The sequence below is a fragment of the Lepisosteus oculatus genome, chromosome 4 (assembly GCF_040954835.1).
Source record: "Lepisosteus oculatus isolate fLepOcu1 chromosome 4, fLepOcu1.hap2, whole genome shotgun sequence".
In the NCBI taxonomy this organism is placed as follows: domain Eukaryota; kingdom Metazoa; phylum Chordata; class Actinopteri; order Semionotiformes; family Lepisosteidae; genus Lepisosteus; species Lepisosteus oculatus.
Window position 1 is genome coordinate 1123033 of NC_090699.1, and position 212066 is coordinate 1335098.

General features: G+C 55.1%; 10 protein-coding genes and 1 long non-coding RNA gene across 20 annotated transcripts; 7 read left to right on the forward strand and 4 right to left on the reverse strand.

Annotated features, from left to right (window-relative positions):
* Positions 1 to 14843: 14843 nt before the first annotated feature.
* Positions 14844 to 19899, reverse strand: cd2bp2 (CD2 (cytoplasmic tail) binding protein 2). The gene is made up of 7 exons (XM_069188293.1): positions 19791 to 19899; positions 18967 to 19042; positions 18487 to 18607; positions 18247 to 18404; positions 16223 to 16760; positions 15811 to 15896; positions 14844 to 15245 (listed from the first exon to the last, which is right to left on the reverse strand). Exons 2-7 carry the CDS (start codon positions 19039 to 19041, stop codon positions 15135 to 15137), a joined length of 1089 nt encoding a protein of 362 aa, XP_069044394.1. The 5' UTR covers position 19042; positions 19791 to 19899; the 3' UTR covers positions 14844 to 15134.
* A 6849-nt stretch (positions 19900 to 26748) lies between these two features.
* Positions 26749 to 43798, forward strand: pheta2 (PH domain containing endocytic trafficking adaptor 2). 2 transcript variants are annotated; one of them, XM_069188294.1, is made up of 5 exons: positions 26749 to 27042; positions 29428 to 29551; positions 34845 to 35145; positions 38233 to 38990; positions 42692 to 43798. In XM_069188294.1, exons 2-4 carry the CDS (start codon positions 29471 to 29473, stop codon positions 38664 to 38666), a joined length of 816 nt encoding a protein of 271 aa, XP_069044395.1. In that variant the 5' UTR covers positions 26749 to 27042; positions 29428 to 29470; the 3' UTR covers positions 38667 to 38990; positions 42692 to 43798. The 2 variants fall into 2 exon arrangements, with proteins under 2 accessions (XP_069044395.1, XP_069044396.1); XM_069188295.1 differs by having other exon boundaries at positions 26759 to 26856.
* Positions 43799 to 50111: 6313 nt separating this feature from the next.
* LOC138238231 (myosin regulatory light chain 2, skeletal muscle) lies at positions 50112 to 56796 on the forward strand. Its single transcript, XM_069188296.1, has 7 exons — positions 50112 to 50221; positions 52887 to 52982; positions 54618 to 54693; positions 55320 to 55421; positions 56032 to 56110; positions 56264 to 56312; positions 56494 to 56796. The coding sequence occupies exons 1-7, from the start codon at positions 50219 to 50221 to the stop codon at positions 56593 to 56595; spliced, it is 507 nt and encodes a 168-aa protein (XP_069044397.1). The 5' UTR covers positions 50112 to 50218; the 3' UTR covers positions 56596 to 56796.
* A 6052-nt stretch (positions 56797 to 62848) lies between these two features.
* Positions 62849 to 86047, forward strand: prdm9 (PR domain containing 9). 5 transcript variants are annotated; one of them, XM_069188299.1, is made up of 14 exons: positions 62849 to 62899; positions 62948 to 63052; positions 66186 to 66256; positions 66669 to 66789; positions 67069 to 67191; positions 69340 to 69440; positions 72762 to 72888; positions 74797 to 74864; positions 74984 to 75128; positions 76339 to 76455; positions 76875 to 77146; positions 77956 to 78023; positions 83376 to 83566; positions 84631 to 86047. In XM_069188299.1, the coding sequence occupies exons 3-14, from the start codon at positions 66236 to 66238 to the stop codon at positions 85920 to 85922; spliced, it is 2646 nt and encodes an 881-aa protein (XP_069044400.1). In that variant the 5' UTR covers positions 62849 to 62899; positions 62948 to 63052; positions 66186 to 66235; the 3' UTR covers positions 85923 to 86047. The 5 variants fall into 5 exon arrangements, with proteins under 5 accessions (XP_069044400.1, XP_069044399.1, XP_069044398.1 ...); XM_069188298.1 differs by having other exon boundaries at positions 62948 to 62987; XM_069188297.1 differs by having other exon boundaries at positions 62886 to 62987.
* pkmyt1 (protein kinase, membrane associated tyrosine/threonine 1) lies at positions 86048 to 97314 on the reverse strand. The gene is made up of 7 exons (XM_069188302.1): positions 96934 to 97314; positions 89689 to 90173; positions 89309 to 89415; positions 89053 to 89225; positions 88617 to 88825; positions 87871 to 87939; positions 86048 to 87772 (listed from the first exon to the last, which is right to left on the reverse strand). Exons 1-7 carry the CDS (start codon positions 97312 to 97314, stop codon positions 87631 to 87633), a joined length of 1566 nt encoding a protein of 521 aa, XP_069044403.1. The 3' UTR covers positions 86048 to 87630.
* Positions 97315 to 103897: 6583 nt separating this feature from the next.
* Positions 103898 to 105572, reverse strand: LOC138238154 (uncharacterized). The gene is made up of 3 exons (XR_011189292.1): positions 104995 to 105572; positions 104838 to 104907; positions 103898 to 104114 (listed from the first exon to the last, which is right to left on the reverse strand). It is a non-coding gene; the product is annotated as an uncharacterized lncRNA (long non-coding RNA).
* A 7908-nt stretch (positions 105573 to 113480) lies between these two features.
* elob (elongin B) lies at positions 113481 to 119469 on the forward strand. The gene is made up of 4 exons (XM_069188303.1): positions 113481 to 113589; positions 117086 to 117220; positions 117301 to 117409; positions 118549 to 119469. Exons 1-4 carry the CDS (start codon positions 113587 to 113589, stop codon positions 118659 to 118661), a joined length of 360 nt encoding a protein of 119 aa, XP_069044404.1. The 5' UTR covers positions 113481 to 113586; the 3' UTR covers positions 118662 to 119469.
* A 9331-nt stretch (positions 119470 to 128800) lies between these two features.
* Positions 128801 to 150058, forward strand: armc5 (armadillo repeat containing 5). Its single transcript, XM_069188304.1, has 7 exons — positions 128801 to 129716; positions 130025 to 130055; positions 130457 to 130564; positions 132888 to 133716; positions 135411 to 135886; positions 147008 to 147140; positions 147946 to 150058. The coding sequence occupies exons 1-7, from the start codon at positions 129381 to 129383 to the stop codon at positions 149834 to 149836; spliced, it is 3804 nt and encodes a 1267-aa protein (XP_069044405.1). The 5' UTR covers positions 128801 to 129380; the 3' UTR covers positions 149837 to 150058.
* A 2656-nt stretch (positions 150059 to 152714) lies between these two features.
* On the forward strand, positions 152715 to 177258 carry LOC138238235 (transforming growth factor beta-1-induced transcript 1 protein-like). Of its 4 annotated transcripts, none has more exons than XM_069188307.1 (12): positions 152720 to 152970; positions 159938 to 159988; positions 163186 to 163358; positions 163452 to 163513; positions 165323 to 165456; positions 166176 to 166299; positions 167052 to 167136; positions 169078 to 169260; positions 170401 to 170574; positions 170835 to 170916; positions 171011 to 171159; positions 171976 to 177258. In XM_069188307.1, exons 1-12 carry the CDS (start codon positions 152958 to 152960, stop codon positions 172240 to 172242), a joined length of 1497 nt encoding a protein of 498 aa, XP_069044408.1. In that variant the 5' UTR covers positions 152720 to 152957; the 3' UTR covers positions 172243 to 177258. The 4 variants fall into 4 exon arrangements, with proteins under 4 accessions (XP_069044410.1, XP_069044408.1, XP_069044409.1 ...); XM_069188308.1 differs by having other exon boundaries at positions 152721 to 152970; positions 166176 to 166290; XM_069188310.1 differs by lacking the exon at positions 159938 to 159988 and having other exon boundaries at positions 152721 to 152970.
* Positions 177259 to 178677: 1419 nt separating this feature from the next.
* cox6a2 (cytochrome c oxidase subunit 6A2) lies at positions 178678 to 181997 on the reverse strand. Its single transcript, XM_069188311.1, has 4 exons — positions 181908 to 181997; positions 180598 to 180786; positions 179145 to 179287; positions 178678 to 178861 (listed from the first exon to the last, which is right to left on the reverse strand). The coding sequence occupies exons 2-4, from the start codon at positions 180674 to 180676 to the stop codon at positions 178769 to 178771; spliced, it is 315 nt and encodes a 104-aa protein (XP_069044412.1). The 5' UTR covers positions 180677 to 180786; positions 181908 to 181997; the 3' UTR covers positions 178678 to 178768.
* Positions 181998 to 182078: 81 nt separating this feature from the next.
* Positions 182079 to 201290, forward strand: patl2 (PAT1 homolog 2). 2 transcript variants are annotated; one of them, XM_069188306.1, is made up of 18 exons: positions 182079 to 182288; positions 183516 to 183654; positions 185617 to 185816; positions 185892 to 185957; positions 186061 to 186129; positions 186449 to 186622; positions 187444 to 187598; positions 187677 to 187748; positions 189448 to 189577; positions 190035 to 190155; positions 192909 to 193006; positions 193082 to 193135; positions 193205 to 193344; positions 193435 to 193600; positions 194148 to 194288; positions 194367 to 194464; positions 194587 to 194727; positions 200063 to 201290. In XM_069188306.1, the coding sequence occupies exons 1-18, from the start codon at positions 182268 to 182270 to the stop codon at positions 200100 to 200102; spliced, it is 2025 nt and encodes a 674-aa protein (XP_069044407.1). In that variant the 5' UTR covers positions 182079 to 182267; the 3' UTR covers positions 200103 to 201290. The 2 variants fall into 2 exon arrangements, with proteins under 2 accessions (XP_069044407.1, XP_069044406.1); XM_069188305.1 differs by having other exon boundaries at positions 193082 to 193344.
* Positions 201291 to 212066: the final 10776 nt, after the last annotated feature.

The following is a 212066-nucleotide window of genomic DNA, read 5'->3' on the forward strand; positions in this document are numbered from 1 at the left end:
GAGACAGGAGAGAGGGGGAGACAGGAGAGAGGAGGTCAGACTCACCCCTCGGGAGGCAGGAGAGAGAGGGAGACAGGAGAGACAGGAGACAGGAGAGAGGGGGTCAGACTCACCCCTCGGGAGGCAGGAGAGAGAGGGAGACAGGAGAGACAGGAGACAGGAGAGAGGGGGTCAGACTCACCCCTCGGGAGGCAGGAGAGAGAGGGAGACAGGAGAGACAGGAGACAGGAGAGAGGGGGTCAGACTCACCCCTCAGGAGGCAGGAGAGAGAGGGAGACAGGAGAGACAGGAGACAGGAGAGAGGGGGTCAGACTCACCCCTCAGGAGGCAGCAGAGACAGGGAGACAGGAGAGACAGGAGACAGGAGAGAGGGGGTCAGACTCACCCCTCGGGAGGCAGGCGGAAGTTCTTGTTGGTGTAAATCTCTTCCAGACTGAACTGCTTCTTCTTCAGCCTGAAGGCACAGTAAACAGACTGTAAACACCCCCCACACAACAGCAACTACACACAGCACCAACTACACACACAAAACACACAGCACCAACCACACCCCCCACAGACACACCACCAACTACACACACCAATTATACCCCCCAAAACACACACAACACCAACTAAACTCCCCACACACACACCAACTACACCCCCCACACACACACCCACTACACCAACTACACACACACCCACTACACCAACTACACCCCCCCGCAGCAACTACCAAAAACACACTACACACACAGTGCCAACTGGCTACACACACTAAACAAACTCCTCTCGCACACACTGGGACACACTCCTCTCTCTCAAACACACACAAGAACACACTCCCCTCACACACACACAGGGGGGACACTCCTCTCGCACACACACACAGGGGGGACACTCATCTCGCACACACACACGGGGGGGACACTCCTCTCGCACACACACACGGGGGGGACACTCCCCTCACACACACACAGGGGGGACACTCCCCTCACACACACACACAGGGGGGACACTCCTCTCGCACACACACACACGGGGGGACACTCCTCTCGCACACACACACACGGGGGGACACTCCTCTCGCACACACACACGGGGGGACACTCCCCTCGCGCACACACACGGGGGGACACTCCCCTCGCGCACACACACGGGGGGACACTCCCCTCGCGCACACACACACACTGGGGGGACACTCCTCTCGCACACACACACACACACACTGGGGGGACACTCCTCTCGCACACACACACACACACACTGGGGGGACACTCCTCTCGCACACACACACACGGGGGGGGGGACACTCCTTTCGCACACACACACGGGGGGGACACTCCTCTCGCACACACACACGGGGGGACACTCCTCTCGCACACACACACACATGGAGGGGACACTCCTCTCGCACACACACACACATGGGGGGGACACTCCTCTCGCACACACACACGGGGGGACACTCCTCTCGCACACACACACACATGGGGGGGACACTCCTCTCGCACACACACACGGGGGGACACTCCTCTCGCACACACACACGGGGGGACACTCCTCTTGCACACACACACGGGGGGGACACTCCTCTCGCACACACAGACGGGGGGGACACTCCTCTCGCACACACACACAGGGGGGGACACTCCTCTTGCACACACACACAGGGGGGACACTCCTCTTGCACACACACACAGGGGGGACACTCCTCTCGCACACACACACAGGGGGGACACTCCTCTCGCACACACACGGGGGGGACACTCCTCTCGCACACAAACACACACACGGGGGGACACTCCTCTCGCACACACACACGGGGGGGACACTCCTTTCGCACACACACACACACGGGGGGACACTCCTCTTGCACACACACACGGGGGGGACACTCCTTTCGCACACACACACACGGGGGGACACTCCTCTTGCACACACACACGGGGGGGACACTCCTCTCGCACACACACACACGGGGGGACACTCCTCTCGCACACACACACACGGGGGGACACTCCTCTCGCACACACACACGGGGGGACACTCCTCTCGCACACACACACGGGGGGGACACTCCTCTCGCACACACACACACACACACACGGGGGGACACTCCTCTCGCACACACACATGGGGGGGACATTCCTTTCGCACACACACACACGGGGGGACACTCCTCTCGCACACACACACGGGGGGACACTCCTCTCGCACACACACACGGGGGGACACTCCTCTCGCACACACACACACGGGGGGACACTCCTCTCGCACACACACACACGGGGGGACACTCCTCTCGCACACACACACAGGGGGACACAGAGACACACACCTGACAGGTCTGGGCAGGCCCATTGGCGTGAGGTTGGCAGGAGGTTTGGGCAGAGTTTTGCGGATTCGGAAACGCGACACCATCCCCCTCGTGCCTGGCTGGAGACAGTCACCCTGCACCCAGAGAGCATCCTGAACACACTGAACACACTGCGCTGTTCATGACAATGCAGGGGAGTATGTCACAGTGCACTGTACTGAACACACTGCGCTGTTCATGACACTGCAGAGGAGTATGTCACAGGTGACACTGCCCTGTACTGAGTTATACTGTACTGTAACAGGTGACACTGCCCTGTACTGAGTTATACTGTACTGTAACAGGTGACACTGCCCCACAGTGAGTTATACTGTACTGTAACAGGTGACACTGCCCCACACTGAGTTATACTGTACTGTAACAGGTGACACTGCCCTGTACTGAGTTATACTGTAATGTAACAGGTGACACTGCTCTGTACTGAGTTATACTGTACTGTAACAGGTGACACTGCCCTGTACTGAGTTATACTGTACTGTACAGGTGACACTGCCCTGTACTGAGTTATACTGTACTGTAACAGGTGACACTGCCCTGTACTGAGTTATACTGTACTGTAACAGGTGACACTGCCCTGTACTGAGTTATACTGTACTGTAACAGGTGACACTGCCCCACACTGAGTTATACTGTACTGTAACAGGTGACACTGCCCCACACTGAGTTATACTGTACTGTAACAGGTGACACTGCCCTGTACTGAGTTATACTGTACTGTAACAGGTGACACTGCCCCACACTGAGTTATACTGTACTGTAACAGGTGACACTGCCCTGTACTGAGTTATACTGTACTGTAACAGGTGACACTGCCCCACACTGAGTTATACTGTACTGTAACAGGTGACACTGCTCTGTACTGAGTTATACTGTACTGTAACAGGTGACACTGCCCTACACTGAGTTATACTGTACTGTAACAGGTGACACTGCTCTGTACTGAGTTATACTGTACTGTACAGGTGACACTGCCCTGTACTGAGTTATACTGTACTGTAACAGGTGACACTGCCCTGTACTGAGTTATACTGTAGTGTAACAGGTGACACTGCCCTGTACTGAGTTATACTGTACTGTAACAGGTGACACTGCCCTACACTGAGTTATACTGTACTGTAACAGGTGACACTGCTCTGTACTGAGTTATACTGTACTGTAACAGGTGACACTGCTCTGTACTGAGTTATACTGTACTGTAACAGGTGACACTGCCCCACAGTGAGTTATACTGTACTGTAACAGGTGACACTGCTCTGTACTGAGTTATACTGTACTGTAACAGGTGACACTGCCCCACAGTGAGTTATACTGTACTGTAACAGGTGACACTGCCCTGTACTGAGTTATACTCTATTTTAATATGTGATACATATTTCTATTTTAATAGGAGATACTGCCCAACATGAATAGTTTATAGTGCTCTCTCCTGTGGAAAATGGGATTGTAGTTTACCTTGATCACAGAGTCAGACAGTAGCCTCTCGTCTCTGGTCTCTGTGACTTCGAGCTCTAGAGAGAAATCCCCTCCGTCTTCTTGTAGGGTCACGACCCCTGACCTCTCACCCCCAGCCTGCTCCGCAGGTCCCTGCCTGGACACGAGGCACACAGACAGGAGGTGCTGAGACACAAGCGCTCTCAGAGGGGAGGCAGGAATCAAGCAGCAGTCTGTGCAGATGAGTCAAGCTACACAGCGACACACACACACACACGCCGGGACACACCGCTACACACCGTCACACGCACACACAAGTCGGGACACATCGACGCACACACACACACACACGCCGGGACACACCGCTACACACCGACACACGCACACACACGCCGGGACACACTGCTACACACCGACACACCCACGCCGGGACACACTGCTACACACCGTCACACGCACACCCACGCCGGGACACACTGCTACACACCGTCACACGCACACACACGCCGGGACACACTGCTACACACCGACACGCCCACGCCGGGACACACCGCTACACACCATCACACGCACACACACACGCCTGGACACACTGCTACACACCGACACACCCACGCCGGGACACACCGTCACACGCACATGCCGGGACACACTGCTACACACCGTCACACACACACACACGCCGGGACACACTGCTACACACCGTCACACACACACACACGCCGGGACACACTGCTACACACCGTCACACACACACACACACACACACGCCAGGACACACCGACACACTGACGCACGCGCAAACATGTCGGGACACACCGTTACACACTGTCACACACACACACACCCCGGGACACACTGCTACACACTGTCACACACCCCGGGACACACCGCTACACACTGTCACACACGCCGGGACACACCGCTACACATCGACACACTGCACGCACGCACCGAACACACACACACACACACACACACGCGCGCTGGGAAACACCGCTACACGCACATGCACACCGCTACACATCGACACACTGACATGCGCACACAAGCTGGGACAGACTGCTACAGTGTGGAAGGGAGAGACACACACACACACAGTGGGGAGGGTTAGGGTTACCTGTAGCAGGAGGGGGTCTCAGGGGAGCAGCTGGGTCCAGCCGGGACACAGGCGGAGGATCCCGGGACCAGGAAGGCCGGGGCAGGGGAGGAGCAGGAAGTGAGGTCACCCCTGGCCCCGCCCCGCTCCTGGTCGCCATGGCGTCGAGACAGGAAGGCCAGCGGGCTGGACAGGAAGCAGGTGGCCCGGGCGGACAGACTGGAGGAGGAGGGGGAGGAGGGGGAGCAGCAGGAGGAAGGGCAGGGGGCGCAGCAGGGCCGGGGGTGCACTTCCTTGCGCAGACACAGGGGGGCGATCTCCCGCGCCAGCTCCAGGCTGCACACAGTGTGGCGCCGCGGCCGCCTGGCGGGGGAGGGGCGGGGCGGGGGGGCGGGGCAGGAGGGGGCCGGGGGGCCGGGGGCCGCGCGGATCTCGGGGCAGGAGAAGCTGCGCAGCAGCCGGGGGGCGCGGGGGGGGCGCCCCGGGGGGTCCGCCGGGGGGGTCCCCGCCGCCCCCCCCCTCCTCCTCCGCCTGCCCGGGGGCCTCCCCCTGCGGCCCGCAGAGGAGGGGGGCGCCGTCCCACCCCCCCCGGGGGGCAGTCGGACGCGGCAGCCCAGCTCCACCACCGCCCTCCGCAGCAGGGGGGCCGTCTCCGGGGCCCCCGGGAGCCGCAGGGCCCCCCGGCCCCTCTTGGGAGCCGGGCTGCCGGAGCCGGAGGGGCCCGGGGCCGAGCAGAGCCCCCTGTCGGGCGGGCGGCGCACAGCAGGCGGCCCGCGGCCGGACCGCGCCCCCCAGGAGGCGGGCAGGGGCTGCCGGGAGATCCTGACCACGGCCGCCTTCAAGGCCAGCGAGCCCCACAGTGCCCCCCCCGGGGAGAGGGAGGCTGCCCTGCGCCCGGCGCCCGCCGTCGGGACCTCCCTCTTCGTCTCGGACACCCCCCAGCTGGCCCTGCGGGCTGATGCCCGCGTGGGTGTCCGCCCCTCGGCCCCGCCCTCCGAGCGCCGGCCCCGCCCCTCGGCCCCGCCCTCCGAGCGCCGGCCCCGCCCCTCGACCCCGCCCTCCTTGTGTTGACCCTCCCCCTCAGCCCCGCCCTCCGAGCGCCGGCCCCGCCCCTCGACCCCGCCCTCCTTGTGTTGGCCCTCCCCCTCGACGCTCTCCTGGGGGGCCGGGGGGGCCCCGGGCGGAGCAGCCCGCCCCGCTCCCCTGCCCTCCTCTCCGGCGCCCCCCACAGGCGACGTGTCCGCGCCCTCCTGCGCACAGAGCCCCTCGGGGGGGGTCCTGAAGACCTGCTCCCCCACGGACTCGGGGGTGGCGGGCGTGCAGAGGGCGGGGGCGGGGGGCGGCGACGGCGCGGGGCCCGGCGCGGGGAGCCCGTCCAGCTGCAGCCGGATCCGCGCGCGGGGGCCGGGGGTCCCCTGGGGGCCCCCCAGGAGCGCCTCGCTGTGCTTCAGCAGCCGCACGGGAGACATGACGATCTCGGTGAAACTGGCCACCTTGGACCTGAGGGACTGGAAGAAGCTCCGCAGGGCGGCCGGGGGCGGGCTGTCAGGGTCACGGCCGCCAATCAGAGCTGCGGGGAAGAGGAAAGGGGGAGGGGTTCAGCTAGGAGGGCGGGACAGCAGGGGCAGGAGGGTTAAAGGTCACCACTGCCACAGCAGTGTCTCAGGCCTGACTCACAGTAGAGACACACACACACACACACACACCTGCAGTACAGACTCACAGTAGAGACACACAAACACACACACCTGGAGTACAGACTCACTGTATAGAGACAGACACACACAAACACACACACACACACACACACACACACACACACCTGGAGTACAGACTCACTGTAGAGACACACACGCACACACACACCCCTGGAGTACAGACTCACTGTAGAGACACACACACACACACCCCTGGAGTACAGACTCACTGTAGAGACACACAAACACACAAACCTGCAGTACAGACTCACAGTAGAGACACACAAACACACACACCTGCAGTACAGACTCACTGTAGAGACACACAAACACACACACCTGGAGTACAGACTCACTGTATAGAGACAGACACACACAAACACACACACACACACACACACACCTGGAGTACAGACTCACTGTAGAGACACACACGCACACACACACCCCTGGAGTACAGACTCACTGTAGAGACACACACACGCACACACACACCCCTGGAGTACAGACTCACTGTAGAGACACACACACGCACACACACACACACACACACACACACACACACACACACACCTGGAGTACAGACTCACTGTAGAGACACACACACACACGCACACACACACACCTGGAGTACAGACTCACCGTAGAGACACACACACACACACACCTGGAGTACAGACTCACTGTAGAGACACAACCCACTGTACTAGTACTTGTTATCTTACCTGGACACAGATCAGATTGGCCATCGGACTGGAGCTCCAGTTTTAATTCCGATTGGCTCTTCTCCAGGTCTGGGTGCTCAAGCCCCTCCCCCCGTCTCAGAACGCTTTCTGATTGGTGGGATTTGGCTGTGCGTTTGTGCCTGCCCCTGGCTCCTCTGTGCCTGTGAATGAGATCACCACACACACGGTCAAGGGTCTCTTTCGCGTCCCTCGGGACCCTGTGAAACAGACAGCGACCCACCTGAGACCAGCAGCCACGGTGTCGGTCACACCTCGCCTGGACACGCCGGCAGGCCTCTTCTCCTGAAAGGGAGACAGAGTCCTGATACACAACCCCACACAGACCAGCAGAACCACACACCCATCCCCCTCACTGTCTGAATTCACACACCCCACTGGAGACACTCCAGCACATCAACACTGCACTGAGAGAGAGAGGGGTTCATACAGACACACTGACTGGACACTCCAGTACATTAACACTGCACTGAGAGAGAGAGGGGTTCATACACACACTGACTGGACACTCCAGTACATTAACACTGCACTGAGAGAGAGAGGGGTTAATACAGACACATTGACTGGACACTCCAGTACATTAACACTGCACTGAGAGAGAGAGGGGTTAATACAGACACACTGACTGGACACTCCAGTACATTAACACTGCACTGAGAGAGAGAGGGGTTAATACAGACACACTGACTGGACACTCCAGTACATTAACACTGCACTGAGAGAGAGGGGTTAATACAGACACACTGACTGGACACTCCAGTACATTAACACTGCACTGAGAGAGGGGTGGAGGGTGAATACAGACACTCACAGGATGGTGTGTAGGTGAAGACCTCTCTTTCTTGCTCTCCAGTCTGAGTCTCTTCTGTCCTCTTCCTCTCTTCTGCTCCTCTGTGCACCACTGCCCACTTTTAACCCCATCTTCATCATCTTCATCTTCACAGCGCCTGCAGAGGAGACAGGAGGGGTGAGCTGGAGGAGACAGGAGGAGTGAGCTGGAGGAGTGAGCTGGAGGAGTGAGCTGGAGGAGACAGGAGGAGTGAGCTGGAGGAGTGAGCTGGAGGAGTGAGCTGGAGGAGACAGGAAGGGTGAGCTGGAGGGGTGAGCTGGAGGAGACAGGAGGAGTGAGCTGGAGGGGTGAGCTGGAGGAGACAGGAGGGGTGAGCTGGAGGGGTGAGCTGGAGGAGACAGGAGGGGTGAGCCGGAGGGGTGAGCCGGAGGGGTGAGCTGGAGGAGACAGGAGGGGTGAGCTGGAGGGGTGAGCTGGAGGAGACAGGAGGAGTGAGCTGGAGGGGTGAGCTGGAGGAGACAGGAGGAGTGAGCTGGAGGAGTGAGCTGGAGGAGACAGGAGGGGTGAGCCGGAGGGGTGAGCTGGAGGAGACAGGAGAGGTGAGCTGGAGGGGTGAGCCGGAGGGGTGAGCTGGAGGAGACAGGAGGGGTGAGCTGGAGGGGTGAGCTGGAGGAGACAGGAGGAGTGAGCTGGAGGAGTGAGCTGGAGGAGTGAGCTGGAGGAGACAGGAGGGGTGAGCCGGAGGGGTGAGCCGGAGGGGTGAGCTGGAGGAGACAGGAGGGGTGAGCTGGAGGAGTGAGCTGGAGGAGACAGGAGGGGTGAGCTGGAGGGGTGAGCTGGAGGGGTGAGCTGGAGGGGACAGGAGGAGTGAGCTGGAGGAGACAGGAGGGGTGAGCTGGAGGAGTGAGCTGGAGGGGTGAGCTGGAGGGGTGAGCTGGAGGGGTGAGCTGGAGGAGACAGGAGGGGTGAGCTGGAGGAGACAGGAGGGGTGAGCTGGAGGAGACAGGAGAGGTGAGCTGGAGGGGACAGGAGAGGTGAGCTGGAGGGGTGAGCTGGAGGGGTGAGCTGGAGGGGTGAGCTGGAGGGGTGAGCTGGAGGAGTGAGCTGGAGGAGTGAGCTGGAGGAGACAGGAGGGGTGAGCTGGAGGGGTGAGCTGGAGGAGTGAGCTGGAGGAGTGAGCTGGAGGAGTGAGCTGGAGGGGACAGGAGGGGTGAGCTGGAGGGGTGAGCTGGAGGAGACAGGAGGGGTGAGCTGGAGGAGACAGGAGGGGTGAGCTGGAGGGGTGAGCTGGAGGAGACAGGAGGAGTGAGCTGGAGGAGACAGGAGGAGTGAGCTGGAGGAGACAGGAGGAGTGAGCTGGAGGAGTGAGCTGGAGGGGTGAGCTGGAGGTGTGAGCTGGAGGAGACAGGAGGGGTGAGCTGGAGGGGTGAGCTGGAGGGGTGAGCTGGAGGGGTGAGCTGGAGGAGACAGGAGGGGTGAGCTGGAGGAGTGAGCTGGAGGAGACAGGAGGGGTGAGCTGGAGGAGTGAGCTGGAGGAGACAGGAGGGGTGAGCTGGAGGGGTGAGCTGGAGGAGACAGGAGGAGTGAGCTGGAGGAGACAGGAGGGGTGAGCTGGAGGGGTGAGCTGGAGGAGACAGGAGGAGTGAGCTGGAGGAGACAGGAGGAGTGAGCTGGAGGGGTGAGCTGGAGGAGTGAGCTGGAGGGGACAGGAGGGGTGAGCTGGAGGGGTGAGCTGGAGGAGACAGGAGGGGTGAGCTGGAGGGGTGAGCTGGAGGGGTGAGCTGGAGGGGTGAGCTGGAGGAGACAGGAGGAGTGAGCTGGAGGAGACAGGAGGGGTGAGCTGGAGGGGTGAGCTGGAGGAGACAGGAGGAGTGAGCTGGAGGAGACAGGAGGAGTGAGCTGGAGGGGTGAGCTGGAGGGGTGAGCTGGAGGGGTGAGCTGGAGGGGTGAGCTGGAGGGGTGAGCTGGAGGAGACAGGAGGGGTGAGCTGGAGGGGTGAGCTGGAGGAGACAGGAGGGGTGAGCTGGAGGGGTGAGCTGGAGGGGTGAGCTGGAGGAGTGAGCTGGAGGAGTGAGCTGGAGGAGTGAGCTGGAGGAGACAGGAGGGGTGAGCTGGAGGAGTGAGCTGGAGGAGACAGGAGGGGTGAGCTGGAGGGGTGAGCTGGAGGAGTGAGCTGGAGGAGTGAGCTGGAGGAGTGAGCTGGAGGAGTGAGCTGGAGGAGTGAGCTGGAGGAGACAGGAGGGGTGAGCTGGAGGGGTGAGCTGGAGGAGTGAGCTGGAGGAGTGAGCTGGAGGAGACAGGAGGGGTGAGCTGGAGGAGTGAGCCGGAGGAGACAGGAAAGTGTACCTGGGTGACAGTGATTCTGAGGGGTGCAGGCAGCGCTGGGCTCCTGGGCGAGGGGGGGTACAGTGAGGGGGAAAGGACGCCCCAGATGTTCCTTCCATAGAACAGACAGTGGGGCCTAAAGGAGGCTGTCTGGACCCCCAGCGTCTCCTCCACAGCTCCGCTCTGCAATGACACAACACTTCACACTGAGAAACAGACCGGACTGGAGGGGTACAGAGTGACCCAGACTGGACCAATGATCTCTGGACTGGAGGGGTACAGAGTGACCCAGACTGGACTGGAGGGGTACAGTGTGACCCAGACCGGACTGGAGGGGTACAGTGTGACCCAGACCGGACTGGACTGGACCAGTGATCTCTGGACTGGAGGGGTACAGTGACCCAGACTGGACTGGAGGGGTACAGAGTGACCCAGACTGGACTGGAGGGGTACAGAGTGACCCAGACTGGACCAGTGATCTCTGGACTGGAGGGGTACAGAGTGACCCAGACTGGACGAGGGGTACAGAGTGACCCAGACTGGACCAGTGATCTCTGGACTGGAGGGGTACAGTGTGACCCAGACTGGACTGGAGGGGTACAGAGTGACCCAGACTGGACCAGTGATCTCTGGACTGGAGGGGTACAGAGTGACCCAGACCGGACTGGAGGGGTACAGAGTGACCCAGACTGGACCAGTGATCTCTGGACTGGAGGGTTACAGTGTGACCCAGACCGGACTGGAGGGGTACAGAGTGACCCAGACTGGACCAGTGATCTCTGGACTGGAGGGGTACAGAGTGACCCAGACTGGACTGGAGGGGTACAGAGTGACCCAGACTGGACCAGTGATCTCTGGACTGGAGGGGTACAGAGTGACCCAGACTGGACTGGAGGGGTACAGAGTGACCCAGACTGGACCAGTGATCTCTGGACTGGAGGGGTACAGTGTGACCCAGACTGGACCAGTGATCTCTGGACTGGAGGGTTACAGTGTGACCCAGACCGGACTGGAGGGATACAGAGTGACCCAGACTGGACCAGTGATCTCTGGACTGGAGGGGTACAGTGTGACCCAGACCGATCTGGAGGGGTACAGTGTGACCCAGACTGGACCAGTGATCTCTGGACTGGAGGGGGACAGTGTGCCCCAGACTGGACCAGTGATCTCTGGACTGGAAGGGTACAGTGTGACCCAGACTGGACTGGAGGGGTACAGTATGACCCAGACTGGACCAGTGATCTCTGGACTGGAGGGGTACAGTGTGACCCAGACTGGACTGGAGGGGTACAGTGTGACCCAGACTGGACCAGTGATCTCTGGACTGGAGGGGGACAGTGTGCCCCAGACTGGACCAGTGATCTCTGGACTGGAGGGGTACAGTGTGACCCAGACAGATCTGGAGGGGTACAGAGTGACCCAGACTGGACCAGTGATCTCTGGACTGGAGGGGTACAGTGTGACCCAGACTGGACTGGACCAGTGATCTCTGGACTGGAGGGGTACAGTGTGACCCAGACTGGACCAGTGATCTCTGGACTGGAGGGGGACAGTGTGCCCCAGACTGGACTGGAGGGGGACAGTGTGACCCAGACTGGACCAGTGATCTCTGGACTGGAGGGGGACAGTGTGACCCAGACTGGACCAGTGATCTCTGGACTGGAGGGGTACAGTGCGCCCCAGACTGGACTGGAGGGGTACAGTGTGACCCAGACTGGACTGGACCAGTGATCTCTGGACTGGAGGGGGACAGTGTGACCCAGACTGGACTGGAGGAGTACAGAGTGACCCAAACTGGACCAGTGATCTCTGGACTGGAGGGGTACAGTGTGACCCCAGACTGGACTGGAGGAGTACAGAGTGACCCAGACTGGACCAGTGATCTCTGGACTGGAGGGGTACAGTGTGACCCCAGACTGGACTGGAGGAGTACAGAGTGACCCAGACTGGACCAGTGATCTCTGGACTGGAGGGGTACAGAGTGACCCAGACTGGACCAGTGATCTCTGGACTGGAGGGGTACAGTGTGACCCAGACTGGACTGGAGGGGTACAGTGTGACCCCAGACTGGACCAGTGATCTCTGGACCGGAGGGGTACAGTGTGACCCAGACTGGACTGGAGGGGTACAGTGTGACCCAGACTGGACTGGACCAGTGATCTCTGGACTGGAGGGGTACAGAGTGACCCAGACTGGACCAGTGATCTCTGGACTGGAGGGGTACAGTGTGACCCCGACTGGACTGGAGGGGGACAGTGTGACCCAGACTGGACCAGTGATCTCTGGACTGGAGGGGGACAGTGTGACCCAGACTGGACTGGACCAGTGATCTCTGGACTGGAGGGGTACAGAGTGACCCAGACTGGACTGGAGGGGTACAGTGTGACCCCAGACTGGACCAGTGATCTCTGGACTGGAGGGGTACAGTGTGACCCAGACTGGACTGGAGGGGTACAGTGTGACCCAGACTGGACCACTGATCTCTGGACTGGAGGGGTACAGTGTGACCCCGACTGGACTGGAGGGGTACAGAGTGACCCAGACTGGACCAGTGATCTCTGGACTGGAGGGGTACAGTGTGCCCCAGACTGGACTGGACCAGTGATCTCTGGACTGGAGGGGTACAGTGTGACCCCTAACACATGTGCCCAGCTCACTGACTGGCTCATCTATAACTTCACACTCACAGACCCATCAGCAGCAGCGCTTCAAAGGCTCGGTTCGGCCAGAAACAGGCGCGCTGTGCGTGGGCCGGAGACGGGAGCTGTGTGCACTTCTAACCAATCAATCGATCGATCGATACCAAACCAATAAACCGACATACCTCGCTCTCGCGCGGGCTCCGGGTGACGTCAGAGAGCCGCTTCCAGTCCGAACTCCGCTTCCTGACGCGACGCGGCAGCAGGACGGGTCCGGGAGACACCGAACCCGGCAAAATCCCAGCCCGAGTCAGGAGCCCGGGCCCACCCGTGGGTGTACTGGGACCCTGCCCACGGACACGCGCACCGGGTCGGGTCGGGTCCGGTCGGGGTCCGAACCCTAGATGCGCGAGCGCCTCTCCACGGCTTTTCGGGCTGCGCCCATCTTCTGCAGAGACACAACACTCGCTTCCTCTCCCAGACTGTTCCAAAGCGTGATTCCCCCCGCGAGTAACAACACGAACCTGCGCGCCGCGACGCTGTTCCCCTGTTTGTCCACCAACCCGTAAACAGACCAGCACCGCCGTCGCCGCCACTACGCCGCCTCTCACGCACAACCTAACCCAGCCTCCGGCCCCGCTGCTGGCCAATCACCTCTCGCTCTCGTCCGCCAGCGCCCGCCCCTCTGCTCTGGCGGAGAGCCCAGCCAATGAGAAGCAGTAGGGCAGCAACGGCCTAGCCAATGGGAGCCGTTTCCTTCAGAAGGCAGGCCAATGGGAGCTGAGCAAATGGAGCTGGGCTTTCATCCTCGCAGAAACTTGGAAAGTCTACCAATCGGCGCACTAGGACGTGAAGCGCTGCCCAATCAGAAGTACGCAAACTTCGAGAGGGCGGGATCTGATTGTTTCTGTTGAGGCGGGACTTGGACGTTGAAGGGGTCATTGGCCGCAGCCGTGCGGCGCAGCAGTGACGCAGTTTGTGCGACACTGACTTCTTACGGACAGCGGTGTTTGTGTCCGCAGGCTGGAGCTTCACCGTTCGCTCTTCAAGGAGCCGCCCTCGCTCGATCGGGGCTGGTTTCGCAGAGACTGAGATTTGTCAATTCAAAAGGAGAAATTGTTCAATTATCATACAGATAGAGACACACTGTCCTGAACTCTGCCGGACTGGTCAGTGTCCGTAAAGACACACTGTACTGGACTGGTCGCTCTCCGTACAGACACACTGTGGTGGACTGGTCACTGCGTACAGACACACTGTGGTGGACTGGTCACTGCGTGCAGACACACTGTACTGGACTGGTCGGTGTCCGTACAGAGACACTGTGGTGGACTGGTCAGTGTGTGTACAGACACACTAGACAGAGCTCTGCTGGACTGGTCAGTGTCCGTACAGACACACTGTGGTGGACTGGTCACTGCGTACAGACACACTGTACTGGACTGGTTACTGCATACAGACACACTGTGCTGGACTGGTCAGTGTCCATACAGAGACACTGGACTGGAGTGGTCACTCTGTACAGACACACTGTGGTGGACTGGTCACTGCGTACAGACACACTGTGGTGGACTGGTCAGTGTGTGTACAGACACACTAGACAGAGCTCTGCTGGACTGGTCAGTGTCCATACAGAGACACTGGACTGGAGTGGTCACTCTGTACAGACACACTGAGCTTGAAATACAAATCACATATACACTATAAATAAAAAAAATACAAAGTAAAAAATACACAAAAATGAACATAACTGCATGTTTAAATCTAAAGTCATCCTCTTTCCTTTATTACAAACTGAGCAGAACTGTACAGATACAGAACATCACCATGGAGAACAGCTGTATGTCAGCTGTCGATGTGCACAAGAGTGTGTCAGTGCATGGGACTGTGTGTGTAATAGTGTGTGTGGAGGAGTATTTATGAGTGTATCAGTATATGTGCGTTTAAGAGTGTATGTGTGTGTAGGAGCATATGTGTGTAAGAATATTTGTGTATCATTGTATGTGTGTAAGAATATTCCTGGTTCTGTGAGTGTGTAGTTGCAGATGTCAGGTATAGAGCTCGAAGTCCAGTCTCCTAGAGTTGTAGAACTGTGCACTGGGATGTCCAATTCGCCGGCAATAAACTCCTTCTTTAAAATAGCCCTGATCAACCCAGTCCTGAGAGAGAGAGAGATCAGGGTTACATTACACACAGGACATTAACACTGCACTGAGAGAGAGAGGGGTTAATACAGACACACTGACTGGACACTCCAGTACATTAACACTGCACTGAGAGAGAGAGGGGTTAATACAGACACACTGACTGGACACACTCCAGTACATTAACACTGCACTGAGAGAGAGAGGGGTTAATACAGACACACTGACTGGACACTCCAGTACATTAACACTGCACTGAGAGAGAGGGGTTAATACAGACACACTGACTGGACATACTCCAGTACATTAACACTGCACTGAGAGAGAGAGAGGGGTTAATACAGACACACTGACTGGACACTCCAGTACATTAACACTGCACTGAGAGAGAGAGGGGTTAATACACACACACTGACTGGACACTCCAGTACATTAACACTGCACTGAGAGAGAGAGGGGTTCATACACACACACTGACTGGACACTCCAGTACATTAACACTGCACTGAGAGAGAGAGGGGTTCATACACACACACTGACTGGACACTCCAGTACATTAACACTGCACTGATATATTAACCTGCATCTGCTGGCTGCTGAAAGGCCCGTACAGCTCTGAGTTCTCCTTGTTCTCCCACTTGTACTCCCACATGACCTCCTGGCTCACTGAGAGAGAAACACAGAGAGGAAACTCTGAACAGTCAGAACACGTGGGGTCAGGTGCACGTGCAGTACTTCGTGACCAGTGAAATAGGTTCAAACACACACACACACACTCACACAAGTATGCACACACTCCCTCACACTCACACTCACAGATGCACTATCGCACAAACTCACTCAGACACACACTCACTCAAACACATACACTAAGTCTCAGAGACACACACTCAGACACACTTTTACACACTTACCTAGATACACTCACAGAGACACATTCACACACACACTCATGCACACTCTCGCACACACACACACTCTCTCTCTCCCACCTGTCTCTCTCTCCTCCTCCTCCTTCCTCTTCTCCCCTTCAGTCCCGTCAATCTTGTCAGCGAACATGTCCAGCTGCTCGTCCTCCTCGTCTTCCTCGCCCCGCCCGCCGCCCGCCGGGGCTTTGACCTTCGACCTGTAGGCCAGGCTCTCGTAGGTCTGCTGGTAGATCTCGAAGTCGCCGCCGCCCACCAGCCTGTCGGCCAGCGCGGTGAGCCGGTCAAGCGCCGGGGCGTCCCGGCCGCCCGCCCCCAGCCCGCCCAGCCTGCGCAGCGCCCTGGCCACCGTCTCCCCCGGCAGCAGCAGCTCCACCACGGCCTGCGTCAGCTGCTGGCGGCTGAGGGAGGCCAGGGGGTCGGGCGGGGCGTCGGCGCTGGTGTCTGGGGCGCCCCCGCCCTCGCCCTCGCCTCCGCCCCCGCCCTCCCCGGCCCGCTGCTCCCTCTCCAGCTCCTCCTGCGCCTCGTCCTCGTCGCCCGCTCTGCGCCGGCGCTTGGCCGACAGCCCCCGGCGGCGCTGTGGGGGACGCTCTCGGATCTTCACCTGGCAGGAGGGACAGGGGCAGGGGCAGGGACAGGGGGAGGGGGACGGGGGACAGGGACAGGGGGAGAGGGACAGGGGGAGAGGGAGAGGGAGAGGGGGACAGGGACAGGGACAGGGACAGGGTCATTGACGCCATTCCAGATTCTCTCTCGTGTACGTACGGTGTACTAGAGGAGTTTCACCCTCATTGGAATACAAGCCCACTCCTTCACCTGCAGAAGACCCCGCCCCTGAACGCCCACACGAGACCCCGCCCATCACGCCCACACGAGACCCCGCCCCTCACACCCACACGAGACCCCGCCCCTCACACCCACACGAGACCCCGCCCCTCACGCCCACACGAGACCCCGCCCCTCACGCCCACACCTACAGACCCCGCCCCTCACACCCACACCTACCGAGCCCGTCCCTCCGCCCCCTCTCACCTGCAGAAGACACACACTCACACCAGAAGACGCACCCCCCAGTACCACCCAGGTCCAGTGTGACCTGGTCTACAGTCTGACCTGCTATAATCCAGTTTTAAGATCTGGCCCAGTTGTGGTGTGACCCAGTGCTATAGTCTGGCCTGGTTCCAGTGTGACCCAGTGCTACGGCCTGGCCCAGCTGTGGTGTGACCCAGTGCTACGGCCTGGCCTGGTTCCAGTGTGACCCAGTGCTATAGTCTGGCCTGGTTCCAGTGTGACCCAGTGCTACTGCCTGGCCCAGCTGTGGTGTGACCCAGTGCTACGGCCTGGCCCGGTTGTGGTGTGACCCAGTGCTATAGTCTGGCCTGGTTCCAGTGTGACCCAGTGCTACTGCCTGGCCCAGCTGTGGTGTGACCCAGTGCTACGGCCTGGCCTGGTTCCAGTGTGACCCAGTGCTATAGTCTGGCCTGGTTCCAGTGTGACCCAGTGCTACTGCCTGGCCCAGCTGTGGTGTGACCCAGTGCTACGGCCTGGCCCAGTTGTGGTGTGACCCAGTGCTATAGTCTGGCCTGGTTCCAGTGTGACCCAGTGCTACGGCCTGGCCCAGCTGTGGTGTGACCCAGTGCTACGGCCTGGCCTGGTTCCAGTGTGACCCAGTGCTATAGTCTGGCCTGGTTCCAGTGTGACCCAGTGCTACTGCCTGGCCCAGCTGTGGTGTGACCCAGTGCTACGGCCTGGCCCGGTTGTGGTGTGACCCAGTGCTATAGTCTGGCCTGGTTCCAGTGTGACCCAGTGCTACTGCCTGGCCCAGCTGTGGTGTGACCCAGTGCTACGGCCTGGCCTGGTTCCAGTGTGACCCAGTGCTATAGTCTGGCCTGGTTCCAGTGTGACCCAGTGCTACTGCCTGGCCCAGCTGTGGTGTGACCCAGTGCTACGGCCTGGCCCAGTTGTGGTGTGACCCAGTGCTATAGTCTGGCCTGGTTCCAGTGTGACCCAGTGCTACGGCCTGGCCCGGTTGTGGTGTGACCCAGTGCTACGGTCTGGCCCGGCTGTGGTGTGACCAGCTCCAGTCTCACCCAGTCGATGTTGTCCAGCCAGTTGTCTCGAATCTGCTGCTCCTTGTTGAGGAAGTAGTTTCCCTCCGAATCAAAGTGTCCCTCCTGCATTTCCTCTTCCAGGTTAAAGGGCGTGATGCGCACCCCCTCGTCAAAGTCCAGGGTCGCCGATTCCTGGCCTGCACAGGGGAGACAGCGGGGGAGTGAGAGAGCAGACAGAGTGAGCCGCACTCACACGGCGACGACAGAGTGAGACAGTACCCTCCACATCGTCACTGGCCAGCATGTCATACTTCTGTCCCTCTTCCTCTTCCTCCTCATCACTGTCCAGGGAATGTTTACCCTTGAACCTGGAGCCAGGGCCACTGACATTGTCACACACCTGCAGCAGGGAGAGAGAGAATCACACACACTGTTACACCCGCAGAAAGAGAGACAAAAACTGTCACACACCCGCAGAAAGAGAGAGACACACAGTTACACACCCGCGCAGAGAGAGAGACACACAGTCACACACCCGCAGAGAGAGAGAGACACACAGACACACACCCGCAGAGAGAGAGAGACACACAGTCACACACCCGCAGAGAGAGACAAACACACAGACACACACCCGCAGAGAGAGCGAGAAACTGTCACACTCAGTACTGTGTTCACATACAGTCTCATACCCTCCAGACAGGGTCTCTACTCAGGACTGTATTAACCATATGGTATTTCTGCTGAGAAAGAGTACTGAACCTTCTTATTTGGAGGGTCATTCTCCAGACTGTACTCTCCATTCTCATCCTCAAACATCACCCTGCGCTTCGACATCCTGAGGGAGACAGAGGAATAAGGCAGAGAGGGGTTAATACAGACACACTGACTGGACACTCCAGTACATTAACACTGCACTGAGAGAGAGAGGGGTTCATACACACACACTGACTGGACACTCCAGTACATTAACACTGCACTGAGAGAGAGAGGGGTTAATACAGACACACTTACTGGACACTCCAGTACATGAACACTGCACTGAGAGAGAGAGGGGTTAATACACACACACTGACTGGACACTCCAGTACATTAACACTGCACTGAGAGAGAGGGGTTAATACACACACACTGACTGGACACTCCAGTACATTAACACTGCACTGAGAGAGAGGGGTTCATACAGACACACTGACTGGACACTCCAGTACATTAACACTGCACTGAGAGAGAGAGGGGTTCATACAGACACACTGACTGGACACTCCAGTACATTAACACTGCACTGGGAGAGAAAGAGGGGTTAATACAGACGCACTGACTGATTTAACGATTCAATAACATGATTAACCACAGAATAACAATCTGAATGTAATCCCAACAGACAAGTGTACTTTGAAGTGACAGTAGGTCTCTTTAATTTCTGAATCTCTCCAGTATTTACTGGAGATGATCACACAGCTCCAACAGTATTACTATCCAGAGTTACTTTCACAGCACCAAACAGAAAAAAACATGAGGACAGACCCAATGAGAATTCCGTACGATTGTGCTTATCATTAGTACTGATATGTAATATTATTTACCTTTATTTTACAGCTGTGCTCACGACGTGAATTATTACAGCGCCACAATGCGCAAACAAGAGGAAGTGACGTAGATAAACAGCGCCGCCGAGGGAGGAAGTAACCTCCTTCCTTTGAGAAGAACGGGAACAGTCGCAGATTATTGACGTCATGTCGATCCGGCCGTGCCAGACCTTTGTAAAAGATATATCTAATAAGTATAATTTTTAGTTTTTACAACTGTGGATTCCTCTGGCTTTGAAGTGTCTATTTCTGTATATATTTCATTATTCTGTCTCATTTTTTGTATTTCTGGTGTTTAAATAAAATATTTTAAAATATTTTACAAACATATGTCAAACTCACAAAATTTAGCTCTTATCATAACAGTGACGTTTTCGCCTCAGACTCGAGGCACGACGCGGCCCGCTCAAGAGAGATTACCAGTAACCCCAGTAAAAAAGACTCATTGGTGCTCATCGATCTGGGAAAAGATACAGATCTTACAGCATCGTGTCTGAGCCCCGATCCACAGTCTTTTTTGTATTTAAACAACAAAAGGAAATACAGTATAAACAAGAGTTCGTAAAACATATCGATAACATCGTTTAAACAGAGTAAATAGAGATAAGGTCCGCACCGCTTTCATGTTTTCACATTTCGAAACAGTCTACAAATACGCCCTCACATCTATGTTCAGACACAGGACTCTTCCTGAGTAGAATAACGTCCCGGTATAATAATCGTCAATTACAAAATATATTTTCGTTTAGTTCCAATGGGATTGAAGTTCAACATCACGTCTGTTTCCTTAAATATGATTAATATTCGCCTCTTTTTTATATAAGTTTGCAAATCAGTCCAGAAGGTTTTTACAATAGAGAGATTAGACGAGATGAGTTATTGATCCCGAAGGGAAACTGAGGCGTTACAGCAGCCCAGCCCAAGACGAGCAAGAACAGACATCGGACTAGACGGAAAATTAAAACAAGTACAGCAATACAAAATCAAATAAATAGAGTAAGCAAAATATGCTCATAGTCACTGTCAAACAATAAAAGATGTGCAAAATGTGCATGGGTATATGCCGGGAGGAAGGACCTGCGGAAACGTTCCCTTGAACACCGCAGCTGGAGCAGTGTGTCACTCAAAGTGCTCCGCTGCCTCATCACAGTCATAGCCACGAGCAAACAGGACAGAACCAAAATACATTTCTGGCTTCTGCCTTCCCATTCCCACAATCCTGCTGAGGAGAGAAGAGAGAAAACACAGCGTTTCGGCTGCAGGGTCTTCTCCAGGTGTGTCCTGAAGAGTGTGTCCTGCACTCCCAGGGAAGACTCCACAACCTGACTGTACCCCTGACTGTACCTCCAACTGTACCCCAGTCTGTACCCCTGACTATACCCCAGTCTGTACCCCACACTGTACCCCAGACTGTACCCCAGACTGTACCCCTGACTGTACCTCAGACTGTACCCCAGTCTGTACCCCTGACTGTACCTCAGACTGTATTCCAGACTGTACCCCACACTGAACCTCAGTCTGTACCCCTGACTGTACCTCAGACTGTACCCCAGTCTGTACCCCAGACTGTACCCCAGACTGCACTGCTTCATTACAGACTATAACTCAGACTGAACCCCAGACTGTACCCCAGATTGTACCACTGACTGCTCGAAGGAAGGCGTTGTATTGGGGCGGGATGGTGTGGTGGCTCTGGAGCTCAAGATCTGTGCCTGTGGCTGGGGGTTACTGGTTCGAATCCTGCGGCCGCAGAGGAATCCTACTCCATTGGGCCCGTGAGCCAGGGCCTGACCCCCAGCTGCTCTCCCTGTGTGTGTGTGTGTGTCTCCTGGAGGGCAGGCTGGGATCTGTGACAAGACAGACTCCTCACACGAGAGACTGTAGATGGCCCCCTGACTGTACAGTGTCCCTCAATTCTAATATTAACAATAATAATACAGTGTGTGATTTCCTGTCACAGCCTGAGGAACAGACAGTGAGCCTGTCTCTCAATAATAATAATACAGTGTGTGATCTCCTGTCCCAGCCTGTGGAACAGTGAGCCTGTCTCTCAATAATAATAATAATACAGTGTGTGATCTCCTGTCCCAGCCTGAGGAACAGACAGTGAGCCTGTCTCTCAATAATAATAATACAGCGTGTGATCTCCTGTCCCTGCCCGAGGAACAGACAGTGAGCCTGTCTCTCAATAATAATAATACAGTGTGTGATCTCCTGTCCCAGCCTGAGGAACAGACAGTGAGCCTGTCTCTCAATAATAATAATACAGTGTGTGATCTCCTGTCCCAGCCTGAGGAACAGACAGTGAGCCTGTCTCTCAGTAATAATAATACAGTGTGTGATCTCCTGTCCCAGCCTGAGGAACAGACAGTGAGCCCGTCTCTCAATAATAATAATACAGTGTGTGATCTCCTGTCCCAGCCTGAGGAACAGACAGTGAGCCTGTCTCTCAATAATAATAACACAGTGTGTGATCTCCTGTCCCAGCCTGAGGAACAGACAGTGAGCCTGTCTCTCAATAATAATAATACAGCGTGTGATCTCCTGTCCCTGCCCGAAGAACAGACAGTGAGCCTGTCTCTCAGTAATAATAATACAGTGTGTGATCTCCTGTCCCAGCCTGAGGAACAGACAGTGAGCCTGTCTCTCAATAATAATACAGTGTGTGATCTCCTGTCCCAGCCTGAGTAACAGACAGTGAGCCTGTCTCTCAATAATAATAATACAGTGTGTGATCTCCTGTCCCAGCCTGAGGAACAGACAGTGAGCCCGTCTCTCAGTAATAATAATACAGTGTGTGATCTCCTGTCCCAGCCTGAGGAACAGACAGTGAGCCTGTCTCTCAATAATAATACAGTGTGTGATCTCCTGTCCCAGCCTGAGTAACAGACAGTGAGCCTGTCTCTCAATAATAATACAGTGTGTGATCTCCTGTCCCAGCCTGAGGAACAGACAGTGAGCCCGTCTCTCAATAATAATAATACAGTGTGTGATCTCCTGTCCCAGCCTGAGGAACAGACAGTGAGCCCGTCTCTCAATAATAATAATACAGTGTGTGATCTCCTGTCCCAGCCTGAGGAACAGACAGTGAGCCTGTCGTGTGATCTCCTGTCCCAGCCTGAGGAACAGACAGTGAGCCTGTCTCTCAATAATAATAATACAGTGTGTGATCTCCTGTCCCAGCCTGAGGAACAGACAGTGAGCCTGTCTCTCAATAATAATAATACAGTGTGTGATCTCCTGTCCCAGCCTGAGGAACAGACAGTGAGCCCGTCTCTCAGTAATAATAATACAGTGTGTGATCTCCTGTCCCAGCCTGAGGAACAGACAGTGAGCCTGTCTCTCAATAATAATACAGTGTGTGATCTCCTGTCCCAGCCTGAGGAACAGACAGTGAGCCTGTCTCTCAATAATAATAATACAGTGTGTGATCTCCTGTCCCAGCCTGAGGAACAGACAGTGAGCCTGTCTCTCAATAATAATAATACAGTGTGTGATCTCCTGTCCCAGCCTGAGGAACAGACAGTGAGCCTGTCTCTCAATAATAATAACACAGTGTGTGATCTCCTGTCCCAGCCTGAGGAACAGACAGTGAGCCTGTCTCTCAATAATAATAACACAGTGTGTGATCTCCTGTCCCAGCCTGAGGAACAGACAGTGAGCCCGTCTCTCAGTAATAATAATACAGTGTGTGATCTCCTGTCCCAGCCTGAGGAACAGACAGTGAGCCTGTCTCTCAATAATAATAATACAGTGTGTGATCTCCTGTCCCAGCCTGAGGAACAGACAGTGAGCCTGTCTCTCAGTAATAATAATACAGTGTGTGATCTCCTGTCCCAGCCTGAGGAACAGACAGTGAGCCCGTCTCTCAATAATAATAATACAGTGTGTGATCTCCTGTCCCAGCCTGAGGAACAGACAGTGAGCCTGTCTCTCAATAATAATAACACAGTGTGTGATCTCCTGTCCCAGCCTGAGGAACAGACAGTGAGCCTGTCTCTCAATAATAATAATACAGCGTGTGATCTCCTGTCCCTGCCCGAAGAACAGACAGTGAGCCTGTCTCTCAGTAATAATAATACAGTGTGTGATCTCCTGTCCCAGCCTGAGGAACAGACAGTGAGCCTGTCTCTCAATAATAATACAGTGTGTGATCTCCTGTCCCAGCCTGAGTAACAGACAGTGAGCCTGTCTCTCAATAATAATAATACAGTGTGTGATCTCCTGTCCCAGCCTGAGGAACAGACAGTGAGCCCGTCTCTCAGTAATAATAATACAGTGTGTGATCTCCTGTCCCAGCCTGAGGAACAGACAGTGAGCCTGTCTCTCAATAATAATACAGTGTGTGATCTCCTGTCCCAGCCTGAGTAACAGACAGTGAGCCTGTCTCTCAATAATAATACAGTGTGTGATCTCCTGTCCCAGCCTGAGGAACAGACAGTGAGCCCGTCTCTCAATAATAATAATACAGTGTGTGATCTCCTGTCCCAGCCTGAGGAACAGACAGTGAGCCTGTCGTGTGATCTCCTGTCCCAGCCTGAGGAACAGACAGTGAGCCTGTCTCTCAATAATAATAATACAGTGTGTGATCTCCTGTCCCAGCCTGAGGAACAGACAGTGAGCCTGTCTCTCAATAATAATAATACAGTGTGTGATCTCCTGTCCCAGCCTGAGGAACAGACAGTGAGCCCGTCTCTCAGTAATAATAATACAGTGTGTGATCTCCTGTCCCAGCCTGAGGAACAGACAGTGAGCCTGTCTCTCAATAATAATACAGTGTGTGATCTCCTGTCCCAGCCTGAGGAACAGACAGTGAGCCTGTCTCTCAATAATAATAATACAGTGTGTGATCTCCTGTCCCAGCCTGAGGAACAGACAGTGAGCCCGTCTCTCAGTAATAATAATACAGTGTGTGATCTCCTGTCCCAGCCTGAGTAACAGACAGTGAGCCTGTCTCTCAATAATAATAATACAGTGTGTGATCTCCTGTCCCAGCCTGAGGAACAGACAGTGAGCCCGTCTCTCAATAATAATAATACAGTGTGTGATCTCCTGTCCCAGCCTGAGGAACAGACAGTGAGCCGTCTCTCAATAATAATAATACAGTGTGTGATCTCCTGTCCCAGCCTGAGGAACAGACAGTGAGCCCGTCTCTCAATAATAATAATACAGTGTGTGATCTCCTGTCCCAGCCTGAGGAACAGACAGTGAGCCCGTCTCTCAATAATAATAACACAGTGTGTGATCTCCTGTCCCAGCCTGAGGAACAGACAGTGAGCCTGTCTCTCAATAATAATAATACAGTGTGTGATCTCCTGTCCCAGCCTGAGGAGCAGACAATGAGCCTGTCTCTCAATAATAATAATACAGTGTGTGATTTCCTGTCCCAGCCTGAGGAACAGACAGTGAGCCTGTCTCTCAATAATAATAATACAGTGTGTGATCTCCTGTCCCAGCCTGAGGAACAGACAGTGAGCCTGTCTCTCAATAATAATAATACAGTGTGTGATCTCCTGTCCCAGCCTGAGGAACAGACAGTGAGCCTGTCTCTCAATAATAATAACACAGTGTGTGATCTCCTGTCCCAGCCTGAGGAACAGACAGTGAGCCTGTCTCTCAATAATAATAACACAGTGTGTGATCTCCTGTCCCAGCCTGAGGAACAGACAGTGAGCCTGTCTCTCAATAATAATAATACAGTGTGTGATCTCCTGTCCCAGCCTGAGGAACAGACAGTGAGCCCGTCTCTCAGTAATAATAATACAGTGTGTGATCTCCTGTCGCAGCCTGAGGAACAGACAGTGAGCCTGTCTCTCAATAATAATACAGTGTGTGATCTCCTGTCCCAGCCTGAGGAACAGACAGTGAGCCTGTCTCTCAATAATAATAATACAGTGTGTGATCTCCTGTCCCAGCCTGAGGAACAGACAGTGAGCCCGTCTCTCAGTAATAATAATACAGTGTGTGATCTCCTGTCCTAGCCTGAGGAACAGACAGTGAGCCTGTCTCTCAATAATAATACAGTGTGTGATCTCCTGTCCCAGCCTGAGTAACAGACAGTGAGCCTGTCTCTCAATAATAATAATACAGTGTGTGATCTCCTGTCCCAGCCTGAGGAACAGACAGTGAGCCCGTCTCTCAATAATAATAATACAGTGTGTGATCTCCTGTCCCAGCCTGAGGAACAGACAGTGAGCCGTCTCTCAATAATAATAATACAGTGTGTGATCTCCTGTCCCAGCCTGAGGAACAGACAGTGAGCCCGTCTCTCAATAATAATAATACAGTGTGTGATCTCCTGTCCCAGCCTGAGGAACAGACAGTGAGCCCGTCTCTCAATAATAATAACACAGTGTGTGATCTCCTGTCCCAGCCTGAGGAACAGACAGTGAGCCTGTCTCTCAATAATAATAATACAGTGTGTGATCTCCTGTCCCAGCCTGAGGAGCAGACAATGAGCCTGTCTCTCAATAATAATAATACAGTGTGTGATTTCCTGTCCCAGCCTGAGGAACAGACAGTGAGCCTGTCTCTCAATAATAATAATACAGTGTGTGATCTCCTGTCCCAGCCTGAGGAACAGACAGTGAGCCTGTCTCTCAATAATAATAATACAGTGTGTGATCTCCTGTCCCAGCCTGAGGAACAGACAGTGAGCCCGTCTCTCAATAATAATAATACAGTGTGTGATCTCCTGTCCCAGCCTGAGGAACAGACAGTGAGCCTGTCTCTCAATAATAATAACACAGTGTGTGATCTCCTGTCCCAGCCTGAGGAACAGACAGTGAGCCTGTCTCTCAATAATAATAACACAGTGTGTGATCTCCTGTCCCAGCCTGAGGAGCACGCAGCCTGTCTCTCAGTAGTGTTGTGTCATGTAGCCGACAGTTTTTTAAATGTTGACTCACTTTTGCTGCTTTGGCGGCACTGTGACTCAGCCGTCATGCCAATAAAGCTCTGTGAGTTTGAAAGTGGTTGAGAAACGGGGAAGTGCGGCGGCCGGGAGGGAAGGCGCTCAGACTCGACCCGCAGGCGTGTTGCTGCTCCGCCGCCGGCGCTGCAGGTGAGCCGACAGGCGCCGCTCGCACGCGCGGAGCCGCACCTGGAAGTGACGCGCAGGTGTGACGCGCAGGTGTGCCGCCGCTGCCCCACCCCGCGCAGGTACACTACCGCCGCCCGTGACGCGCACGTCAGCACACGGCCGCGGACACGCAGACTGGGCACCGGGAGCTGCTTACCTGAGACTCCGGTAAGAAACCAGTTTGCAAACACTTTCTATACCCAGTGTTCAGTGTGCAGTATTCAATACAGTTTCTATACACTGTGTTCAGTGTGCAGTATTCACTACACTTTCTATACCCAGTGTACAGTGTGCAGTATTCAATACAGTTTCTATACACTGTGTGCTCAGTGTGCAGTATTCAATACAGTTTCTATACACTGTGTTCAGTGTGCTGTATTCAATACAGTTTCTATACACTGTGTTCAGTGTGCAGTATTCAAGACAGTTTCTATACACTGTGTGCTCAGTGTGCAGTATTCAATACAGTTTCTATACACTGTGTGCTCAGTGTGCAGTATTCAATACAGTTTCTATACACTGTGTTCAGTGTGCTGTATTCAATACAGTTTCTATACACTGTGTTCAGTGTGCAGTATTCAAGACAGTTTCTATACACTGTGTGCTCAGTGTGCAGTATTCAATACAGTTTCTATACACTGTGTTCAGTGTGCAGTATTCAATACCGTTTCTATACCATGTGTACAGTTTGCAGTATTCAATACAGTTTCTATACCCTTTGTACAGTGTGCTGTATTCAATACAGTTTCTATACACTGTGTTCAGTGTGCAGTATTCAATACACTTTCTATACCCAGTGTACAGTGTGCAGTATTCAATACAGTTTCTATACACTGTGTTCAGTGTGCAGTATTCAATACAGTTTCTATACACTGTGTGCTCAGTGTGCAGTATTCAATACAGTTTCTATACACTGTGTTCAGTGTGCTGTATTCAATACAGTTTCTATACACTGTGTTCAGTGTGCAGTATTCAATACAGTTTCTATACACTGTGTTCAGTGTGCTGTATTCAATACAGTTTCTATACACTGTGTTCAGTGTGCAGTATTCAAGACAGTTTCTATACACTGTGTGCTCAGTGTGCAGTATTCAATACAGTTTCTATACACTGTGTTCAGTGTGCAGTATTCAAGACAGTTTCTATACACTGTGTGCTCAGTGTGCAGTATTCAATACAGTTTCTATACACTGTGTTCAGTGTGCAGTATTCAATACAGTTTCTATACACTGTGTGCTCAGTGTGCAGTATTCAATACAGTTTCTATACTGTGTTTAGTGTGCAGTATTCAATACAGTTTCTATACTCTGTGTTCAGTGTGCGGTATTCAATACAATTTCTATACCCTGTGTACAGTGTGTGGTATTCAATACAATTTCTGTACCCTGTGTACAGTGCACATTATTCAATACAGTTTCTATACCCTGTGTGTACAGTGCGCAGTATTCAATACAATTTCTATACCCTTTGTACAGTGTGCAGTTTTCAATACAGTTTCTATACTGTGTTCAGTGCACAGTATTCAATACAGTTTCTATACACTGTGTGTACAGTGTGCAGTATTCAATACAGTTTCTATACACTGTGTTCAGTGTGCAGTATTCAATATTCAATACAGTTTCTGTACCCTGTGTGTACAGTGCGCAGTATTCAATACAATTTCTATACTCTGTGTTCAGTGTGCAGTATTCAATACAGTTTCTATACACTGTGTGCTCAGTGTGCGGTATTCAATACAATTTCTATACCCTATGTACAGTGTGTGGTATTCAATACAATTTCTGTACCCTGTGTACAGTGCACATTATTCAATACAGTTTCTATACCCTGTGTACAGTGCGCAGTATTCAATACAATTTCTATACCCTGTGTACAGTGTGCAGTATTCAATATTCAATACAGTTTCTATACCCTGTGTTCAGTGCGCAGTATTCAATACAATTTCTATACCCTGTGTACAGTGTGTGGTATTCAATACAATTTCTGTACCCTGTGTACAGTGCACAGTATTCAATACAGTTTCTATACACTGTGTTCAGTGTGCAGTATTCAATATTCAATACAGTTTCTATACTCTGTGTACAGTGTGCAGTATTCAATATTCAATACAGTTTCTATACCCTGTGTACAGTGTGCAGTATTCAATATTCAATACAGTTTCTATACCCTGTGTACAGTGCACAGTATTCAATACAATTTCTGTACCCTGTGTACAGTGTGCAGTATTCAATATTCAATACAGTTTCTATACTCTGTGTACAGTGTGCAGTATTCAATATTCAATACAGTTTCTATACCCTGTGTACAGTGCACAGTATTCAATACAGTTTCTGTACCCTGTGTACAGTGTGCAGTATTCAATATTCAATACAATTTCTGTACCCTGTGTACAGTGCACAGTATTCAATACAGTTTCTGTACCCTGTGTGTACAGTGCGCATACTGTCAGACTGACAGTAGTCCTGGTGTAGGATTGTGGATTCACATAATGATCATACAGATGTTCCTGTCAGTCTTAGGGCTCACAGATCTGTCTGCTGTTCCCTATTTCAGCTGCTGTACTACACCTTTCCTGCAGCCAGGGGGCGCTGTCAGTATGAAGCTGCATGAGAAGATCTTGGTTCACTACCTGACTTGTGATTCACCGGTGGACAAAGAGGGATACCTCTACAAGAAGGTACCAGTATTCCCAGTGATTAACAGTGTAGTTGGGGTACTGCAGTGTACTGTTCTGCTGTTCTGGGTCCAGATTGACTGTCAGCGCCCAGGTCTGACAGAACTGCTCCAGCAGTGCCCAGGTCTGACAGTCCTGCTCCAGCAGTGCCAGGTTCTGCTGTTCTGGGTCCAGATTGACTGTCAGTGCCCAGGTCTGACAGTCCTGCTCCAGCAGTGCCAGGTTCTGCTGTTCTGGGTCCAGATTGACTGGCAGTGCCCAGGTCTGACAGTCCTGCTCCAGCAGTGCCAGGTTCTGCTGTTCTGGGTCCAGATGGGCTGGCAGTGCCCAGGTCTGACAGTCCTGCTCCAGCAGTGCCAGGCTCTGCTGTTCTGGGTCCAGGTGGGGTACTGCAGTGTACTGTGATCAGTGGTGTAGTTGGGGTACTGCGGTGGACTGTGGTCAGTGGTGTAGTTGGGGTACTGCAGTGTACTGTGATCAGTGGTGTAGTTGGGGTACTGCAGTGGACTGTGATCAGTGGTGTAGTTGGTGTACTGCAGTGGACTGTGATCAGTGGTGTAGTTGGTGTACTGCAGTGGACTGTGATCAGTGGTGTAGTTGGGGTACTGCAGTGTACTGTGATCAGTGGTGTAGTTGGGGTACTGCAGTGTACTGTGATCAGTGGTGTAGTTGGGGTACTGCAGTGGACTGTGGTCAGTGTTGTAGTTGGGGTACTGTAGTGGACTGTGATCAGTGGTGTAGTTGGGGTACTGCGGTGGACTGTGGTCAGTGGTGTAGTTGGGGTACTGCAGTGGACTGTGGTCAGTGGTGTAGTTGGGGTACTGCAGTGGACTGTGGTCAGTGGTGTAGTTGGGGTACTGCGGTGGACTGTGATCAGTGGTGTAGTTGGGGTACTGCAGTGGACTGTGATCAGTGGTGTAGTTGGTGTACTGCAGTGGACTGTGATCAGTGGTGTAGTTGGGGTACTGCAGTGTACTGTGATCAGTGGTGTAGTTGGGGTACTGCAGTGTACTGTGATCAGTGGTGTAGTTGGGGTACTGCAGTGGACTGTGATCAGTGGTGTAGTTGGTGTACTGCAGTGGACTGTGGTCAGTGGTGTAGTTGGGGTACTGCGGTGGACTGTGGTCAGTGGTGTAGTTGGGGTACTGCAGTGGACTGTGATCAGTGGTGTAGTTGGGGTACTGCGGTGGACTGTGATCAGTGGTGTAGTTGGGGTACTGCAGTGTACTGTGATCAGTGGTGTAGCTGGGGTACTGCAGTGGACTGTGATCAGTGGTGTAGTTGGGGTACTGCAGTGGACTGTGGTCAGTGGTGTAGTTGGGGTACTGCGGTGGACTGTGGTCAGTGGTGTAGTTGGGGTACTGCGGTGGACTGTGATCAGTGGTGTAGTTGGGGTACTGCGGTGGACTGTGATCAGTGGTGTAGTTGGGGTACTGCAGTGTACTGTGATCAGTGGTGTAGCTGGGGTACTGCAGTGGACTGTGATCAGTGGTGTAGTTGGAGTACTGCAGTGGACTGTGATCAGTGGTGTAGTTGGGGTACTGCAGTGGACTGTGGTCAGTGGTGTAGTTGGAGTACTGCAGTGGACTGTGATCAGTGGTGTAGTTGGGGTACTGCAGTGGACTGTGGTCAGTGGTGTAGTTGGGGTACTGCGGTGGACTGTGATCAGTGGTGTAGTTGGGGTACTGCGGTGGACTGTGATCAGTGGTGTAGTTGGGGTACTGCGGTGGACTGTGATCAGTGGTGTAGTTGGGGTACTGCGGTGGACTGTGGTCAGTGGTGTAGTTGGAGTACTGCGGTGGACTGTGATCAGTGGTGTAGTTGGGGTACTGCAGTGGACTGTGGTCAGTGGTGTAGTTGGGGTACTGCAGTGGACTGTGGTCAGTGGTGTAGCTGGGGTACTGCGGTGGACTGTGATGAGTGGTGTAGCTGGGGTACTGCGGTGGACTGTGATCAGTGGTGTAGTTGGGGTACTGCGGTGGACTGTGGTCAGTGGTGTAGTTGGGGTACTGCGGTGGACTGTGGTCAGTGGTGTAGTTGGGGTACTGCGGTGGACTGTGATCAGTGGTGTAGTTGGGGTACTGCAGTGGACTGTGATCAGTGGTGTAGTTGGGGTACTGCGGTGGACTGTGGTCAGTGGTGTAGCTGGGGTACTGCGGTGGACTGTGATCAGTGGTGTAGCTGGGGTACTGCGGTGGACTGTGATCAGTGGTGTAGCTGGGGTACTGCAGTGGACTGTGGTCAGTGGTGTAGTTGGGGTACTGCGGTGGACTGTGATCAGTGGTGTAGTTGGGGTACTGCGGTGGACTGTGATCAGTGGTGTAGTTGGGGTACTGCGGTGGACTGTGGTCAGTGGTGTAGTTGGGGTACTGCGGTGGACTGTGGTCAGTGGTGTAGTTGGGGTACTGCGGTGGACTGTGATCAGTGGTGTAGTTGGGGTACTGCGGTGGACTGTGATCAGTGGTGTAGTTGGGGTACTGCGGTGGACTGTGGTCAGTGGTGTAGTTGGGGTACTGCGGTGGACTGTGGTCAGTGGTGTAGTTGGGGTACTGCGGTGGACTGTGATCAGTGGTGTAGTTGGGGTACTGCGGTGGACTGTGGTCAGTGGTGTAGCTGGGGTACTGCGGTGTACTGTGATCAGTGGTGTAGCTGGGGTACTGCGGTGGACTGTGGTCAGTGGTGTAGTTGGGGTACTGCGGTGGACTGTGGTCAGTGGTGTAGTTGGGGTACTGCGGTGGACTGTGGTCAGTGGTGTAGTTGGGGTACTGCGGTGGACTGTGGTCAGTGGTGTAGTTGGGGTACTGCGGTGGACTGTGGTCAGTGGTGTAGTTGGGGTACTGCGGTGGACTGTGATCAGTGGTGTAGTTGGGGTACTGCGGTGGACTGTGATCAGTGGTGTAGTTGGGGTACTGCGGTGGACTGTGGTCAGTGGTGTAGTTGGGGTACTGCGGTGGACTGTGGTCAGTGGTGTAGTTGGGGTACTGCGGTGGACTGTGGTCAGTGGTGTAGTTGGGGTACTGCGGTGGACTGTGGTCAGTGGTGTAGTTGGGGTACTGCGGTGGACTGTGGTCAGTGGTGTAGTTGGGGTACTGCGGTGGACTGTGATCAGTGGTGTAGTTGGGGTACTGCGGTGGACTGTGATCAGTGGTGTAGTTGGGGTACTGCGGTGGACTGTGATCAGTGGTGTAGTTGGGGTACTGCGGTGGACTGTGATCAGTGGTGTAGTTGGGGTACTGCGGTGGACTGTGATCAGTGGTGTAGTTGGGGTACTGCGGTGGACTGTGGTCAGTGGTGTAGTTGGGGTACTGCGGTGGACTGTGGTCAGTGGTGTAGTTGGAGTACTGCGGTGGACTGTGATCAGTGGTGTAGTTGGGGTACTGCAGTGGACTGTGGTCAGTGGTGTAGTTGGGGTACTGCAGTGGACTGTGGTCAGTGGTGTAGCTGGGGTACTGCGGTGGACTGTGATGAGTGGTGTAGCTGGGGTACTGCGGTGGACTGTGATCAGTGGTGTAGTTGGGGTACTGCGGTGGACTGTGGTCAGTGGTGTAGTTGGGGTACTGCGGTGGACTGTGGTCAGTGGTGTAGTTGGGGTACTGCGGTGGACTGTGATCAGTGGTGTAGTTGGGGTACTGCGGTGGACTGTGATCAGTGGTGTAGTTGGGGTACTGCGGTGGACTGTGGTCAGTGGTGTAGCTGGGGTACTGCGGTGGACTGTGATCAGTGGTGTAGCTGGGGTACTGCGGTGGACTGTGATCAGTGGTGTAGCTGGGGTACTGCGGTGGACTGTGGTCAGTGGTGTAGTTGGGGTACTGCGGTGGACTGTGATCAGTGGTGTAGTTGGGGTACTGCGGTGGACTGTGATCAGTGGTGTAGTTGGGGTACTGCGGTGGACTGTGGTCAGTGGTGTAGCTGGGGTACTGCGGTGGACTGTGGTCAGTGGTGTAGTTGGGGTACTGCGGTGGACTGTGGTCAGTGGTGTAGTTGGGGTACTGCGGTGGACTGTGATCAGTGGTGTAGTTGGGGTACTGCGGTGGACTGTGATCAGTGGTGTAGTTGGGGTACTGCGGTGGACTGTGGTCAGTGGTGTAGTTGGGGTACTGCGGTGGACTGTGGTCAGTGGTGTAGTTGGGGTACTGCGGTGGACTGTGATCAGTGGTGTAGTTGGGGTACTGCGGTGGACTGTGGTCAGTGGTGTAGCTGGGGTACTGCGGTGTACTGTGATCAGTGGTGTAGCTGGGGTACTGCGGTGGACTGTGGTCAGTGGTGTAGTTGGGGTACTGCGGTGGACTGTGGTCAGTGGTGTAGTTGGGGTACTGCGGTGGACTGTGGTCAGTGGTGTAGTTGGGGTACTGCGGTGGACTGTGGTCAGTGGTGTAGTTGGGGTACTGCGGTGGACTGTGGTCAGTGGTGTAGTTGGGGTACTGCGGTGGACTGTGATCAGTGGTGTAGTTGGGGTACTGCGGTGGACTGTGATCAGTGGTGTAGTTGGGGTACTGCGGTGGACTGTGGTCAGTGGTGTAGTTGGGGTACTGCGGTGGACTGTGGTCAGTGGTGTAGTTGGGGTACTGCGGTGGACTGTGATCAGTGGTGTAGTTGGGGTACTGCGGTGGACTGTGGTCAGTGGTGTAGTTGGGGTACTGCGGTGGACTGTGGTCAGTGGTGTAGTTGGGGTACTGCGGTGGACTGTGGTCAGTGGTGTAGTTGGGGTACTGCGGTGGACTGTGGTCAGTGGTGTAGTTGGGGTACTGCGGTGGACTGTGGTCAGTGGTGTAGTTGGGGTACTGCGGTGGACTGTGGTCAGTGGTGTAGCTGGGGTACTGCGGTGGACTGTGATCAGTGGTGTAGTTGGGGTACTGCGGTGGACTGTGATCAGTGGTGTAGTTGGGGTACTGCGGTGGACTGTGATCAGTGGTGTAGTTGGGGTACTGCGGTGGACTGTGGTCAGTGGTGTAGTTGGGGTACTGCGGTGGACTGTGGTCAGTGGTGTAGTTGGGGTACTGCGGTGGACTGTGATCAGTGGTGTAGTTGGGGTACTGCGGTGGACTGTGATCAGTGGTGTAGTTGGGGTACTGCGGTGGACTGTGATCAGTGGTGTAGTTGGGGTACTGCGGTGGACTGTGGTCAGTGGTGTAGTTGGGGTACTGCGGTGGACTGTGGTCAGTGGTGTAGTTGGGGTACTGCGGTGGACTGTGATCAGTGGTGTAGTTGGGGTACTGCGGTGGACTGTGGTCAGTGGTGTAGTTGGGGTACTGCGGTGGACTGTGACTAACGGTGTCCTGGCCCCGGTCTCTCTCAGGGCGAGAGAAACACCTCGTACCAGAAGCGCTGGTTCGTCCTCAAGGGGAACCTGCTGTTCTACCTGGAGCGACTGGGCGGTGAGGCGCTGGGGGTCATCGTGCTGGAGGGCTGCTCCGTGCAGCTCTGCGAGTCGGACGAGCAGTTCGCCTTCGCCCTGGTCTTCCCGGGCCCCGGCCTCAGGACCTACAAGCTGGCCGCGGACAGCCCGGATGGGCAGGAGAGCTGGATCAAGGCACTGATGTCAGCGAGCCACAGCTACATGAGCCAGCTGGTGCAGGACCTGGAGAGGCAGTACGAGGGTCAGTACAGCAGTGTGCCAGTCTCTCGCTCTCTCTTTTCTCTCTCTCTCTCTTGCAGTGTGCCAGTCTCTCTCTCTCTCTTTTCTCTCTCTCTCTCTTGCAGTGTGCCAGTCTCTCTCTCTCTCTTTTCTCTCTCTCTCTCTTGCAGTGTGCCAGTCTCTCGCTCTCTCTTTTCTCTCTCTCTCTCTTGCAGTGTGCCAGTCTCTCGCTCTCTCTTTTCTCTCTCTCTCTCTTGCAGTGTGCCAGTCTCTCTCTCTCTCTTTTCTCTCTCTCTCTTGCAGTGTGCCAGTCTCTCGCTCTCTCTTTTCTCTCTCTCTCTCTTTTCTCTCTCTCTCTCTTGCAGTGTGCCAGTCTCTCTCTCTTTCTCCTACACTCTTGTCCAGATTGACTGTCAGTGCCCAGGTCTGACAGTCCTGCTCCAGCAGTGCCAGGTTCTGCTGTTCTGGGTCCAGATGGGCTGGCAGTGCCCAGGTCTGACAGTCCTGCTCCAGCAGTGCCAGGTTCTGCTGTTCTGTGTCCAGATGGGCTGTCAGTGCCCAGGTCTGACAGTCCTGCTCCAGCAGTGCCAGGCTCTGCTGCAGCCCCTGTTCTGTGGGCGACAGCAGGACCAGGTCATCTGCGTGGAGCAGGAACTTGATTTCTGTGTGGTGTAGTGTGAGACCAGGAGCTGCAGACTGCTCCAACATTCCTGCTAATTCATTGATATAGATATTGAACAGTGTTGGGCTCAGGCTGCAGCCCTGTCTCACCCCGCGGCCTTGGGTGAAGAATTTGGTCCTTTTGTTTCCAATTTTCACTGCACATTTGCTCTCTGAATACATTGATTTAATGATGTCGTACACTTTGCCCCCTATGCCACTTTGGAGTAGTTTGTAAAACAATCTTTCATGCCAAATCAAGTCAAATGCTTCTTTGAAATCGACAAAGCAGGCAAAAATTTTACTTTGTGTTTTTGGTGGACGTGTTTGTCTATCAGTGTGTGTAGGGTGTAAATGTGATCAGATGTGTGGTGATCTGGCAAGAAGCCAATCTGACTTTTACTCAGGACATTGTGTTCGGTAAGGAAGGCCAGTATTCGTGTGTTCAGGATACTGCAGAATACCTTCCCCAGGTTACTGTTCACACAGATGCCCCGGTAGTTGTTGGGATCGAGTTTATCTCCACTCTTATAGATGGGCGTGATCAGTCCTTGGTTCCAGGCCTCGGGGAAACATCCAGCTGTCATGATGAGATTGAGGAGTTTGAGCAGGGCTTGTTGCAACTTTGGGCTGCTGTGTCTTAGCATCTCATTTATGACACCATCATGGCCACAGGCTTTGCGTGGTCTGAGGGCCTGGAGTTTGTCCAGTAGCTCCTGCTCAGTGATTGGGGAGTCTAAGGGGTTTTGGTTGTCTTTGATAGCCAATTCCAAACTTTTGAGTTTTTCATAAATGGTGTTTTGGTCTGATTGATTAGTATTTGGAAGCTTTTGATAGAGATTTTCAAAGTATGTTTGCCAGATTGTTCCATTTTGGATGGCCAATTCTTCTGGGTTTGATTTGTTTAAATTGTTCCACTTCTCCCAGAAACAGTTCTGATTTAGTGACTCCTCAATTTCTGCAAGTTGTTTGTTTATGTATGTGTTTCTTTTCTTTTTCAGCATGTGTTTGTAAAGTTTTACCATGTCACAGTACCTGAGTCGCAGATCTGTGTTGTGTGGTTGTCTGTGTTTTTAATTTGAGACTTTTCGTAGTGCATTTCTGATGTTTTTGCACTCCGTATCAAACCACTTTTCTTTTGCTTTTGTTTTTTGGTAGTTTTTTGATTTAGTTGTTTTTAGCTTAGATTTTGATGCTAGTTTGTGGAATATAGGTGATTTAGTTTTTGTGTGGCCAAGTTTATGCCTAATTTGTTGGTTTGATACGGAGTGTTTAGGAATGTGTCCATCAGTGTCTGAATTTCGTCATGGCCCAGTGCAGTTTGGTATCTGTCTAGGCTGTCTGTGTCCCATCTGTATGCCTGGTTGAGGTCATACAGCTGGCTGGGCTGTGTCAGTGTGTCTCTGTGCTGGTGTGCTCTCTTCATGTAGAGTGTGATCTGGCTGTGGTTGGAGAGGAGAGTTTGTGACCTGACAGTGAAGGCACTGATACAGGAGGGGTCCAGGTCGGTGATGGCGTAGTCCACCACACTGCTGCCCAGAGCTGAGCTGTAGGTGAACCTGCCTAGAGAGTCCCCTCTAGTCCTGCCGTTGACGATGTACAGGCCAAGCCCTTGACAGAGCTGCAGCAGCTCGTGCCCGGTGCTGTTGACCGTGGTCATGGCTGCACCTGTGTGAGGTGACTGGTGTGGTATAGAGGGACTGTCTGAATACACCAGTGTGTCCCTCTGTGAGGTGACTGGTGTGGTACAGAGGGACTGTCTGAATACACCAGTGTGTCCCTGTGTGAGGTGACCGGTGTGGTACAGAGGGACTGTCTGAATACACCAGTGTGTCCCTGTGTGAGGTGACCAGTGTGGTACAGAGGGACTGTCTGAATACACCAGTGTGTCCCTGTGTGAGGTGACTGGTGTGGTACAGAGGGACTGTCTGAATACACCAGTGTGTCCCTGTGTGAGGTGACTGGTGTGGTACAGAGGGGGCTCTCTGACAGGGGTGTGGGGGTGTGGGGGTGACCCCGAGTGTCTGACAGGGGTGTGGGGATGTGGGGGTGACTCCGAGTGTCTGACAGGGGTGTGGGGGTGTGGGGGTGACCCCGAGTGTCTGACAGGGGTGTGGGGGTGTGGGGGTGACCCCGAGTGTCTGACAGGGGTGTGGGGGTGACCCCGAGTGTCTGACAGGGGTGTGGGGATGTGGGGGTGACTCCGAGTGTCTGACAGGGGTGTGGGGGTGTGGGGGTGACCCCGAGTGTCTGACAGGGGTGTGGGGATGTGGGGGTGTGGGGGTGACCCCGAGTGTCTGACAGGGGTGTGGGGGTGTGGGGGTGGCCCCGAGTGTCTGACAGGGGTGTGGGGGTGACCCCGAGTGTCTGACAGGGGTGTGGGGGTGTGCAGTAGGTGTGGAGCTGGCGGCTGTGAGGAAGACCCCTGACTCGGCTCTCTCCCTCTCAGGGGCCCGACGGGAAGCCTACTCTGGGGCCTCCTACCAGCGCTGCGCTGTGATCGGACCCGACGCCGAGCGGCTCGCCCAGGGCCTGGGGCTGGGCCCCCGGGAGCCGAGGACTGACAGCGGCCCCCGCCTGCAGGCCCTGCCCCCCACCAGCAGGCCCTGCCGGAGGTCCCCCAAGCTGTGGCCCCGGCGGCAGGCGCAGGTGGCCCCCCTGCCTGAGCCGGGGCCCCCCTGCGCCGGGGCCACGGGCTGGGGCCCGGGGGCGTGGCCCGGCCTGGGGGTGGAGCCACTGGAGGCCTTCAGCGAACTGCACGAGCACTACGGGCGGGAGGTCCGGGAGCTGCGAGCCAATTGGCTGGGCCGGCGCGAGGGGCGGGACAGTGGGAGGGGTCAGGAGGAGGGGGCGGAGACGCTGGACCTGATCGACTTCGGGTGAGGAGGTCTGCGCCCCAATGCGCCCCGGGGCGCCCCCTCACGACCCCCAGCTCTCTCGCTCCGGGGTCGCGGGGCTGGAAGTGCGTGGAGTGTGTTTCTGTGTGTTTGTGGGGAATGTGGGGTTTGTGCGTGTTGTGTTTTATTCAGTGTGACACCGTGGCCGGGGGGGGCTGGTCCCCCCCACTTCACACCACCGGGGGTCTGAGGGGACAGCACTGCTCTGGAGACGGGAGCTCTGGAGGACAGGAGAGGAGCTCTGGAGGAGAGGAGCACCTGAGGACAGGAGAGGAGAGGAGCGCCGGAGGAGAGGAGAGGAGCTCTAGAGGTGAGGAGCTCTGGAAGAGAGGAGAGGAGAAGAGAAAAGAGGAGCGCCAGAGGACAGGAGAGGGTGGGAGCTGGGGACGTTCTGTTAGAGAAAGGAGCCCCTCACCCCCCTGCTGGAGCCCCTCACCCTCCTCACCCCCCTGCTGGAGCCCCTCACCTCCTCACCCTCCTGCTGGAGCCCCTCACCTCCTCACCCTCCTCACCCTCCTGCTGGAGCCCCTCACCTCCTCACCCTCCTCACCCTCCTGATAGAGCCCCTCACCCTTCTCACCCTCCTGCTGGAGCCCCTCACCTCCTCACCCTCCTGCTGGAGCCCCTCACCCTCCTCACCCTCCTGCTGGAGCCCCTCACCCTCCTCACCCTCCTGCTGGAGCCCCTCACCTCCTCACCCTCCTCACCCTCCTCACCCTCCTGCTGGAGCCCCTCACCTCCTCACCCTCCTCACCCTCCTGCTGGAGCCCCTCACCCTCCTCAGCCTCCTCACCCTCCTGCTGAGCCCCTCACCTCCTCACCCTCCTGCTGGAGCCCCTCACCTCCTCACCCTCCTCACCCTCCTGCTGGAGCCCCTCACCCTCCTCACCCTCCTGCTGGAGCCCCTCACCCTCCTCACCCTCCTCACCCTCCTGCTGGAGCCCCTCACCCTCCTCACCCTCCTGCTGGAGCCCCTCACCCTCCTCACCCTCCTCACCCTCCTGCTGGAGCCCCTCACCCTCCTCACCCTCCTGCTGGAGCCCCTCACCTCCTCACCCTCCTCACCCTCCTGCTGCAGCCCCTCACCCTCCTCACCCTCCTGCTGGAGCCCCTCACCCTCCTCACCCTCCTGCTGGAGCCCCTCACCTCCTCACCCTCCTCACCCTCCTGCTGGAGCCCCTCACCCTCCTCACCCTCCTCACCCTCCTGCTGGAGCCCCTCACCTCCTCACCCTCCTGCTGGAGCCCCTCACCCTCCTCACCCTCCTGCTGGAGCCCCTCACCTCCTCACCCTCCTCACCCTCCTCACCCTCCTGCTGGAGCCCCTCACCTCCTCACCCTCCTCACCCCCCTGCTGGAGCCCCTCACCTCCTCACCCTCCTGCTGGAGCCCCTCACCTCCTCACCCTCCTCACCCTCCTGCTGGAGCCCCTCACCTCCTCACCCTCCTCACCCTCCTGCTGGAGCCCCTCACCCTCCTCACCCTCCTCACCCTCCTGCTGGAGCCCCTCACCTCCTCACCCTCCTGCTGGAGCCCCTCACCTCCTCACCCTCCTCACCCTCCTCACCCTCCTGCTGGAGCCCCTCACCTCCTCACCCTCCTGATAGAGCCCCTCACCCTCCTCACCCTCCTCACCCTCCTGCTGAGCCCCTCACCTCCTCACCCTCCTCACCCTCCTGCTGAGCCCCTCACCTCCTCACCCTCCTCACCCTCCTGCTGGAGCCCCTCACCTCCTCACCCTCCTGCTGGAGCCCCTCACCCTCCTCACCCTCCTGCTGGAGCCCCTCACCTCCTCACCCTCCTCACCCTCCTGCTGGAGCCCCTCACCTCCTCACCCTCCTGCTGGAGCCCCTCACCCTCCTCACCCTCCTGCTGGAGCCCCTCACCTCCTCACCCTCCTCACCCTCCTGCTGGAGCCCCTCACCCTCCTCACCCTCCTCACCCTCCTGCTGGAGCCCCTCACCTCCTCACCCTCCTGCTGGAGCCCCTCACCCTCCTCACCCTCCTGCTGGAGCCCCTCACCCTCCTCACCCTCCTCACCCTCCTGCTGGAGCCCCTCACCCTCCTCACCCTCCTGCTGGAGCCCCTCACCCTCCTCACCCTCCTGCTGGAGCCCCTCACCTCCTCACCCTCCTCACCCTCCTGCTGGAGCCCCTCACCCTCCTCACCCTCCTCACCCTCCTGCTGGAGCCCCTCACCTCCTCACCCTCCTGCTGGAGCCCCTCACCCTCCTCACCCTCCTGCTGGAGCCCCTCACCTCCTCACCCTCCTCACCCTCCTCACCCTCCTGCTGGAGCCCCTCACCTCCTCACCCTCCTCACCCCCCTGCTGGAGCCCCTCACCTCCTCACCCTCCTGCTGGAGCCCCTCACCTCCTCACCCTCCTCACCCTCCTGCTGGAGCCCCTCACCTCCTCACCCTCCTCACCCTCCTGCTGGAGCCCCTCACCCTCCTCACCCTCCTCACCCTCCTGCTGGAGCCCCTCACCTCCTCACCCTCCTGCTGGAGCCCCTCACCTCCTCACCCTCCTCACCCTCCTCACCCTCCTGCTGGAGCCCCTCACCTCCTCACCCTCCTGATAGAGCCCCTCACCCTCCTCACCCTCCTCACCCTCCTGCTGAGCCCCTCACCTCCTCACCCTCCTCACCCTCCTGCTGAGCCCCTCACCTCCTCACCCTCCTCACCCTCCTGCTGGAGCCCCTCACCTCCTCACCCTCCTGCTGGAGCCCCTCACCCTCCTCACCCTCCTGCTGGAGCCCCTCACCTCCTCACCCTCCTCACCCTCCTGCTGGAGCCCCTCACCTCCTCACCCTCCTGCTGGAGCCCCTCACCCTCCTCACCCTCCTCACCCTCCTGCTGGAGCCCCTCACCTCCTCACCCTCCTGCTGGAGCCCCTCACCCTCCTCACCCTCCTGATAGAGCCCTTCACCCTCCTCACCCTCCTGCTGAGCCCCTCACCTCCTCACTCTCCTCACCCTCCTGCTGGAGCCCCTCACCTCCTCACCCTCCTGCTGGAGCCCCTCACCTCCTCACCCTCCTCACCCTCGTGCTGGAGCCCCTCACCTCCTCACCCTCCTTACCCTCCTGCTGGAGCCCCTCACCTCCTCACCCTCCTCACCCTCCTGCTGGAGCTCCTCACCTCCTCACCCTCCTGCTGGAGCCCCTCACCTCCTCACCCTCCTGCTGGAGCCCCTCACCTCCTCACCCTCCTCACCCTCCTGCTGGAGCCCCTCACCTCCTCACCTCCTCACCCTCCTGCTGGAGCCCCTCACCTCCTCACCCTCCTGCTGGAGCCCCTCACCTCCTCACCCTCCTCACCCTCCTGCTGGAGCCCCTCACCTCCTCACCCTCCTGCTGGAGCCCCTCACCTCCTCACCCTCCTGCTGGAGCTCCTCACCTCCTCACCCTCCTCACCCTCCTGCTGGAGCCCCTCACCCTCCTCACCCTCCTCACCCTCCTGCTGGAGCCCCTCACCCTCCTCACCCTCCTGCTGGAGCCCCTCACCCTCCTCACCCTCCTCACCCTCTTGCTGAGCCCCTCACCTCCTCACCCTCCTGCTGGAGCTCCTCACCTCCTCACCCTCCTCACCCTCCTGCTGGAGCCCCTCACCTCCTCACCCTCCTGCTGGAGCCCCTCACCTCCACACTCTCCTCACCCTCCTGCTGGAGCCCCTCACCCTCCTCACCCTCCTGCTGGAGCCCCTCACCTCCTCACCCTCCTCACCCTCCTGCTGGAGCCCCTCACCCTCCTCACCCTCCTGCTGGAGCCCCTCACCTCCTCACCCTCCTGCTGGAGCCCCTCACCCTCCTCACTCTCCTCACCCTCCTGCTGGAGCCCCTCACCTCCTCACCCTCCTCACCCTCCTGCTGGACGTCTGTCTCCCTGCTCTGTGCGGACTCTAAGCTCTTGTCCAGGGTGCTGGCCATCAGGCTGGGGGTAGTGCTGCGGTCAGTGGTTCTCTGACCAGTCGCCTGGCTGGTCAGTCTTTGATAACAAGTTTTGGCCACCTCCAGACTACTGAACCTGGATACTGGTCTCACTGGGCTGGAGCAGGAAGAGGCCTTCGGCACCGGTGACCTCCTCAGTGTGCTGCACGCGCAGGGGGGCAGCAGGGCTGTGCGCTCTCAGGAGTGCTCTGCTCTCTCGCCATCGGACCCCTGCTGTATCAGCTGCGCCAGGTCACCGAGGGGCTGTCCCGGTCTCGGCGCTCGCTGATGACATCACCCAAGAGTAGAATCCTGCTCCAGGAGCTGCGCAGGAGAGACGCAGGAGAGAGACGCAGGGACTGCGCAGGAAAGACACAGGAGAGAGACGCAGGAGAGAGACGCAGGGACTGTGCAGGAAAGACCCAGGAGAGAGACGCAGGAGAGAGACGCAGGAGAGAGACGCAGGAGAGAGACGCAGGAGAGAGACGCAGGAGAGAGACGCAGGAGAGAGACGCAGGAGAGAGACGCAGGAGAGAGACGCAGGGACTGCGCAGGAAAGACACAGGAGAGAGACGCAGGAGAGACGCAGGGGCTGTACTGGGTGAGGAAGGCCGTCCTCCAGGAGGAGGGAGGACAGGGACTCGTTGACATCCGGAGCTGCGTCTTCAGGGTTCGCTGGGTCACAACACTGTACCAGGGACACGGCAGCAGAGTTCTCCAGCTCAAGCCTTCTACAGAAACCGGACCACAGCTCCAGCAGGCTCCCTCTGCTAATACAGATCAAAGCAAGTGGGATCCCTGAGAGACACCCCAGTACCTCACGCTGACCATTCTACGGTCCAGCAGAAACTCTGACTTGTCTTCGCTCAGCGAGACGCCAGCCGGTCCCTCACGGCTGAGACAGGAAACCCAGGGCATCATGGGACCTGTAGTTCTCCCCAAGGACAGCGGAAACTACAGATTCTTAAAGACTCAGGATCACAGGGCTCAGAGCTGCTCCGACCTCTAGGCTCAAGGTACCCCCACGCTGCGTCACGGCCCGAGCGGACGGGGAACCGGGCTCCGGACCTCGGACCGGTGTCCCAGTCTGCTTCGCTCTGCTGGTCCTCTGGCCGGCGGTGTGTGAATGTGAGTGTGAATTATCACATGTGTTCATATTGTTTTCTGTGAATAAACTCTATTTACAACTCATAACTCTCAGGGCAGTGTTCATGTACTGGAGTGTCCAGTCAGTGTGTGTGTATGAACCCCTCTCTCTCTCAGTGCAGTATTAATGTACTGGAGTGTCCAGTCAGTGTGTGTGTATGAACCCCTCTCTCTCTCAGTGCAGTGTTAATGTACTGGAGTGTCCAGTCAGTGTGTCTGTATTAACCCCTCTCTCTCTCAGTGCAGTGTTAATGCACTGGAGTGTCCAGTCAGTGTGTCTGTATTAACCCCCCTCTCTCTCAGTGCAGTGTTAATGTACTGGAGTGTCCAGTCAGTGTGTCTGTATTAACCCCCCTCTCTCTCAGTGCAGTGTTAATGTACTGGAGTGTCCAGTCAGTGTGTCTATATTAACCCCCCTCTCTCTCAGTGCAGTGTTAATGTACTGGAGTGTCCAGTCAGTGGGTCTGTATTAACCCCTCTCTCTCAGTGCAGTGTTAATGCACTGGAGTGTCCAGTCAGTGTGTGTGTATTAACCCCCCTCTCTCTCAGTGCAGTGTTAATGTACTGGAGTGTCCAGTCAGTGTGTGTGTATTAACCCCCCTCTCTCTCAGTGCAGTGTTAATGTACTGGAGTGTCCAGTCAGTGTGTCTGTATTAACCCCCCTCTCTCTCAGTGCAGTGTTAATGTACTGGAGTGTCCAGTCAGTGTGTCTGTATGAACCCCTCTCTCTCTCAGTGCAGTGTTAATGTACTGGAGTGATACAGACAAGTATTATTAAGAATAAGATATACAGGAAGGAAATATATATTTTCCGTGTTTGTATCAACCACTTCACAGCTTCAACCACAGGGCAATTTCCTGTTTAGGTTCCTGTTTTGAACTTTTTTTTCAAACTTATTTTTGTTTTGAGTGTCTCTAAAAGAATCTGTACTCCAGGTGTGTGTGTGTGTCTATACAGTGAGTCTGTACTCCAGGTGTGTGTGTGTGTCTATACAGTGAGTCTGTACTCCAGGTGTGTGTGTGTGTGTCTCTACAGTAAGTCTGTACTCCAGGTGTGTGTGTGTGTCTGTACAGTAAGTCTGTACTCCAGGTGTGTGTGTGTGTGTCTATACAGTGAGTCTGTACTCCAGGTGTGTGTGTGTGTCTTTACAGTGAGTCTGTACTCCAGGTTTGTGTGTGTGTGTCTATACAGTGAGTCTGTACTCCAGGTGTGTGTGTGTGTGTCTATACAGTGAGTCTGTACTCCAGGTGTGTGTGTGTGTCTATACAGTGAGTCTGTACTCCAGGTGTGTGTGTGTGTCTATACAGTGAGTCTGTACTTTGTGCTCCCAACGTCTCTGCTTCTGGACAGCAGGCAGACGTCTACAAATTAACAACATGCAAAAAAGCGTAGTGTGTATAGACAAAAGTATTATTGAAAACTATTTTACAAATTATGACTGTTTTCACTATTTTTTATAATTCCCTTACTGTTACATTACACACATCTGGAGTACAGACTCACTGTATAGACACACACAGGGAGAGAAGCTGGGGGTCAGGGGCCTCGCTCAGGGGCCCAACTCTCCAGGACACACACACACACACACACACACACACACACACACACACACACCTGGAGGACAGACTCACTGTATAGACACACACACACGCACGCACACAGGGAGAGAAGCTGGGGTTTAGGGGCCTCACTCAGGGGCCCCAGCTCTCCAGGAGACTCACACACAGACAGGGAGAGATGCTGGGGGTCAGAGCGCAGGGTCAGACATTTATACAGCACCCCTGGAGCAGCTGGGGTTCAGGGGCCTGGCTCAGGGGCCCAACTCTCCAGGACACACTGTATACACACACACACACAGAGGGAGAGAAGCTGGGGTTCAGGGGCCCAACGGAGTAGGATTCCTCTGCCGGCCGCAGGATTCGAACCGGCAACCTCCCGGCCACAGGCGCAGGTCCTGAGTCACAAAGACAGCTCCGCCCACAAACCAGGAGAGACAGGTTCTACCTCCGGGGTTCTCTACACAGGAAGTCACGAGTTTCCCAAAACAACAGAACGGCCGGCTCTCTGAACACAGTCTGGATCCCGAGCTCCAGAACCTGGGCTCTGGAGCGGATCTGAACCAGAACCTCACTGTCTGCCCTCGGTCTTCGAAGCCAGTGTCGCTGTTCAGCCGGGACATCACTACCCAGACTCAGACACCCTGAGAATCAGGTCCAGCTTCTCACTGCGCGCCCTGCAGGAGCCCAGCCTGACCAGCGTGTCGAACTGGTGTCTCCAGAAACCACAGAGCCCTCCAGTTTCAGAGACAGTCTGTCTCCACCTGCGGACCCTCCTTTTGGGAGTCACCACCAGATGGCGCTACTGATCACCACGGTGTCCCTTTGTTCCAAAGCCAGGAGACTTCATACCTGAGCCTGAAGGGACTGTGATTTCCTTCTCTCCCCACTGAACACCTTTCCTTCCCCGAGTCTCCCACCACACAGTCATACACTGCAGAAAGGCACACTGACTGCCTGGGAGTTAACAGATTATTTAAATTCAATTATAGTAACACATACAGTAAATTAACACACTCTAAATGGAATAACTTGGGGGTGATCTTTGATCCAGGCTTGAATTTTGACCTTCGTGGGCAGAGGTGTGTAAAACCATGATTCGTCTGCCTCAGAGATATCGCCAGTCTGCAGCCTTTGCTGTCTCTGACTAGAACTGAAGAGCAGGTCAACACGTTAGTTTTCTCTCAGAGTGATTCCTGCAATGCTCTACTCTCTGGGGTTTCTAAATCCACACTGAACAAACTCCAGTCTGTCCAGAATCCGCCAGCCACAATCCTGACCAGGTCCAGTGCAAGTAATCCCATCACTCCTGTCCTGGAGTCCCTGCACTGGCTTCCCGTCAGGTTTCGTGTCGACTTCCAAATCCTCCTGCTCGCCTGTAAGGCTCTGCTTGTCTGAGCTGCTGTCGCCCTGCTCCCCACCTCACCACCTTCGCTCCTCTGATTCTGCTCTCCTGTCTGTCCCCCAGGCCCCTCGACACTCTAGGGGTGACAGGGCTTCTCCTGCTGCGCCCCCAAGCTCTGGACTCTCTCCCCAAGGACATCAGAGAGTCTCCTTCTCTTAACCCCTTCAGATCCAGACTCAACCTTCCTCTTCGGAAACGCTTTTACTGACTCAGGTCTGTGTCTCTTCCTCTTTGACTTCGGTTTGAATCCCTGGTTTCAGTTCCTCGAACTCTGTAATCGCCTGTCTCTGTGTCTTTTTCTTTGTCTTTAAAGTGCTTTAGAAGCTATTTTAAAGGCGCTATATAATGTTTATATATAAGTTTATGATACTGATTGGCGTTGTGCACAGTGGCAGGATGCGAGAGTACTTTCACACTGAAGCCAGCTGGGAAAGTGAGAGAGGGGTCTCAGTTCTGACAGGGAAAGTCAGTCTATTTCTGTCTCTTTCAGCTGTTCCCTTGTCTGTCCCCCCTCCCCCCTCCCCCCTCATTCTCTTCCCTCATTATCTCGCCTGCCTGCTGTCGCCCTCCCACTGGGAGAGCTGATCCAGGCTCTGATTGTCCATCTACAGCTGAGAGCATCAGACACACTGATTAACACTGCACTGAGAGAGAGAGGGGTTAATACAGACACACTGACTGGACACTCCAGTACATTAACACTGCACTGAGAGAGAGGGGTTAATACAGACACACTGACTGGACACTCCAGTACATTAACACTGCACTGAGAGAGAGAGAGGGGTTAATACAGACACACTGACTGGACACTCCAGTACATTAACACTGCACTGAGAGAGAGGGGTTAATACAGACACACTGACTGGACACTCCAGTACATGAACACTGCACTGAGAGAGAGAGGGGTTAATACACATACACTGACTGGACACTCCAGTACATTAACACTGCACTGAGAGAGAGAGGGGTTAATACAGACACACTGACTGGACACTCCAGTACATTAACACTGCACTGAGAGAGAGGGGTTAATACAGACACACTGACTGGACACTCCAGTACATGAACACTGCACTGAGAGAGAGAGGGGTTAATACACATACACTGACTGGACACTCCAGTACATTAACACTGCACTGAGAGAGAGAGGGGTTAATACAGACACACTGACTGGACACTCCAGTACATTAACACTGCACTGAGAGAGAGAGAGGGGTTAATACAGACACACTGACTGGACACTCCAGTACATTAACACTGCACTGAGAGAGAGAGAGGGGTTCATACAGACACACTGACTGGACACTCCAGTACATTAACACTGCACTGAGAGAGAGAGGGGTTAATACACACACACTGACTGGACACTCCAGTACATTAACACTGCACTGAGAGAGAGAGAGGGGTTCATACAGACACACTGACTGGACACTCCAGTACATTAACACTGCACTGAGAGAGAGAGGGGTTAATACACACACACTGACTGGACACTCCAGTACATTAACACTGCACTGAGAGAGAGAGAGGGGTTAATACACACACACTGACTGGACACTCCAGTACATTAACACTGCACTGAGAGAGAGGGGTTCATACACACACACTGACTGGACACTCCAGTACATTAACACTGCACTGAGAGAGAGAGGGTTGAGGTTTTAAAAAGACCTTCATTCCATTAGAACAACAAAACCAAAAACAAACAACAAACAACAAACGGAGTCTCCTCCTCCCCCTCCCGCACTCAACACATAAAATCATCAGCTGTCAACATGACCACTGCTTTCCACTGCTCCCCCGTTCACACCTCCTGACACCCCCAACACGCCGGGCACAGCTCTCGGGGTGTCACCCCGCGCCCCTGAGACCCAGCGAGTCCTGACCCCCCTGCTGTGGAGAAACTCTCTCCCCTGACTGCGGTCTCACGAACGTCACCCCAGCAGAGCCAATGAGCACCCCCAGACCTGTGGCCCCCATCATCGCCCCCGTCAGGCTCCAGCAGGTGACCCAGGTCTGAGACTCTCTCTGGTCACGGCTGCGTGCGGAGGGCTGGGGGCCGGCGGGGACTGGGGCCACAGGGGTCACAGGGGTCACAGGGACTGCTGAACTGGGCTGTCCAGACTCACCCTCTGCCTGCTCTCAGCCTCCAGTGCCACAGGGCCAGTGGACATGAGGCGACGTCCACCTGTCCATCTGTCCATCTGTCCACCCCTCCATCTCTTTATCAACTCTCGACCCCTCTCTTCCTGACTGCGGTCCGTCACAGGACACACACACACACCCTGGACAGGACAGCTGTGCTCTGTGTGTGGTTTACTGTTCAGTCATGTGAAGAGTGAGCGGGGAGGGGTGGGAGGGGGTGAGGACTTTGTGAGGAGTGAGGGGTGAACAGGTAGGAGTGAGGGGTGAGAGGAGTGAGAGGGGGTGAGGAGTGAACAGGTAGGAGTGAGAGGTTGGGGGTGAGGAGTGTGAGGTGATGAGTGAGGGGTGAACAGGTAGGAGTGAGTGGTGAGGTTTGTGAGGGGTGAGAGGAGTTAGTGGGTGTGAGGGGTGAGGTTTGTGAGGGGTAAGGGGTGAACAGGTAGGTGTGAGGGGGGAGTGAGGGGTGAGGAGAGCAAGGGGTGAGGAGTGTGAGGGATGAGTGAGGGGACTGAGGGGTGAGGGGACTGAGGGGTGAACAGGTAGGAGTGAGAGAGGGTGAGGGGAGTGAGGGGTGAGAGAGGGTGAGGGGAGTGAGGTGTGAACAGGTAGGAGTGAGGGGGGTGAGGGGTGAGGGGAGTGAGGTGTGAGGGGTTAGGGGAGTGAGGAGTGAGAGAGGGTGAGGGGAGTGAGGTGTGAACAGGTAGGAGTGAGGGGAGCGAGGGGTGAGGGGAGTGAGAGAGGGTGAGGGGAGTGAGGTGTGAACAGGTAGGAGTGAGGGGAGCGAGGGGTGAGGGGAGTGAGGGGGGTGAGGAGTGAGGTGTGAGGGGAGTGAGGAGTGAGAGAGGGTGAGGGGACTGAGGTGTGAACAGGTAGGAGTGAGGGGAGCGAGGGGTGAGGGGAGTGAGAGAGGGTGAGGGGAGTGAGGTGTGAGGGGGGTGAGGTGTGAGGGGAGTGAGGGGTGAACAGGTAGGAGTGAGGGGGTGAGGAGTGAGGGGTGACTTGAGCAGCTCAGAAAGCGCAGGGCTGTGCTCAGAGACTCCTGGAGGCTGCTGGGAGGGACAGGCAGACCTGACTCAGGAATGTCCACCGATGGTCCCGGCTCTGTCCATATTAGTACACGCCAGCGACGCGCCGCCGTCCCATTCCAAGACACGGGGCTATTTCTGAGGTGAAAGACGAGCCCTCCTGCTCTCTCTCCCTCCTTCTTGGACAAGCCCCACGGCGCTGCTATAGTTAGCCCCCGGAGGCCGGGGTATATAAGTCCCGGGGGACCGGTGCCCTCATGTCAGTCAGCTCTCCCTCGTGGTCCGGCGCAGGCTCCTCTCTCATCCCGAACCTCCAAGCTCCGATCCCAGCACAGCATGGTGAGTATCCTGGCTTTCCTGCCACTCCACGCACGCTCCGAGGGATTTCCTGGGAGAGTTGAGTCTGTGTGAGGGGGGAGGGTGGGGGCGCAGGGCAGCCCAGCTGTTGGGCTATTCTCTGACGGAGCAGCAGGATCAGATCAGCCCCCTGGATGGGCCAGCTCTTGTCTCTCGTGTCTCAGACCCCAGCCTGCTCTCCAGGACACACACACACACAGACACACACACAGGGAGAGGAGCTGGGGGTCAGGGGCCTGGCTCAGGGGCCCCAGCTCTCCAGGAGACACACACACACAGGGAGAGGAGCTGGGGGTCAGGGGCCTGACTCAGGGGCCCCTGCTCTCCAGGAGACACACACACGCAGGGAGAGGAGCTGGGGGTCAGGGGCCTCTCAGGGGCCCCAGCTCTCCAGGAGACACACACACACAGGGAGAGGAGCTGGGTGTCAGGGGCCTGACTCAGGGGCCCCAGCTCTCCAGGAGACACACACGCACACACAGGGAGAGGAGCTGGGGGTCAGGGGCCTGACTCAGGGGCCCCTGCTCTCCAGGAGACACACACACACACACACACACACACACACACACACACACACGCACACAGGGAGAAGAGCTGGGGGTCAGGGGCCTAGCTCAGGGGCCCCAGCTCTCCAGGAGACACACACACAGGGAGAGGAGCTGGGGGTCAGGGGCCTATCTCAGGGGCCAAAGCTCTCCAGGAGACACACACACACCCGGCCGTGGGATTCGTACCAGCAACCTCCCAGCCCCGGGTGCAGGTCCTGAGCCCCAGAGCCACCCCACCGCCCCAGTGCTGTCTGAGCCTGGGCACACAGGAGACACTCGCACACGCCTTCGGAAACGTCTAGTCTGGCTTTCAAAAGACACACGGGTTTCACTCTTCTGGGGGTAGACTGAGCTATTGTGCGAAGACGTCAGTCATGCGTCAGTTCATTGAGGACAGGGCTTAAGAGACACGAAGTTCTCTGCTGTCCCAAACCAGGCTGTTCTAGAGCTAATTTTCCACGTCAGGTTATTGACAACCTTATTACCAACAGTATTACTGTCCCACACAGAGACACACCTCTTTTACAGCACTGATCTCTATTACTGTCCCACACAGAGACACACCTCTTTTACAGCACTGATCTCTATTACTGTCCCACACAGAGACACAGCTCTTTTACAGCACTGATCTCTATTACTGTCCCACACAGAGACACACCTCTTTTACAGCACTGATCTCTATTACTGTCACACACAGAGACACAGCTCTCTTACAGCACTGATCTCTGTTATTGTCACACAGAGACACAGCTCTCTTACAGCACTGATCTCTATTACTGTCACACAGAGACACAGTTCTTTTACAGCACTGATCTCTGTTATTGTCACACAGAGACACAGCTCTTTTACAGCACTGATCTCTATTACTGTCACACATAGAGACACAGCTCTTTTACGGCACTGATCTCTATTACTGTCACACACAGAGACACAGCTCTCTTACAGCACTGATCTCTATTACTGTCCCACACAGAGACACAGCTCTCTTACAGCACTGATCTCTATTACTGTCCCACACAGAGACACAGCTCTTTTACAGCACTGATCTCTATTACTGTCCCACACAGAGACACAGCTCTCTTACAGCACTGATCTCTATTACTGTCCCACACAGAGACACAGCTCTCTTACAGCACTGATCTCTATTACTGTCACACAGAGACACAGCTCTTTTACAGCACTGATCTCTATTACTGTCCCCACACAGAGACACAGCTCTCTTACAGCACTGATCTCTATTACTGTCACACAGAGACACAGCTCTTTTACAGCACTGATCTCTATTACTGTCACACACAGAGACACAGCTCTTTTACAGCACTGATCTCTATTACTGTCCCACACAGAGACACAGCTCTCTTACAGCACTGATCTCTATTACTGTCACACAGAGACACAGCTCTCTTACAGCACTGATCTCTATTACTGTCCCACACAGAGACACAGCTCTTTTACAGCACTGATCTCTATTACTGTCCCACCCAGAGACACAGCTCTCTTACAGCACTGATCTCTATTACTGTCCCACACAGAGACACAACTCTTTTACAACACTGATCTCTATTACTGTCACACATAGAGACACAGCTCTTTTACAGCCCTGATCTCAGTGGAGTTGGAAGACAGTTCATCCCTGATGGATGCAATTAAAGCTGATATTCAAAACCAACATAGATAAATATTTCCCCTCAGATTCTCATTGAAAGTTAAAGGACAGTCGACAGTTGTGACTTGATGGTCAGTGTTCAATAATGAAGAAGTGTCTGACGCAGTGTCGGTGCTGTGTCTGCAGTGTGTAGGTCTGTGTCTGACACAGTGTCGGTGTTGTGTCTGCAGTGTGTAGGTCTGTGTCTGACGCAGTGTCGGTGCTGTGTCTGCAGTGTGCAGGTCTGTGTCTGATGCAGTGTCGGTGCTGTGTCTGCAGTGTGTAGGTCTGTGTCTGACGCAGTGTCGGTGTTGTGTCTACAGTGTGTAGGTCTGTGTCTGACGCAGTGTCGGTGCTGTGTCTGCAGTGTGTAGGTCTGTGTCTGACGCAGTGTCGGTGTTGTGTCTACAGTGTGTAGGTCTGTGTCTGACGCAGTGTCTGTTTTACACTACAGGCACCCAAGAAGGCCAAGAGGAGGCAGACAGCAGAGGGCGGTTCCTCCAATGTGTTCTCCATGTTCGAGCAGAGCCAGATCCAGGAGTACAAGGAGGTGCGTGTTACTGTGACACACACACTGTCACACACTGACACACACTGTCACACACTGTCACACACCGACACACAGTGACACACACTGTCAGACACTGACACACACTGACACACACTGTCACACAGTGATGCACACCGACACACAGTGACACACAGTGACACACAGTGACACACACTGTCAGACACTCACACACTGACACACACTGACACACACAGAGCCCTGGTCAGGAAAAGCAGAGAAAAAACAGTTTTGTCCCTGTGGGCATATATATGACTGCTGGTCAGTCCAGATCCCAGGACACTGTCAGTAAGAGTAGGGGTGTCCTGACTGCTGGTCAGTCCAGATCCCAGGACACTGTCAGTAAGAGTAGGGGTGTCCAGTCCGCTGGTCAGTACAGATCCCGGGACACTGTCAGTAAGAGTAGGGGTGTCCAGTCCACTGGTCAGTACAGATCCCGGGACACTGTCAGTAAGAGTAGGGGTGTCCAGTCCGCTGGTCAGTACAGATCCCAGGACACTGTCAGTAAGAGTAGGGGTGTCCAGTCCACTGGTCAGTACAGATCCCGGGACACTGTCAGTAAGAGTAGGGGTGTCCTGACTGCTGGTCAGTACAGATCCCAGGACACTGTCAGTAAGAGTAGGGGTGTCCAGTCCACTGGTCAGTACAGATCCCAGGACACTGTCAGTAAGAGTAGGGGTGTCCAGTCCACTGGTCAGTACAGATCCCGGGACACTGTCAGTAAGAGTAGGGGTGTCCAGTCTGCTGGTCAGTACAGATCCCAGGACACCGTCAGTAAGAGTAGGGGTGTCCTGACTGCTGGTCAGTACAGATCCCAGGACACTGTCAGTAAGAGTAGGGGTGTCCAGTCCACTGGTCAGTACAGATCCCGGGACACTGTCAGTAAGAGTAGGGGTGTCCAGTCCACTGGTCAGTACAGATCCCGGGACACCGTCAGTAAGAGTAGGGGTGTCCTGACTGCTGGTCAGTACAGATCCCAGGACACTGTCAGTAAGAGTAGGGGTGTCCAGTCCGCTGGTCAGTACAGATCCCAGGACACTGTCAGTAAGAGTAGGGGTGTCCTGACTGCTGTTGATTTGGAGAGGGGGGCTGTTGACTGACGCGAACAGGGGGGCGGGGGGTCAGGAAGGCGTAACTGACACCAGCACCTTGAGAGACTCCTGGGAATGTCTTACACAGCAGGGCTACACTGCTCCCGGCCGTATAAGTACAGCACAGAGCACAGCTGCAGGGGATCAGGTTCCCAAGGGAATATTTTAACACTGGCAGAGCTGCTGGGATCTGCCTTAGTTCTGAACTGGGATTCTAATCAGACTCCACTGACACTGACAGAGCAGTCTGAGACTCTCCAGGCTGGACTGGACTGACTGGACTGGGAGCTGGATGAGTTCTGAACTGGGATTATAATCAGACTCCACTGACACTGACAGAGCAGTCTGAGACTCTCCAGGCTGGACTGGTCTGACTGGACTGGGAGCTGGATGAGTTCTGAACTGGGATTATAGTCTGACTCCACTGACACTGAGAGAGCTGGACCCAGCTGGACTGTTTCCAGTGTTTCCAGTGTTTCCAGTGTTTCCATGAATCCTTCTCCCCTGACCTGTCTGTTTCTCGCAGGCCTTCACTGTGATCGACCAGAACAGAGACGGGATCATCAGCAAGGATGACCTCCGAGACACCCTGGCTGCCATGGGTAACTGCTTTAACCTCTCTTCCTAGACACCGCTGAGCTGAGCCCCCACACCCCCTGAGCCCCCTGAGCCCTGAGCCCTGAGCCCCCACACCCCCTGAGCCCCCTGAGCCCTGAGCCCTGAGCCCCCTGAGCCCCGAGCCCCCACACCCCCTGAGTCCCCTGAGCCCTGAACCCTGAGCCCCCTGAGCCCTGAGCCCTGAGCCCCCTGAGCCCCGAGCCCCCACACCCCCTGAGCCCCCTGAGCCCTGAGCCCTGAGCCCTGAGCCCCCTGAGCCCTGAGCCCTGAGCCCTGAGGCCTGAGCCCTGAGCCCCCTGAGCCCCCTGAGCCCTGAGCCCCCTGAGGCCTGAGCCCTGAGCCCTGAGCCCTGAGCCCTGAGCCCTGAGCCCCCTGAGCCCTGAGCCCCCTGAGCCCTGAGCCCTGAGCCCCCTGAGCCCCGAGCCCCCACACCCCCTGAGTCCCCTGAGCCCTGAGCCCTGAGCCCCCTGAGCCCTGAGCCCCCACACTCCCTGAGCCCCTACACCCCCTGAGCCCTGAGCCCTGAGCCCTGAGCCCCCTGAGCCCTGAGCCCTGAGCCCTGAGCCACGACAGTGCGACAGTGTGCTTACCACCCTCTGGCTCTCTGCAGGCACCAACATGAAGAGTGAGGAGCTGGATGCCATGGTCAAGGAAGCCAGTGGACCCATCAACTTCACTGTGTTCCTCACCATGTTCGGAGAGAAACTCAGAGGTGACATTCTCTTCCCCTCTCTCTCTCAGTGCAGTGTTGATGTACTGGAGTGTCCAGTCAGTGTGTCTGTATGAACCCCTCTCTCTCTCAGTGCAGTGTTAATGTACTGGAGTGTCCAGTCAGTGTGTCTGTATGAACCCCTCTCTCTCTCAGTGCAGTGTTAATGTACTGGAGTGTCCAGTCAGTGTGTCTGTATTAACCCCTCTCTCTCTCAGTGCAGTATTAATGTACTGGAGTGTCCAGTCAGTGTGTCTGTATTAACCTCTCTCTCTCTCTCTCTCTCTCAGTGCAGTGTTAATGTACTGGAGTGTCCAGTCAGTGTGTCTGTATTAACCCCTCTCTCTCTCAGTGCAGTGTTAATGTACTGGAGTGTCCAGTCAGTGTGTCTGTATGAACCCCTCTCTCTCTCAGTGCAGTATTAATGTACTGGAGTGTCCAGTCAGTGTGTCTGTATTAACCTCTCTCTCTCTCTCTCTCTCTCAGTGCAGTGTTAATGTACTGGAGTGTCCAGTCAGTGTGTCTGTATTAACCCCTCTCTCTCTCAGTGCAGTGTTAATGTACTGGAGTGTCCAGTCAGTGTGTCTGTATGAACCCCTCTCTCTCTCTTCAGGCGCTGACCCAGAAGACGTCATTCTTGGTGCCTTCAAGGTGCTCGACCCACAGGGTACTGGCACCATCAAGAAGGCCTTGTGAGTACCTGCCTAGCCAGCCATCACCTACAGATTTCTGTAATATCATATGGAGCGTTTATATATAGTATTTACTCAACTTCCACTGTATACAATACCCACAATCAAGTCAGTAAACCAGTTTTTGAAAAGCCATTTTGTCTCTCTTTGTAGCCTGGAGGAGCTCCTGACCACCCAGTGTGATAGGTTCTCTCCAGAAGAGGTAAGAGGAGTATGTCTAGTTATCACTGTTTCAGCTCTCTGACTCTCTCAGTGCAGTGTTAATGTACTGGAGTGTCCAGTCAGTGTGTCTGTATTAACCCCTCTCTCTCTCAGTGCAGTGTTAATGTACTGGAGTGTCCAGTCAGTGTGTCTGTATTAACCCCTCTCTCTCTCTCTCTCAGATGAAGAACCTCTGGACTGCCTTCCCTCCAGATGTGGCCGGCAATGTCGACTACAAGAACATCTGCTACGTCATCACACACGGAGAGGAGAAGGAGGAGTAGAGTCTCGTCCCGACCTCTCCCTCCGCTCCCCGTCCTGACTGCATTCCTCCCTGCCCCCCGCCCCGCCCCGCCCCGCCCTGTCGCGCTGTACAGATCCCCCTCCCCACACCGGACTGTCCCGTAACGGGACCGGCAGAGAGAGGCGACTGCGGGCGTGTGGGCAGGGAGCTCTTCACCCAATAAAGCTACCTTCTGAACAAACCGCCTCTCTCCCTCTCTCCCTCCTGCTCCTCTCTCTCCCTCAGCTCTGACTGAGAGCAGCTCCCGTTCCAGCAGCGACACCGGTCCGGTCTCAGAGACAGCAGGACCGCAGTGACACCGGTCCGGTCTCAGAGACAGCAGGACCGCAGTGACACCGGTCCGGTCTCAGAGACAGCAGGACCGCAGCGACACCGGTCCGGTCTCAGAGACAGCAGGACCGCAGTGACACCGGTCCGGTCTCAGAGACAGCAGGACCGCAGAGACACAGATCCAGTCTCAGAGACAGCAGGACCACAGTGACACAGGTCCGGTCTCAGAGACAGCAGGACCGCGGTGACGTTAATCTGGTCTCAGAGACAGCAGGACCGCAGTGACACAGATCCAGTCTCAGAGACAGCAGTGACACATGTCCGGTCTCAAAGACAGCAGGACCGCAGCGACACCGGTCCGGTCTCAGAGACAGCAGGACCGCAGTGACACCGGTCCGGTCTCAGAGACAGCAGGACCGCAGCAACACCGGTCCGGTCTCAGAGACAGCAGGACCGCAGTGACACAGATCCAGTCTCAGAGACAGCAGGACCGCAACGACACCAGTCCGGTCTCAGAGACAGCAGGACAGCAGTGACACCGGTCCGGTCTCCGAGACAGCAGTGACACCGGTCCGGTCTCAGAGACAGCAGGACCGCAACGACACCGGTCCGGTCTCAGAGACAGCAGGACCGCAGAGACACAGATCCAGTCTCAGAGACAGCAGGACCGCAGTGACACAGATCCCGTCTCAGAGACAGTAGTGACGCAGGTCCGGTCTCAGAGACAGCAGGACCGCAACGACACCGGTCCGGTCTCAGAGACAGCAGGACCGCAGAGACACAGATCCAGTCTCAGAGACAGCAGGACCGCAGTGACACAGATCCCGTCTCAGAGACAGTAGTGACGCAGGTCCGGTCTCAGAGACAGCAGGACCGCAACGACACCGGTCCGGTCTCAGAGACAGCAGGACCACACTGACATTGATCTGGTCTCAGAGACAGCAGGACAGCAGTGACACCGGTCCGGTCTCAGAGACAGCAGGACCGCAGTGACACCGGTCCGGTCTCAGAGACAGCAGGACCACACTGACATTGATCTGGTCTCAGAGACAGCAGGACAGCAGTGACACAGGTCCGGTCTCTCTCAGAGACAGCAGGACCGCAGAGACACAGATCCAGTCTCAGAGACAGCAGGACCGCAGTGACATTGATCTGGTCTCAGAGACAGCAGGACAGCAGTGACACCGGTCCGGTCTCAGAGACAGCAGGACCGCAGAGACACAGATCCAGTCTCAGAGACAGCAGGACCGCAGTGACATTGATCTGGTCTCAGAGACAGCAGGACCACAGTGACACCGGTCCGATCTCAGAGACAGCAGGACCGCGGTGACGTTGATCTGGTCTCGGGGCTGTGATCAGTGGGCCCAGTTTGTACTGGAGCTGCAGGACTGACGTCCTCAGCTGTGTCCCTCTCTCCTCCTGCCAGCAGGCAGAGGCTGGGGGGGTCTTTTACAATAACAGACCCCCCCAGCGCGAGAGAGCAGGGCAGGCGCAGGGACGAGGGGGCAAGACAGACTTCACAAAGTGAGGCTGCTGCTGGGGGGGAGAGGGAGAGACAGGAGGGGGCGCCAGAGGACCCTGCATCTGCACCCCTTCCTCCATCCTCCAGTCACAGTGTCTCTGTAAGGAACTCAAAACAACTGCAAATAAATGCTTTGGTTTCGTACCCCTGAGTCTCTGGTGGTGTCAGCGGGAGGGAGAGTGGGGAACACACACAGCCCAGCTATTTCTACCCACAGTCTCCTCCAGCCAGGCTTGTTGCACACTCCCACCCCCCTTAGCGTAAAGAAGACCACTGTTCCACCCTGCGGCAGATGACTGTACATAGTATTCACGATGAGGCGGGCTCAGAGTCAGCGTGTCATTATCACACAGCGCTCAGAGTCAGCGTGTCATTATCACACAGCGCTCAGAGTCAGCGTGTCATTATCGCACAGCGCTCAGAGTCACAGTGTCATTATCACACAGCGCTCAGAGTCAGTGTGTCATTATCGCACAGCGCTCAGAGTCAGCGTGTCATTATCACACAGCGCTCAGAGTCACAGTGTCATTATCGCACAGCGCTCAGAGTCACAGTGTCATTATCACACTGCGCTCAGAGTCAGTGTGTCATTATCACACAGCGCTCAGAGTCAGCGTGTCATTATCACACAGCGCTCAGAGTCAGTGTGTCATTATCGCACAGCGCTCAGAGTCAGTGTGTCATTATCACACAGCGCTCAGAGTCAGCGTGTCATTATCACACAGCGCTCAGAGTCAGTGTGTCATTATCGCACAGCGCTCAGAGTCACAGTGTCATTATCACACAGCGCTCAGAGTCACAGTGTCATTATCACACAGCGCTCAGAGTCAGTGTGTCATTATCGCACAGCGCTCAGAGTCAGCGTGTCATTTTCACACAGCGCTCAGAGTCACAGTGTCATTATCACACAGCGCTCAGAGTGAGGGGTGACCTGTCTCCTGTGTGAGAGGAGCTCAGAGTGAGGGGTGACCTGTCTCCTGTGTGTGAGAGGAGCTCAGAGTGAGGGGTGACCTGTCTCCTGTGTGTGAGAGGAGCTCAGAGTGAGGGGTGACCTGTCTCCTGTGTGTGAGAGGAGCTCAGAGTGAGGGGTGACCTGTCTCCTGTGTGAGAGGAGCTCAGAGTGAGGGGTGACCTGTCTCCTGTGTGTGAGAGGAGCTCAGAGTGAGGGGTGACCTGTCTCCTGTGTGTGAGAGGAGCTCAGAGTGAGGGGTGACCTGTCTCCTGTGTGTGAGAGGAGCTCAGAGTGAGGGGTGACCTGTCTCCTGTGTGTGAGAGGAGCTCAGAGTGAGGGGTGACCTGTCTCCTGTGTGTGAGAGGAGCTCAGAGTGAGGGGTGACCTGTCTCCTGTGTGTGAGAGAAGCTCAGAGTGAGGGGTGACCTGTCTCCTGTGTGTGAGAGGAGCTCAGAGTCAGGGGTGACCTGTCTCCTGTGTGTGAGAGGAGCTCAGAGTGAGGGGTGACCTGTCTCCTGTGTGTGAGAGGAGCTCAGAGTGAGGGGTGACCTGTCTCCTGTGTGTGAGAGGAGCTCAGAGTGAGGGGTGACCTGTCTCCTGTGTGAGAGAGGAGCTCAGAGTGAGGGGTGACCTGTCTCCTGTGTGTGAGAGGAGCTCAGAGTCAGGGGTGACCTGTCTCCTGTGTGAGAGGAGCTCAGAGTGAGGGGTGACCTGTCTCCTGTGTGTGAGAGGAGCTCAGAGTGAGGGGTGACCTGTCTCCTGTGTGTGAGAGAAGCTCAGAGTGAGGGGTGACCTGTCTCCTGTGTGAGAGGAGCTATAAGAACAGGTTTAGGGTTCAAGCAGGCTGGAGGGAAGGCTGATGAGTTAACGAGGTCTGATTAACCTTCGCCTCCCCAGAGTGGATGAGGTGCATGCTGTCGGTTTGGCGGCCCTCTGGTGGCTGGATGTTGGTACTGTAACATGCCAGGCATTATTATTATTAATAATAATAATAATAATAATAATAATTGCTTACACTTATATAGCGCTTTTCTGGACACTCCACTCAAAGTGCTTTACAGGTAATGGGGATCCCCTCCACCACCACCAGAGTGCAGCCCCACCTGGATGATGCAACAGCAGCCATAGTGCGCCAGAACGCTCCCCACACACCAGCTCTCAGTGGGGAGGAGAGCAGAGTGATGAAGCCAGTTCAGAGAGGGGGGTTATTAGGAGGCCATGATTGGTAAGGGCCAATGGGAAATTTGTCCAGGACGCCGGGGTTACACCCTTACTCTTTTCGAGAAGCGCCCTGGGATTTTTAATGACCACAGAGAGTCAGGACCTCAGTTTTACGTCTCATCCAAAGGACGGCGCCTGTTTACAGTATAGTGTCCCCGTCACTATACTGGGGCATTAGGACCCACATGGACCGCAGGGTGAGCGCCCCCTGCTGGCCCCACTAACACCTCTTCCAGCAGCAACCTTAGTTTTTCCCAGGAGGTCTCCCCTCCAGGTACTGACCAGGCTCACACCTGCTGAGCTCCAGTGGGCTGCCAGTTGGGAGTTGCAGGGTGATAGGGTGTTAATATCATTGTGCTCTGCAGTTCAATTCCAGGGTACCCCACATCCAGGACCCTGGAGCCCCAGAACCAGACGCCGTCGTCGTCAGCGCAGCGCAGGTGCTACTGCTGTCGGTGATGTATACTGTAGGTACAGTACGTATGTCACCAAACAAGGGTTCGAAGACCGAGGGCCGACAGTGAGGTTCTGGTTCAGATCCGCTCCAGAGCACCCTCACCCAGCTCCCAGCCCACTGGAGCCCAGCAGGGGGCGCTGTCCCCCAGCTCACAGCCCACTGGAGCCCAGCGGGGGGCGCCCTCACCCAGCTCACAGCCCACTGGAGCCCAGCAGGGGGCGCTGTCCCTCAGCTCACAGCCCACTGGAGCCCAGCAGGGGGCGCTGTCCCTCAGCTCACAGCCCACTGGAGCCCAGCAGGGGGAGCCTGGCCAGTACCTGGAGGGGAGACTCCTGGGAGAGGTGTGAGTGGGGCCAGCAGGGGGCGCTCTCACCCTGCGCTCTGATGCCCCAGTACAGTGATGGTGAGCTATAAAAGAGTAGGGCTGGACACTGACGGGGACACTGGACTGTAAGAAGGCTCCGTCCTTCTCATGAGACATGAAACCGATGTCCTGATTCTCGGTGCTCATTAAAATCCAGGGGTGTCTCTATAAAAGTGTTGGGGTGTCACCCCGGTGTCCCCCTGGTCTTTACCAGGCCAGTCCTCCTAATAACCCCTAATGACCTCTGACCTGTCCTCATCACTCTGCTCTCCTCCACTGAGAGCTGCTGTGTGGGAGAGGACTGGAGTATCATCCAGGTGTGTGTGTCTCACTGGAGGGACAGACTGGGACACTGTGTGTGTGTGTGTGTGTGTGTGTGTCTCACATTAGGGACAGACTGGGACACTGTGTGTGTGTGTGGTGTCACAGGAGGGACAATGTGTGTGTGTGTCTCACAGGAGGGAGACTGTGTGTGTTTGTGTGTGTGTATATCACAGGAGGGACACTGTGTGTGTGTTTCACAGGAGAGACACACTGGGACACTGTGTGTGTGGGTGTCTAACAGGAGGGACAGACTGGGACACTCTGAGTGTGTCTCACAGGAGGGACAGACTGGGACACTGTGTGTGTGTCTCACAGGAGGGACAGACTGGGACTGTGCGTGTGTGTGTCTCACAGGTGGGACACGGTGTGTGTGTCTCACAGGAGGGATACTGTTTGTGTGTTTAACAGGAGGGACAGACTGGTACACTGTGTGTGTCTAACAGGAGGGACAGACAGGGACACTGTGTGTGTGTCTCACAGGAGGGACAGACTGGGACTGTGCGTGTGTGTGTCTCACAGGTGGGACACGGTGTGTGTGTCTCACAGGAGGGATACTGTTTGTGTGTTTAACAGGAGGGACAGACTGGTACACTGTGTGTGTCTAACAGGGGGGACAGACTGGGACACTGTGTGTGTGTCTCACAGGAGGGACAGACTGGGACACTGTGTGTGTGTGTGTGTGTCTCACAGGAGATGAATAAACTCGAGGAGAGCTGTATGTGTGTGTGTTTATATTATTAAAATGTGAAATTCGTATTGTTTTTCTTTTTTGTTGTTTTACAGTAGAGTTGTTGCCCGCTTGTCCCCAGACCTGTAGCCGCCCTTCTCCCCCACAGCAGGTTTAGTATTTTAATAATCTTATTTTCTGCAGCTGAACACTGACAGGTGGGATTTATCAGTCAGATCTGAACAGCCACAGCCGCTTAATTTGACTTTTTTCCGTCTCTCTCCGCAGACCGCCACTCATTCGAGTGTCAGGAGAGCAGGACGACGATAATAATAATAATAATAATAATAATAATAATAATAATAATAATAATAATAATAATAATAATAATATGTATTATTATATATGTATTATTCTTCCAGAAGGTTCCGCGGTGCTTCTGGCGGGAAAGCCGGGCGGGGACGCGGGAGGTTTGAGCAGCAGGAGGAGGAAGAGGAGGAAGAGCAGGTCAGGAGGAGGAAGAGCAGGTCAGGAGGAGGTGAGGAGGAAGAGCAGGTCAGGAGGAGGAAGAGGAGGAAGAGCAGGTCAGGAGGAGGTGAGGAGGAGGAAGATCCGTTTCTCTTCCACACTTCGGGCAGCGGGTCGGTCGGTCCGGGTCCGGTAGGTGTCTCGGAGGTGTCGGTGTATCGTCGCGTCTTCCTCTCCGGGGGACCCCGGGGGTACTGTCAGGAGAAGTGGGGTACCGGGGGTGTACTCTCAGGAGAAAGAGGGGTACCGGGGGTCCGCGGGGGGTACTGCCAGGAGAAGTGGGGTACCGGGGGTGTACTCTCAGGGGAAAGTGGGGTACCGGGGGTCCGCGGGGGGTACTGCCAGGAGAAGTGGGGTACCGGGGGTCCGCGGGGGGTACTGCCAGGAGAAGTGGGGTACCGAGGGTGTACTCTCGGGGGAAAGTGGGGTACCGGGGGTCCTGTACCCCCAGGCCCTCAGCCCCGCAGGAATATTCATATATTATATATAAATATCATCTCAGATCTCACACGTCCTGTACCCCCAGCCCCTCAGCCCCGCAGGAATATTCATATATTATATATAAATATCATCTCAGATCTCACACGTCCTGTACCCCCAGCCCCTCAGCCCCGCAGGAATATTCATATATTATATATAAATATCATCTCAGATCTCACACGTCCTGTACCCCCAGCCCCTCAGCCCCGCAGGAATATTCATATATTATATATAAATATCATCTCAGATCTCACACGTCCTGTACCCCCAGGCCCTCAGCCCCGCAGGAATATTCATATATTATATATAAATATCATCTCAGATCTCACACGTCCTGTACCCCCAGGCCCTCAGCCCCGCAGGAATATTCATATATTATATATAAATATCATCTCAGATCTCACACGTCCTGTACCCCCAGCCCCTCAGCCCCGCAGGAATATTCATATATTATATATAAATATCATCTCAGATCTCACACGTCCTGTACCCCCAGGCCCTCAGCCCCGCAGGAATATTCATATATTATATATAAATATCATCTCAGATCTCACACGTCCTGTACCCCCAGGCCCTCAGCCCCGCAGGAATATTCATATATTATATATAAATATCATCTCAGATCTCACACGTCCTGTACCCCCAGGCCCTCAGCCCCGCAGGAATATTCATATATTATATATAAATATCATCTCAGATCTCACACGTCCTGTACCCCCAGCCCCTCAGCCCCGCAGGAATATTCATATATTATATATAAATATCATCTCAGATCTCACACGTCCTGTACCCCCAGGCCCTCAGCCCCGCAGGAATATTCATATATTATATATAAATATCATCTCAGATCTCACACGTCCTGTACCCCCAGCCCCTCAGCCCCGCAGGAATATTCATATATTATATATAAATATCATCTCAGATCTCACACGTCCTGTACCCCCAGGCCCTCAGCCCCGCAGGAATATTAATATATTATATATAAATATCATCTCAGATCTCACACGTCCTGTACCCCCAGCCCCTCAGCCCCGCAGGAATATTCATATATTATATATAAATATCATCTCAGATCTCACACGTCCTGTACCCCCAGCCCCTCAGCCCCGCAGGAATATTCATATATTATATATAAATATCATCTCAGATCTCACACGTCCTGTACCCCCAGCCCCTCAGCCCCGCAGGAATATTCATATATTATATATAAATATCATCTCAGATCTCACACGTCCTGTACCCCCAGCCCCTCAGCCCCGCAGGAATATTAATATATTATATATAAATATCATCTCAGATCTCACACGTCCTGTACCCCCAGCCCCTCAGCCCCGCAGGAATATTCATATATTATATATAAATATCATCTCAGATCTCACACGTCCTGTACCCCCAGCCCCTCAGCCCCGCAGGAATATTCATATATTATATATAAATATCATCTCAGATCTCACACGTCCTGTACCCCCAGGCCCTCAGCCCCGCAGGAATATTCATATATTATATATAAATATCATCTCAGATCTCACACGTCCTGTACCCCCAGCCCCTCAGCCCCGCAGGAATATTCATATATTATATATAAATATCATCTCAGATCTCACACGTCCTGTACCCCCAGCCCCTCAGCCCCGCAGGAATATTCATATATTATATATATACTCTGATCTAACCCCACTGTGATCTAACCTGACCCCCACTCTGATCTAACCCCACTGTGATCTAAACCCACTGTGATCTAACCTGACCCCCACTCTGATCTAACCCCACTCTGATCTAACCCCACTGTGATCTAACCCCACTGTGATCTAACCTGACCCTGACCTAACCCCACTGTGATTTAATCCCACTCTGATCTAACCTAACCCCCACTATGATCTAACCCCACTCTGATCTAACCCCACTGTGATCTAACCCCACTGTGATCTAACCTGACCCCCACTCTGATCTAACCCCACTGTGATCTAACCTGACCCTCACTCTGATCTAACCCCACTCTGATCTAACCCCACTGTGATCTAACCCCACTGTGATCTAACCTGACCCTGACCTAACCCCACTGTGATTTAATCCCACTCTGATCTAACCTGACCCTGATCTAACCCCACTGTGATCTAACCCCACTGTGATCTAACCTGACCCCCACTCTGATCTAACCCCACTGTGATCTAACCTGACCCCCACTCTGATCTAACCCCACTGTGATCTAACCCCACTGTGATCTAACCCCACTATGATCTAACCCCACTGTGATTTAATCCCACTCTGATCTAACCTGACCCTGATCTAACCCCACTGTGATCTAACCCCACTGTGATCTAACCTGACCCCCACTCTGATCTAACCCCACTGTGATCTAACCCCACTGTGATCTAACCTGGCCCCCACTCTGATCTAACCCCACTCTGATCTAACCCCACTATGATCTAACCCCACTGTGATCTAACCCCACTGTGATCTAACCTGACCCTGACCTAACCCCACTGTGATTTAATCCCACTCTGATCTAACCTAACCCCCACTATGATCTAACCCCACTCTGATCTAACCCCACTGTGATCTAACCCCACTGTGATCTAACCTGACCTCCACTATGATCTAACCCCACTGTGATCTAACCCCACTGTGATCTAACCCCACCTCCACCCTGATCTAACCCCACTGTGATCTAACCCCACCCCCACCCTGATCTAACCCCACTGTGATCTAACCCCATCCCACTCTGATCTAACAGGACCCCACTGTGACTGTAGGCTCACTTGAACTGAATCTTCATCTCTTTCAGTGCTCAGAGAGTCTAGGGGGAGGATTAGAGATTGAGTGAAACGCCAAGACATGAGCAGCTCAGAGGAGGAGGTGAGATCTCTTTCCTCTCATTTTCGACGTCATTATCTCGTTAAACAGAGCAGTAATGGGCTTTATGAGATTATTACAGCCCTGTGACTGGGGGAGACACAGTGATTATTACTGTAGTGATCATTACAGCCCTGTGACTGGGGGAGACACAGTGATTTTTACTGTAGTGATCATTACAGCCCTGAGGTAGCCCTGTGACTGGGAGAGACACAGTGATTATTACTGTAGTGATTATTACAGCCCTGTGACTGGGGGAGACACAGTGATTATTACTGTAGTGATTATTACAGCCCTGTGACTGGGAGAGACACAGTGATTATTACTGTAGTGATCATTACTGTAGTGATTATTACAGCCCTGTGTCTGGGAGAGACACAGTGGGTGTTAGTGGGTTTGTTGATGTGCCACTCAGGAGGACCAGTATGAGGACCTCAGGGTCTTCTTCACCAGGAGCGAGTGGGCTGAGCTGCAGCAGTGGGAGAAGATCAGATACAGAAACATCAAGAGGAACCATGAAGCCATGATTCACATAGGTACCCCTGCCTCCACACGCTGTCACCCCCACACACTGAGGTACCCCAGCCTCCACACGCTGTCACCCCCACACACTGAGGTACCCCAGCCTCTACACACCCCCACACACTGAGGTACCCCAGCCTCTACACACTGTCACCCCCACACCCTGAGGTACCCCAGCTTCCAGACTGTCACCCCCACACACTGAGGTACCCCAGCCTCCACACGCCGTCACCCCCACACACTGAGGTGTGTAACAGCTGTAGTACAGGCTGCTCTCCTGTCTGCCTGCTCAGGCCTCAGCTCTCCCACTCCAGTCTTCATGTGCCGCAGCAGAGGCAGGAGGACAGCGCCCCCTGCTGCTGAGCGCAGTGACTCGGAGGAGGAGTGGACCCCCAGTCTGGAGCGCCAGGCACCCCGTAAGCTGAGGGCCAGAGCAACACACTGTCACAGACTGAAGAGGATCACACTGTCACTGACTGAGGAGCAACACACTGTCACTGACTGAGGAGCAACACACTGTCACAGACTGAGCAACACACTGTCACTGACTGAGGAGCAACACACTGTCACTGACTGAGCAACACACTGTCACTGACTGAGGAGCAACACACTGTCACAGACTGAAGAGGATCACACTGTCACTGACTGAGGAGCAACACACTGTCACTGACTGAGGAGCAACACACTGTCACAGACTGAGCAACACACTGTCACTGACTGAGGAGCAACACACTGTCACTGACTGAGCAACACACTGTCACTGACTGAGGAGCATCACACTGTCACTGACTGAGCAACACACTGTCACTGACTGAGGAGCAACACACTGTCACTGACTGAGCAACACACTGTCACTGACTGAGGAGCAACACACTGTCACTGACTGAGCAACACACTGTCACTGACTGAGGAGCAACACACTGTCACAGACTGAGCAACACACTGTCACAGACTGAAGAGCATCACACTGTCACTGACTGAGGAGCAACACACTGTCACTGACTGAGCAACACACTGTCACAGACTGAGGAGCAACACACTGTCACTGACTGAGCAACACACTGTCACTGACTGAGGAGCAACACACTGTCACTGACTGAGCAACACACTGTCACAGACAGGAGCAACACACTGTCACAGACTGAGCAACACACTGTCACTGACTAAGGAGCAACACACTCTCACTGACTGAGCAACACACTGTCACTGACTGAGGAGCAACACACTGTCACTGACTGAGCAACACACTATCACTGACTGAGGAGCAACACACTGTCACAGACTGAGCAACACACTGTCACTGACTGAGGAGCAACACACTGTCACTGACTGAGCAACACACTGTCACTGACTGAGGAGCAACACACTGTCACTGACTGAGCAACACACTGTCACTGACTGAGGAGCAACACACTGTCACAAACTGAGGACACACTGTCACTGACTGAGGAGCAACACACTGTCACAGACTGAGCAACACACTGTCACTGACTGAGGAGCAACACACTGTCACAAACTGAGGACACACTGTCACAGACTGAGGAGCAACACACTGTCACTGACTGAGGAGCAACACACTGTCACTGACTGAGCAACACACTGTCACTGACTGAGGAGCAACACACTGTCACAGACTGAGCAACACACTGTCACTGACTGAGGAGCAACACACTGTCACAGACTGAGCAACACACTGTCACTGACTGAGGAGCAACACACTGTCACAGACTGAGCAACACACTGTCACAGACTGAGGAGCAACACACTGTCACTGACTGAGCAACACACTGTCACAGACTGAGGAGCAACACACTGTCACTGACTGAAGAGCATCACACTGTCACTGACTGAGCAACACACTGTCACTGACTGAGGAGCAACACACTGTCACAAACTGAGGACACACTGTCACTGACTGAGCAACACACTGTCACTGACTGAGGAGCATCACACTGTCACTGACTGAGCAACACACTATCACTGACTGAACAACACACTGTCACAGACTGAAGAGCATCACACTGTCACAGACTGAGGAGCAACACACTGTCACAGACTGAGCAACACACTGTCACTGACTGAGGAGCAACACACTGTCACAGATTGAGCAACACACTGTCACTGACTGAGGAGCAACACACTGTCACAAACTGAGGACACACTGTCACTGACTGAGGAGCAACACACTGTCACAGACTGAGCAACACACTGTCACTGACTGAGGAGCAACACACTGTCACTGACTGAGCAACACACTGTCACTGACTGAGGAGCAACACACTGTCACTGACTGAGGACACACTGTCACTGACTGAGCAACACACTGTCACTGACTGAAGAGCATCACACTGTCACAGACTGAGGAGCAACACACTATCACTGACTGAACAACACAGTCACTGACTGAGGAGCAACACACTGTCACTGACTGAGGACACACAGCAACACATCTGACTCTCCTCACTCACCCCCGAGACACACAGCAACACATCTGACTCTCCTCACTAACCCTCGAGACACACAGCAACACAACTGACTCCTCAGCTGGTGTATTTTTCCCACAGGAGGAAGATTTCGTCCCCCTCCTGGCAGAGCAGTGAGCGCTCCCCCGAGACGCACCGCCAATAGGAGTCCGGCTGTGGCCCTGAGTCGGAACAGCAGCCAGGTGCTTACAAGATACTCCTGCAACCCTTCGCCCTTAGTGCTGTAACCTACCAGTCCTGTCCTGTAGCTCCCAGTGCTCTCCTGTCCTCAGGGTCTCCAGCAGTGTGCTCAGTGCTGTAACCTACCAGTCCTGTCCTGTAGCTCCCAGTGCTCTCCTGTCCTCAGGGTCTCCAGCAGTGTGCTCAGTGCTGTAACCTACCAGTCCTGTCCTGTAGCTCCCAGTGCTCTCCTGTCCTCAGGGTCTCCAGCAGTGTGCTCAGTGCTGTAACCTACCAGTCCTGTCCTGTAGCCCCCAGTGCTCTCCTGTCCTCAGGGTCTCCAGCAGTGTGCTCAGTGCTGTAACCTACCAGTCCTGTCCTGTAGCTCCCAGTGCTCTCCTGTCCTCAGGGTCTCCAGCAGTGTGCTCAGTGCTGTAACCTACCAGTCCTGTCCTGTAGCCCCCAGTGCTCTCCTGTCCTCAGGGTCTCCAGCAGTGTGCTCAGTGCTGTAACCTACCAGTCCTGTCCTGTAGCTCCCAGTGCTCTCCTGTCCTCAGGGTCTCCAGCAGTGTGCTCAGTGCTGTAACCTACCAGTCCTGTCCTGTAGCTCCCAGTGCTCTCCTGTCCTCAGGGTCTCCAGCAGTGTGCTCAGTGCTGTAACCTACCAGTCCTGTCCTGTAGCCCCCAGTGCTCTCCTGTCCTCAGGGTCTCCAGCAATGTGCTCAGTGCTGTAACCTACCAGTCCTGTCCTGTAGCCCCCAGTGCTCTCCTGACCTCAGGGTCTCCAGCAGTGTGCTCAGTGCTGTAACCTACCAGTCCTGTCCTGTAGCCCCCAGTGCTCTCCTGTCCTCAGGGTCTCCAGCAGTGTGCTCAGTGCTGTAACCTACCAGTCCTGTCCTGTAGCTCCCAGTGCTCTCCTGTCCTCAGGGTCTCCAGCAGTGTGCTCAGTGCTGTAACCTACCAGTCCTGTCCTGTAGCTCCCAGTGCTCTCCTGTCCTCAGGGTCTCCAGCAGTGTGCTCAGTGCTGTAACCTACCAGTCCTGTCCTGTAGCTCCCAGTGCTCTCCTGTCCTCAGGGTCTCCAGCAGTGTGCTCAGTCCTGTAACCTACCAGTCCTGTCCTGTAGCCCCCAGTGCTCTCCTGTCCTCAGGGTCTCCAGCAGTGTGCTCAGTGCTGTAACCTACCAGTCCTGTCCTGTAGCTCCCAGTGCTCTCCTGACCTCAGGGTCTCCAGCAGTGTGCTCAGTGCTGTAACCTACCAGTCCTGTCCTGTAGCTCCCAGTGCTCTCCTGTCCTCAGGGTCTCCAGCAATGTGCTCAGTGCTGTAACCTACCAGTCCTGTCCTGTAGCTCCCAGTGCTCTCCTGTCCTCAGGGTCTCCAGCAGTGTGCTCAGTGCTGTAATCTACCAGTCCTGTCCTGTAGCTCCCAGTGCTCTCCTGTCCTCAGGGTCTCCAGCAGTGTGCTCAGTGCTGTAACCTACCAGTCCTGTCCTGTAGCCCCCAGTGCTCTCCTGTCCTCAGGGTCTCCAGCAGTGTGCTCAGTGCTGTAACCTACCAGTCCTGTCCTGTAGCTCCCAGTGCTCTCCTGTCCTCAGGGTCTCCAGCAGTGTGCTCAGTGCTGTAACCTACCAGTCCTGTCCTGTAGCTCCCAGTGCTCTCCTGTCCTCAGGGTCTCCAGCAATGTGCTCAGTGCTGTAACCTACCAGTCCTGTCCTGTAGCTCCCAGTGCTCTCCTGTCCTCAGGGTCTCCAGCAGTGTGCTCAGTGCTGTAATCTACCAGTCCTGTCCTGTAGCTCCCAGTGCTCTCCTGTCCTCAGGGTCTCCAGCAGTGTGCTCAGTGCTGTAACCTACCAGTCCTGTCCTGTAGCCCCCAGTGCTCTCCTGTCCTCAGGGTCTCCAGCAGTGTGCTCAGTGCTGTAACCTACCAGTCCTGTCCTGTAGCCCCCAGTGCTCTCCTGTCCTCAGGGTCTCCAGCAGTGTGCTCAGTGCTGTAACCTACCAGTCCTGTCCTGTAGCTCCCAGTGCTCTCCTGTCCTCAGGGTCTCCAGCAGTGTGCTCAGTGCTGTAACCTACCAGTCCTGTCCTGTAGCTCCCAGTGCTCTCCTGTCCTCAGGGTCTCCAGCAGTGTGCTCAGTGCTGTAACCTACCAGTCCTGTCCTGTAGCTCCCAGTGCTCTCCTGTCCTCAGGGTCTCCAGCAGTGTGCTCAGTGCTGTAACCTACCAGTCCTGTCCTGTAGCTCCCAGTGCTCTCCTGTCCTCAGGGTCTCCAGCAGTGTGCTCAGTCCTGTAACCTACCAGTCCTGTCCTGTAGCCCCCAGTGCTCTCCTGTCCTCAGGGTCTCCTGCAGTGTGCTCAGTGCTGTAACCTACCAGTCCTGTCCTGTAGCTCCCAGTGCTCTCCTGACCTCAGGGTCTCCAGCAGTGTGCTCAGTGCTGTAACCTACCAGTCCTGTCCTGTAGCTCCCAGTGCTCTCCTGTCCTCAGGGTCTCCAGCAGTGTGCTAAGTGCTGTAACCTACCAGTCCTGTCCTGTAGCTCCCAGTGCTCTCCTGTCCTCAGGGTCTCCAGCAGTGTGCTCAGTGCTGTAACCTACCAGTCCTGTCCTGTAGCTCCCAGTGCTCTCCTGTCCTCAGGGTCTCCAGCAGTGTGCTCAGTGCTGTAACCTACCAGTCCTGTCCTGTAGCTCCCAGTGCTCTCCTGTCCTCAGGGTCTCCAGCAGTGTGCTCAGTGCTGTAACCTACCAGTCCTGTCCTGTAGCTCCCAGTGCTCTCCTGTCCTCAGGGTCTCCAGCAGTGTGCTCAGTGCTATAACCTACCAGTCCTGTCCTGTAGCTCCCAGTGCTCTCCTGTCCTCAGGGTCTCCAGCAGTGTGCTCAGTGCTGTAACCTACCAGTCCTGTCCTGTAGCCCCCAGTGCTCTCCTGTCCTCAGGGTCTCCAGCAGTGTGCTCAGTGCTGTAACCTACCAGTCCTGTCCTGTAGCTCCCAGTGCTCTCCTGTCCTCAGGGTCTCCAGCAGTGTGCTCAGTGCTGTAACCTACCAGTCCTGTCCTGTAGCTCCCAGTGCTCTCCTGTCCTCAGGGTCTCCAGCAGTGTGCTCAGTGCTGTAACCTACCAGTCCTGTCCTGTAGCTCCCAGTGCTCTCCTGTCCTCAGGGTCTCCAGCAGTGTGCTCAGTGCTGTAACCTACCAGTCCTGTCCTGTAGCTCCCAGTGCTCTCCTGTCCTCAGGGTCTCCAGCAGTGTGCTCAGTGCTGTAACCTACCAGTCCTGTCCTGTAGCTCCCAGTGCTCTCCTGTCCCCAGGGTCTCCAGCAGTGCTTGACTCTGATCTTTCATCTGTCTAATCTCTCAGCCCCGTTCCAGTAACACCAGGACTGGTACTGGTTCCAGATCGGGGGACCCAGGCGCTGCTCCCAGCCTGTCTCAAGAGGAGGATCAGAGACATTCAAGTTCTCCAAAGGTCCAAAAGGTGCAGCCAGGTGAGACTGAACTGTCTGTTCACACCAGGTGAGAGTGAACAGTCTGTTCACACCAGGTGAGGGGAGCAGGTGTGTAACTGCAGCCGGGTGAGAGTGAACAGTCTGTTCACACCAGGTGAGAGTGAGGAGTCTGTTCACACCAGGTGAGGGGAGCAGGTGTGTAACTGCAGCCAGGTGAGAGTGAACAGTCTGTTCACACCAGGTGAGAGTGAACAGTCTGTTCACACCAGGTGAGGGGAGCAGGTGTGTAACTGCAGCCAGGTGAGAGTGAACAGTCTGTTCACACCAGGTGAGAGTGAACAGTCTGTTCACACCAGGTGAGGGGAGCAGGTGTGTAACTGCAGCCAGGTGAGAGTGAACAGTCTGTTCACACCAGGTGAGGGGAGCAGGTGTGTAACTGCAGCCAGGTGAGAGTGAACAGTCTGTTCACACCAGGTGAGAGTGAACAGTCTGTTCACACCAGGTGAGGGGAGCAGGTGTGTAACTGCAGCCAGGCGAGAGTGAACAGTCTGTTCACACCAGGTGAGAGTGAGGAGTCTGTTCACACCAGGTGAGGGGAGCAGGTGTGTAACTGCAGCCGGGTGAGAGTGAACAGTCTGTTCACACCAGGTGAGAGTGAACAGTCTGTTCACACCAGGTGAGGGGAGCAGGTGTGTAACTGCAGCCAGGCGAGAGTGAACAGTCTGTTCACACCAGGTGAGAGTGAGGAGTCTGTTCACACCAGGTGAGGGGAGCAGGTGTGTAACTGCAGCCGGGTGAGAGTGAACAGTCTGTTCACACCAGGTGAGAGTGAACAGTCTGTTCACACCAGGTGAGGGGAGCAGGTGTGTAACTGCAGCCAGGCGAGAGTGAACAGTCTGTTCACACCAGGTGAGAGTGAGGAGTCTGTTCACACCAGGTGAGGGGAGCAGGTGTGTAACTGCAGCCAGGTGAGAGTGAACAGTCTGTTCACACCAGGTGAGGGGAGCAGGTGTGTAACTGCAGCCAGGCGAGAGTGAACAGTCTGTTCACACCAGGTGAGAGTGAACAGTCTGTTCACACCAGGTGAGGGGAGCAGGTGTGTAACTGCAGCCAGGCGAGAGTGAACAGTCTGTTCACACCAGGTGAGAGTGAGGAGTCTGTTCACACCAGGTGAGAGTGAACAGTCTGTTCACACCAGGTGAGGGGAGCAGGTGTGTAACTGCAGCCAGGTGAGAGTGAACAGTCTGTTCACACCAGGTGAGAGTGAACAGTCTGTTCACACCAGGTGAGGGGAGCAGGTGTGTAACTGCAGCCAGGCGAGAGTGAACAGTCTGTTCACACCAGGTGAGAGTGAGGAGTCTGTTCACACCAGGTGAGGGGAGCAGGTGTGTAACTGCAGCCAGGCGAGAGTGACTCTCAGCAGGCACAGACACTGAATCCTGGGAACTGTGGGCACGACGGCTCGTCGGGAGCAGGCAGACATGTTGTCTGCGACACACACTGCCCTGGACTCATTCCCCAGTCTGCTCTCGGACTCGGCCTCGCGTGGGGAATGTGGACAGTGGCATTAGTGGGTAGCATTGCTGCCTCTCGGCCCTGGGGCCCTGGGGCGCTGTCTGCGTGGAGTTGGTATGTTCTCCCCATGTTCCTGTGGATTTCCTCCACATGCTCCAGTTTCCTCCCACAAAGTCCAAATGTGCTGGTAGGTTAACTGGCTTCTGGGGAAACTGGCCCCGGGGCGGGCGAGTGCCTTTCTGTGTTTGTGTCCATCTGCCCTGCGATGGACTGGCGTCCCGGCCAGGGTGTCCCCGCTTTGCGTCCGTCCCCTGCTGCGAGAGGCTGTGGCTCCCTCCTGATCCTGTATGGAGTCAACACTATAGAAACCGGGTGGACTGACAGGCGGGCAGGCAACAGGACATTGAGACATGTCCCTGTCTCCATCCACAGAGAGGCGGTCAGGGCCAGGGAACCGACAGGACAGTGAGGGCGGCGCTCCCGTCGCCGACCACCGCCAGGTGACTTTCAGTCCACAGCTCTGTCAGGAGCTGCTCAGCAGGATAACTAATCTCTGCAGTGGCCTTGAATGCCTCCCGATCCGTTCTTTCCAATTACTGATGTTTTGTTGACACCACAGGGAGCTCCGGGGTCCACTGCTCGTCAAGACACAGGTGATACCCACCCCACTATAGCGGCCATTTCTCTCTCTGCATCCAGTCCTAATGAGGCCGCAGGAGACGACACTGGGAACCACTCTGCACCTGTGGAAGGCCGTTCACGCTGTGAGCATTTAAACCGGATTAGATCTGAAAGGGTCTGCTCACCCTGTGAATCAGTGCGTCCAAAGCAGATGAGAGCTGCCTGAGAGAGTCTGGTCGCGCTGTTTTAAACCGACGGGGGCTGTTGGGCTGTGAGGCAGAACCTTCGGCTTGACAGTAACTTGTCACTGCTGCAGAAAGTAAGGTAGCAGCACATTTCTGTAAATAAGCCCAAGAGCAGGCAGGAGTCAGGCTCATGCTGCGAGATACCCCTTGCGCTGTGAGTCCAGGGTGGAAGTCCAGAAACGGGCCAGGTCCAAGCCAGGTAACCAGCGAAGCACAGCACAAGGGGAGATGCAAACTCAGAGCTGGGGGGAGGAACAGACAGAGTCCACACACACACAGGGACATAGTACGAAGCGCCTGGGGCAAATCCGAGGAACGAAGTCGGGGTGAAACAGTGGGGGCAGAATCCAGGAAACAAGCAGAGCATGAGCTGGCCTGGAGAACCTGGCGTAGCGAACTCTGCGACAGAGTCTCCAGCACTGCCAGCTCATGGATCATGTCGCCTTGAACCACCTGAGGCCGGCGAGCAGGATGACAGCCTCCAGGTGGCTCAGGTCTCCTGTCAAACTAATTACCGTGGTAACTGGTGCCGAGTGACAGTTAGGTGTGTCCAGGCACCTCGTAGATACTGGCGCAGCCCGCTGCAGTGAGCATGACTGTGATTAAGGAGAAACTACAACACAACGTTCCTTTTTTAAAATGTATTTCCAGCAGAAGGCAATTTACAATTGCAGGCCTGGATTTACAGCAGGTAAAGTAGATCAGGCTGATCAGCTGACCTCAAACCAGTTTGTGTTGTTCACTTGTAACCCAGTGAAGCTCACAGATCACACTGCTCACAGACCGCAAGCTCACAGTAGCAGGATGCAGGTGAACGGTCCGTATGAATCAATACTAATCAATACTAAAGCCAAGGCCATGGCCTACCAGAGCAGGCTGATGTGCTTTGACTGTTCCACTGCCATGCTGAACGCTGTCGGTGTCAAGGACTCACTAATAGATTCCAGCACAGAGGCCAACACTGACCAGACCTCCTGCCTGAGAGCGGCCAGCAGTGTAGGGCTGGTCTGCAGGACCACAGCAGAGAGAAACTGTCACAAGAACTGAACACGAACGCTGAGGAAGGCGCAGGAGGAGAAGAGCTCTGACCGCATGTTCCCCCTTTCAGCGGTGCCCACGAGACACAGGCTCCAGCCGCGGCTGCACTTCGGGGGGTACAGCCTGCGCAGGAGGCCCAGAGTCCTCTACACTGAGGAGGACGTGCCCAAGGACGACGACTACCTGTGTGAGTGGTGACCCGGGCCACACGCCCGGCCACGACACCGTCACCGTTTCACAGCTCCTCCACAGTGCACAACAGAGGGGGTCCCCTGCACCCCCCCGTGTACCGTCCCGGGACACGAAAGCGCTGTCGCACAAGACTTGACAGGAGCAGCTGAGGAGCAGAAAGTCCCCCCCGTCAGTAGCAATACAGTCTGTTAAGAGATTCAGGAGCTGCAGGCTCTTCCAGAACTGTACTCGTGTAGCAGGAATAGACAAAAGAACAGAACGGGAAATCTGAAGAATATAATAGCTCAAGAATCTGAAGCTCAAATGACAGAGGAATCTGTGACCTCAAATCCAAGCTGCTGGCAGCCTGGCGCGAAGCAGCTGGAGAACACGTGCAGTGGATCTGACCCCGCTCTGTCCCTCTGTCTCTGCCAGACTGCGAGGAGTGCGGCTCCTTCTTCCTGGAGCGATGTGAGGCACACGGCCCGCCCACCTTTGTCCCCGACATCCCAGCCGAGCCGGGCCTACCGGCAAGGGCTCGGCGCACTCTGCCTCAGGGCCTGAGCATCAGGGAGTCCCAGATCCCCGGAGCGGGGCTGGGGGTCTTTAACACGGGTGCCCTCATCCCAGCCGGGGTGCACTATGGCCCCTACGAGGGAGAGCTGGCCAGTGAGGAGGAGGCAGTGCTGAGCGGATACTCCTGGGTGGTAAGTCTCAGGCTCAGTCACGGTCTGTCACAGTCGCCATCTCAGTCACAGTCTGTCACAGTCGCCGTCTCAGTCACGGTCTGTCACAGTCGCCGTCTCAGTCACGGTCTGTCATAAACAGTCACAGTCGGTCACAATCGTAGTCTGTCACAGTCGCCATCTCAGTCACAGTCTGTCATAAACAGTCACAGTTGCCGTCTCAGTCACAGTCTGTCACAGTCGCCGTCTCACTCAAAGTCTGTCATAAACAGTCACAGTCGGTCACAATCGTAGTCTGTCACAGTCGCCATCTCAGTCACAGTCTGTCATAAACAGTCACAGTTGCCATCTCAGTCACAGTCTGTCACAGTTGCCGTCTCACTCAAAGTCTGTCATAAACAGTCACAGTCGGTCACAATCGTAGTCTGTCACAGTCGCCATCTGTCACAGTTGCAGCCTGTCACAGTCTGTCACAGTCGCAGTCGCAGTCGCAGTCTGTCGCAGTCACAGTCTGTCACATCCCAGCACAGTTGCCTGGACGTTGCTGTGTACAGCAGCGTATTTTTCTTCTTGTTTCTTTTTGCGTTTTTCACAACCGCACACTGGTGCCTCCGCCCCCTCAGACGGGATATTGACTTTACCGGTCCCACACCGTTACAGCAACACTGACAACTGCAGTCAGTCGCACCGAGAGCTGGGAGAGCACATGGATTCCTCCTGTGTGAGAAAAGCTTTGGAAGGGATTCTATAGACTCAGTAGAGTAACAGTGTTTAACAAGTTCCTAAGAGTTTCATGTTTCTCAGGAGTACTAACAGCCCTGCTCTTGCAGATCACACAGGGGAAGAACGATCACATCTATATTGATGCTAAGAAGGAAACTCACTCAAACTGGATGAGGTGAGACAGTGTCCAGGGGTGTGCTGAGGGCGGACAGTGTCCAGGGGTGTGCTGAGGGCTGTCAGTGTCCAGGGGTGTGCTGAGGGCTGTCAGTGTCCAGGGGTGTGCTGAGGGCGGACAGTGTCCAGGGGTGTGCTGAGGGCGGACAGTGTCCAGGGGTGTGCTGAGGGCTGACAGTGTCCAGGGGTGTGCTGAGGGCCGTCAGTGTCTAGGAGTGTGCTGAGGGCCGTCAGTGTCAGGGGTGTGCTGAAGGCTGTCGGTGTCCAGGGGTGTGCTGAGGGCTGACGGTGTCCAGGGGTGTGCTGAGGGCTGTCAGTGTCCAGGGGTGTGCTGAGGGCTGTCAGTGTCCAGGGGTGTGCTGAGGGCTGTCAGTGTCCAGGGGTGTGCTGAAGGCTGTCAGTGTCCAGGGGTGTGCTGAAGGCTGACAGTGTCCAGGGGTGTGCTGAGGGCTGACAGTGTCCAGGGGTGTGCTGAGGGCTGACAGTGTCCAGGGGTGTGCTGACAGTGTCCAGGGGTGTGCTGAGGGCTGTCAGTGTCCAGGGGTATGCTGAGGGCTGACAGTGTCCAGGGGTGTGCTGAGGGCTGACAGTGTCCAGGGGTGTGCTGACAGTGTCCAGGGGTGTGCTGAGGGCTGTCAGTGTCCAGGGGTATGCTGAGGGCTGTCAGTGTCCAGGAGTGTGCTGAGGGCTGACAGTGTCCAGGAGTGTGCTGAGGGCTGACAGTGTCCAGGAGTGTGCTGAGGGCCGACAGTGTCCAGGGGTGTGCTGCCAGTGTCCAGGGGTGTGATGAGGGCTGTAAGTGTCCAGGGGTGTGCCGTCAGTGTCCAGGGGTGAGCTGAGGGCTGTCAGTGTCCAGGGGTGTGTTGAGGGCCGTCAGTGTCAGGGGTGTGCTGAAGGCTGTCAGTGTCCAGGGGTGTGCTGAGGGCTGACGGTGTCCAGGGGTGTGCTGAGGGCTGACAGTGTCCAGGGGTGTGCTGACAGTGTCCAGGGGTGTGCTGAGGGCTGTCAGTGTCCAGGGGTGTGCTGAGGGCTGTCAGTGTCCAGGGGTGTGCTGAGGGCCATCAGTGTCCAGGGGTGTGCTGAGGGCCGTCAGTGACCAGGGGTGTGCTGACAGTGTCCAGGGGTGTGCTGAGGGCTGTCAGTGTCCAGGGGTGTGCTGAGGGCTGACAGTGTACAGGGGTGTGCTGAAGGCTGACAGTGTCCAGGGGTGTGCTGAGGGCTGACAGTGTCCAGGGGTGTGCTGACAGTGTCCAGGGGTGTGTTGAGGGCCGTCAGTGTCAGGGGTGTGCTGAAGGCTGTCAGTGTCCAGGGGTGTGCTGAGGGCTGACAGTGTCCAGGGGTGTGCTGAGGGCTGACGGTGTCCAGGGGTGTGCTGAGGGCTGTCAGTGTCCAGGGGTGTGCTGAGGGCTGTCAGTGTACAGGGGTGTGCTGAAGGCTGACAGTGTCCAGGGGTGTGCTGAGGGCTGTCAGTGTCCAGGGGTGTGCTGAGGGCGGACAGTGTCCAGGGGTGTGCTGAGGGCCGTCAGTGTCCAGGGGTGTGCTGAGGGCCGTCAGTGTCCAGGGGTGTGCTGAGGGCCGTCAGTGTCCAGGGGTGTGCTGAGGGCTGACAGTGTCCAGGGGTGTGCTGAGGGCTGTCAGTGTCCAGGGGTGTGCTGAGGGCGGACAGTGTCCAGGGGTGTGCTGAGGGCGGACAGTGTCCAGGGGTGTGCTGAGGGCGGACAGTGTCCAGGGGTGTGCTGACAGTGTCCAGGGGTGTGCTGAGGGCCGTCAGTGTCCAGGGGTGTGCTGAGGGCCGTCAGTGTCCAGGGGTGTGCTGAGGGCGGACAGTGTCCAGGGGTGTGCTGAAGGCTGACAGTGTCCAGGGGTGTGCTGAGGGCTGTCAGTGTCCAGGGGTGTGCTGAGGGCTGACAGTGTCCAGGGGTGTGCTGAGGGCTGACAGTGTCCAGGGGTGTGCTGACAGTGTCCAGGGGTGTGCTGAGGGCTGACAGTGTCCAGGGGTGTGCTGAGGGCTGACAGTGTCCAGGGGTGTGCTGACAGTGTCCAGGGGTGTGTTGAGGGCCGTCAGTGTCAGGGGTGTGCTGAAGGCTGTCGGTGTCCAGGGGTGTGCTGAGGGCTGACGGTGTCCAGGGGTGTGCTGAGGGCTGTCAGTGTCCAGGGGTGTGCTGAGGGCTGTCAGTGTCCAGGGGTGTGCTGAGGGCTGACAGTGTCCAGGGGTGTGCTGAGGGCTGACAGTGTCCAGGGGTGTGCTGAGGGCTGACAGTGTCCAGGGGTGTGCTGACAGTGTCCAGGGGTATGCTGAGGGCTGTCAGTGTCCAGGGGTATGCTGAGGGCTGACAGTGTCCAGGAGTGTGCTAAGGGCTGACAGTGTCCAGGAGTGTGCTGAGGGCCGACAGTGTCCAGGAGTGTGCTGAGGGCCGACAGTGTCCAGGAGTGTGCTGAGGGCCGACAGTGTCCAGGAGTGTGCTGAGGGCCGACAGTGTCCAGGAGTGTGCTGCCAGTGTCCAGGGGTGTGATGAGGGCTGTAAGTGTCCAGGGGTGTGCCGTCAGTGTCCAGGGGTGAGCTGAGGGCTGTCAGTGTCCAGGGGTGTGTTGAGGGCCGTCAGTGTCAGGGGTGTGCTGAAGGCTGTCAGTGTCCAGGGGTGTGCTGAGGGCTGACGGTGTCCAGGGGTGTGCTGAGGGCTGACAGTGTCCAGGGGTGTGCTGAGGGCTGTCAGTGTCCAGGGGTGTGCTGAGGGCCATCAGTGTCCAGGGGTGTGCTGAGGGCTGTCAGTGACCAGAGGTGTGCTGACAGTGTCCAGGGGTGTGCTGAGGGCTGTCAGTGTCCAGGGGTGTGCTGAGGGCTGACAGTGTACAGGGGTGTGCTGAAGGCTGACAGTGTCCAGGGGTGTGCTGAGGGCTGACAGTGTCCAGGGGTGTGCTGAGGGCTGACAGTGTCCAGGGGTGTGCTGACAGTGTCCAGGGGTGTGCTGAGGGCTGTCAGTGTCCAGGGGTGTGCTGAGGGCTGACAGTGTACAGGGGTGTGCTGAAGGCTGACAGTGTCCAGGGGTGTGCTGAGGGCTGGCGGTGTCCAGGGGTGTGCTGAGGGCTGGCGGTGTCCAGGGGTGTGCTGACAGTGTCCAGGGGTGTGCTGAGGGCTGTCAGTGTCCAGGGGTGTGCTGAGGGCTGACAGTGTACAGGGGTGTGCTGAAGGCTGTCAGTGTCCAGGGGTGTGCTGAGGGCTGACGGTGTCCAGGGGTGTGCTGAGGGCTGACGGTGTCCAGGGGTGTGCTGAGGGCTGTCAGTGTACAGGGGTGTGCTGAAGGCTGACAGTGTCCAGGGGTGTGCTGAGGGCTGTCAGTGTCCAGGGGTGTGCTGAGGGCTGACAGTGTCCAGGGGTGTGCTGAGGGCTGACAGTGTCCAGGGGTGTGCTGAGGGCTGTCAGTGTCCAGGGGTGTGCTGAGGGCTGTCAGTGTCCAGGAGTGTGCTGAGGGCTGACAGTGTCCAGGAGTGTGCTGAGGGCTGACAGTGTCCAGGAGTGTGCTGAGGGCCGACAGTGTCCAGGGGTGTGCTGCCAGTGTCCAGGGGTGTGATGAGGGCTGTAAATGTCCAGGGGTGTGCCGTCAGTGTCCAGGGGTGTGCTGAGGGCTGTCAGTGTCCGGGGGTGTGTTGAGGGCCGTCAGTGTCAGGGGTGTGCTGAAGGCTGTCAGTGTCCAGGGGTGTGCTGAGGGCTGTCAGTGTCCAGGGGTGTGCTGAGGGCCGTCAGTGTCCAGGGGTGTGCTGAGGGCTGTCAGTGACCAGAGGTGTGCTGTCAGTGTCCAGGGGTGTGCTGAAGGCTGTCAGTGTCCAGGGGTGTGCTGAGGGCTGTCAGTGTCCAGGGGTGTGCTGAGGGCTGTCAGTGTCCAGGGGTGTGCTGACAGTGTCCAGGGGTGTGCTGCCAGTGTCCAGGGGTGTGCTGAAGGCTGTCAGTGTCCAGGGGTGTGCTGAGGGCCGTCAGTGTCCAGGGGTGTGCTGAGGGCTGTCAGTGACCAGAGGTGTGCTGACAGTGTCCAGGGGTGTGCTGAGGGCTGTCAGTGTCCAGGGGTGTGCTGAGGGCGGACAGTGTCCAGGGGTGTGCTGAGGGCCGTCAGTGTCCAGGGGTGTGCTGAGGGCCGTCAGTGTCCAGGGGTGTGCTGAGGGCTGACAGTGTCCAGGGGTGTGCCGTCAGTGTCCAGGGGTGTGCTGAGGGCCGTCAGTGTCCAGGGGTGTGCTGAGGGCCGTCAGTGTCCAGGGGTGTGCTGAGGGCTGACAGTGTCCAGGGGTGTGCTGAGGGCCGTCAGTGTCCAGGGGTGTGCTGAGGGCCGTCAGTGTCAGGGGTGTGCTGAAGGCTGACAGTGTCCAGGGGTGTGCTGAGGGCTGTCAGTGTCCAGGGGTGTGCTGAGGGCTGACAGTGTCCAGGGGTGTGCTGAGGGCTGACAGTGTCCAGGGGTGTGCTGAGGGCTGTCAGTGTCCAGGGGTATGCTGAGGGCTGTCAGTGTCCAGGAGTGTGCTGAGGGCTGACAGTGTCCAGGAGTGTGCTGAGGGCTGACAGTGTCCAGGAGTGTGCTGAGGGCCGACAGTGTCCAGGGGTGTGCTGCCAGTGTCCAGGGGTGTGATGAGGGCTGTAAGTGTCCAGGGGTGTGCCGTCAGTGTCCAGGGGTGTGCTGAGGGCTGTCAGTGTCCGGGGGTGTGTTGAGGGCCGTCAGTGTCAGGGGTGTGCTGAAGGCTGTCAGTGTCCAGGGGTGTGCTGAGGGCTGACGGTGTCCAGGGGTGTGCTGACAGTGTCCAGGGGTGTGCTGAGGGCTGTCAGTGTCCAGGGGTGTGCTGAGGGCCGTCAGTGTCCAGGGGTGTGCTGAGGGCTGTCAGTGACCAGAGGTGTGCTGACAGTGTCCAGGGGTGTGCTGAGGGCTGTCAGTGTCCAGGGGTGTGCTGAGGGCGGACAGTGTCCAGGGGTGTGCTGAGGGCCGTCAGTGTCCAGGGGTGTGCTGAGGGCCGTCAGTGTCCAGGGGTGTGCTGAGGGCTGACAGTGTCCAGGGGTGTGCCGTCAGTGTCCAGGGGTGTGCTGAGGGCCGTCAGTGTCCAGGGGTGTGCTGAGGGCCGTCAGTGTCCAAGGGTGTGCTGAGGGCTGACAGTGTCCAGGGGTGTGCTGAGGGCTGACAGTGTCCAGGGGTGTGCTGAGGGCTGACAGTGTCCAGGGGTGTGCTGAGGGCTGACGGTGTCCAGGGGTGTGCTGAAGGTTAAGCGCTTGTCTGCTGTTCCCGGTCTGTGTCCGGACCTTGCCGCAGAGCTGGTCAGCGGACAGTCTCTCAGCGCCGTGGAGAGCCAGGGTCCGTGTCTCAGTACCGCTCGTCCCCTGCAGGTACGTGAACTGTGCCAGGAACGAGGAGGAGCAGAACCTGGTGGCCTTCCAGCACCGTGGCCACATCCTGTACCGCTGCTGCCAGCCCATCGCCCCCGGCAGCGAGCTGCTGGTGTGGTACGGAGAGGAGTACGGCAGGGAGCTGGGCATCACCTGGGACTTCATCTGGGACAACAAGAGCCGGGGAGGAGGTCACTCCTGTCCTCTGTCTGTCTCACTGCCACTCCTGTCCTGTCTGTCTCACTGTCACTCCTGTCCTCTGTCTCACTGCCACTCCTGTCCTCTGTCTGTCTCTCCTGTCACTCCTGTCCTGTCTGTCTCACTGTCACTCCTGTCCTGTCTGTCTCACTGTCACTCCTGTCCTCTGTCTGTTTCTCCTGTCCTCTCTCCATCTCACCTGTCACTCCTGTCTGTCTCACTCTCACTCCTGTCCTCTGTCTGTCTCACTGTCACTCCTGTCCTCTGTCTGTCTCTCCTGTCACTCCTGTCCTCTGTCTGTCTCACTGCCACTCCTGTCCTCTGTCTCACTGTCACTCCTGTCCTCTGTCTGTCTCTCCTGTCACTCCTGTCCTCTGTCTGTCTCACTGCCACTCCTGTCCTCTGTCTCACTGTCACTCCTGTCCTCTGTCTGTTTCTCCTGTCCTCTCTCCATCTCACCTGTCACTCCTGTCTGTCTCACTGTCACTCCTGTCCTCTCTCTGTCTCTCCTGTCATCTCTATGTCTCACTGCGCTGTCACACCTGTCCTCTCTGTGTCTCTGTCTCACTCCTGTCCTCTCTGTCTCACATCTGTCACTCCTGTCGTCTGTCTCACTGCGCTGTCACACCTGTCCTCTGTGTCTCACTCCTGCCGTCTCTGTGTCTCTGTCTCACTCCTCTGTCACTCCTGCCCTCTGTCTCACTCCTCTGTCACTCCTGCCCTGTCTCTGTCTCCCTCCTGCCCTCTCTGTCTCCGTCTCACTCCTTTGTCACTCCTGCTAAATTAGAAACTCTTTGGATTCTTTAGATTTAATTCAAAGTCGCTGGTGTACAGATTCTGCATCAAGACACAGATGGGTTTAATGTAAAAAACACTTAAGTTAAATATATTTGTACACCTGTGACTGCCTGTACACTGAAGGATTAGTTCATCTGAACGCGCTCCTTTAGAGTTTCTGTTCCTTGCGTCCGCACAACCGCCCCGACCCTTCTCCCCTCAGATGTCTGCCCCCATTCCTGCTCGCTCCCTCTGACAATCCTCCCGGTCTCCTCTCTAGGACCCAGTGAGCCAGAGGCCACCCAGGTGTTTCCGTGCTCTCAGTGCTCCGTGTGCTTCACCGCCGAGCTCTTCCTCCACAGGCACATCCGCCGGGCTCACCCCCAGGAGTACCTGCGGCTGCTCAGGTCTGGCGCAGTCAGGGCCGAGAGCCTACAGCCGCCGCACAAAGTACAGCACCCACCGCCATCCCCTGCCTCCCCCAGCACTCCTGCAAGAGCTCAGGAGGGTCACCACCCCTCCCAGTGCAGGGAGAGCTTCTCCCCAGAGCGCACTCACACAGGGGAGAGACCCTACAGCTGCCCCCAGTGCGGGAAGAGTTTCTCCCAAGAGGGCACACTGAAACTCCACCAGCGCACTCACACAGGGGAGAGACCCTACAGCTGCTCCCAGTGCGGGAAGAGTTTCTCCCAAGAGGGCACACTGAAACTCCACCAGCGCACTCACACAGGGGAGAGACCCTACAGCTGCTCCCAGTGTGGGAAGAGCTTCAGTCAGACAGGAAACCTGATTACACACCAGCGCACTCACACAGGGGAGAGACCTTACAGCTGCTCCCAGTGTGGGAAGAGCTTCTCCCGAGAGAACACCCTGAAACTCCACCAGCGCACTCACACAGGGGAGAGACCCTACAGCTGCTCCCAGTGCGGGAAGAGCTTCAGTAGCTCAGGACACCTGATTAGACACCAGCGCACTCACACAGGGGAGAGACCCTACAGCTGCTCCCAGTGTGGGAAGAGCTTCAGTAGCTCAGGACACCTGATTACACACCAGCGCACTCACACAGGGGAGAGACCCTACAGCTGCTCCCAGTGTGGGAAGAGCTTCAGTAGCTCAGGACACCTGATTAGACACCAGCGCACTCACACAGGGGAGAGACCCTACAGCTGCTCCCAGTGTGGGAAGAGTTTCTCCCGAGAGGACACCCTGAAACTCCACCAGCGCACTCACACAGGGGAGAGACCCTACAGCTGCTCCCAGTGTGGGAAGAGCTTCAGTAGCTCAGGACACCTGATTACACACCAGCGCACTCACACAGGGGAGAGACCCTACAGCTGCCCCCAGTGTGGGAAGAGCTTCAGTAGCTCAGGACACCTGATTACACACCAGCGCACTCACACAGGGGAGAGACCCTACAGCTGCTCCCAGTGTGGGAAGAGCTTCAGTCAGACAGGACACCTGATTACACACCAGCGCACTCACACAGGGGAGAGACCCTACAGCTGCTCCCAGTGCGGGAAGAGTTTTAGTACCTCAGATCTCCTGAAGTATCACCAGCATCTGCACAAATGACCCCCTGCCTGAGCTGCTGGCTCGTCAGCATCTGTTGTTTCTCTAAAAGCTGCATTCTTATTGTCAAGGAGCTTGTTTCTCCTGCTTAACATTGATTTTATTAAAATAGAAACTATTGGACTTAATACATTTTGACTCAGGTCTTGCATTTTATATTGAAACAACATGAAAGGTTTTAAGTAAAACAAGTCGTATGACTTTCCCGTCTTAATATTTGCACAGTTGAAAAAATTCCAACGAAAATGTTTTCTTCCCCTGGATTTAAGTATCTTAACACTGGGGAGTTTATTAATTGTATTCATCTTACAATGGCACAGGTGCTCTTGACAATCACTAAGTGTTCTCTCCTCTCCTGTGTTTCTACCTGCTGGATGGTCTTCATTTCTCCCCAGTACTGTTACAGCATCATACTGGCCGGACTGGAACACACTAAAAAAAGTCTCCTTGAGAAGAAAAGACTGTAGCAGAGTCTGAAATTCACCCACGCAGTAGAGTCTATCTACGCCGCCTTCCTGACTGCCAGAACTTCTCCCACGTTTAAGTTATGTGCTTCATATCTAACACGTCACTGCTTCACCTTCACAGATATAAATTAATATGATTTAAGATGAAAAACACAGGAATCTGAGACACTTCTTAAGACATGCCCAGCACAGGGACACCTCAGAGAGAACTCAGCAGAGAGGACTCCTCAAAGAAGATTCATCAGGGAGGACTCCTCAGAAGGCACTCAGGAAGGAAGATTCGTCAGGGAGGACTCCTCAGACAGCACTCAGGAAGGAAGATTCGTCAGGGAGGACTCCTCAGACAGCACTCAGGAAGGAAGATTCGTCAGGGAGGACTCCTCAGACAGCACTCAGGAAGGAAGATTCGTCAGGGAGGACTCCTCAGAGAACACTCGGGAAGGAAGATTCGTCAGGGAGGACTCCTCAGACAGCACTCAGGAAGGAAGCTTCGTCAGGGAGGACTCCTCAGACAGCACTCAGGAAGGAAGATTCGTCAGGGAGGACTCCTCAGACAGCACTCAGGAAGGAAGATTCGTCAGGGAGGACTCCTCAGACAGCACTCAGGAAGGAAGATTCGTCAGGGAGGACTCCTCAGAGAACACTCGGGAAGGAAGATTCGTCAGGGAGGACTCCTCAGACAGCACTCAGGAAGGAAGATTCATCAGGAAGGACTCCTCAGAAGGCACTCAGGAAGGAAGATTCGTCAGGGAGGACTCCTCAGAAGGCACTCAGGAAGGAAGATTCGTCAGGGAGGACTCCTCAGAGAGCACTCAGGAAGGAAGATTCATCAGGAAGGACTCCTCAGACAGCACTCAGGAAGGAAGATTCGTCAGGAAGGACTCCTCAGACGGCACTCAGAAAGGAAGATTCGTCAGGGAGGACTCCTCAGACAGCACTCAGGAAGGAAGATTCGTCAGGGAGGACTCCTCAGACAGCACTCAGGAAGGAAGATTCGTCAGGGAGGACTCCTCAGACAGCACTCAGGAAGGAAGATTCGTCAGGGAGGACTCCTCAGACAGCACTCAGGAAGGAAGATTCATCAGGAAGGACTCCTCAGACAGCACTCAGCTCAGCACTCAGAGTCTCCGCAGTCTGGCGGTCTCAGTACACAGAAGTTATGAGCAGGTTGACTTGATCTCTACAGAGATGACAGTGGACAACATGTCCATGTCTCTCACTCTGAAACAGGCTGTCTCAGACTATCAGTCACTCACAGCCTCCTCAAACAGGCTCAAGAGATTTCGGGGCTCGAAGGTGGTCCGGGCTCCAGGATCTGCCAAGAGATTCTGGGAAGAGGAGGGCTCCTCTCTGCTTGGTCCCCCTCCTACACTGCACTGAGCAGCCCTGCAGAGCACACAGGGGGGTTACCACCCAGACAAGCCCAGAGAGCGCCATCACACACCCACACATACTGTGGTTCTCCGTCCAGTCAGCAGACTCACCTGGACGTCTGTCTGTCAGCGGCAGGACAGCACTGTCCTGGGGGAGAAGGGCTTCCTGTGGACACGCCACTGCAAACACAAACAAAGGGGTAATACGCTGGACACTCCAGTACATTAACTGTACTGAGAGAGAGAGAGGGGGGTTAATACACACACACTGACTGGACACTCCAGTACATTAACACTGCACTGAGAGAGAGAGGGGTTCATACAGACACACTGACTGGACACTCCAGTACATTAACACTGCACTGAGAGAGAGAGGGGTTAATACAGACACACTGACTGGACACTCCAGTACATTAACACTGCACTGAGAGAGAGAGGGGTTCATACAGACACACTGACTGGACACTCCAGTACATTAACACTGCACTGAGAGAGAGAGGGGTTAATACAGACACACTGACTGGACACTCCAGTACATTAACACTGCACTGAGAGAGAGAGGGGTTCATACACACACTGACTGGACACTCCAGTACATTAACACTGCACTGAGAGAGAGAGGGGTTAATACAGACACACTGACTGGACACTCCAGTACATTAACACTGCACTGAGAGAGAGAGGGGTTAATACAGACACACTGACTGGACACTCCAGTCCACTAACACTGCACTGAGAGAGAGAGGGGTTCATACACACACTGACTGGACACTCCAGTACATTTACACTGCACTGAGAGAGAGAGGGGTGAATACAGACACACTGACTGGACACTACAGTAGAGAACGATGAGTTACCTGTATGAAAGAGTCTGTGATGGGGACAGGTCGGGATCTATCATCGGCAACGTGAACAGCTCTTCCCCCAGGCTGCCTGTCTCAAGTTCAGTAGAGCCAGAAAGTCTGCGTCTCTGTCTGTCTCCTGTGGGAGGTGTGTTGGGGGGGGCATCCTTCCAATGAGGAAGAGGGATAAAAGACAGCACTCCCCAAAGAACCGAGAGCATACTCTGAAACACAGGGAGAGAGAGGGGTTAATACACACACTTACTGGACACTCCAGTACATTAACACTGCACTGAGAGAGAGAGGGGTTAATACAGACACACTGACTGGACACTCCAGTACATTAACACTGCACTGAGAGAGAGAGAGGGGTTAATACAGACACACTGACTGGACACTCCAGTACAGTAACTCTGTAATAAGATGGATATGGAGGCCTGTTTCTACAGACCTGGCACAGAGATGTTACGGACAGCACCATCTCAGCAAGAGCCAGTGTAATGTTGCGCCTCCAGCGGATTCTTTTCAGCACAGGCAGGGACAGCAGCTGGGGCACCGTGGCCCTAAGAGAGGGGTCTGGGTTCAACATCATGTGTAACACGGACTGCAGCTCCTTCGACAGCCCTGACAGTGGGGAGAGAAACACACTGACTGACTGGACACTCCAGTACATTAACACTGCACTGAGAGAGAGGGGTCAGGTGTACCTGCAGTGAACTCAGTGGGCAGGTGTCCCTGGCGAAGTCTCTGCCAGTCCTCTCCGCTCTGTGGCAGCTCCATGTTACAGGCCAGCTCCAGGATGGACAGTCCCAGACTGTGGACACCGAGAAACAGGAGCCAGTTCTCTTCTCTCTCAGCCAGATACTCCCACCACACACACCACTCTCCTCCCCACTGAGACTCCTGGGGCAGCACACACTCACACTGCGCTGTAGTGTCCTCAGGACACAGACACAGAGACACAGAGACGCACAGACGCACAGACGCACAGACGCACAGACGCACAGACGCACAGACGCACAGACGCACTGCGCTGTAGTGTCCTCAGGAGACACACACACACACACACACACACACACACACTGACCTGAACACGTCCGCCGCGGGGCTGTAGTGTCCTCTCAGCAGCTCGGGGGCCATGTAGCGGGGGTCCCCCTCCTGCGCCTCGGCGCCTTGCCCCCCGAGCTGCAGCAGCAGGCCGAAGTCGCCCAGCTTGCAGCGCTGCGCGGGGGACAGGAAGACGTTGGCGGGCTTGAGGTCCAGGTGCAGGAAGCCCTGGGCGTGGAGGTGGCGCAGGGCGCACAGCAGGTCCGAGAGGAACCCCCAGACCCGCGGCTCGGCCAGCGGGCCCCGCTCGCACAGCCCCTGCAGGCTCCCCGCGCACAGCTCCGTCCGGATGTACAGGCGCCCCGCCTCCTCCCACGCGCCCCGGAACCCCAGGATGTTGGGGTGCGGCCGCAGGCGCTCGTGGTTCCGGGCCTCCCGCAGGCTGCGCTGCCGGTCACTGTCGCCCCGGAAACGCTGGACAGAGCGCTTGACCGCGTACAGGCGGCCGTCGTCCAGACTGAGCACCTGCGACACAGACAGACCCCCAAATTACTGGACACCCCTGAAAGACCCCAATCATTTCTGTACATCCCTGTGAGAGACCCCCTCAGGACTGTACCCCCTTCTGAGAGACCCCCTCAGTACTGTACCCCCTCTGAGAGACCCCCTCAGTACTGTACCCCCTCACCTTGAACAACTCCCCTCTGACCCCCTCAGTACTGTACCGCCTCTCACCTTGAACACCTCCCCTCTGACCCCCTCAGGACTGTACCCCCTCACCTTGAACACCTCCCCTCTGACCCCCTCAGGACTGTACCCCCTCAGGACTGTACCCCCTCACCTTGAACACCTCCCCTCTGACCCCCTCAGGACTGTACCCCCTCTCACCTTGAACACCTCCCCTCTGACCCCCTCAGGACTGTACCCCCTCACCTTGAACACCTCCCCTCTGACCCCCTCAGGACTGTACCCCCTCACCTTGAACACCTCCCCTCTGACCCCCTCAGGACTGTACCCCCTCACCTTGAACACCTCCCCTCTGACCCCCTCAGGACTGTACCCCCTCACCTTGAACACCTCCCCTCTGACCCCCTCAGGACTGTACCCCCTCACCTTGAACACCTCCCCTCTGACCCCCTCAGGACTGTACCCCTTCAGGACTGTACCCCCTCACCTTGAACACCTCCCCTCTGACCCCCTCAGGACTGTACCCCCTCACCTTGAACACCTCCCCTCTGACCCCCTCAGTGCTGTACCCCCTCTTACCTTGAACAACTCCCCTCTGACCCCCTCAGGACTGTACCCCCTTCTGAGAGACCCCCTCAGGACTGTACCCCCTTCTGAGAGACCCCCTCAGTACTGTACCCCCTCACCTTGAACAACTCCCCTCTGACCCCCTCAGTACTGTACCGCCTCTCACCTTGAACACCTCCCCTCTGACCCCCTCAGGACTGTACCCCCTCACCTTGAACACCTCCCCTCTGACCCCCTCAGGGCTGTACCCCCTCACCTTGAACACCTCCCCTCTGACCCCCTCAGGACTGTACCCCCTCTGAGAGACCCCCTCACCTTGAACACCTCCCCTCTGACCCCCTCAGGACTGTACCCCCTCACCTTGAACACCTCCCCTCTGACCCCCTCAGGACTGTACCCCCTCTCACCTTGAACACCTCCCCGAAGGAGCCCCTCAGTGCTGTACCCCCTCTTACCTTGAACAACTCCCCTCTGACCCCCTCAGGGCTGTACCCCCTCACCTTGAACACCTCCCCTCTGACCCCCTCAGGACTGTACCCCCTCTGAGAGACCCCCTCAGTACTGTACCCCCTTCTGAGAGACCCCCTCAGTACTGTACCCCCTCACCTTGAACACCTCCCCTCTGACCCCCTCAGGACTGTACCCCCTCAGGACTGTACCCCCTCACCTTGAACACCTCCCCTCTGACCCCCTCAGGACTGTACCCCCTCACCTTGAACACCTCCCCTCTGACCCCCTCAGGACTGTACCCCCTCACCTTGAACACCTCCCCTCTGACCCCCTCAGGACTGTACCCCCTCAGGACTGTACCCCTCTCACCTTGAACACCTCCCCTCTGACCCCCTCAGGACTGTACCCCCTCAGGACTGTACCCCCTCACCTTGAACACCTCCCCTCTGACCCCCTCAGGACTGTACCCCCTCACCTTGAACACCTCCCCTCTGACCCCCTCAGGACTGTACCCCCTCACCTTGAACACCTCCCCTCTGACCCCCTCAGGACTGTACCCCCTCACCTTGAACACCTCCCCTCTGACCCCCTCAGGACTGTACCCCCTCAGGACTGTACCCTCTCACCTTGAACACCTCCCCTCTGACCCCCTCAGGACTGTACCCCCTCACCTTGAACACCTCCCCTCTGACCCCCTCAGGACTGTACCCCCTCAGGACTGTACCCCCTCACCTTGAACACCTCCCCTCTGACCCCCTCAGGACTGTACCCCCTCACCTTGAACACCTCCCCTCTGACCCCCTCAGGACTGTACCCCCTCTCACCTTGAACACCTCCCCTCTGACCCCCTCAGGACTGTACCCCCTCACCTTGAACACCTCCCCTCTGACCCCCTCAGGACTGTACCCCCTCAGGACTGTACCCCCTCACCTTGAACACCTCCCCTCTGACCCCCTCAGGACTGTACCCCCTCACCTTGAACACCTCCCCTCTGACCCCCTCAGGACTGTACCCCCTCAGGACTGTACCCCCTCACCTTGAACACCTCCCCTCTGACCCCCTCAGGACTGTACCCCCTCACCTTGAACACCTCCCCTCTGACCCCCTCAGGACTGTACCCCCTCACCTTGAACACCTCCCCTCTGACCCCCTCAGGACTGTACCCCCTCACCTTGAACACCTCCCCGAAGGAGCCCCTCAGGACTGTACCCCCTCACCTTGAACACCTCCCCTCTGACCCCCTCAGGACTGTACCCCTCTCACCTTGAACACCTCCCCTCTGACCCCCTCAGGACTGTACCCCCTCTCACCTTGAACACCTCCCCTCTGACCCCCTCAGGACTGTACCCCCTCAGGGCTGTACCCCCTCACCTTGAACACCTCCCCTCTGACCCCCTCAGGACTGTACCCCCTCACCTTGAACACCTCCCCTCTGACCCCCTCAGGACTGTACCCCCTCAGTGCTGTACCCCCTCACCTTGAACACCTCCCCTCTGACCCCCTCAGGACTGTACCCCCTCACCTTGAACACCTCCCCTCTGACCCCCTCAGGACTGTACCCCTCAGGACTGTACCCCCTCACCTTGAACACCTCCCCTCTGACCCCCTCAGGACTGTACCCCCTCACCTTGAACACCTCCCCGAAGGAGCCCCTCAGGACTGTACCCCCTCACCTTGAACACCTCCCCTCTGACCCCCTCAGGACTGTACCCCCTCACCTTGAACACCTCCCCGAAGGAGCCCCTCAGGACTGTACCCCCTCACCTTGAACACCTCCCCTCTGACCCCCTCAGGACTGTACCCCCTCACCTTGAACACCTCCCCTCTGACCCCCTCAGGACTGTACCCCCTCTCACCTTGAACACCTCCCCTCTGACCCCCTCAGGACTGTACCCCCTCTCACCTTGAACACCTCCCCTCTGACCCCCTCAGGACTGTACCCCCTCTCACCTTGAACACCTCCCCTCTGACCCCCTCAGGACTGTACCCCCTCACCTTGAACACTTCCCCTCTGACCCCCTCAGGACTGTACCCCCTCACCTTGAACACCTCCCCTCTGACCCCCTCAGGACTGTACCCCCTCTCACCTTAAACACCTCCCCTCTGACCCCCTCAGTACTGTACCCCCTCACCTTGAACACCTCCCCTCTGACCCCCTCAGGACTGTACCCCCTCACCTTGAACACCTCCCCTCTGACCCCCTCAGGACTGTACCCCCTCTCACCTTGAACACCTCCCCTCTGACCCCCTCAGGACTGTACCCCCTCACCTTGAACACCTCCCCTCTGACCCCCTCAGGACTGTACCCCCTCAGGACTGTACCCCCTCACCTTGAACACCTCCCCTCTGACCCCCTCAGGACTGTACCCCCTCACCTTGAACACCTCCCCTCTGACCCCCTCAGGACTGTACCCCCTCACCTTGAACACCTCCCCTCTGACCCCCTCAGGACTGTACCCCCTCTCACCTTGAACACCTCCCCTCTGACCCCCTCAGGACTGTACCCCCTCACCTTGAACACCTCCCCTCTGACCCCCTCAGGACTGTACCCCCTCACCTTGAACACCTCCCCGAAGGAGCCCCTCAGGACTGTACCCCCTCTCACCTTGAACACCTCCCCTCTGACCCCCTCAGGACTGTACCCCCTCACCTTGAACACCTCCCCTCTGACCCCCTCAGGACTGTACCCCCTCAGGACTGTACCCCCTCACCTTGAACACCTCCCCTCTGACCCCCTCAGGACTGTACCCCCTCACCTTGAACACCTCCCCTCTGACCCCCTCAGGACTGAACCCCCTCACCTTGAACACCTCCCCTCTGACCCCCTCAGGACTGAACCCCCTCACCTTGAACACCTCCCCTCTGACCCCCTCAGGACTGTACCCCCTCACCTTGAACACCTCCCCTCTGACCCCCTCAGGACTGTACCCCCTCAGGACTGTACCCCCTCACCTTGAACACCTCCCCTCTGACCCCCTCAGGACTGTACCCCCTCACCTTGAACACCTCCCCGAAGGAGCCCCTCAGGACTGTACCCCCTCACCTTGAACACCTCCCCTCTGACCCCCTCAGGACTGTACCCCCTCTCACCTTGAACACCTCCCCTCTGACCCCCTCAGGACTGTACCCCCTCACCTTGAACACCTCCCCTCTGACCCCCTCAGGACTGTACCCCCTCACCTTGAACACCTCCCCTCTGACCCCCTCAGGACTGTACCCCCTCACCTTGAACACCTCCCCGAAGGAGCCCCTCAGTGCTGTACCCCCTCTCACCTTGAACACCTCCCCTCTGACCCCCTCAGGACTGTACCCCCTCACCTTGAACACCTCCCCTCTGACCCCCTCAGGACTGTACCCCCTCACCTTGAACACCTCCCCTCTGACCCCCTCAGGACTGTACCCCCTCACCTTGAACACCTCCCCTCTGACCCCCTCAGGACTGTACCCCCTCTCACCTTGAACACCTCCCCTCTGACCCCCTCAGGACTGTACCCCCTCAGGACTGTACCCCCTCACCTTGAACACCTCCCCTCTGACCCCCTCAGGACTGTACCCCCTCACCTTGAACACCTCCCCGAAGGAGCCCCTCAGGACTGTACCCCCTCACCTTGAACACCTCCCCTCTGACCCCCTCAGGACTGTACCCCCTCTCACCTTGAACACCTCCCCTCTGACCCCCTCAGGACTGTACCCCCTCACCTTGAACACCTCCCCTCTGACCCCCTCAGGACTGTACCCCCTCACCTTGAACACCTCCCCTCTGACCCCCTCAGGACTGTACCCCCTCACCTTGAACACCTCCCCGAAGGAGCCCCTCAGTGCTGTACCCCCTCTCACCTTGAACACCTCCCCTCTGACCCCCTCAGGACTGTACCCCCTCACCTTGAACACCTCCCCTCTGACCCCCTCAGGACTGTACCCCCTCACCTTGAACACCTCCCCGAAGGAGCCCCTCAGGACTGTACCCCCTCTCACCTTGAACACCTCCCCTCTGACCCCCTCAGTACTGTACCCCCTCACCTTGAACACCTCCCCTCTGACCCCCTCAGGACTGTACCCCCTCACCTTGAACACCTCCCCTCTGACCCCCTCAGGACTGTACCCCCTCAGGACTGTACCCCCTCACCTTGAACACCTCCGCTCTGACCCCCTCAGGACTGTACCCCCTCTCACCTTGAACACCTCCCCTCTGACCCCCTCAGGACTGTACCCCCTCACCTTGAACACCTCCCCTCTGACCCCCTCAGGACTGTACCCCCTCACCTTGAACACCTCCCCTCTGACCCCCTCAGGACTGTACCCCCTCTCACCTTGAACACCTCCCCTCTGACCCCCTCAGGACTGTACCCCCTCTCACCTTGAACACCTCCCCTCTGACCCCCTCAGGACTGTACCCCCTCACCTTGAACACCTCCCCTCTGACCCCCTCAGGACTGTACCCCCTCACCTTGAACACCTCCCCGAAGGAGCCCCTCAGGACTGTACCCCCTCTCACCTTGAACACCTCCCCTCTGACCCCCTCAGGACTGTACCCCCTCACCTTGAACACCTCCCCTCTGACCCCCTCAGGACTGTACCCCCTCAGGGCTGTACCCCCTCACCTTGAACACCTCCCCTCTGACCCCCTCAGGACTGTACCCCCTCACCTTGAACACCTCCCCTCTGACCCCCTCAGGACTGTACCCCCTCACCTTGAACACCTCCCCTCTGACCCCCTCAGGACTGTACCCCCTCACCTTGAACACCTCCCCTCTGACCCCCTCAGGACTGTACCCCCTCACCTTGAACACCTCCCCTCTGACCCCCTCAGGACTGTACCCCCTCACCTTGAACACCTCACCTCTGACCCCCTCAGGACTGTACCCCCTCACCTTGAACACCTCCCCTCTGACCCCCTCAGGACTGTACCCCCTCTCACCTTGAACACCTCCCCTCTGACCCCCTCAGGACTGTACCCCCTCACCTTGAACACCTCCCCTCTGACCCCCTCAGGACTGTACCCCCTCACCTTGAACACCTCCCCTCTGACCCCCTCAGGACTGTACCCCCTCACCTTGAACACCTCCCCTCTGACCCCCTCAGGACTGTACCCCTCAGGACTGTACCCCCTCACCTTGAACACCTCCCCTCTGACCCCCTCAGGACTGTACCCCCTCACCTTGAACACCTCCCCTCTGACCCCCTCACCTTGAACACCTCCCCTCTGACCCCCTCAGGACTGTACCCCCTCAGGACTGTACCCCCTCACCTTGAACACCTCCCCTCTGACCCCCTCAGGACTGTACCCCCTTCACCTTGAACACCTCCCCTCTGACCCCCTCAGGACTGTACCCCCTCAGGACTGTACCCCCTCACCTTGAACACCTCCCCTCTGACCCCCTCAGGACTGTACCCCCTCACCTTGAACACCTCCCCGAAGGAGCCCCTCAGGACTGTACCCCCTCACCTTGAACACCTCCCCTCTGACCCCCTCAGGACTGAACCCCCTCACCTTGAACACCTCCCCTCTGACCCCCTCAGGACTGTACCCCCTCACCTTGAACACCTCCCCTCTGACCCCCTCAGGGCTGTACCCCCTCACCTTGAACACCTCCCCGAAGGAGCCCCTGCCCAGCAGGCCCAGGCAGGAGAAGCACTGCTGGAAGTAGGACTGGGGGCTGCTGGGGTTGTACTGGGAGGAGGGCAGCTGGCGGGGGGGCAGCAGGGCCAGGGACACCGGCCGGGGGCGGGGGTGGCTCCAGGAGGGCACCCGCTGGGGGAACACCCGGCTGAGGGGGGGGGCGCCCTTGCAGGGGGGCCGGGGGGGCAGGGAGCGGGACAGGGGCGGAGGGGAAGAGGAGGAGGAGGAGGAGTCTGGCTGCGGGCGCCTCTTCTTCAGGGAGAAGCTCTGCTCCGCCTGGCTGAAGAAGGCAGGAACAGGGAGAGGCGGGGAGGACAGCTGCGTCTCCCGCGGGACCGGCATGGACACAGGGGCGAGCAACAGGACTGCAGGGACTGCGCAGGCGAGGACACAGGGGCGAGCAACAGGACTGCAGGGACTGCGCAGGCGAGGACACAGGGGCGAGCAACAGGACTGCAGGGACTGCGCAGGCGAGGGCACAGGGGCGAGCAACAGGACTGCAGGGACTGCGCAGGCGAGGACACAGGGGCGAGCAACAGGACTGCAGGGACTGCGCAGGCGAGGGACAGACTGACAGCAGGGACTGCGCAGGCGAGGGACAGACTGACTGCAGGGACTGCGCAGGGGAGGGCAGGACAGACTGACTGCAGGGACTGCGCAGGGGAGGGAAGGACAGACTGACTGCAGGGACTGCGCAGGCGAGGGCAGGACAGACTGACTGCAGGGACTGCGCAGGCGAGGGAAGGACAGACTGACTGCAGGGACTGCGCAGGCGAGGGAAGGACAGACTGACTGCAGGGACTGCGCAGGTGAGGGCAGGACAGACTGACTGCAGGGACTGCGCAGGCGAGGGACAGACTGACTGAAGGGACTGCGCAGGCGAGGGCAGGACAGACTGACTGCAGGGACTGCGCAGGTGAGGGCAGGACAGACTGACTGCAGGGACTGCGCAGGCGAGGGAAGGACAGACTGACTGCAGGGACTGCGCAGGTGAGGGCAGGACAGACTGACTGCAGGGACTGCGCAGGCGAGGGACAGACTGACTGCAGGGACTGCGCAGGCGAGGGACAGACTGACTGAAGGGACTGCGCAGGTGAGGGCAGGACAGACTGACTGAAGGGACTGCGCAGGCGAGGACACAGGGGCGAGCAACAGGACTGCAGGGACTGCGCAGGCGAGGGCAGGACAGACTGACTGCAGGGACTGCGCAGGCGAGGGAAGGACAGACTGACTGCAGGGACTGCGCAGGTGAGGGCAGGACAGACTGACTGCAGGGACTGCGCAGGCGAGGGACAGACTGACTGAAGGGACTGCGCAGGCGAGGGCAGGACAGACTGACTGCAGGGACTGCGCAGGTGAGGGCAGGACAGACTGACTGCAGGGACTGCGCAGGTGAGGGCAGGACAGACTGACTGCAGGGACTGCGCAGGTGAGGGCAGGACAGACTGACTGCAGGACTGCGCAGGTGAGGGCAGGACAGACTGACTGCAGGGACTGCGCAGGCGAGGGACAGACTGACTGAAGGGACTGCGCAGGCGAGGGCAGGACAGACTGACTGCAGGGACTGCGCAGGTGAGGGCAGGACAGACTGACTGCAGGGACTGCGCAGGTGAGGGCAGGACAGACTGACTGCAGGACTGCGCAGGTGAGGGCAGGACAGACTGACTGCAGGGACTGCGCAGGCGAGGGACAGACTGACTGAAGGGACTGCGCAGGCGAGGGCAGGACAGACTGACTGCAGGGACTGCGCAGGCGAGGGCAGGACAGACTGACTGCAGGGACTGCGCAGGCGAGGGACAGACTGACTGCAGACTCCGGTTCTTCAGGTGTTTATAGAGCAGGTCTCTACAGCAGTATACAGGGGTCTAGAGAGCTGTATTGTTCCATAGGTTCGCAAAATTCCTGATATATACAGCCAAGAGGCATTACAGAGTCTATAATAACACTATGACAGAGGAGGGAGGCTGATGGGAGAGAGACTCTGGCAGGGCTGATGGGAGAGACTTCACAGTGAACAGCAGACATCTGGGCCTCCAGGCCTCCTGCGGAGACAGAGGACAAGTCACAGCTCACAGCGCAGGGTCTGCAGTCTCTCTACCCATCCAGGCACACTGAGCCAGAGGTCTCCTCTGTAAATGAGCTAATTTCCAGCTGACAGTGTACAGCACAGAGTCCATCAGGAGACACAGGACAGGGGGACTAGGAGCACAGCAGGAGACACAGGACACAGAACAGGGCGACTCAGAGCACAGCAGGAGACACAGGACAGGGGGACTCTGAGCCCAGCAGGAGACACAGGACACAGGACAGGGGGACTCAGAGCACAGCAGGAGACACAGGACACAGAACAGGGTGACTCAGAGCACAGCAGGAGACACAGGACAGGGGGACTCTGAGCCCAGCAGGAGACACAGGACACAGGACAGGGGGACTCAGAGCACAGCAGGAGACACAGGACACAGAACAGGGTGACTCAGAGTGCAGCAGGAGACACAGGAGAGGGGGACTCGGAGCCCAGCAGGAGACACAGGACACAGGACAGGGGGACTCAGAGTGCAGCAGGAGACACAGGACAGGGGGACTCGGAGCCCAGCAGGAGACACAGGACACAGAACAGGACGACTCAGAGCACAGCAGGAGACACAGGACACAGAACAGGGCGACTCAGAGTGCAGCAGGAGACACAGGACAGGGGGACTCAAGAGTCCATCCTGGAGACACAGGACACAGGACAGGGGGACTCAGAGTCCAGCAGGAGACACAGGACACAGGACAGGGGGACTCAGAGTCCAGCAGGAGACACAGGACACAGGACAGGGGGACTCAGAGTGCAGCAGGAGACACAGGACAGGGGGACTCGGAGCCCAGCAGGAGACACAGGACACAGAACAGGACGACTCAGAGCACAGCAGGAGACACAGGACACAGAACAGGGCGACTCAGAGTGCAGCAGGAGACACAGGACAGGGGGACTCTGAGCCCAGCAGGAGACACAGGACACAGGACAGGGGGACTCAGAGCACAGCAGGAGACACAGGACACAGAACAGGGTGACTCAGAGCACAGCAGGAGACACAGGACAGGGGGACTCTGAGCCCAGCAGGAGACACAGGACACAGGACAGGGGGACTCAGAGCACAGCAGGAGACACAGGACACAGAACAGGGTGACTCAGAGTGCAGCAGGAGACACAGGAGAGGGGGACTCGGAGCCCAGCAGGAGACACAGGACACAGGACAGGGGGACTCAGAGTGCAGCAGGAGACACAGGACAGGGGGACTCGGAGCCCAGCAGGAGACACAGGACACAGAACAGGACGACTCAGAGCACAGCAGGAGACACAGGACACAGAACAGGGTGACTCAGAGCACAGCAGGAGACACAGGACAGGGGGACTCTGAGCCCAGCAGGAGACACAGGACACAGGACAGGGGGACTCAGAGCACAGCAGGAGACACAGGACACAGAACAGGGTGACTCAGAGTGCAGCAGGAGACACAGGAGAGGGGGACTCGGAGCCCAGCAGGAGACACAGGACACAGGACAGGGGGACTCAGAGTGCAGCAGGAGACACAGGACAGGGGGACTCGGAGCCCAGCAGGAGACACAGGACACAGAACAGGACGACTCAGAGCACAGCAGGAGACACAGGACACAGAACAGGGCGACTCAGAGTGCAGCAGGAGACACAGGACAGGGGGACTCGGAGCCCAGCAGAAGACACAGGACACAGGACAGGGGGACTCAGAGTGCAGCAGGAGACACAGGACAGGGGGCCTCGGAGCCCAGCAGGAGACACAGGACACAGAACAGGACGACTCAGAGCACAGCAGGAGACACAGGACACAGGACAGGGCGACTCAGAGTGCAGCAGGAGACACAGGACAGGGGGACTCAAGAGTCCATCCTGGAGACACAGGACACAGGACAGGGGGACTCAGAGTCCAGCAGGAGACACAGGACACAGGACAGGGGGACTCAGAGTGCAGCAGGAGACACAGGACAGGGGGTCTCGGAGCCCAGCAGGAGACACAGGACACAGAACAGGACGACTCAGAGCACAGCAGGAGACACAGGACACAGGACAGGGGGACTCAGAGTCCAGCAGGAGACACAGGACACAGGACAGGGGGACTCAGAGTCCAGCAGGATTATTTCTGCATTAATAACTCTTTGGACTTCAAAGCTTTAGACTCTCCCTACTGACACACACAGTACGACACACACACTACTACACACAGTAACACACTGACACACACACAGCTCGATATAACCTCACTCTGAAATGTCACTCACACACTCCGACACACACAATAACACAGTAACACACTGACACACACACACAGTCACACACTGACACACACAGCTCGATATAACCTCTCTGAAATCTCTCACTCACACACTCACTCTCTCTCACACACACACAGTAACACACTGACACACACAGCTCGATATAACCTCTCTGAAATCTCTCACTCACACACTCCGACACACACTCACTCACACACTCACACACACACACACAGTAACACACTCACACACACAGTAATCTCTCACCTGCCGTCTCTGTCAACATGAGCAGGAAACTCCGGACTCCGGCGTGCAACAGAGTCCGAGCTGGGAGCGAGTCAGCACTCGCGGTAACACCGCCAGTATCTCCACCAGTCACCCCGCTGGTGGCCCAGTATCTCCACCAGTCACCCGGACCGACCGCAGCTCCTGGCGCCAAAACACGCGACTTTCCCCCCGGTTACCGCGCAACCCGCCCCGAGTCCCCGCCCTCTATGCATATTCATGACGCAGTCGCGTCGTCAATGCCGGACAGGCCGCGCCTCCTCGCCAGGGTTCCTCCCCGTTCCGCCATATAAGGAAGGGGCGCGCTGCAGGACCCGCCTCCTTGCTGCCATAAAGAGAGATTTGACCCGGAGCGAGGGTCGACCCCGCCCCCGCGCCTTCTGCAGGAGGAAGAGATTCACAGGCGCGCTGTCTGGTGTCTGTGCTCAGGCTCCTTATCCCAGCTGCAAGTACCCCGGGGAAGACAAATACTGCCTCCCCACGCACACCGCCACCGTGTCATCGCTTCTGCTACCGCAGCAGCAGCGAAATAGCGAGTCCCCGCCCGCACAGCTGCTCCCTGTGTGTCCGAGTGTGTCCGAGTGTGTCCGAGTGTCCGAGTGTCCGAGTGTCTGAGTGTGTCAGTGTGTGTCAGTGTGTGTCTGAGTGTCTGAGTGTCTGAGTGTCTGAGTGTCTGTGTGTGTCAGTGTGTGTCTGTGTGTGTCTGAGTGTCTGAGTGTCTGAGTGTCTGAGTGTCAGTGTGTGTCAGTGTGTGTCAGTGTGTGTCTGAGTGTCTGAGTGTGTCAGTGTGTGTCTGAGTGTTTCTGTGTGTCTCTGTGTGTCTCGGTGTGTGTCTGTGTTTCTGTGTGTCTCGGTGTGTGTCTGTGTCTCAGTGTGTCTGTGTGTCTGTCTCAGTGTTTCTGTGTGTCAGTGTGTGTCTGTGTCTGAGTGTCTGTCTCAGTGTTTCTGTGTGTTTCTGTCTCTGTGTGTCTCTGTGTGTCTCTGTGTGTCTCTGTGTGTCTCTGTGTGTCTCAGTGTGTCTGTGTGTCTCAGTGTGCCTGTGTGTCTCAGTGTGTCTGTGTGTCTCACACATCTGCCGGACGGGGTTCAGGACTCTGACCACTGTCCGGCCCGGCCCGTGAGTCTGCGTGAGTCGTGATTCCCAACTGGACCAGTTCTGTCCTGCAGCCCTGCGGAGAGGAGCGAGCAGGAGTCTGGATCTCCCCCCTAATATCGCCCCCAGTCCCAGTGTCCTGCTCCAGGGGCCCCTCAGCCGCCCCACGCGTGTTCATACCGACAGCGATCGTGTTTATTCATCCACGTGGCGTCCACTGACGATGGAGTTTACTATCCGTCTTCCTCCGGAGGTCTTGGCCCACGAGAGTGACCTCTCGGAGCCCCGAGTCCTCACCTGCGACGTGCTGTCCTTCCCATCCTGCTGGGGGGCAGCCGCGATGCCAGAGGGCTAAGTCATCGTGATCGTCAGAGACAGCTCTGTGGCCGAGCAGCCGGGGGCACAGCTCGCTGTGAGCTGTGTCGGGCAGCCGCGATGCCAGAGGGCTAAGTCATCGTGATCGTCAGAGACAGCTCTGTGGTCCGAGCAGCTCCTGATGGGCCACTCTGTCTGTCCCCTGCTCCCTCCTCCTGCTCCTCCTCACACACAGCTCTCCTCACCTCTCCTGACTCCACACCTCCCTGAGGGCCACTCTGTCTGTCCCCTGCTCCCTCCTCCTGCTCCTCCTCTCACACAGCTCTCCTGACTCCACACCTCCTGATGGGCCTCTCTGTCTGTCCCCTGCTCCCTCCTCCTGCTCCTCCTCTCACACAGCTCTCCTCTCCTCTCCTGACTCCACACCTCCTGATGGGCCTCTCTGTCTGTCCCCTGCTCCCTCCTCCTGCTCCTCCTCTCACACAGCTCTCCTGACTCCACACCTCCTGATGGGCCACTCTGTCTGTCCCCTGCGCCCTCCTCCTGCTCCTCCTCTCACACAGCTCTCCTCAGCTCTCCTGACTCCACACCTCCTGATGGGCCTCTCTGTCTGTCCCCTGCTCCCTCCTCCTGCTCCTCCTCTCACACAGCTCTCCTGACTCCACACCTCCTGATGGGCCTCTCTGTCTGTCCCCTGCTCCCTCCTCCTGCTCCTCCTCTCACACAGCTCTCCTGACTCCACACCTCCTGATGGGCCACTCTGTCTGTCCCCTGCGCCCTCCTCCTGCTCCTCCTCTCACACAGCTCTCCTCACCTCTCCTGACTCCACACCTCCTGATGGGCCACTCTGTCTGTCCCCTGCGCCCTCCTCCTGCTCCTCCTCTCACACAGCTCTCCTGACTCCACACCTCCTGATGGGCCTCTCTGTCTGTCCCCTGCCCCCTCCTCCTGCTCCTCCTCTCACACAGCTCTCCTCAGCTCTCCTGACTCCACACCTCCTGATGGGCCACTCTGTCTGTCCCCTGCTCCCTCCTCCTGCTCCTCCTCTCACACAGCTCTCCTGACTCCACACCTCCTGATTGGCCTCTCTGTCTGTCCCCTGCTCCCTCCTCCTGCTCCTCCTCTCACACAGCTCTCCTCAGCTCTCCTGACTCCACACCTCCTGATGGGCCTCTCTGTCTGTCCCCTGCTCCCTCCTCCTGCTCCTCCTCTCACACAGCTCTCCTGACTCCACACCTCCTGATGGGCCTCTCTGTCTGTCCCCTGCTCCCTTCTCCTGCTCCTCCTCTCACACAGCTCTCCTGACTCCACACCTCCTGATGGGCCTCTCTGTCTGTCCCCTGCTCCCTCCTCCTGCTCCTCCTCTCACACAGCTCTCCTGATTCCACACCTCCTGATGGGCCTCTCTGTCTGTCCCCTGCTCCCTCCTCCTGCTCCTCCTCTCACACAGCTCTCCTCTCCTCTCCTGACTCCACACCTCCTGATGGGCCTCTCTGTCTGTCCCCTGCTCCCTTCTCCTGCTCCTCCTCTCACACAGCTCTCCTGACTCCACACCTCCTGATGGGCCTCTCTGTCTGTCCCCTGCTCCCTCCTCCTGCTCCTCCTCTCACACAGCTCTCCTGATTCCACACCTCCTGATGGGCCTCTCTGTCTGTCCCCTGCTCCCTCCTCCTGCTCCTCCTCTCACACAGCTCTCCTCTCCTCTCCTGACTCCACACCTCCTGATGGGCCTCTCTGTCTGTCCCCTGCTCCCTCCTCCTGCTCCTCCTCTCACACAGCTCTCCTCAGCCCTCCTGACTCCACACCTCCTGATGGGCCTCTCTGTCTGTCCCCTGCTCCCTCCTCCTGCTCCTCCTCTCACACAGCTCTCCTGACTCCACACCTCCTGATGGGCCACTCTGTCTGTCCCCTGCTCCCTCCTCCTGCTCCTCCTCTCACACAGCTCTCCTCAGCTCTCCTGACTCCACACCTCCTGATGGGCCTCTCTGTCTGTCCCCTGCTCCCTCCTCCTGCTCCTCCTCTCACACAGCTCTCCTCACCTCTCCTGACTCCACACCTCCTGATGGGCCACTCTGTCTGTCCCCTGCTCCCTCCTCCTGCTCCTCCTCTCACACAGCTCTCCTCACCTCTCCTGACTCCACACCTCCTGATGGGCCACTCTGTCTGTCCCCTGCTCCCTCCTCCTGCTCCTCCTCTCACACAGCTCTCCTCAGCTCTCCTGACTCCACACCTCCTGATGGGCCTCTCTGTCTGTCCCCTGCTCCCTCCTCCTGCTCCTCCTCTCACACAGCTCTCCTCACCTCTCCTGACTCCACACCTCCTGATGGGCCACTCTGTCTGTCCCCTGCTCCCTCCTCCTGCTCCTCCTCTCACACAGCTCTCCTCAGCTCTCCTGACTCCACACCTCCTGATGGGCCACTTTGTCTGTCCCCTGCTCCCTCCTCCTGCTCCTCCTCTCACACAGCTCTCCTGACTCCACACCTCCTGATGGGCCACTCTGTCTGTCCCCTGCTCCCTCCTCCTGCTCCTCCTCTCACACAGCTCTCCTCTCCTCTCCTGACTCCACACCTCCTGATTGGACACTCTGTCTGTCCCCTGCGCCCTCCTCCTGCTCCTCCTCTCACACAGCTCTCCTGACTCCACACCTCCTGATGGGCCTCTCTGTCTGTCCCCTGCTCCCTCCTCCTGCTCCTCTCACACAGCTCTCCTGACTCCACACCTTCTGATGGGCCTCTCTGTCTGTCCCCTGCTCCCTCCTCCTGCTCCTCCTCTCACACAGCTCTCCTGACTCCACACCTCCTGATGGGCCACTCTGTCTGTCCCCTGCTCCCTCCTCCTGCTCCTCCTCTCACACAGCTCTCCTGACTCCACACCTCCTGATGGGCCTCTCTGTCTGTCCCCTGCTCCCTCCTCCTGCTCCTCCTCTCACACAGCTCTCCTCTCCTCTCCTGACTCCACACCTCCTGATGGGCCTCTCTGTCTGTCCCCTGCTCCCTCCTCCTGCTCCTCCTCTCACACAGCTCTCCTCACCTCTCCTGACTCCACACCTCCTGATTGGACACTCTGTCTGTCCCCTGCGCCCTCCTCCTGCTCCTCCTCTCACACAGCTCTCCTGACTCCACACCTCCTGATGGGCCACTCTGTCTGTCCCCTGCACCCTCCTCCTGCTCCTCCTCTCACACAGCTCTCCTGACTCCACACCTTCTGATGGGCCTCTCTGTCTGTCCCCTGCTCCCTCCTCCTGCTCCTCCTCTCACACAGCTCTCCTGACTCCACACCTCCTGATGGGCCACTCTGTCTGTCCCCTGCTCCCTCCTCCTGCTCCTCCTCTCACACAGCTCTCCTCTCCTCTCCTGACTCCACACCTCCTGATGGGCCACTCTGTCTGTCCCCTGCTCCCTCCTCCTGCTCCTCCTCTCTCCCAGCTCTTGTCCTCCTGCTGTCTGCCCTGTCTCTCTCACACCTGAAGAAGGCTCCACGGCCGAAACTTTGTGTTCTCTTTCTTCTTGTTTTCAGCATGGAATAAACCTATTACTTGTTGTTAGTTGTGTACCCCCATCTGCTATAGTTTCGTGTAAGTGCAGTTCTGGAATTAAAAACCAACGTTAAATTGTCAGGGACATGCAGTCAGATGCCAACACGAGACGAAGCAGTGGTTCTGTGTGACCTGTGTATCAGTTTGCTGATCAGAAGGAGTGAAATGTCCTGCAGTTTGAGCTCGTCAGCGCCACAGGAAACTGGGCACTGCAGGGGTCTGCGCTGAGACTGAGCTCCGAGCTGGAGACCGCAGTTCAGTACACACACTGCACAACACTCACACCTCCATACACACACACTGTACAACACCCACACCTCCATTCACACACACTGTACAACACCCACACCTCCATACACACACACTGTACAACACTCACACCTCCATTCACACACACTGTACAACACCCACACCTCCATTCACACACACTGTACAACACCCACACCTCCATACACACACACTGTACAACACTCACACCTCCGTTCACACACACTGTACAACACCCACACCTCCATTCACAGACACTGTACAACACTCACACCTCCATTCACACACACTGTACAACACCCACACCTCCATACACACACTGTACAACACTCACACCTCCATACACACACTGTACAACACCCACACCCCCATACACACACACTGTACAACACTCACACCTCCATTCACACACACTGTACAACACCCACACCTCCATACACACACACTGTACAACACCCACACCTCCATTCACACACACTGTACAACACCCACACCTCCATTCACACACACTGTACAACACCCACACCTCCATACACACACACTGTACAACACCCACACCCCCATACACACACACTGTACAACACCCACACCTCCATACACACACACTGTACAACACCCACACCCCCATACACACACTGTACAACACCCACACCTCCATTCACACACACTGTACAACACCCACACCTCCATACACACACACTGTACAACACCCACACCTCCATTCACACACACTGTACAACACTCACACCTCCATTCACACACACTGTACAACACCCACACCTCCATACACACACACTGTACAACACTCACACCTCCATACACACACACTGTACAACACTCACACCCCCATACACACACACTGTACAACACTCACACCTCCATACACACACACTGTACAACACCCACACCTCCATACACACACACTGTACAACACCCACACCTCCATACACACACACTGTACAACACCCACACCTCCATTCACACACACTGTACAACACCCACACCTCCATTCACACACACTGTACAACACCCACACCTCCATACACACACACTGTACAACACTCACACCTCCATTCACACACACTGTACAACACTCACACCTCCATTCACACACACTGTACAACACCCACACCTCCATTCACACACACACTGTACAACACCCACACCCCCATACACACACACTGTACAACACTCACACCTCCATACACACACTGTACAACACTCACACCTCCATTCACACACACACTGTACAACACCCACACCCCCATACACACACACTGTACAACACCCACACCTCCATTCACACACACTGTACAACACCCACACCTCCATACACACACACTGTACAACACTCACACCTCCATTCACACACACTGTACAACACCCACACCTCCATACACACACACTGTACAACACTCACACCTCCATACACACACTGTACAACACTCACACCTCCATTCACACACACACTGTACAACACCCACACCCCCATACACACACACTGTACAACACCCACACCTCCATACACACACTGTACAACACCCACACCCCCATTCTCACACACTGTACAACACTCACACCCCCATACACACACTGTACAACACCCACACCTCCATTCACACACACTGTACAACACCCACACCTCCATTCACACACACTGTACAACACCCACACCTCCATTCACACACTGTACAACACTCACACCTCCATTCACACACACTGTACAACACCCACACCTCCATTCACACACACTGTACAACACTCACACCTCCATACACACACACTGTACAACACCCACACCTCCATTCACACACACTGTACAACACCCACACCTCCATACACACACACTGTACAACACTCACACCTCCATACACACACACTGTACAACACTCACACCTCCATACACACACACTGTACAACACTCACACCTCCGTTCACACACACTGTACAACACTCACACCTCCATACACACACACTGTACAACACCCACACCTCCATTCACACACACTGTACAACACCCACACCTCCATTCACACACACTGTACAACACCCACACCTCCATTCACACACACTGTACAACACCCACACCTCCATTCACACACACTGTACAACACCCACACCTCCATACACACACACTGTACAACACTCACACCTCCATACACACACACTGTACAACACCCACACCTCCATACACACACACACTGTACAACACCCACACCTCCATTCACACACACTGTACAACACTCACACCTCCATACACACACACTGTACAACACCCACACCTCCATACACACACTGTACAACACTCACACCTCCATTCACACACACTGTACAACACTCACACCTCCATACACACACACTGTACAACACCCACACCTCCATACACACACACTGTACAACACCCACACCCCCATACACACACTGTACAACACCCACACCTCCATTCACACACACTGTACAACACTCACACCTCCATACACACACACTGTACAACACCCACACCTCCATACACACACACACTGTACAACACCCACACCTCCACACACACACTGTACAACACCCACACCCCCATACACACACACTGTACAACACCCACACCTCCATACACACACACTGTACAACACTCACACCTCCATACACACACACTGTACAACACCCACACCTCCACACACACACTGTACAACACCCACACCTCCATACACACACACTGTACAACACTCACACCTCCATTCACACACACTGTACAACACTCACACCTCCATACACACACACTGTACAACACCCACACCTCCATACACACACACACTGTACAACACCCACACCTCCACACACACACTGTACAACACCCACACCTCCATACACACACACTGTACAACACCCACACCTCCATACACACACACTGTACAACACCCACACCTCCATACACACACTGTACAACACCCACACCTCCATACACACACACTGTACAACACTCACACCTCCATACACACACACTGTACAACACTCACACCTCCATTCACACACACTGTACAACACTCACACCTCCATACACACACACTGTACAACACTCACACCTCCATACACACACACTGTACAACACTCACACCTCCGTTCACACACACTGTACAACACCCACACCTCCATTCACACACACACTGTACAACACCCACACCTCCATACACACACACTGTACAACACTCACACCTCCATACACACACACTGTACAACACCCACACCTCCATTCTCACACACTGTACAACACCCACACCTCCATACACACACACTGTACAACACCCACACCCCCATTCACACACTGTACAACACCCACACCTCCATTCACACACACTGTACAACACCCACACCTCCATTCTCACACACTGTACAACACTCACACCTCCATTCACACACTGTACAACACTCACACCTCCATTCACACACACTGTACAACACCCACACCTCCATACACACACACTGTACAACACTCACACCTCCATTCACACACACTGTACAACACCCACACCTCCATACACACACACACTGTACAACACCCACACCTCCATACACACACACTGTACAACACCCACACCTCCATTCACACACACTGTACAACACCCACACCTCCATACACACACACTGTACAACACTCACACCTCCATACACACACACTGTACAACACCCACACCTCCATTCACAGACACTGTACAACACTCACACCTCCATTCACACACACTGTACAACACCCACACCTCCATACACACACTGTACAACACCCACACCCCCATACACACACACTGTACAACACCCACACCTCCATACACACACACTGTACAACACTCACACCCCCATACACACACACTGTACAACACTCACACCTCCATTCACACACACTGTACAACACCCACACCTCCATTCACACACACTGTACAACACCCACACCTCCATACACACACACTGTACAACACCCACACCCCCATACACACACACTGTACAACACTCACACCTCCATTCACACACACTGTACAACACTCACACCTCCATTCACACACACTGTACAACACCCACACCTCCATACACACACACTGTACAACACTCACACCTCCATTCACACACACTGTACAACACTCACACCTCCATTCACACACACTGTACAACACTCACACCTCCACACACACACTGTACAACACCCACACCTCCATTCACACACACTGTACAACACCCACACCTCCATACACACACTGTACAACACCCACACCCCCATACACACACACTGTACAACACCCACACCTCCATTCACACACACTGTACAACACTCACACCTCCATTCACACACACTGTACAACACCCACACCTCCATTCACACACACTGTACAACACCCACACCTCCATACACACACACTGTACAACACTCACACCTCCATACACACACACTGTACAACACCCACACCTCCATACACACACACTGTACAACACTCACACCTCCATTCACACACACTGTACAACACTCACACCTCCATACACACACACTGTACAACACTCACACCTCCATTCACACACACTGTACAACACTCACACCTCCGTTCACACACACTGTACAACACTCACACCTCCATACACACACACTGTACAACACCCACACCTCCATTCACACACACTGTACAACACCCACACCTCCATTCACACACACTGTACAACACTCACACCTCCATTCACACACACTGTACAACACCCACACCTCCATTCACACACACTGTACAACACCCACACCTCCATTCACACACACTGTACAACACCCACACCCCCATTCACACACTGTACAACACCCACACCTCCATACACACACACACTGTACAACACCCACACCTCCATACACACACACTGTACAACACTCACACCTCCATTCACACACACTGTACAACACCCACACCTCCATACACACACTGTACAACACCCACACCCCCATACACACACACTGTACAACACCCACACCCCCATTCTCACACACTGTACAACACTCACACCTCCATTCACACACACTGTACAACACCCACACCTCCATACACACACTGTACAACACCCACACCCCCATACACACACACTGTACAACACTCACACCTCCATTCACACACACTGTACAACACCCACACCCCCATTCTCACACACTGTACAACACTCACACCTCCATTCACACACACTGTACAACACCCACACCTCCATTCACACACACTGTACAACACCCACACCTCCATACACACACACTGTACAACACTCACACCTCCATTCACACACACTGTACAACACTCACACCTCCGTTCACACACACTGTACAACACCCACTGTACAACACTATAACAATAATAATCCTTACACTTATATACCTCTTTTTTGGACACTCCACTCAGAACGCTGTACAGGTCATGGGGATCCCCCCCACCCCCAGCAGTGTGTACCCCACCTGGATGAGGCTCCAGTCCTCTCCCACACAGCAGCTCTCAGTGGAGGAGAGCAGAGCGTTGAGGACAGGTCAGAGAGGGGGGTTATTAGGAGGCCATGATGGGTAAAGACCAGGGGAAATCTGGCCAGGACTGCAGACCTGGGGAGCCCCGAGTACCTCAGGGTACCCCTTGGGAGCCCCCAGTACCAAGCCCCCTGGAGGGGAGACTCCTGGGAGAGCTGATGCTGCTGCTGGGAGAGGGGTGAGTGGGGCCAGCAGGGGGCGCTCTCACCCAGCTCACAGCCCACTGGAGCCCAGCAGGGGGCGCTGTCCCCCAGCTCACAGCCCACTGGAGCCCAGCAGGGGGCGCTTTCCCCCAGCTCACAGCCCACTGGAGCCCAGCAGGGGGCGTTCTCACCCAGCTCACAGCCCACTGGAGCCCAGCAGGGGGCGCTCTCACCCAGCTCACAGCCCACTGGAGCCCAGCAGGGGGCGCTGTCCCTCAGCTCACAGCCCACTGGAGCCCAGCAGGGGGTGATCTCACCCAGCTCACAGCCCACTGGAGCCCAGCAGGGGGAGCCTGGCCAGTACCTGGAGGGGAGACTCCTGGGAGAGGTGTGAGTGGGGCCAGCAGGGGGCGCTCTCACCCTGCGCTCTGATGCCCCAGTCCAGTGATGGTGAGCTATAAAAGAGTAGGGCTGGACACTGACGGGGACACTGGACTGTAAACAGGCGCCGTCCTTCTGATGAGACGTGAAGCCCGGGTCCTGACTCTCTGTGCTCATTAACAATCCCTCCTCCCCACTGAGAGCTGGTGTGTGTGAGAGGACTGGAGCCTCATCCAGGTGGGGTACACACTGGTGGGGGTGGAGGGGATCCCCATTACTGTAAAGACCTTTGAGTGGGGTGTCCAGAAAAACACTATAGAACTGTAAGGAATTATTATTATTATTATTATTGTTATTATTGTTATTATTATTTCTTGGTGAGACAGACCCGTCTCGATGTTTCAGCTCAGAAGGAGTTCATCTCGAATAGATATAAAAGATTAAAAATGCAATAATAATCATATTAGGAACTTGTGCGACTCATGTGTTACTGTTACACCTTCTTGCGTCTCCTCCTGGGATGCTGTGTTCAGGAACATAAATGGGAGATTAGTTTGGACAAATGCTGGTGTTTAAAAAAAATATTTTAATAAAGTTAATTTCCCACTGCGCAGGCGCGCGTATACACACACACAGACACACACACACAGTACCGCTCTAGAGCGCTTCTCGCTCTGAGGTGCATTGTGGGGAGGTGGAGGACCGGCGCGGAGAGGTTTGTTTGAGCTGCGCGGGGGCATTGTGGGAACTCGGAGGACCGAGGAGGATTTTCTCTGAGCGACTGGGAGTCATGGTGAGTGAGCGGGACAACAAAATGTCCGGTTTGAGTGTTTGTGGCGCAGCTGGCGGGGGCTGCGGGCCCGCGGGTCGGTGGGGGGTGCCGTGGGGCCGTGGGGCCGTGTCCGCCGTGGCCGGAGTGTGAAACGGCTCCGAGCCGCACGCCGGGGCGGGGAGCGGGGCGAGTCCTTCCGTCCGGACCGGGACTCGGGACCCGGCACCCCGGCGAGCAGCCGGCTGGGCCCCCGGAGAGCAGGCCCGGCGCCGGTCTCGCTGTCACGGGGGGCCGAGCGAGCGGGGTCACCGGGCTGACCCCGGGCCGACCCCGGGCCGCTGTCCTGCGGGAGCGGACGGCTCTGTCCGGAGACCTGCTGGCGAGGCCGGGGCTGGGGGCCCTGAGGTAGTGGGGCTGCTGTCTTGGTCACCAGGTCAGCCAGTCTGTGGGTCACTCAGAGGAATGACCAGTCATCGTCAGACAGGTGACTGGACACCTGGTCAGCCAGTCTGTGGGTCACTCAGAGGAATGACCAGTCATCGTCAGACAGGTGACTGGACACCTGGTCAGCCAGTCTGTGGGTCACTCAGAGGAATGACCAGTCATCGTCAGACAGGTGACTGGACACCTGGTCAGCCAGTCTGTGGGTCACTCAGAGGAATGACCAGTCATCGTCAGACAGGTGACTGGACACCTGGTCAGCCAGTCTGTGGGTCACTCAGAGGAATGACCAGTCATCGTCAGACAGGTGACTGGACACCTGGTCAGCCAGTCTGTGGGTCACTCAGAGGAATGACCAGTCATCGTCAGACAGGTGACTGGACACCTGGTCAGCCAGTCTGTGGGTCACTCAGAGGAATGACCAGTCATCGTCAGACAGGTGACTGGACACCTGGTCAGCCAGTCCCCTCTGTCTCTCCTCGAATAGACAGTGTGGGTGTGTGTGTTTATACTCTCTCTCCCTGTCTCCTCTGTCTCCCCTCAATTTCAGATCTATTCAAGGTGCTTTAAAATTGGTGCAACTAAAATTGGTGTTACCAAAGCAAAGCAAATACAATCAACATAAAACAAAAATCTACAGACATTTACAATAAATATACAATCATAAGATGTTTACATGTAAACATATTTAGCATTATTGAGAGACAGACTCACTGTTCCTCAGGCTGGGACAGGAGATCACACACTGTATTATTATTATTGAGAGACAGGCTCACTGTTCCTCAGGCTGGGACAGGAGATCACACACTGTATTATTATTATTATTATTATTATTATTGAGAGACAGGCTCACTGTCTGTTCCTCAGGCTGGGACAGGAGATCACACACTGTATTATTATTATTGTGAGACAGGCTCACTGTCTGTTCCTCAGGCTGGGACAGGAGATCACACACTGTATTATTATTATTGAGAGACGGGCTCACTGTCTGTTCCTCAGGCTGGGACAGGAGATCACACACTGTATTATTATTATTGAGAGACGGGCTCACTGTCTGTTCCTCAGGCTGGGACAGGAGATCACACACTGTATTATTATTATTGAGAGACAGGCTCACTGTCTGTTCCTCAGGCTGGGACAGGAGATCACACACTGTATTATTATTATTGAGAGACAGGCTCACTGTCTGTTCCTCAGGCTGGGACAGGAGATCACACACTTTATTATTATTATTGAGAGACAGGCTCACTGTCTGTTCCTCAGGCTGGGACAGGAGATCACACACTTTATTATTATTATTGAGAGACAGGCTCACTGTCTGTTCCTCAGGCTGGGACAGGAGATCACACACTTTATTATTATTATTGAGAGATGGGCTCACTGTCTGTTCCTCAGGCTGGGACAGGAGATCACAAACTGTATTATTATTATTGAGAGACAGGCTCACTGTCTGCTCCTCAGGCTGGGACAGGAGATCACACGACAGGCTCACTATTCCTCAGGCTGGGACAGGAGATCACACACTGTATTATTATTATTGAGAGACAGGCTCACTGTTCCTCAGGCTGGGACAGGAGATCACACACTGTATTATTAACTGTGGCTGAAAAGCTGATCAACATATTTGTATTCTCTCGAATTGACTACTGCAATGCTCTGCTCCCTGGGGTATCTAAATCTACTCTGAACAAGCTGCAGTATGTCCAAAATTCAGCAGCCAGAATCCTGACCAGGTCTAGTGCAAGTGTTCACATTACTCCTATCCTGGAGTCCTTGCACTGGCTTCCGGTCAAATTCCGTGTAGACTTTAAAATCCTCATGCTCACCTACAAGGCTTTACATGGCTTGGCACCTCAATACCTGTCTGAGCTTTTATCGCCCTACTCCCCACCTCGCAACCTCCACTCTTCAAATTCTGCCCTCCTTACTGTCCCCCAAGCCCGTCTACATTGTATGGGCGACAGGGCCTTCTCCTGCTATGCCCCCAAGCTCTGGAACTCTTTGCCCAAGGATATTAGAGAGTCACCTTCTCTAAACTCCTTCAAATCCAGACTCAAAACCTTCTTCTTCAGAAGAGTCTTTACTGAACTGGTTCCATTCCTCACCCCTCTGCTCTTCTTAATACCATCTTCCACGGTCTCCTCTATTGTTATTGTTGTATTGTTGTAATTATAATTGTGTCCTGTCTTGTGAAATTTTCTTATTTATTGTTGTAGACTTCTTATTTATTGTTATTGTCATCCTGTAAAGCGCTTTGAGAAGCCACCTTTAAAGGCGCTATATAAAATAAAGTTTATTATTATTATTATTATTATTATTATTATTATTAGTATTAGTATTATTATTAGTATTATTATTATTATTATTATTATTGTATTATTATTATTGAAAGACAGGCTCACTGTCTGTTCCTCAGGCTGGGACAGGAGATCACACACTGTATTATTATTATTGAGAGACAGGCTCACTGTCTGTTCCTCAGGCTGGGACAGGAGATCACACACTGTATTATTATTATTATTATTATTATTATTATTATTATTATTGAGAGAAGCTCAGGGGGCTCTGTTTTGGGCTCAGCTCTTGGCTCAGCAGGGTCTTGTGGTGGTAGGAGTTTTAGTCACTGTGTTTTAGGTGTAGCCAATACTTTAATACTCCAATGGGTTGGATTACACTTTCAAATATTTGCAACCAGATTCTTGTTGGTGGGTTGATGTTGAAAAGTCTCCTTCTTATTGCGTAGAAACTCCCGGAAGAGCTGATGGTGAGACCGAGATATGTGTAGCTGGATGTGTGCTCCAATGTGTTGTTGTTCAGTGTGAATTTGTACCTGTTTCCCTGAGGTCTGGCTTTCTTCTGGAAAACCATAACTCTGGTCTTGTCCAGATTGACTGTCAGTACCCAGGTCTGACAGTCCTGCTCCAGCAGTGCCAGGCTGTCTCCTGTGTGTGTGATTCCCTCTCTGTGGACAGGCTGTCTCCTGTGTGTGTGGTTCCCTCTCTGTGGACAGGCTGTCTCCTGTGTGTGTGGTTCCCTCTCTGTGGACAGGCTGTTCTCATGTCTCTTCTTTCTCCAGGACGTCTTTCTTATGATCCGGCGTCACAAGACGACCATCTTCACCGACGCCAAGGAGTCGACCACAGTGTACGACCTCAAGCGCATCGTGGAGGGGATCCTGAAGAGGGCGCCGGAGGACCAGAGGCTCTTCAAGGTGTGCAGGGGGAGGAGAGGAGGCAGGAGCTGGGCAGGTGGAGCGCTGTTGGTCTGTTTTAACCCCTCGTCTCCCTGCAGGATGACCAGCTGTTGGACGACAACAAGACTCTGGGAGACTGTGGGTTCACCAACCAGACAGCTCGACCCCAGGCTCCTGCTACTGTGGGCCTGGCCTTCAGAGTCAGCGGTGAGTCAGTGTGTCTGTATGAACCCTCCTCTCTCTCAGAGCAGTGTTAATGTACTGGAGTGTCCAGTCAGTGTGTCTGTATTAACCCCTCTCTCTCAGTGCAGTGTTAATGTACTGGAGTGTCCAGTCAGTGTGTCTGTATGAACCCCTCTCTCTCTCAGTGCAGTGTTAATGTACTGGAGTGTCCAGTCAGTGTGTGTGTATTAACCCCTCTCTCTCAGTGCAGTGTTAATGTACTGGAGTGTCCAGTCAGTGTGTGTGTATTAACCCCTCTCTCTCAGTGCAGTGTTAATGTACTGGAGTGTCCAGTCAGTGTGTGTGTATTAACCCCTCTCTCTCTCAGTGCAGTGTTCATGTACTGGAGTGTCCAGTCAGTGTGTCTGTATTAACCCCTCTCTCTCAGTGCAGTGTTCATGTACTGGAGTGTCCAGTCAGTGTGTGTATTAACCCCTCTCTCTCTCTCAGTGCAGTGTTAATGTACTGGAGTGTCCAGTCAGTGTGTCTGTATGAACCCCTCTCTCTCTCTCTCACTGCAGTGTTAATGTACTGGAGTGTCCAGTCAGTGTGTGTGTATTAACCCCTCTCTCTCTCTCACTGCAGTGTTAATGTACTGGAGTGTCCAGTCAGTGTGTGTGTATTAACCCCTCTCTCTCTCTCAGTGCAGTGTTAATGTACTGGAGTGTCCAGTCAGTGTGTGTGTATTAACCCCTCTCTCTCTCTCAGTGCAGTGTTAATGTACTGGAGTGTCCAGTCAGTGTGTCTGTATGAACCCCTCTCTCTCAGTGCAGTGTTCATGTACTGGAGTGTCCAGTCAGTGTGTCTGTATTAACCCCTCTGTCTCTCAGTGCAGTGTTAATGTACTGGAGTGTCCAGTCAGTGTGTCTGTATGAACCCCTCTCTCTCTCTCTCACTGCAGTGTTAATGTACTGGAGTGTCCAGTCAGTGTGTGTGTATTAACCCCTCTCTCTCTCTCAGTGCAGTGTTAATGTACTGGAGTGTCCAGTCAGTGTGTGTGTATTAACCCCTCTCTCTCAGTGCAGTGTTAATGTACTGGAGTGTCCAGTCAGTGTGTCTGTATGAACCCCTCTCTCTCTCAGTGCAGTGTTAATGTACTGTATTAACCTGTCTCTCTCTCTCAGATGATGTCTTCGAACAGTTGCGGATCGACCCGTTCTCCAGCCCCCCGGAGCTTCCCGATGTCATGAAGCCGCAGGACTCCGGCAGCACTGCCAACGAGCAGGCAGTGCAGTGAGGCGGAGGAAGAGCGAGGGAGGGAGGGAGAGAGAGGAGGAGTAGGGAGGGAAGGAGGGAAGGAGGGAGGGAGGGAGGGAGGGAGAGTGCATATGGAGGGGGGGTGGCACCCTTATGAACCTTGACCTCACACAATAACCCCCTCCACCCCAAAACCATGAACACAAGGACGAACGTGAGCCCCCTGGGGTCCCAGACTCCTGTAGACAGGTCTCCACCCGCGGCCCCGCTCGGGGCTCGACTGTCGGACTGCAGGGGGCTCGACTGTCGGACCGCGGCCCCGCTCGGGGCTCGACTGTCGGACCTGTGGCCAGTCCAGCCGGCCGCACTCCGAGCGCGGGACAGAGAGAGTCTGGGGAGAAGCACAGGGGTTCTGAGGCGGAGGCCAGGTTTTGACGGTGGGCATTTCTGTGGAATGGATTTTGGGGTTGTGTGTTTTTGTTGTTCCTAATTAAATTTAATTTAGTGCTTTGAGAGAAGAAGTTGGTCGGTGTGTTTTGTCCGGACCGGTGGTGACAGTCTGATGTGGCCGTGAGCTGGCTGAGCCGCACTCCATGTGTTTCAGGAACGTGCCAGTGGCGTCGATGTCGGCCCGTGTCCAGCTCACCTGGACTGTAGGAAGTGTGTGTTGTGGGGGGTGTGTGTGTGTTTCGGTAGCGGGGGGGTTGTGTGTTTCTCTCGTTAGTGTGGGCGATCGTTAATTACTGCATGGGCACAAGCACACAGAGACTGTGTGACAACGCTGCTGTTTACCTGACTTGCTGGAGCCTATAACCGAGCCCAATAAAGGAAGAGAATGCTTTTTCCAACTGCTCGTGTCTCTTTCCTTCTTTGGAAATGAACAGGTACGAGTGGGGGCGCTCTGGGGTCACTCGCACACCCAGACCTCCTGTGAGGTACAGGGGTAACGCAGCTTGTGAGCCTGTATCTGAAATTACTGACTCATCTCAGGACAGCTCAGTGCACAGGCGGGGCTGAGTAGGGGTGGATTGGTGGGGTGTCTCTGTGGCTCAGGACCTGCGCCTGTGGCCGGGAGGTTGCCGGTTCGAATCCTGTGGCCGGCAGAGGAATCGTACTCCATTGGGCCCCTGAGCGAGGCCCTTAACCCCAGCTGCTCCAGGGGTGCTGTATAAATGTCTGACCCTGCGCTCTGACCCCCAGCTCCTCTCCCTGTGTGTCTGTGTGTCTCCTGGAGAGCTGGGGCCCCTGAACGAGGCCCTGAACCCCAGCTGCTCCAGGGGTGCTGTATAAATGTGTGACCCTGCGCTCTGCCCCCAGCTTCTCTCCCTGTGTGTGTCTCCTGGAGAAAAGGTTAGGTGATGCGAAAAAGAAATATACAAGAAATTGTATATAGCCAATAAAGTGATATTCTGTTATGTTATCTTATGGTCACACTGTAACCCTACAGTCCAGAGATTGCAGGTCCAGTCTGGGTTACTGTCCCACACAGAGACACAGCTCTTTTACAGCACTGATCTCTATTACTGTCACACAGAGACACAGCTCTCTTACAGCACTGATCTCTATTACTGTCACACACAGAGACACAGCTCTTTTACTCTTTTACTGCTGACGAGTCCATCACAGAGACACAGCTGTGTGGAGTCCGTCTCTGTCTGGCCCAAACCAGTCGGGTGTGATGTCTAGGATATCAATGTCCTGTCAGTGATGTGAGCATTCATTCCAGAAAATGTTGTTTCTCTTTTCCATCAGTATATCTGTTCGACAGAGTTCACCATCTCTGACAGAGCAGCATTAATCATTGTTCTGTGGGAGCCAAGTGACTGAGGAATAAGGAGCTCCCTGACTCCCTGACTCAGCAGTTTTGTGCTAAACTTGTCTGTATTGCAGGCTGATTGTAAAATGCGCGGAAACGGATTTTACTGTGATGTTAAAAGACTGAACGTCCTGTCGGAAAAAGTAAACTCACAAGTTAGTTTTACTGAACTGTTGGAACTAAATCCAAAACCCACTGGCCCAAGCATCTGTTACTGTAGTAACTGTGGGGTAACTGCAGGTACCCCGAATGAGACGTGTAGCACCGAGCACGCGTTTGAGATCTCTCTGGCCAGCTCCCGACACACAATGCCTTAGAGACAGGGTTAAAGGCACAGCTTTTAGAATTGAGCTTAGGTTTGCTCTGTGGACACTTTCCCAGCGTCAGGCATCTGTACAAACACAAAGGTGTTTTGCAGTCTTCAAGAATCTCGGTGTTGGAGGTTGGATTTAAGGAGTTTGATATGTGTAGTTCGTAAGATGTACAATAAAATGGGGACAGTTTTTGTTTTTTATAATTAATCTGTATTATTGCGTAGTGATCACACACCCAAAAGAAACGGTCTACAGCTGTTCCCTCTTTTCATGTGTATGAGATGAAAATGTTATATTACTTAAACTCCACTAAAAACAATGCCAAAAAAAAACACTGAAGAATGTAAACATATTGTGTTCCGTTTTAAAATGACCTCGGGCAGTCGATTGCTTTGTATTTTGTTCTTGTTCTCTAATCTGTTTTTGGCTACCTTTTCTCTTGTGTATTATTTAATGTTCAATAAAAGTGAGGAAAAAAATTAAAACATAACCGCGAGGCATAAACACCGGAAGTTCCCGATCCTTCCGCTTCCTGTCCGGCCGAGTGGGCGGTGACGTCAGAGCCGCACTAGCAGCGGGTCTCTGTGGTGGTGTCGGCGCGCCCTGCTCATTTCCTTCTTCAAATTGCAACAACAAAACCCGCAGTACAGACAGGAGTGCATACAGCACATCACGAACACCGCCAGGGGTGCATACTGCAACACAGCTGCACTTTACAACAGCAAGAAGAGATTAAAGACGCAGTTTTCCTGCTCTTGTGTTCGGGAGCGGCTGTAGCCGAGTCCTTCACCTGTTCTCGCGCCGCTCTCCCCCACGCCAGGTACAGGTAGACAGTCACACGGGACACTTTCATATTATTTTCAAAGGGATTAAAATTTTAGAATTGTACTTATAATGATCAATTTCATTTTATATGGCGCCTTTAAAGGTGGCCGCTCAAAGTGCTTTGCAGAATGTGGTGGTTTTATGACAACAACAATAAATAAAACGAATACACAAGATAAAACACAATGACAACACACAGAGGAGACCTGGGATCGTGGTACTGAGAAGAGCAGAGGGGCGAAGAACAGAACCGGTTCAGTCCAGGCTCTTCTGAAGAAGAGGGGTTTGTCTGAATGCGGACAAGCTGAGAGGAGACTCTCTGATGTCCTTGTGGAGAGAGTCCCAGAGCTTGGGGGCGCAGCAGGAGAAGCCCTGTCACCCCTAGAGTGTCGAGGGGCTTGGGGGACAGACAGGAGAGCAGAATCAGAGGAGTGAAGGTGGTGAGGTGGGGAGCAGGGCGACAGCAGCTCAGACAGGTACTGAGGCGTCCAGCCAAGCAGAGCCTTATAGGTGAGCAGGAGGATTTTAAAGTCCTCACAGAATTTGACCAGAAGCCAGTGCAGGGACTCCAGGACAGGAGTAATGTGATCATTTGATCACCTGGTCAGGATTCTGGCTCCTGAATTGTGGACAGACTGCAGTTTGTTCAGAGTAGATTTAGATACCCCAGCGAACAGAGCATTACAGTAGTCAATTCGAGAGAACACAAATGTGTTGATCAGCTTTTCAGCCACAGTTAGTGATCGCATAGGGCGTAGTCTAGCGACATTTCTGAGGTGAAAAAAAGATGTTTTGACAATATGCTGCACACATGGGTCGATGTTAAGCCAGAATCAAATATAACCCCAAGGTTTTTCCATTTAGACTGAAGCTCAAGTACAGAACCATCTACAGACAGGGTTACAGGACTGGCTTCACGAGGTCGATGGGGGGTACCAATAAGCATGACTTCAGTCTTGTCGCAGATAAGATGAAGGATCTTTTGAGTCATCCAAATTTTAATGTCAGAGATGCAATTAGATAGAATAGACAGCCACATCAGTGGATGTATATCTGAGTATCGTCAGCATAAAAATGAAAGCTGAGGCCATGTGATCCTAAAAGCTGACCAAGTGGGAACATTTAAATGCTGAAGAGCAAGGGGCCCAGTATTGAGCCCTGGGGGACACCAGACTTGACAAGACCAATTTCAGACCTGTACCCATTGAGAGAGACAAAGTGACAGCGATCAGTGAGGTAAGACCTGAACCATCTGAGAGCAGTGTCAGAGACTCCAAACACAGTCTCAAGACGAGAGAGTAAGATGTCATGGTCAACAGTGTCAGAGGCAGCACTGAGATCAAGAAGGATGAGTATAGGTGGATGCTGCACATTGGTGGTGGTGGAGGAGAGTCCTCATTACCTGTAAAGCGCTTTGAGTGGAGTGTCCAGAAAAGCGCTATATAAGTGTAAGCAATTATTATAATTATTATAGGAAGAGAACCAGAGTCAGAAGCTATTAGGAGATCGTTGGTGACTTTGACCAGGGCGGTTTCTGTGCTGTGAAGTTGACAGAAGTCTGATTGGAGGGGTTCGAAAAGGTTGTTTGTCATGAGGTGGTTATGTAACTGAAGTGTGACAGCACCTTCTAGAAATTTAGCAAGAATGGTAAGTTGGAGATGGGGCGAAAATAATAATAATAATAATTATTATTATTATTATAATAGCGCCTTTCTGGACTCTCCACTCACAGCTCTTTACAGTAATGGGGATCCCCTCCACCACCCCCAGTGTGTACCCCACCTGGATGAGGGTCCAGTCCTCTCCCACACAGCAGCTCTCAGAGTGATGAGGACAGGTCAGAGGTCATTAGGGGTTATTAGGAGGACTGAACTGGTAAAGACCAGGGGGACACCGGGGTGACACCCCGACTCTTTTATAGAGACACCCCGGGATTGTTAATGAGCACAGAGAGTCAGGACATCGGTTTCATGTCTCATGAGAAGGACGGAGCCTTCTTACAGTCCAGTGTCCCCGTCGGTGTCCAGCCCTACTCTTTTATAGCTCACCATCGCTGGACTGGGGCATCAGGACCCACACAGAGCGCAGGGTGAGAGCGCCCCCTGCTGGCCCCACTCACACCTCTCCCAGGAGTCTCCCCTCCAGGTACTGGCCAGGCTCCCCCTGCTGGGCTCCAGTGGGCTGTGAGCTGGGGGACAGCGCCCCCTGCTGGGCTCCAGTGGGCTGTGAGCTGGGTGAGATCACCCCCTGTTGGGCTCCAGTGGGCTGTGAGCTGAGGGACAGCGCCCCCTGCTGGGCTCCAGTGGGCTGTGAGCTGGGTGAGAGCGCCCCCTGTTGGGCTCCAGTGGGCTGTGAGCTGGGGGACAGCGCCCCCTGCTGGGCTCCAGTGGGCTGTGAGCTGGGGGACAGCGCCTCCTGCTGGGCTCCAGTGGGCTGTGAGCTGAAGGACAGCGCCCCCTGCTGGGCTCCAGTGGGCTGTGAGCTGGGTGAGAGCGCCCCCTGCTGGGCTCCAGTGGGCTGTGAGCTGGGGGACAGCGCCCCCCGCTGGGCTCCAGTGGGCTGTGAGCTGGGGGACAGCGCTCCCTGCTGGGCTCCAGTGGGCTGTGAGCTGGGGGACAGCGCCCCCTGCTGGGCTCCAGTGGGCTGTGAGCTGGGGGACAGCGCCCCCTGCTGGGCTCCAGTGGGCTCTGAGTGGTGAGCTGCAGAAAGATAATGTCAATTTTGGACTTTTTCTCTATACAACTTTGCAGATCAGTCCAGATTGTTTTTACCAGAGGACATATTCGAAACAAACGTTGTAAAGTTTCAAAAGACACAGTCATCTATATTCAATTTAAATCTCTGCACAACAAGGGGCTCTTCTGGGCAAACCTGATGATTGATTTTATATGATAGCTCCTTACCCTCATTAGTTATACAGTACTCACTTGACATCGCCCACGTTCTCTTTTCAACCAATCAGGACGTGTCCAGAATAGGGTAATTGACAAGATACTGTCGATTTGCAAAGGGATCTCAAGAATGTATTATCACACCCATCATTCAATGTATTCTTTCCTTGAAGTCGAATACGGGCTGTAAATTCTCCCATGGACTGCTAGTACAGTTTCTTAGACGAATTACACCCCCAGAGATCTACAGCACTGGTTACAATCTAGTATTGATGAACTGTAGCAGGACATTATTATCTGTTCACAGTCGGTGTGTTTAGACATCGCCCCATCAGCACCAGGTGAGTGTTTTACCCAGATGACACCACCTTCAGCCCCGTTTTCAGAGAACAAGGTTTTGTTTCTAACTTGAATATCTCTACTGTCACAGAGGGGAAATGATGTTTATACATAAGAGAACGGAGAATGTGTCCCAGAAGCTCATCGGCCGAGGTCTCGCAGAGATTCGAGTTTATTTATCAAATGCAGAACAACGCAGCAGCAGCAGTTGCGGGCAATGAAATGTCTTTTCTACGAGCTCACTGGGGGGGTAAAATCACAGCATTAAAGCTACAAAATAAGGTTCCATAAGAATAGATAGTGAGATAGAAATTGAATAAGATCAACTCAGCCAGAGCTCTGTATGAGTCGAGCTGTGATGTGTCCAGGGTGTGCAGTGTGATGAAGACAGTGAAGACTGTGTGTCCATGTAGCCATTGCAGGTGACCTGCTGAAGGAGCTGCAGGTTGGCTATTTAGCAGTCTTATTGCCTGGAGGTAGAAGCTGTTCCGTAGTCTGTTGGACTTGGACCGAATGCTTTGGTACCGTTTACCAGATGGTAGGATGGAAAACAGTTTGTGACTGGGATGACTGGGGTCCTTGAGAATGGACCTGGCCTTCAGACATCTAGCTGAGTAGATGTCCAGGATGTTTGGTAGCTCACAGCCGGTAATGAGCTGCGCTGACTTCACCACCCTCTGCAGTACTTTGTGATCCCGGGCGGAGCAGCTCCCAGACCAGGCAGTGATGCAACCAGTCAGGATGCTCTCAATAGTGCACCTGTAGAAGCTGGTCTGGATATGTGATGGCACGCCGAACGTCTTTAGCCTGTGGAGAAAGAACAGGCGCTGCCGTGCTGTCTTGACCACGGTGTTGGTGTGGTGGGTCCAGGTTAAATCCTCTGAGATGTTAACTCCCAGGAACTTAAAGCTGCTGACCCTCTCCACTGCAGTCCCATTGATGTAGATAGGTGTGTGATCTCCTCCCTGGTGTTTTCTATAGTCCACAATCATCTCCTTAGTCATACTGATGCTCAGAGAGAGGTTGTTCTCCTGGCACCATGCTGCCATCTGTGATCAGGCCGATGACTGTTGTATCGTCCGCAAGCTGAATGATGGAGTTTGAGTGATGCCTGGTGACACAGTCATGGGTAAATGAGGAGTAGAGGACAGGGCTAAGCACACAGCCTTGGGGGGCTCCAGTGTTTAGAGTCAGGGTAGAGGATATGTTGGTGCTCACACTCACCACCTGCCGACGTTCTGTCAAGAAGTCCAGGATCCAGTTACAGAGGGAGGTGTTCAGTACCAGGTCCTGGAGCTGGATGACGAGCTTTGAGGGCACTGTGGTCTTGAATCAACAAACTGCGCTCTCACATATGTTCCTTTCTGATCCGGGTGTGAGAGGGCAGTCTGGAGGGCAGTGGCAATAGCATCTTCTGTTGACCTGTTCTGGCGATACGCAGACTGCAGCGGGTCTGGGGTGTCAGGCAGTGAGGAGGTGATGTATGTGACCAGCTGCTCGAAACACTTCATGATAACTGATGTGAGTGCAGGGCGGTAGTCATTCAGGCAGCTGACTCTGGGTTTCTTAGGAACAGGGACTATAGACTGAGCTAGGGAGAGACTGAATATGTCAGAGAAGACATCTGCCAGCTGGTCTGCACATGCCTTCAGAACGCGGCCGGGGATGGCATCAGGGCCAGGAGCCTTGTGTGGATTGGTCTTTTAAAAAACTTTACACACATCCGCTCTGGATACAATCAGTGGGTTTCCGGCTTGGATTTCTGGAATCTTCCTGACTGGATCTGCGTCACTGACCTCAAACCGAGCGTAGAATGAATGGAGCTCATCAGGAAGAGAGGCGGACTGTTGTGCGACATAGCGGGGTTGTGTTTTGTAGTCTGTAATGGTGCGTATACATGCCGCTGTGGTCCGTGTGTTGCAGCTGTGATGATATGACGCTAAGTTTACTCTGTAGTTGTATTTAGCTGTTTTGCTGGCTTTCCTGAGGTCGTATCTGTTTTTTTGTATTCATCCCTCTGGCCAGAATTGAAAGCAGCTGTCCGAGCTCCCAGTTTGGGGCGTATCTCGGGTTCTGATTTGGGTATGTGTGAACAGTAACCCTGGGAACCACATCTTCAGTCCATCTACCACCATTCTGGCCATCACAGAGGACAGCCCCCACCCCACTGCCCTCAGGCCGGAGGTACAAGAGCATCTGGACACTGACCACCAGATTCCTCAACAGCTTCTACCCACAAGCAGTGAGACTGGCGAACACATTTGGCCATCCCCCTCGGACCACACCTACACCATCACATCTACCTCTTTATGATTTCTTATCTATTGCACATCTCCAGTCACTGTTTACATGTCTGCATTGTTTACATTCAAGCTGTTTACTTGTTGACTTGTACATTGTCTACTGTTTGTGTGTATATTGTCTTGATGCACTGTCGGCACTTTGTGTTTTTACACGTGTTCTAACAATCGAGAGACTTTCTGTCAGTAAGAATCCCATTGTACCAGTACCGGTTACATATAAGACAGGATAAGATTGTATTGTCCCCTGAGGGAATGTTTTATGGACACCCAGCGCTCCTGTACATTAACATAGAACACAAACAAAAAAGATGAAGAAAAGAAAAACACTGCAGACTATTTTACTGCAAAAAATAAGAAAAACATTGCACATCACTCTATTGCACATGTACAGTATAACACACAGCAACATGTAACATTTACAACACATCAGAAAACATATCGCACTCAAGTGGGTTGTAAGAGTCTAAATTGTGTTGGAGAGTGGAACACAGGAATGTCTGTATCTGTTTGACACACATTTGGGAACCCTGAAACGTTTGCCAGAAGGAAGGAGTTGATATTCAGAGCTGATATTGGGAGGGATCTGATATATGTTTTCCTGCCTGTTTGATGAGGGATTTTTCCAAGATTGTCTGCAAGGAGAGATGCCGTTTCACTCCCATGACCTTCAAAGCTGTCTGGAAGAGTGATTAGTAATTAGTGATTTTAAATGAACTGATAGATGACCAAACCACACTGAAATACCATACCTGATCATGCTCTCGATTACAGCACGGTAGTAGAGGAGCATTACTTCCTGTCGAACCCCAAACACTCTTAGTCTTCGCAGGAAATATAAGCGCTGCTGATCTTTGGAGCAAACACTCTCAACACGAGCAGTCCAGCACAGGTGACTGTCTCTGTGTACTCCCAAGTACTTATATGAATCAACCTGAGTGATAAAATCATTGTGGATTACTACATGCGCGTGATCACCAACTGCTCTGGGATCCGAAACTATTTCGTTTGGTTTTTTTTTTAACATTGAGAATTAGGCTATTGCTGTCACACCATTGCACAAACCTTTGGACTTCTGACATCTACACGGATGAGCTGCTGCCTCTGTGCATTAAGCCAAGAACAGCTGTATCATCTGAGAATTTGAGAATGAAGCTGCTTTGACTACTGCTTGACTACTGCCCGAGGGGCACCTGTGCTCACAGATCGTGACGCGGAAAGTTTTGTTGAGCGGTTTGTTAGAATCGAATGGGACCGTCTTTGAATGTTGTGGTTATCAATAGACGGGGCTGCAGCCGGGCACAGGCATGGGTGTCCCCTGGGTGTCTTTTAACGAGACGCACAATGCTGTAAATCGCATCACCGGTGTTTATATACAAACTGGTATGGATCCAGTACAGAGTTCACTTCTGACACAGCATGCATACCATAATGAGGCAATACAGCTCAAGTACCCCAGCGCCCCCCAGTCCCCGCCGAAAACACCTAAAACAACTGATTTCAGCTGCTCCGCCTCCCCCAGCGCCGATCACAACACAACGACAACAGCAACGCGCCCGTCTGGGCGGAGAGGGTGGGCTGACAGGCCGACGGCGCTCCTGGGAAATGAAGTTTTTCTTCCCCTCCACGGCCAGGTAAAGGGCCTGGTTAAAAACTACAATCCCACAACCCCCCCCCACCGGGAGTTGACCTGCGTGCCCCGGGGTGTTCTGGGAGTTGGTGTTCTTGAGTAGGCGCGATGACCTCCGTCACAGCGTGAAGAAACCCCACAGTGGACTACAAGTCCCGCAAGGCCGCGGGGACGGCAGTAAATAAGAGGCGCCGCGGCGGCGCCTGCCTCTTCCTGTTTGTTTTGCGTTTCTCCCGGGTTTAAAATGGCGTCGGCTTGACGACCGAGGGTGTTGAGGAAAAGAGAGGCGCTCACGGGCGGCAGCTGCTGACGGGGGCGAGCGGCACACAAACGCTTCGTGGCGGCGAGGGCGGCGCAGGACGACTCCCGCCGCTGCGGTTCCCGGCGCGAGGCCCTCCGTGCGCGTCTGAGGCGGCCGACGCCCCGCGCGGCCTGTTCGCCCGGGCGCCGCCGGCCGCGGGCTCCGGCAGAGGCACTACAGTTCCCGGCAGCCTCTTCGCGACGCCGCGGGCCGCTGGGGGATGTAGTTTTCTGGGGGGGGCGGGGCGGGCGATGGTTATTGGCGCTGCAGCGGACTGCAGACCCCAGTGACAGCAGGGCAGGAGGACAGGGGGGCAGGGGGGCAGGACACCCCTGGCCGGAGGATGGCCACGGGGGCGGCGGAGGACTCGCTGGGCTGGTGCCTCTCGCAGCTGGCGAAGGCCGTGGCCCCGGGTTCGACAGCGGTGGACTGGAGCTGGTCCGAGTCCGGCCAGCCCCAGGCCCAGGCCCAGCCCCAGGCCCAGGCCGGGCTGAGCCGGGCCCTCATCGCCATCCGGACCCGCCACATCAAGGGCGCGGCGGGCATCGCGCGGTACCGCCGCCGCGGAGGCATGCGCCCCCTGCTGGAGCTGCTGCGGCGCCCGCGCGCCCGCAAGGCGCTCGACCTGGCGCTGAGCATCCTGGGCAACTGCTGCACGGAGGCGGAGTCGCGCTCGGAGGTACGGGGTGCTCGGGGGGGGCATGGAGTGGGAGGTGGTGGGGGCGGGGCGTGGTGCTCTGGGGGTCACGCTCCGAGGGGTGGGGAGGGGGAGGGGTGCTGGGAGGTACAGGGGTGCTCGGGGGGGGACGAGGAGTGGGAGGTGCGTTGTGAGGTATGGGGGAGGGGCGCTCTGAGGGGAGGGGGAGGGGCGCTCGGAGGTACAGGGGTTGGGAGGGGCGCTGTGAGTTATGGGAGGGGGTCAACAGCCCAGCTCCACGCCGCCCCCTGGAAGCTGACCTGTGTCGTTGTGTGTTTGTGCTTCTGTAGGTTCGCACCCTGGGAGGGATCCCCCTGTTAGGTGAGAGAACCGTCTCCCTACCACCCCTGTCCCCTCTCTGTGACATCACCCCTCCTCTCTGTCCTTTGTGACCTCATGCCCTCTCTGACACTACGCTCTCCTGTCCTCTCTGTGACATCACCCCCTCCTCTCTGTCCTCTGTGACCTCATGCCCTCGCTGACACTACGCTCTCCTGTCCTCTCTGTGACATCACCCCCTCCTCTCTGTCCTCTGTGACCTCATGCCCTCGCTGACACTACGCTCTCCTGTCCTCTCTGTGACATCACCCCCTCCTCTCTGTCCTCTGTGACCTCATGCCCTCGCTGACACTACGCACTCCTGTCCTCTCTGTGACATCACCCCCTCCTCTCTGTCCTCTGCTCTGTCCTGATCGCCACTGCTGTGTCTCCATGTCCTGCAGTCACACTTCTGAAGAGCATCAACATTGGCAGCATCCAGAACCGAGCAGCTCGAGCTCTGGGCAACCTGGCCATTGATCCAGACAACAGCGTGCAGATCCACAAGGCAGGTGAGTGTGTGTGTGTGTGAACCCCTCTCTCTCTCAGTGCAGTGTTAATGTACTGGAGTGTCCAGTCAGTGTGTCTGTATTAACCCCTCTCTCTCTCAGTGCAGTGTTAATGTACTGGAGTGTCCAGTCAGTGTGTGTGTGTATTAACCCCTCTCTCTCAGTGCAGTGTTAATGTACTGGAGTGTCCAGTCAGTGTGTCTGTATGAACCCCTCTCTCTCTCAGTGCAGTGTTAATGTACTGGAGTGTCCAGTCAGTGTGTGTGTGTATGAACCCCTCTCTCTCTCAGTGCAGTGTTAATGTACTGGAGTGTCCAGTCAGTGTGTCTGTATTAACCCCTCTCTCTCTCAGTGCAGTGTTAATGTACTGGAGTGTCCAGTCAGTGTGTGTGTATTAACCCCTCTCTCTCTCAGTGCAGTGTTAATATACTGGAGTGTCCAGTCAGTGTGTCTGTATTAACCCCTCTCTCTCTCAGTGCAGTGTTACTGTACTGGAGTGTCCAGTCAGTGTGTCTGTATGAACCCCTCTCTCTCTCAGTGCAGTGTTAATGTACTGGAGTGTCCAGTCAGTGTGTCTGTATGAACCCCTCTCTCTCTCAGTGCAGTGTTACTGTACTGGAGTGTCCAGTCAGTGTGTCTGTATGAACCCCTCTCTCTCTCTCAGTGCAGTGTTAATGTACTGGAGTGTCCAGTCAGTGTGTCTGTATGAACCCCTCTCTCTCAGTGCAGTGTTAATGTACTGGAGTGTCCAGTCAGTGTGTCTGTATTAACCCCTCTCTCTCTCAGTGCAGTGTTACTGTACTGGAGTGTCCAGTCAGTGTGTCTGTATGAACCCCCCTCTCTCTCAGTGCAGTGTTAATGTACTGGAGTGTCCAGTCAGTGTGTCTGTATGAACCCCTCTCTCTCTCAGTGCAGTGTTAATGTACTGGAGTGTCCAGTCAGTGTGTCTGTATGAACCCCTCTCTCTCTCAGTGCAGTGTTAATGTACTGGAGTGTCCAGTCAGTGTGTCTGTATGAACCCCTCTCTCTCTCAGTGCAGTGTTAATGTACTGGAGTGTCCAGTCAGTGTGTCTGTATGAACCCCTCTCTCTCTCAGTGCAGTGTTAATGTACTGGAGTGTCCAGTCAGTGTGTCTGTATTAACCCCTCTCTCTCTCAGTGCAGTGTTAATGTACTGGAGTGTCCAGTCAGTGTGTGTATTAACCCCTCTCTCTCTCAGTGCAGTGTTAATGTACTGGAGTGTCCAGTCAGTGTGTGTATTAACCCCTCTCTCTCAGTGCAGTGTTAATGTACTGGAGTGTCCAGTCAGTGTGTGTGTATGAACCCCTCTCTCTCTCAGTGCAGTGTTAATGTACTGGAGTGTCCAGTCAGTGTGTCTGTATTAACCCCTCTCTCTCTCAGTGCAGTGTTACTGTACTGGAGTGTCCAGTCAGTGTGTCTGTATGAACCCCTCTCTCTCTCTCAGTGCAGTGTTAATGTACTGGAGTGTCCAGTCAGTGTGTCTGTATGAACCCCTCTCTCTCAGTGCAGTGTTAATGTACTGGAGTGTCCAGTCAGTGTGTCTGTATTAACCCCTCTCTCTCTCAGTGCAGTGTTACTGTACTGGAGTGTCCAGTCAGTGTGTGTATTAACCCCTCTCTCTCAGTGCAGTGTTAATGTACTGGAGTGTCCAGTCAGTGTGTCTGTATGAACCCCTCTCTCTCTCAGTGCAGTGTTAATGTACTGGAGTGTCCAGTCAGTGTGTCTGTATGAACCCCTCTCTCTCTCAGTGCAGTGTTAATGTACTGGAGTGTCCAGTCAGTGTGTGTGTATTAACCTCTCTCTCTCTCAGTGCAGTGTTAATGTACTGGAGTGTCCAGTCAGTGTGTGTGTATGAACCCCTCTCTCTCTCAGTGCAGTGTTAATGTACAGGAGTGTCCAGTCAGTGTGTGTGTATTAACCTCTCTCTCTCTCAGTGCAGTGTTAATGTACTGGAGTGTCCAGTCAGTGTGTCTGTATGAACCCCTCTCTCTCTCAGTGCAGTGTTAATGTACTGGAGTGTCCAGTCAGTGTGTGTGTATTAACCCCTCTCTCTCTCAGTGCAGTGTTAATGTACAGGAGTGTCCAGTCAGTGTGTCTGTATGAACCCCTCTCTCTCAGTGCAGTGTTCATGTACTGGAGTGTCCAGTCAGTGTGTGTATTAACCCCTCTCTCTCTCAGTGCAGTGTTAATGTACTGGAGTGTCCAGTCAGTGTGTGTGTATGAACCCCTCTCTCTCTCAGTGCAGTGTTAATGTACTGGAGTGTCCAGTCAGTGTGTCTGTATTAACCCCTCTCTCTCTCTCTCAGGTGGGGTGTCTGCTCTCCTCCTCTGCCTCTCCTCCTCCTCGGCCCCGGACTCCCCGACCCCCCAGGAGGCGGAGTGTGCCCAGTCTGTGGTGAGGGCGCTGCGCAACCTGGCGGACTCGGCGCCTCACCGCGGGCTGCTGGTGGCGCAGGGCGCGGTGGCGGCGCTGGGCGCGCGGCTGGCCGCCCCCTGCCCCCCGGCCCTGCGGCTGGCCGCCCTGCGCGCGCTGGCGGAGCTGACCCGCGGCTGCAGCCAGGCCTGCGCCCGCGAGCTGGCCCGCGCCGGCGTGCTGGCCCGGCTGGGGCCCCTGGCGGCCGGGCCGCGGGCCCCCCAGCAGGAGCTGGCCCTGCGGGTGCTGGCCCACTGCTGCGCCCAGGGCTGCCTGCGGCCGCTCGTGGGCTCCCTGGGCGCCGTGGCCCGGTTCGCGGAGGAGGTGCGGCGCGAGCCGGGGCGCTCGGCGGCCTTCCTGCGCGCGCTGTGCCTCTGCTGCCGCGAGGCGGTGAACCGGGCCCGCGTGCGCGCGGCCGGCGGCCTGGACGTGCTGCTGGGCGTGCTGGCGGGCCGGCCCGGGCCCGCGCCGGTGCGCCTGGTGCTGCTGGCCTTCGTGGACTTCGTGTACGACGAGGCGGCGCTGGAGCAGCTGCAGGGGGCGGGGCTGGTCCCGCTGCTGGTCGCCAGGCTGGTGGAGCTGGCCCGGGGGGAGGGGCCGGGCCGCGAGGGGGAGGAGCCTGCGGACCCCTACACCCCCTCCTTCGACTTCCCGCCCCTGGAGGCCGCCAGGAGGGAGGGGTCAGCCGAAGGTCAAGGGTCATCCAGCTTCCTCAGTCTCAGGTGAGGATGGAGGGTCACTGTGCTGTATGAACCCGTCTCTCTCTCTCTCTCAGTGTGGGGTCACTGTGCTGTATGAACCCGTCTCTCTCTCTCTCTCTCTCAGTGTGGGGTCACTGTGCTGTATGAACCCGTCTCTCTCTCTCTCTCAGTGTGGGGTCACTGTGCTGTATGAACCCGTCTCTCTCTCTCTCTCTCAGTGTGGGGTCACTGTACTGTATGAACCCGTCTCTCTCTCTCTCTCTCGGTGTGGGGTCACTGTGCTGTATGAACCCGTCTCTCACTCTCTCTCTCTCTCGGTGTGGGGTCACTGTGCTGTATGAACCCGTCTCTCTCTCTCAGTGTGGGGTCACTGTGCTGTATGAACCCGTCTCTCTCTCTCTCTGTGTGGGGTCACTGTGCTGTATGAACCCGTCTCTCTCTCTCTCTCTCAGTGTGGGGTCACTGTGCTGTATGAACCCGTCTCTCTCTCTCTCTCGGTGTGGGGTCACTGTGCTGTATGAACCCGTCTCTCTCTCTCTCTCTCGGTGTGGGGTCACTGTGCTGTATGAACCCGTCTCTCTCTCTCTCTCTCGGTGTGGGGTCACTGTGCTGTATGAACCCGTCTCTCTCTCTCTCTCTCAGTGTGGGGTCACTGTGCTGTGTGAACCCGTCTCTCTCTCTCAGTGCGGGGTCACTGTGCTGTATTAACCCGTCTCTCTCTCTCAGTGCGGGGTCACTGTGCTGTATTAACCCGTCTCTCTCTCTCAGTGCGGGGTCACTGTGCTGTATTAACCCGTCTCTCTCTCTCAGTGTGGGGTCACTGTGCTGTATGAACCCGTCTCTCTCTCTCTCTCGGTGTGGGGTCACTGTGCTGTATGAACCCGTCTCTCTCTCTCTCTCTCAGTGTGGGGTCACTGTGCTGTATGAACCCGTCTCTCTCTCTCTCTCTCTGTGTGGGGTCACTGTGCTGTATGAACCCGTCTCTCTCTCTCTCTCTCTGTGTGGGGTCACTGTGCTGTATGAACCCGTCTCTCTCTCTCTCTCTCAGTGTGGGGTCACTGTGCTGTGTGAACCCGTCTCTCTCTCTCAGTGCGGGGTCACTGTGCTGTATTAACCCGTCTCTCTCTCTCAGTGCGGGGTCACTGTGCTGTATTAACCCGTCTCTCTCTCTCAGTGCGGGGTCACTGTGCTGTATTAACCCGTCTCTCTCTCTCAGTGTGGGGTCACTGTGCTGTATGAACCCGTCTCTCTCTCTCTCTCGGTGTGGGGTCACTGTGCTGTATGAACCCGTCTCTCTCTCTCTCTCTCTCAGTGTGGGGTCACTGTGCTGTATGAACCCGTCTCTCTCTCTCTCTCTCGGTGTGGGGTCACTGTGCTGTATGAACCCGTCTCTCTCTCTCTCGGTGTGGGGTCACTGTGCTGTATGAACCCGTCTCTCTCTCTCTCTCTCAGTGTGGGGTCACTGTGCTGTGTGAACCCGTCTCTCTCTCTCAGTGCGGGGTCACTGTGCTGTATTAACCCGTCTCTCTCTCTCAGTGCGGGGTCACTGTGCTGTATTAACCCGTCTCTCTCTCTCAGTGCGGGGTCACTGTGCTGTATTAACCCGTCTCTCTCTCTCAGTGCGGGGTCACTGTGCTGTATTAACCCGTCTCTCTCTCTCAGTGTGGGGTCACTGTGCTGTATGAACCCGTCTCTCTCTCTCTCTCTCTCTCCAGGTCCTGGCTCTTGTCGGAGGGCTTGATCTCCAGTGAGGGGGAGGTGTCCCCGCAGTGGTCCCCAGGGGGCGAGCCGGAGTGGGGTGCGGACTGCAGCGCGGGGTCCCCGCCCCCGCCGTCCCAGGCGTCCCCCCCCCGCGCCCCGCCGTACCCCCACCCATACCACCCCGAGCCCTGGACGCCGGAGTCGGCGGCGCTGGTGCTGCTGTCCCGGGCCTCGCAGGCGCTGGACCCCAGCGCGGCGCTGGCCCAGCCGGCGGCGCTGGCCGGGCTGCTGGAGTTCCTGCAGCTGCGCCGCGACCCGAGCCCGCGCCTGGCCCGCCTGCTGGGGCGCCTGTCCTGCCACCCCGCCTGCCTGCAGGCCCTGCTGCGCTGCGGCGCCGCCACCCTGCTGCACCTGCGGCTCGTCCGCGGCCTCCTGGGGGCGCCCTGCCGCCCGCAGCCCGAGGGCACCCGGCTGAGGGTCCGGGAGCTGGGTGAGTCTGTCTGTCTGTCTGTCTGTCTGCACCCGTCTGTCTGTCTGTCTGTCTGTCTGTCTGTCTGTCTGTCTGTCTGTCTGTCTGTCTGTCTGTCTGTCTGTCTGTCTGTCTGTCTGTCTGTCTGTCTGTCTGTCTGTCTGTCTGTCTGTCTGTCTGCACCCGTCTCTCTCTCTCTGTCTGTCTGTCTGTCTGTCTGTCTGCACCCGTCTCTCTCTCTCTGTCTGTCTGCACCCGTCTCTCTCTGTCTGTCTGTCTGTCTGCACCCGTCTCTCTCTCTCTCTCTGTCTGTCTGTCTGTCTGCACCCGTCTCTCTCTCTCTCTCTGTCTGTCTGTCTGTCTGCACCCGTCTCTCTCTCTCTCTCTGTCTGTCTGTCTGTCTGCACCCGTCTGTCTGTCTGTCTGTCTGTGTCTGTCTGTCTGTGTCTGTCTGTCTGTGTCTGTCTGTCTGTGTGTGTGTGTTGTGTTACAGGACTGACCCTCCTCAGTAATCTGCGGGTGCAGTGGGAGTCAGTGTGTGTGTGTTGTGTTACAGGACTGACCCTCCTCAGTAATCTGCGGGTGCAGTGGGAGTCAGTGTGTGTGTGTTGTGTTACAGGACTGACCCTCTTCAGTAATCTGCGGGTGCAGTGGGAGTCAGTGTGTGTGTTGTGTTACAGGACTGACCCTCCTCAGTAATCTGCGGGTGCAGTGTGAGTCAGTGTGTGTGTCGTGTTACAGGACTGACCCTCCTCAGTAATCTGCGGGTGCAGTGGGAGTCAGTGTGTGTGTGTTGTGTTACAGGACTGACCCTCCTCAGTAATCTGCGGGTGCAGTGGGAGTCAGTGTGTGTGTGTTGTGTTACAGGACTGACCCTCCTCAGTAATCTGCGGGTGCAGTGTGAGTCAGTGTGTGTGTGTTGTGTTACAGGACTGACCCTCCTCAGTAATCTGCGGGTGCAGTGGGAGTCAGTGTGTGTGTGTTGTGTTACAGGACTGACCCTCCTCAGTAATCTGTGGGTGCAGTGTGAGTCAGTGTGTGTGTGTTGTGTTACAGGACTGACCCTCCTCAGTAATCTGCGGGTGCAGTGGGAGTCAGTGTGTGTGTGTTGTGTTACAGGACTGACCCTCCTCAGTAATCTGCGGGTGCAGTGGGAGTCAGTGTGTGTGTGTTGTGTTACAGGACTGACCCTCCTCAGTAATCTGCGGGTGCAGTGGGAGTCAGTGTGTGTGTGTTGTGTTACAGGACTGACCCTCCTCAGTAATCTGCGGGTGCAGTGGGAGTCAGTGTGTGTGTTGTGTTACAGGACTGACCCTCCTCAGTAATCTGCGGGTGCAGTGGGAGTCAGTGTGTGTGTTGTGTTACAGGACTGACCCTCCTCAGTAATATGCGGGTGCAGTGGGAGTCAGTGTGTGTGTGTTGTGTTACAGGACTGACCCTCCTCAGTAATCTGCGGGTGCAGTGGGAGTCAGTGTGTGTGTGTTGTGTTACAGGACTGACCCTCCTCAGTAATCTGCGGGTGCAGTGGGAGTCAGTGTGTGTGTGTGTTGTGTTACAGGACTGACCCTCCTCAGTAATCTGCGGGTGCAGTGTGTGTGTGTGTTGTGTTACAGGACTGACCCTCTTCAGTAATCTGCGGGTGCAGTGGGAGTCAGTGTGTGTGTGTTGTGTTACAGGACTGACCCTGCTCAGTAATCTGCGGGTGCAGTGGGAGTCAGTGTGTGTGTGTTGTGTTACAGGACTGACCCTCCTCAGTAATCTGCGGGTGCAGTGTGAGTCAGTGTGTGTGTGTTGTGTTACAGGACTGACCCTCCTCAGTAATCTGCGGGTGCAGTGTGAGTCAGTGTGTGTGTTGTGTTACAGGACTGACCCTCCTCAGTAATCTGCGGGTGCAGTGGGAGTCAGTGTGTGTGTGTTGTGTTACAGGACTGACCCTCCTCAGTAATCTGCGGGTGCAGTGTGTGTCAGTGTGTGTGTGTGTTGTGTTACAGGACTGACCCTCCTCAGTAATCTGCGGGTGCAGTGTGAGTCAGTGTGTGTGTTGTGTTACAGGACTGACCCTCCTCAGTAATCTGCGGGTGCAGTGTGAGTCAGTGTGTGTGTGTTGTGTTACAGGACTGACCCTCCTCAGTAATCTGCGGGTGCAGTGTGAGTCAGTGTGTGTGTTGTGTTACAGGACTGACCCTCCTCAGTAATCTGCGGGTGCAGTGGGAGTCAGTGTGTGTGTGTTGTGTTACAGGACTGACCCTCCTCAGTAATCTGCGGGTGCAGTGGGAGTCAGTGTGTGTGTGTTGTGTTACAGGACTGACCCTCCTCAGTAATCTGCGGGTGCAGTGGGAGTCAGTGTGTGTGTGTTGTGTTACAGGACTGACCCTCCTCAGTAATCTGCGGGTGCAGTGGGAGTCAGTGTGTGTGTTGTGTTACAGGACTGACCCTCCTCAGTAATCTGCGGGTGCAGTGGGAGTCAGTGTGTGTGTTGTGTTACAGGACTGACCCTCCTCAGTAATATGCGGGTGCAGTGGGAGTCAGTGTGTGTGTGTTGTGTTACAGGACTGACCCTCCTCAGTAATCTGCGGGTGCAGTGGGAGTCAGTGTGTGTGTGTTGTGTTACAGGACTGACCCTCCTCAGTAATCTGCGGGTGCAGTGGGAGTCAGTGTGTGTGTGTGTTGTGTTACAGGACTGACCCTCCTCAGTAATCTGCGGGTGCAGTGTGAGTCAGTGTGTGTGTGTTGTGTTACAGGACTGACCCTCCTCAGTAATCTGCGGGTGCAGTGGGAGTCAGTGTGTGTGTGTGTTGTGTTACAGGACTGACCCTCCTCAGTAATCTGCGGGTGCAGTGGGAGTCAGTGTGTGTGTTGTGTTACAGGACTGACCCTCCTCAGTAATCTGCGGGTGCAGTGGGAGTCAGTGTGTGTGTTGTGTTACAGGACTGACCCTCCTCAGTAATCTGCGGGTGCAGTGGGAGTCAGTGTGTGTGTTGTGTTACAGGACTGACCCTCCTCAGTAATCTGCGGGCGCAGTGGGAGTCAGTGTGTGTGTTGTGTTACAGGACTGACCCTCCTCAGTAATCTGCGGGTGCAGTGTGAGTCAGTGTGTGTGTTGTGTTACAGGACTGACCCTCCTCAGTAATCTGCGGGTGCAGTGGGAGTCAGTGTGTGTGTTGTGTTACAGGACTGACCCTCCTCAGTAATCTGTGGGTGCAGTGTGAGTCAGTGTGTGTGTGTTGTGTTACAGGACTGACCCTCCTCAGTAATCTGTGGGTGCAGTGGGAGTCAGAGAGTGTGTGTGTGTGTGTGTGTGTGTGTGTGTGTGTGTTGTGTTACAGGACTGACCCCCTTCAGTAATCTGTGGGAGTCAGAGTGTGTGTGTGTGTGTGTGTTGTGTTACAGGACTGACCCTCTTCAGTAATCTGTGGGAGTCAGAGTGTGTGTGTGTGTGTGTGTGTGTGTGTGTTACAGGACTGACCCTCCTCAGTAATCTGCGGGTGCAGTGGGAGTCAGTGTGTGTGTGTGTTGTGTTACAGGACTGACCCTCCTCAGTAATCTGCGGGTGCAGTGGGAGTCAGTGTGTGTGTTGTGTTACAGGACTGACCCTCCTCAGTAATCTGCGGGTGCAGTGGGAGTCAGTGTGTGTGTTGTGTTACAGGACTGACCCTGCTCAGTAATCTGCGGGTGCAGTGGGAGTCAGTGTGTGTGTGTTGTGTTACAGGACTGACCCTCCTCAGTAATCTGCGGGTGCAGTGGGAGTCAGTGTGTGTGTGTTGTGTTACAGGACTGACCCTCCTCAGTAATCTGCGGGTGCAGTGGGAGTCAGTGTGTGTGTGTTGTGTTACAGGACTGACCCTCCTCAGTAATCTGCGGGTGCAGTGTGAGTCAGTGTGTGTGTTGTGTTACAGGACTGACCCTCCTCAGTAATCTGCGGGTGCAGTGTGTGTCAGTGTGTGTGTGTTGTGTTACAGGACTGACCCTCCTCAGTAATCTGTGGGTGCAGTGTGAGTCAGTGTGTGTGTGTTGTGTTACAGGACTGACCCTCCTCAGTAATCTGCGGGTGCAGTGGGAGTCAGTGTGTGTGTTGTGTTACAGGACTGACCCTCCTCAGTAATCTGCGGGTGCAGTGTGAGTCAGTGTGTGTGTTGTGTTACAGGACTGACCCTCCTCAGTAATCTGCGGGTGCAGTGGGAGTCAGTGTGTGTGTTGTGTTACAGGACTGACCCTCCTCAGTAATCTGCGGGTGCAGTGTGAGTCAGTGTGTGTGTTGTGTTACAGGACTGACCCTCCTCAGTAATCTGCGGGTGCAGTGTGAGTCAGTGTGTGTGTGTTGTGTTACAGGACTGACCCTCCTCAGTAATCTGCGGGTGCAGTGTGAGTCAGTGTGTGTGTGTTGTGTTACAGGACTGACCCTCCTCAGTAATCTGCGGGTGCAGTGGGAGTCAGTGTGTGTGTTGTGTTACAGGACTGACCCTCCTCAGTAATCTGCGGGTGCAGTGTGTGTCAGTGTGTGTGTGTTGTTACAGGACTGACCCTCCTCAGTAATCTGCGGGTGCAGTGTGAGTCAGTGTGTGTGTTGTGTTACAGGACTGACCCTCCTCAGTAATCTGCGGGTGCAGTGGGAGTCAGTGTGTGTGTTGTGTTACAGGACTGACCCTCCTCAGTAATCTGCGGGTGCAGTGGGAGTCAGTGTGTGTGTCGTGTTACAGGACTGACCCTCCTCAGTAATCTGCGGGTGCAGTGTGAGTCAGTGTGTGTGTGTTGTGTTACAGGACTGACCCTCCTCAGTAATCTGCGGGTGCAGTGGGAGTCAGTGTGTGTGTTGTGTTACAGGACTGACCCTCCTCAGTAATCTGCGGGTGCAGTGTGAGTCAGTGTGTGTGTGTGTTGTGTTACAGGACTGACCCTCCTCAGTAATCTGCGGGTGCAGTGGGAGTCAGTGTGTGTGTGTTGTGTTACAGGACTGACCCTCCTCAGTAATCTGCGGGTGCAGTGGGAGTCAGTGTGTGTGTTGTGTTACAGGACTGACCCTCCTCAGTAATCTGCGGGTGCAGTGTGAGTCAGTGTGTGTGTTGTGTTACAGGACTGACCCTCCTCAGTAATCTGCGGGTGCAGTGTGTGTCAGTGTGTGTGTGTTGTGTTACAGGACTGACCCTCCTCAGTAATCTGTGGGTGCAGTGGGAGTCAGTGTGTGTGTGTTGTGTTACAGGACTGACCCTCCTCAGTAATCTGCGGGTGCAGTGGGAGTCAGTGTGTGTGTGTTGTGTTACAGGACTGACCCTCCTCAGTAATCTGCGGGTGCAGTGTGAGTCAGTGTGTGTGTTGTGTTACAGGACTGACCCTCCTCAGTAATCTGCGGGTGCAGTGTGTGTCAGTGTGTGTGTGTCGTGTTACAGGACTGACCCTCCTCAGTAATCTGCGGGTGCAGTGGGAGTCAGTGTGTGTGTGTTGTGTTACAGGACTGACCCTCCTCAGTAATCTGCGGGTGCAGTGGGAGTCAGTGTGTGTGTTGTGTTACAGGACTGACCCTCCTCAGTAATCTGCGGGTGCAGTGGGAGTCAGTGTGTGTGTTGTGTTACAGGACTGACCCTCCTCAGTAATATGCGGGTGCAGTGGGAGTCAGTGTGTGTGTGTTGTGTTACAGGACTGACCCTCCTCAGTAATCTGCGGGTGCAGTGGGAGTCAGTGTGTGTGTGTTGTGTTACAGGACTGACCCTCCTCAGTAATATGCGGGTGCAGTGGGAGTCAGTGTGTGTGTGTTGTGTTACAGGACTGACCCTCCTCAGTAATCTGCGGGTGCAGTGTGTGTCAGTGTGTGTGTGTTGTGTTACAGGACTGACCCTCCTCAGTAATCTGCGGGTGCAGTGTGAGTCAGTGTGTGTGTGTTGTGTTACAGGACTGACCCTCCTCAGTAATCTGCGGGTGCAGTGGGAGTCAGTGTGTGTGTGTGTTGTGTTACAGGACTGACCCTCCTCAGTAATCTGCGGGTGCAGTGGGAGTCAGTGTGTGTGTGTTGTGTTACAGGACTGACCCTCCTCAGTAATCTGCGGGTGCAGTGGGAGTCAGTGTGTGTGTGTGTCGTGTTACAGGACTGACCCTCCTCAGTAATCTGCGGGTGCAGTGGGAGTCAGTGTGTGTGTGTTGTGTTACAGGACTGACCCTCCTCAGTAATCTGCGGGTGCAGTGGGAGTCAGTGTGTGTGTGTGTGTTGTGTTACAGGACTGACCCTCCTCAGTAATCTGCGGGTGCAGTGGGAGTCAGTGTGTGTGTGTTGTGTTACAGGACTGACCCTCCTCAGTAATCTGCGGGTGCAGTGGGAGTCAGTGTGTGTGTTGTGTTACAGGACTGACCCTCCTCAGTAATCTGCGGGTGCAGTGTGAGTCAGTGTGTGTGTGTGTTGTGTTACAGGACTGACCCTCCTCAGTAATCTGCGGGTGCAGTGTGAGTCAGTGTGTGTGTGTGTTGTGTTACAGGACTGACCCTCCTCAGTAATCTGCGGGTGCAGTGTGAGTCAGTGTGTGTGTTGTGTTACAGGACTGACCCTCCTCAGTAATCTGCGGGTGCAGTGTGAGTCAGTGTGTGTGTTGTGTTACAGGACTGACCCTCCTCAGTAATCTGCGGGTGCAGTGTGAGTCAGTGTGTGTGTTGTGTTACAGGACTGACCCTCCTCAGTAATCTGCGGGTGCAGTGTGAGTCAGTGTGTGTGTTGTGTTACAGGACTGACCCTCCTCAGTAATCTGTGGGTGCAGTGTGAGTCAGTGTGTGTGTTGTGTTACAGGACTGACCCTCCTCAGTAATCTGTGGGTGCAGTGTGAGTCAGTGTGTGTGTTGTGTTACAGGACTGACCCTCCTCAGTAATCTGCGGGTGCAGTGTGAGTCAGTGTGTGTGTTGTGTTACAGGACTGACCCTCCTCAGTAATCTGTGGGTGCAGTGTGAGTCAGTGTGTGTGTGTGTGTTGTGTTACAGGACTGACCCTCCTCAGTAATCTGCGGGTGCAGTGTGTGTGTGTGTTGTGTTACAGGACTGACCCTCTTCAGTAATCTGCGGGTGCAGTGGGAGTCAGTGTGTGTGTGTTGTGTTACAGGACTGACCCTGCTCAGTAATCTGCGGGTGCAGTGGGAGTCAGTGTGTGTGTGTTGTGTTACAGGACTGACCCTCCTCAGTAATCTGCGGGTGCAGTGTGAGTCAGTGTGTGTGTGTTGTGTTACAGGACTGACCCTCCTCAGTAATCTGCGGGTGCAGTGTGAGTCAGTGTGTGTGTTGTGTTACAGGACTGACCCTCCTCAGTAATCTGCGGGTGCAGTGGGAGTCAGTGTGTGTGTGTTGTGTTACAGGACTGACCCTCCTCAGTAATCTGCGGGTGCAGTGTGTGTCAGTGTGTGTGTTGTGTTACAGGACTGACCCTCCTCAGTAATCTGCGGGTGCAGTGGGAGTCAGTGTGTGTGTGTTGTGTTACAGGACTGACCCTCCTCAGTAATCTGCGGGTGCAGTGGGAGTCAGTGTGTGTGTGTTGTGTTACAGGACTGACCCTCCTCAGTAATCTGCGGGTGCAGTGGGAGTCAGTGTGTGTGTGTTGTGTTACAGGACTGACCCTCCTCAGTAATCTGCGGGTGCAGTGGGAGTCAGTGTGTGTGTTGTGTTACAGGACTGACCCTCCTCAGTAATCTGCGGGTGCAGTGTGAGTCAGTGTGTGTGTGTTGTGTTACAGGACTGACCCTCCTCAGTAATCTGCGGGTGCAGTGGGAGTCAGTGTGTGTGTTGTGTTACAGGACTGACCCTCCTCAGTAATCTGCGGGTGCAGTGGGAGTCAGTGTGTGTGTGTTGTGTTACAGGACTGACCCTCCTCAGTAATCTGCGGGTGCAGTGGGAGTCAGTGTGTGTGTGTGTTGTGTTACAGGACTGACCCTCCTCAGTAATCTGCGGGTGCAGTGTGAGTCAGTGTGTGTGTGTTGTGTTACAGGACTGACCCTCCTCAGTAATCTGCGGGTGCAGTGGGAGTCAGTGTGTGTGTGTGTTGTGTTACAGGACTGACCCTCCTCAGTAATCTGCGGGTGCAGTGGGAGTCAGTGTGTGTGTTGTGTTACAGGACTGACCCTCCTCAGTAATCTGCGGGTGCAGTGGGAGTCAGTGTGTGTGTTGTGTTACAGGACTGACCCTCCTCAGTAATCTGCGGGTGCAGTGGGAGTCAGTGTGTGTGTTGTGTTACAGGACTGACCCTCCTCAGTAATCTGCGGGCGCAGTGGGAGTCAGTGTGTGTGTTGTGTTACAGGACTGACCCTCCTCAGTAATCTGCGGGTGCAGTGGGAGTCAGTGTGTGTGTTGTGTTACAGGACTGACCCTCCTCAGTAATCTGCGGGTGCAGTGTGAGTCAGTGTGTGTGTGTGTTGTGTTACAGGACTGACCCTCCTCAGTAATCTGCGGGTGCAGTGTGAGTCAGTGTGTGTGTGTGTGTTGTGTTACAGGACTGACCCTCCTCAGTAATCTGCGGGTGCAGTGGGAGTCAGTGTGTGTGTTGTGTTACAGGACTGACCCTCCTCAGTAATCTGCGGGCGCAGTGGGAGTCAGTGTGTGTGTTGTGTTACAGGACTGACCCTCCTCAGTAATCTGTGGGTGCAGTGTGAGTCAGTGTGTGTGTGTGTTGTGTTACAGGACTGACCCTCCTCAGTAATCTGCGGGTGCAGTGTGTGTGTGTGTTGTGTTACAGGACTGACCCTCTTCAGTAATCTGCGGGTGCAGTGGGAGTCAGTGTGTGTGTGTTGTGTTACAGGACTGACCCTGCTCAGTAATCTGCGGGTGCAGTGGGAGTCAGTGTGTGTGTGTTGTGTTACAGGACTGACCCTCCTCAGTAATCTGCGGGTGCAGTGTGTGTCAGTGTGTGTGTGTCGTGTTACAGGACTGACCCTCCTCAGTAATCTGCGGGTGCAGTGTGAGTCAGTGTGTGTGTGTTGTGTTACAGGACTGACCCTCCTCAGTAATCTGCGGGTGCAGTGGGAGTCAGTGTGTGTGTGTTGTGTTACAGGACTGACCCTCCTCAGTAATCTGCGGGTGCAGTGGGAGTCAGTGTGTGTGTGTTGTGTTACAGGACTGACCCTCCTCAGTAATCTGCGGGTGCAGTGTGAGTCAGTGTGTGTGTGTTGTGTTACAGGACTGACCCTCCTCAGTAATCTGCGGGTGCAGTGTGAGTCAGTGTGTGTGTTGTGTTACAGGACTGACCCTCCTCAGTAATCTGCGGGTGCAGTGGGAGTCAGTGTGTGTGTGTTGTGTTACAGGACTGACCCTCCTCAGTAATCTGCGGGTGCAGTGGGAGTCAGTGTGTGTGTGTTGTGTTACAGGACTGACCCTCCTCAGTAATCTGCGGGTGCAGTGGGAGTCAGTGTGTGTGTTGTGTTACAGGACTGACCCTCCTCAGTAATCTGCGGGTGCAGTGGGAGTCAGTGTGTGTGTTGTGTTACAGGACTGACCCTCCTCAGTAATCTGCGGGTGCAGTGGGAGTCAGTGTGTGTGTTGTGTTACAGGACTGACCCTCCTCAGTAATCTGTGGGTGCAGTGTGAGTCAGTGTGTGTGTGTTGTGTTACAGGACTGACCCTCCTCAGTAATCTGCGGGTGCAGTGGGAGTCAGTGTGTGTGTGTTGTGTTACAGGACTGACCCTCCTCAGTAATCTGCGGGTGCAGTGGGAGTCAGTGTGTGTGTGTTGTGTTACAGGACTGACCCTCCTCAGTAATCTGCGGGTGCAGTGGGAGTCAGTGTGTGTGTGTTGTGTTACAGGACTGACCCTCCTCAGTAATCTGCGGGTGCAGTGTGAGTCAGTGTGTGTGTTGTGTTACAGGACTGACCCTCCTCAGTAATCTGCGGGTGCAGTGTGAGTCAGTGTGTGTGTGTGTTGTGTTACAGGACTGACCCTCCTCAGTAATCTGCGGGTGCAGTGTGAGTCAGTGTGTGTGTGTTGTGTTACAGGACTGACCCTCTTCAGTAATCTGCGGGTGCAGTGGGAGTCAGTGTGTGTGTGTGTTGTGTTACAGGACTGACCCTCCTCAGTAATCTGCGGGTGCAGTGGGAGTCAGTGTGTGTGTGTGTTGTGTTACAGGACTGACCCTCCTCAGTAATCTGCGGGTGCAGTGGGAGTCAGTGTGTGTGTTGTGTTACAGGACTGACCCTCCTCAGTAATCTGTGGGTGCAGTGTGAGTCAGTGTGTGTGTTGTGTTACAGGACTGACCCTCCTCAGTAATCTGCGGGTGCAGTGTGAGTCAGTGTGTGTGTGTTGTGTTACAGGACTGACCCTCCTCAGTAATCTGTGGGTGCAGTGGGAGTCAGTGTGTGTGTGTGTTGTGTTACAGGACTGACCCTCCTCAGTAATCTGCGGGTGCAGTGGGAGTCAGTGTGTGTGTGTTGTGTTACAGGACTGACCCTCCTCAGTAATCTGTGGGTGCAGTGGGAGTCAGTGTGTGTGTGTGTTGTGTTACAGGACTGACCCTCCTCAGTAATCTGCGGGTGCAGTGGGAGTCAGTGTGTGTGTGTTGTGTTACAGGACTGACCCTCCTCAGTAATCTGTGGGTGCAGTGGGAGTCAGTGTGTGTGTTGTGTTACAGGACTGACCCTCTTCAGTAATCTGCGGGTGCAGTGGGAGTCAGAGTGTGTGTGTTGTGTTACAGGACTGACCCTCCTCAGTAATCTGTGGGTGCAGTGGGAGTCAGTGTGTGTGTTGTGTTACAGGACTGACCCTCCTCAGTAATCTGCGGGTGCAGTGGGAGTCAGTGTGTGTGTGTGTTGTGTTACAGGACTGACCCTCCTCAGTAATCTGCGGGTGCAGTGTGAGTCAGTGTGTGTGTGTTGTGTTACAGGACTGACCCTCCTCAGTAATCTGCGGGTGCAGTGGGAGTCAGTGTGTGTGTGTTGTGTTACAGGACTGACCCTCCTCAGTAATCTGCGGGTGCAGTGTGAGTCAGTGTGTGTGTGTTGTGTTACAGGACTGACCCTCCTCAGTAATCTGCGGGTGCAGTGGGAGTCAGTGTGTGTGTTGTGTTACAGGACTGACCCTCCTCAGTAATCTGCGGGTGCAGTGGGAGTCAGTGTGTGTGTGTTGTGTTACAGGACTGACCCTCCTCAGTAATCTGCGGGTGCAGTGGGAGTCAGTGTGTGTGTGTTGTGTTACAGGACTGACCCTCCTCAGTAATCTGCGGGTGCAGTGTGAGTCGGGGTTCGGTGCCGGTGTCCTCACTCATCTGATGCTGTCTGGCTCGGACCCTGAGCACCTGGCGTGTGCGCTAGCCCTGCCACTGGTCACCAGGTGAGCTGTCTGTCTGTCTGTCTGTCTGTCTGTCTGTCTGTCTGTCTGTCTGTCTGTCTGTCTGTCTGTCTGTCCAGTGACGTGCCCGTGCCTGTCTGTCTCTCCAGTAACAGGCCCGTGCCTGTCTGTCTCTCTAGTGACAGGCCTGTGCCTGTCTGTCTCTCCAGTGACGTGCCTGTGCCTGTCTGTCTGTCTCTCCAGTGACGTGCCTGTGCCTGTCTGTCTCTCCAGTGACGTGCCTGTCTGTCTCTCCAGTAACAGGCCTGTGCCTGTCTGTCTGTCTCTCCAGTGACGTGCCTGTCTGTCTCTCCAGTAACAGGCCTGTGCCTGTCTGTCTGTCTCTCCAGTGACGTGCCTGTCTGTCTCTCCAGTAACAGGCCTGTGCCTGTCTGTCTCTCCAGTGACGTGCCTGTCTGTCTCTCCAGTAACAGGCCTGTGCCTGTCTGTCTGTCTCTCCAGTGACGTGCCTGTCTGTCTCTCCAGTAACAGGCCCGTGCCTGTCTGTCTCTCCAGTGACGTGCCTGTCTGTCTCTCCAGTAACAGGCCTGTGCCTGTCTGTCTGTCTCTCCAGTGACGTGCCTGTCTGTCTCTCCAGTAACAGGCCTGTCTGTCTCTCCAGTAACAGGCCTGTCTGTCTCTCCAGTGACGTGCCTGTCTGTCTCTCCAGTAACAGGCCCGTGCCTGTCTGTCTCTCCAGTGACGTGCCTGTCTGTCTCTCCAGTAACAGGCCTGTGCCTGTCTGTCTCTCCAGTAACAGGCCTGTGCCTGTCTGTCTCTCCAGTGACGTGCCTGTCTGTCTCTCCAGTAACAGGCCTGTGCTCCGGAAGCTGCTGCTCGATCACGCTGGTCTGCGTCTGGCCCTGCAGCCGCTGTGTCGCCGTGACGACGCCCCGGCCGCGGAGGAGGACCCGCTGGGCTGGGGGGCCCTCCTGGGCGCCTGGCTGCCGCCCCCCCAGCCCCCCTCGGCGCGGCGCCTGCGGGCGCTGTACTGCTGCGCGCTGGCGGACTGCCTCTCCGCCCTGCTGGGGCGCCCCGAGGGCGGGGGGGCCCCCGGCGCCCCGCGGCCCCCGCCCCCCGCCCCCTGCCCCTACCGGCGCGCCCCCCCGGACCTGGTGCTGCTGCTGGACGACGGCACGCGGCTCCCCGCCAGCCGGGCCGCCCTGACCGGGCAGGGGGGCTCCCCCTACTTCCACGCGCTGCTGCTGGGGGGCTTCCGGGAGGCGCTGGCCACGGGGGGGGTCCCCATCCGCGACGTCACCCCCGAGATGCTGCTGCCCGTCCTGCACTTCCTGCACGGCTGTCGCCTGGGCGACGGGGCGGCCTGCCCGCTGCTGGGGGCCCTGGGGGCTGGCGGGGAGCCCCCCCTCTGGGGGCCTCCCGGGGGCGGGGAGCCCCCCCTGCTGGCGGCCATGCGGGGCGCCAGCCGCTTCCTGGTGTCGGGGCTGCAGGCGCAGCTGGAGCAGCTGTGTGTGTCTCTCCTGGGCCAGCAGGGGGCGTCCGGACCGGCTCGGAGCGGGCCGGAGTCACTGGGCGGACTGGGTCAGAGAGGGCCAGACTCGGAGTCACTGGGCGAACTGGGCGGGTCCGGACCGGGTCGGAGCGGGCCAGACTCGGAGTCACTGGGCGAACTGGGCGGGTCCGGACCGGCTCGGAGCGGGCCGGAGTCACTGGGCGAACTGGGCGGGTCCGGACCGGCTCGGAGCGGGCCGGAGTCACTGGGAGAACTGGGCGGGTCCGGACTGGGTCAGAGCGGGCCAGACTCGGAGTCACTGGGCGAACTGGGCGGGTCTGGACTGGGTCGGAGCGGGCCGGAGTCACTGGGCGAACTGGGCGGGTCCGGACTGGGTCAGAGCGGGCCAGACTCGGAGTCACTGGGCGAACTGGGCGGGTCCGGACTGTGTCGGAGCGGGCCAGAGTCACTGGGCGAACTGGGCAGGTCCGGACTGTGTCGGAGCGGGCCAGAGTCACTGGGCGAACTGGGCGGGTCTGGACCGGGTCGGAGCGGGCCGGAGTCACTGGGCGAACTGGGCGGGTCCGGACTGGGTCAGAGCGGGCCAGATTCACTGGGCGAACTGGGCGGGTCCGGACTGTGTCGGAGCGGGCCAGAGTCACTGGGCGAACTGGGCGGGTCCGGACTGGGTCAGAGCGGGCCAGACTCGGAGTCACTGGGCAAACTGGGCGGGTCTGGACCGGGTCGGAGCGGGCCGGAGTCACTGGGCGAACTGGGCGGGTCCGGACTGGGTCAGAGCGGGCCAGATTCACTGGGCGAACTGGGCGGGTCCGGACCGGCTCGGAGCGGGCCGGAGTCACTGGGTGAACTGGGCGGGTCCGGACTGGGTCAGAGCGGGCCAGACTCGGAGTCACTGGGCGAACTGGGCGGGTCTGGACTGGTTTGGAGCGGGCCAGACTCGGAGTCACTGGGCGAACTGGGTGGGTCAGAACTGGGTCAGAGCGGGCCGGACTCGGAGCCGGACCCTGCCTCTCTCCTCGGCGCCCTGCCCTCGCTGTACCAGTTCTCCCAGCAGCACGGTTACCCCCTGCTGGGCCGCCGCTGCCTGGCCCTGCTGCTGGCCGCCCGCCCCCCCCTGCCCCTCGCCCCCGCCGCCGCCTGCCTGGGGCAGATCGCCGACCACGCCCACTGCGGCCAGCGCCTGCAGGAGGACATACTGGCCATGGTCACCCGCGCACTGACCTGACCCTGGGCAGAGAGGGGCGTGTCTGGGGAGGGAGGAGACAGGAGGAGAAGGGCGTGTCTGGGGAGGGAGGAGACAGGAGGAGAAGGGCGTGTCTGGGGAGGGAGGAGACAGGAGGAGAAGGGCGTGTCTGGGGAGGGAGGAGACAGGAGGAGAAGGGTGTGTCTGGGGAGGGAGGAGACAGGAGGAGAAGGGTGTGTCTGGGGAGGGAGGAGACAGTGGGGGAGGGGGCGTGTCTGGGGAGGGAGGAGACAGGAGGAGAGGGGTGTGTCTGGGGAGGGAGGAGACAGTGGGAGGAGAGGGGCGTGTCTGGGGAGGGAGGAGAGGGGCGTGTCTGGGGAGGGAGGAGACAGTGGGAGGAGAGGGGCGTGTCTGGGGAGGGAGGAGACAGTGGGAGGAGAGGGGCGTGTCTGGGGAGGGAGGAGACAGTGGGAGGAGAGGGGCGTGTCTGGGGAGGGAGGAGACAGTGGATGAGGGGGGCGTGTCTGGGGGAGGGGTTGTGGGAGGGGGAGTTTTGTCTAAGGGGGCGAGGGCCTGTGCTCTCTGGGTGCCCTCTGTGGGGCTGTAGATACTGTACATACACTGTGAATACCCAGCTGGACCCTGAGTCACTGTAATAAACGCTCAGCTGATGAACTCAAACTGCTGTGTCAGAGGTCAGTCTGTTCTCCTGCCCCCCAGTAACCCCCTGTCCGTCTCCAGCGGCGCGCCCTGCTCCCACACACCGTTCTGGAACAGGCCCAGTTTGATGACGCTGGCTCGTGCCCTGCTGGGCTCTCGCGGACCGGACCGGAGCTCTCTCGTCTGCTTGTCTCAGGGGGAGCGGTTTTACAGCCACAGTGCTGGCGGACATGAGGGAAAATTCAACTCCATGCAGACACGAGCGATGGGTTTACTCCCTGCTGAACATCTGCTACCGGAATAATAATTGCTGACCCTTATATAGCGCCTGTCTGGACACCCCACTCAATGCGCTGTACAGGTCATGGGGATCCCCCCCACCCCCAGCAGTGTGTACCCCACCTGGATGAGGCTCCAGTCCTCTCCCACACAGCAGCTCTCAGTGGAGGAGAGCAGAGGGACACCGGGGTGACACCCCGACTCTTCTCGAGAGACATTAACAATGGGATTGTTAATGAGCACAGAGAGTCAGGACCCCGGCTTCACGTCTCATCTGAAGGACGGCGCCTGTTTACAGTCCAGTGTCCCCGTCAGTGTCCAGCCCTACTCTTTTATAGCTCACCATCACTGGACTGGGGCATCAGGACCCACACAGAGCGCAGGGTGAGAGCGCCCCCTGCTGGCCCCACTCACACCTCTCCCAGGGGTCTCCCCTCCAGGTTCTGGCCAGGCGCCCCCTACTGGGCTCCAGTGGGCTGTGAGCTGGGGGACAGTGCCCCCTGCTGGGCTCCAGTGGGCTGTGAGCTGGGTGAGGGCGCCCCCTGCTGGGCTCCAGTGGGCTGTGAGCTGGGTGAGAGCGCCCCCTGCTGGGCTCCAGTGGGCTGTGAGCTGGGTGAGGGCGCCCCCTGCTGGGCTCCAGTGGGCTGTGAGCTGGGTGAGAGCTCCCCCTGCTGGGCTCCAGTAGCTGCCAGTTGTGAGTTGCAGAGGATTTTGGCTGCTGGCCGTACCAACCTGATCTCCGTCAATATCCAGACCTGTTGACATGGAGGGTCAGAGTGAGTGAGGACTTGGCTTCAGGTGTTGAGTGAGGACTTGAACCTGCTGGTTTTGGAGCTGGGGTATCTGCGCTCCGATGGGAGTACCTGGACTGTGCTGTACGCCGAACCCGGGACTGAGGGACAGAGGGGAAACGGACTGGGACGTCTCTTCACCAGGCTGCCCAGTCTGTCCCTGCCTCTCCGACTCTGTCTTGCCTCAGACCAGCAGATCTGGGTCAGCGGCAGAACCGAGCCGAGGAGCGACCGGCTACGACCCGTCATGCTGTGTCTGGCGTCTCCCCCGCTGTGGGGTCTCTATCCTGTCTCCGCCCGCCCCGGCTGTCCCCGGCGGTCAGGGTCAGGCTGCAGGGCAGAGGGCGAGGGAGGAGAGGGGCGCCCTGGCCGCGCGGCCGATCAGACTGGCCACAGCGCTCTGCCCCTTGGAGAAGTTTCCCCACGCGGACCTGATCGCTCGGCTCCGCTGACCAGCCTTGTGTGATCCGGGACTCGTTCTGTACTCGTTCTGTACTCATACTGTAATCGTTCTGTACTCGTTCTGTACTCGTTCTGTACTCGTACTGTACTCGTTCTGTACTCGTACTGGACTTGTCTCTGTATTCATACTGTACTCACCTCTGTACTCATACTGTACTCAGTAACAGCGCTCCAGGCTCAGCAACAGTGCTCAGTAACGGTGCTTAGTAGCTGTGCTCAGTAACAGCGCTCCAGGCTCAGAGACTGTGCTCAGAAACAGCGCTCCAGGCTCAGAGACTGTGCTCAGTAAGTGCTCTCCAGGCTCAGAGACTGTGCTCAGTAACAGCGCTCCAGGCTCAGAGACTGTGCTCAGTAAGTGCTCTCCAGGCTCAGTAACAGCGCTCCAGGCTCAGAGACTGTGCTCAGTAACAGCGCTCCAGACTCGGAGACTGTGCTCAGCAGCTGTGCTCAGTAACAGCGCTCCAGGCTTGGAGACTGTGCTCAGTAGCTGTGCTCGGTAAAAGCGCTCCAGGCTCGGAGACTGTGCTCAGTAGCTGTGCTCAGTAACAGCGCTCCAGGCTCGGAGACAGTGCTCAGTAGCTGTGCTCAGTAACAGCGCTCCAGGCTCGGAGACAGTGCTCAGTAGCTGTGCTCAGTAACAGCGCTCCAGACTCAGGCTCTCCTGCGCTCGCGGCTCTGCTCCTAATATGGTGTTGGAATGTCCGCGGTGACGTCACGGCCTGGGAACGGGCGTGCGCGTGTGAGCGAGGGGGTCTCTCTCCAGACACGCGCACTGCGCGGCGGGACAGCGGCCGGGAATCCGCCCTTTTCCGAGTCCCTTCCCGAGCCTCTTCCCGAGCCTCGAGCCTCTTCCCGGCTGCGCTCCCGCTGGCGACACCGACCTCCGCTCCCGGCTCGACCGCGGGACCGTCCGGCTCCCGGGACAGGATCGACTTCGGCAGCTTCCAGCGAGAAACCGGCGCCGAGAGACGATGGACGATCTGGGTGAGTTCGACTGCTGTTGCTGTAGCGCTGCGTGGATTTTTATCACACTCAGAGCAGTGTGTGCCCACTGGAGACACACAGAGCAGTGTGTGCCCACTGGGGAGACTCTCACAGAGACACAGAGCAGTGTGTGCCCACTGGGGAGACTCTCACAGAGACACAGAGCAGTGTGTGCCCACTGGAGACACACAGAGCAGTGTGTGCCCACTGGGGAGACTCTCACAGAGACACAGAGCAGTGTGTGCCCACTGGAGACACACAGAGCAGTGTGTGCCCACTGGGGAGACTCTCACAGAGACACAGAGCAGTGTGTGCCCACTGGAGACACACAGAGCAGTGTGTGCCCACTGGAGACACACAGAGCAGTGTGTGCCCACTGGAGACACTCTCACAGAGACACACAGAGCAGTGTGTGCCCACTGGGGAGACTCTCACAGAGACACAGAGCAGTGTGTGCCCACTGGGGAGACTCTCACAGAGACACAGAGCAGTGTGTGCCCACTGGAGACACACAGAGCAGTGTGTGCCCACTGGGGAGACTCTCACAGAGACACAGAGCAGTGTGTGCCCACAGGAGACACACAGAGCAGTGTGTGCCCACTGGAGACACTCTCACAGAGACACTCAGAGCAGTGTGTGCCCACAGGAGACACTCTCACAGAAACACAAAGAGCAGTGTCTCTCACAGAGACACTCAGAGCAGTGTGTGCCCACCGGAGACACTCTCACAGAGACACTCAGAGCAGTGTGTGCCCACTGGAGACACTCTCACAGAGACACACAGAGCAGTGTGTGCCCACTGGAGACACTCTCACAGAGACAAAGAGCAGTGTGTGCCCACTGGAGACACTCTCACAGAGACACAGAGCAGTGTGTGCCCACTGGAGACACTCTCACAGAGACACACAGAACAGTGTGTGCCCACTGGAGACACTCTCACAGAGACACTCTCACAGAGACACACAGAGCAGTGTGTGCCCACTGGGGAGACTCTCATAGAGACACAGAGCAGTGTGTGCCCACTGGAGACACTCTCACAGAGACACAGAGCAGTGTGTGCCCACTGGAGACACTCTCACAGAGACACACAGAGCAGTGTGTGCCCACAGGAGACACTCTCACAGAGACACACAGAGCAGTGTGTGCCCACTGGAGACACTCTCACAGAGACACTCAGAGCAGTGTGTGCCCACCGGAGACACTCTCACAGAGACACACAGAGCAGTGTGTGCCCACAGGAGACACTCTCACAGAGACAAAGAGCAGTGTGTGCCCACTGGAGACACTCTCAGAGACAAAGAGCAGTGTGTGCCCACTGGAGACACTCTCACAGAGACACAGAGCAGTGTGTGCCCACTGGAGACACTCTCACAGAGACACACTGAACAGTGTGTCCACTGGAGACACTCTCACAGAGACACACAGAGCAGTGTGTGCCCACAGGAGACACTCTCACAGAGACACACAGAGCAGTGTGTGCCCACAGGAGACACTCTCACAGAGACACACAGAGCAGTGTGTGCCCACTGGAGACACTCTCACAGAGAGACACTCTCACAGAGACACACAGAGCAGTGTGTGCCCACTGGAGACACTCTCACAGAGACACTCTCACAGAGACACAGAGCAGTGTGTGCCCACAGGAGACACTCTCACAGAGACACACAGAGCAGTGTGTGCCCACTGGAGACACTCTCACAGAGAGACACTCTCACAGAGACACACAGAGCAGTGTGTGCCCACTGGAGACACTCTCACAGAGACACACAGAGCAGTGTGTGCCCACTGGAGACACTCTTACAGAGACACAGAGCAGTGTGTGCCCACTGGAGACACTCTCACAGAGACACAGAGCAGTGTGTGCCCACTGGAGACACTCTCACAGAGACACAGAGCAGTGTGTGCCCACAGGAGACACTCTCACAGAGACACAGAGCAGTGTGTGCCCACAGGAGACACTCTCACAGAGACACACAGAGCAGTGTGTGCCCACTGGAGACACTCTCACAGAGACACTCAGAGCAGTGTGTGCCCACAGGAGACACTCTCACAGAGACAAAGAGCAGTGTGTGCCCACTGGAGACACTCTCACAGAGACACACAGAGCAGTGTGTGCCCACAGGAGACACTCTCACAGAGAGACACTCTCACAGAGAGACAGAGCAGTGTGTGCCCACTGGAGACACTCTCACAGAGACACACAGAGCAGTGTGTGCCCACTGGAGACACTCTCACAGAGACACAGAGCAGTGTGTGCCCACAGGAGACACTCTCACAGAGACACTCAGAACAGTGTGTGCCCACAGGAGACACTCTCACAGAGACACAGAGCAGTGTGTGCCCACTGGAGACACTCTCACAGAGACACACAGAGCAGTGTGTGCCCACTGGAGACACTCTCACAGAGACACAGAGCAGTGTGTGCCCACTGGAGACACTCTCACAGAGACACACAGAGCAGTGTGTGCCCACTGGAGACACTCTCACAGAGACACTCAGAGCAGTGTGTGCCCACTGGAGACACTCTCACAGAGACACTCTCACAGAGACACACAGAGCAGTGTGTGCCCACTGGAGACACTCTCACAGAGACACACAGAGCAGTGTGTGCCCACAGGAGACACTCTCACAGAGAGACAGAGCAGTGTGTGCCCACTGGAGACACTCTCACAGAAGTGTGTGCCCACTGGAGTTTCTTATAGTCACAGGGGCAGGGAGAGTCACCCCAGTTTCCCTGTCTTCACCCTGTGCTGCCCTAGAGCCCCAAGAGAAGACAGATGAACTCAGACGTTTCCAGTTTTATTCGCACACCGTCCCTGCTCAGCGGCCAGCTGAGAGAAGGAAGCAGTTTCTGAAAAAATCCAATCAAAGGAAACAGCAGAACATCTGAGCTGGAGTAGAGTCGATATCCGCTGGGAGCAGCTCTTGCCGGCTGTCGGGATACCGGATCCCGGATCTGCGGGGCTCGGGGCAGACTGTGGGCTCTGTCTGGGCACTTCCTGGGTCACCGGCCCGGAGACACAGAACCTCTCCCCCTTCTCAACCCGGAGACACAGAACCCTCTCCCCCTGTTCAACCCGGAGAAACAGAACCGACACAACAAGACCCGGTGTGGCTGTTTCCTTGTCTCTCTGACACAAAGAGACCCGGTGTGGCTGTTTCCTTGTCTCTCTGACACAAAGAGACCCGGTGTGGCTGTTTCCTTGTCTCTGTGACACAAGGAGACCCGGTGTGGCTGTTTCCTTGTCTCTCTGACACAAAGAGACCCGGTGTGGCTGTTTCCTTGTCTCTCTGACACAAGGAGACCCGGTGTGGCTGTTTCCTTGTCTCTCTGACACAAAGAGACCCGGTGTGGCTGTTTCCTTGTCTCTCTGACACAAAGAGACCCGGTGTGGCTGTTTCCTTGTCTCTGTGACACAAGGAGACCCGGTGTGGCTGTTTCCTTGTCTCTCTGACACAAAGAGACCCGGTGTGGCTGTTTCCTTGTCTCTCTGACACAAGGAGACCCGGTGTGGCTGTTTCCTTGTCTCTCTGACACAAAGAGACCCGGTGTGGCTGTTTCCTTGTCTCTCTGACACAAGGAGACCCGGTGTGGCTGTTTCCTTGTCTCTGTGACACAAGGAGACCCGGTGTGGCTGTTTCCTTGTCTCTCTGACACAAAGAGACCCGGTGTGGCTGTTTCCTTGTCTCTGTGACACAAGGAGACCCGGTGTGGCTGTTTCCTTGTCTCTCTGACACAAAGAGACCCGGTGTGGCTGTTTCCTTGTCTCTGTGACACAAAGAGACCCGGTGTGGCTGTTTCCTTGTCTCTCTAACACAAAGAGACCCGGTGTGGCTGTTTCCTTGTCTCTCTGACACAAGGAGACCCGGTGTGGCTGTTTCCTTGTCTCTGTGACACAAGGAGACCCGGTGTGGCTGTTTCCTTGTCTCTCTGACACAAGGAGACCCGGTGTGGCTGTTTCCTTGTCTCTCTGACACAAGGAGACCCGGTGTGGCTGTTTCCTTGTCTCTGTGACACAAGGAGACCCGGTGTGGCTGTTTCCTTGTCTCTCTGACACAAAGAGACCCGGTGTGGCTGTTTCCTTGTCTCTGTGACACAAGGAGACCCGGTGTGGCTGTTTCCTTGTCTCTCTGACACAAGGAGACCCGGTGTGGCTGTTTCCTTGTCTCTCTGACACAAGGAGACCCGGTGTGGCTGTTTCCTTGTCTCTCTGACACAAGGAGACCCGGTGTGGCTGTTTCCTTGTCTCTCTGACACAAGGAGACCCGGTGTGGCTGTTTCCTTGTCTCTCTAACACAAAGAGACCCTATGTGACTCCACACGCCTCCCACTTCTTAGTGCTGGTCTCCACTGTGCTCCTGGGGACACATCAGGCCTCTGAAATCTCTTCACACCCGTCTCCCCACTCTGGCCTCCCCACGCCGCTATCCTGTATAGCTCTTCTGAAAGCACCTTTCCGTCCAGAGTGGACCCCCTACAAACGGCCTGTGATTCTGAGCCGATGGAATCAGCACAGCAGGTCACAGGAGGGGTGGTTGTGTGATCTGGAAGGGGGCAGGTGAGGCCTGAGCAAGGGTTCACCCCCCCAGCCCGGGTATTTGACTGTGGGGGTATTCATTCGTTTTGCGAGGGTCTCAGAATGATGTTGGGGTTACAGTGTGTGAGGAACCTGATCTCAACTGTCTTCACTTTCGGAGTGTCAGACAACACAAGGTACACGTTTTGAAAGGGGAGGGGGGTGACCTTCTATACTCACTGTAGCCCTTTCCCGGACACCCCACTCAGAGCTCTTCACAGTAATGGGGATCCCCTCCACCCCCAGCAGTGTGTACCCCACCTGGATCATGCGCCAGTCCTCTCCCACACAGCAGCTCTCAGAGCGATGGGGACAGGTCAGAGGTCATTAGGGGTCATTAGGAGGACTGGTCAAGACCAGGGGGACACCGGGGTGACACCCCGACTCTTTTATAGAGACACCCCGAGATTGTTAATGAGCACAGAGAGTCAGGACATCGGCTTCACGTCTCATCTGAAGGACGGCGCCTGTTTACAGTCCAGTGTCCCCGTCAGTGTGCTGGGGCACCAGGACCAGATATATGGAGAGAAACGTTTAAAGGGTTTTAAAAAGAGCCTCTTGAATACTACAGTTTGCATTTTTAAGAGACACAGTGATAATGTTTAAGATACTTGGATAATTCATGATTGAATAAGTGTGCGCTGGTGTGTGATCTTCTCTTTACAGCTCTGTGAGTCTCAGTACAAGCTCATCTGCGTGTGTCAGTGTTGTGTGTGTGTGTCAGTGTCGTGTGTGTGTGTCAGTACATGAGTGTGTGAGTGTCAGTGTGTGTCAGTGTTGTGCGTTTCAGTACAAGCTCATCAGTCTGTTTGTCAGTGTATGAGTGTATTTGAATGTGTGTGAGTGTGTGTGTCAGTGTGACGGTGAGTCGGTGTGTCTCCTGTGTGACAGTGTGTGATGGTGTGTCTCGTGTGTGACAGTGTGTGTCAGTGTTCTTTGATCTGTGTCTGTCAGTGTGCTGTTATCTGTGTGTGTCAGTGTGTTGATGTCTGAGTCATGGTTTTTCTATATATGGTCAAGATCTCCTTTCTGAAAGTGTGTCCTTATATGAGCAGCAGTGTGTGGTTGTGTGATAACCCTGCTCTCTTCCTGCCTCTGACATGCTGCACATAGACTCGTGCAGAGAGGAGAGACACATGAACACTGACCAGCACAGCAGCACAGCACACCAGTCCTGTTGGACCAGGAGGACAGCTGGTCCAGTGGCTCAGGACCAGTCCTGTTGGACCAGGAGGACAGCTGGTCCACTGGCTCAGGACCAGTCCTGTTGGACCAGGAGGACAGCTGGTCCAGTGGTTCAGGTCCAGTCCTGTTGGACCAGGAGGACAGCTGATCCAGTGGCTCAGGTCCAGTCCTGTTGGACCAGGGGGACAGTTGGTCCAGTGGCTCAGGACCAGTCCTGTTGGACCAGGAGGAGAGGACAGCTGGTCCAGTGGCTCAGGACCAGTCCTGTTAGACCAGGAGGACAGCTGGTCCAGTGGCTCAGGACCAGTCCTGTTGGACCAGGAGGACAGCTGGTCCGGTGGCTCAGGTCCGGTTCTGTTGGACCAGGAGGACAGCTGGTCCAGTGGTTCAGGACCAGTCCTGTTACACCAGGAGGACAGCTGGTCCAGTGGTTCAGGTCCAGTCCTGCAGGGCTGGTGAGAGTGTGTGTGAGTGTGTGTGAGTATGAGAGTGTGTGTGAGTGTGTGTCAGTGTATGAGAGTGTGTGTTAGTATGAGTGTGTGTGTGTGACAGTGTGAGAGTCTGCAGTGGGAGTGGTCAGTGTCTCTGCTCTGGGAGTGGTCAGTGAGTCTGCAGTGGGAGTGGTCAGTGTCTCTGCTCTGGGAGTGGTCAGTGAGTCTGCAGTGGGAGTGGTCACTGTGTCTGCTCTGGGAGTGGTCAGTGAGTCTGCAGTGGGAGTGGTCAGTGTCTCTGCTCTGGGAGTGGTCAGTGAGTCTGCAGTGGGAGTGGTCAGTGTGTCTGCTCTGGGAGTGGTCAGTGAGTCTGCAGTGAGAGTGAACAATGAGTCTGTCAGTGTCCTGTCATTGGTCCTGAGCGTGGGAGTGGTCAGTGAGTCTCTGTCCTGTCATTGGTCCTGAGCGTGGGAGTGGTCAGTGAGTCTCTGTCCTGTCATTGGTCCTGAGCGTGGGAGTGGTCAGTGAGTCTCTGTCCTGTCATTGGTCCTGAGCGTGGGAGTGGTCAGTGAGTCTCTGTCCTGTCATTGGTCCTGCATGTGGCTCTCTCCCTTCTGATTGGCCAGTGCCTCAGTGTGTGCTCTCTTGTGGTGCGTTTTGTGCCCGCCCACCATGCTTGGAATGGCCCGCCTCACCGTGTCCCTGCGCTGGGATTGGCTGGTACGTGTTTGTCTGCACCTTGATTGGTTACTGTATCTGTCTGTCTCCCTTCAGGCCAGCCTGACCCAACTTACTCCCCCCTCAGTCCACGTGTTGTTGTTTTCGGTATGTAGCGTCTGTCTGCCTGTCTGCCTGTCTGTCTGTCTGCCTGTCTGTCTGTCTGTCTGCCTGCCTGTCTGCTGCCTGTCTGCCTGTCTGCCTGTCTGCCTGTCTGCCTGTCTGCCTGTCTGTCTGTCTGTCTGCCTGCCTGCCTGTCTGCCTGTCTGCCTGCCTGTCTGTCTGTCTGCCTGTCTGCCTGTCTGCCTGTCTGCCTGCCTGCCTGTCTGTCTGTCTGCCTGCCTGTCTGCCTGTCTGCCTGTCTGTCTGTCTGTCTGTCTGTCTGTCTGCATGTCTGCATGTCTCTGCCTGTCTGTCTTTGTGCCAGTCTGAATATTGCCACACAATGTGCCCCCTGTGTGTGTCTGTGTGTGTCTAGGTGTGCCTGTGTGTGTCTGTGTGTGTCTAGGGGTGTCTAGAGGTGTCTGTGTGTGTCTAGGGGTGTCTGTGTGTGTCTGTGTGTGTCTAGGGGTGTCTGTGTGTGTCTAGGGGTGTCTGTGTGTGTCTAGGGGTGTCTAGAGGTGTCTGTGTGTGTCTAGGTGTGCCTGTGTGTGTCTGTGTGTGTCTAGGGGTGTCTGTGTGTGTCTAGGGGTGTCTAGAGGTGTCTGTGTGTGTCTGTGTGTGTCTAGGGGTGTCTAGAGGTGTCTCTGTGTGTCTAGGGGTGTCTGTGTGTGTCTGTGTGTGTCTAGGGGTGTCTGTGTGTGTCTAGGGGTGTCTAGAGGTGTCTGTGTGTGTCTAGGTGTGCCTGTGTGTGTCTGTGTGTGTCTAGGGGTGTCTGTGTGTGTCTAGGGGTGTCTAGAGGTGTCTGTGTGTGTCTGTGTGTGTCTGTGTGTGTCTAGGGGTGTCTAGAGGTGTCTAGAGGTGTCTCTGTGTGTCTAGGGGTGTCTGTGTGTGTCTGTGTGTGTCTAGGGGTGTCTAGAGGTGTCTAGAGGTGTCTGTGTGTGTCTAGGGGTGTCTAGAGGTGTCTGTGTGTGTCTAGGGGTGTCTGTGTGTGTCTGTGTGTGTCTAGGGGTGTCTGTGTGTGTCTGTGTGTGTCTGTGTGTGTCTAGGGGTGTCTAGGGGTGTCTAGGGGTGTCTAGGGGTGTGTTTCACTTGTTCTCTCCTCTCCCCTCTCCCCTCCGATCTCTCCTCTCAGATGCTCTCCTCTCTGATCTCTCAACTCTCCCCTCTCCCCTCTCCCCTCTCCCCTCTCCCCTCTCCTCTCTCCTCTCTCCCCTCTCCCCTCTCCTCTCTCCTCTCTCCTCTCTCCTCTCTCCTCTCTCCTCTCTGATCTCTCCCTTCTCCCCTCTGATCTCTCCCCTCTCCCCTCTCCCCTCTCCCCTCTCCTCTCTGATCTCTCCCCTCTCCCCTCTCCTCTCTGATCTCTCCCCTCTCCCCTCTCCTCTCTGATCTCTCCTCTCTCCCCTCTCCCCTCTCCCCTCTCCCCTCTCCTCTCTCCTCTCTCCTCTCTCCTCTCTGATCTCTCCCTTCTCCCCTCTGATCTCTCCCCTCTCCCCTCCTCTCTGATCTCTCCCCTCTCCCCCCTCCTCTCTGATCTCTCCCCTCTCCCCTCTCCCCTCTCCTCTCTCCTCTCTGATCTCTCCCTTCTCCCCTCTGATCTCTCCCCTCTCCCCTCTCCCCTCCTCTCTGATCTCTCCCCTCCTCTCTGATCTCTCCCCTCTCTCCTCTCCCCTCCGATCTCTCCTCTCTGATCTCTCCTCTCTCCTCTCTCCCCTCTCCCCTCTCCTCTCTGATCTCTCAACTCTCCCCCCTCCCCTCTCCTCTCTGATCTCTCCCCTCTCCTCTCTGATCTCTCCCCTCTCCCCTCCTCTCTGATCTCTCCTCTCTCCTCTCTCCTCTCTGATCTCTCCCCTCTCCCCTCCTCTCTCCTCTCTCCTCTCTCCTCTCTGATCTCTCCCCTCCTCTCTGATCTCTCCCCTCTCCCCTCTCCCCTCCTCTCTGATCTCTCCCCTCTCCCCTCTCCCCTCTCCTCTCTCCTCTCTGATCTCTCCTCTCTCCACTCAGATGCTCTCCTCTCTCCTCTCTGATCTCTCCTCTCTCCTCTCTGATCTCTCCCCTCTCCCCTCTCCCCTCCTCTCTGATCTCTCCCCTCTCCCCTCTCCTCTCTCCTCTCTCCTCTCTCCTCTCTGATCTCTCCTCTCTCCTCTCTCCACTCAGATGCTCTCCTCTCTCCTCTCTGATCTCTCCTCTCTCCACTCAGATGCTCTCCTCTCTCCTCTCTGATCTCTCCTCTCTCCTCTCTGATCTCTCCTCTCTCCTCTCTCCTCTCTGATCTCTCCTCTCTCCCCTCTCCTCTCTCCTCTCCCCTCTCCCCTCTCTCCTCTCTGATCTCTCCTCTCTCCCTTCTCCCCTCTGATCTCTCCCCTCTCCCCTCTCCCCTCCTCTCTGATCTCTCCCCTCTCCCCTCTCCCCTCTCCCCTCTCCTCTCTCCTCTCTCCTCTCTCCTCTCTCCTCTCTCCTCTCTCCTCTCTCCTCTCTCCTCTCTCCTCTCTGATCTCTGATCTCTCCTCTCTCCTCTCTCCTCTCTCCTCTCTCCTCTCTCCACTCAGATGCTCTCCTCTCTCCTCTCTGGTCTCTCCTCTCTCCTCTCTCCACTCAGATGCTCTCCTCTCTCCTCTCTGATCTCTCCTCTCTCCTCTCTGATCTCTCCTCTCTCCTCTCTCCACTCACATGCTCTCCTCTCTCCTCTCTGATCTCTCCTCTCTCCTCTCCCCTCTCCCCTCTCCCCTCTCTCCTCTCTCCTCTCTCCTCTCTCCTCTCTCCTCTCTCCCTTCTCCCCTCTGATCTCTCCCCTCTCCCCTCTCCCCTCCTCTCTGATCTCTCCTCTCTCCCCTCTCCCCTCTCCCCTCTCCCCTCTCCCCTCTCCTCTCTCCTCTCTCCTCTCTCCTCTCTGATCTCTCCTCTCTCCTCTCTCCTCTCTCCACTCAGATGCTCTCCTCTCTCCTCTCTGATCTCTCCTCTCTCCTCTCTCCACTCACATGCTCTCCTCTCTCCTCTCTGATCTCTCCTCTCTCCTCTCTCCTCTCTCCACTCAGATGCTCTCCTCTCTCCTCTCTGATCTCTCCTCTCTCCTCTCTGATCTCTCCTCTCTCCTCTCTCCACTCACATGCTCTCCTCTCTCCTCTCTGATCTCTCCTCTCTCCTCTCTCCACTCACATGCTCTCCTCTCTCCTCTCTGATCTCTCCTCTCTCCTCTCTCCACTCAGATGCTCTCCTCGCTGATCTTGAAGGCTCCACATCTCCTCTCTCCCGACGGCCAGTGCTGCTGACGGACCCCCCCGGCCCCCCTGACCCTGCGGAAGCCCCCCTGCAGCCCCCCACCGTCTCCAGAGACTCTCCCCAGCCCTGCCCCCCTCCCCCCGCCTACACCCCTCAGCAGGTAGGCCTGTCATTGGTCAGTGAGGTGGGCAGTTGCTTAGCGACGCGGTGATGGACAAGCCTGCTGTAACCCCGCCTCTCTCTGTGCGTTCAGACAGTTTCCTCTGCAATGAAGACGAGCTCTGGTCCCGGTCCGGAGCCCGACAGGCTCTACAGGTAGGTAACAAGCTCTGTGCACCTGGGTACCCCTCTAACTCTCTCTCCCTCTCAGTGCAGTGTTAATGTACTGGAGTGTCCAGTCAGTGTGTGTATTAACCCCTCTCTCTCTCAGTGCAGTGTTCATGTACTGGAGTGTCCAGTCAGTGTGTCTGTATTAACCCCTCTCTCTCTCAGTGCAGTGTTAATGTACTGGAGTGTTCAGTCAGTGTGTCTGTATTAACCCCTCTCTCTCTCAGTGCAGTGTTCATGTACTGGAGTGTCCAGTCAGTGTGTCTGTATTAACCCCTCTCTCTCTCAGTGCAGTGTTAATGTACTGGAGTGTCCAGTCAGTGTGTGTGTATTAACCCCTCTCTCTCTCTCAGTGCAGTGTTAATGTACTGGAGTGTCCAGTCAGTGTGTCTGTATTAACCCCTCTCTCTCTCAGTACAGTGTTAATGTACTGGAGTGTCCAGTCAGTGTGTCTGTATTAACCCCTCTCTTTCTCAGTGCAGTGTTCATGTACTGGAGTGTCCAGTCAGTGTGTCTGTATTAACCCCTCTCTCTCTCAGTGCAGTGTTAATGTACTGGAGTGTCCAGTCAGTGTGTCTGTATTAACCCCTCTCTCTCTCAGTGCAGTGTTCATGTACTGGAGTGTTCAGTGTGTGTATTAACCCATCTCTCTCTCAGTGCAGTGTTAATGTACTGGAGTGTCCAGTCAGTGTGTGTGTATTAACCCCTCTCTCTCTCAGTGCAGTGTTAATGTACTGGAGTGTCCAGTCAGTGTGTCTGTATGAACCCCTCTCTCTCTCAGTGCAGTGTTAATGTACTGGAGTGTCCAGTCAGTGTGTCTGTATGAACCCCTCTCTCTCTCAGTGCAGTGTTAATGTACTGGAGTGTCCAGTCAGTGTGTCTGTATGAACCCCTCTCTCTCTCAGTGCAGTGTTAATGTACTGGAGAGTCCAGTCAGTGTGTCTGTATGAACCCCTCTCTCTCTCTCAGTGCAGTGTTCATGTACTGGAGTGTCCAGTCAGTGTGTCTGTATGAACCCCTCTCTCTCTCAGTGCAGTGTTAATGTACTGGAGTGTCCAGTCAGTGTGTGTATTAACCCCTCTCTCTCTCAGTGCAGTGTTCATGTACTGGAGTGTTCAGTGTGTGTATTAACCCATCTCTCTCTCAGTGCAGTGTTAATGTACTGGAGTGTTCAGTGTGTGTATTAACCCATCTCTCTCTCATTGCAGTGTTAGTGTACTGGAGTGTCCAGTCAGTGTGTGTGTATGAACCCCTCTCTCTCTCTCAGTGCAGTGTAAATGTACTGGAGTGTCCAGTCAGTGTGTCTGTATTAACCCCTCTCTCTCTCTCAGTGCAGTGTTAATGTACTGGAGTGTCCAGTCAGTGTGTGTGTATGAACCCCTCTCTCTCTCAGTGCAGTGTTAATGTACTGGAGTGTCCAGTCAGTGTGTCTGTATTAACCCCTCTCTCTCTCAGTGCAGTGTTAATGTACTGGAGTGTCCAGTCAGTGTGTCTGTATTAACCCCTCTCTCTCTCAGTGCAGTGTTAATGTACTGGAGTGTTCAGTGTCTGTATGAACCCCTCTCTCTCTCAGTGCAGTGTTAATGTACTGGAGTGTTCAGTGTGTGTATTAACCCCTCTCTCTCTCAGTGCAGTGTTGGTGTACTGGAGTGTTCAGTGTGTGTATTAACCCCTCTCTCTCTCAGTGCAGTGTTAATGTACTGGAGTGTTCAGTGTGTGTATTAACCCCTCTCTCTCTCAGTGCAGTGTTGGTGTACTGGAGTGTTCAGTGTGTGTATTAACCCCTCTCTCTCTCAGTACGGTATGTAAGCCGCGCTCCCCTCGCTCTCCAGACCCCCCGGCGTTCAGCTCGTCCTCAGTACTGGGGGGGGGGCTGAGTGAACTGGATCACCTGCTGCAGGAGCTGAACGCCACTCAGTTCAACATCACAGGTCTGTCTGAGGAGCATCTGCTAGTCTCTGTCCACGTGTGAGTGTGTGAGTGTGTGTGTGTATGAGAGTGTGTGAGTCTGTGTGTCTGTGTGAGTGTGTGAGTGTGAGAGTCTGTGTGTGAGTCTGTGTGTCTGTGTGTCTGTGTGTCTGTGTGTCTGTGTGTCTGTGTGAGTGTGTGAGTGTGAGAGTGTGAGAGTCTGTCTGTGAGAGTCTGTGTGTGTCTGTGTGAGAGTGAGTGTGTGTGTGTGAGTCTGTGTCTGAGAGTGTGTGTCTGAGTGAGTGTGTGAGCGTGTGTGTGAGAGAGTGGGAGAGAGTGTGTGTGAGTCTGTGTGAGTGTGTGAGTGTGAGAGTCTGTCTGTGAGAGTCTGTGTGAGAGTGAGTGTGTGTGTGTGAGTCTGTGTCTGAGAGTGTGTGTGTATGTGTGAGAGAGTGAGTGTGTTTGAGTGTGTGAGTGTGTGTGTGTGTGAGAGAGTGTGTGTGAGAGTGAGAGTGTGAGTGTGAGGGAGTGTCTCACAGTGTGTGTGAGTGTGTGAGTGTGAGTGTGTGTGTGAGAGTGTGTGTGTGAGTGTGTGTGTGAGAGAGTGTGTATGAGAGAGTGTGTATGAGAGTGAGAGTGTGAGTGTGAGGGAGTGTCTCACAGTGTGTGTGAGTGTGTGAGAGTGTGTGTGTGTATATGTGCCTCTTTCTGTGACCCAGGTTGGCTCGGTTCTGTTCTGCAGACGAGATCCTGGCGCAGTTCCCCTCCAGTAAGAGGGATGAGACTGGGGAGAAGCTCAAAGAGTTCCAGTCCGGAGTGGCCAGAGACAAGACTGCGCCCCCTAGCAACACCTCCAGGTACTGCAGGTACTGCTGGAGCCCAGTCAGTGTCCAGTCAGTACTCCTGAGTCAGTCAGTGTGTGCTGGTGTCCAGTCAGTGTCCAGTCAGTACTCCTGAGTCGGTCAGTCTGTGCTGGTGTCCAGTCAGTGTCCAGTCAGTACTCCTGAGTCGGTCAGTGTGTGCTGGTGTCCAGTCAGTGTCCAGTCAGTACTCCTGTCGGTCAGTCTATGCTGGTGTCCAGTCAGTGTCCAGTCAGTACTCCTGAGTCAGTCAGTCTATGCTGGTGTCCAGTCACTGTCCAGTCAGTACTCCTGAGTCAGTCAGTGTGTGCTGGTGTCCAGTCAGTGTCCAGTCAGTACTCCTGAGTCGGTCAGTCTGTGCTGGTGTCCAGTCAGTGTCCAGTCAGTACTCCTGAGTCGGTCAGTGTGTGCTGGTGTCCAGTCAGTGTCCAGTCAGTACTCCTGAGTCGGTCAGTCTATGCTGGTGTCCAGTCACTGTCCAGTCAGTACTCCTGAGTCGGTCAGTCTATGCTGGTGTCCAGTCACTGTCCAGTCAGTACTCCTGAGTCGGTCAGTCTATGCTGATGTCCAGTCACTGTCCAGTCAGTACTCCTGAGTCGGTCAGTCTATGCTGGTGTCCAGTCAGTGTCCAGTCAGTACTCCTGAGTCAGTCAGTCTATGCTGGTGTCCAGTCACTGTCCAGTCAGTACTCCTGAGTCAGTCAGTCTATGCTGGTGTCCAGTCACTGTCCAGTCAGTAACCCTCAGTCTCTCTCCCAGCTCAGTCAAGCCCTCTGCCACCTCAGCCACTCTTGAGCTGGACAAACTGATGGCGTCTCTGTCAGACTTCAAAGTCCAGAACACGGTGAGTCTGTATTCCAGGTGTGTGTGTGTCTAAACAGTGAATCTGTACTCCAGGGGTGTGTGTGTCTCAATACAGTGAGTCTGTGCTCCAGTTCTGTGTGTGTCTGTATATACAGTGTGTACAGTGTCTGTGAGTGTACAGTGTGTGAGTGTACAGTGTGAACAGTGAGTGTGTACAGTGTCTGTGAGTGTACTGTGTATGTATATACAGTGTGTACTGTGTGGACAGTGTGTGTATATACAGTGTGTACAGTGTGTGTGACTGTACAGTGTGTGTATATACAGGGGTGTACAGTGTGTGTGTGTACAGTGTGTCTATATACAGTGTGAGTGTACAGTGTGTGTATATACAGTGTGTACAGTGTGTGTACTGTGTGTACAGTGTGTGTGTACAGTATGTGTATATACAGTATGTACAGTGTGAGTGTACAGTGTGTGTATATACAGTGTGTACAGTGTGTGTATATACAATCTGTGTGTACTGTGTGGACAGTGTGTGTATACAGTGTATATATACTGTGTGTGTGTGTGTGTACAGTGTGTGTATATACAGTGTGTGCAGTGTGTGTGACTGTACAGTGTGTGTATATACAGGGTGTACAGTGTGTGTATATACAGTGTGTGTACAGTGTGAGTGTACAGTGTGTGTATAAACAGTGTGTACAGTGTGTGTATATACAATCTGTGTGTACTGTGTGGACAGTGTGTGTATACAGTGTGTGTGTGTACAGTGTGTGTATATACAGTGTGTGTACAGTGTGTGTATATACAATCTGTGTGTACTGTGTGGACAGTGTGTGTATACAGTGTGTGTGTGTACAGTGTGTGTATATACAGTGTGAGTGTACAGTGTGTGTATACAGTGTATATATACAGTGTGTGTGTGTACAGTGTGTGTATACAGTGTATATATACAGTGTGTGTATATACAGTGTGAGTGTACAGTGTGTAAATTGTGTGTACAGTATCTGTGAGTGTACTGTGTGGACAGTGTGTGTATACAGTGTATATATACAGTGTGTGTGTGTGTGTACAGTGTGAGTGTACAGTGTGTATATACAGTGTGTACAGTGTGAGTGTACAGTGTGTGTATATACAGGGTGTACAGTGTGTGTGAGTGTACAGTGTGTATATACAGTGTGTACAGTGTCTGTGAGTGTACAGTGTGTGTATATACAGTGTGTACAGTGTGTGTGAGTGTACAGTGTGTATATACAGGGTGTACAGTGTGTGTACAGTGTGTGTGATGTGTATATACAGGGTGTACAGTGTGTGTACAGTGTCTGTGACTGTACAGTGTGTATATACAGGGTGTACAGTGTGTGTACAGTGTGTGTGAGTGTACAGTGTGTATATACAGGGTGTACAGTGTGTGTACAGTGTCTGTGAGTGTACAGTGTGTAAATTGTGTGTACAGTATCTGTGAGTGTACTGTGTGTACAGTGTGTGTATATACAGTGTGTACAGTGTCTGTGAGTGTACAGTGTGTTTATATACAGTGTGTACACTGTGTGTATGTACAGTGTGTATATACAGTGTTTGTACTGTGTGTACAGTGCGTGTATACTGTGTGTGTATATACAGTGTGTGTACAGTGTGTGTATACAGTGTGTGTACAGTGTGAGTGCACAGTGTGTGTATATACAGTGTGTGTACAGTGTGTGTATATACAGTGTGTGTACAGTGTGTGTGTATACAATCTGTGTGTACTGTGTGGACAGTGTGTGTATATACAGTATGTACAGTGTGTGTGTACAGTGTGTGTGTGTGTGTACAGTGTGTGTGTACAGTGTGTGTATACAGTGTGTGTGTACAGTGTGTGTACTGTGTGTGTACTGTGTGTACAGTGTGTATATATACAGAATCTCCTGTACCTGTGTTGTTGCTATGGAGATCTTGAAGATCCTCCACACACTAGCCCTGCCCTCTGCCTCTCCTCTAGCCACCTCCTCCTGTCACTCAACCTGTGCTGACATCATCACGGCAGGCAGCCCCGCCCCCACAGAACCCCAGTGGCTCATTGGACAGCATGCTGGGGCTCCTCCAATCAGACCTGAGCAGGCAGGGCATCACCACCACTGCCAAGGGCACCTGCTCAGCATGCCAAAAGCCCATCGTGGGACAGGTCAGTGTGTGTGTGTGTGTGTGTGTGTGTGTGTGTGTGTGTGTGTGTGTGTGTGTGACCCTGTCTCTCTGACTGCACTGGGACAGTGTGTGTGTGTGTGTGTGTGTGACCCTGTCTCTCTGACTGCACTGGGACAGTGTGTGTGTGTGTGTGTGTGTGTGTGTGTGTGTGTGTGTGTGTGTGTGTGTGTGTGTGTGTGTGTGTGTGTGTGTGTGAGAGTGTGTGTGTGACCCTGTCTCTCTCTCTGCAGGTGGTGACTGCGCTGGGACAGTGTGTGTGTGTGTGTGTGTGACCCTGTCTCTCTCTCTGCAGGTGGTGACTGCGCTGGGACAGTGTGTGTGTGTGTGTGTGTGTGTGTGTGTGTGTGTGACCCTGTCTCTCTCTCTGCAGGTGGTGACTGCGCTGGGACAGTGTGTGTGTGTGTGTGTGTGTGTGTGTGTGTGTGTGTGTGTGTGTGTGTGACCCTGTCTCTCTCTCTCTGCAGGTGGTGACTGCGCTGGGGCAGTGTGTGTGTGTGTGTGTGTGTGTGTGTGTGTGTGACCCTGTCTCTCTCTCTGCAGGTGGTGACTGCGCTGGGACAGTGTGTGTGTGTGTGTGTGTGTGTGTGTGTGTGTGTGTGTGTGTGTGTGTGTGTGTGTGTGACCCTGTCTCTCTCTCTGCAGGTGGTGACTGCGCTGGGACAGTGTGTGTGTGTGTGTGTGTGTGTGTGACCCTGTCTCTCTCTCTGCAGGTGGTGACTGCGCTGGGACAGTGTGTGTGTGTGTGTGACCCTGTCTCTCTCTCTGCAGGTGGTGACTGCGCTGGGACAGTGTGTGTGTGTGTGTGTGTGTGTGTGACCCTGTCTCTCTCTCTGCAGGTGGTGACTGCGCTGGGACAGTGTGTGTGTGTGTGTGACCCTGTCTCTCTCTCTGCAGGTGGTGACTGCGCTGGGACAGTGTGTGTGTGTGTGACCCTGTCTCTCTCTCTGCAGGTGGTGACTGCGCTGGGACAGTGTGTGTGTGTGTGTGACCCTGTCTCTCTCTCTGCAGGTGGTGACTGCGCTGGGACAGTGTGTGTGTGTGTGACCCTGTCTCTCTCTCTGCAGGTGGTGACTGCGCTGGGACAGTGTGTGTGTGTGTGACCCTGTCTCTCTCTCTGCAGGTGGTGACTGCGCTGGGGCAGGCTTGGCACCCGGACCACTTTGTGTGCAGCGAGTGTCAGGCTGAGCTGGGCTCCAGCACGTTCTTCGAGAAGGATGGGAAGCCGTACTGCGAGAAGGACTATTTCAGCCGCTTCTCTCCTCACTGCGCCCAGTGCAGCAAGTCCATCCTGCACGTGAGTCCCCCCTGACCTCTGACCCCTGACCCCTGACCCCGACTCCCCGTGTCCCCCGCTGTGTGTCAGTGTGTGTCAAATACTGCTCCTCTCTCTGTGTGTAGAAGATGGTGATGCTGTAGACAGCAACAGTGTGTCAGTGTGTGTCAAATACTGCTCCTCTCTCTCTCTCTGTGTGTGTAGAAGATGGTGATGCTGTAGACAGCAGCAGTGTGTCAGTGTGTGTCAAATACTGCTCCTCTCTCTCTGTGTGTGTGTAGAAGATGGTGACTGCTCTGGACAGGAACTGGCACCCGGAGTGTTTCTGCTGTGTCCAGTGTGGACGGTCCTTTGGCGAGGAAGGTGAGGCCCGGCTCTGTCCCCTGCCCCCTCGGCCCCCTGCTGGTCCCTGTCCCCCCTGCAGGGGGCGCTCAGGAGCCCTGCTCTGTGTCCACAGGGTTCCACGAGCGCGACGGGAGGCCCTACTGCCAGGAGGACTTCCTGTCTCTGTTCGCCTCCCGCTGTCAGGCCTGCGCCCGGCCCATCCTGGACAACTACATCTCCGCCCTGAGCGCGCTGTGGCACCCCGAGTGCTTCGTGTGCAGGGTAACAGGGGCTGGGGCTGGGGCAGGAGAGGGGAGAGAGAGGAGAGAGGGGAGAGAGAGAGGGGAGAGAGAGGGGGGGAGAGAGAGAGAGAGAGGGGGGAGAGAGGGGAGAGAGAGAGGGGAGAGAGAGGGGGGGAGAGAGAGAGAGAGGAGGGAGAGAGGGGGGGAGGGAGAGAGGAGAGAGAGGGGGGAGAGAGAGAGAGGAGAGAGAGGAGAGAGAGAGGAGGGAGAGAGGGGGGAGGGAGAGAGGAGAGAGAGGGGGGAGAGAGAGAGAGGAGAGAGAGAGGAGAGAGGAGCGAGAGAGGGGAGAGAGAGAGAGGAGAGAGAGAGGAGAGAGGAGCGAGAGAGGAGAGAGAGAGAGGGGAGAGAGAGGGGGGGAGAGAGAGAGGAGAGAGAGAGAGAGGAGAGAGAGAGAGAGGGGAGAGAGAGAGGGGAGAGAGAGAGAGGGGGGAGAGAGGAGCGAGAGAGGAGAGAGTGGGGGGAGAGAGGAGAGAGGAGCGAGAGAGGAGCGAGAGAGGAGAGAGAGAGAGGGGGGAAAGAGGAGAGAGAGAGAGGGGGGAAAGAGGAGAGAGAGAGGGAGGAGAGAGAGAGGGGAGAGGGGAGAGAGAGCCCTGAGCACGCTGTGGCACCCCCAGTGCTTCGTGTGCAGGGTAACAGGGGCTGGGGCAGGAGAGGGGAGAGGAGGGGCAAGAGAAGTGAGAGAGGAGAGATGGTGGGGTAGGAGAGAGAGGAAAGAGGAGAGGGAGGAGAAAGGAAACGATAGGAGAGAGAGGAGGGGAACAGCAGGGTGACACCTCACTCCTCTCTCTGTCCGCAGGAGTGCTACACACCCTTCGTGAACGGGAGTTTCTTCGAACACGAGGGGCAGCCCCTGTGTGAGGCTCACTACCACCGCAGCCGCGGCAGCGTGTGCCAGGCCTGCCAGGAGCCCATCAGGGGGCGCTGTGTCACCGCCATGGGCGCCAAGTTCCACCCCCAGCACCTGGTGTGTGCCTTCTGTCTGAAGGCCCTGAGCAAGGGCAGCTTCAAGGAGCAGGACAACAAGCCCTACTGTCAGGGCTGCTTCATCAAGCTGTTCGGATAGAGAGACAGAGACACACTCACACTCACACTCACACTCACACACTCACACACTCACACACTCACACACTCACACACTCACACACTCACACTCTCACACTCTCACACTCTCACACTCTCACACTCTCACACTCTCACACTCTCACACTCTCACAGCTTCAAGGAGCAGGACAGCAAGCCCTACTGTCAGGGCTGCTTCATCAAGCTGTTCGGATAGAGAGACACTCGCACACTCGCACACTCGCACACTCACAGCTTCAAGGAGCAGGACAGCAAGCCCTACTGTCAGGGCTGCTTCATCAAGCTGTTCGGATAGAGAGACAGAGACACACTCACACTCACACTCACACACTCACACACTCACACACTCACACACTCACACACTCACACTCTCACAGCTTCAAGGAGCAGGACAGCAAGCCCTACTGTCAGGGCTGCTTCATCAAGCTGTTCGGATAGAGAGACACTCGCACACTCGCACACTCGCACACTCACAGCTTCAAGGAGCAGGACAGCAAGCCCTACTGTCAGGGCTGCTTCATCAAGCTGTTCGGATAGAGAGACAGAGACACACTCACACTCACACTCACACTCACACACTCACACACTCACACACTCACACACTCACACACTCACACACTCACACTCTCACACTCTCACACTCTCACACTCTCACACTCTCACACTCTCACACTCTCACACTCTCACAGCTTCAAGGAGCAGGACAGCAAGCCCTACTGTCAGGACTGCTTCATCAAGCTGTTCGGATAGAGAGACACTCGCACACTCGCACACTCGCACACTCGCACACTCACAGCTTCAAGGAGCAGGACAGCAAGCCCTACTGTCAGGGCTGCTTCATCAAGCTGTTCGGATAGAGAGACACTCGCACACTCGCACACTCGCACACTCGCACACTCGCACACTCACAGCTTCAAGGAGCAGGACAACAAGCCCTACTGTCAGGGCTGCTTCATCAAGCTGTTCGGATAGAGAGACAGAGACACACTCACACTCACACTCACACTCACACACTCACACACTCACACACTCACACACTCACACACTCACACACTCACACACTCACACACTCACACTCTCACACTCTCACACTCTCACACTCTCACACTCTCACACTCTCACAGCTTCAAGGAGCAGGACAGCAAGCCCTACTGTCAGGGCTGCTTCATCAAGCTGTTCGGATAGAGAGACACTCGCACACTCGCACACTCGCACACTCACAGCTTCAAGGAGCAGGACAGCAAGCCCTACTGTCAGGGCTGCTTCATCAAGCTGTTCGGATAGAGAGACAGAGACACACTCACACTCACACTCACACACTCACACACTCACACACTCACACACTCACACACTCACACTCTCACACTCTCACACTCTCACACTCTCACAGCTTCAAGGAGCAGGACAGCAAGCCCTACTGTCAGGACTGCTTCATCAAGCTGTTCGGATAGAGAGACACTCGCACACTCACAGCTTCAAGGAGCAGGACAGCAAGCCCTACTGTCAGGGCTGCTTCATCAAGCTGTTCGGATAGAGAGACACTCGCACACTCGCACACTCGCACACTCGCACACTCACAGCTTCAAGGAGCAGGACAACAAGCCCTACTGTCAGGGCTGCTTCATCAAGCTGTTCGGATAGAGAGACAGAGACACACTCACACTCACACTCACACTCACACACTCACACACTCACACACTCACACACTCACACACTCACACACTCACACTCTCACACTCTCACACTCTCACAGCTTCAAGGAGCAGGACAGCAAGCCCTACTGTCAGGGCTGCTTCATCAAGCTGTTCGGATAGAGAGACACTCGCACACTCGCACACTCGCACACTCACAGCTTCAAGGAGCAGGACAGCAAGCCCTACTGTCAGGGCTGCTTCATCAAGCTGTTCGGATAGAGAGACACTCGCACACTCGCACACTCGCACACTCACAGCTTCAAGGAGCAGGACAACAAGCCCTACTGTCAGGGCTGCTTCATCAAGCTGTTCGGATAGAGAGACACACTCACACTCTCACACTCTCACACTCTCACACTCTCACACTCTCACACTCTCACAATCACACACTCACAGCTTCAAGGAGCAGGACAACAAACCCTACTGTCAGGGCTGTTTCATCAAGCTGTTCGGATAGAGAGACACACTCACACTCACACACTCTCACACTCTCACACTCTCACACTCTCACACTCTCACACTCTCACAGCTTCAAGGAGCAGGACAGCAAGCCCTACTGTCAGGACTGCTTCATCAAGCTGTTCGGATAGAGAGACACTCGCACACTCGCACACTCGCACACTCACAGCTTCAAGGAGCAGGACAGCAAGCCCTACTGTCAGGGCTGCTTCATCAAGCTGTTCGGATAGAGAGACACTCGCACACTCGCACACTCGCACACTCGCACACTCGCACACTCACAGCTTCAAGGAGCAGGACAACAAGCCCTACTGTCAGGGCTGCTTCATCAAGCTGTTCGGATAGAGAGACAGAGACACACTCACACTCACACTCACACACTCACACACTCACACACTCACACACTCACACTCTCACACTCTCACACTCTCACACTCTCACACTCTCACACTCTCACACTCTCACACTCTCACAGCTTCAAGGAGCAGGACAGCAAGCCCTACTGTCAGGGCTGCTTCATCAAGCTGTTCGGATAGAGAGACACTCGCACACTCGCACACTCACAGCTTCAAGGAGCAGGACAGCAAGCCCTACTGTCAGGGCTGCTTCATCAAGCTGTTCGGATAGAGAGACAGAGACACACTCACACTCACACTCACACACTCACACACTCACACACTCACACACTCACACACTCACACTCTCACACTCTCACACTCTCACACTCTCACACTCTCACACTCTCACAGCTTCAAGGAGCAGGACAGCAAGCCCTACTGTCAGGACTGCTTCATCAAGCTGTTCGGATAGAGAGACACTCGCACACTCGCACACTCGCACACTCACAGCTTCAAGGAGCAGGACAGCAAGCCCTACTGTCAGGGCTGCTTCATCAAGCTGTTCGGATAGAGAGACACTCGCACACTCGCACACTCGCACACTCGCACACTCGCACACTCACAGCTTCAAGGAGCAGGACAACAAGCCCTACTGTCAGGGCTGCTTCATCAAGCTGTTCGGATAGAGAGACAGAGACACACTCACACTCACACTCACACTCACACACTCACACACTCACACACTCACACTCTCACACTCTCACACTCTCACACTCTCACACTCTCACAGCTTCAAGGAGCAGGACAGCAAGCCCTACTGTCAGGGCTGCTTCATCAAGCTGTTCGGATAGAGAGACACTCGCACACTCGCACACTCGCACACTCACAGCTTCAAGGAGCAGGACAGCAAGCCCTACTGTCAGGGCTGCTTCATCAAGCTGTTCGGATAGAGAGACACTCGCACACTCGCACACTCGCACACTCGCACACTCACAGCTTCAAGGAGCAGGACAACAAGCCCTACTGTCAGGGCTGCTTCATCAAGCTGTTCGGATAGAGAGACACACTCACACTCTCACACTCTCACACTCTCACACTCTCACACTCTCACACTCACAGCTTCAAGGAGCAGGACAACAAACCCTACTGTCAGGGCTGTTTCGTCAAGCTGTTCGGATAGAGAGACAGAGACACTCGCACACTCACACTCACACTCACACACTCACTCTCACAGCTTCAAGGAGCAGGACAACAAGCCCTACTGTCAGGGCTGCTTCATCAAGCTGTTCGGATAGAGAGACACACTCACACACTCACAGCTTCAAGGAGCAGGACAACAAGCCCTACTGTCAGGGCTGTTTCATCAAGCTGTTCGGATAGAGAGACATACACACACACTCACTCGCACACTCGCACACTCGCACACTCGCACACTCTCAGCTTCAAGGAGCAGGACAACAAGCCCTACTGTCAGGGCTGTTTCATCAAGCTGTTCGGATAGAGAGACACACACTCACACACACTCACACTCTCACACTCTCACACTCTCACAGCTTCAAGTAGCAGGACAACAAGCCCTACTGTCAGGGCTGTTTCATCAAGCTGTTCAGATAGAGAGATGGAGACAGAGACACGCACACACGCACACACGCACACTGCCCTCGTGTCACACACTTCAGGGAGAAAAAATATTAATTTTAAGACTCTTTTTATAAACACAAACTGAAGTAGAAAGCATGAGACCAAAGGATCTCTAGTATTTTGTACCAAGACATTCGAGCACAGAGCTGTTTAACCATGAGAACAGGATAGGAGACACAGAGAAAAGATCACAGAGAATTCCTCAGTAACAAACACACAGGACAGGAGACACAGTGAGGCAGAGAGGAGATCACAGAGAATCCCTCAGTATCAAACACAGCAGGACAGGAGACACAGTGAGGGAGAGGAGATCACAGAGAATCCCCTCAGTAATAAACACACAGCAGGACAGGAGACAGTGAGGGAGAGGAGATCACAGAGAATCTCTCAGTAACAAACACACAGGACAGGAGACACAGTGAGGCAGAGAGGAGATCACAGAGAATCCCCTCAGTAATAAACACACAGCAGGACAGGAGACACATTGTGAAAGGAGTAATGGAGGGAATTTCGGGGAAAAAGGAGATTGTGATATAATTACAGTATTGGTTTATCTAGCAGTATTAACTTGAGTGTTTAGATACACAGATTATATATATACTATTGCAACACGGTATCTATCTAGCTTTGCCCTTACGCACACAAGGTATCTTATGCAATTTTCTATATGTATCACTTTTTCTTATTTAAACGTTTCAGTATTATATTTTATACACTTGGTGTCCCAGACTGCCTTGTAAAAGCCAGTGACGCTGTGTCACGAGACGGTGTCGGCCTCGTCATGTCGGTGTTGAGTTTTGTGCCAGTGTTGAGTTTGTCGTGGACGTGGCTACACAGTAATAAAGGCGTCTCGCGGTGCTGATCACACCCACTGAGCGTCAATGATCGATGCACACGCAGGCTGGGCCACGACCCGGATCGGGCTGCTGGGGTCTGTGTATGATCACAGCTGTACGGGGGCCTGCCCACTACACCCCCAGGACACTATAATTCCAGCAGGAAAGAAACACCACAGCACTGCTCAGGGAGCTACAACTTAACAACAACTGTGCCAACAGGCTTGAGGACCGCCGAGACATTAACGGGAATTCTTTAGAGCCAGCAGGGGTCGTGACCACAGGACAACCTCTCTACTGGAAAAATACACTCAGGGAGGAGCACTTGAGACAGACTGAGGCAGTTCTGCACACAGAGGGGGGTGGGAGGGGGGAACAAGCCTCCCAGCCATGTTGTGTAAACCATGATCCTGGCTTCTCTCCAGACCCAGCTGGGTGAGACACTCCAGTCAGGACAGGAGACACTACTGTACACAGAGAGGGGTGGGAGTGGGGAACAAGCTGATACCCCAGCTTCTCTCAGGACCCAGCTGGGTGAGACACTCCAGTCAGAACAGGAGACACTGCTGTACACAGAGAGGGGTGGGGGTGGGGAACAAGCTGATACCCTGACTTCTCTCCAGACACTGCTGGATGAGCTCCTGCAGTCAGGACAGGGGACACTACTGTACACAGAGAGGGGTGGGGTGGGGAACAAGCTGATACCCTGACTGCTCTCCAGACACAGCTGGGTGAGACACTCCAGTCAGGACTGGACACTACTGTACACAGAGAGGGGTGGGGTGGGGAACAAGCTGATACCCTGGCTTCTCCCCAGACACAGCTGGGTGAGACACTCCAGTCAGAAGAGGAGACACTACTGTACACAGAGAGGGGTGGGGGTGGGGAACAAGCTGATACCCTGACTTCTCTCCAGACACAGCTGGGTGAGACACTCCAGTCAGAAGAGGAGACACTACTGTACACAGAGAGGGGTGGGGGTGGGGAACAAGCTGATACCCCAGCTTCTCTCCAGACACTGCTGGATGAGCTCCTGCAGTCAGGACAGGAGTCACTGCTGTACACAGAGAGGGGTGGGAGTGGGGAACAAGCTGATACCCCGGCTTCTCTCCAGACACAGCTGGGTGAGCTCCTGCAGTCAGGACAGGGGACACTACTGTACACAGAGAGGGGTGGGGGTGGGGAACAAGCTGATACCCCGGCTTCTCTCCAGACACAGCTGGGTGAGACACTCCAGTCAGGACAGGAGACACTACTGTACACAGAGAGGGGTGGGGGTGGGGAACAAGCTGATACCCCAGCTTCTCTCCAGACACAGCTGGGTGAGCTCCCCTGTCCTGACTGCAGGAGCTCTCGAGACGGATCAGGCCAGGGGCTACTCCGAGAGGCCCGGCCCCACCAGGACACGGACAGCAGGCGCACACAAAACCGACACCAGGAGGCGCGGAGCTGCGATTGGACTGATCTTTATTGGGGTACAGGCCGGCGGTGACAGAGCCCCGCGGGGCAGCTCCTCTATCCCCCCCCAGGGGGAGCTGTGCTCAGTGGTGGCGGGGGGTCTCGTACCCGGTGGGCAGTGGGTTGGTGTGGGTGTTGTGGAACAGGGAGTGGTTCCCATCACCCCAGGGGAAGGGCTGAGAGGGGGGAGAGAGAGAGAGAGAGATTAATACAGACACAGTCAAGATCCAGTCCATCTGTGCACAAAGGGAGGCAGGAGAGGGAAACAGGGGCCCCTTGAGGACGAGACTGGACCCCTGGGGTCTCTGCCCTTGAGACCCCAGGCTGGCCTGTGAGCCAGTGGTCAGTCTCCTGCCCTTGCCTACCCTGGTGCGGATGGGGTCAGTGTGGGGGTACAGGGGTACAGTACTTTGGTGCAGATGCGAAGGTGGGGGTGGGGTCAGTGTGGGGGTACAGTACCTTGGTGCGTATGCGAAGATGGGGGTACGGTACGAACGCAGGAGGCTCATGGGAGTGATGCTGCATCTTCAGCCAAGCGTTGAGCATACAGACCCCAACACCAGGGAGAGCAACCAGGAAGGTCAGAGTGCGCCAGGTCCGCCCTGCAAAACAACAGTCACTAACACTGCACTGAGAGAGAGAGGGGTTAATACACACACACTGACTGGACACTCCAGTACATTAACACTGCACTGAGAGAGAGGGGTTAATACAGACACACTGACTGGACACTCCAGTACATGAACACTGCCTTGAGAGAGAGAGGGGTTAATACAGTCACACTGACTGGACACTCCAGTACATTAACACTGCACTGAGAGAGAGAGGGGTTAATACACACACTGACTGGACACTCCAGTACATTAACACTGCACTGAGAGAGAGAGGGGTTCATACAGACACACTGACTGGACACTCCAGTACATTAACACTGCACTGAGAGAGAGAGGGGTTAATACACACACTGACTGGACACTCCAGTACATTAACACTGCACTGAGAGAGAGAGGGGTTAATACAGACACACTGACTGGACACTCCAGTACATGAACACTGCACTGAGAGAGAGAGGGGTTCATACAGACACACTGACTGGACACTCCAGTACATTAACACTGCACTGAGAGAGAGGGGTTAATACACACACACTGACTGGACACTCCAGTACATTAACACTGCACTGAGAGAGAGAGGGGTTAATACACACACTGACTGGACACTCCAGTACATTAACACTGCACTGAGAGAGAGAGGGGTTCATACAGACACACTGACTGGACACTCCAGTACATTAACACTGCACTGAGAGAGAGAGGGGTTAATACACACACACACTGACTGGACACTCCAGTACATTAACACTGCACTGAGAGAGAGGGGTTAATACAGACACACTGACTGGACACTCCAGTACATTAACACTGCACTGAGAGAGAGAGGGGTTAATACAGACACACTGACTGGACACTCCAGTACATTAACACTGCACTGAGAGAGAGAGGGGGGTTCATACAGACACACTGACTGGACACTCCAGTACATTAACACTGCACTGAGAGAGAGAGGGGGGTTCATACAGACACACTGACTGGACACTCCAGTACATTAACACTGCACTGAGAGAGAGAGGGGTTAATACACACACACTGACTGGACACTCCAGTACATTAACACTGCACTGAGAGAGAGAGGGGTTAATACACACACACTGACGAGAGAGAGAGACACACCACAGCACACGGACGGGCGACTCTCAATAATTAACCAGAAGAAACAAACAGAAAGAGAGGCTCAGACAAGGGGACTGAACTGCAGCTCGACAAATCAAGCAGTGAATTTCAGGACGAACTCGATCAGGACGGCAGCGTGTTCAGCGCGAGAGAGTGAGAGCAACAGACACACACAGACTGACCTCCGCCCCCATGACCTGCGTGACCTCCAGCCGCGGTACTGAGGGCCCTGAGAGCCAGGGTCCCCCCGAAAAGAGTCATCTCTCAACGAAACAGGGTCCCCTGAAGGTGAGAGCTTGCTGTGTCCGTTTGTCCTCTGCGCTGTTCTGGACTGTTCCTGCTGAGCTCCTCCCTGCGGAGAGTCTGTCTGTCTGCCAAGAATCAGCCCGTTTAAATATAGACACGCACTGCAGAGGGAGAGCAGACACACCGAGGAACACAGGCTGGGCCGGGCCAAACTGGGCCAGGACCAGCCTCAGAACACTGCAGGGACAGGACAACACAGACACACACCGGACTAGACCAGTACCCCACTCCTCCAGTACAGAAGAGCCAGTCCAGACACACACTGGACTAGACCAGTACCCCACTCCTCCAGTACAGAAGAGCCAGTCCAGACACACACTGAACTAGACCAGTACCCCACTCCTCCAGTACAGAAGAGCCAGTCCAGACACACACTGGACTAGACCAGTACCCCACTCCTCCAGTACAGAAGAGCCAGTCCAGACACACACTGGACTAGACCAGTACCCCACTCCTCCAGTACAGAAGAGCCAGTCCAGACACACACTGGACTAGACCAGTACCCCACTCCTCCTGTACAGAAGAGCCAGTCCAGACACACTGGACTAGACCAGTACCCCACTCCTCCAGTACAGAAGAGCCAGTCCAGACACACACTGGACTAGACCAGTACCCCACTCCTCCAGTACAGAAGAGCCAGTCCAGACACACACTGGACTAGACCAGTACCCCACTCCTCCAGTACAGAAGAGCCAGTCCAGACACACACTGGACTAGACCAGTACCCCACTCCTCCAGTACAGAAGAGCCAGTCCAGACACACACTGGACTAGACCAGTACCCCACTCCTCCCGTACAGAAGAGCCAGTCCAGACACACACTGGACTAGACCAGTACCCCACTCCTCCCGTACAGAAGAGCCAGTCCAGACACACTGGACTAGACCAGTACCCCACTCCTCCAGTACAGAAGAGCCAGTCCAGACACACACTGGACTAGACCAGTACCCCACTCCTCCAGTACAGAAGAGCCAGTCCAGACACACACTGGACTAGACCAGTACCCCACTCCTCCAGTACAGAAGAGCCAGTCCAGACACACACTGGACTAGACCAGTACCCCCTGACCGCCCGCGCGAAGATTAACTCTTTCCGTCCACACGCCAGGAGTGCTGGTGCGGTTTTACCGCTTAGCGACCCGTCCAGACCAATCGCGCTTCGGGCCCGCTCGGGAGGGGCTCACTCACAGGGGGCCAGCCGCGAGGGCGCAGGAAGTGGAAGCCGTGTCACGCGGAGACACCTGCAGAAGCTCGGCTGTAACCCCTCGATTTCTCTGTCGCACACCTGTCTCACTCACACAGCGGAGAGACGGCGGTGTTGCTCCGCCCCCCGGGGGCGGGGTTTATATCAGCACGCCCGGCGATGCCACGCCCTTCGGCGGGGGGAGGGGCGGGGCTTTAAAAGGGGCCGCCGGTGCGCGCGCGTTACGTGTGCTGTGGTCTGCAGCAGAGCTCGAGACGTGTTGCAATTCGTGCGACGGAAGACCGACCGACCGATCGATACAGAGAGACCGCGACAGCACGGGAACCCCAAGCGCACGGACCAAGATGAACCCCGCAGCGGAGCCGGTGAGTCCGGAACAGTCTCTCTCAGTGCTGTGTGTCTCTTTTGACCCCTCTCTCTCTCAGTGCAGTGTTAATGTACTGGAGTGTCCAGTCAGTGTGTCTGTATGAACCCCTCTCTCTCTCAGTGCAGTGTTCATGTACTGGAGTGTCCAGTCAGTGTGTCTGTATTAACCCCTCTCTCTCTGTGCAGTGTTCATGTACTGGAGTGTCCAGTCAGTGTGTCTGTATGAACCCCTCTCTCTCTCAGTGCAGTGTTCATGTACTGGAGTGTCCAGTCAGTGTGTGTGTATTAACCCCTCTCTCTCTCAGTGCAGTGTTAATGTACTGGAGTGTCCAGTCAGTGTGTGTGTATTAACCCCTCTCTCTCTCAGTGCAGTGTTCATGTACTGGAGTGTCCAGTCAGTGTGTCTGTATTAACCCCTCTCTCTCTCAGTGCAGTGTTGATGTACTGGAGTGTCAAGTCAGTGTGTGTGTATTAACCCCTCTCTCTCAGTGCAGTGTTAATGTACTGGAGTGTCCAGTCAGTGTGTCTGTATGAACCCCTCTCTCTCTCAGTGCAGTGTTAATGTACTGGAGTGTCCAGTCAGTGTGTCTGTATGAACCCCTCTCTCTCAGTGCAGTGTTAATGTACTGGAGTGTCCAGTCAGTGTGTCTGTATGAACCCCTCCCTCTCTCAGTGCAGTGTTAATGTACTGGAGTGTCCAGTCAGTGTGTCTGTATGAACCCCTCTCTCTCTCAGTGCAGTGTTGATGTACTGGAGTGTCCAGTCAGTGTGTCTGTATTAACCCCTCTCTCTCTCAGTGCAGTGTTAATGTACTGGAGTGTCCAGTCAGTGTGTCTGTATTAACCCCTCTCTCTCTCAGTGCAGTGTTGATGTACTGGAGTGTCAAGTCAGTGTGTGTGTATTAACCCCTCTCTCTCTCAGTGCAGTGTTCATGTACTGGAGTGTCCAGTCAGTGTGTCTGTATGAACCCCTCTCTCTCTCAGTGCAGTGTTAATGTACTGGAGTGTCCAGTCAGTGTGTCTGTATGAACCCCTCTCTCTCTCAGTGCAGTGTTAATGTACTGGAGTGTCCAGTCAGTGTGTCTGTATTAACCCCTCTCTCTCTCAGTGCAGTGTTGATGTACTGGAGTGTCCAGTCAGTGTGTGTGTATTAACCCCTCTCTCTCTCAGTGCAGTGTTCATGTACTGGAGTGTCCAGTGTGTCTGTATTAACCCCTCTCTCTCTAGGACCCTGATCCCCCAGTGACTCAGTCTGTGTGGTCAGGCAGTGGTCAGAGGCCAGAGGACGACAGTCTTCCTCTGTTACAGGAGATGGCTGAAGAGGACGAAGACATTGACCTTTACAATGAGGAGACGTTTGGTCTGGGTGGGTGAGAACTCGTCTTTCCCTCTGACTCCTCTGATCTCTGGTCCCTTTTTTCTCTCTGTTCAGTTCAAGATGCAGTATTGGTATATCTGAGTGGCTGATGAATCAGTGTTGCCATAGCAAATAAATATACAATTAAGATTAAATGAAAAGATAAATCTACAGGTATTTACAACAAAGAGGCATCATCAAATATTTATATTTGCTGTGAACATATGAAGCATAATTGGGAGACAGGCTCACTGTTCCTCAGGCAGGGACAGGAGATCACACCTGTATTATTATTATTGAGAGACAGGCTCACTGTTCCTCAGGCTGGGACAGGAGATCACACACTGTATTATTATTATTGAGAGACGGGCTCACTGTCTGTTCCTCAGGCTGGGACAGGAGATCACACACTGTATTATTATTATTGAGAGACGGGCTCACTGTCTGTTCCTCAGGCTGGGACAGGAGATCACACACTGTATTATTATTATTGAGAGACGGGCTCACTGTCTGTTCCTCAGGCTGGGACAGGAGATCACACACTGTATTATTATTATTGAGAGACGGGCTCACTGTCTGTTCCTCAGGCTGGGACAGGAGATCACACACTGTATTATTATTATTGAGAGACGGGCTCACTGTCTGTTCCTCAGGCTGGGACAGGAGATCACACACTGTATTATTATTATTGAGAGACGGGCTCACTGTCTGTTCCTCAGGCTGGGACAGGAGATCACACACTGTATTATTATTATTGAGAGACAGGCTCACTGTCTGTTCCTCAGGCTGGGACAGGAGATCACACACTGTATTATTATTATTGAGAGACAGGCTCACTGTCTGTTCCTCAGGCTGGGACAGGAGATCACACCTGTATTATTATTATTGGGAGACGGGCTCACTGTCTGTTCCTCAGGCTGGGACAGGAGATCACACACTGTATTATTATTATTGAGAGACGGGCTCACTGTCTGTTCCTCAGGCTGGGACAGGAGATCACACACTGTATTATTATTATTGAGAGACGGGCTCACTGTCTGTTCCTCAGGCTGGGACAGGAGATCACACACTGTATTATTATTATTGAGAGATGGGCTCACTGTCTGTTCCTCAGGCTGGGACAGGAGATCACACACTGTATTATTATTATTGAGAGACGGGCTCACTGTCTGTTCCTCAGGCTGGGACAGGAGATCACACACTGTATTATTATTATTGAGAGACGGGCTCACTGTCTGTTCCTCAGGCTGGGACAGGAGATCACACACTGTATTGTTATTATTGAGAGACGGGCTCACTGTCTGTTCCTCAGGCTGGGACAGGAGATCACACACTGTATTATTATTATTGAGAGACGGGCTCACTGTCTGTTCCTCAGGCTGGGACAGGAGGTCACACACTGTATTATTATTATTGAGAGACGGGCTCACTGTCTGTTCCTCAGACTGGGACAGGAGATCACACACTGTATTATTATTATTGAGAGACAGGCTCACTGTCTGTTCCTCAGGCTGGGACAGGAGATCACACACTGTATTATTATTATTGAGAGACGGGCTCACTGTCTGTTCCTCAGGCTGGGACAGGAGATCACACACTGTATTATTATTATTGAGAGACGGGCTCACTGTTCCTCAGGCTGGGACAGGAGATCACACACTGTATTATTATTATTGAGAGACGGGCTCACTGTCTGTTCCTCAGGCTGGGACAGGAGATCACACACTGTATTATTATTATTGAGAGACGGGCTCACTGTCTGTTCCTCAGGCTGGGACAGGAGATCACACACTGTATTATTATTATTGAGAGACAGGCTCACTGTCTGTTCCTCAGGCTGGGACAGGAGGTCACACGCTGTATTATTGTTATAGAGTTCTGTTCACACAGATGCCCCAATAGTTGTTGGGATCGTGTCTCACGCCCAGTGTCTCTCTCTGACCCCCTGCACCTCCCCCTTCTCTCTCTCAGATCTGGAGTCGGGGTCTGACGAGGGGGACCCCACGGACCTCCTGCTCTTCTGTGGACACCCGGAGCCCCTGCCCGCCAGCGCCCCTGCGTTCAGCGAGGTGACCCCGAGAGTCCAGCCTGCGTCGCGGCCGGGGGGGCGCAGGCCGGTGTTTGATGACCCCGCGGTGGTCCGCACGGTGGAGGGGCGCCCCAGTCTGCAGGTCGGGGGGGGGTGGTGGGGGGCGGGGTCACGCGGGGGGTCCCTCGGGGTCTCTGACTCCCCCTTCTCTCTCCAGAGTCTGGACAGCGCCATCGTCGACAGCAGCGTCAGCTCAGCCTGGGGGAGTCTGGACCCCGACTCGGTGAGTGACCCCTGCCCGCCGGCGTCTGGGGGGGCACTGCGCTAGGGCTGGGGGTGTCTGGGGGTTCAGGGTCACTGCTCTCTCTCTGTCTCCCCGTCTCCAGCCAGACACCCCTCTCTGGCTGCTGTCCCCCCAAGAGACTCCCCACTCATCCCAGAGCTCCATCCTGCAGGTGAGCACCCCCTTTTTCTGTGGGTGTGTGGATCACCCCTTTTATCCGTGTCCTTCTCTGTGTGCCCCCTGTCCCAGTCTCTGTGTGTGGTTGTGGGGGTGACCCCTCTGTGTGTGGGGCTGGGGGTGACCCCTCTCCCTGTCTCTGTGTGTGGTTGTGGGGTTACCCCTCTCTCCTTGTTGTTGTTGGGGTGACCCCTCTCTCCTTGTCTCTGTGTGTGGTTGTGGGGGTGACCCCTCTCTCCTTGTCTCTGTGTGTGGTTCTGGGGGTGACCCCTCTGTGTGTGGTTCTGGGGGTAACCCCTCTGCCTGTCTTTCAGGACAAGGCCATCATCAGAGTGATTGACAGGCCCAGCCCTGCCAGGATCCCGCCCACAACACTGGACTTCCTGTCTCCAGCGCCACGGTGCTTTACAGCGGGGTCCCCCTCCGTGAAGAGGGGTCCCCCCAGCCGGGGGTCCCCCCAGTCGTATGGGCCACGCTACCTGTCCCAGGTGAGGTGTGGGGTAGCCCTGGGTCGAGGTGGGGGTGTGTGTGTGTGTGTGTGTGTTTGGGGTAGCCCTGGGTCGAGGTGGGGGTGTGTGTTTTGGGGAGCCTGGGGTTGAGGCAGGGGAGGGGGGTGTGAGTTTGGGGGAGTCCAGGGTTGGTGTGATACACATCTTGACCACTAGGTGGCAATGTCGATCAACAGTGAGCGCCTGACTGAGAGATACTCTGGGGGTGATGTATGATGCTCTCCTGCCTCAGGCTCTGGGGGTCCCCAGGCTGGGTGTGTGAAGCTCTGGGGGTGCTGTGTGTGATTCTGGGGTTCCCCAGGCTGGGTGGCTGTGTGAAGCTCTGGGGGTGCTGTGTGTGATTCTGGGGTTCCCCAGGCTGGGTGGCTGTGTGAAGCTCTGGGGGTGCTGTGTGTGATTCTGGGGTTCCCCAGGCTGGGTGTGTGAAGCTCTGGGGGTGCTGTGTGTGATTCTGGGGTTCCCCAGGCTGGGTGGCTGTGTGAAGCTATGGGGGTGCTGTGTGTGATTCTGGGGTTCCCCAGGCTGGGTGGCTGTGTGAAGCTATGGGGGTGCTGTGTGTGATTCTGGGGTTCCCCAGGCTGGGTGTGTGAAGCTCTAGGGGTGCCGGGTATGAATCTGGGGTTCCCCAGGCTGGGTGGCTGTGTCACTCTGGGGCTGCTGGGTGTGAATCTGGGGTTCCCCAGGCTGGGTGCTGTGTGTGACTCTGGGGGTGCTGGGTGTGAATCTGGGGTTCCCCAGGCTGGGTGCTGTGTGTGACTCTGGGGGTGCTGGGTGTGAGGTCACCTCTCCTTGTGCTGCAGTCGTCGGGGTTCCTTTCCCCCTCCTCCCCCAACCTGCGGACACCCCCGCGACCTTTCACCCCCAAGATGATGCAGCTGCGATTCGGGGCGCTGTCCCCCGCGCCGGGCCCCGCGGCCTTCTTCAGCCCCCCCCGCACCCCTTCACAGCGGCTCAGGTACGTGCCTGCTGCCCGGCCGCTGACTGCACCCCGCCACAGGGGGCGCCACAGGCCTCACGCCTGCCCTCTCCACAGGGTCCCAGGACATGTGACCCAGCTGCACCCCCAACACCGGAGGATCCTCAACCAGCGCCAGAGAGTCCAGAGGTCAGTACTGACCCCTCTCTCTCAGTGCAGTGTTAATGTACTGGAGTGTCCAGTCAGGGTGTGTATTAACCCCTCTCTCTCTCAGTGTAGTGTTAATGTACTGGAGTGTCCAGTCAGTGTGTCTGTATTAACCCCTCTCTCTCTCAGTGCAGTGTTAATGTACTGGAGTGTCCAGTCAGTGTGTGTGTATGAACCCCTCTCTCTCTCAGTGCAGTGTTCATGTACTGGAGTGTCCAGTCAGTGTGTGTATGAACCCCTCTCTCTCTCAGTGCAGTGTTAATGTACTGGAGTGTCCAGTCAGTGTGTCTGTATTAACCCCTCTCTCTCTCAGTGCAGTGTTAATGTACTGGAGTGTCCAGTCAGTGTGTGTGTATGAACCCCTCTCTCTCTCAGTGCAGTGTTCATGTACTGGAGTGTCCAGTCAGTGTGTGTATTAACCCCTCTCTCTCTCAGTGCAGTGTTAATGTACTGGAGTGTCCAGTCAGTGTGTCTGTATTAACCCCTCTCTCTCTCAGTGCAGTGTTAATGTACTGGAGTGTCCAGTCAGTGTGTCTGTATTAACCCCTCTCTCTCTCAGTGCAGTGTTAATGTACTGGAGTGTCCAGTCAGTGTGTCTGTATGAACCCCCCTCTCTCTCAGTGCAGTGTTAATGTACTGGAGTGTCCAGTCAGTGTGTCTGTATGAACCCCCCTCTCTCTCTCAGTGCAGTGTTAATGTACTGGAGTGTCCAGTCAGTGTGTCTGTATTAACCCCTCTCTCTCTCAGTGCAGTGTTAATGTACTGGAGTGTCCAGTCAGTGTGTGTGTATTAACCCCTCTCTCTCTCAGTGCAGTGTTAGTGTACTGGAGTGTCCAGTCAGTGTGTCTGTATTAACCCCTCTCTCTCTCAGTGCAGTGTTAATGTACTGGAGTGTCCAGTCAGTGTGTCTGTATTAACCCCTCTCTCTCTCTCAGTGCAGTGTTAGTGTACTGGAGTGTCCAGTCAGTGTGTCTGTATTAACCCCTCTCTCTCTCAGTGCAGTGTTAATGTACTGGAGTGTCCAGTCAGTGTGTCTGTATGAACCCCTCTCTCTCTCAGTGCAGTGTTAATGTACTGGAGTGTCCAGTCAGTGTGTCTGTATTGACCCCTCTCTCTCTCAGTGCAGTGTTAATGTACTGGAGTGTCCAGTCAGTGTGTCTGTATGAACCCCTCTCTCTCTCAGTGCAGTGTTAATGTACTGGAGTGTCCAGTCAGTGTGTCTGTATTGACCCCTCTCTCTCTCAGTGCAGTGTTAATGTACTGGAGTGTCCAGTCAGTGTGTCTGTATGAACCCCTCTCTCTCTCAGTGCAGTGTTAATGTACTGGAGTGTCCAGTCAGTGTGTCTGTATGAACCCCTCTCTCTCTCAGTGCAGTGTTAATGTACTGGAGTGTCCAGTCAGTGTGTCTGTATGAACCCCTCTCTCTCTCAGTGCAGTGTTAATGTACTGGAGTGTCCAGTCAGTGTGTCTGTATGAACCCCTCTCTCTCAGTGCAGTGTTAATGTACTGGAGTGTCCAGTCAGTGTGTGTGTATTAACCCCTCTCTCTCTCAGTGCAGTGTTAATGTACTGGAGTGTCCAGTCAGTGTGTCTTTATTAACCCCTCTCTCTCTCAGTGCAGTGTTAATGTACTGGAGTGTCCAGTCAGTGTGTCTGTATGAACCCCTCTCTCTCTCCGGTAGAAGGTGCTCAGACTCCAGGTGGGATCCTTACTCCCACATCATGTCGGAGAAGGAGAAACAGTGGGTGATCCGACTGCAGATGATCCAGCTGCAGAGTGAGAACCCACACCTGGATGATTATTACTATCAGGTACTGCAGCTGGGCAGGGGGATAGGAGTCTCTGTGCTCTCGGGGACAGGAGTGAGGAAGGGGGACGGGAGTCTGGGGGACTCTGCTTTCAAGGGGACGGGAGTCTCGGCGTGCTGCACTCTGGGGGACGGGAGTCTGGGGGGACTCTGCTTTCAAGGGGACGGGAGTCTCGGCGTGCTGCGCTCTGGGGGACGGGAGTCTGGGGAACTCTGCTTTCAAGGGGACGGGAGTCTCGGCGTGCTGCACTCTGGGGGACGGGAGTCTGGGGGGACTCTGCTTTCAAGGGGACGGGAGTCTCGGCGTGCTGCACTCTGGGGGACGGGAGTCTGGGGAACTCTGCTTTCAAGGGGACGGGAGTCTCGGCGCGCTGCGCTCTTGGGGACGGGAGTGAGGAAGGGGGACGGGAGTCTTTGCTCTCGGGGGGACGGGAGACTCAGTGCTGCGCTCTGGGTGATAGGAGTATTACCAGCGCCTGGAGAGGAAACTGGCCGAGGAGGAGATGCTGGGTGACAGGAGCAAGAGGGAGCCTCCCAAGCTGACCACACCGTACGTGACCAAGACTGACACCTACCAGCCCGGTGAGTGTGTGTCTGTGTGTGTCTGTGTGTGTCTGTGTGTGTCTGTGTGTGTCTGTGTGTGTCTGTGTGTGTCTGTGTGTGTCTGTGTGTGTCTGTGTGTGTCTGTGTGTGTCTGTGTGACCTGACCACACCGTACGTGACCAAGACTGACACCTACCAGCCCGGTGAGTGTGTGTCTGTGTGTGTCTGTGTGTGTCTGTGTGTGTCTGTGTGTGTCTGTGTGTGTCTGTGTGTGTCTGTGTGTGTCTGTGTGTGTCTGTGTGTGTCTGTGTGTGTCTGTGTGTGTCTGTGTGACCTGACCACACTGTATGTGACCAAGACTGACACCTACCAGCCCGGTGTGTGTGTCTGTGTGTGTCTGTGTGTGTCTGTGTGTGTCTGTGTGTGTCTGTGTGTGTCTGTGTGTGTCTGTGTGTGTCTGTGTGTGTCTGTGTGTGTCTGTGTGACCTGACCACACCGTACGTGACCAAGACTGACACCTACCAGCCCGGTCTGTGTGTGTCTGTGTGTGTCTGTGTGTGTCTGTGTGTGTCTGTGTGTGTCTGTGTGTGTCTGTGTGTGTCTGTGTGTGTCTGTGTGTGTCTGTGTGTGTCTGTGTGTGTCTGTGTGACCTGACCACACCGTATGTGACCAAGACTGACACCTACCAGCCTGGTGAGTGTGTGTCTGTGTGATAGGGCTCTCTCTCTCAATTCAATTCAAGGTGCTTTATTAGCATGACCGATGGGTACAATCAGTGTTGCCAAAGCAAATAAAAATAATAAAATTAACATAGAACAAAACAAAAAATAGAAGTAAAATAAAATCTACAGACATGTTACAGACATTTACAACAGAGACATATTATAAAATATTGACATATACTGTAGGCGGCTGGAGCATTATTGGGAGACAGACTCACTGTTCCTCAGGCTGGGACAGGAGATCACATACTGGGCTGCCAGATCAACTGAGTTCCCTCCTCCCTCTCCCAGTAGGATTGGGACCTGTTGTGATTCTCAGGTGTGGGAACTCTGGGATTAGATTTCTGAATTTCGGGAAGAATGTTTCTCTAATCCCAGAGAATCTGTCACAGTGCAGTAGGAAGTGCACCTCTGTCTCTATTTCTTCCTGCTGGCAGTGGGAGCACAGCCTGTCCTCTCTGGGCAGCCAGGTCTGCCTGTGTCCATTGTGTGTGTGTCCAGGCTGTGGTCACTGAGCCTGTCCTCTCTGGGCAGCCAGGTCTGCCTGTGTCCAGTGTGTGTGTCCAGGCTGTGGTCACTGAGCCTGTCCTCTCTGGACAGCCAGGTCTGCCTGTTTCCAGTGTGTGTGTCCAGGCTGTGGTCACTGAGCCTGTCCTCTCTGGACAGCCAGGTCTGCCTGTGTCCAGTGTGTGTGTCCAGGCTGTGGTCACTGAGCCTGTCCTCTCTGGACAGCCAGGTCTGCCTGTGTCCAGTGTGTGTGTCCAGGCTGTGGCCACTGAGCCTGTACTTAGTCCGGGTCGGTTTATGTTTGTTGTTTCTTATTTTGGTCAAATATTCAGCTAGTGTGTATTGTCTGTTTAGGGTTCTTTAGCATTCCAGTTGATGTTGTGTTTGTGTGTGTGTGTCCCAGTGTGTGAGATATTGCTGTTTGATCTGTGCTGTGATGTGGTTGAGTCTGGGTTGTGGTGCTCTAGCAGTGCTGTCCTGAGGCTGGTTAGTGTTGGTGTGGCTCAGGTCGGTGAGCCTCAGGACCAGCTGGCTCAGGGGGCTCTGTTTTGGGCTCAGCTCTTGGCTCAGAAGGGCTTTGTGGTGGTAGGAATTTTGGTCGCTGTTTTTTAGGTGTAGCCAATACTTTAATATTCTTTTCTGTATGTTTATCAATAGTGGGTACTGGCCTAATTCGGCCCTGCACCCGTTGTTAGGAGTTTTTCTCTGCACACGGAGGATGTTTCTACAGATTTCCATGTGCAGAGTTTCTGTGGGGTGTTTGTCCCATTGGGTGTAATCCTGGTCTGTGAGGGACCCCACACTTCACTGCCGTATAGGGCAATGGGTTGGGTTACACTTTCAAATATTTGGAGCCAGATTCTTGTTGGTGGGTTGATGTTGAAGAGCCTCCTTCTTATTGCGTAGAAAGCCCTGAGTGCCTTCTCCCTCAGTGCCTTCACTGCCAGGTCAAAACTCCCGGAAGAGCTGATGGTGAGACCGAGATATGTGTAGCTGGATGTGTGCTCCAATGTGTTGTTGTTCAGTGTGAATTTGTACCTGTTTCCCTGAGGTCTGGCTTTCTTCTGGAAAACCATAACTCTGGTCTTGTCCAGATTGACTGTCAGTGCCCAGGTCTGACAGTCCTGCTCCAGCAGTGCCAGGTTCTGCTGTTCTGGGTCCAGATGGGCTGTCAGTGCCCAGGTCTGACAGTCCTGCTCCAGCAGTGGCAGGCTCTGCTGTTCTGGGTCCAGATGGGCTGGCAGTGCCCAGGTCTGACAGTCCTGCTCCAGCAGTGCCAGGTTCTGCTGCAGCCCCTGTTCTGTGGGGAACAGCAGTACCAGGTCATCTGTGTGGTGTAGTGTGAGAGCAGGAGCTGCAGACTGCTCCAACATTCCTGCTAATTCATTGATATAGATATTGAACAGTGTTGGGCTCAGGCTGCAGCCCTGTCTCTCTGTGTCTCTGACAGTGGGATGGGTCTCTCTCTCTCTCTCTCTCTCTCTCTCTCTCTCTCTCTCTCTCTCTCTCTCTCTCTCTCTCTCTCTCTCTCTCTCTCTCTCTCTCTCTCTCTCTCTCTCTCAGTCGTGCACATTGAGGGCTCTCTGGGTCAGGTCGCTGTCTCCACCTGCTTCTCTCCCCGACGAGCGATCGACGCCGTCCACGCACACACCTCGGAGGAGGTGAGCTCGCCTGTGTGTGTGTCTAGACTGGGGGGGTCCTGTGCGTATCTGGAGTGACCTCTTGTCCCCCTGCAGGAGCAGAAGGACACTCGTCAACAGCGCCTCTCTGTCCTGCACTCCATCGAGCAGGTGGGTCTGCAGCTCTGGGGGGTTCAGGGGTCTCTGGGGGTCTCTGCTCCTGACTGTGTGGATCCTCAGATGTACATGATGCTGCTGGAGGTAGAGGAGGGGGAGAGGAAGGCGGCTCTCTTCTCCGAGGAGGAGAGACAGAGGCTGAGGGACAAGAGGACACTCCGGGTCCAGAAGATCTGTGGGAGGCTGCAGCGCCCCCTGTCGGTGTGAGTGTGGTACTGCGCCGCAGCCCGCCCGCGAGCCCGGACCCGCTGCCAGCGGCTGACGGGCTCGCTCCGGTCCGGTCCTGTCCACAGGGAGTCCCGGGACGAGTTCCTGCCCTACCTGCTCGTCGCCAAGGGCAAGCGACTGGTGGCCAGACTCCTCCCCTTCCTGTCCCACGAGTCTGCGCTGCAGATACTGACCGCCGTGACCACACACCTTCCTGTGTTGATGGCCCGCGACACCCCTGGAGTGGATGAGGTGCAGTGTCCAGTCAGTGTGTCTGTATTAACCCCTCTCTCTCTCTCAGTGCAGTGTTAATGTACTGGAGTGTCCAGTCAGTGTGTGTGTATTAACCCCTCTCTCTCTCAGTGCAGTGTTCATGTACTGGAGTGTCCAGTCAGTGTGTCTGTATGAACCCCTCTCTCTCTCAGTGCAGTGTTACTGTACTGGAGTGTCCAGTCAGTGTTTCTGTATGAACCCCTCTCTCTCTCAGTGCAGTGGTAATGTACTGGAGTGTCCAGTCAGTGTGTGTATTAACCCCTCTCTCTCTCAGTGTAGTGTTAATGTACTGGAGTGTCCAGTCAGTGTGTCTGTATTAACCCCTCTCTCTCTCTCAGTGCAGTGTTAATGTACTGGAGTGTCCAGTCAGTGTGTCTGTATGAACCCCTCTCTCTCTCAGTGCAGTGTTAATGTACTGGAGTGTCCAGTCAGTGTGTGTGTATTAACCCCTCTCTCTCTCTCAGTGCAGTGTTAATGTACTGGAGTGTCCAGTCAGTCTGTCTGTATTAACCCCTCTCTCTCTCAGTCTCTCCCTGTGCTGTACCCAGCTCTGTGTGTTGTGATTGGGGGGCTGACCTTCACTCAGCTGATTGGTGTCCTGAAGAGTTTCACTGCTGCACTTCCAGACTGCAAAGACACGCGTCTGTCTCTGGCCTGTCAGAACAAGGTCAGCATGTGGCTCTGCTTGCCTGCGTGAGTCCCTGCTGTGTCTCTTGTGACCAACCCCTCTCTCCTTCTCTCTCAGTTTGGGATATCATTGCTTTATGCTCTGCTGTCTCAGGGGGAGAGACTCCTCTCCTCCAACACCCCCATGGAGCCCAGCATTGGAGACTTCGAGATCTGGTTAGTGTACAATACAGACAAAGTCACCACTTCATCTCTGGTGTGTGTGTGTGTGTGTGTGTGTGTGTGTCCCTCTCTCTCAGTGCAGTGTTGATGGACTCTAGTGTGTTAATCTCTCTCAGGACAGACACAGTGTTCCAGGTTGCTCACCAGCTGTCTCAGTGCTCCCTGGTTGAGCCCTTGCTGCTGCCCTCTAACCTGCTGTCGCTGTTCTGTCGCTACCTGGACAAGAACACTGTGCACCAGCTGGAGGACAGCATGGAGTGAGTATCTGTCCTGCACCCTCCTCTCTGCCTTCTCTCTCTCTCAATTCAATTCAAGCTGCTTTATTAGCATGACCGATGGGTACAATCAGTGTTGCCTCTCGCTCAGGGACAGGAGATCACACATTATTATTATTATTATTGAGAGACAGGCTCACTGTCTGTTCCTCAGGCTGGGACAGGAGATCACACACTGTATTATTATTATTGAGAGACAGGCTCACTGTCTGTTCCTCAGGCTGGGACAGGAGATCACACACTGTATTATTATTATTGAGAGACGGGCTCACTGTCTGTTCCTCAGGCTGGGACAGGAGATCACACACTGTATTATTATTATTGAGAGACGGGCTCACTGTCTGTTCCTCAGGCTGGGACAGGAGATCACACACTGTATTATTATTATTGAGAGACAGGCTCACTGTCTGTTCCTCAGGCTGGGACAGGAGATCACACCTGTATTATTATTATTGAGAGACAGGCTCACTGTCTGTTCCTCAGGCTGGGACAGGAGATCACACACTGTATTATTATTATTGAGAGACAGGCTCACTGTTCCTCAGGCTGGGACAGGAGATCACACACTGTCTTATTATTATTGAGAGACAGGCTCACTGTCTGTTCCTCAGGCTGGGACAGGAGATCACACACTGTATTATTATTATTGAGAGACGGGCTCACTGTCTGTTCCTCAGGCTGGGACAGGAGATCACACACTGTATTATTATTATTGAGAGACAGGCTCACTGTCTGTTCCTCAGGCTGGGACAGGAGATCACACACTGTATTATTATTATTGAGAGACAGGCTCACTGTCTGTTCCTCAGGCTGGGACAGGAGATCACACACTGTGTTATTATTATTGAGAGACAGGCTCACTGTCTGCTCCTCAGGCTGGGACAGGAGATCACACACTGTATTATTATTATTGAGAGACGGGCTCACTGTCTGTTCCTCAGGCTGGGACAGGAGATCACACACTGTATTATTATTATTGAGAGACGGGCTCACTGTCTGTTCCTCAGGCTGGGACAGGAGATCACACACTGTATTATTATTATTGAGAGACGGGCTCACTGTCTGTTCCTCAGGCTGGGACAGGAGATCACACACTGTATTATTATTATTGAGAGACAGGCTCACTGTCTGTTCCTCAGGCTGGGACAGGAGATCACACACTGTATTATTATTATTGAGAGACAGGCTCACTGTCTGCTCCTCAGGCTGGGACAGGAGATCACACACTGTATTATTATTATTGAGAGACGGGCTCACTGTCTGCTCCTCAGGCTGGGACAGGAGGTCACACACTGTATTATTATTATTGAGAGACGGGCTCACTGTCTGCTCCTCAGGCTGGGACAGGAGATCACACACTGTATTATTATTATTGAGAGACGGGCTCACTGTCTGTTCCTCAGGCTGGGACAGGAGATCACACACTGTATTATTATTATTGAGAGACGGGCTCACTGTCTGTTCCTCAGGCTGGGACAGGAGATCACACACTGTATTATTATTATTGAGAGACGGGCTCACTGTCTGTTCCTCAGGCTGGGACAGGAGATCACACACTGTATTATTATTATTGAGAGACGGGCTCACTGTCTGTTCCTCAGGCTGGGACAGGAGATCACACACTGTATTATTATTATTGAGAGACGGGCTCACTGTCTGTTCCTCAGGCTGGGACAGGAGATCACACACTGTATTATTATTATTGAGAGACGGGCTCACTGTCTGTTCCTCAGGCTGGGACAGGAGATCACACACTGTATTATTATTATTGAGAGACGGGCTCACTGTCTGTTCCTCAGGCTGGGACAGGAGATCACACACTGTATTATTATTATTATTGAGAGACAGGCTCACTGTCTGTTCCTCAGGCTGGGACAGGAGATCACACACTGTATTATTATTATTGAGAGACGGGCTCACTGTCTGTTCCTCAGGCTGGGACAGGAGATCACACACTGTGTTATTATTATTGAGAGACGGGCTCACTGACTGTTCCTCAGGCTGGGACAGGAGATCACACACTGTATTATTATTATTGAGAGACAGGCTCACTGTCTGTTCCTCAGGCTGGGACAGGAGATCACACACTGTATTATTATTATTGAGAGACAGGCTCACTGTCTGTTCCTCAGGCTGGGACAGGAGATCACACACTGTATTATTATTATTGAGAGACGGGCTCACTGTCTGTTCCTCAGACTGGGACAGATCACACACTGTATTATTATTATTGAGAGACAGGCTCACTGTCTGTTCCTCAGGCTGGGACAGGAGATCACACACTGTATTATTATTATTGAGAGACAGGCTCACTGTCTGTTCCTCAGGCTGGGACAGGAGATCACACACTGTATTATTATTATTGAGAGACGGGCTCACTGTCTGTTCCTCAGACTGGGACAGATCACACACTGTATTATTATTATTGAGAGACAGGCTCACTGTCTGTTCCTCAGGCTGGGACAGGAGATCACACACTGTATTATTATTATTATTGAGAGACAGGCTCACTGTCTGTTCCTCAGGCTGGGACAGGAGATCACACACTGTATTATTATTATTGAGAGACAGGCTCACTGTCTGTTCCTCAGGCTGGGACAGGAGATCACACACTGTATTATTATTATTGAGAGACAGGCTCACTGTCTGTTCCTCAGGCTGGGACAGGAGATCACACACTGTATTATTATTATTGAGAGACGGGCTCACTGTCTGTTCCTCAGGCTGGGACAGGAGGTCACACACTGTATTATTATTATTGAGAGACAGGCTCACTGTCTGTTCCTCAGACTGGGACAGGAGATCACACACTGTATTATTATTATTGAGAGACAGGCTCACTGTCTGTTCCTCAGGCTGGGACAGGAGATCACACACTGTATTATTATTATTGAGAGACGGGCTCACTGTCTGTTCCTCAGGCTGGGACAGGAGATCACACACTGTATTATTATTATTGAGAGACGGGCTCACTGTTCCTCAGGCTGGGACAGGAGATCACACACTGTATTATTATTATTGAGAGACGGGCTCACTGTCTGTTCCTCAGGCTGGGACAGGAGATCACACACTGTATTATTATTATTGAGAGACGGGCTCACTGTTCCTCAGGCTGGGACAGGAGATCACACACTGTATTATTATTATTGAGAGTCAGGCTCACTGTCTGTTCCTCAGGCTGGGACAGGAGATCACACACTGTATTATTATTATTGAGAGACGGGCTCACTGTCTGTTCCTCAGGCTGGGACAGGAGATCACACACTGTATTATTATTATTATTGAGAGACAGGCTCACTGTCTGTTCCTCAGGCTGGGACAGGAGATCACACACTGTATTATTATTATTGAGAGACGGGCTCACTGTCTGTTCCTCAGGCTGGGACAGGAGATCACACACTGTGTTATTATTATTGAGAGACGGGCTCACTGACTGTTCCTCAGGCTGGGACAGGAGATCACACACTGTATTATTATTATTGAGAGACGGGCTCACTGTCTGTTCCTCAGGCTGGGACAGGAGATCACACACTGTATTATTATTATTGAGAGACGGGCTCACTGTCTGTTCCTCAGGCTGGGACAGGAGATCACACACTGTATTATTATTATTGAGAGACGGGCTCACTGTCTGTTCCTCAGACTGGGACAGATCACACACTGTATTATTATTATTGAGAGACAGGCTCACTGTCTGTTCCTCAGGCTGGGACAGGAGATCACACACTGTATTATTATTATTGAGAGACAGGCTCACTGTCTGTTCCTCAGGCTGGGACAGGAGATCACACACTGTATTATTATTATTGAGAGACGGGCTCACTGTCTGTTCCTCAGACTGGGACAGATCACACACTGTATTATTATTATTGAGAGACAGGCTCACTGTCTGTTCCTCAGGCTGGGACAGGAGATCACACACTGTATTATTATTATTATTGAGAGACAGGCTCACTGTCTGTTCCTCAGGCTGGGACAGGAGATCACACACTGTATTATTATTATTGAGAGACAGGCTCACTGTCTGTTCCTCAGGCTGGGACAGGAGATCACACACTGTATTATTATTATTGAGAGACAGGCTCACTGTCTGTTCCTCAGGCTGGGACAGGAGATCACACACTGTATTATTATTATTGAGAGACAGGCTCACTGTCTGTTCCTCAGGCTGGGACAGGAGATCACACTGTATTATTATTATTGAGAGACGGGCTCACTGTCTGTTCCTCAGGCTGGGACAGGAGATCACACACTGTATTATTATTATTGAGAGACGGGCTCACTGTCTGTTCCTCAGGCTGGGACAGGAGATCACACACTGTATTATTATTATTGAGAGACAGGCTCACTGTCTGTTCCTCAGGCTGGGACAGGAGATCACACACTGTATTATTATTATTGAGAGACGGGCTCACTGTCTGTTCCTCAGGCTGGGGCAGGAGATCACACACTGTATTATTATTATTGAGAGACAGGCTCACTGTCTGGTCCTCAGGCTGGGACAGGAGATCACACACTGTGTTATTATTATTGAGAGACAGGCTCACTGTCTGCTCCTCAGGCTGGGACAGGAGATCACACACTGTATTATTATTATTGAGAGACGGGCTCACTGTCTGTTCCTCAGGCTGGGACAGGAGATCACACACTGTATTATTATTATTGAGAGACGGGCTCACTGTCTGTTCCTCAGGCTGGGACAGGAGATCACACACTGTATTATTATTATTGAGAGACGGGCTCACTGTCTGTTCCTCAGGCTGGGACAGGAGATCACACACTGTATTATTATTATTGAGAGACAGGCTCACTGTCTGTTCCTCAGGCTGGGACAGGAGATCACACACTGTATTATTATTATTGAGAGACAGGCTCACTGTCTGTTCCTCAGGCTGGGACAGGAGATCACACACTGTATTATTATTATTGAGAGACGGGCTCACTGTCTGTTCCTCAGGCTGGGGCAGGAGATCACACACTGTATTATTATTATTGAGAGACAGGCTCACTGTCTGGTCCTCAGGCTGGGACAGGAGATCACACACTGTATTATTATTATTGAGAGACAGGCTCACTGTCTGCTCCTCAGGCTGGGACATATATTTAATATGTTAAAGTGTCCAGTTACTTTTGGGCCTCAGAGATGGGGCACTACGTATAAAAAGGGTTGTGAGTCCTATGTTTTACCCAATACAGACCTAAATAACCTCAAATGAAAGCTGACATTCTGCACTTGAACCTCAGTCGTTGTTTCATTTCAAATCCAGTGTGCTGGTGTTCGTCTTCCAGCGTGTGAATCCTCTCTCTCTCTCTGCAGGAGATCCACTGCTGTTGGCTGCCCAGCTGTTCCTTCCTAACGCCTGCCCATCGGAGCGCTGTGTGTGTGTGTATTGGCTCCTCTCCCTGAGCTTGAGCAGCAGTCGCAGACTGGCCAGCAGGTGGCGCTGTCCCTCTGCAGCGTAGCTCTGTGACTGTTCGTGGGTGTCGACTTGAGTCCTTCCAGGGGTCAAGGGTCAAGTCGACACCTGGAGCACTTCCTCTGTGATCTGATGTCTCCCCAGCAGGGCCAGAGCTCCTGTCTGACCTCATGACCCCCCCCCCAAATGCAGGTCGAAGAAGGAAGAGTTCCCTTTCTGTCTCTGTGTGGGACAGTAATAGAGATCAGTGCTGTAAGAGAGCTGTGTCTCTGTGTGGGACAGTAATAGAGATCAGTGCTGTAAAAGAGCTGTGTCTCTGTGTGTGACAGTAATAGAGATCAGTGCTGTAAGAGAGCTGTGTCTCTGTGTGGGACAGTAATAGAGATCAGTGCTGTAAGAGAGCTGTGTCTCTGTGTGACAGTAATAGAGATCAGTGCTGTAAAAGAGCTGTGTCTCTGTGTGTGACAGTAATAGAGATCAGTGCTGTAGGAGAGCTGTGTCTCTGTGTGGGACAGTAATAGAGATCAGTGCTGTAAAAGAGCTGTGTCTCTGTATGACAGTAATAGAGATCAGTGCTGTAAGAGAGCTGTGTCTCTGTGTGGGACAGTAATAGAGATCAGTGCTGTAAGAGAGCTGTGTCTCTGTGTGGGACAGTAATAGAGATCAGTGCTGGATTTTATAGGCACTGCTGAATAGATCTGCTCAGTCTTGGGGAGAGGATATTGAAAGGAGTGTGTATGTGTGTGTATATATATATATAAAACTATAAGGTTTGTATAGTAAAACAAGTGTAAAATCTGATTTCTAATAGTGCAATTATGTTTTTCCTTCTTGAAAATTTTCCCTTTGGACACGATGGTTCGGTTCTGAACAGGCCGGAGTTACTGTGGACTCCTGGAGGTTTTGGGGTTCCTGGGCTGTTTTGGGGGGGGACAGCCCAGCACTGTGGACGGCGTCCGTTTTCTCAAGTTCATTTTCTTTTAATTTATACGACCCTAAACTCCTCTGGCTTTATTTTTTTTTTATTTTTCAGATTTTTGTACACCGAAACAAACGCTAACATTTAGTGCACTGGCTTTGTACAGCACCTGCACAGAAAAAAATAAAGTGATTTCTTTCTGAACTGCACAGCAGCGGGTCGTCTGGGGTCGTGATTGTGTCTGTCCCCTCGCTCTCGCGGGGCTGGGGGCGTGTCTGTCTGTCCCCTCGCTCTCACGGGGCTGGGGGCGTGAGTGTCTGTCCCCTCGCTCTCGCGGGGCTGGGGGCGTGAGTGTCTGTCCCCTCGCTCTCGCGGGGCTGGGGGCGTGAGTGTCTGTCCCCTCGCTCTCACGGGGCTGGGGGCGTGAGTGTCTGTCCCCTCGCTCTCGCGGGGCTGGGGGCGTGAGTGTCTGTCCCCTCGCTCTCACGCGGGGCTGGGGGCGTGAGTGTCTGTCCCCTCGCTCTCACGCGGGGCTGGGGGCGTGAGTGTCTGTCCCCTCGCTCTCACGCGGGGCTGGGGGCGTGAGTGTCTGTCCCCTCGCTCTCACGCGGGGCTGGGGGCGTGAGTGTCTGTCCCCTCGCTCTCACGCGGGGCTGGGGGCGTGAGTGTCTGTCCCCTCGCTCTCACGCGGGGCTGGGGGCGTGAGTGTCTGTCCCCTCGCTCTCACGCGGGGCTGGGGGCGTGTCTGTCTGTCCCCTCGCTCTCACGGGGCTGGGGGCGTGTCTGTCTGTCCCCTCGCTCTCACGGGGCTGGGGGCGTGTCTGTCTGTCCCCTCGCTCTCGCGGGGCTGGGGGCGCGAGTGTCTGTCCCCTCGCTCTCGCGGGGCTGGGGGCGTGTCTGTCTGTCCCCTCGCTCTCGCGGGGCTGGGGGCGCGAGTGTCTGTCCCCTCGCTCTCGCGGGGCTGGGGGCGCGAGTGTCTGTCCCCTCGCTCTCGCGGGGCTGGGGGCGCGAGTGTCTGTCCCCTCGCTCTCGCGGGGCTGGGGGCGTGTCTGTCTGTCCCCTCGCTCTCACGTGGGGCTGGGGGCGCGAGTGTCTGTCCCCTCGCTCTCACGGGGCTGGGGGCGAGTGTCTGTCCTCTCGCTCTCACGGGGCTGGGGGCGTGTCTGTCTGTCCCCTCGCTCTCACGGGGCTGGGGGCGCGAGTGTCTGTCCCCTCGCTCTCACGGGGCTGGGGGCGCGAGTGTCTGTCCCCTCGCTCTCACGGGGCTGGGGGCGCGAGTGTCTGTCCCCTCGCTCTCACGGGGCTGGGGGCGTGTCTGTCTGTCCCCTCGCTCTCACGGGGCTGGGGGCGTGAGTGTCTGTCCCCTCGCTCTCACGGGGCTGGGGGCGCGAGTGTCTGTCCCCTCGCTCTCACGGGGCTGGGGGCGCGAGTGTCTGTCCCCTCGCTCTCACGGGGCTGGGGGCGCGAGTGTCTGTCCCCTCGCTCTCACGGGGCTGGGGGCGTGTCTGTCTGTCCCCTCGCTCTCACGTGGGGCTGGGGGCGCGAGTGTCTGTCCCCTCGCTCTCACGTGGGGCTGGGGGCGCGAGTGTCTGTCCCCTCGCTCTCACGTGGGGCTGGGGGCGCGAGTGTCTGTCCCCTCGCTCTCACGTGGGGCTGGGGGCGCGAGTGTCTGTCCCCTCGCTCTCACGTGGGGCTGGGGGCGCGAGTGTCTGTCCCCTCGCTCTCACGGGGCTGGGGGCGCGAGTGTCTGTCCCCTCGCTCTCACGGGGCTGGGGGCGCGAGTGTCTGTCCCCTCGCTCTCACGGGGCTGGGGGCGTGTCTGTCTGTCCTCTCGCTCTCACGGGGCTGGGGGCGTGAGTGTCTGTCCCCTCGCTCTCACGCGGGGCTGGGGGACATCGGCGAATCAGAAGAGACTATCGAGGACGTGGGGCGCACCCATCATCGTTCAGGGGGCTCCAGTCAGCCTTGTTAGCACCTCAGATCGCTGGCGGGCCGAGCTGGTCAGGGCTTCCTGAAGCTGGCGAAGTGGGCGATGAGCAGGACGGCGCTCACCAGTTCTTGTCCGGTACTGGGGCGAGTGGCCTGACCGCTGGTATGACAGGCTGGCGTGGTGGAGCCGCAGGGAGTGTTCTGAGGTCCGCGCAGAACATCACCGAGACCGAGCTCCCCCATCGACCGGATCGGGCTCGAGCTGCAGTCTGGGAGCCGGTTCTCCCTGTTTCCTGTTTCCCTGGGCGCTGGCGGGAGGTCTCAAGACCGACAGACTCAGGAACAGTTTCTTCCCCCGAGCAGTCTGCATCTTAAAGAGCTCAAATTAGCGCCTGAACGTACCAGCGCCTGCACTTGAAGGTACTACACTGTCTGCACTGTGTCCTGTCTCGGCTGTATTATAACGTCGATTGTCCGTTTGTCACTTGTGCATCTGTTTTCTGGGTACAGCTGGACTCTTGTTGTCGAGGGCAGAGGAAGAATTGGTGACTCTTGAATCTCCCTGTGGCCGGGGGATCGGACACTGGGCAGTAAGATGGCCGGTAAAGGGTGTTTGTCGAGTTTGCAGTCTCCCTGGCCAAGACCAGCCCAGTGGACACACCCTGGGGCATCTCGGTCCGGGCAGAGCATACACACACAGAGCAGCACATCTGTCTGCCAGCTGCTGTCTGGGGCAACACTGAGCCCTCGGTCACAGCTGAGCTCCCTGGGCGCTAATAACACCGACAGCAGACACAACAGTCACTCAGCGTCTCTCTCAGTGCAGTGTTCATGTACTGGAGTGTCCAGTCAGTGTGTCTGTATGAACCCCTCTCTCTCTCAGTGCAGTGTTCATGTACTGGAGTGTCCAGTCAGTGTGTCTGTATTAACCCCTCTCTCTCTCAGTGCAGTGTTCATGTACTGGAGTGTCCAGTCAGTGTCTGTATTAACCCCTCTCTCTCTCAGTGCAGTGTTCATGTACTGGAGTGTCCAGTCAGTGTGTCTGTATTAACCCCTCTCTCTCAGTGCAGTGTTAATGTACTGGAGTGTCCAGTCAGTGTGTCTGTATTAACCCCTCTCTCTCTCAGTGCAGTGTTAATGTACTGGAGTGTCCAGTCAGTGTGTCTGTATGAACCCCTCTCTTTCTCAGAGCAGTGTTAATGTACTGGAGTGTCCAGTCAGTGTGTGTGTATTAACCCCTCTCTCTCTCAGTGCAGTGTTCATGTACTGGAGTGTCCAGTCAGTGTGTCTGTATTAACCCCTCTCTCTCTGTGCAGTGTTCATGTACTGGAGTGTCCAGTCAGTGTGTCTGTATTAACCCCTCTCTCTCTCAGTGCAGTGTTCATGTACTGGAGTGTCCAGTCAGTGTGTCTGTATTAACCCCTCTCTCTCAGTGCAGTGTTAATGTACTGGAGTGTCCAGTCAGTGTGTCTGTATTAACCCCTCTCTCTCTCAGTGCAGTGTTAATGTACTGGAGTGTCCAGTCAGTGTGTCTGTATGAACCCCTCTCTTTCTCAGAGCAGTGTTAATGTACTGGAGTGTCCAGTCAGTGTGTGTGTATTAACCCCTCTCTCTCTCAGTGCAGTGTTACTGTACTGGAGTGTCCAGTCAGTGTGTGTGTATGAACCCCTCTCTCTCTCTCAGTGCAGTGTTAATGTACTGGAGTGTCCAGTCAGTGTGTCTGTATTAACCCCTCTCTCTCTCAGTGCAGTGTTAATGTACTGGAGTGTCCAGTCAGTGTGTCTGTATTAACCCCTCTCTCTCTCAGTGCAGTGTTAATGTACTGGAGTGTCCAGTCAGTGTGTCTGTATGAACCCCTCTCTCTCAGTGCAGTGTTAATGTACTGGAGTGTCCAGTCAGTGTGTCTGTATGGACCCCTCTCTCTCACTGCAGTGTTAATGTACAGGAGGGTCCAGTCAGTGTGTGTGTATTGACCCCTCTCTCTCTCAGTGCAGTGTTAATGTACTGGAGGGTCCAGTCAGTGTGTGTGTATTAACCCCTCTCTCTCTCAGTGCAGTGTTAATGTACTGGAGTGTCCAGTCAGTGTGTTTGTATTAACCCCTCTCTCTCTCAGTGCAGTGTTAATGTACTGGAGTGTCCAGTCAGTGTGTCTGTATTAACCCCTCTCTCTCTCAGTGCAGTGTTAATGCACTGGAGTGTCCAGTCAGGGTGTGTGTATGAACCCCTCTCTCTCTCAGTGCAGTGTTAATGTACTGGAGTGTCCAGTCAGTGTGTCTGTATTAACCCCCCTCTCTCTCAGTGCAGTGTTCATGTACTGGAGTGTCCAGTCAGTGTGTCTGTATTAACCCCTCTCTCTCAGTGCAGTGTTAATGTACTGGAGTGTCCAGTCAGTGTGTCTGTATGAACCCCTCTCTCTCTCAGTGCAGTGTTCATGTACTGGAGTGTCCAGTCAGTGTGTCTGTATTAACCCCCCTCTCTCTCAGTGCAGTGTTAATGTACTGGAGTGTCCAGTCAGTGTGTCTGTATTAACCCCTCTCTCTCTCAGTGCAGTGTTAGTGGACTCAGGGCTGCTGTGCTTGAGAAGCTGCCAATGTCTCCCAGGCTGCTCTGTTGTCTGGGTCTTCCAGACAGGCTGCGGGGAGTTTGGCCACAGACTGACAGTCAATAAACCGGAGAATTTACAGCTCATATTAGCTCACTGTCTGCGTGTCAGAGAGAGGAGCAGTGCTGGAGTAACAGTGCAGTAACAGTGCAGTAAGAGTGCAGTAGGGGTGTTGCTGTTCACCACAGACTCCCACACTGCACTTCATCATCGTCGTCATCCTCCTCTTTCTCAGAGCACACAGACCCAGTCCATCTGCTTCATCATCACCCTCCTCTTCCTCAGAGCTGTAGACTCACTGCACACAGACCCAGTCCAGCTGCTTCATCATCACCCTCCTCCTCTTCCTCAGAGCTGTAGACTCACTGCTCACAGACGCAGTCTGGCTGCTTCATCCTCCTCCTCCTCTTCCTCAGAGCTGTACTCTTCACTCTCCAGTCAGGTTCATCTTGGAGACAGACTTCAGCTATTTAAAAAATGTTTGATCATTCCAGCTGAGAAGCTCATATGTTTAGTTTAAAATCATGTATAGTTGCTCGTGTCCTGGGCTGCAGCTGTGTTTGCTTGGGAGTCTGACTGCAGTCATTGTGTTGGCATCTGTCACAGCTGGGCCACACTACACAGCCCAGAACACAAATATCCTGTCTCCTCCCTGACTGGGGCTCTCCATTCCAGCACCAGAGAGAGGAGGTCACAGAGAATCCCTCAGTAACACACACAGCAGGACAGGAGACACAGTGAGGGAGAGGAGATCACAGAGAATCCCTCAGTAACAAACACAGCAGGACAGGAGACACAGTGAGGGAGAGGAGATCACAGAGAATCCCTCAGTAACAAACACACAGCAGGACAGGAGACACAGTGAGGGAGAGGAGATCACAGAGAATCCCTCAGTAACAAACACACAGCAGGACAGGAGACACAGTGAGGGAGAGGAGATCACAGAGAATCCCTCAGTAACAAACACACAGCAGGACAGGAGACACAGTGAGGGAGAGGAGATCACAGAGAATCCCTCAGTAACACACACACAGCAGGACAGGAGACACAGTGAGGGAGAGGAGATCACAGAGAATCCCTCAGTAACAAACAGCAGGACAGGAGACACAGTGAGAGAGAGGAGATCACAGAGAATACCTCAGTAACAAACACACAGCAGGACAGGAGACACAGTGAGGGAGAGGAGATCACAGAGAATCCCTGAGTAACAAACACAGCAGGACAGGAGACACAGTGAGGGAGAGGAGATCACAGAGAATCCCTCAGTAACAAACACAGAGCAGGACAGGAGACACAGTGAGGGAGAGGAGATCACAGAGAATCCCTCAGTAACAAACACAGCAGGACAGGAGACACAGTGAGGGAGAGGAGATCACAGAGAATCCCTCAGTAACACACACATAGCAGGACAGGAGACACAGTGAGGGAGAGGAGATCACAGAGAATCCCTCAGTAACAAACACAGCAGGACAGGAGACACAGTGAGGGAGAGGAGATCACAGAGAATCCCTCAGTAACAAACACACAGCAGGACAGGAGACACAGTGAGGGAGAGGAGATCACAGAGAATCCCTCAGTAACAAACACACAGTAGGACAGGAGACACAGTGAGGGAGAGGAGATCACAGAGAATCCCTCAGTAACACACACACAGCAGGACAGGAGACACAGTGAGGGAGAGGAGATCACAGAGAATCCCTCAGTAACAAACACAGCAGGACAGGAGACACAGTGAGGGAGAGGAGATCACAGAGAATCCCTCAGTAACAAACAGCAGGACAGGAGACACAGTGAGGGAGAGGAGATCACAGAGAATCCCTCAGTAACAAACACACAGCAGAACAGGAGACACAGTGAGGGAGAGGAGATCACAGAGAATCCCTGAGTAACAAACACAGCAGGACAGGAGACACAGTGAGGGAGAGGAGATCACAGAGAATCCCTCAGTAACAAACACACAGCAGGACAGGAGACACAGTGAGAGAGAGGAGATCACAGAGAATCCCTCAGTAATGAACACACAGCAGTACAGGAGACACAGTGAGGGAGAGGAGATCACAGAGAATCCCTCAGTAACAAACACACAGCAGGATAGGAGACACAGTGAGGGAGAGGAGACCACAGAGAATCCCTCAGTAATGAACTAAGGGGAGAAACTAAGGCTACTCCTGGAAGAGGTGTGAGTGGGGCCAGCAGGGGGCGCCCTCACCCAGCTCACAGCCCACTGGAGCCCAGCAGGGGGCGCCCTCACCCAGCTCACAGCCCACTGGAGCCCAGCAGGGGGCGCTGTCCCCCAGCTCACAGCCCACTGGAGCCCAGCAGGGGGCGCTCTCACCCAGCTCACAGCCCACTGGAGCCCAGCAGGTGGAGCCTGGCCAGTACCTGGAGGGGAGACTCCTGGGAGAGGTGTGAGTGGGGCCAGCAGGGGGCGCTCTCACCCTGCGCTCTGATGCCCCAGTCCAGTGATGGTGAGCTATAAAAGAGTAGGGCTGGACACTGACGGGGACACTGGACTGTAAACAGGCGCCGTCCTTCAGATGAGACGTGAAGCCGATGTCCTGACTCTCTGTGCTCATTAAAATCCAGGGGTGTCTCTATAAAAGTGTTGGGGTGTCACCCCGGTGTCCCCCTGGTCTTTACCAGTCCAGTCCTCCTAATAACCCCTAATGACCTCTGACCTGTCCTCATCACTCTGAGAGCTGCTGTGTGGGAGAGGACTGGAGTATCATCCAGGTGGGGTACACACTGCTGGGGGTGGGGGGGAACCCCATTACTGTAAAGAGCTTTAAGTGGGGTGTCCAGAAAAACACTATAGAAGTGTAAGGAATTATTATTATTATTTTGAATGATTATTATTTTGATGATGAACACACACAACAGGACAGGAGACAGCGTGTGTGTGTCTATACAGTGAGTCTGAACTCCAGGTGTGTGTGTGTGTGTCTATACAGTGAATTTGTACTCCAGGAGTGTGTGTGTGTGTCTACACAGTGAGTCTGTACTCCAGGAGTGTGTGTGTGTGTGTGTGTGTGTGTGTTAGCAGCAAGTGTTTTATTCCTACAGCCCAGGAAGCTGAGAGTGAAGATTAGTGTGGTCTGTGGGGGTCGTCTGTGGCGTGTTCCCAGCACGCAGTCTTGACGTGGGGGTGTGAGGTATGTGTTGGGGCGCGGGCTGGGCGCTGTCCAAGTGTGCGAGGGGTTTCAGGGGTCAGAGGTCAGACGTTAACCCCTTGCTGACCCTGGGTTCAGACAGCAGTGGTGTATTTCACAGCAGGGTGAGAGTTCTCACAGAGAGAGAATCCAGGAGGACAGACTGGCGCCAGGGACTGACCCAGAGACCCAGAGACCCAGAGACACAGAGACCCAGAGACACAGAGACCCAGAGACACAGAGACCCAGAGACACAGAGACACAGAGACAGGGACTGACCCAGAGACCCAGAGACCCAGAGACACAGAGACACAGAGACAGGGACTGACCCAGAGACACAGAGACACAGAGACACAGAGACACAGAGACACAGAGACAGGGACTGACCCAGAGACCCAAAGACACAGAGACACAGAGACACAGAGACAGGGACTGACCCAGAGACCCAGAGACCCAGAGACACAGAGACACAGAGACAGGGACTGACCCAGAGACCCAGAGACCCAAAGACCCAGAGACCCAAAGACCCAGAGACCCAAAGACCCAAAGACCCAAAGACCCAGAGACCCAGAGACACAGAGACCCAGAGACAGGGACAGACCCAGAGACCCAGAGACCCAGAGACCCAGAGACCCAGAGACCCAGAGACCCAAAGACCCAGAGACCCAAAGACCCAAAGACCCAAAGACCCAGAGACCCAGAGACACAGAGACACAGAGACAGGGACTGACCCAGAGACCCAGAGACCCAGAGACACAGAGACAGGGACTGACCCAGAGACCCAAAGACCCAGAGACCCAGAGACAGGGACTGACCCAGAGACCCAGAGACACAGAGACACAGAGACAGAGTCTGACCCAGAGACACAGACCCACAGACCCAGAGACCCAAAGACCCAGAGACAGGGACTGACCCAGAGACACAGAGACAGAGTCTGACCCAGAGACACAGACCCACAGACCCAGAGACACAGAGACAGAGTCTGACCCAGAGACACAGACCCACAGACCCAGAGACACAGAGACACAGAGACAGAGTCTGACCCAGAGACACAGACCCACAGACCCAGAGACACAGAGACACAGAGACAGAGTCTGACCCAGAGACCCAGAGACAGGGACTGACCCAGAGACACAGAGACACAGAGACAGAGTCTGACCCAGACCCACAGACCCACAGACCCACAGACCCACAGACCCACAGACCCAGAGACCCAGAGACACAGAGACACAGAGACATAGAGACAGAGTCTGACCCAGAGACACAGACCCAGGGACACAGAGACAGAGTCTGACCCAGAGACCCAGAGACACAGAGACAGAGTCTGACCCAGAGACACAGAGACCCAGAGACACAGAGACAGAGTCTGACCCAGAGACCCAGAGACACAGAGACCCAGAGACCCAGAGACAGGGACTGACCCAGAGACACAGAGACAGAGTCTGACCCAGAGACACAGAGAACCAGAGACACAGAGACAGAGTCTGACCCAGAGACCCAGAGACAGGGACTGACCCAGAGACCCAGAGACACAGAGACAGGGACTGACCCAGAGACACAGACCCACAGATCCACAGACCCAGAGACACAGAGACACAGAGACAGGGACTGACCCAGAGACACAGAGACAGGGACTGACCCAGAGACCCAGAGACCCAGAGACCCAGAGACACAGAGACACAGAGACCCAGAGACACAGAGACAGAGTCTGACCCAGAGACCCAGAGACACAGAGACCCAGAGTCAGGGTCTGACACAGAGTCACAGAGACTAGAGACACAGAGTCTGAGTCTAACCCAGAAACACAGAGACACATAGACACTGAGACACAGAGACAGATTCTGACCCAGAGACACAGAGACACTGAGACATTGAGACAGGGACAGAGAGTCAGGGTCTGACACAGAGACACAGAGTCAGGGTCTGAAACAGAGTCACAGAGTCACAGGGACAGAGAGTCAGGGTCTGACACAGAGACACAGAGTCAGGGTCTGAAACAGAGTCACAGGGACAGAGAGTCAGGGTCTGACACAGAGACAGAGAGTCGGGGTCTGAAACAGAGTCACAGAGTCACAGGGACAGAGAGTCAGGGTCTGACACAGAGACAGAGAGTCGGGGTCTGAAACAGAGTCACAGGGACAGAGAGTCAGGGTCTGACACAGAGACAGAGAGTCGGGGTCTGAAACAGAGTCACAGAGTCACAGGGACAGAGAGTCAGGGTCTGACACAGAGACAGAGAGTCGGGGTCTGAAACAGAGTCACAGGGACAGAGAGTCAGGGTCTGACACAGAGACAGAGAGTCGGGGTCTGATACAGAGACAAAGAGTCAGGGTCTGACACAGAGTCACAGAGTCACAGGGACACAGGGACAGAGAGTCAGGGTCTGACACAGAGACACAGAGGCACAGAGTCAGAGTCTGACACAGAGACACAGAGACACAGAGTTAGGGTCTGACAGAGACACAGAGACACAGAGACACAGAGTTAGGGTCTGACAGAGAGACCCAGAGACAGAGTCACAGAGACACAGAGACACAGAGTCAGTCTGACACAGAGACACAGAGACAGTCTGACACAGAGACACAGAGACAGGGGGACAGAGAGTCAGGGTCTGACACAGAGACCCAGAGACAGAGTCACAGAGACACAGAGACACAGAGTCAGAGTCTGACACAGAGACACAGAAACACAGGAGGTCTGAGCAGTAGTCACTGTACTGAACACAGGTGTCAGTGGAACAGGAGGTCTGAGCAGTAGTCACTGTACTGAACACAGGTGTTAGTGGAACAGGAGGTCTGAGCAGTAGTCACTGTCTGATGCTATACTGAACACAGGTGTTAGTGGAACAGGAGGTCTGAGCAGTAGTCACTGTCTGATGCTATACTGAACACAGGTGTTAGTGGAACAGGAGGTCTGAGCAGTAGTCACTGATGCTATACTGAACACAGGGTTAGAGTAACAGGAGGTCTGAGCAGTAGTCACTGTACTGAACACAGGTGTTAGTGGAACAGGAGGTCTGAGCAGTAGTCACTGTCTGATGCTATACTGAACACAGGTGTTAGTGGAACAGGAGGTCTGAGCAGTAGTCACTGTCTGATGCTATACTGAACACAGGTGTTAGTGGAACAGGAGGTCTGAGCAGTAGTCACTGTCTGATGCTATACTGAACACAGGTGTTAGTGGAACAGGAGGTCTGAGCAGTAGTCACTGTCTGATGCTATACTGAACACAGGTGTTAGTGGAACAGGAGGTCTGAGCAGTAGTCACTGTCTGATGCTATACTGAACACAGGTGTTAGTGGAACA

Excerpts from the sequence above, each read along its gene's own strand:
- cd2bp2 (XM_069188293.1), bottom strand. The coding sequence starts at position 19,041 with ATGTCGAAGCGCAGGGTGATGTTTGAGGATGAGAATGGAGAGTACAGT. Across the intron at positions 15,897-16,222 it reads GGAGGAGGAGAGAGAGACAG|TGAGCCAGGAGGTCATGTGG; the intron begins GTGGGAGAGAGA and ends TTTCTCTCTCAG. Across the intron at positions 15,246-15,810 it reads TCAGCAGCCAGCAGATGCAG|GACTGGGTTGATCAGGGCTA; the intron begins GTTAATATATCA and ends TCTCTCTCTCAG.
- pheta2 (XM_069188294.1), top strand. The coding sequence starts at position 29,471 with ATGAAGCTGCATGAGAAGATCTTGGTTCACTACCTGACTTGTGATTCA. Across the intron at positions 29,552-34,844 it reads AGGGATACCTCTACAAGAAG|GGCGAGAGAAACACCTCGTA; the intron begins GTACCAGTATTC and ends GGTCTCTCTCAG. Across the intron at positions 35,146-38,232 it reads CCTGGAGAGGCAGTACGAGG|GGGCCCGACGGGAAGCCTAC; the intron begins GTCAGTACAGCA and ends TCTCCCTCTCAG.
- LOC138238231 (XM_069188296.1), top strand. Across the intron at positions 54,694-55,319 it reads AGACACCCTGGCTGCCATGG|GCACCAACATGAAGAGTGAG; the intron begins GTAACTGCTTTA and ends GGCTCTCTGCAG. Across the intron at positions 55,422-56,031 it reads GTTCGGAGAGAAACTCAGAG|GCGCTGACCCAGAAGACGTC; the intron begins GTGACATTCTCT and ends CTCTCTCTTCAG.
- prdm9 (XM_069188299.1), top strand. The coding sequence starts at position 66,236 with ATGAGCAGCTCAGAGGAGGAG. Across the intron at positions 74,865-74,983 it reads CCGTCGCCGACCACCGCCAG|GGAGCTCCGGGGTCCACTGC; the intron begins GTGACTTTCAGT and ends TTGACACCACAG. Across the intron at positions 76,456-76,874 it reads CAAGGACGACGACTACCTGT|ACTGCGAGGAGTGCGGCTCC; the intron begins GTGAGTGGTGAC and ends TGTCTCTGCCAG.
- pkmyt1 (XM_069188302.1), bottom strand. The coding sequence starts at position 97,314 with ATGCCGGTCCCGCGGGAGACGCAGCTGTCCTCCCCGCCTCTCCCTGTT. Across the intron at positions 89,226-89,308 it reads GCCCACTGAGTTCACTGCAG|GGCTGTCGAAGGAGCTGCAG; the intron begins GTACACCTGACC and ends CCCCACTGTCAG. Across the intron at positions 88,826-89,052 it reads CCGTAACATCTCTGTGCCAG|AGTATGCTCTCGGTTCTTTG; the intron begins GTCTGTAGAAAC and ends CCTGTGTTTCAG.
- elob (XM_069188303.1), top strand. Across the intron at positions 117,221-117,300 it reads AGGACCAGAGGCTCTTCAAG|GATGACCAGCTGTTGGACGA; the intron begins GTGTGCAGGGGG and ends GTCTCCCTGCAG. Across the intron at positions 117,410-118,548 it reads CCTGGCCTTCAGAGTCAGCG|ATGATGTCTTCGAACAGTTG; the intron begins GTGAGTCAGTGT and ends TCTCTCTCTCAG.
- armc5 (XM_069188304.1), top strand. The coding sequence starts at position 129,381 with ATGGCCACGGGGGCGGCGGAGGACTCGCTGGGCTGGTGCCTCTCGCAG. Across the intron at positions 129,717-130,024 it reads AGGCGGAGTCGCGCTCGGAG|GTTCGCACCCTGGGAGGGAT; the intron begins GTACGGGGTGCT and ends GTGCTTCTGTAG. Across the intron at positions 130,565-132,887 it reads CGTGCAGATCCACAAGGCAG|GTGGGGTGTCTGCTCTCCTC; the intron begins GTGAGTGTGTGT and ends TCTCTCTCTCAG.
- LOC138238235 (XM_069188307.1), top strand. Across the intron at positions 163,359-163,451 it reads CCGCCTACACCCCTCAGCAG|ACAGTTTCCTCTGCAATGAA; the intron begins GTAGGCCTGTCA and ends CTGTGCGTTCAG. Across the intron at positions 163,514-165,322 it reads GAGCCCGACAGGCTCTACAG|TACGGTATGTAAGCCGCGCT; the intron begins GTAGGTAACAAG and ends TCTCTCTCTCAG.
- cox6a2 (XM_069188311.1), bottom strand. The coding sequence starts at position 180,676 with ATGACTCTTTTCGGGGGGACCCTGGCTCTCAGGGCCCTCAGTACCGCG. Across the intron at positions 179,288-180,597 it reads CGCAGGTCATGGGGGCGGAG|GGCGGACCTGGCGCACTCTG; the intron begins GTCAGTCTGTGT and ends GTTGTTTTGCAG. Across the intron at positions 178,862-179,144 it reads ATCTTCGCATACGCACCAAG|CCCTTCCCCTGGGGTGATGG; the intron begins GTACTGTACCCC and ends CCCCCCTCTCAG.
- patl2 (XM_069188305.1), top strand. The coding sequence starts at position 182,268 with ATGAACCCCGCAGCGGAGCCG. Across the intron at positions 187,599-187,676 it reads ACCCCTTCACAGCGGCTCAG|GGTCCCAGGACATGTGACCC; the intron begins GTACGTGCCTGC and ends CCCTCTCCACAG. Across the intron at positions 194,728-200,062 it reads CAGCTGGAGGACAGCATGGA|GAGATCCACTGCTGTTGGCT; the intron begins GTGAGTATCTGT and ends CTCTCTCTGCAG.